The sequence below is a fragment of the Rana temporaria genome, chromosome 3 (assembly GCF_905171775.1).
Source record: "Rana temporaria chromosome 3, aRanTem1.1, whole genome shotgun sequence".
NCBI classification, from domain to species: Eukaryota; Metazoa; Chordata; class Amphibia; order Anura; family Ranidae; genus Rana; species Rana temporaria.
Window position 1 is genome coordinate 394801051 of NC_053491.1, and position 264155 is coordinate 395065205.

The following is a 264155-nucleotide window of genomic DNA, read 5'->3' on the forward strand; positions in this document are numbered from 1 at the left end:
CCTGCAATAGCCCTCACACTGGAGACTTGTTAACCATCATCATGGCATCCCAGGACAGTGGGTACCAGGTCCTGGGAGGGCAGATCGCATGTGTGACCCACTTTGGGGGTCACTGGTGGCTTAGGGAGAAGGAGAGGGCCCCTGGGTGGACGTGGGATAAGGAGATTGCTCCTGGGTAGATGTGGGAGAAGGAGAGGGCCACTGGGTGGACGTGGGATAAGGAGATTGCTCCTGGGTGGACGTGGAAGAAGGAGAGGGCCACTGGGTGGACGTGGAAGAAGGAGAGGGCTTCTGGGTGGATGTGGGAGAAGGAGAGGGCTCCTGGGTGGATGTGGGAGAAGGAGAGGGCTCCTGGGTGGACGTGGGAGAAGGAGAGGGCTCCTGGGTGGACGTGGGAGAAGGAGAGGGCTCCTGGGTAGATGTGGAAGGAGAGGGCTCCTGGGTGGACGTGGGGAAAGGAGAGGGCTCCTGTGTGGACATAGGAGAGGGCTCCTGGGTGGACGTGGGAGAGGGCTCCTGTGTGAATGTGGGAGAAGGCAAGGGTTCCTGGGTGGATGTGGGAAAAGGAGAGGGCTCCTGGGTGGACCTGGGAGAAGGATAGGGCTCCTGGGAGAGGGCTCCTGGGTGGATGTGGGAGAAGGAGAGGGCTCCTGGGTGGACGTGGGAGAGGGCTCCTGTGTGGACGTGGGAGAAGGCGAGGGTTCCTGGGTGGACGTGGGAGAAGGCGAGGGTTCCTGGGTGGACGTGGGGGAAGGAGAGGGCTCCTGGGTGGACGTGGGAGAAGGAGAGGGCTCCTGTGTGGACGTGGGAGAAGGAGAGGGCTCCTGTGTGGACGTGGGAGAAGGAGAGAGCTCCTGTGTGGATGTGGGAGAAGGCGAGGGCTCCTGGGTGGATGTGGGAGAAGGAGAGGGCTCCTGGGTGGACGTGGGTGAAGGAGAGGGCTCCTGGGTGGATGTGGAAGAAGGAGAGGGCTCCTGGGTGGACGTGGAAGAAGGAGAGGGCTCCTGGGTGGATGTGGGAGAAGGAGAGGGCTCATGGGTGGATGTGAGAGAAGGTGAAGGCTCATAGGTGGACGTGGGTGAAGGAGAGGGCTCCTGGGTGGACGTGGAAGAAGGAGAGGGCTCCTGGGTGGACGTGGAAGAAGGAGAGGGCTCCTGGGTGGATGTGGGAGAAGGAGAGGGCTCCTGGGTGGATGTGAGAGAAGGAGAAGGCTCATAGGTGGACGTGGGAGAAGGAGAGGGCTCCTGGATAGATGTGGGAGAAGGAGAGGGCTCCTGGGTGGACGTGGGAGAAGGAGTGGGCTCCTGGGTGGACGTGGGAGAAGGAGAGGGCTCCTGGGTGGACGTGGGAGAAGGAGAGGGCTCCTGGGTGGCCAGGGGAGAAGGAGAGAGCTCCTGGGTGGCCGATGGAGAAGGAAAGAGCCCCTGGGTGGCTGGAGGAGAAGGAAAGGGCCCCTGGGTGGCCGGTGGAGAAGGAGAGAGCACCTGGGTGTTTGGAGCAGAGGGCCTCTGGGTGGCCATTTAGTCAACAAGTGGGCCCCTGGGTGGCCATGGGAGAAGGAGAGGGCACCTGGGTGTTTGGAGGATGAGAGGGCCCCTGGGTTGCCATTTAGTGAAGAAGAGGGCCCCTGGGTGGCCGGGGGAGAAGGAGAGAGCACCTGGGTGGTTGGCAGAGAAGTGGGCCCCTGGCTGTTTGAAGGAGATGGCCCCAGGGTTGGCCAAAATTGAAAGAGCTGGTCCTTGGGTGGTTGGAGGAGGAGAGGTTGCCACCTTTCTCCCCTGAGGACGAGGACACCCTTCTCTCTCCCGGAGGACGTGGACACCCTTCTCTCTCCCAGAGGACGGGGACACCCTTCTCTCTCCCGGAGGACGGGGACACCCTTCTCTCTCCCGGAGGACGGGGACACCCTTCTCTCTCCCGGAGGACGGGGACACCCTTCTCTCTCCCGGAGGACGGGGACACCCTTCTCTCTCCCGGAGGACGGGGACACCCTTCTCTCCCCCGGAGGACGGGGACACCCTTCTCTCCCCCGGAGGACGGGGACACCCTTCTCTCTCCCGGAGGACGGGGACACCCTTCTCTCTCCCGGAGGACGGGGACACCCTTCTCTCTCCCGGAGGACGGGGACACCCTTCTCTCTCCCGGAGGACGGGGACACCCTTCTCTCCCCCGGAGGACGGGGACACCCTTCTCTCCCCCGGAGGACGGGGACACCCTTCTCTCCCCCGGAGGTACGTGGACACCCTTCTCTCCCCCGGAGGTACGTGGACACCCTTCTCTCCCCCGGAGGTACGGGGACACCCTTCTCTCCCCCGGAGGTACGGGGACACCCTTCTCTCCCCCGGAGGACGGGGACACCCTTCTCTCCCCCGGAGGACGGGGACACCCTTCTCTCTCCCGGAGGACGGGGACACCCTTCTCTCTCCCGGAGGACGGGGACACCCTTCTCTCTCCCGGAGGACGGGGACACCCTTCTCTCTCCCGGAGGACGGGGACACCCTTCTCTCTCCCGGAGGACGGGGACACCCTTCTCTCCCCCGGAGGACGGGGACACCCTTCTCTCCCCCGGAGGACGGGGACACCCTTCTCTCCCCCGGAGGACGGGGACACCCTTCTCTCCCCCGGAGGTACGTGGACACCCTTCTCTCCCCCGGAGGTACGTGGACACCCTTCCCTCCCCCGGAGGTACGGGGACACCCTTCCCTCCCCCGGAGGACATAGGCCATCCTTCTCCCCCGGAGGACTTGGGGGAGAAAGGTTTCCTCTGTCCTCCGGGGGAGAAAGGTGGCCTGGACTGAAATGAGCGTCTGCGCATGCACGGTTTAGGTGCGGTGGAGCAGCGCATGCGCAGTGGAGCCCGCGATCAGCTGTTTTGTGACGTAGCTGCACAGGAAGTGATGCGGTCGAGATCCTGCATTGGTCGATATTTTTTTTACAACACCGGGCACTGGAGCTTGTCATATGATGACGGGGTGGCTTGTCACGTGATTGCGTTGTTCCGAGAGTGGCGGAGGAGATTCTGTGGGTTGGCTCTCCGGGAATAAGGACGGCTTTATCTGTCTCCATAGAAATCTATGTGATAGGAAACACTTACTGCATCACATTAATGAGTTTACCCCATAGATCAGGGGTGTCAAACTCAATTTCATCGTGGGCTGCATTAGCATTATGATTGCCCTCAACAGGGCCGGTTGTATCTGTAAGATTAGAGGTCCAGCACATCCCCTCCCCTTACATTAGATGTCAAGAGCCACCCCACCATCAGAAGTTGAGTCCCCAACCCTCCCTTACATCACAGTGCACTCTCCTTTCCTTATGCTGCTGCTGGGAAGATTAATGCATTGCTTGAAAGAAGAAAGTACAGGGTCTGAAGGAGAACCAGAGGAGGGCTGGAGAGGTGCGAGGACCACAGGAAATGGCCTGGAGGGCCAGATTCGGCCTGCAGGCCTTGTGTTTGACACCTGTGCCATTGATGATCCCTCTGGTACTCAACCTGCGGCCTTCAGGGGCCCCTGTACACTGTTTTGTGTTGTTTCTCAGCACATTGAAGGAGAAGAATGGCTTGGCTTCCAATAGTTAACCCCTTCACATCTAATGGTAAAACAAATCTAAAAGCCTAAGCACAATTTTGCAACGTTGACATGTGTTAGTAAAACCATACATATCATCACAACTAGTTGGTGGATTCTCCAACTAGAAAGAATGCCCTGCTAGATCTATTAGTTACGAATGATCCAAGTCTGATCTCAGATGTGGCAACTTGGTAGGGCCGGAGTGGGAATAAAAACCAGCCCTGAAAATTATTTCATACCAGCCCCATAGCATTATTATACCAGCCCAACATCATAACATCATGCTCTTTGTCGGCTGTATAGCTGCGGTGCCCATTCATTTCAATGGGCAGGAGCGGTGGAGGAGTGTGAGGAGCGGCTCTTTCAGGGCGCTTTGCAGGCGCTATTTTTAGCGTTATAGCGCCTGCAAAGCGTCTCAGTGTGAAAGGGGTCAAACTCTGATATAAAGGGGGGCACTGGTGACCAGAGACCCAATTCATATCAGAGTCCACTGCATTCCCCTTTACATCAGAGTGTCCCCTTACACTGTAAGGTTGAATCCTGCAGACTATGATGTAAAGGGGAACTCTAGGAATGTGGGGAGGACTCTGGTGACCAGAGCCCACCTTCCGCAGAAAGTGAACTAATGTAAGGGGCAAACCTTTAGATCAGTGCCCCCTTACAATATTGTATTGACCCCACCCCCCCAGACTAGCGTGGCGGTGCTGTCACTAACCTCCTCTCAGGTGCACCTTGCAAGGCTCAGTCACTCGGCTCCAGCTTGGTGGCTCTGGTTTTATCCCATAGTTTCTTCTCCACGGTCCATACATGTCTGACTTCTCCCATGACCCCCATCCTGGCAGCACTCCCACTCTCGACTCCTCTCCAGACCTGATATAAGACAAGAAAAGGTCAGAGACTGCGGATGGTACAGGGGAAATCAAAAGCTGCGGAGGGGGGGACAGGAGGTCAGAGGCTGCGGATTGGTACAGGGGAGGGCAGAGGCTGCGGATGGTACAGGGGAGGTCAGAGGCTGCGGAGGGGGGGACAGGAGGTCAGAGGCTGCGGATGGTACATGGAGGTCAGAGGCTGCGGAGGGGGGGGACAGGAGGTCAGAGGCTGCGGATGGTACAGGGGAGGTCAGAGGCTGCGGATGGTACAGGGGAGGTCAGAGGCTGCGGAGGGGGGGACAGGAGGTCAGTCTGCGGAGGGGGGGACAGGAGGTCAGAGGCTGCGGAGGGGGGGACAGGAGGTCAGAGGCTGCGGAGGGGGGACAGGAGGTCAGAGGCTGCGGAGGGGGGGGCAGGAGGTCAGAGGCTGCGGAGGGGGGGGCAGGAGGTCAGAGGCTGCAGAGGGGGGGACAGGAGGTCAGAGGCTGCGGATGGTACAGGGGAGGTCAGGGGCTGCGGATGGTACATGGGAGGTCAGGGGCTGCGGATGGTACAGGGGAGGTCAGAGGCTGCGGATGGTACAGGGGAGGTCAGAGGCTGCGAATGGTACAGGGGAGGTCAGAGGCTGCGGATGGTACAGGGGAGGTCAGAGGCTGCGGATGGTACAGGGGAGGTCAGAGGCTACGGAGGGGGGGGGCGGGAGGCACCCCAGAAGAAGCGGATCGGGGCTGCTCTGTGAAAAACCATTGCACAGAGCAGGTAAGTAAAGGCATGTATGTTTTTTTATATATATAAAAAAAATGGGATGTACTACCCCTTTAAGCTTTGCCAAAAAAACAAAACAAAACAACAACTGGAAAAGGATTTGGTTCTTTGCAGAGATACATCAGATTTTGTACTCTCTTTAAAGGGGTGGTTCCCCCTTAAAAACAACTTTTTTTTATTCCACTGGCCCCCCACATTACAATCGAATTAAAGCGGGAGTTCACCCATTTAAAAAAAAAAAAAAAATCTCCCCTTAGCTTCCTGCTCGTTCGGTCTAGGGGAATCGGCTATTTGTATTAAAATATGAGCAGTACTTACCCGTTTTCGAGCTGCATCTTCTTCCGTCGCTTCCGGGTATGGGTCTTCGGGAGCGGGCGTTCCTTCTTGATTGACATTCTTCCGAGAGGCTTCCGACGGTCGCATCCATCGCGTCACTCGTAGCCGAAAGAAGCCGAACGTCGGTGCGGCTCTATACTGCGCCTGCGCACCGACGTTCGGCTTCTTTCGGAAAATCGTGACGCGATGGATGCGACCGTCGGAAGCCTCTCGGAAACCTGTCAATCAAGAAGGAACGCCCATTCCCGAAGCCCATACCCGGAAGCGACGGAGAGGATGCGTCTCGTAAACGGGTAAGTACTGCACATATTTTAAAATAAATAGCCGATTCCCCTAGTAATAACGAGCAGGAATCTAAGGGGGAAAAGTGCCCTCTAAGGGTGAACCCCCGCTTTAAGGCTATTATTTTTTTTTGTCTGCTGTACATACCTTGATACAGCATCTTCACCCGTGCATCCGGGTTGCGAGTCCCGCGGGAGTGGGCGTTCCTCACATGTGTTTGATTGACGTTTTTCGGAAAAACGAGCTCCCCCTGTCGTGTAAGCCGCGTCACGGTTGGCGAAAGGAGCCGAACGGCGAGTCGGCGCTATACTGCGCATGCGCATCGCCGTTCGGCTCCTTTCGCCAATCGTGACGCGGCTTACGCGACAGGGGGGAGCTCGTTTTTCCGAAAAACGTCAATCAAACACATGTGAGGAACGCCCACTCCCGCGGGACTCGCAACCCGGATGCACGGGTGAAGATGCTGTATCAAGGTATGTACAGCAGACAAAAAAAAATAATAGCCTTAATTCGATTGTAATGTGGGGGGCCAGTGGAATAAAAAAAAGTTGTTTTTAAGTGGGAACCACCGCTTTAAGTAAACCAACCCCACCATAAAAAGTCATTCCTTAATAAATTCATAATAATTTCTTTAAGTGGCCACTGGATGGCGATCAGAGCCTGATTTTCAGAGGAATGATGATTCGAATAGATAATTGACACCCCATGTCTTACCTCGGTAGAATTAGTTGCTTTGTATGTCCTGGAGATGTATTACCTACTTTACTTTTATTTATTGTTCATTTCTCTTTTCTAAGTTTACAATAAACACCTTTCTGATTTAACAAAAAAATTTTTGCTTCTATCCAAACTTTCAGGACATTCAATAGGAATTTGCCAGCCAAATGTTCCACAATGTACTGCAAAAAACTATGACTGTTGATCCCCGCTGAGCCGGCGGATGACAGGGCGGTCCCCGCACACTCGGAAAAAACGAGCTCCCCCCTGTCGCGTAAGCCGCGTCACGATTGGCGAAAGGAGCCGAACGGCGATGCGCATGCGCAGTATAGCGCCGACTCGCCGTTCGGCTCCTTTCGCCAACCGTGACGCGGCTTACGCGACAGGGGGAGCTCGTTTTTCCGAAAACGTCAATCAAACACATGTAAGGAACGCCCACTCCCGCGGGACTCGCAACCCGGATGCACGGGTGAAGATGCTGTATCAAGGTATGTACAGCAGACAAAAAAAAAATAATAGCCTTAATTCGATTGTAATGTGGGGGGCCAGTGGAATAAAAAAAAGTTGTTTTTAAGTGGGAACCACCGCTTTAAGTAAACCAACCCCACCATAAAAAGTCATTCCTTAATAAATTCATAATAATTTCTTTAAGTGGCCACTGGATGGCGATCAGAGCCTGATTTTCAGAGGAATGATGATTCGAATAGATAATGTGTATCAATTTCACATCCCACAAAAAACAATGAGGATGTGGAGACCAGAATATAAAAACTTGATTCACATGAGGATAATGTTATGTAAAGATGGTGAATAAAATGTAATCTTAAATATGTTATACTACTGTGAAATTGTGAATTAAGTTAGATAAAATAAAGGGTGATCCTAGGTCAATACATCAATAAATAATGAAATATGTGTGTATATAAAAATATAGACAATAACATAATGAACAATCATCAAAATGGTACTATTAGAAAGGGATTAATTAAAGTATATACAAAACATAAACACACATGCCTTTCTACAGGCAGAAGGAAGCATTTCCTCAGTTCGCTATCCCCCAGTGATCAGACTCAGGGGCGGATCCAGGGGGGCAACGGGGCAATTGCCCCCCCAAGAAAATATTATCAACTCTGAGTCTCACATTCAGAATCAGGAGCAGTGGCACCGAGACCCTCTTGTTGTTACATAGCCGCTGGCCTGGCCTCTACTGTCCGCCGCACTGGTTGCTATCTCCTGCCGCCTGACGTCTAGCAACCAGTGACGACACGTCAGAGGAGGAGAGGGAGGCCTCTGCATTCAGAGTGGTGGAGGAGTTAACTTCTTCCTCCTCCACGCCTAGTGAATATTGGCTCCACCCACCCCTTTCCTCCATCTTCTCCAACGCGGTGCGAGGGAAGGGAACTGTGCCAGCCAGCCTGCCAGGATTAGAGCAAAGCATGTCGGAAGAGCTGCCTGTTGACCTGCACGCTACACCTGACTGAGGTGAGGGTGAGGCGGATCGCAAATGAATGAAAACATATAAGCATTATTAGCATATTCTTTATTTAGCATATTCTGATTATTTTGTAAAAAGGCTCTAATCAAGCCCTCACTGACCTCCTTAGGGCCCTTTCACACATGTCCGCTTTATCATCCATCCATGTACGGATGAAAAAGAGACATACATTGATCCCAATGAGATTGTGGGTGTCATCCGCTGACACCCAATCTCATCCGGGTCCGCAATCCTCCGATTCTGCAGACGGAGGAAAACCCTATTTTTTCATCCGTCTGCGGATCGGATCAGGTGAACACGGACAGACGGTCCGTGTTCATCCGATCCCCCCATAGGGGAGAGCGGAGATCTGATAGGGCGGTCCCTGCACAGTGTGCGGGGACCGCCCTGTCATCCGCCGGCTCAGCGGGGATCAACAGTCATAGTTTTTTGCAGTACATTGTGGAACATTTGGCTGGCAAATTCCTATTGAATGTCCTGAAAGTTTGGATAGAAGCAAAAAATTTTTTGTTAAATCAGAAAGGTGTTTATTGTAAACTTAGAAAAGAGAAATGAACAATAAATAAAAGTAAAGTAGGTAATACATCTCCAGGACATACAAAGCAACTAATTCTACCGAGGTAAGACATGGGGTGTCAATCTACGAGGCCCATATTTTTTCAAAGTTATCCAGACAACCTCTATGTTGATAGATACACTTTCCATATATAGTGTATCCTCCATATATGCTAACCATTCCTTACAGGTAGGTATTGTGAAGGATTGCCTGGCATGGAGGCAGGGTGCTTCCACCAAGGTACAGCTTCCTCCACTCTGGAACCAGGTATTATAGCTGAGCTTTGCACCCAAGAACTAGGGGCCAGATTCACCAAAGAGATATGACGGCGTATCTCCTGATACGCCGTCGTATCTCTGTTTCTATCTATGCGACTGATTCATAGAATCAGTTACGCATAGATATCCAAAAGATCCGACAGGTGTAATTGTTTTACACTGTCGGATCTTAGGATGCAGTACCGCGGCCGCCGCTGGGGGGAGTTTGCGTCGTAAACCAGCGTCGGGTATGCAAATTAGGAGTTACGGCGATTCCCGACGGATTTTCGCGTTCGCTACGTCGCTGCTAGTCTAGTTTCCCGTTGCAAAGTTAGTCGTTGTTTGACCTGCCCTAACTTTACTCAGCAATCGTATTGCTGTTTAAAGTATGGCCGTCGTTCCCGCGTCGAAATTTAAAATTTAACGTTGTTTGCGTAACACGTCCGGGAATACGGAAGTACGCTACGCGCGTCGCCGTTCGAAAAAATGACGTCACGGCGCGCAAAGCACAACGGGAATTGCGAAACTGAGCATGCACAGTAGGTCCGGCGCGGGAGCGCGCCTATTTTAAATGGCACACGGCCATTTGAATTGGCCTGCCTTGCGCCGGAGGCTGCCAGTGTAGTTTTAATCGCAAGTGCTTTGTGAATCTACGATACGTTACACCGCCGCAGTTCTATGTGAATCTGGCCCTAGGTGACACTAGGTTAGGTGCAAATTGGAACTGACTTTATTGTAAAATCACACCGGATATATACCACACAAAATCAGGTAAGAGCCTGATCATATTACCCTAAACAATGCAAACTGTAACCAGCAATATGCCTCTCTTGGGGGTGTCGGCTACGCAAAAGGTCAACCCAACCCACCTTTGTGAGGAAGAGGGAGAGGGTAGTGCCCTGGGACCAGAAGTGGTCTGTAGAGGAGGGTGCTGGTCCAATGTGAAGTCTAGATAACCATTTAAATCACAAATAAATATCTAATAGGTACTACAGCAGAATCTGAAAAACCTCCAGAGAGCAGGGAGGTGGTATGTTAATCATAGTTAAAACACAGTATAAATTTTACAATGCATGAAAATAAATCTGCCCTCTGCATCAATCTTAGCATCCAACTCTTGGAGATCCAGGGAAAGATGAATTAGCAAACTAACGCCACAAGAGTAGGACGTGTGTGTGAAGTGGTAGGCAGCCCCCACCCATGAGTACCTCAGATACCTAGTAGTGTCACTTGTCAGGTGTGTCTTCTGTAGGCAGGACAACCATTACACATTTTGGGGCCCCTTACACATCTCTAGGCAGGGCTGGGGGGACCTCCTCTCTCCTGCCGCGAGATGATAAGCGGGACATGGGGGGGGGGGGGATTGGTGCTGTTGAACAAAACAAAGTCAAGTCTTCCCTTCTCTCTCCTGTGCCGCGAGTTGCCAAAGTCAGACGGAAAAAAAGGAGGGGTTGGGTTGGCGTAGTGTGTGCCCCTGGTCAAGCGGAAAAAACCCAAAACGGGGGGGCGCCCGACTGGCCCCTTACAGGTGTATTGCCTGTACCCCGCTGATGGCGGCCCAGGCTGTAGGCCACAAATGGCAGGGTGATGGCATCTAAGCAAAGTCATTATCATCATCTTCTTCAAAGGGCTCTTTAGCAGATGCGGGGGGGGGGGGGGGCCATTGATTCTTTTTGGCACTTCCCCACGTTTTCAAGTATGTAAAATGACACCATGCGGTTCTGTGAGGCCTATTTTTATAAAGGGTCTGTACGACTCACCTGCACATACAAGTTTAACAGGTATGCAGGGACGGATGCAGGGACCAAGATGCAGTCTATGAAGCCGTTCTTGGCAAACTCGGCCCTGCAGGTGAGTCCATACAGACCTTGCGTGCCTATTCACCTATATGGGCTGCCTGCATCAAACAGGAGCTGGGCCGTCTTTTTCAATGCTGAAAAAAGTTTGTCAGCGTTTAAAAATCTTTGCTTGCCACTAACTGCCAGGTCTTTATTAGACAACTGTATTTTGGATACTAAATGGTGATAATCTATCCGAACTCCTCGAACCAAAACCTAATGGAGCAAAGTTATTCGATTGTGTATGATTAAAAAGTGGATTATTTCTGTTTATAAAAAGAAATGTCTTAATCTTGGTTTTGTTTTAGCTTCTGTGTTCAGTAATACATGGGTTAATTTTCAATTCCATCATAGTTCTACTGTTAGAGGCAAGTGAAGCAGAGATACATTATGTAGAAGATAAAACAAATTAGTTTTAATAATCTCAGCAATCACATCTCACACGGCTCTGCGCAATCCTCTCATTTCCTCTTCTCTGATGATATTAATTCTCAGATTTGTTTGGGCCATGAACACACTTTGCAATTATCGCATCGGAAGAGATGTGACAACCCCATCTCCCATCATTAGCACTCATCCGCACACATGTTCAGGGGTCAGGAAAGCAAGCGGTTAACTCAACAAGCCAGCGTAACTGTTTGAGTAATATCTTCCACTGTACAATAATATTACACACACAGTAACTGCATTGCAGGACACCTTTGGTTACATACGGTGAAAAATACCAGATATAGGAAACAGAGTAAGCCTTGCCTGCACTTTATCAAGCCCTGAGCCACGATCTGTTTACTCAGATCTACAATGGCCACATATATCCTTAACGTCACAACAGGTTTTGGTGGCTAAAAATCAGTCAAATTTTGATGTGGATTGCTATCTTACACACGGTCGTTTTTTGTCTTGTAAATAAACGTTGTTTTTTCTCATGATAAAAAACAACGTTTTTCAAACTTCATTTTAAAAAACGACGTTGCCTACACACCATCGTTTTTTCAAAATGCTCTAGCAAAACGCGGTTACGTACAACACGTACAAAGGCACTCTGTTCCATTCAAGCTCGCGTCATAACTTGCTTCTGAGCATGCGCGGGTTTAAAAACTTAATTTTAAACATCGTTTTACCCACACACGATCATTTTAAATGACACAAAAAACGACATTTTGAAAAACGACATAAAAAATTGAAGCATGTTCGAATTTTTTTTGGGTCGTTTTTCAGAAGACAAAAAACGACGTTTTGCCCACACACGGCCATTTTAAATGACTTTTTTTAAAACGTCGTTTTATTTCATCACAAAAAACGACCGTGTGTACGTGGCATTAAGGTTCCTTTTACATGGGCGTCATCAGTTCCGCCCCCCCAAAAAAACGGATAAATAAATACCATGAAAACTGAATCCTTTTACGCCCTGGTTCACACTGGTGCGTTTTGACATGCGATTTGACAAATCGGCGGCATTTGCTGGCAATGGCACAACCCTAATCGGTGCGCCGCTGCATCAAAAAATAAGTTTCTGTACTACTTTTTGCAATTTCGGCCCGCAATTAACATTGACAGCTGTGCAGAAACTGCACAGATGTCTCTGTAATCACGGCCAAAATCGGGACTGACAAGCGGGAGTGAAATAAATCGCACGGCTTCATTCCAGCAGCCCAGTGTGAACCTGGGCTACATCACATTTTAGGTCCCTTACACATGGGCTTTCTGATCTGGTCAACCTGTCAGTTTTTTAGCTGGACTGGATCGGAAGCTCCATGTAGGTCTAGGGGAAAGCAGATGTAAACGCCGCCTAGGTCCGAAAAATAAACTGAAATGGGCCGAGTCCTTTTACACGTGTAGCGCCGGGTTACTTTCAAGGTAACCGGTGCTGTTGAAATTTAGAGTATAATCAGAGTGTAAGTGACTCTGATTCCAATTGCAATCATTTGATTGGGGTCTCTGTTTCAGCTTGGCTGTGCTGTCGGCTCATTCTGTCGTGCTGGGGTGTTTTCCCGCCCCGGTGCGGTAGGTGGCAGCAGTGAAGTTGAGGTTTGGGTGTTCTCTTCCAGCGGCCAATCAGGAGGCTTGGGCCTCGCTGGGCATGCTGGGAGAGGGTACTTATGGAACAGACGCCATTGAGGCGGGGTTCTTCTTTCGGTGTGGCACCCACCTTCAGGGTGGCCACGTCACAGCGCTCCGGCGTTATGGCCTACCTGGCCGGAGCGGGCGTGCTACGTGGTGTTCCTGGTTTCGGGCCTAAGTTGGTCCGGAGCATTTGAGCAGGAAGGGGACTCAGTGGTCGACTGGGTTCCAACTTTTGAAGATCCCAAGCAAGTGTAGCTGTTCGGTGAGGAATCCATCTGAGGAGCGCCAATGAGAGGCTGGTGGTCCAATAGGATTCTGACGAACCACCGGGGATCGAGGTGACCAGACACTAAAGGATTGACTCCTCTTTCAGTCGGTACCTGGGCGACATTAAAAAGAGGATCCAGGCGTAACTAGGAGGGTTATCTCGGTATCTGCAATCAGAGAGGGCCTGTGGCAGAGGTTCCTCTCTGACATTCATTCAAGAGGGTCTGTGGCAGAGACTTTGTTCTAAAGAGATTCGAGCGGTGTTCTGGCTGCTAGGTCAGTGAGAGAAGCCTATCCGGGCACGCTAAACCCACTCAAGCAGGAGTAGTGTAAGAGTGTTACGCATGGGAACAGGACTGTTCCAGATACTACGTCTGAATCTGCTGTTCTCCTTTCCATCTCTATCCCCTTTTCACCTGTTCACTGTTTTTACCCGGTAGGGTAATAAAGAGCACATAAAAAGACATTTCTTCATGGACATTTCTTTACTACTGCTGTATGCATCATTCATCCCTAGACATTCGGAAAGAGACACAAGGTAAATCTGCCATCCCATAAATAACCAGCGGCTCCTTCGGGGGTGAGCGCTACACACATTTTCTGACTTAAACATGTCCGAATCGGAAATAGCCTGATGTAAACAGATGTAAGTCTGTTTATATCTTCCAGCCCATGGATCCAGCATTGGTCCACCAATGTCTGCTTTCAAAATGTGGACAAAAAGAGTGAACAGCAAGGATATCACAATAGTAATATCTACCCCATTCTGCTTCAATTCAACAGGAGATCTGCTCACCAATACCCTGCTGAACAGAACAGAGCGCACCCATTTGAAAGAACACTTTAGTTTAGTTTACATTGATATATACCAGAGGCTCTGTGTTTGGATCCATGCACCTGCTCCAGCCCACATGTTAAACTTTGACATACGATTGAGTCCATACCAATGCTGCATGTGCATCCCATAGGCTGTTTTCGGCTCCAAGGTGGATGTATACATATCTGCCAGTAGCTCTGCACATTTGACAGGCTTAATTGCCCATTTGAATAAGCCCAAATAGTGCAATAACCACACAGAGACGACTACTACTGTTCCATATTTCACCTATCGTTTATCAGCATTAGCCATTTTTTTCACCTAATGCTCGTGTTAAAATGGGCATTTTAGGCATGAAGATTTTTTTAGAACCTCTAAATATTCTATATTTTCTGAAAGCAGGAGAATAAAATGGTGGTAGTTGTAGTTTTTTTGTCTCATGATATTAGCGCACATGTTTATCAAACCCATATTTATTTTCAGTAAAAATACACTAACTTTAATTTTAGTGCACACAAACAAAAGCATGTTACCCGATTTCTTGGCAAAATAAGAGGAAGTTGTGTCGAGCAGGTACGAAACATGCCAAGCCTTTAAACTGCAGGCACCTGAGAACCGATGACAAACTTTGGTACCAATAATTGCCCGTATGCAACCATTTAAAAGCCTTTACAGATTACCAGTTTGGAGTTAACCATAACTATGTTATAGCATAGTAGCAATAACATCTAAAGTCCCTTAAACCGTTAAAGGAGAAGTATGGCCAAAGCTCTTTTAGCTCTACTTCTCCCATGGGTCACAGGAGTGCGTTTAGTTCTGTACTCCTGCAACTCGTATTTTACGGATGGTGGGCTAAAGTCTGCTGTCAGGTGACTTTACTCAGCCGGGCCAGGCTCTGGAGCGATCCCAACTTTATTCCTGGGATCTACCCAGATGCCTGGAACGGTAGATGGCTCAGCCTCTCAGCGAGGCACTGAGAGCCTGAGCCAGCTGTACCTGCTCCCTGCACAGCCCAATGAAGCTGACTTTCATCAGTCTTGCCTACACACCATCGGTTAAAAATCTGATCATGTCCAACACGGTGACGTAAAACACTACGACGTGCTGAGAAAAATGAAGTTCAATGCTTCCGAGCATGCGTCGACTTGATTCTGAGCATGCTTGGATTTTGGACCGATGGACTTCCCCACAGACGATCGTTTTTTTTTATCGGTTTTTTAATCATAGGAAAAATGTAAAACAGGTTCGATTTTTTTTTTCACCGATGGAAAAAAAACGATGGGGCCCACACACGATCTATTCGTCCGATGAAGCGGTCCATCGATCCGTTTTCATCAGACAAACCGAGTGTGTGTACAGGGCTTAAGAGTTGGAGGGGCAGCGCAGAGAGCAGTGAGTAACAGTAGTGAAGACAGCAAACTGAGCGATTGGCGGTCTTTGATCACTTGGTTCTCAGTTTTAGGGGCAACAGGGGGACAGATGCAGCAAAAGACCGATGCTGGAAATACCCAGGGTGTGTATAAATGTTTATTTTTTAAAATTCCCATACTGGTCAGGTATTGGGTAACCACTCAGATAGCATGAAAAAAATGAATATTAAACCAAATGTTCTAAAAGAAAAAACAACAAAAATTCTCGCCAGGTTCATTGGCTGATTGGGCTCACCCTATGTAGAGCTGCTAGTCGTTGGGAGTTGGTTCGCTTGGACAAGTCTCTTAAAAGAGGGATCCGCTAAGGCCAGTAAAGAAATGTCTAGGCTAGATGAAACTGTGGTTGTGTCATGCACAGGCTGCCAGTTCAAATTGTTCTTGGGTGCCTTTATAAGTAGCGAGCCAGTCCTCTGCCTCCATGATCTCCTTCATCTTCCCAACCCAGTCAAGCACGCTTGGAATGTGCGTGCTTTTCCAATGTATTGGTATGAGGCATTTGGCTACATTGAGGAGGTGGGGGAGAGCACCACGTTTGTAGCGAGATATAGGCATGGGGGGGGACGTGGAGAAAAAGTGTTTTGGCAAGGCTGGGAGGTCTATACCCAGGCCCTCCGATATATGCTTGCTAACCATAGACCAAAACGGTGTTAGCACTGGGCACTCCCATCATATATGGAGAACTGTTTCCTTCATTCCACATCCCCTCCAGCACCGGTCAAAAATTCTAGCCAGAGATTAGGGCACCCTGTACCACCTCGATAAAAGCTTGTAATTATCTTCTTGGGTCCTGGAATCTACAGAACTCGAGTGAGTCAGGTGATACAGGTGACGCAGTTGCTCATCCATGAATTCACACTGGAGGTCCCGCTCCCATTCTTTCACAAAAAGGGGCTTGGGGCTAGGTGTGGCTATCTCCAGAATCTTGAAGAGGACTGAAATCATATGGGGTAGTGGGTCACCAGCCTCCCATATGTGTTCATATTTGGTAAGATTAGTTCTAATCTTTGAGTTTTTGTCCGCTAGTTGACGGTGTCTCCAGGAATCAAAGGGGAAGCTACCATATCGTTCCCTAAGGGGGTAAGTTGAACCAGTGAATGACCCTCCAGAAATCGTGACGGACTAACAACCCCATCACTCACCCAGGTTCCAAGGAAGGATAACCGCTCACCAGGGGGAATCATGGATAACCGTCCACAGGTGTCAGCAGGGACGTCTGTGGTGCCAGTGCCAAATGCAAATTCACTCTATCCCATACCCTCAGGGAGTGCATGGTTAGTGGGGACACCCAGTAAGAGAGACCCCTATCTCCTGTGGGGACCTAGGGCACGTATGACAAATCGTTACCCACCATAGTCTTTTCCAGGGGGACCCAGAGCTTAAGGTCTGTGTGGAACCTCCAGTTGAGGACACGCTGCAGTGCGATCGCCTGGTAGTATTGGAATACATTGGGTATTCCTAGACCCCCTGTTAGCTTAGATCTTTGTAGGAACGCCATGGCAAGGTGTGGTCTCTTACTGCCTCACAAAAACTTAATGAAGAGGTTGCAGAGCTCCATGAAGAAGCGCTGGGGTAAATGCACGGGTACCATCTACAGGATAAAGAGTATGAGGGGAAGTATTGTCATATTTAGGGTATTTGTGCGGCCAACTCATGTGAATGAAGTTCTGTCCCAGGATTGCGAATCGAGTAGAGGGGCATAGTTATGTGTGTATAGGGAGTCAAGTCGATCTGAAAGCTGAACACTCAGTAATCTCATAGAAGGGGACGCCCATGTGAAAGGGAAGGATTCCTTCAGGGAGGAGGCCAGAGCCGAGAAAACGGTGATCGGCAGAATCTCAGATTTAGCATAGTTACTTTAGAAGTTGGACACTTCTCCTTTAATGTCGCCTATGTATGACAATAAATCTGCTCAAAGACAGATTATGCTTAATTAGCTTCTTACCCGACCACAGCAGCGAAGAAATACCAGGCGTGAACCTGGAAGTGGTTTCCTGGTTCATTTACTAGAGGGAAGATCAGTGAAGATGTACCTTCAGGGGCATGGGGAAGTGATTAGATGTCCAGTCCCATCATAAATAAAGAACTATGAAGGTTCTTTCCAAGAAGGTCCAGAAAAGAGCATCCAAAAAAGGTAAGCTACAATTTTTTTTGTTTGTTGAAAGTTATGCAGTGTCAATAGGGACATGTAACAAATATAAAATAGGTTTTATTCCAATATGGCTGCAAAAGTGAAACTACACTTTAAACATATGTTGGACAAGGCAGCAATGGGTAAATAGAGAGAAGGTTTTTACTTTAAAAAAGAGAGAGAAGGTGCTTGATCCAGCCTATTCTGTCCTGAATTTTCAAAGACACAGATTCAGGGTCATTTACAACATAACAGTTACGTAGAACATAACTTACAGTATCTCACAAAAGTGAGTACACTCCTCACATTTTTGTAAATTTTTTATTATATCTTTTCATGTGACAACACTGAAGAAATGACACTTTGCTACAATGTAAAGTAGTGAGTGTACAGCTTGGTGTACATTTGCTGTCCCCCAAAAAAAACTCAATACACAGTCAATAATGTCTAAACCACTGGCAACAATAGTAAGTACACCCCTAAGTGAAAATATCTAAATGTGGGACAAATTAGCAATTTTCCCTCCCCGATGTCATGTGACTCATTAGTGTTACAAGGTCTCAGGTGTGAATGGGGAGTAGGTGTGTTAAATTTGGTGTTATCGCTCTCACTCTCTCTTACTGGTCATTGGAAGATCAACATGGCACCTCATGGCATAGAACTCACAAGGGTCTGAAAAAAAGAATTGTTGCTCTATAAAAAAAATGGCCTAGGCTATAAGAAGATTGCCTAGACCATGAAACTGAGCTGCAGAACGGTGGCAAAGACCATACAGCGGTTTAGCAGGACATGTTCCACTCAGAACAGGCCTCGCCATGGTCAACCAAAAAAGTTGAGTGTATTTGCTTAGCGTCATTTTCAGAGGTTGTCTTTGGGAAATAGAGGTATGAGTGATGCCAGCATTGCTGCAGAGATTGAAGGGGCGGGGGGCCAGCCTGTCAGTGCTCAGACCATACACTGCACACTGCATCAAATTGGTCTGCATGGCTGCTGTCCCAGAAGGAAGACTCTTCTAAAAATTATGCACAAGAAAGCCTGCAAACAGTTTGCTGAAAACAAGCAGACTAAGGACATGGATTAAGGGAAACAAGTCCTGTGGTCTGATAAGACCAAGATAAACGTATTTGGTTCAGATGGTTTCAAGCGTGTGTGGTGCAAACCAGGTGAGGAGTACAAAGACAAATGTGTCTGGAGCTGCATGAGTGCTGCTGGCACTGGGGAGCTACAGTTCATTGAAGAACCATGAATGCCAACTGTGACATACTGAAGCAGAGCATGATCCCCTCCCTTTGGAGACTGGGCCGTAGGGCAGTGTTCGAACATGATAACAACCCCAAACACACCTCCAAGATGACCACTGCTTTGCTAAAGAAGCTGAGGGTAAAGGTAATGGACTGGCCAAACATGTCTCCAGACCTAAACGGAAGATGGAGGAGAGCAAGGTCTCCAACATCCACCAGCTCCGTGATGTCGTCATGGAGGAGTGGAAGAGGAATCCAGTGGCAACCTGTGAAGCTCTGGTGAACTCCATGCCCAAGAGGGTTAAGGCAGTGCTGGAAAATAATGGTGGCCACACAAAATATTGACACTTTGGGCCCAATTTGGACATTTTCACTTAGGGGTGTACTCACTTTTGTTGCCAGCGGTTTAGACATTAATGGCTGTGTGTTGAGTTATTTTGAGGGGGCATCAAATTTATACTGTTATACAAGCTGTACACTCACTACAGTGTAGCAAAGTGTAATTTCTTCAGTGTTGTCACATGAAAAGATGTAATAAAATATTTACAAAAATGTGAGGGGTGTGTACTCACTTTTGTGAGATGCTGTATGCAGCGAATTTGTGAAGCGTAGCTGGAACATAAGGTGGCCATAGATGGTTCAAATTCAACTAGTTCAGCAGGGACTGGCTGAGATTCAAACCATCTATGGACGGGCTGATTGCACCCAAGTCAATCCATCGATCAACATGGGTACAATCAGCATATTGGATTTTTACATGCGACTATTGCCAGAAAACAGCAGGAACAGATTGGGAGAACAACATAGCACTGACTGTGTGGATGGCAAAGTTGAACAACTTTCTTCCCTGCAAGACATGGTTGTAGGAAAGAAAATCAAATCATTTATGGCCTGCTAAAGGTTTAACAAAATATGATTAACTGTATCAAAAAGTTAACAAACAACCAGCAAAGTATCACACAGTTTTTGTATTTTTATTTATCCATGTAAAAAAAAAAATGTACAAAATACCATTTTCTTAAATAAAATGTACATAGAATATTTCACACAGATTACTAAAAGTATTTCTGATATTTGAATTCCCTGAATTTTAGAGATTTGTCCCAAACAACAAATTGTACTTTTTTAAGTTTTAAAACAACTCTCCAAATGCCTGTGTGCGGCAAAGAAATTTTCACATCGCTAAACACGAGGTTACAAAAAGGCAAAAAAATAAAAGGTCCAGTATGTTCAACATTTCACAATTTCCAGGGGTGTCACAATTTTTGAAGAACACATGCAGCGTACCAAGTGAAAAGACGTTTTCTACTGTACTGGAAGGAAAGTGTCTGCTGCCCTCAGCAGCAAATTAGCTGACATGAGGGATTTGTGGTGATTTTGATAAATTAGTTACCATATACTATTCGACACATTTATTGTGAATGATGTACAAAAAAATAAATAAAAGAAATTATATTATGACTATAATATTTAAATTGTATGTACCGCAAAAATTCAAATCCAAAAATAAAATAGAAAGCACTGCAGCTTTAGGCCTCGTACACACGATAGGTTAACCAGAGGACAATGGTCTGATGGGCCGTTTTCATCGGTCCAAACCGATCGTGTGTGGGCCCCATAGGTTATTTAACTATAGGTTAAAAAAAAGACAACTTGCTTTAAATTTAACCGATGGATTCCTAACCGATGGCAAAAAAACGATCGTTAGTAGGCACAACCATCGGTTAAAAATCCAGGCATGCTCAGAATCAAGTCGACGCATGCTTGGAAGCATTGAACTTCGTTTTTTTCAGCACGTCATTGTGTTTTACGTCACCGCATTCTGACACGATCGTTTTTTTAACCTATGGTGTGTAGGTGTGACGGACCATCAGTCAGCTTCATAGGTTAACCTCTGACAATGATCCTTCAGACCGTTCTCATCGGATGGACTGATCGTGTGTACGAGGCTTTAAGGAGAACAGTGCCCTTTATTTTGTCCATTGCTTTATGGTAAACATACCTGTAGATCCTGCCAGTAAGCCTGGCCAGTGTGCGTTTTCTTTTTATGGTGACAACAATGTATGCTGCCTTTTGGATTCTCTAAAACATTGATACCCTGTGGAGTTTACTACGGCCTCCACGACCAGACTGCATCACTGCATGGTATCACAGCCTTCTTATCCAGTGGCACAGTGTTGTCACCCCCCAAAGGAATAAGCTGTTCACGACCAGCCCCATCACAGGGCTCTGCTTGCACCAGAGAGAGGTAATACATTGCTTTCTGGGAACTTCAGTTTGCCCGTTGCCTGCCAACAATCCCAGGTAAAGGGGAAGGAAACAGAGAAGGTGGAAATTTTACTGCTAACAAATGCTGGCAATATTTCATAATGCATCAGTGCTGGCTACTGTTGCCACAGCAGGACTAACCTGCATACCTCCCAACTTGTCCCTCATTTTGGTCTGATCTATCTAGATGTATATAAAATACACTTTTTATCTATCAAATAATGTTTTCTCAGCGCTAAACCTGTCATCCGATTTCTAAATGTCTGCATTTGTAATTTCCAAAAGCCAATATAAAATAATAGTAGTGGTAAAAAAGCACTTGTGTGTTTAACCAATCTTGTACAATTCTCCTTTAAGGGGGCGTGGCATGGGTGTGTGAATTTTGCCGATAGGTGTCCCTCATTCCCATCTACAGAAATTTGAGAGGTATGAACCTGTATGTTCAGAGGAGAACACGGTTAAAGCTATAATTGTGTGTAAGGTCCACTTTAAGATGAAGAAATTGATATGCGGTGACTATGACAGATCCACTTCAATTATAAAGCAAAAGCTGTTAAGACTGGATGGTAGGAGTAGGCATTTACTAACGAAAGGCACATACATTAATAATGGTCTGGTCAGAAGAGTGCCACACAAATACTGTGACAGCTACGTAAGGCAGCAGGTTTTCAGGGATCACAGATAATAAGGACATTAGTGCAAAATGCCATTTATTGCTACAATGGAGGATTAGTGATTTGTGTTTTGCTAGGTTGAATAGTGACCACAGTATTTCAGTTCTAAAATATACACACTCTAGGTATGAAAATGAGCACGATCATCATGTATCTATGGGGAAACTAACAAAACCTTTCATTTCCTAACTTAGGTTGCACAAACTACGTATATAACAGCTCAACTCAAGACTCCCATTGGAGAAACTTTACGTGTTTTAGGTATACATCACATGCTACTGCTCTTATTTCAGGAAATTAGAATTTGTCCTTTTCCCATGTAAAACCATCCACATCCATGAGATGGCCAATATAAGATGCTGACCAATATGAAAGATCTTTGTATAAACAGGTGCATTTGTTGTTGTAGCTGGGCATGCATATTTATGCAAAGAGAAAAAGATGCCCCTGAAGACCCTCAAAGAAATAATAGCTGGGAATGTTAATTTCCTTTAATAATAGACAATTTGACAGGTCTTTATTCCAACCACCATCTCATGCCTAAGGCTGGCTATAGACGGTTGATTTTTTATTTTATTTGATCAGCAAAGAAGAATGGTTTTCTCCATCCATTCATGTGAAGAGAGAGGCGATTTCACACTGTGCTATTGTATTCTGACAGCGGGACTCCGCTGCTGTCAGAATACATTTTTTTCTAATGGTCCATTTCGACAGAAGTCGGTCATTAGATTGACCTCTCTCAAGTGGGAAGAGCAACAGATGGATCAAAACTCAGCCCGTTCCGCTGAATTTCGATCCATCTATAGGCAACTTAAGGCCAAGCTTACTGTTTTTTCACATTGTCATTGCTGCTTGCATTGTATCAGGGTGACACAAAAAAATTCTATGTAAGATCCTATTCATATTATAGCATATGGTAACGAGCGCTCCCACTATGCAATTTTTTGGAACGATTTGCATGCAAATTTGTGCTGTACAGGGCCAGCCTATTCACTTGAATGGGCTGCCCTAAGCACCTTTGTCGCCCAAAAAGAAGCTCCTGCTCCTTTTTGGGGCGACAAGCTTAATGCAGTTTTGAAAGGCACGGTATGCCACATGATCCTGTCACGCAACAGTTGGGGCAGAACCACATTGTGTTTGGGGTGCTATTAAGGGATAATGGCACCCAAATGCACATTGCGCAGCCATTTCCACGCCATTTGGAATCCGCAGGTAGATGCGCGGCGCTTCAGTCTGTGATTCCAAATCGCAAAGTGTGAATGGAGCCTGAATGTTTCTGATCCTAGTAGGAGAAAATGGTGCTTTAGCTTTGGTGTATGATGTATCATCAAAGAACAACCACCATTGTTCTGCAAAGAATAATTTGTGACTCACAGCCACCAAACTATCATTTATTAACAAATGTTAGAAATACAGTAAAACTTTGGTTTGAGAGTAACTTGGTTTGAGAGTGTTTTTCAAAACAAGCAACATTTTTAAATAATATTTCACTTGATATACAAGCGATGTCTTGATATACAAGTAGTGTCCCGTCACAACAGAGTATAAAAGAGAAGAAAGGCTAAAAAAAAAAAAAAGAGAGGCACCTCTAATTGTTATAGGTAATGAAGGTACAACAATAGCAACATATTGCTATATTTAGAGGCGCTTCTCTTCTCTTTTATACTCTGTAGCTCCTGCTGGATTTTGGAAGCCCTTGGGGAGGCTTCCATTTGTATATGGACCTTTTATGGGTACACAACCTATATCATTGCTATATCTTTTCACATAGACTAAAAACTGAAGGACTTATGAAAAAATGGTTGTGGAACGACTCATTTGAGTTTCCATTATTTCTTATGGGAAAATTTGCTTTGATATACAAGTGCTTTGGATTACAAGCAAGCTTCAGGAACAAAATTATGCTCGCAATCCAAGGTTTTACTGTATTTATTTTGTCTGTGGTCAACCCTCTTGTTTTTTCTGCCCTTTTTAATAGGGTCCTCTAGCTTTGGATAAAAAAAACAGAAACAGATACAAATACAAAAATTTTGGGACAATTTCTGCTTCCTTTGACCCACCTATTCAGTAACACTCTATACTCTGGCCCTGTTTAGAATGAAGCCCCATCTGCCTGCTATCAGGTATCTGGAATTCAGCAATGCTAGTATGAAAACACAGGTCTGGCAAACCAATTATCACCCGTCATTTGAAGGACAATTCTGGAGCAGGTTTAGCTTTCTGTGACTTTTCTAGCTATGAACATCAAAAACTGATCAAATACAGAAATGTAAACATTGTAAACAGGTGTTTGTTGTATGGGAACATCCCATCGCCGTGTTCTTTATTGCACTAGGAATTTTATGTAAACTTCCTAATATTAGCTTTGCCTTCATGTAGGCAGGAATCCATTGCAATATGCTTAGTAGCCCATGGTAAAGGTTATCATTGAGCAGATCTGCGGTTACAGCCTGCCAGCGGGCTTCACATAGAGCGCAGAAGCTGGAATAAGCGCTAAGTTAGTTTTTCATCATCGCTGTCTGCATTGACGGGAATGTAGCCCTCCTCCCTTGGAAAGCAGAGACAGCAGCCTGCTCCGCTCAGGTCCAATTCCTTGAAATTAAAGTCTTTCAATTTCAGAGATCTGAAATCCACCTCATCATAATTACTACAGATGTCCTTGAGTTTCATCCAAAACAGATAGGAAAGACAAAGACCCAGAGCCTGTGGCAGGAAAAAAAGGGAGAAAAAGTAAATGACTGGAATAGATAGAGTTAAAGTGACTAACATGTCTTTTACCTGTATAATCCACAAATGTGGGCTTTTTGAGGCATGTCAGCAGTATAATACACAAAGAAAACATGCCTCAAAAAGCCCACATTTGTGGATTATAAAGGGATGACACAATGCAGGGCTCAGGAGTAAGTAACTCATTGTGCAGGGGTAACGAGTAAGTAATACAGACTCCAGAGAACAGAAGTAGAAAGAGTGCAGGGTTCAGGAGTAAGTAATGCAGAGACAAGGGGTCAGGAGTAACACAGAATTCAAAGGTCAGTCGCATTCAATGCAGAGGTCAGGTTTACCATAGAGTTCAGAGGTCTGTAGTATGTAACACAGAGTGCAGTGGCGAGGAGTAAGTAATGCAGAGGTCACTAATTTGTAATGCAGAGTGCAGGGGTCAGGGGTAAGTAGCACAAAATAGGGGGTCAACAGGGGTCAGAAGTATGTAATGCAGAGATCAGTAGTAACACAAAGTCCTGGGGTCAAAAGTAACACAGAGCTCAGAGGTCAGTAGTATGTGACATACAGTGCAGGGGTTACACCTACATAACACAGTGCAGGGGTCAGGAGTAAGTAATGAAGAGTGCAAGGGTCAGCAGAAAGTAACACAGTTGAAGGGTCAGTAGTATTTAACACAGTTTGCAGTGGTCAGGAGTAATGCAGAATTCAGAGGTTTGTAGTATGTATGCCATAGTTCAAAGGTTGGTAGTAAGTAATGAAAAGTAAAGTGCAGGGGTTCGTATAAAATATCATAGAGTTCAGAGATCAGTAGTAAGTAACGCAGAGTGCAGGGGTCAGTAGTAAGTAGCGCAGAGTGCAGGGGTCAGTAGTAAGTAGCGCAGGGGTCAGTAGTGAGTAACACAGAGTTCAGACATAAGTAACACAGGGAGAGGAGGTCAGTAGCAAGTAATTTAGAGTTCAGTATTTAGTAATACAGGGTGTAGCTGTTAGTAGTGAGTAACGCAGAGTTCAGCAGTAAGTAAAGTATTAAGCACAAATTACCCCTTCCTCTGTAAAAAGTCACTCACCAGACCTCAGATTCAGTGGCTCCTGGTAGAGTGAGAGAGATCCTCCCAGGTCTCTACTTGGTTGTGTTATAACAGTTAAAGCGGAGTTCCACCCATTTAAAAGTCAACAGCTACAAAAAAATGTAGCTGCCAACTATTAATAATTGGACACTTACCTGTCCCATGGTCCATCGATGCAGGCAAACAAAGCCCTGCTCCTCTCCTCCTCCTCTCTGTGGTGCTGGCTTTGTAACTGTGGGCACCCAGCTGTAGCTTAACAGCTGGGCATGCACTGCACATACGTGAGCCGCGCTGCATGCTGTGAATGGCCGGGCAATCTTCTGGGACATGCGATGTGTACCAGGAGATTGCAGGGAGGGAGGGGTGAACTTTCTTCCGGCACCACGGACCCCCGGGAGAAAGTGGGAGCTGGATACCTCTAACAGCAGGGTATCTGCCCCCCCCCCCAAAAAAATTACATGCGTTGCACGCCCACGCAATTGTCATTTAAAGTAACGCAGTGCCGTACCGCAAAAAAGGTCAAGTGGTTAAGGAGTGGCTGGAATTGTATATTGCAGTTTTGATATGAAAAAAATAAGTCAAAATTATCCATTTGGTTACCTGAGGAGCCAGCAGGCCAATAGCTAAGCCAAACGTTACCCAGAAGTTGTCATTTAACCAAAGTCCCACTCCATGTATACATCCTCGCACATGGATGATGTGAGCCACGTCCAGTCTCTGCAAGAAGAACAATAGACATTAACACCTTATTTCATAGACTTCCAATGGTTTTAGAAGTTTGGGGTATTTCTAATGTGCTGGCAATGCTACATAGACATATTTTTATTCATAAATGACCCAATCACTTCTGGACCTCCTCTTTAAATAAGATAACCCACACAAACAAATTATTGGTTCAAAATGGATATGGCCCTTTGTTATTGGTGTAAAATTCTAATACCAAACCATAAATTCTAGCAATTTGTTAAATATTAGAACATGATGTATCCCGAGGATGTCCTAAGAAATATGACAAGGTTTGGCACCAGTGTACGGACTTGGATTCCATGGCAGATGATTAGGAACTGGTGGGCTAGACTAACTCTGCTTTCTGAGCATCTACTTTGATTTAGAGCAAACTGAGGTCTATACCTAAAAAGCATGGGTGTGGGGGGTAATATTTAGAGAGATGTGGTCACTGGACTAGAACCCTCTTTATTAATTTTAAGGGCCTATTCACGATGATCATGTTTCAGTAAGGTCTCAACCTCAGGATCTTCCTGACCTTCATTGACATATTTTGATATACAGGGCAATAATCCGGACAGCTACCTCTAATGCCGCATACACACAATCGGAATTTCCGATGGAAAAAGTCAGACAAACTTTTTCCATCGGATATTCCGATCGTGTGTAGCCCCATAGGAGTTTTTTCATTGGAAATTCAGATGAATTCCATTGGAGTTTAGATATAGAACATGTTCTATAATACCAATAAAAATGATTGAAACAAAGAAGCATGGGTGGTAGTACAGGCTTGGATACTAGTGTAACAGCAATTGTAAACTGTAAGGTCGCGTACACACGGTCGGACCAAACCGATGAAAACGGACTGAAGGACCTTTTCATCGGTCCAAACCGATCGTGTGTGGGCCCCATCGATCAGTTATCCTTCGGTCAAAAATGTATGTGCAACTGCAATGCCGCGTACACACGATGGATGGTTTTTCTGACGGAATTCCACTCAAGCTTGGCTTGCATACACAGGGTCACACAAAAGTCCTCTGAACTTTCATCTGTCAAGAACGCTGTGACATACAACACTATGACAAGCCGAGAGATTGCTTCCGAGCATGCGTCGAAATGTTTCCGAGCATGCATCAGAATTTTGCGCATCAGAATTGCTACAGACGATCGGATTTTACGAATTTTTTTCAGTCTAAAAATTTGAGAACCAGCTCTCAATCTTTTGTTGGCGGAAATTCCGACAGCAAAAGTCCAATGGAGCATACACATGGTCGGAATTTCCATTCAAGAGCTCACATCAGACTTTTGCTGTCGGAATTTCCGATCGTGTGTATGGGCCATTAACCGGGGTATGCCCCAAATGGCTATGTTTTGTACCTTGAAAATATAAAATTTCTAATAGAGAGAATTTTCAAAAATAAAAAATAAATAAATAGAACATGAGATACACTATATAATGACATTAAAGTAATATCACAACCACTATTGCCCCGTCCACTTCCAATCCAGTCTGCATGGCCACAGGTCCTGCTGGCATGACAATGCATGATGAATCACAGATCATTCACTGTTTGATAAAATGTATCGATTGTTCACTTCACTATATGATTTGCTGTTATTTAATATTTAAAGAGACAACAGACTTTTTCTTTATATGGTATAATGCAAGCAAAGTGACTTTATAGCATATCCCTTAGGCTGCATTCACACCTGATGAAATGATATATAAAAAATCCAAGAATCCACCGTCACTGAGATAATAGTTGATTGCTAAATTGCAAACTAGCCAATTCCTCCGTAGGACGGGATACCTGCCCAATTTTAAAGAAGGGGCTATCAGAAAAAATTGTGGATGGGACAAAGAAATGTCCCTGGAAAGCAAATAGCGGAAGGGTCAACCACGGTATTAAATATAAATGAGCTTTATTGATGAAAAAGTACACAAACAATATTGTTTAGGTTCATGCAAGGCAACACTAGGCCCTATTCAGAACAGTGCTCCTCCCTGTAACCAACCATAATTATAAGAACATTCTGAAGTAATGAAAAACGATGTCTTAAAAAACACAAAGCTAAATTTTTCCTGACAAAGTACACGAAACGCGTCGATGTAGCTGACGCAAGGCACAGCCCAGAGGTCCATCATGTCCCCCTACCCAGGAATGTAAGGTTCTCCCTTATGGCCAAAACATCCAAGTGTGGCACATGAATAAGTCTACTTCTGCAACAACCAAAGTAGCGTTGCGTTCCAGGCGTCTGATGGGACACCTGACCAGTCATCTGACCAAACATCTTCAGGAAGCTTCCCCGGGTGTACATACAGGAGATTCGAATAGCCTACGGACATTACCATGCAGGTGTGTTGTATGTATTTGTAGTCCTCTGTGGGGTTGATTTGCTAAAACTGGGGAATGCTAAATCTGATGCAGCTCTGCTTAGAAACCAATCAGCTTCCAGTTTTTTTTTTCAAAGCTTAATTGAACAAGCTGAAGTTAGAAGTTGATTGGCGACCATGTACAGCTGCACCAAATTTTGCACTTTCAGTAAATCAACCCCCAGTATTTCTTGTATTATTCTCTTACAATTGTAAGTAGTCTGTTGCAGCATTTTTATTCAGTAAAAGCACATGAATATATTACAGGGTTTCTGTTTTCTTGCTTTACTGCAAAGTAGCTAAAAAGATACAAACAAAACAGCCCCCCTGACTATAAAAACAAAATATAGTTGGCAACTTTAAGTGTAAATCATAGCAGCCATTACAACTTCAACTGTCATTCTTTGTCTCCATTATCTTGTTGGTTAACCGCTTGCTGACCGCCGCACGACTATTTACGTTGACAGAATGGCATGGGCAGGCAGATTGGCGTACAGGTACGTCCCTTTAAATCTGCTGCCCAACGGGCGGGGGTGCGCGCCTGCGCCCGCCACATGCCTCGTGAGTGCAGCCGCGATTCCGGTCAGCAAGGGCAGAACAAGGCATTCCCCTATTCTGCCTAGTGACACTGTCACGGATGACCTTCCCCGTGATCGGGAACAGTCATCAGTGACGTGTCACGTGTAGCCACGCCCCTAACAGTAACAATCACTTCCTAGGGAACACTTAACCCCTGCAGTGACACCTAGTGGTTAACACCTTCACTGCCAGTGTCATTTTTACAGTAATCAGTGTATTTTTATAGCACTGATCGCTGTAAAAATGACAATGGTCTCAAAAGTGGCCGATGTGTCTGCCATAATGTCGTGGTCCCGATAAAAATTGCTGATCGCCACCATAACTAGTAAAAACAAAATTATTAATAAAAATGCCATAAAACAGTCCCCTATTTTGTAGACGCTATAACTTTTGCGCAAACCAATCAATAAACGCTTATTGCGTTTTTTTTCACCAAAAATATGTAGAAGAATACGTATCGGCCTAAACTGTGGAAAAAAAAAAAAGTTGTTTTATATATTTTTTGGGGATATTTATTATAGCAAAAAGTAAAAAATATAGATTTTTTTTCAAAATTGACACTTTTTTTGTCTATAGCGCAAAAAAAAAAAAAAATCGCAGAGGTGATGAATACCACCAAAAGAGAGCTCTATTTGTGGGGAAAAACGACGCATTGCCGAATCGTAAAAAGTGGCCCGGTCTTGACCACCAAAATGGTCCGGGGCCGAAGCAGTTAATTTAGGAAACCATTTCACCCCCACTCATCTTGAGATTCATATAGGAGCTGCAATGTTTGAATGAGAAAGCATGCCGTTTCAAACTATAATGACAGACAGAATGCTTTATCTCCAAAAAAAAAAAAAAGCCAAGCTATAAAATATTCCAAGAAATCCATCAATTTAAATTCCCATGATTTTATGCCTTAGCAGTACAGTAGTAATGTACTTGATGCATTATATTATTAAGCACACATTTGCTGCAAGTAATTACAAGAGTAGAACTTGCCTTGATTTAAATCACAACAGATATATAAAAAAAAAATGATGGGCACAGTTTGAAAAGAGACGCAAACTAAACATTAAACAAAATGAATTATTGATTTTACAGTAAGAGCAGGATCTGTCTCCCAGATATTCCATACATTCATACACAATACAATGATCTGCACACAATATACATTGTGGAAACACTCAAATCTCTTCCGTCGCACAGTCCCTGCTCATCTGTGACTATTACATCTCTATATTGAAGAAGTAAATTGCTTTAATCAGCATGGTGTGACTGGTATGAATTAGCATAAGTGCACTATTCAGAGCCTCCCAGATGGCTGAGTGACCATGAAACAAGCACTGATTGAGAGCCACCATGTCAACACTTGTTGCTAATAACCCTTTGATTGCTAGTATAGCTAGCTTTCCCTGCTGTGCGCTTCCGTTTCACAAAAAAAAATATTTTCTGAAAAGGCAACAAAGCTCTGTTGCCAAAACTGCTCTAAATGAAATGCATATAGGGTTAAAGTACTGTATTTATTGGCGTATAACACTCACTTTTTTACCCTGAAAATAGGAGGGTAAACTGTGCCTGCGTGTTATACGCAGGGGGCTGTGGAAAGTTTATTTCCTGAAATTTCCCTCTTAAAGTTAGGGTCCGTGTTATACACCTGTGCGTGTTATACGCCGATAAATACGGTAAACCCTATATAGATAACATTTAGTTTGTTAAAGCATTGTGTATCATTACATGTTTGGATTTTCTCATAACAGCAATGAGCAATGGCACAACTGTTTATAGTCTCCAAATGCATATGTAACAGGGTTGTGTTGTCACTAGAGGTGCACCAAATAACATTTTTGGTGCCGAAACCTAAAGCGACAGTTTTGAAAAAAAAAAGAATATATTTTATACATATAAAAAGAAATGTACTTCTGTGCTACTAATATAAAGTAAGTATAATATATTAAATCTAGGAGGTTGCTGCTTAAAGGGTCATTAAAGGAAAACATTTTTTTGCTGAAATGACGGTTTACAGGGTATAGAGACATAAAAGTTAACCGATTCCTTTTAAAAATGATTAAAAATAGATTAAATTCAATCATATAATGTGCCTCTAGTTTCACTTTCGGTTTTAAACTGGTTTCATGTTTCTGTGAAGTAAAGAGACCCACAGAACAAAAACAAACAAATCCAGGGCAGTGTTTTGTTTTTAAAATGAATCTGATTGGTTCTGAGGAGTTTTAGACACAGTAATGACAGCTTAGACCACAGTGAAAAGCTCCCAGTACTGTGGTTATAAGGAGTCAGACAACCAGGAAGTGTGGAGATCACAGCAGAATTACAGCTACTTCAAATCAAAAACGAACAATAAGGACATGAAACCAGTACTGCAGTAAGGTAAAGGAAGCTATTTAGCTAAAAAAAAATCCTTTAGTGATCCTTTAACATGTTCTTAGCAGATCAGAGTAAAAAGACAAATATGTGAAGCGCTCCCTCTTTTCCATAAAAAAAAAAAAAAAAAAAAACTTTGTAAAGTAAATAAAAAATAAATAAAATAAAATAGTGACCCCCTAGTGGGAGTATTGCATATAAAACCAAAAATATATTATATGTCACAATGAAAGTGATATGTGCAACAAGTGACCTCTAGTGGGTACAAAAATTATAACACATATATCAAATAACATTAATATGTACAACCAGTGACCTCTAGTGGTTACAAAAATTATAACACATATAAATATATATCAGCCAAAGTCCATTAATATCTTCTGTGACCCAATGCTGCCCACACACAATCCAATGGTGAATAATAACAAATGAGTGACTTAACACCACATGGACCCTCCACAAGTCACAATATGCACTCACCTCCCAGAGCGGCCCCCAATTGGACCAAGTAGCACCCCCCCCCCCTTTGGGTCTCAATCCAGGATGTTTAGGCTCCCAATAGTAAACTCCTGCAAGTATAATTTCTCATATAGGATGGCAACATAAGGGTAAAAAAGGAACTAGCATAGTGTAATACTGTAAAACGAAATTTGTTTAAAACACAAGCAACTATTCCACTCACATTTAGGAATGCACTATCCCTGGTGTATATAGGTGATGAACTTGAAAATATACAGAGCCATCCCTGGGATCACAAAGTCCTCGGCCCTGCTGCCCTCATGGGTGGGTGATCGTGTACTTCCTACAAACGATGCAATGTTGTTTGTATACCCTTTGATAAAGTCGCATGTGAGCGAAGAAACGCGTTAGCGCGGGGCTTGTGACGTCATCGCATAGTTTGTAGGAAGTACACAATGCTGCCATCCTATATGAAAGATCACGCTTGCAGGAGTTTACTATTGGGAGCTTAAAGATCCTGGATTGATTCCCTCTGGCTGGTATGGATCGGCTCTGACTGGTTTCCTGGGTAATCCCAGGTCCCCTTCTCCTTCTCCCTCTTCCCCCTACCCCAATTTCCCTTATTCTCCCCCTCTCCTTCTTATTTCTCTCTGTTTTCCTTCTCTTACCAGGGCTCTTAGCCCTTTTTGATGGCCAACAGATGTCCAAGACGATCCTAATGCAGAGTTAAAAGGGGTTGTAAAGGTAAAAGTTTTTTTACCTTAATGCATCCTACCTCACCCCTCGAAAGTCCCGGGCGCGTTCTCGTCATCCTGTTCGGTTCCCAGCCTGGCCGTTGATTGGCTAGGCTGGGCAGATTAATAGCAGCGCAGCCATTGGCTGGCGCTGCTGTCAGTCACAGCGGATGACGCGGCGCGCCGGGGCCGAGTGATAGTCGGCGGCTATGGCCGCCGCTGTATCACGGGAGTGCGCTCGCAAAAGCTTTCCACCATGCGAGGGAGCTCGCATGAAGGTGGAAAGCTTTTGCGAGGAGGAGCAGAGACAGCCGCAGAGGGACCCCAGAAGACACGGATCGGGGCCACTCTGTGCAAAACGAACTGCACAGCGGAGGTAAGTATGACATGTTTGTTATTTTTAAACAAAAAAAATCTTGCCTTTAGTGTTCCTTTAATGCAGTTTTGTCCTGGTTATTCTGGCACTTATGGGGGTTACCCCAAATTATATATATTGTACTCAGGATTTCTGTGACCATTTAAATAGGAGGCTGCCCTCCTCTGTTTATGTTGCATTTTCTTTTTTTCTTGTTTTTGTCTCTTATTCATCAGTTCTAGCCCCTGTGTGGGCAATCTAGGCGCGTTAGACATTGTTGTATGTTTAACACTACTTCTGCAATAAAAACCTATTGAACCAGAAAGATCCTAGATTGAGACCCCAAAGGAGAAGGTGCTACTTGGTCCAATAGGGGGCTGCTCTGGGAGGTGAGCATCTAGTGTGATTGGTGGAGGGTCCACGTGGTGTTAAGTCACTCATTTGTTATCATTCAACGTTTGATTGTGTGTGGACAGCATTGGTTCACGGAAAATATCACTGGATTAATTGGCTTTGCCTGATATATATGTGTTATCATTTTTGTAACCACTATAGGTCACTGGTTGTACATATTAATGTTATTTGATATACGTGTTATCATTTTTGTACCTACTAAAGATCACTGGTTGCACATATCACTTTCACTGTGACATATATATTTTTGGTGTCATATGCAATACTCCCACTAGGGGTCAATATTTTATTTTATTTATTTTTTATTTACATCACAATTTTTTTGGGGAAAAGAGGGAGCGCTTCACATATTTTTCTTCTTTATATTTTATACATAATTGTATTATATTTGACTTTATAATTAACCACTTCAGCCCCGGAAAGGATTTACCCCCTTAATGACCAGGCCATTTTTTGTAATACGGCACTGCGTTACTTTAACTGACAATTGCGCTGTCTTGCGACGTTGTACCAAAACAAAATCGATGTCCTTTTTTACCCATAGAGCTTTCTTTTGGTGGTATTTAATCACCTCTGTGGTTTTTATTTTTTTGTGCTATAAACATAATATATATATATTTATTTATTCTATTTATGTCTTCACACTGGTCCCTTGTGCTTCTGTTGTGATGTTAAAAATCTTGCTTGCTGCACCACACCAAAATCGCATCTCCCCTTGCATTAAAAAACGGCAGGAACGCATTAATAAACACAGCCGCGTCACGTTTTTGATGCGTTTTTTGAGTCACATGACCTATGAAAAACACACCATAAGCACAGTAAAATTGTGGTAAAATTGCAGCAAAATTGAGGCAAAATCAGGTGCATTATATTATCAGCACCATTATTGCCACATTTTTCGGTGACTGAAATTTCAGTGCATCTCTAGTTGTTACCCTATAACAGAAAGCACCTGAATAAGGACCTTTGTGGCAGGATCACCAGTAACTTGTGGCAGGTTCAGCCTACTCCTAAGAGGACATCACGGATGATGAAACGCGTTGAGTGGGCCTAGTACAGATGACATCACACACGTTGATCCGACACTTGCGGCTTTGCTTTTCCATGACCTGATTCTGAGTCTGCTCGGATCTATTTTGTTTTTGCATGAATACAAGTCATTTTAAGGTACTTCTTATAACTTTTAAATAAAATAACAGATTTCAATGGGTTTCACTATGTTTGTTTGTTCTTTTATTCCTTACTTTATTTGAAGTCATTATCGAGTAGCCATTGCTTGCCTTTGATGCCGGTTTTCCATGGGTTACCACATGAACTTATGTCCATTATAATTTTTGGTCCACATCATCTGGTAAGAGGCATATGCCATTTGTTGGTGCTTGGTGGTGGAACTCATCAATCAATTCCAGTTACACCCTTTCATCCTTTGGACTTTCCACTTTTTTTTTCACATATTGGACGGGCTTTTATATACACAGTACCTGCACATGTTTCATCATTTCTCATTATGCATATATGAATTTGCATAATTTACGTGTAACTATATGAATCTGTCTAATTCTTAGAAGAATACTTTAAATATATCTTTTTGCACATTGCATTTTGCACTTTGGATTTATTTGTCTAGTTCATGTGTGAATATATGAACTTGCATAATCTTTGGAAAGATTATGGTTATATGTGCTTTGCACATTGCACTTTGTATTTTTTGGTGTTTTATTCCGAGTGGATGGTTTAGCGCTGCTTTCTTTTTTTATTTTCATTATTTCAAAAAAGATTTAAAAAGATAAAAAATTTATTTTGAAATTACAATAGCATATAAAAGCTTATATGAAATTGTATTGATTGAGTCTAGATCTACAATAAAAGGAAGTGCAGAAACTTCAAAAAAACAAAACACACATACTCACCTAGATGGCTGCAGCATTGATCTGAGCTGCAGCTGTTCCCTGCTGGCTCTACACCGAGAATTGAGCAATCAAATGCAGCTGAACGCTCAGTTCTCGGGTTCGCTTCGAGTGGTGACCATCAGTCCAGTGCTCACTGGGGTGGGGCATCTAAGCGGCTGAGCCAGCTGCTGTTAAGACATCTGGGTGGATCCCTACATTATGGTGACTTCCCATTTAATGCAACCCTATTCTCTCATAGATTAAAAAAAAGTTAGGCATATAGTTAGGACTAGTATCCTTAATAAAAACTGTCCTACTGCATTCTCTGCAGTATCTTCTGGCTTTTTTTGTTTAATTTAGAAACTCTTCATGCCATTACTGATAAGTAAAATTTACTATTTTAATTTATCTAACAGAACAAGATGCAAAATGATAACTATTTAATAGAGCTTTAACCAAGCAGTAAGTGCCTAAAAACATGATGAGTTGCAAAAACAGATAAAATATTTTTTATTCTATTTTTTTCAACAACAAAGCAGGTGATTTTACCACAAACTTTGGATTTCCTAAAGGGGAAGTTTACCCATAACAACTTGATAAAAAAATCATGTTCTTAAGCAAGAAACATACATTCCACATTAATAATTATGCTACCAAAATTAAAGCGGTTGTAAACCGCATAAACATTTTTTTTTTTCAAACCTGCAAGGAAAAAGGCATAATCAGCTAGTATGTACCGCATACTGGCTGATTATGAAATACTTACCTCAGAACGAGGTGAAGAACACTTACCTGGTCCACGCCGAGCGAGATGTCATCTCGCTCCGGCGTGTCTTCCGGGTATCGCCGCTCCAGCGCTGTGATTGGCTGGAGCTGCGTTGACATCACTCCCGCACGTGGGAGATTTAAATTCGGCAAGGTCCGGCGGCTGCCGGTCCTTTCGCTGTGGATTCCCCCCTGCGCATGCGCCGCTGCAATCAGCGGCACATTGCGAGGGGAATATCTCCTAAACCGTACAGGTTTAGGAGATATTCTTTATACCTACAGGTAAGCCTTATTATAGGCTTACCTGTAGGTAAAAGTGAAAAAAGTGGGTTTACAACCACTTTAACCACTTTCATACAGGGCACTTATACACCTTCCTGGCCAGACCAGTTTTCAGCGCTGTTGCACTTTGAATGACACCAGGGATGCCAATTGCGCGGTTATGCTACACTGTACCCAAACTAAATTTTTATCATTTTGTTCCCAAAAATAGAGCTTTCTTTTGATGGTATTTGATCACCTCTGGGATTTTTATTTTCTGCAAAAAAAATAAAAAAATTACCGAAAATGAGGTGGCACTGATGAGGTGGCATTGATGGGCACTGATATGCGGCACTGATGGGCACTGATAGGTTGCACTGACAGGTCGCACGGATGGGCACTGATAGGCGGCATTGATGGGCACAGATAGGTGACACAGATGGACACTGATAGGCGACACGGATTGGGCACTGATAGGCGACACGGATGGGCACTGATAGGCGGCATGGATGGGCACTGATAGGTGGCATGGATGGGCACTGATAGGTGGCACGGATGGGCATAGATGGGCACTGATAGGTGGCACTAATGTACTGAAATGTGTTGTACTAATGGATGCCAATCAGTGCCAAACAATAATGCCTGCTAATCAGTGATGCCCATGGTGTACTAATGGTGTAACGGTCAGGGGTTAACACCATTTACGATATTCCATTCCACCAACCCATGACAGCTTATCCGACACTCCAACAATCCAGCAGACACGATCCATTGAATTTCCCCCAGAAACGAGACACACACAGCTATGTCTCTGGTTCCAAAACGAATGAACACTTTAATGGTAAACTCTCAGGTTTTTATACAGTTAGAAGCCAAATATGGACAATGACTCAACTCCACCCACAACATGACACAATGGGTGCTCAATACACATTCCGTTAGATAATGTCATTCAGATGAGCTAATTATTCATCATTACCCAGACGTTCTGACTCTGCGATAAGTTATTCTCACCTGCTACATAAAACACATTCCTTTAGTAAACATAATTGACATGCTAATGCACTACACCTGAAAGGTCAGACATCTGACCTTTCAGATGCCAACACATATCTATCATCAATAGAACTTTCACACAATACAGGGTTAGTTAGCATAGCACAATGAAAGGAGGAGCCAGTCTTAATTAACACAATAGACAATAGAATGCAAACACAGCAAGCTTTTATCACTACAGCCAGGTAGACTTAATTAGCACCTCAACAGTCTATGTGTCCCCACATGAATGAATACTGTCCTATTGACCTGTTGGGGTCAGAATAAACCACTTGTAATATTTCAAGATATCCTGCAATACATGAATTATCATTATTGTCCCATCTCATGTAATTCATGATATCATTTCTCAGTCATCCTATGCCCCTATTGGACATAGGATGACCCTAGACCCAAGAGTCATTAGTGAAGCTGGCAAAGGAGTACCGCGCATCCTTCAAAAGTCTCTGGGTATCAGCCGTGATTGGACACGGCTGATCATGTGGTAAAGAGTCTCCGTCAGAGACTCTTTACCTAGATTGGTGTTGCGGGGTGTCAGACTGACAACCTGCAACAACGATCGCCGTGATGCGCTCCCCCGGGGGGGCGCAGTGGCTCAATATCCCGAGGACGCCATATGACGTCCAGTCAGGATATTGAAACCACTTTGCCGCCGTCATTTTGCTATATGGCGGGCAGCAAGTGGTTAATGTGTGCTGTAAAAAAAAAAAAAATTCTCCCGATTTCTCATAACCAGATGGAGGGGATATGTCAGATAAGCTGAAGAGAAGAACAAGGGCACATGAGCAGCACTAGAAAGGCAAGTGACTATTCTGTGCCCTTGAATAAGAGGAGGAACAGGGCACATGAGCAGCACAGTAAATAAAGTGACTGCTTTGCGCTCATGAGGGTGGATAGCATCATTGGCCAATTTGTATGAAGTTTTGTAAGAAAAAAATGTTCCTATAGATTTTAGATCTGGTATAGCCCTGGCCGCTACCGTTCAATGCAGGCCAATTACCGCTTGATTTAAAAGACAAAACAGTATTTTTATGGTAATTAAATCCAGATACATTCGCTCTTCCTTACTGCTCAGGGAATTCACTGAAGACAATAAGGACAGCAGCTACTGCATTAACGCTGAAAGTCAGTGCTATGAGCATATACATTCAAGGAGGAATTGAAAGGCCGAGGGCAAAGGCCCACACTAGTATTGTCTGTGGTCTTTGTAAACCCTTGATTTGTTTTGAAGACGTCACGTATGACGAAATATGTAGGGCGGTGCTACGCGCTGGCGTTATTACGCCCCACATGACCCCGGTACACGGGTGTTTGATATTTTTAAGCTTGACGGCTGTTTTAGATGTATTATGCAGCTCTTTTTAAGCATTAAAGGATATTTTTTAAACAATACTACACTATTGGAGTTCCTTATCCCTTTGCACTTGTGGCTCTTGGTCAGAGTGTGCATCCCCAAATTGAAGTTTCTGTTTGTTCCCTCATTGAGTATCACAGAGGATTTCTGGCTAAACCAGGAGGATTGCGGTGACACGGAAGACCTACTAGTCCCTGCAGAGGGCTAAATCTGCTGGCGTTCACGACCATGCTCTTTAGGGGGTCCACCAGTTTGGGTAAAGGTTCCCACATACAGAGTGGGATTTTTCTTCAGATTAAGAACCTCTCTCCCTTCTCCTCTTTCCTGGTGAAGGTGGATAGAATGTTGGAACTTACTACCTCAACGGACTTACCATCATCATCATCATTTTTTTCCACAATCATTTTCCCTTTTTTGATATATGGACTTAATTGTGTGTTTTATCACTTATTAATTTTCTTTCACTACATATGTCACTTACTATTTGTGATTTTTCATTGTTACGAGCACAACTTAAGTTTATATAATAAAAATAACAAACATGCCCATACTTACCTGCTCTGTGCAATACTTTTGCACAGAGCAGCCTCGATCCTCCTCTTCTGGGGACCCCCGCCAGTGCTCCAAGCCACTCCTCTCTATCAGTGCCCCAACGGAAAGCTGCTGCGTCCATTGACACAGACAGCAGAACTCGGCCCCACTCCCTGCATCACAGATTTTGATTGACAGCAGCGGGAGCCAATGGCTCCTGCTACTATCAATGTGTCCAATGAGGAGAGCGTCAGTGGCTGAAGGTGAAAACCTTAAGACTTTACAACCACTTAAAGCAGCTGATCTTTTCCCAATTACTGATTTAATATCTCATCGTGTGTACTATGTTTCTTTGTAGAAGTGGCCATCTTGTTGCTTACAGCATAGTCAGACATCAAATCTCACTCCAAAAGTCCAGAGACCGGCAGTCCTAGATCGCACACTGCAAATATACAGCTAAGAGGCTGTAGGTATAAGAGCGCCTAGGCAAACACACTTACAGGAATTACATTGCTATATTTCTAGAGGAATTCCAGACAAAGGGTATATTTTTCAGGGGACTGTTTGGATACACTAAATATTTCTCGATTTTTCCTAAAGCACTGAAAATCTTAGCTTTCTTCAGTTCAGTTCCTCTTTAAGCATTGTGCAATTCACAGTGAATGCATCACCAAGCCCCTCTATGCTTGGAGGACTCAGTGTGGGCTTCAGGAATTGTGCTAGAAGGCTCATTTTGACACCTATGAATAACACTTCTATGAAAAAGGCAGAAATAGGGCGATGATGAACACCACATGATAGTACAAAGAGAAAGGTTTTCCAAATAAATAAGAATATCCTGTTTATGGGCTGTCATGCGTTGCCACATAAGGCTGACCCCTTTTTCCTTTCTCACAGTTTACCCAACTGACATATGCACATCATTTGCCTAATTTGCCAAGGTGACACCAGGAATGTCAGTGCTAATTATCTAATCCTTTATTAGATTCTGATTGCTTGTAAGAGAACAATATTCTATTAATGTCTTCACCTACGTCATCACATGGGATCACATGCATCTACTTCATCATTAGTACCAGAACACAGATTACATTTATTTTATTTCTAATTTTTTATTTATTTTCTTTCCTGACTAGGGATATTTTCACTTTGGCCCTGTGCAACAACTGCTATTTGACAGTTAAGAGTAGAGGGAGGATAATTTTATCATAATAAGTTTTTATACAACACTTTGTCAAGTGATCATTGTCAAATGACAGTGACCAACAACTGGATTGTGACCATTCCTATTCCTGGGTTCAAGAAAATATGTATTTACTGAAAGACAGTTATCTTCTATCATTAATCTATGCCTTGATACATTAAGGCCCCTTTCACACTACTGCGACTTCAAAGTAGCACGCTTTTGCCGAGATACGTGGCCACAATTTTGCTGCAATTTCAGGGAATGCCTGCGTAACTGGCATCAAAGTCAAACCAAAGAAGTGCAAAGACTACTTTGAAATCAGAACAACAATTTGAAGTTTTGAAGTGTTAAGTTTTAGATTTGTTTACCACTTGTTTAGATTAAACTTTAGTCAACACCATAAATACAGCTATTCAAATACAGCAAGGTAATGCCCCTTGTCAGTAAACATGCTTTTAATATTTACTTACCCCATGAATGAACACAGAAATGCTCTACAAATGCTGTCTTCATTCAAAATGGAAGGCCTAGTAAACATCAGTCATGTTTTGTCATGTCTCCTGTTTGTAAATGAATACACAGTGCTCTATACCTATTCCTGTGTTCATTACATTTTGCACGACTGAAGAAGAAAAGAAGATAGAGGACTTTGAAACATCAGGGGTCTGTTTAGATCCCTGATCTTGTCCCAAAGTTTCCTGACAATACTGTAAAAAAATACAAAATAACAAAATTAGGCAATTGCAACATGTTTGCACACTGTAATGCCTGCATTATTCACCTCCAGATTTTTGCATTAGCTGCTTACAGTTTTGTGTACCAACATATTTATTAACTAAAGACAATTTTTATTTCAGATTTAGTAGGCATTTTGGATGTTTCCCTGTGTTTGTTTCTGCTAATACTGATTTTAGTGTGTTTATAGCAAAAAAAAAATTTTGTCTGTCGTCCATGGACGGACACAGCCTCTTCAAGTCTTGACAAGTGGGTTATGTTCCCTGTTTACAGGAGAGGACTAGGCAGAAACATGTAAAAATATTCATATACATGTTATTTAAACAGAGTTAAACAGCCCTGTCCAGGGGGCGGTTCCTCCAGACATAACACACCTCCCTGCAGCATGCAGCCTCAGTTTGTAACAAGCAGTACAAACCTAAAAGGAGGGGTGGGGGCTGTGTCCATCCATGGACGACAGAAAAAAGGATTTTACGGTGAGTACAAAAAATCCTATTATCGTCCATGGACGGACACAACCTCTTCAAGTCTCGACAAGTGGGACGTCCCCAAGCAGTGTCAAAAAACGGGGGGTGGGAACAGTATCAGTAAAAACACACAACTTCACCCCAAACAGGCAGAGCTCCTCAACGTAGGAGATGCAACTTTAAACAGCCGCCTGCAAAACCTTGCGGCCAAATGAAGCATCAGAAGATGCACTCACATCAACCTTGTAAAATTTGGAAAAAGTGTGAACAGACGACCAAGTCGCCACTTTACACACCTGTGAGACAGACGCTTGATGTCGGAAAGCCCAGGAAGCACCAATTGCCCTGGTCGAATGTGCCGTGACCGGAAAGGGGGGCGCCCGCCCCTAAGAGCATAGGCCTGTATGACGGTCTGTCTGATCCACCGAAAAATGGTGGCTGACGAGACCGCCAGGCCCTTTTGTGGACCGGATACCGACAAAAAAGTGAGTCAGACCTCTGAAACGGAGCCGTAGCTGACAGGTACACCCGAAGAGCATGTACCACGTCTAAGGAATGAAGTGCAACCTCCTTTGCATGCGCCGGCCGAGGACACAAGGATGGAAGTACAATGTCCTCGTTAAGGTGAAAAGACAAAACCACCTTCGGAAGAAAGGAAGGTCGCGGGCGCAACACCGCCTTATCATTATGGAGGACCAAGTATGGCGACTTGCAGGACAAGGCCGCCAACTCAGAAACCCTTCTGACAGAAGTAATGGCCACCTTCTGAGAAAGCGTCAAGAGAGGAATCTCTCTGATGTCCTCGAAGGAAGGTTTCTGAAGAACCAAGAGCACCAGATTCAAATCCCATGGGGGAAGAGGTGGTCTAAGAGGGGGAAGTATATGACGAACCCCCTGCACAAAGGTACCCACCAGAGAATGGGCCGCCAAAGGCCGCTGAAAGAACACAGCCAAGGCTGAAATCTGATGCTTAATGGTGCTTAAGGCAAGCTTCTGATCCACACCACGCTGTAAAAACAGCAGAATCCTGGACACCGAATACGTCCGTGGACACTAACCCATCTCTTCGCACATAGAGATGTAGGTCTTCCAATTGCGATGGTAAATCTTCCTAGAAGAAGACTTCCGTGCCCTCAACATAGTTGGAATGACCGAGTCGGAAAGACCTCGGTCCCGTAGAACCTGGCTTTCAATAGCCATGCCGTTAAAGCCAGCTACTGTAAAGCAAGATGGAGTATGGGACCTTGAGACAGAAGGTCCTCCCGCATTGGCAGTCGCCAAGGCGCATCCGCCACTAGGCGCACGAGATCGCGTACCAAGGACGCCGGGGCCAATCTGGGGCAATTAGAATCATTGGGATCCCCTCAGCCTCCACTCTGCGAAGCAGCCGAGGAAGCAACTTCAATGGGGGAAAGGCATAAATTGGATGATACTGATCCCACGGGGCTACCAACGCTTCTGACGCGTTCGCCCTGAGATCCCTGGACACGAACCTTGACACCTTACAGTTGAGACGAGAGGCCAGTAGATGCACATCCGGTGTTCCCCACCTCCTGCAAAGGAGTTGAAACACCTCCGAATGCAATGACCATTCATCCGGCATCTGGCGACTCAGGTAGTCTGCCTGCCAGTTCTCCACGCCTGGAATGTAGATGGCCGACAGAGCCGGCACGCTTCTTTCCGCCCACCTTAGGATGTGAGCGACCTCGGACGCTACAGCCGAGCTTCGAATTCCCCCCTGAACTCTGACAAGTGCCTTATCATGCCCCGACCCAGTTAAAGTGTCTTCCTCACAAGGAAGGTCCTGGTCCACATCTTCAGATAAAACAGAACCAGTTACCTGAGCTGCATCAGGTCTTGGTCTGAATCTGAGCATTCCCCAGGGGATAGCGGAGGGAGGGGGCGCTTTTTACCCCCCTTACGTCCGCACGCCGCTTCCACCCTGGCAACAAATGTTTCCAGGACTGCCGACAAAGTGTCTATAGTAACCGCAGGTGCAGAAGCACCAGCTGCCACCTCTGTCATGTTTGGGGAAGAAGGACCAGATACTGACTCTCCATTAAGGAAAAAAAACTCACAGGGCCCAGTTCAGACCTGAACAAAAAAAAAACACCCTCCTACTGCGCTGACCAGGGGGGTTACCCAGGGGACTCACCACCACCGGAGGAGACTGCTCAGCGCCGCTGCCCATCTTCAGCACACAGCTGTATGTGAGAAGAGAAAGCCGTGAGGTAAGCTGTGAGGTGCTGTATCGTGAGGAGAACGGCGCCGCAGGAATCAGCACTAGAGGACGAGGGCTCAGGCAAGATGGCCGCCAAGCGCAGCATATGGAGCCTGACGCGGCCACAGAAAAATGGCTGACCGTAATAGTATGCTGTACCATAGCACGGCTACAACAAAATGGTCGCCAATAGGATTTTCAATAGAAACTGAAAATCACCCAAAAAATTTCGACAGCCCCGCCAACATGGCGGCAAAACGCAGCAATTTAAAAAGTGAAAGCATAAAGAGGCTACACAGCTCCAAAACTCTTCTAGAAAAAAAAGACCCCCAGCATTAAAACAAAACATAGGCCAGACACACAGTCCCCTCAGCAAGGTGCCCCTCCACCCTGACAGTAGTATGTAATACAGCAGAGGGAAAAAGGGAGCAGGGAAGGGAGGATACCCAAACCCTGTGAATGCTCAGCCGTACCACTCCACCTAAGAGGGAGGGACTGTACTTACTCATCCACGCGAGGTCACACTGATAAGAAAAATACAAATATTGAGACACATTACACTATTGATCGAAACGCGTGAACATAAGCACGCTTTGAGCCACGATTTTATTGATGCTCATTTTTTTCAACATATTAGTCATAGACTGTCATGGACTGTATTTGAATATGTTTGTTTAGTGCTGCACATGCAGTTTCATATTGCACAGTAGGGATAGGCTTCGTATTCGAGTCAAACTCATGTTCGACTCGAACATCGTATGTTCGATCGTTCGTCGAATTACGAATGTTTTAGGCCGTTCGCGCCAAATTCGAGTTGCGTTTCACGGCCCATAATTCACTGCGGCATCGCAGTGCATTGCTGGCTGATGATTGGCCAAGCATGCACTATGACCCGCATGCTTGGCCAATCACAGCTTGCAAAAAATGGAGAGCCATAATTGGCCAAAGCCAGGGTGGCTTCAATGGGAGCGGCAAATGCGCCCAGCGTAAATATGCGCCCACGATACGCCGGCGTAGGAAAGTTACGTTGGTCGGATGAAGCCTATTTTTTAGGCGTATCTAGTTTTGTGGGCACTGCGCACAGATACGACGGCGCATATTTGCACTTACGCAGCGTATCTCGAGATACGGCGGCGTAAGTGCTTTGTGAATCCGGGCCATTGATTGCACAGCTGTGTCTTGGGTTTTTGAGTCCTGACCTGACGTGACTCAGAGCCCCACCCCACAGACAGGAAGTCTGTGCCTGGGAGTCAGGGGACTCCTGTCCCTCTGAGAGGAGTCAGAGGCTGTATGCATGTCTGCAGGAGGCACATGTCATTAATGGTTGAGCAGCAAGACGCTTACCAGGAGAAAGCTAGGTTTGAGCTTATCTCTAGGAAACTGTTTGTTCTGAGGAACAGAATTTAGGCTTAGGTTAAAGGCCTGAAATAGCCGGATGGCAAGTTTGGAAATACTGTTGTGTTTGTGAACTTTTGTGCTTTTAAATAAAAGTGGGCTACCAGGCCCTTAAAAACTAGTTCTGGACTGGCGTACTCACTGGAAAACGCACCTACCACGAGAGTTAACAACCCCCAACTTTACACAAGCCACTAAATGGTATGACATTCACATCATTTTAGCTTTTTTTATCTACATATGGGACAAAAAAGGGTTGCCTTACCTCTTTATCAAGTGTCTGATATCCACACAATGTGTTCTTCACCCCACCAGAATCCTGAAAGCAAAATTAGACAGGTTAATTAATTTCATAGTGTCACCATAGCGCACCAACTCTGAGTCCGAGAACAGGGGACTGAAACATTAACATTTTATTAATAAACTGCTAACACTTTAGAAAGCAATGCCCAAAATGTATTTCAGTCACACAAATAATGAAAAATGCCAAAGAAAACAATATAGTAAATGTTCAGTAAACTTAATTCAAAGGCATTTAACTGCCAAATGTCTCAAGGAACTGCTGACAAGCTAACATGATTTTCCAATTATTTGACTGCTGAGAACCCATGCATATTATATTACACAGTACAGGATGCTTACACAGGGCTTAGAAAACAAATAATTAAGATCAAGTATAAGGGAAGAAAGGGCAAAACCATAAATCTGTGAAATGTCCCAATCACATAACAAGCACCAAAACCTTATTTCCAGCTAAGTAAAGTCACTGACCAATCAGAATCCATCTGGTTTGTCTTGGAAGTACGGATAGAGAAGAACGGAGGGCCGCTGGAGTGGCTTTAGCGGTGCTGACAGCTTAGCAAACCCGAAGGTAAGTACAGCGTGGACCTGGGGGTGAGGAGGGTGACAACTATGGTGTCTTGCATTCACATGTAACAACGAGGAACATGCTGACAGGGTGAAAGAGCTCATCAGTCTGTTGCTCCTTCACTGTCCAATCATAGGCTGGGCATAGGGGACTAAGCTGTATTGTGCGACTACTGCAGAGAAAAGTCTGGTCATCTGGCTATGCTGTGTGGCAGGAAAGTGTGTGCCGGTGTCATTTTATCTTTACAAGAAGACCTTGATAAAATATAGGGGTGGACAACTATATGGCAGATGAGATTTAATATTGAAACATGTAAAATTATGCACTTGGGGGCTAAAACATGTATGTAATAGGGGGAGATCCTTAGGGAAGATCGAGGATAAAAAAGGATCTGGGGTCATTGTAGACCACATACTCAGCAAAAGCATGCAATACCAAGCTGCAGTTAGCAAGGGTAGCAGACTGCTATCATGAATTAAAGTTATTGTAAACCTGATAAAAAAAAACCTGCAAGACAAAGGCATAATGAGCTAGTATGCATAGCATACTAACTCATTATGAATTACTTACCTAAGATCGAAGCCCCCGCAGAGGTCCTCATCCCCCCCTCTGGCGGCGACATCTTTCCCGGGGGTTACTTCCGGGCATCGTGGCTCCAACGCTGGAATTGGCCAGAGCCACAATGACGTCACTCCCGCACATGCGCACAGGAGCTGCCGGTAACGGCACACAGACTGAAGCAACGGCATATATGTGCCCCAGTGTGCATGTACCAATGACACCGGAACATGCAGGGGACAGGGGATATCTCCTAAAGCGTGCAGGTTTAGGAAATATCCTGGGTAGCTACAGGTAAGCCTTAAAGCGGAGGTTCACCCTAAAAATAAGTATATACCATTCCATCCAGCATACTGCCAACATGTACAGTATGCTTGTTTTTTTTTTGCTGTACATACCGCCGTATAGCTATTTTCCCCACCGGCTTCCGGGTAGAGCCGACTCGCAGTTCGGCTTCTTTCGGAAACTGGTGACGCGCATTATGCGCCGGAGGGAAGCTTTTGTCATCACGTCAATCACTTAGTCTCTGAATAGGAACGCCCACTCCCGTGGGATCCACTACCCGGAAGCCGGTGGGGAAAATAGCTATACGGCGGTATGTACAGCGGAAAAAAACCCAAAAAACAGCATACTGTACATGTCGGCAGTATGCTGGATGGAATGGTATATACTTGTTTTTAGGGTGAACCTCCGCTTTAATATAGGCTTACTTGTAGCATAAAGTGGTTATAAAGGGTTTACAACCACTTTAAAAAAAAGTATTTACACAATATATAAAACTAAAATTCTCCGACTGTACATAACTCTGGTTTAGCCTTATCTTGAGTATGTATTTGGATGACTGCAAAAATCAAACTTATGCTCTCTGAAGTCTGAACAAAGGTGACTGAAAGGGTGATATGATCGCATTATACAAATCTATCAATGGTGACTGTAGTATTGGGAACAACTTGTTTAGTCTAAGATCTCTTAAGAAGACACGTGGCCACACAATTAAGCTGGACAAGAAGCAGTTTAACCTTAAACTGCTCATAGGGTTCTTTACTGTTAGAGTGGAAAAGAGGCGAAACTTCCTTCTACAGTTAGTGGCATCAGCTGAAAGCATAGATAACTTAAAAAAACTGTTATGCCTCGTACACACGACCAGTTATCCCGTCTGGAAAACTGCCATGACAGCTTTTGGCCAGGAAAACTGGTCGTGTGTATGCTCCAAGGCAGTTTTCCCGACAGGAAAACCTCTGGGAATCCCGGCGGGAAAAATTAGAACATGTACTCTTTTTTTCCTGCCGCGATTCCCGGCGGTCTTTTTCCCGGCAGTTTTCCTATGGGAAACACTTCGGTGGAGCATACACACGGCCGTGTTTCCCGGCCAAAGCTCTCATGGCAGTTTTCCTGCCAGGAAAACTGGCCATGTGTAAGGGGAAAAATCTGCCGAGCCAATTCTCGGCTTTCCCCTCGGGTCTCCTGGCGGTAAAAAGTCCGCCGGGAAACCCGATCGTGTGTACGAGGCATTAGATGTGTTTCTAAATTAACATAATCTGCAAGGATATGTTAATTCATAGCGATGCTCGCACACACACACACAAATGTTGAACCGGATGTACCTGTGTCTTTATTTAACCTTACTTACCATGTAACTAAGAACGTATGTAAATATCTGCACTAAAAATAATAATAAAAAAAGGTTTAGACTTGAATAGACAGAAATACAAATTATTTGTTACTTAAGACAGCTCCCATAAGTATCTGAACTGTGTATATAGCGGCTTGTCTTGAATTCAACTCTAAATACAAGAAGCATGTGCATTCTTACTGTAATCTTGGTGTGCTTTGTGTATTTCTTTCAGATCTGTATAGTAATCCAGTGTGAGACTTTGCCTCTGTGCGGCAACTTCCTGTAATAAAGACCGGTCACTGCTGTCCTCTCGCCTTGTGCAGGGTGACTGGTCTTGTCTGCGCCCCTCCTGTTTTCAGCAGGCAGCCTGTAGTGGGTGGGGTCTCTTGGGTCCCTCCCACAGCTCTGCTGTCGGTACAGCACAGACGTGATGATGTCACTGCTATTTTTACAAGGTAATACCTGGGTTTAGAAAGGCATTTGATGCACAGAATTTGGATTTTTATCCCCTGTGGCTATTGAGAAATATTTTCAATTATTTTTTTTGAGTTCAGCTTGAATGCATTACAGGATCTTGCTATATCTTCAGTCGTGACTGTGTTAATTAATTGAAGCTACTGATCAGTTGTTCATGTAGCTGAATAAAATAGAATAATAAAGGCCTTTTTTGTCATTGTAAAAAATAGGACATACTACAAAACTGTCAACTGATTACAGCAATTGGTCATATGTTCAAGTGAAATATAACCAAAGACTACGATCTGTCAGATTCTTTAGGCCTTTCTGCTGTCTGCTGATCCTGGTACTGAAGACCTATTCTTCTGTCTTATTATTTCTCATATGAAGAAAAACACCAATTTTTTTTTTTTAATTCTACATAATTGCTCCTGATGAAAGAACTTGTTTTCTTTTTATGAAGAGAACATAAAGTAAAATAATAACCTCATGGCCTGACCTATCATATCGTTGCCCCAGTCCAGGGATGACAAGGAGTCCAAGCGTTGATGAGGAGGCTTTGCTCAGCGTTGCTGACAGGATACAAAAGATCAAACACTATGTTGGGAGATTCTATAACAATTGCGTGTTTCTCTGGCTTTCTTTGCCTTTCGGTAACTTATTTCTTCACTTCAAAGTGCCGGTCCTGGCTACATTCCGACAGGCTTACATTATTGTCTACCTGATCAGATTGACATAAAAAAATAATACAGGTGAAGTTCAATCTATGGGAGTGAGGTCGTAATAGAAAAGAAAAAAGTCAAAACTTTAATACAAAAAGAAAAAAAGAAATATTTTTAATCAAGATGGAATTACAGATGAAAAGACTGCTCTCATATGAACTGTGACTGGGCCAATGAGGGACAATAAGGATCAATCAGCTATAGGCTCACGTATGAAGAAACTACCTTTAGATCCATCTGCTGTAAAAAAGTAGAAACTTTTTTTAAGCATTTATTTTCTTTTAAAGGAGAACTCTGCATTTGTTAAAAATGAATATAACCTATATCATTTCTATGTAGGCTATTATGCAAATACATTAGCCGGCTCACTGATGGGGAGCATGGTCACTGGCAGCCATCTTATGTGTTATAATGCACTGTTTTTTACTGTGTTTCTTATGCCGCGTACAGACGATCGATACGTCCGATGGTAAGGACAAGGATCCTACTTTGATCCGAATTCAATGATATTCAATGGGCTGAAGTAGGATCAAAGTCGGACCAAAGTAGTACAGGAAGCATTTTCAAAGTCGGATCGACATGTGTCGGACCAGTTAAGACAGCTCTCATAGGGAAACATTGATTTTCACATGTCATGCGACATGAGCTCCCAATGTCGGAGCGTTTGTTAGACCAGTGTGAACCCGGCCTCAATAGTCATCGGGAGAAAGCATTATTAACAAGCTTGTTTTGCCGATCATCACTGATGTGAGGCTAAATGGTTTGGTAAGTAAAGCCTAGTGCATACAGGCTGAATGTCGGCCGGCATCGGCCAGTTTCTATTGATGCCGGTCGACATTCAGCCGATGCGTATGGCAGCCGGTCCAACGAAAGCCTGTCAGAAAGTTTATGACTGAAAAAAGGTCTACCAACCAGCTCCGGAACTTACAAAGCCATCCACAACTCAGCCCCCAGCTACATCACTAACCTAGTCTCAAAATACTAACCTACTCATTGCCTTCGTTCCTCCCAAGACCTCTAGCTCGCTTTTCACCTCCTCCCATGCGGGCCCCCAGGACTTTTCCTCAGCCTCACCCATCTTCTGGAACTTGCTACCCCAATCTGTCTGGCTATCTTCTACTATATCCACTTTTAGGCGAATCCTGAAAACACTTCTCTTTAGGGCCAGTTCACACCAGATGCAGTTCTGTGTGCTTTTTTTCTGCACAAGATGCATGCACAGTGTTTTCCATGTATTCCAATGGCTCTAGTTGGCTCTAGTTCACACCATGCAGTCAGTTTCCGGTCTGTTTCTGCACCGGAAACGGACCGGAAACTGACTGCATGGTGTGAACTAGAACCAAGAAGAGGCATTGGAATACATGGAAAACACTGTGCATGCATTTTTCGTTCAGAAAAAATAGGATTTTATGCTCACCGTAAAATCTCTTTCTCTAGGTTCATGGATGGACACAGCCTTAATCTTGACATAGGTTAATCCCACTATCTATCTTTAGGAGTGACTAGGCAGAGGCGTTAACCTCAAAGCAGAACCGCCCCGCCCAGGGTGCGGTCCCACGGACTATATTCCCTCAGCCTGCACCAAACAATTCAGTTCGTAGCAAGCAGTACAGACAAAGAGGGATGGGTGCTGTGTCCATCCATGAACTCAGAGAAAGAGATTTTACGGTGAGCATAAAATCCTATTTTCTCTTTCGTTCATGGATGGACACAGCCTTAATCTTGACATAGTGGGACGTCCCAAAGCAGTGTCAAAATGAGGGGTGGGAAGCATAAAATTAAACTTCACCCCAAAACAAAACAGAGCTCCTCAACTGAGGAATTGTAACTCTAAACAGCTGCCTGCAAAACTTTGCGGCCAAAGAAGCATCCGAAGATGCACTCACATCAACTTGTAAAGTTTAGTGAAAGTGTGACCGGGCGACCAGGTCGCCGCCTTACACACCTGGGAAACAGACGCTTAATGTCAGGAAGCCCAAGAGGCACCATTGCCCTAGTCGAATGCATCTGATTTCTCCTGTATTGAATTATATTGTAACTGTACTGTCTGCCCTCATGTTGTAAAGCGCTGCACAAACTGTTGGCGTTATATAAATCCTTTATAATAAAAACTACATGGTGCAGAACTCTGTTTTATCAACTTACATGGTACAACACTGATGTGAATCACGTTATACTAGTAAATTATTCTTGTATTGCTGTAGAGTAAATCAAATAATAACAAGTAAAATTTAAAAGTGTTCAAAGTTGTACCAATTTGCCAATTCACATTAGTGTCTTTCTGCCAGCGCCTTTGGCACTATGTTTCACATGTTGTATTCTAGTAGATGAAAACACAGGCGGAAACTAGACAGCAGTACTGATTCCTCCTTGTCCACATGAAAGACGAAGAGCAACAAACATTCATTTGCCAGAGCAAAGTACAGCCCTTAGCCGCAATTCCTTATCTTCTGCCCGGGAGCACAGGGATTCAGAATTATAGCAGTCTTCCTCTCATTAAATTTAAATAATTCAGCTATTTTTTTCTGACATCTCTGGACAGTGAATTTACGTTATGACCAAGCCCCCCAGCAAAATAATATTGAGTGATTCTACACCTTGCATCTTGCTTGAGATAATTATCAGTTGCTTATAAGTCTCCTGCTTGTTGTTGTACAGTAAATGTCTGAAGTCAAAGATACTTTCTTTTCACAAACATGTCGGTTATAAAAACATAATCTGAAAGCATTATATACAGTGCATCCGGAAAGTATTTACAGCGCTTCACTTTTTCCACATTTTGTTATGTTACAGGCTTACTCCAGAATGGATTAAATTCATTATTTTCCTCAAAATTTTGCAAACAATACCCCATAATGACAATATGAAAGAAGTTTAGTTGGAATCTTTGCGAAAAAAAATCACATGTACATAACTATTCACAGCCTTTGCTCAATACTTTATTGAAGCGCCTTTGGCACCAATTACAACCTAAAGTCTTTTTGAGTATGATGCTACAAGGTTGGCACACCTGTTTGTGGGCAGTTTCTCCCATTCTTTGCTGGACCTCTGAAGCTCACTTTGGATGGGGAGCATCGGTGCGCAGCCATTTTCTGATCTCTCCAGAGATGTTCAATTGGATCCAAGTCTGGGCTCTGGCTGAGCCACTCGAGGACATTCACAGAGTTGTCCTGCAGCCACTCCTTTGTTATTTTGGCTGTGTGCTTAGGGTCATTGTCCTGTTGGAACCTTTGCACCAGTCTGAGGTCCAAAGCGCTCTGGAGCAGGTTTTTAATCAAGGATGCGTCTGTACATTGCTGCATTCATCTTTCCCTCGATCCTGACTAGTCTCCCAGTTCCTGCCACTGAAAAACATCCCCACAGCATGATGCTGCTACCACCATGCTTCATTGTAGGGATGGTATTGGCCAAGTGATGAGTGGTGCCTGGTTTCCTCCAGACATGATGCTTGCCATTCAGGCCAAACAGTTAAATCTTTGTTTCTTCAGACCAGAGAATTTAGTTTCTCATGATCCGATAGCCCTTCGGGTGCCTTTTGGCAAACTCCAGTTAGGCTGCCATGTGCCTTTTACTGAACAGTTGCTTCTGTCTTGCCACTCTACTATACAGGCCTGATTTTTGGAGTGCTGCAGAGATGGATGTTTTTCTGCAAGGTTCTCCTCTCTCCACAGAGAAATGCTGGAGCTTTGTCAGCGTGACCAACAGGTTCTTGGTCACCTCCCTGAGTAAGGCCCGTCTCCCCCGAATGCTCAGTTTGGTTGGGCAACCCGCTTTAGGAAGAGTCCTGGTTTATAACACTGAACCTCCTCTGTGCCAAACAGGAAGTGGGTCTTGAGACCCATCACCAATCGGCTGAAAGGACAGGTGATCCTATTGGATGCCTAGGAGGAGGAAAGGAGATGCACTGTGGAAGCCGTCGTGATAGAGAAGAGGACGCAGGATGCCCCATTATGAGCCTATGGGTGATGTCATCACACAGGGATTGCTGCCATAGTCAATGTGACTGGACTAGGGCACCCTGGAATATGTAAGTATACACATTTTCCTTTCACAGGGTGGTTAGAATAGGATTTAGATTGGGGTGGGAGCAGGTTTAAGTTTAGTTAGGAATAACCCGGACTTCTACTTTTATTAAAGTGATTGTAAAGTAGCCTTTTGAATATCTGTAACAGATTGGTGGTTATTCCACGTCTACTCCGGGTTCACATATGTGCAGCCATGGTTTGCCACCCCGGGTCCTGTGTGATTCAGGTGCAAATTTTTGCCTGAATTTGCACCTGAACCGGACTCAAAAACGCACAGCAAACTGCACCCCGGCCACCCCAGACATGTGTGAACCCGGCCTTAGAGGTGGACACATTCAAATGTCCTGCGAATTGGATAGGTTAAAACCACATCCAATTTGCACATATGTGAACCCGGCCTTAGAGGTGACCGGAGAGGTTTCCGTTCTCTTGTTAACAGCAAAAAGACAGGAAACCTTTACCAGAGGAAATATCCAGGGTACGAGTCTGAGATAAGGATGCTAGTTAATTGCTTCAAATGGCATCAAAGCTTCCTGAGTCACTGACAGGAACAATTATGCAGCTAGTAAAAGAACTCAAGTTTTTACCTTAGTGCATTCTATGCAGCTTCCCCCCCAGTCCCCCCTTAAACTTACCTGAGTCCCATCTTGATCCAGCAATGTGCATTAGAGCAGCCACTCTCCCAGGTCTCTCTCTCTTCCTCATTGGGTCACACTGCAGCAGGAGCCATTGGCTCTTGCTGTGGTTAATCACAGCCAGTGAGCCTATGAGTTGAGGGTGTGGATACAAGTCGTGCTCTGTGTGTGAATGGACACACAGAGCTCAGCTCGGGAGCGAACCTGCTTAGGCAGATCGTGGGTGCAATGTAGGGCTCTTGCAGACTGTGTGTAAGCTTTCTGGCACATACACCGTACGGCCAGGCAGTTACACACTCAGGGGAAGCATCAGTGAACTACCATAGCGCTCAACAGTGTTGTGGTAGTTAATTGAGAACTACAAGCAGATAGCTGCAAAGCCTGTTGGACCTTGTAGTTTTCTATTCACAGAACACTGTGAATGGATGAGGCGGCTGAGTGGGCGTAGCTGGCACGGCCACATTCTTTTCAGATTGTGACACAGTGGGGGGAGAAGATCCTCCGCTTCTTGCCACAATGGAGAGTAGGGGGGGGGGGTGCGGGTCTGGTGGATTTGTAACATGTTACACCCTGAATATGTTACAATAGGTGAACTCAAACTTTAATGCCGCGTACACATGATCGGTTTGTCTGATGAAAATGGTCTGAGGTTTTAAAATTATCTGATGGTAAACTAACAGATAGAAAAAAACGATCGTCTGTGGGTACGTCCATCGGTTAAAAATCCATGCATGCTCAGAATAAAGTCGACGCATGCTCGGAAGCATTGAACTTCATTTTTCTCAGCACGTCGTTGTGTTTTACGTCACCGCGTTCTGAAACTATCGTTTTTTTAACAGATGGTGTTTAGGCACGACTGATGAAAGTCAGCTTCATCAGATATCTGATGAAAAAATCCATCAGACCGTTTTCATCGGATGAACCGATCGTGTGTACAGGGCATGAGACATCTTGACAAATAACATTATTATAAGGAGAGGTCAGCAGTGGCAACCTACATACACTATTTGTTCACCTTATAAATCACATCTATATGAGTTTTTTTGGAAATCTCATTTACAAAAAGTATGGGAATCTCCAGATACGCCGTCGTATCTCTGAGTTGCGGCGTCGTATCTATACGCCTGATTCATAGAATTAGTTACGCATAGATTTGACTAAGATCCGACCGGCGTAAGTCTTTTACGCCGTCGTATCTTAGTTGCAATTTTATGCTGGCCGCTAGGTGGCGCTTCCGTATATTTACGTGTCGAATATGTAAATTAGGTAGATACATCAATTCAGAAACGTACGTTTGCCTGGCGCATATTTTTACGTAGTTTACGTTAGGCTTTTTCCGGCGTATAGTTACCTCTGCTATATGAGGCGTATCCTATGTTAAGTATGGACGTCGTTCCCGCGTTGAGTTTTGAGAATTTTACGTTGTTTGCGTAAGTCGTTCGCGAATAGGGCTGGACGAAATTTACGTTCACGGAATTTCGAGCATGCGCGGGGTCACCATTAATTTAAATAAAACACGCCCACATCATCCCCATTTGAATTATACGGGCTTACGCCGGCCCACATACGTTACGCCGCCGTAACTTAGGGCGCAAGTTCTTTCTGAATACGGAACTTGCGCCCTAATTTACGGCAGCGTAACATATCTGAGATACTTTACGCCCGCAGAAAGATACGCTTATCTTTCTGAATCTAGCCCACTGACTTATCTGAGCTCAGCCGTGGTGTGCAGTCACAGAAGGGAGCAGGCAGTCAGTCACTCGTCACTGTCAGAGAGGAGAGAAGCTGCCGAGCCAAGGAGGAGAGGAGCTGCCGAGCCGAGGAGGAGAGGAGCTGCCATGCTGAGGAGGAGGAGAGGAGCTGCCATGCTGAGGGGGGGAGAGGAGCTGCCATGCTGAGAAGGGGGAGAGGAGCTGCCATGGCGAGGAGGAGGAGAGGAGCTGCCATGCCGAGGAGGAGGAGAGGGGCTGCCGAGCCGAAGAAGGAGAGCCGCCCGCCCGAGCAGGGATATTGTTCGGCCGCTGCATTTGAAATTTCCACCTTCTGTAGACTCTGCAGGCTATGATGGACGCACGTCACACGTCCCATGGTCCTCCTGGCATTGGAGCTGCAGGCTCCAGAAGGCGAGACCTATGGCACTCGGCCCCAGCCGCACTCGGCCCCAGCCGCACTTGGGCCCCCCGGCTGCGATCAGATCCGTGCCGGGCCCCGGTGCTCGGGGGCCAATAATACAATGAATCGTTCAATAGACTCAGGACTTTTCGGGGTCCCATTCGGGGCTCTAGCCCCCCAAGCCCGGGCCCAACGATGCCCCTGCTCTAAACTCGACTGCCTAGAAACTACTATAAATGACCCTGTGTACATGTACTGATAAGATAACGTAGAGGAGAGTTCTGGAGCAGTTAAAAAAAATGGCCAACTGCTCCTAAACGTCCGTTTACCAGCAGCAGTGTACGTGAGGCCTTATGGTTACAACAGCATTTACTCTTCTAGGAAGGCTTTTCACAAGCTTTTGGAGTGTGTATTTCAGGTACTGAAGACCTGGCTTTGAAAAGGCATTCCAAATCTCCCCAAAGGTGTTTAATAGGGTTGAGGTCAGGCCTCTGTGCAGACCATTTGAGTTCCTCCACACTAAACTGGTTAAAAAAAGTGTCTTTATGGAGCTGGTTTTGTACAGGGGGCACGGTCATCCTGGAACAGAAAAGGGCCTTCCCCAAATTGTTACAACATGATTGGAAGCATACAATTGGCGAAAATTTATTTTAATGGTGTAGTGTTAACAGTACCCTTCACTGGAGGGTTGTCCACATATGCTTTTGACCATATAGTAGATTTATCTCAACACAGGTTTTCCTTTAAACATCTCTGCACACAAATAAAATACTTCTGTATGACAGGTGATTTTACCTGCTGCGAGCAGTCAGACCATACATAGGCTAGAACATCGAGGGTATTGCTCCTAATGATAAGCCTGCTCACTTATGAGACGGTAAATTGTATAAATGAGTAATTATGCAATCAACTCACAGCAGTATTCTTTCCGATTGACACAATTTTCTCATAGTAACCCCTCCGTATGGCAGCTATGGGTTATAACCTTGGACCTAAATCCTTGCTGGTTTGACTCCTTTTCTCATATACTTTGCTGTGCTCTACTAATGTATGTGACATTTCCAGTCCATGATGATTGTGAATGTATAAGTTATGAGTAAACACGAGTTAGAACAGCATGTTTATTAACACATTTTGAATTGTAAATAAGAGATAAAAATAATCGTCCTTTCCAATCCCAGCTCTGACTGAGTGCACCTGCTGCTTAATACTAACAATCAGTGTCAGATGGGAAATGAAGGACGTAATTTTACAGGAGATTTGTAACAGGCACAAGGGAGTGCGTTCTGAAATGATCTTAAAGTATTCCCAAGTTACCGTTTCAAAAAGATTATCTGCACAAATGAAACAAAGTAGAGGGAAAGTCACATCTGAGGCCTCGTACACACGACCCGACATGTCCGATGAAAACGGTCCGCGGACCGTTTTCATCGGACATGTCTGCTGGCAGAATTTGGTCTGATGTGTGTACACACCATCAGACCAAATTCCCCGCAGACAGAATACGTGGTGACGATGCGGTGACGTGGCGGCGACGATGACGCGGCGACGTGCTCGAACCCGGAAGTTCAGTGCTTCTCCACGCATGCGATCAAATCACTTCGACGCCATGCGCGGGTTCTCGGGCCAGCGGACATGTCCGATGAGTCGTACTGACCATCGGACATGTCCGACGGACAGGCTTCCAGCGGACAAGTTTCTTAGCACGCTAAGAAACTTTTGTCCGCTGGAAACCTGTCCGCTCGGCCAGGAATCCGGTCCGGTAGGCCCTACACACGGTCAGACATGTCCGCGGAAACTGGTCCGCGGACCAGTTTCAGCAGACATGTTCGGTCGTGTGTACGAGGCCTTAGGCTTCGGCAATTTTCCTTGGAATATTTGGAGTAGTAATGACCAAATTGGCCAATATAGGTGGACCCAAGTGTGAGTTCTGACATGTCCAGAGGGTCATACGGTATGCTAGTTTTTGTAAATTTGCTGTTATTTATTCTGATGATATTAATATGATATGTAAGATATAAAAAAGTTGTAACTTTATGTTGAGAAAAGAAAAGTTATTTTGGAATGCTGCTACCAATGTGCTTCTTCTTTTTCTCCAACCTTTTTGTCTCCCTTATTCCTTTTGGTTACAGACATAAGTGTTTCATCCTTGAGCTGTGCTGCTGAGGAGCCTTACTTTAAACATTTACACTCTCATGTACCATTCATATATATTCTTGCCTTTAAGTAGTACGGAGTATCTTTTTCCTGAGAATGTCTAATTCTTTTACACTTTTCAGCTTTGATGTTTTCACCTTTTCTAAGAAAAAGACCTAAGATATATGGCAATTCTACCTTGAACTTGGTTCAAACCCCTTCAGCATTTATACACTTTAACAGTATCTTCCAATGATCCACTCATATGCAAGCAACATTTCTTTATTTTACCCTCTAATGCACATGATTGGGTATTGCAAGTGAACATAGGCTCAACCTATTTAATAAGCAGTAATCATTCCCTGCTCATTCAGTAAATCAATCCTATTAGTTTATCATTGCATGGGGGAATTCATTTGGACGCTATCCAAACACATATAAATGTACTAGGTACTGCTTGGAGAATGTTGTATTAAAGTGGTTGTAAAGTCAGAATGCATTCTATACATTATGAGCAAAAGCCTTCTGTGCGCAGCAGCTCCCCTCAGCCCCCCTAAGGCCTGGTTCACACCTATGCATTTTTAGCAGGTTTTAAGTTTTGCTGAAGACACTACAGTCCATTTACCATGGTTTCCTATGGATGTAGTTCACATCAGTGCTTTTTCATGACAAGGCCAGGGACTTTTTTTCTGCTTTTTGGTTCCATAGACTTCAATGGATGAAAAACGTGTATTGAAAAATGCAAAAAGCACCTGCAATATGCAAACTGCAACCTGCATAGATGTGAATTAGGCCTCATGCCCCGGACACAACAAGCTTTTGGCCGGGAATCCCAGCCGTGTGGATGCTCCTTGCAGTTTTGGAAGTTTTCCTGTGGAGAAAAACTCAGATGGAGCATACACACGGTCGGGATTCCAGCTCTCATCTGAGTTTTCCTGATGGGAAAACCGAACATCTGTACAGGGGAAAAGTCGAGAGCAGGTTCTCGGGTTTTCCCCTCAAGATTTCTGATGGACCTTTCCCCGTCGCGAATCCCGGTCGTGTGTACTAAGCATAAATCTTACCTGAGCCCCATCTCTGTCCAGCGATGTCCATGAGTGTCTCGGCCGACCGAGACTCTCCCTCGTGATTGGCTGAGACACAGCAGCGGCGCCACTGGCTCCCGCTGCAGTCAAAGTCAGTCTGCTGATTAGGAGAGAGAGGCGGCAGAGCTGGGCCACAGCTCCATGTCTGAATGGACACAGGGAGCTGTGACTCGGCTCGGGTGTCCCCATAGCAAGCTGCTTGCTGTGGGGGCACTCAACAGGAGGGAGGGGCCAACAGCACAGAAGAGGGACACGAGAAAAGGAGGATCCAGGATTCTCTGTGCAAATTAACTGCACAGAGCAGGTAATTATAACATGTTTGTTATTTTTATTGAAAACAAAATGAGACTTTATAATCACTTTAAATCACCAGTATTTTAAATTACAGTGAGATATGGGATTAATTTACTAAGATTGGAGATTGCAAAATCTGGTGCAGATGTGCATTGTAGCCAATCAGCTTCTAACGCCCGCTTGTTCAATTCAATTTTGACAAAAAACCTGGAAGCTGAATGGTTTTTATGCAGAGCTGCACCAGATTTTGCACTCACCAATTTCAGCAAATCAACCCCACTGTGTTGTCAAATGCTAGAAAACATGCAACATATTTTAAAGCACGCAGGTATCAAAAATAAGCTACCGCTACCACCAACGGTTTTGCCCTACTAAGGTACATTGTCAGGTAAATTGGTGCTTCAGTCTAAGCTTTGCTAAATAGGGCTGTCAATGGCTTTATATGACATATGAGAGGGACCTGTGCTAAATTACAAATTCAAGCAAAACTTTTTTTTATTCCTCTAGATGAGAAGACTCAACTTTTAAGGCCAAGACCCTAAAATTAGGTGGAATATTTTACATGACCCTTATGTATATTTTAATCACATGTTTAAAGGAAAACTATAAATAACATATAATAATGACTAGAGTCCTATTAAAAGGGAAGTTTGGGCTTAGCAATGGGACATAATGTTTCCAACATTACTATGTACACAGGGTTGATATACTAAAGGAGTGTTGACTGATCTCTTAGCAAAGTGATGTTCAGTGTACAGTACAGGTACAGTGGGGAAAATAATTATTTGACCCCTGCAGATTTTGTAAGTATGTCCACTCACAAAGAAATAGAGCTGCACAATTAATCATTAAATAATCAAAATCGCGATTCTACACCCTCCTGATCTTAAAACAGTATTTCCCCGATTCTATGTAACAGGTGAAGAGAGTTCTCTGCTCGAAACTGACAGCCGACAAAAAAACTGAAAAATCCAGACAGCCTGCCAAGTTTATCTCAGAGATAAAGAGATACATTGTAACATTATATTCTTAAATCAGATAATTAAAGCGCAGTATTTGTAGCTGCTGACTTTTAATAAATGGACACTTACCTGTCCAGGGTGCCCGCGATGTCGGAAGCCAAAGCTGATCAATCGCTCGTCTCTCGGCTGCCCCAAAACTTTCTTATTTTGATAAAAACTACACAGCCAGCTTGCTTTAATCAAGAAAATTCTAAGAGGTTGATGTCACTTTAAATTCATCATTAAACTATGAGACTTGAACAATATAAGCTCAATAAAAGAAAATGGAGGCTTATTTACAGACACATCTATAAACATCCGTAAAGGCAGCCAGCAGTTAATTTCCGACTGAGACATTTTAATACATTTTTAAAGTGCTCATTATTTCAAGATCACGATAAGAATGTAGCTTTTGAAGTCTACCGCCCTCATTTATTTTGGTTTTCCGTCCAGCTCTATACCTTGAGCACACAAATGTATTAAATGTGGGAATGTAAATGAAACAGAGATTTTTCATTAGTTGTGCAGAAAGGATTTGGATCCTTTGCAGTCACACTTCAGTGATTAATGAAATGAGATGAGATTTTTGTATCTGTGTTTCAGGCATAAATCTGTAATAAATCTTTTTTCATGAAAGCTTGATGTTTATGGGGCTGGGTGTTCCTTGCTCTTTTCATAATTTGATAATATAGTTGCTGATTATTAAAACATGAATGTTGATCAGGGACATATGTATTCCAGCCTCTAGGTTTGGATACACATAATAGAGGTGAATTTCATAGAGCTCACTTACTTTCTACTGTATAGTGATAGAAGAATTTGAATATGTGGCAGGCATAGACTGCAGAGACTAGGCACAATGGCTAGAGCATCCATCACTGGTGTTTTACATATATGGATATCTTGTAGCTGGAGTTCTGCCTTATCCATGTCAATTATAGCTCCAATCTCTTCTGGCTGTTTCACCAGTTCCAATGGAACAGCTTCTATATGCCTTGCGCAACTATGTGTCTTGATAAAAGCCTACATTATGGGATTATGAGAACTGTAGTGAAGACCAAGAGGTCGCGAAACATTTTCTTGCAACCAGCAGCCCTTTACTGCAAAGACAAAATTTAAAATTCTGGTAGAATTTGTTCTCAATCCATCAGGACATAAAAGAGTCCATCATGTACAACAATTGATGCATTTCAGCCCTAAGCACTCTGAGCCTTAGCCATAAAATATATACGGTATGTACAGCACGTGTCTTGGCATAGACCTTATCCCATAGACCAGTGGTCTGCAAACTGCGGCCCCTTACTTACCTTTATCCAGCCTGTGGGACAGTGTTCCTGATGATGGAGCATTAATTCCTTCCACTGTCATCAATGATGGGACATAATTCCTCCCACTGATTTAAACAACTGTTCACTTTTCCACTGACAACAACGATAGAGCACTTTTCCTTCCACTGACACCACAGCAATGGGGCATTAATCCTTCCATTGACACCAACAGTTAGGCATCTTCCACTGACACCAGCACCTTTCCTCCCACCAATATAAATGATTGGGCACTATTCCTTCCACTGAAAACAATGGGATACTATTCCTCCAACTATTACTAATGATGAGTCACTATTCCTCCTTCTAATGACCATAGGCACTATGTAAATTTTCTCCTCCCACTGGCGACAGTCTGGCCCCCATAAAGTCCGGAGGAAAATAAATTTGGTCTTTGTTTAGAAAGTTTGAAGACCCCTGTCATAGACACTGAAATATAGGGTATCATCACTGTGGACTTTCTATTCCTTGGGTATGCCTGTTGAGACTTTTAGTATCTGAAGAGACCAAATTTGATTTATTTTCATATCTGATATAGCCCTCATAATTTTTCTGCAGCGCTTTACAAAGGACAATAAACTATTTGCAACAATACCTGCCCTAAACGAATAAACCAATTTCCCTGCAAACTCCAGACCAACACTGTGGAAAGCCAAAGACTAATAATAAGCTTCACTGCTGTGTAGTTTATGTTAACCTCCATGGTGTAAAAGGTGAGTACACCATTTTTTGTAAATTAACCTTTTCTCCTGTCTCAGTTATCAGTTCTGCTTTTAGGAATGCCCTATTTTTACAACATTAACCCTAAAAGACACAACATGTCTGTGGTTTATGAGGCTTTATGGACACAGGACTTTTTTCCCTACCTTTGTGCCTAGCAGGAAAAAAGAAGCATAAAATATGCGCCAAGCAGCTTCAAAAACGAACTCGATGCTGCGTTTTGCGAATGTGTTTAGATGTATTTAAGAGCATCAAGCGTTTGGGCGTTCATTCATTCCATTGGCCACTTTAACAGAAAAAGGGTGGGACTTTGAATGAAACATGCATCCCAGGAGAAAACACGGAACAATAGAATATGGCAGACATCTAGTCCGATAGAACCAAAAACATTACATGAGAGCATTGCATGACAACAATTGACAATCAGTTTTTTAATCGCATAGAAAATATAACAAAAACAATAATGACATAACACACCTAGTATATTAGTCAGAAATTGAATAGTACATAATTCTATAACAATCAATGGTATTAGAGTATAGTAACATCTTTGGTTTCATATATAAAAAACAGTAAAAAAGAGGAAGGCCAATTCATTGAAACGTGTCCCCATGGTAAAAAATATAAAAAACTTACATAAGATGGCACAGTCCACTTAGTATAGGGACTAGTTGGTAGTAATGGTATTACCATATATATGCAAAAGGGCATCTAATTGGCTCACAGTAAGCATATAGGGTACATTTTGCAAACATCATTGAACAAAACCAGTTCCCTTAAAATAAATCTCCATGGTAATTATGACCGGGATTGGTTGGTAAATTCCAATCGATGTATGAGGTAGTAGGTGATGCAGTAGCAGTATGTATGTGAGGAGGCATCTTATTGACTCAACAAGTTTCGTGGCTACTGCCACTCTTCAGGAGCAGATATGAAGTAGGAGTAGGTATGGCTGTGGCTATGGGTATAGCCGTACCACGGGGACACGTTTCAATGAATTGGCCTTCCTCTTTTTTACGGTTTTTTATATATGAACCAAAGATGTTACTATACTCTAATACCATTGATTGTTATAGAATTATGTACTATTCAATTTCTGACTAATATACTAGGTGTGTTATGTCATTTTTGTTTTTGTTATATTTTCTATGCGATTAAAAAACTGATTGTCAATTGTTGTCATGCAATGCTCTCATGTAATGTTTTTGGTTCTATCGGACTAGATATCTGCCATATTCTATTGTTCCGTGTTTTCTCCTGGGATGCATGTTTCATTCAAAGTCCCACCCTTGTCTTTTTCTGTTAAAGTTGCCAGGGATGGAGTTGCTCGGCTAATGCCCGGCGCCTCATATAAAGTCCCAACCTTTTTAGTTTTCCATATTCATTCCATTGGCCAGAATATTAATTTATGCCCATTGGATTAAATTAATACTCAATCACTCTAACGAGCCTAATGCTTTAGGCAAGTTTACAGGCGTTTAGATGCATCAAGCGCTTTTCCCTTTCTCCCGAATGCACAAGTGATTGCATTTTTATTTAGGCTCTAAATGCTCCTCTTCTAATACGCCTGTAAATGTCTATGTGTGCATGGCCACATTGGCCAACATAGAGGTGTGTTTAGAGGCAGAAAAAAAAAAAAAAAAAGACGCCTGTAAAAGCAGCATTTATTTTTTATGTCCTGTGTGCATGAGACCTTACACTAAAACACGCAGTAAAATGATACAATCTTTTATCTTACCTTTCCAGTTATGCAGCAGGTGTATGGAACTCCACAAGACAAAGGTCCAGTGCTGTTACATGAGTGATATGGATTCACCTCCCAGTCTCTAAACTCTTCTCCTCCACAGCAGGAAAACTGTAAAACATATAGAGCACAATGTCTGTTAGACCATACAAACTGACTTTTTAGGCCAAAACCAACATATTTATAACAAATCTGATTTCTAGACTGTATAAGCAGCATACACTGTATGTATGTATGTATGTATGTATGTATATTTTTGCCCGTTGAGATCTGATATATATATATATATTGTAGAGAGTTAGCCTGGAGCAGGTTTAGGAGAGGGTTAATTGTAGAGGGCAGGAATTTCCCCCTCAGGCCTGTTTTTTTAAGCAGCTGGTCAGAGAGCCTGGATAATGGCTGTTTTGCTGTCTGTGGTGAGGAGACCTGGATGCTGCATTGAAGCCTCCATACTCTGACTTTGATCAGCTGGGTGAGCTGGTCTGTAACTGGGACTTTCTTTACTGTATACACTGTGGCTGGGATGCTGAAAGATTCATGTAAGCCTGAGTTGTTCTGATGAGAATATTTACTTGTGTTGTTTGAGCTGCCCCTGAAGACAAAGACTGTAATTTTTCTGTTTGGTGCTGAATAAAGCAGATTAAAATAAATATATATTCTCCATAACCCCTGTAACTCAATTTTGCAGGATAGCTTGGCCTGCATCAAGGATTGCAAAATAAAAAGGAATTCATATATTATAATCACAGGTATATACCATTCACCAGAATACAACATTTTTCGCTCTAGTGGGCCTATAATAAACTCTTTATATAACGCAACTTGTAGTGCAAGTCTTAGGCTCCATGCACACTGAAGCTGATAAACTGCAGTTTATTGGCGTTTTGGCTTTTTTTTTTTTTAAAGCCCATAAACTGAACTCTATGTTAGCCTATGTGCCCATGCACACCTGGGTGTTTTTTAGTGTTAATGAGCTTTGGAGTTTATTGGCTTTTTTTCTGAACGCCCGAAATTTGCGTTCAAAGTGCTGTTTTTTGGCGGGAAAAAACGCTGAAAAGCGCAAAACGCTGAAAAGCGTAAAACGCTGAAAAACGCCGAAAAACGCTCAAAAACGCCGGTGCCAGCGTTTTTTAATCCATTGGAAAAAAAAAAAGCTACACTGAAAAACGCTGATTAAAGCTCTTGCAAAAACGCTAAAAAACGTTGAAATGCTCCCTGCAAAGCTACTGGCGTTTTTTTATAGCTTTTATCAGCTTCAGTGTGCATGGAGCCTTAGTGGTTGTTTAACAACTTGTGTCTATTTTTCTCTTGCTTATGGACTATTAAAGTACTGTTGGAAAAAGGATGATTTTAGCTTTTCCTCTCCATTCTGGAACAATCAGGAGCAGATTTTATTTTTCTATTGAACAGGAAACGCTAAGGCATTGTGTAAGGATTCTAGAGGCCATTGTGCTCAAAGCTCCTTTGTTAATATGTTCAGTCATGCTTTGAAGCTATAGATTTTTTTTTTAAACCATAATAGAAAAGGGACAGTGTTGCATACATGGAATTATTTTTCCTCGATTTACAGAATCCATACTTTGATTTACTTTTTTTGCTTCCAAGTATTCTCTAATAACAAGTGAGTATTTTATGTTTCTCTAGGTTCAGCCAGAGTTCTTTGAAAAACCTTTAATCTAATTTTGTTAAATCAAAGGTTTTATGAAGAGAATCTTTCTTCATTATCTACGAAAATGCAATATAAGATGCAGTTCATTTTCTATATGGACATAAGTTTGGCAGAATTTGTAAAATGTGGACCATTTTATAAGAATACAAGAGTGATCAGACCAAACACGGTTCTCCTTTTTATATGATTAAAATCGAACCTTTAGGCAGCACAGAATAAGCACAATCAATATGTAAACAATAGAAATAAAATAAATAAGAAAATGGTCCAGCTCAAAAGTATGCTTACCCTTAGTTCTTAATATCATGTATTGCACCTTTAGCATCAACGATAGCTTTCACATTTTTTGTGAATAAGGACTTTTATGTTCTCATGTAGTTAAGCTGTGGTTAACTATTTTTGGCCAAAGGGCTACAGGTCCTGTAAATTCTTTGGTTGCCTAGCATGAATTGCATGTTTGAGATCTCCACAAAGTGACGGAAATATGTAGAGATCCGCAGATTGTGATGGCCACTCTAGAACCTTCACTATCTTTTGGTTCAGTCGCTGAATGGTTGACTTAACCTTATGTTTCAGGACACTGTCAAAATGAAAAATCCAAGTGTACCGCTTGCGCAGCATCTGGACTGAAATGTATACATTTTCCTAAAAAAAAATCTAATTACATGCTGCATACATTTTTCCATCAATTCTGACAATATTGCCTGTGTTCCAGTAGCTCGCACGCCCCCAAAACAGCAGAGTCACATCCATGTTTTTACACTATGCATGATGTGCTTCTCTTCATAGGCCTTGTTTACTCTTCTCCAAAAATAGCTTTTATGGATGTGACCAAAATCCTGGGCATGGGCTCCAGAAGTTTAGGCTTTTCTAGAGGCTGTTTGGCATATTAACCAGGTTGTTTTGTGATGTTGGTGAACAACAATGGCTAACATATTACAAACATATTAGCACAAACTATTTAGAATGTGATGGCTATTATCGTTTTTTTTTCCCTTTCATTTGGCCATTTCGATCAGATCCGCCTGTCAGATTCAGATTTTTTATTCAGATCTGAAAGGAAGTTCAGTGTTAGTCTATGGCAGCCTTTCTCAACTAGGTTTGCATCCTTTTTCATTTTTTATGACCTAACTGTGAAGGAATGGCTGTAAAAGAATGTAGACTGATGCACATATCTTTACATCTGCCCACCTATAAACCAAACAAAGGTCAATTAAGCTCATTTTTTTTCCTTCATCCCAAGATAGAAAAAACATTTAAAGAACATAAGTGGGGTTTGCAAGAGATTATTCATGTAGACCAAACAGGATTTATGCCTGAGAAGGGCACTGATATCAACCTCCGACGCCTCTTTCTCAACCTCTCAGTGTCCCATACAAATAGTGGGCATAGAGTCATTGCCTCCCTGGACGCTGAAAAGGCATTCAACTTGGTTAAGTTGAACTTCCTGTGGGAGACATTGCATAGAGTCGACTTTGGCCCTAAATTTCTCCAGTTGTGAATATGTTATTATAGTGCACCCAAAGCCCGAATTCGAACTAACGATAGCCTATGGGTGTCCTTTCTGCTGCAGAGAGGTACTCGTCATGGGTGCCCTGTATCCCTTGCACTTTTTGCCCTAGCTCTTGAACCTTTGGTTATCTTGATTTGAGGCTCTGATTGGATTAAGGACTTAAAGGTGGGTTTCCTGGCGGAAAAAATCTCTTTGTATGCCGAAGACGCACTTTTATACCTCCAGGATGCAGATGAGTCTCTAATGACTGCACTGGATATATTTAATGAATTTTGTAGGTTTTCGGGCATTCATAGCAACTGGGCTAAGTCAACGCTTTTTCCCTTAGATCCCCAAGCTAGAGAAGTTGCTTCAGATGTCCCGTTACTTTGGACCGATCAGTTCAGGTATCCGGGTGTTCAGGTTCGGCAGGAATTTCCCAGTTTTGTTTTACCCTAATTTGGTGCCGGTATTGTCTCAGCTTCATTTCAAATGTGCCTCCTGGAATTCGTTGCTACTGAATCTTCTGTGCTGCATAAATCTGCTCAAAATTATATTTCTCCTGAAATTTTTGTACATGTTCCATAACTGCCCAATCTGGATACCAGCCTATTTTTTCTTGGAAACAGATAGATGTGTTGGGACATTTATCTTGGGGGGTGCTCTCCCTAGGTTAGCCAAATTGAGCCTGGTTCTTCTTGTGCGATGCGGAGGGTTGGCCTTGTCGGACTACCGGAACTACAATTGGGTGGCAATTTTGGTCACAGTTCGGGGTGGTTTGTGCTCCCTTGGGCCAATGCAGCTGTGTCTGGAGGTGTCCATTCCTGGGTCGCTCCAGGAGCTGGGCAACTTGGTCTATAGGAATTGCCGGCCTGTGCTGGACTTCTGCTTCTTACTAAAACGACACTAAAGGTTTGGGTGGTGGCCAGGCATAGGTTTGGCCATTAAAATCAGTGGTTCCCTTTTAACCCACTGTAGGGGAACCCCAACCTTCCACAGCTCCACTATATTCCTAACCCCCAGGTGTGGGTCCCCACCGAGCCCATCTATGGATCCCATTGAAGAACAATTAGCTCAAGAATATTTATCTACCGGTAAATCATTGTCAAGATGGATAGGCTCTGTGATAGGTGTAAAACCGACCTTCTGGACAGACAAGGAGGATTGGAAAGACTGTTTGAAGGATAGCATTAAGTTGTTAATAATGTATGGATGGTGACCTGCGCTGGGATAAAAGGTGGTAGGCTGCTGCCCCCCTGTGTTTGTCCCCTAAAAAGGAGATATAGAAAATGTGAATATAGGTGGGGTGGTGGCACTGCCTGGTGCACATCAGATAAACCCAAATGGTAGTGTCTTGGGGCAACCTGTAGGGCTATGAGTAGCTGGAAGCCCAGCGGTGTGTGTAGGCTGGGGATCCACTCAAAATAGTACTAGGTGAGTGCTGGTGACTATGCACTAAGATAGAATAGTATAGTGCTAATAACAATGCACAAAAGCTAAATACACTGTGCTACAATACACAAACACAGACTATGATAGTTGTTTGTGTATTGTAGCACAGTGTATTTAGCTTTTGTGCATTGTTATTAGCACTTATACTATTCTATCTTAGTGCATAGTCACCAGCACTCACCTAGTACTATTTTGAGTGGATCCCCAGCCTACACACACCGCTGGGCTTCCAGCTACTCATAGCCCTACAGGTTGCACCAAGACACTACCATTTGGGTTTATCTGACGTGCACCAGGCAGTGCCACCACCCCACCTATATTCACATTAAGTTGTTAATATCTTCGAAGAATAAGTTGATGCAGGTAAAATTTTTGAACAGAGTCCATTATACCCCCCAGAGACTGCGCAGTATCTACCCCCAGACATCGCAAGGGGACGCCCTAGGTGTGATAGTGGTGAAGGAACATCTATCCATATGTTCTGGAGCTGCCTGCGGATTGCTCAGTATTGGGAGGAGGTGGTTGAATTTATTAATGGTCGTTTCCAGCTGACTCTTCTGGTTTCACCGGAGACGGCTCTGTTGGGGATATAGGATGATGAGCAGTGACCTAGGTATACTAAATTGCTGTTAGCATTTACCCATGGTGTTGGAACTAATAGCTTATAAGTTCACCTGATGTGTGCTTTGCCTTCTCTAGAACTGTCCGTGTATGTTGCACCTCTTGATATTGTCTATATTTTTGCATTCGTACCATGCCTTTGTTTTAATAAAGGAACATTCTGATTGTTAAAAAAGAACACAAGGAACAACTTCTGATGGAATTATTTGATAACATCATTAATGATACTGGCTACATTTTCTGGAATACACACCATTAATTTCAAGTCTAACACTGCACATAAATCACCTAAGCAATATGAATTAGCCCACCACTGCATTATACACACTCAACCTTTTCCAGTCCATTGCGCGGTTACTATTTTTACAGTAGATCTCAGAATAATTATTGAATGCCACAGTCTGAAATAAATGAACTGGCTGGCCCAGATGGATCACCTAACACACATATTTGAATAAAACACAAGAAATACCATAACAGGCAGTATTAATCTGAGAGCCAGAACCTTGTGACACATTGAATGATTTTCCTGGATTCAGGTTCATGCTGGGAATGCATTATAAGAAAATTATGATTCAAAGCTGGTTTCGATGGTGAATTAATGTTTCAGAAAGTTGTGCACACATATTTATTAAACAGGCCCTTGGCTATAGGTGCAGGTACAAAGTACAAAGTAGCCTCTTTTGGATCCAGACAATTTAGCTCCATGTATTATTTACATTATATTTTTTTCTTGAAGGTACAGGAAAAAATTGCACCCCTGTAATGCTTAGCGTTCACAGTTCAGTTAAAAAAAAAATCTTGACAACCAGTTCTACAGGTTCCTCCAATTTCCTTCTGCAGCTGCTGAATGCCTGCCAGAGTAAGAGAATTGGGCTTTCAGCAGCTGCAGGAGGAAAATGGAGGGCATCAGTTCCTCTATATGACACCCCCAAACACTGTGTACAGGGTAGCCACATGGGCCCTCTGGAGCATGGGGCCTAGTCGCAACCCTTGTAGGTAGGCCCCTGAGCTTGTACATCTGCCTAGGCACTAACCTTCAACCATTCCCTGAATATCAAATATGGGACTTTCACACTTACTGTAGATAGAGTATAATTAAAATGTATGTACACCCATACAATTAAATTGTCCAATTTTCTCCTTTCTGGTATGCTAAATATACCATTTCATATATTTTATTCTAGCTGCTTAATAAGTGAAAAATACTTTTTGATTTTGCCAGAAATCTTGTTAGCAGAGATGTACTAAATATGTTTTTTTGCCTTGACATAAAGCTTATGCTTTAAAGTGGTTCTAAAGGCAGGACATTTACCTTATTGCATTACCTGCATTAAGGTAAAAAATGTCCAAGTGTTTGTATGGCCCCCTTATTCCCCTAAATACTTATCTGGATCCAGCGCTGTGCCTGAGTGCAGCAGCGCTGCTCTCTTTTCTGCTCACAGGACTCCTGCTACTGTCAATCACATTTTGTGAGGAGGGAGCTGGGAACGGGGCCAAGCCACACTGTGTGTGTCTATAGATGCACTGAGCCTGACTCGGGAGCGAGCCTGCAGGTGTGTCCCCATATAAAGCGGCTTCCTTTGGCCTAGTGCACCAGGATGAGGGGGGAGGGACCAGAAAAGTTGGTTCAGGGCTGCTCTGTGGAATGTCATTTATCAGAGCAGGTAAGTATAACATGTTTGTTATTTTAGAAAAGAAAGCTTTACAACAACTTTTACAACGAAGATGAGAAGTAAAATGGTAGTCTCAAATTAATTACTACATAAGCAAACACTGCTGTTGTGTGCGGTTGGATGAAAAGTTTGAAAATAATTGTAATGTAACTTGCACCCTAGGTCACAACAGCCCTTAGTCACTGTGAATAATCGCAGCACTGTAGAGCTAGCTTGCAAAGCTGGGGGACATTTTCAATTAAGTTGCAAGGCAGCGTTAAACAGGAGCAGGGAGAAAGACTTGAGACAGATTCATGAAAGTCAAGTCCATTCATAAATTCCTCCCTCAGCTGCTCTAAAATAGCACTGGGACAATAATTGTGCATCTGTTTAGAGTGAAAATCTCAGCTTTGAATTGGTCACAGACCGGTACAAATCTGTCCCAGATGGCTGCTTAGAATTGCAGTGGCAAATACACACAAAACTGTTTAATTCACTACAGCCATCTAATTATTTTTTTGCAAATTTGCTAATAATGGTCACTAACGATCTCCTATTAGTTAACAAAATCCTCAATCAATTCAGATCACTTCTGCCAACATTTACCAACCTTTTCTTGCACAAAATCCATTATGTTCTTGAAATCCAAATCATCGTAATAATGTTTCATCCCCACAAGGATGTTCGCATGCGCAAACTTCTTTAGCTGCAAAAAAAGAGAATTATGATAGATAAAAGAAAAGGGATTTCACATTATTGTAGTAAATACATTAAATAACAATTAAATAACCTGTAATACAGACATTATAAAATACGTTTTTAAAGGTTTTAAAGAAAACACGTCATGACTGTTTTCTGCAAGGATCTGAATATTCTGGTGTTAACATTGAACTTCGAACAAATGATTAGGGACACATATGAAATATATTTGTGGGATACGTTTCTTATGAGGGAAAAACCCCAACACTTTCTGTGGCATTGCCAAGGATCATTTAATCTTTTGTGGCGATATAAAAGCCGGTTTACCTGCCAGAGGAGTCAGCTATCTGCTTACTCTGCTCCTCCTGAAAGCATGTTCCTTGTCATCATATAAACACTGCCACATACCCGATTGGCCCCAGTGCTACCCCCTCCCTCTTCCAGCAGGGAATTACAGCAGGATAAAAGCAGGTCTTATTAGCAGTCTTAAAAAAAAAAAAAAAAAAACATTTGATTATGTTATGATTGAATAACTGTATTACATTAAAATGGAATAAATCATAACTGTGAATAACCGCCCCACTAGCGGCGCAAAATTGGCGGTAAAGCGCAGCTAAAAATAGTGGAGCTTTACCGCCGACTCCGTCCCAGTGTGAAAGGGGCCTTACATCACAGTCTCCTTTCACGTCACAGCCTTTTCCTTTATGTCATAGTCCTCCCACCCCATTTATATCACGGCCCCCCTTCATATAACAACCCCCTTCCTTTACATCACAGTCCACCTTTCACATTACTGCTTCTTCCTTTATGTGAGAGTACCGCCCTTTTGTGTGTAGTGATACCGGCACAAAAAATTATAATTTGAATTATGTTAGATCTGCTGCAGTTCTTGTATTCACCCTCAAAGAGGTGTGCAAATGTTGGAATGGAATATACTACTGCGCTGATAAATTAAGCTTTAAATATACATAACACACCAGTATTTCAAAACATTGTTTTTCACATTATTGTTGAAATACTGGTGTGTTATGTATATTTAAAGCTTAATTTATCAGCGCAAGAGTACCGCCCTTACCTCACTTTCCCCTTTCCATCACCATCTACCCTTCACATCACAGCCCTCTTCTTTTACATCACAAATGCTCTCCTTAAATTGGAGCCCCTCTTTTACATCACAGCCTATCATTTACATCACAACTCTTCCCTTTACATCCACGTCCCTCCTTTCAGGACCGGCGCTACCATGAGTCCCACCGGGTCCATCAGATCCAGGCAGTATTTTGAGATGGGTGGTAGAGCAGAGTCAGTGCTATGTACAGGGTCTAAATCGAGTGCAGACTCAATGAGAAATGTGGCGGGTTGCTAGATAAAGCGCTGTCCTGCACTCTCACTGAGTCCGCACTTAGTGCTCCGGTGCGGTTTTCACTTTGCGGCAGCTTCTTAGTTGAGCTTACAGCCAAATGAAGAAGAAAAACATTTAATGGAAGTTGTAGAAAATATTGTAGGTGAAAAAACATGTTGGGGTTGTGGTTTAGGTAGTGATACGTTAAGCAGCTCATTCAAAATGACTGGGCTGATCTCTAGTGATCCCTTGTGATATGCTATTGTCTGCCATACCCCTGAGGAAGACTTAATTAGTCAAAACGCGCCTGGGCTCTGGACCTATGCATTTAGGATCATCATGTTGCATTTTACTGCTTACTGTTATCCAATGGTGAAGTGATAGGTTATATTTGTTATGGTTTTGTGATATTTTGTATAATGTTCCCCTAGGCTCTATGAGGTTTAATTGTTGTCTCAAAAAATATGTGATATTACCTCTATATACATGTTCTATATTTTGTGCCTATCAAAAAGTATTTTTCCCCCATTTTCTCCCCCTTTCACTCCCGTTTTAACATTATAGTTTGAGACTGATACCAAGGTAGCTTGCGATACAGGTACACAATTGATACAATAGTCATCTGCACAGAATTGGATAATTGAAGTGAATATTTACACAATTTATTGTGTGCACATTCTCAAACCCTTTAGTAAACCAGCCTCATTGTCTGCATGCTACAGCACCCTGTTATTCCAGAGACCTTAGGGCTCATTCACATTAGATGCACTGAGCAGCCTTGTACAATGCATCGACAAGGCAAAAAGCCCTGTTCCCTATCATGATAGTTTACACCACCGTGCTGAGGTTGTGCCTGCTGGAAAAAAGTACGGAATGCATTATCTTTTCACAGTGCAGTGTGGTGCAACGAATTCCACCACATTGCACCATATTGCGGCCAATAGAACTTAATGCAATGTAATTTTGTGAAATAACATTAGCATCAGCATGGCTGCCTTCCAGCACACTCCACTGCTGATGTGAACGAGCCCTTGGTAAAAAGCTGAAGCAACATGCAGACACATGGAAGTGCCTCTAATTGCATATGAGTGGCACATTAGTAACTTTAAAACTGCAACAAGAACTGTCTCTCTTGTAAATTGAAAGCGAACATAATTTGAGTATGTAACATTACATTTCTTATATAAACTCTTCAGATCAATATCTTGTATAACCCTTAAGTATAGCGTAAGCTTGTTGATCTGCACTATTGATTTCTATATTGTGTAATGCCAATTTAGCGTTAAGGGACAGCTACAGAGCTAATTGCATTTTGTTCACCGAGTCCATGAACAGTACACCGACGTACATGTATTCATTCAATACAACGCTATATATAGTGAAAACGGAGCCCAGCCATGGCTTTTTCCTAACAATCCGTTTACTAAGTAAAAGATAATTGACCCAATGTATAGAGACATCTCCTACAAGAACTCACTAAGCAGCATTACAAGTTTTATTGAAGTTTGTTGGTCCTCTCCTGAAAGGCCAGGAGAAGCCTAGCAGTAAATCAATCAATGGTTACATTTCTCTGGGGAAGAAAATGATTGCTAGATACCCAAGTACATGAAACTTTATCTGATTGGGCTGAAAGTTTACACTTGAAACAGCATGTCTGATCTACAATGACGTAAGTGGCACATCTGATCTACAATGACGCAAGTGGCATGTCTGATCTACAATGATGTAAGCAGCATGTCTGATCTACAATGATGTAAGCAGCATGTCTGATCTACAATGACGTAAGCAGCATGTCTGATCTACAATGACGTAAGCAGCATGTCTGATCTACAATGACGTAAGCAGCATGTATGAACTATAATGATGTAAGCAGTTTTACTCAACTACAAAGCTTTTACTATCAATGCTTGCTAAAAGGTAAGGCAACTACATGTGACAAAAAAAACCTTCAAAAAGGTTTGCAGAGTGCGCATGTGCGGAATCCGGAGGCAGACGTGTGCTGACAGGGTTCCGCGTGCTCCGGCTCATCCACAGCTACCTACAGCAGAGGCAGTGGGGACGAGGTGCTGAAAATAGCGTGGTGATCGGCAGGTGACGGTGATAAACCAGAGGGCGCGCGGCCAGCCGAAAAAGGGGCAGCACAAGTCGGGCAAATCCAACAGAGGAGCGGGTCCTTCCCCTGGACACACGCCGCAACTAAAGATGGCGCCGGACCTCCCAGATACACGAGGCAGCACTGCTTCTAAAGCCGACAGGGCTCTGCAATGGGGAGACAAGCCGAGTGACCAGGACCAAATGAGGGATCCTTTCTCCTCACAATCCTCCGGGGACATGGATTCTAGGCATCAGCAGAGTGAGTCTTTCTCGCATCCCCCAATCCTCTGATGCATATAGGGACACACAGGAGCCCGCAGATTCGCCTGGGTCCTCCATGGACAGGAATATGGCTGAGCTGACGGACACCATGTTCAGTCAGTCTAGCCCTCACATCTCTGAACCTCAGTAAGTCCATTATTCAGGCGATGCAGTATTGCTAGCTCGCTTTTCCACCATGTTACAGCAAGAACTCTCCAAAGCCTGCACTTTAATAACTACTGATCTTAAGAAAGACATTCGCTGCATTGGAGAAAGAATTGAGCTGACAGAGGCTAAGGTGGATAACACTGTTAAAAAGGTCAATCAAAACTCCAACATGATTACTGACCTTCAGGATAGGCTGGAAGAGGCCTACACCAAAATTGAGGATTTGGAGAACCGCTCTCGTAGGTATAATGTGCGCATACAAGGTCTTCCTGAAACGCACACTGACCTGGAGGGGGCCATGCGAGAATTGATGAAGGAATTGATCCTTGATATTAACATGCACCAAATGAAGATTGATCGCATCCACTGGGCCCTGATGGTGCTGCGGTCAGATGGCCTGCCGCGTGATATAATAGTCAAACCACATTTTTACCGCATGTGAAAAGCTGATGTCTGCGGCGCGCAATAGGCAGGACTTACCGCTGTTTGAAGCACCTATTCAGCGCTTTACTGATTTAGCCCCTTCCACTGTTCAAAAACGCAGGAGCCTAAAGCCGCTGTTACAACAGCTCATTAATTAACAGATCAAATACCGGCGTTCCCCTTTAAATTGTCGTTTACCTATAAAGGGAGACCCCACTCTTTATCTACATTCCAAGATGGCGAGGACTTGCTGCTGGAACTGGAAATCATCACACAGGACTCTCCGGCTCCATCCACCCACGTCAAGACTCTTGCCCCCTTTCCCCGCTGTGGCAAGATCGGAAGCATCCCCAGGCGAGAAGATCCCACAGATTGACCTGACTTTGGCACTCATTGTTCTCTCTGTATAAAAGATGCTGAAGCCCTACCTCGATGGACTGGTTCCAGTCCTTTACCGCCTGTGGGCCTCACAAGTTTACCTTGGCCACATTGGGACACTGTTGTTCCCTGTTTACTTGCATATTTACCTCTGAGTTGCTTATTTGACATGGTTGATCTTTAGCCTATGGCGGGTTGGTCTATTTTGCTAGGCTGAGCCCCCCCAGGCTTGAGGGACGACTGTGACCCCCCCTGGGTTGGCGAGTTTGGTGTAGGCACAACCGATGGGGAATCCGCCTGCCCCTGGAGGGGGTAATTGGCGCAGACTACCTATGCTGACTTATGCGTTTTTATATCTATAGGATTGTATTAGTCAATGTTAGGCTCCAGCTGCCTATTCTAGAGTTTTTGTTCAATGAGTCAGGGCGGCAACTCATGCCACCCGCTTTTGGTGCCGGATGTTGTATCTGGCTGGGGTTTATCCCCCAAGAGCTGTTAGTCTCACCAAATATCTTAAGAGGGTGCAATTTGGCCTACGGCCAACAGTGTTGATTATGTTTTTGTTTATTTGTTTCTCATGTTTAGACTTATTCCACTGAATATTCAGTAATCACACACAACGTACACGGTTTCAACTCCCCGGTCAAACGGACTAAGGCCTTTCAATTTTATCACAAGCAAAGAGTGGAGGTTCTTTTGCTACAAAAAACCCACTTCTCTAAAACTTCGGCTCCCCGATATTTAAATGTTAAATATCCACAGTTTTACCTGGTGTGTGGTCCAGATAAAAAAGGTGGAGTATCGGTTTGTTTCTCTAAACGGACCCCCTTTACGCCCATTACAATAATAGTGAAGGATAAGGGAGGTAGATACCCCATGACAGTGGGACAACTTCACGATCAGGTAGTCACATTCATATTCAACTATGCCCCGAACACAGGACAGACGGATTTCTTTAGCAAAATGTTTAGAGTACTTATGCCCAAGGTTCAGGGACAGGTCATTGTAGGGGAAGATAGCAACATCCAGCTGGATAGGATAATGGCCAAATCTGACCCTGACAGGCCGATTCTTAAAAGACCACCTATTGGGAGTAGCAAGGTAGCATGCCTATTTCACCTCCACGATTTGATTGATTCTTGGCGAGAGTATAATCCCACAGCTAGAGACTACATGTATTTTTTGCAGGCGCATCACACGTATTCAAGGATAGATCATGTTCTAGTGCGTACTCCGTTGCTCCCGTATCTAACAGCGGTGAAAATACTAACCACTCCCTAGTCAGATCACTCCCCAATCAAACTAACCACAAAAGGGCTTTTTTGAACCAAATCTTGCCCCTCTGTGGCGTCTCAATGCAAGCCTGCTGAATGATCCTATATTGTGCACTGAAATTGAGAAGGAAATACGGGAATACTTTAGAACTAATAAATCATTGGATACATCCCCTGCCATCAATTGGGCTGCCCATAAAGCAACAATACGATTCAGAGCGAAACGGTCCCAGGAATAGACAATTCGTCAATTGGAAGGGAATCTAGATTCTCTAATGGAGGAACAACACAGAAATCCTCAGGTGGATATCAGACATCAGATAGACGAAGCAAGGTTAGCGCTTAACATGAGTTTGACCACTCAAGTGGAGAATTATGTTAGCTGGTCCAAACACAGGTACTATACCATGGGAGATAAACCCACTACATTATGAGCGAGGAAATTAGTGCCCCGACCGTATACACAGACTTTAACGAAACTAAGATTACCCACTGGACATCCCACTCAAAACCCTGAATTAATTCTTCAGGAATTTCATAGATTCTACACTAAATGGTATGACTCACCGACTAAGTTTGACCCTTCTAAGGCTGTAATGTTTTTTCGCAAGATTCATTTGCCCAAATTGACGCAGGCCCACGCAGAACTGATGGAAGGGGAGATACGGAAGCAGAGATCACAATTGCCATTAAGACTATCCACCCCTCTAAGGCCCCAGGACCGGATGGCTTTACCGGCTAGTATTACAGAAAATATCACAAACTTTTAGCCCCCATTATGTGTTCCTATTTTAATGATTTAAGACGGGGACATAAAATCCCTAGTTATGAAAATGCAGCTTATCTTACCGTACTACTGAAACCAGGGAAGGACCTTGGGGACTGTGGAAATGATTGCCCAATTTCCTTAATTAATACAGATCTAAATATATTAACGAAAGTCTTGGCCTAGATTGAACACTTTTCTTCCACTTTACATTCATCCACACCAGGCCGGGTTTGTTCCGAACAGGCAGGCTTCGGATCAGACTCGCAGGGTAATAGATTTAATTTCCGCAGTACAGTCTGACAGGGACCGCAAGGGTCCCAGACAAGGGATGTTGCTTTCGTTGGATATATTCCCTCTCCTGGGATTACCTATTTAACGTGTTGTGTCGCATTGGTTTTGGCGAGCGCTTTCTGGCCCTCTTTCGAACGCTGTATGATACTCCATCGGCCTCATTAATGCTTAGAGGGTATTCCTCCCAATCGTTTATCATTAGGAGGGGTACTAGGCAGGGCTGCCCCTTATCCCCACTATTGTTTGTCCTAGCAATAGAGCCACTGGCCATTAGGATTCGTACGTGTCCGGATGTCCGGGGCATAGTCTGCGGAGATTGCGAACATAAATGCCTTTTATTTGCTGATGACCTCCGGTTGAACCTGACATCACCAATCACTTCCCTTCCCAATTTACATGCTATTTTGAAGTCGTTTTCTGATATGTCCGGGTTGAAAATTAACCATAGAAAATCTAGAGAGCTACTCAGGAAACTCTGAAACAGACCTACCAGTTTTCATGAGAACAGGAGGCGCTTCCGTATTTAGGAATACATCTCACCTCCTTGATCCAAACACCATATAGAATGAATTACCCTACCATGGCAAATTCACCCCCCATCGTGGTTTGGCAGACTACACTCAATAAAAATGAACGTGTTACCGAGGTTATTATATCTTTTTCGCACCATACCTAGTGTTCATTTTGACTAAAATGCCGTTTTAGTCGTATTTTAGTCACATTTTAGTCAACTAAAATAGTGTTAATTTTGTTGTCTAAATTAACACGCATGGAGACTCAACTCTTCCACAATACATATGACAAAAAAAGTAAGGGCATCTTTGCAACTTACCTGCATTAGGGTTTATCTTCCGGCTTACCTGCTTCACGCTGCGATACTCTTATGCCGCATACAAACGGTCGTTTTTTGTGATGAAAAAAAACGACGTTTTAAAAAACGTCATTTAAAATGATCGTGTGTGGGCAAAACGTCGTTTTATGTCTTCTAAAAAACGACCAAAAAAAAATTCGAACATGCTCGAATTTTTTGTGTCGTTTTTCAAAACGTCGTTTTTGTTTCACAGAAATTGACCGTGTGTAGCAAAAAACGACGTTTAAAACGACGTTTTTAAACCCGCGCATGCCCAGAAGCTAGTTCTGAAGTGAGCTTCAATGGAAAAAAGTGGTGAAACGTAACCTCGATTTGCTAGAGCATTGTGAAAAAACGATGGTGTGTAGGCAACATCGTTTTTGAAAATGATGTTTCAAAAACGTCGTTTTATTTCATGATTTAAAACTTCGTTTTTTTTCATCACAAAAAACGACCGTCTGTATGCGGCATTAGGCCTCGTACACACGATAGGATAGCCAAAGGACAACGGTCTGAAGGACCGTTTTCATCGGTCAAAACCGATCGTGTGTGGGCCCCATAGGTTAGTTAACCTTCGGTAAAAAAAATAGGAACTTGCTTTAAAATTGAACTGATGGACGCCTAACCGATAGGTCAAAATCGATTGTTAGTATGCAAAAGCATCGGTTAAAAACCTGTGCATTCTCAGAATCAAGTCGACGCATGCTTGGAAGCATTGAACTTCGTTTTTTTCAGCACGTCGTTGTGTTTTACGTCACCGCGTTCTGACACGATCGGTTATTTAACCTATGGTGTGTAGGCGTGACGGACCATCAGTCAGCTTCATCGGTTAACCTAAGACAAACAGAAATGCAACTTTAAAATCCCCCCCAAAAATGTAAAATCTATTGTATGTTGTGCAGATACTGGCAGCATTGCTAGCAACACCCCGAGAGACCCGGCATCTAAGGGACATAACATATGTCCCTTACATATTAACCCCTTGATGCCGTCCGTGCGCAAATATGCGGCCTCTAGGTGCCTGGTCCTTGGCCGCGTATTTGCGTGAATTGCTGTCAATACAGTTGTGCCGAGAGCGCGCACGCTGCTCACTCCCTGCAAAGTTACCGGTTCCCAACTGAAAGCTTACGGATCACATGACCACCATGACAGTCAATCACAGCGGTCATGTATCATAAGCCCCGCCTCCCAACTTCATAAACCCCTTAAATGGCTGGGAGGCACAGGCACGAAGAGATTAAGAAAAGCATTTTTCTTATTTTTTTTTCTTTCAGCAGCTTAGTAGATGCCCCCTACTTAGTTGACTAAAATACGACTAAAACGGAAAAAATTCAGATGACTAAAATACGACTAAAACTAAAATGCCATTTTAGTCAAAAGACTATGACCAAAACTAAATAAAAAATTCACGTCAAAATTAACAATGGTCCCCATGAACTCTAGTCTGATGTTTTGATTGGTGAATATGGTGATTGGGCTTGCTGCTGAGTATGCCTGGTGTACTGAACTGGCAAATTAGTAGAGAATTGCACATCATAAATAAATACTGGGGGATCAGTGGATGTGAAAATGGATTGTAGAAGCAGACCAAGTGAATCACACATGATTATTCACACATTTCTAATGTGCAATATAAAGTTAAAATATTTTTGTGTGCTTGCAAATACACATCAAAAAGTCCTTAAAGAATATTTCAACCCAAATTTTCATACGCATGTTGTACCATGAAAATGTATCCTGTTCTCTTTGTATTGCTTCCTTTGTGTAAAAGCTCTGATGTTCCTGCCAGTCCCTCTGCTTTCCTATTAAAAACTGACCACACAAGGCATGATAGCACATCGTGGTCAGTTCTCTAGCTGTGCTGAGCATTCAATCTGCTCTCCTCCAATGATCAAACCTGGGCTGACACGCCCCCTCCCTCGCACAGCCATTCACTGGAAAGATCAGTGTGCTGCTGCTGCTTTTCCTCTATGCAGCCGAGAACAGAGGGCATGTCATAAAAAAAGTAAAAAAACTGTATCAATCATGTTATATATATATATATATATATATATATATATATATATATATATATACACACACATACACACACACACACACACACACACAGTTGTGCTCATAAGTCTACATATCCTGGCAGAATTTATGATTTTTTGGCCATTTTTCAGATAATATGAATGATCACACAAACACTTTTCTTTCACTCATGGTTAGTGTTTGGCTGTAGCCATTTATTATCAATCAACTGTGTTTACTCTTTTTAAATCATAATTACAACAGAAACTACCCAAATGACCCTGATCAAAAGTTTACATACCCTTGTGATTTTGGCCTGATAACATGCACACAAGTTGACACAAAGAGGTTTGAATGGTTATTAAAGGTAACCATTCTCACCTATGATCTATTTGCTTGTATTAGTGGGTGTAGATAAAAGGTCAATGGGTTTCTGACAGATCCTTGCATATTTCCTCCACGCCTCCTTCACCGTTGAAGAAGTCCCCGCCCAAAGAGGACGTAACGCGTATGGAAGGAGCGTCGTGACGTCACCCGCGGCTATCACTTTGCTCAATATACACGCTGTATACATCGGCACCGATCGTGGTGCCTTCATTGTGAGTGTTTTTTATCTTTTATTACGATTAAATCGTTTATCCAAACGGAGAGCACTATGTTTTGGCATTTGTTTATTACATGACCTATCGGTTTCTCTGTGACGTCTCTACTACTGCTGGATTTACTGATATTTACACATAAAGCGCATTTGACCCTCCATAATCAAAAGGGTCCAGGTAGTGAGGTGAGAGGCCATTTCATGTGGTAGTGGATGTGTGTCTAGCACGTGTGAAGTTACCTACACAGTCATCTGTCTGTCTACATTGGCACTCACTGGAGGTGTACTGCGATTTTATGGACTTTCTATTCATCTTTTATTATTTTATTTGAGCGCTGCACCATCTGTATTTATATTTCATCCAGTGCTGCACTGACGTTTCTGGATTCATGGGGAAAGCAAAATAGTTGTCAAAGGATCTTCAGGAAAAGGAACCGTATATACTCGAGTATAAGCCGACCCAAGTATAAGCCGAGGACCTAATTTTACCCCCAAAAATGGGAAAAAACGTATTGACTCGAGTATAAGCCGAGGGTGAGAATGCAGCAGCTACTGTAAGTGTAAATAAGGGTCAACAATGCCCATTTGCAGCCTGACCTCACTGTGCCCATTGCAGTCTGACCTCACCATGCCCATTGCAGCCTAACCTCACCGTGCCCATTGCAGCCTAACCTCACTGTGCCCATTGCAGCCTGACCTGACCGTGCCCATTGCAGAATCCGATCTGTGTACCTGAGTCTGTGACATAGACGGCGGCCATGCAGTTTTAAAAAATCGCGCACCTCCTTGTGCTGTTCCGTGATAGGCGTAACACTCGGTTTCCCACCAAACACGGTGTTCAGTGTTCCGCCTATCACGATCACCCTATCATCCTCTCATCTATCACATAACGAGAGGGCGATCGTGATAGGTGGAACACTGAACTCAGGCGGAACACTCGGTTTCCCAGCAAACACTGTGTTCAGTGTTCCGCCCATCATGATCGCTCTCTCGTTCATGACAGACGAGAGGGCGATCGTGATAGGAAACCGAGCGTTGCGCTTATCACGGAACAGCACAAGGAGGAGCGTGGTTTTTTAAAACTGCACGGCCGCCGTCTATGTCACAGACTCGGGTACACAGATCGGATTCTGCAATAGGCAACGTGAGGTCAGGCGGCAATGAACTGGCAGGTAATGACTCGAGTATATGCCGAGGGGGTCATTTTCAGCCAAAAAAAAGGTCTGAAAAACATGGCTTATACTCGAGTATATACAGTGATTAAACTGTATTAAACAGAAAAGGGTTATAAAAAGATATCCAAGGAATTAAGAATGCCAATCAGCAGTGTTCAAACTCTAATCAAGAAGTGGAAAATGAGGGGCTCTGTTGAAACCAAACCACGGTCAGGTAGACCAATCAAAATTTCAGGCACAACTGCCAGGAAAATTGTTCTGGGTGCAAAAACCCACAAATAACTTCAGGTGAAATACAGGACTATGTGAACACATGTGGTGTGGCTGTTTCAAGATGCACAATAAGGAGGCTATTTAAGAAAGATGGGCTGCATGGTTGAGTCGCCAGAAGAAAGCCATTACTACGCAAATGCCACAAAGTATCCCGCTTATAATACGCCAAATAGCACAGAGATAAGCCTCAAACCATAAATGCTTCTTTTGTAGAGGAGTGAACAAGGCCTATGATGAAAGGTACACCATTCCTACTGTGAAAACACAGGGGGTGGATCGCCAATGTTTTGGAGATTTGTGAGTTACAAAGACACAGGAAATTTGGTCAAAACTGATGGCAAGATGAATGCAGTATGTTATCAAAAAATACTGGAGAAACATTTGCATTCCTCAGCCAGGAAGCTGCGCATGGGACGTACTTGGACATTCCAACATGACAATGATCCAAAACACAAGGCCAAGTTGACCCGTCATTGGCTACAGCAGAATAAAGTGAAGGTTCTGGAGTTACCATCTCAGTCTCCTGACCTCAATATCATTAAGCCCCTCTGGGGGGATCTTAAACGTGCAGTTCATGCAAGACAGACCAAGAATTTACAGGAACTGGAGGCTTTTTGCCAAGAGGAATGGGCAGCTTTACCATCTGAGAAGATAAAGAGCCTCATCCACAAATACCACAAAAGACTTCAAGCTGTCATTGATGTTAAAGGCAATACACAGTATTAAGAACTGGGGTATGTAAACTTTTGATCAGGGTCATTTGGGTAGTTTCTGTTCTGATTCTGATTTAAAAAGAGTAAAACACAGTTGATTGATAATACATGGATTCAGCCAAACACTAACCATGAGTGAAAGAAAAAATGTTGTGTTATCATTTATAGTCTCTGAAAAATGGCCAAAAAATCATAAATTCTGCCAGTGTATGTAAAGCTTTCCATTTAAATCCTTTCAGATCCTCACACAACCCAGCTATGACTAAGCATCTATCCATGATGTGAAACATGTTAGCCTTTTGTCCCCTGCATCCACTTCCTACTATTGAGGTAGTGATAAAGAGAATATGGCGCTGCCATTTATTTTTTTCATACCTCACCTCTAGCGGCGGTTATGACATAGATAACTTATATCGCAATACTTATGTCCTAACAAAAGGCTATCCTTCATCCAGAGAACGTATACATATTCATCAGATACTATCATAGGCAGTTCATCCAATCGTGGGACTGTACCTATTCCAGGATACCCGACAACATTTTTTGGCCCATCCCCTGGGATTACATTTGCCCTCCATCTAACACAAACAGGCAGCGCCATATTCTCTTTATCACTACCTCTACCACTACCTTTTAGGCCTCTTCATTGAGGCACTACAGAGAGGCAGCAGCCTCCAGTACTTACCACAGCGCAGATTATAATCTATCACACTTCCTACTATTGATTGCAGTGTTGCATGAATTTTTGGATGCCATACAGCTTTGGATTTTATCCTTTGTTTATTTTGTTTCAATAAATCGCTCATCAGAGTGCGGCAGTCCAGGATCATTTCTTTTTTCCAGGGTATGCAAACTTATGAGCACAACTGTATATACAGTATCTCACAAAATTGATTAAACCCCTCACATTTTTGTAAATATTTAATTATATCTTTTCATGTGACAACATTGAAGAATGTACACTTCTAAGTGAAAATTTCCAAATTAGGCCCAAAATGTCAATATTTTGCGTGGCCACCATTATATTCCAGCACTACCGTAACCCTCTTGGGCATGGAGTTCACCAGAGCTTCACAGGTTGCCACTGGAGTCCTCTTCCACTCCTCCATGACGACATTAAGGAGCTGGTGGATGTTAGAGACCTTGCGCTTCTCCACCTTCCATTTGAGGATGCCCTGCAGATGCTCAATAGGGTTTAGGTCTGGAGACATACTTGGCCAGTCCATCACCTTTACCCTCAGCTTCTTTAGCAAGGCAGTGGTCGTGCTGGAGGTGTGTTTGGGGTTGTTATGTTGGAATACTGCCCTGCAGCCAGTCTCTGAAGGGAGGGGATCATGCTCTGCTTCAGTATGTCACAGTACATGTTGGCATTCATGGTTCCCTCAATGAACTGTACCTCCCCAGTGTCGGCAGCACTCATGCAGCCCCAGACTATGACACTCCCACCACCATGCTTGACTGTAGACAAGATAGTCTTGTCTTTGTACTCCTCACCTGGTTGCCGCCACACACGCTTGACACCATCTGAACCAAATAACTTCATCTTGGTCTCATCGGACCACAGGACATGGTTCCAGTAATCCATGTCCTTAGTCTGCTTTTCTTTAGCAAACTGTTTGCAGGCTTTCTTGTGCATCATCTTTAGAAGAGTCTTCCTTCTGGGATGACAGCCATGCAGATCAATTTGTTGCAATGTGCGGCGTATGGTCTGATTTCTGACAGGCTGACCCCCCACCCCTTCAACCTCTGCAGCAATGCTGGCAGAACTCATACATCTATTTCCCAAAGACAACCTCTGGATATGATGCTGAGCACGTGCACTCAACTTCTGTGGTCTACCATGGCGAGGCCTGTTCTGAGTGGAACCTATTCTGTTAAACCGCTGTATGGTTTTGGCCACCGTGCTGCAGCTCAGTTTCAGGATCTTGGCAATCTTATTATACCCTAGACCATCTTAAGCAACAATAATTTTTTTCAGATCCTCAGAGAGTCCTTTGCCATGAGGTGCCATGTTGAACTTCCAGTGAGCAGTATGAGAGAGTGAGAGCGATAACACCAAATGTAACACACCTGCTCCCCATTCACACCTGAGACCTTGTAACACTCTTTCAGACGCTCAGCTCACCCTGTTTCTATCTCACATAGCTCCTGCTTTGTGTTTACAAAGATGAAGGTCTGCTGAGAAACTGGGAGTGGGGCGAGTTGAACTGCTGAGAAAACTTCTTGAATGACTTCAGTACTTCTGCTGTGAATTCTGAGAATGAATTTATTCATTGTAAAATGTCTGTGGAACTCCTCTTCATTGCTACAAATTCCAACCTATTTAGTAAGGTCCTGCTAGAAAAGCAGTAAAGCCAATCAGACATAATTCTTACCTGATGCAAGCCTGGGAAAAAGGACATGTGACTGGTTACTAACGGTTAGTGCCATTAGCACATCATCAACAAATACTTTTAATTTTCTCAGCATTGTGAACAGGAATTGGATCTTCCTATGGCTGACAGAACCAGAAATATCCATTTAGACCACCAATACAAGGCCAAGCTACGCCTAAAGCATTACCCCATATTAAATGTGAACAATAAAAAATGACAAAGAACAATTGAGGACACAGCTTATAGGACATGCTTCTTTATAGTTTCTGCCAAACCAGAGACAATGAATATATTAACTGTGGGCAATTACAAAAGAATGGGCATGTCTAATTAATCAAGGCAAGAATAAGAATGCCTAATTAACTCTACTAGCTGCAATTAATGAATCTCTCTCGCCATACCCATAAATCAAACAAACACGTCCAGTAATTTTGGCACCTTTTTCTCCAACCATACATTACCATTTCAGAAACAAAAACAGTTATTGTCTAATTTTCCTCTTTAATTTTAGCCAACAACGTGAATGCAAAAAAACTGCCTATGCAGGTAAGGGGTGTTTGTAAAAAACAAAGGGCCAAATCCTCAAAAAAGATACGACGGAGTAACTGCTGTTACTCCGTCGTATCCCTGGTCCTAACTATGGAACTGATCCACAGAATCAGTTTCCCATAGTTAGGACGAAGATCCGGCATGTGTAATTGAATTACACTGCCGGATCTTAGGATGCAGTACCGCATCCGTCGCTGGGGGCATTTCGCGTCGAAATGCCGCCTCGGGTATGCAAATTAGGACTTACGGAGATCCACGAAGCTTTTCAGCTTTGTTTTTTCTCCGTAAGTTTAATTTTGCAAATGCAAAATTAGGGCTGCTTTTACAAGGTGTAAACTGTTTACACCTTGTAAAAACAGACCTTTCTTGCTGGCGACGCGATTTTTTTTAAATTTGAATTTTTTTTTTGGGCGCCGTATCTTTTTTTTACCCAACGCAACTTTGTCCCGTCGCAATCCACAAAGCCCGACGTAACGTAATTTCGCGCTATGCACGTCGGGAAAATGACGTCACGAGCATGCGCAGTACGGCCGGCGCGGGAGCGCGCCTCATTTAAATGGTAATCGCCCCCTGGAGAAGAGGAACGCCTTGCGTCGGCCCGATTTAAGTTACACCGCTCAAAATTTCTAGGTAAGTGCTTTGTGGATCGGGCACTTAGAGATTTTGCAGCGGTGTAACTTAAATGGAAAAAGTTACGTTGCCCAATTTTTTGAGGATTAGGCCCGAAAACTCTTACTAAAGTTGAATAATGCCCTTGCTATAGGTGAAGGCCATTTACTTACAGTACTTCCTGAAGCCTGACTGGAATACTGCTAGGGCGTTGCTAAGAGAGGCCTTGGTTGTTACGGTTAACCTTCACCATCACAGGAGTGAGCTTTTTCTCAGATTCAAACCCCCTTAGACCCCATTCACACCTAGGCGTTTTTACGCCTGTATCGCTACGCCGCTGCCGCCAGAGGGCTGAAAACAGATGTCCCTCTATGGAGATGGTTCACATCTCCACGTCGAACGCCTGTCGCCTGCCGCGTGAAAAAAGGTCCCGGACCTTTTTTTCAGGCGTCTTCGAGCGTTCGGCTAGGAGATGGGAATCATCTCCATAGAGGGGGTCATCTTGGGGCACATCTAGGCGGACAATACCGGCGTTTTGTTGCCGCAAATCGCGGTACAAAACGCCGCTATTTTTACCGCGATTTGCGGCGACAAAACGCCGCGATTTCGTCCGTCTAGATGTGAATGCAGCCTTATATGCTCCTTCTCTCCCCTGATGCAGTAGCTCTGAGCTCAGTATTTGTGAGTTCACTCCTGTGATGGAGAAGATGAGCAGTAATGACTAGGTGTCACTTAGTAATGCCCTAGCAACATTATTTTTAGTCAGGCTTCAGGAGGTACATAATTGGCCCACACCTACTGCAAGGGCATTATTTAAGGGGACACTAAAGGTTCCTTTTTAAAAAACAAAACAAAAAAACATGTTATACTTGATTCCACTGTGCAGCACGTTTTGCACAGAGTGGCCCCGATCCTGGTCTTCTGGGTTCCCTCGGCGGCTGTCACGGCTCGTCCCCGCAAGAACTAACCCCCTTCATGGGAGCTCTCTCCCATGGGGGTTAGTTCTTGCAGGCATGCTCCCATGATTCAGCCACAGACTGTATTATTCAGCACCGCCCACCGGCGTGCCGCGTCATTGGATGTGATTGACAGCAGCGCGAGCCAATGGCTGCGCTATTAATCCATCTATTCTAGCCAATCAACGACCAGACTGAGTGGAGAAGAGGATGTTGATGCGAGCGCAGCAGGTGAACGGGCTCAGGCAAGTAAAACGGGGGGGGGGGGGGGCAGTCATTGCCAGTTTTTTTGTTCACCTTAATGCATAGGATTTATTAAGTTGAGAAAAAAAAAACATTTACAACCCCTTTAACTTTATTTGAAGCTGCACAGTTTGTTTTTATCTACAGACATCCCTTATCTGCATAGGCAGGTAGAGGTGAACTAACCCTTTAACTAAAGACTTAGGAGCACCTGTCATGCACATGCTGTAGGCCTCTCAGTATAGAATTACAAAACACAGCAGGGCCTAACACTACTACCTCTGGAAACCAGGAACAATGTGGAGAGCAAGGGGCGCAACCATTAGAGCAGTCATTCTAAAAAGAGGTTCTGTGGAACCTCTGGAGATTGCTAGGGATTCCATAAACTGTGGCTGGCTGACCTCCCGTCTTATGGTTCCTGCACATTTATGGTATCAATTCTACTTTGAGGAACCAGTGTTATGATCTTTTTAGCTGTCTGTAAGGTTGGCATTCTGATCACCACTGTAAAGGAGGGCATCCTTCCTATTGACCAACAATATAAGTGGCATTTCCTCACTGACCCCCAATGTATATTTTGCAGGGGACCCCTAGACCTTAAAATTATTTCAAAGGTTCCTGTAAGGTAAGATGGTTAAGAAAGGTTGCATTAGAGTGTCTGGGGTGGGGGAGCTCTAAAAACATTTTTTTTGTTGTAAAATTTTGGTAGCATTTTAAATGTAACTGGTTTATAAAAAATATATTGTTGCACAAACACATATGTAGCGTGCCATTCGTTGTTTCTTTCTTTTTTCTTTTTTTTATTCATTTATTTGAAAGAAATTAGATTTTCCAGACAACCTTTTGATGAACTCATCACAGCAGTTTAAAATACAAATTCTTTCAGTATGCCAGATTGTGCAGAGCCAAATGACAATCGGCTCAAAGGGCAAGGACACAACCATGCAGGGGGTCTATACCAAAGACCTTGCATCAATATTCATGGGTTACCTGCAGCAAAATAGAACTATTAAAATCTATAGAAGCTTTAGCTACTCCTCCAGCAAATCAATGTATCTTATAAAGTATATGTGCACTGCACATTTGATATTCGTGTTGAATTTGTGAATTTGGCAAAAACATAAAGAAAAATGAGTATGCGTCATTTCAAACAGTGATGTCAAATGTGTGCACAGTTCCAGAAGAAGGCAGTGGTGCTGGGACAATGCTGATATTAGCAGCTGAACTTACACTATTTTAGGAATTGTTTATGTTGTCAGCGCAAAAGCTATAAAAGATTAAAGCAACCAGTGGCATTGCTAGGATTCTGGGGGACCTGTGGGTGTGGTCATGTTGTGCTGACAGTGGGAGGGGCTTAAAAGGGCACGGTTAAAAAAAAAACTAAGCCTACATGCAGTATATACTGTACATCACACATATAACACCCTTGTACCTAGAAAATAAAAGTTTTTTTCTCCATAATTGACAGTGTCACAGACACAAATAAATCTCAACACCTTTTTAAATTAAACTATTTTACAATATATGCTTGCTGCAAACAAAATAAAGAGCTAACACTTTGTTTGCCCCTAACTTAAAATAGTTAGGGACTACTTAGCCACCAACAACTGTTGAGAAAATTAAAACTTTGGTCAGCAGTATGTATTGTACAATATAGCATATATAGTGCAGGAATGTAGAATTATTTAAAGTGGTAGTAAACTCTTCTTTAAAAAATAAAATAAAATTCTCCTGCAAAGTAATATCATATTGTTCAAGTATGCACTGCACCGGAATACATACCTTAAAACAAAGCCCTCCAGCGGTGTGCTGTCACTGCTGCAGAGGCTTCCATCTTCATCCGGTCTTCCTTTCGGGTTTTGCGTGCTGTGACTGCATGAATGGCCGGGCCGCAATGACATCACATTTTGGCCGCGACACACAGCTCTGAAGAAACGGCACGGGTATGCGTTCCTTCAGAGCACATGAGCCGGTAACGTCACTGGCTGCAGAGACACCAAGTATCTCCTAAAGTGCACCTTTTATTTCATTTTACCTACAGGTAAGCTTTATTATAAGCTCACTTGTAGGTAAAAATAAATAAAAAGAGTTTACTACCACGTTAATCTATAGGGTGGAGAGATAAGCAGTATGTAACAGAGAGCCCAGTGTACAGGGTGCATGGGCCAGAAGTATGTAACATACAGTGTACAGAGGATAAGGTTAAGAAAACGACTGAGAGGCCAGGAGTGTGTAATGTACAGTACAAAGTACAGAAACCAGGAGAATTTAACGTACAGCAGTTAGAATTATGTAACATAAAGAAAGCAGCAGTATGAACTTCCCCCTCCAAGAAAAATGCCCTTCTCATCAAAATTGCTCACCTTCAATCAAAACGATCTCGCCTTCCCAAACAAAAATCCTCCCCCAACAGCCCTAAATCATTCCATTATGGAGGTGATGATGCAAAAAAATGTATAAGATGTTGTGGAATTAGGACCCAATGGACTCATGAATGCAAGTGTGTGATCCTGTATATATAATAAATTTAAATTGTACATTCTTGCAAAGTATCCTAATCTGTTTTCAAACTAGCCCCTAGTCATCTTCCGCACAGCACAACTCTCGAAGTAAGAGGAGGCATCCCTAGGCAAAAAAGGCTGATGAGTTCAATAAAATTGGTTGATGATCATCTATACTAGCTTTCTCCATCCCAGGTAATCATGGTTGTAGCACCCTCTACCATAGGTAGGTGCTAGAAGTGTAGTGTTTTGTGTGTTCTGTCAGTGCAGGTAAATTTAAGCAGGCCTATGCTGCAAGCTAAGCCTGTTTGTGTTTGATCTGGGGGCAGGGAGTGGTTAGTGTAGCAGTAGGTGACCGACTCAGGTGGAGGAGCTCGGGGGCCTCTCCTTACAGGGTCATGGAGAGGTGTCCTGGAACAGGAGCTGGAGAAGCAGTCGTTCTGCATGTCCAAGTAAATCCTTCAGGAAGGACTCAGGGCAGGAGTCAGTGAGTGAAGCACAGTGGAGATCTGGAGCCAGAGGGAGAGACTATGGAGAGTTGTGTCAAATCGTTGCAGAGCCATGAGGGCAGGCAGGATTTGCAAGTGGCTTGCTGGGATCAGTATCATCAAATATTCTTTTTAAGTAATGTCCACGGCCACAAGAAGGGGTACTGTAGGCCCCTGGCCTACTAAAGATCATTAGTTGAAACTACTACTAGGACTTATTCAGAGTGAGGCCCGGTCAGCTCAAGATGGCGGGACAGGATTACAAATGCTGTGACAGGAAAGTGATGTGCAGGAGGAAAAGTGTCCTTGAGATAAAAGTCTGCAGGGATGGTGCAGAGGTAGGAAATGCTCTGAAGTGAAGCGGTCAAGATTAGAGTCCGCCATTTTTGTTCTAACTGAAGAAATGTAAAGTAATGAGTGAACTGCTATAACATTTTCAATGTAAAACATGACCCACCAAACATTGCAAATACTAGTTTATCCTATGGGCATCCCATATCCCCAAGCAAGTTCAATCCCCCCAAATAAAAAATATGCGCGGATGTAGTAACTCGTAGCAACACACCACTACATGGTCAAAGAGTCAAACCCTTAAAATACAAAATTTAAATGATACAAGCAGATGGACATACTGTAGGCTATGGGGCAGATCCACAGAGATCTGCACCCGCGCAGCGTATCAGAGATACGCTACGCCGCCGTATCTTACCTGGCTTTAGTTTGAATCCTGGAAGAATTTGCGCCGTAAGTTACGGCGGCGTAGTCTATCTCTGGCGGCGGAATTCAAATTGGCGATTAGGGGGCGTGTTATATTTAAATGAAGCGCGTCACCGTGCCGAATGAACTGCGCATGCTCCGTTTCTAACTTTCCCGACGTGCATTGCGCTAAATGACGTCGCAACGACGTAATTTTTTTTAACTTAGACGTGAATTACGTCCATCCCGATTCACAGACGACTTACGCAAAAAAAAAAAATCAAAATAAACGCGGGAACGACGGCCATACTTAACATGGCAGGTCTAACTATATAATATATATAATATATAATATATAATATATATAATACCAGCTTTAACTATACACCGGAAAAAGCCGACTAGAGACGCCGTAAAAAAATGCGCATACCCGACACGGAAAACGACGTGAACGCCACCCAGCGGACGCGAAGTATTGCATCTTAGATCCAAAGGCGTACGAGGACGTACACCTGTCGGATCTAACCCAGATGTCATCGTATCTTGGTTTGAGGATTCAAACCAAAGATACGACGCGGGTAATTTGAAAGTACGCCGGCATATCAGTAGATACACCGGCGTACTAGTTTTGTGGATCTGCCCCTCTATCTCTAGTAGTAAATGTGGGTTAGAACAGGGCATCTTAACACCACAAAATGGTGCTGCCAATAATACCAAAATTGGGAAGACACACTGCAACCCTTTGTACAGGTATGACTTGGCCTTATCCAATCCCTGCACAATTCTACTGTTCACAAAACTAGAATGCACTACTTCTAACAATTGATTTTACACTGACACATAACTGTTGTTTGTTTTGGGTCTTCACATCTACCCAGCTAAGTGTCTTTCTATTACCACTATGATTACTCTTCCTCCATATTCTTACCATCTAAATTCCTTGCTGACGTATACATGATGCCAAATCCTTTCATACACAGATATTCAGAAATTCAGCGTGAAATTGCCTCTTTTCAATCTGAAGTCTAAGAATCTTCTAGTGCTCTGCTTGCCATTTATGAGACAAGTGATGCTGCAAAAGATGAATTTATGATTCATACCCTCTATCAACAAAAGAGCAATCCACTCCTCACGACTGCATTAAAAATTGGAAAGCAATGACTCAAACTTTACACAAAGCACAAACACTGGGCAACATGTACCATCAGAGAGAGAAACAAGGAAGAAAGGAACTCGTTTGGTTCTCATTAATGATCATTGTATAAAAAAAGAATATTCCAGGCAGGGAGTGTTAAGCTTGCTAGACTGAAGACAAAATGAAAAAAAATCTGTAATTTTGGCTTAAAGTGTACTTTTAAAAGTAGTTTGTTATGTTTACAAACGCTCCATAAATTCTGCATAGAACAAAGAACGCACATGCTTGCTCCACATCTCCTCTTTTACATTTTCTTTAATGATATATTTTGTTCAATCAGATATTCTTTATGAAATGTTTTTGCTTTTAAGTTTAGAGCCCAGAAGACATAAGCCTAAGTACAAAAACAAATGAAGCCAATAAAGCTGCCATCTTGACCTCCAGTAAAGAACCAGGCCTTTTTCTGACATTTGTTGTTTACAAGTTTAAATTGGTATTTTTTGCCGATATTTTTTTACATTTACTTAGAACCCCCACATATTAAATAAAAATATAGGGCCAGATTCACAAAAGAGATACGACGGCGTATGTCCTGATACGCCGTCGTATCTCTGTGATCCGCCCGTCCTAATTATGCGGCTGATTCTTAGAATCAGTTACGCATAGATAGCCCTAAGATCCAAAAGGTGTAATTGACTTACACCGTCGGATCTTAGGATGCAATTCTAGGCCGGCCGCTAGGTGGCGAGGCCGTTGCGGTCGGCGTAGAATATGCAAATGACTAGTTACGGCGATGCACGAACGTCCGCGATGCCCGTTGATCTAAATTTACGTAGTTTCCGTAGCGATACGCGTCGTAAAGTTAGGGCTGCCTCCTAGGTGTTCTAAGCAATGTAAAGTATGGCCGTCGTTCCCGCGTCAAAATTTAAAAAATCACGTCGTTTGCGTAAGTCGTCCGTGAATGGCGCTGGACGCCATTTACGTTAACGTCAAACCAATGACGTCCGTGCAACGTCATTTAGCGCAATGCACGTCGGGTAATTTTCCCGACGGAGCATGCGCAGTATGTTTGGCGCGGGAATTTGAATTAGGCGGGCTTGCGCCGAGCAGATTTACGTTACACCGCCGCAAGTTTACAGGTAAGAGCTTTGTGAATCAGGCACTTATGCTGTAAACTTGCGGCGGTGTAACGTAAATCAGATACGTTATGTTGCCACGGAGCAACGTAAATGTACCTGAATCTGGCCCATAATATATATATATATTTATATATATATATATATATATATAGCAGAGACCCCAAGGAATAAAATGGTAGTTATTGCAATATTTTATGTCACAGCAGTGTTTCCAACGCGTTTTTTTGGGAAAAAAAATTAATGAATTAAAAAAACAAAACCGTAAAGTTAGCACAATTTTTTTGTATAATGTGAAAAACTATGTTACGCTGAGTAGCTTAAAAATTGTGCATGCCTGTGGAATGGTGACAAACTAGGGTACTTAACCACTATACTACCAGCTGCCGTCAATTGACGGCGGCAATGTAGCTCAGTTATTCTGACAGGACGTCAAATGACGTCCTCGTCTTTTAAAGCCTCTAGGGGGCGTGCGGCGGCGCACACGGACCCGTCGCATTACTGGAAACACGATGCGTGTGCCTGGAGGCCGGGATGGCCGCCTGGCACCCGTGGTTGCCCAGTAACTGAGCAGGACCGTGGATCTGTGTGTGTAAACACAGAGATCCACGTCCTGTCAGGGAGAGGAGACCGATGCTGTGTCCCTCGTACATAGGGACACAGATCGGTCACCTCCACAGTCAGTCCCCTCCCCCTACAATTAGAATCACTCACTAGGCTACACATTTAACCCCTTCCTCGTCCCCTAGTGTTAACCCCTTCCCTGCCAGTCACATTTATACAGTTATCAGTGCATGTTTATAGCACTGTTCACTGTATAAATGTGAATGGTCCCAAAAATGTGTCAAAAGTGTCCGATGTGTCCGCTATAATGTCAGTGTCGCAAAAAAAAAAAAATCGCAGATCGCCGCCATTCCTAGTAAAAAAAATAATAATAAAAAAAAAATCATAATTATGTCCCCTATTTTGTAGGCGCTATAACCTTTGCGCAAACCAGTCACTATACGGTTATTGCGTTTTTTTTTTTTTTTACTAAAAATATGTAAAAGAATACGTATCGGCCTAAACTGAGAATTATTTTTTTTTTAAATGGGATATTTATTATAGCAAAAAGTAAAAAATATTGTGTTTTTTTTTTCAAAATTTACGCTCTTTTTTTGTTTATAGCCCAAAAAATTAAAACCGCACATGCGATCAAATACCACCAAAAGAAAGCTCTATTTGAGGGAAAAAAAGGATGTAAATTTTGTCTGGGAGCCACGTTGCACGACCGCGCAATTGTCAGTTAAAGCGACGCAGTGCCGGAAGCTGAAATTTCGCCTGGGCAGGAAGGGGGTATATGTGCACAGTAAGCAAGTGGTTAAAAACCTCCATAGGCGACTCTTTCATTTTTTCTACAGGTTATCTGTTTAGAGTTAGAGGAGGTCTAGTGCTAGAATTATTGCTCTTGCTCTAATGATCGTGGCGATAGCTCACATGTATGGTTTGAACACCGGTTTGAACACCGTTTACATATGCAAACTACGTACAAGTTTGCTTCTGCGTGCAAGCTTGGAGGGACGGGGGCACTTTAAAATTTATTTTTTCTTATTTATTTTACTTCTTATTTTTTATTTTTACACTGTCCCTTTAAAAAAACATTTTTTCATCACTTTTACTCCTATTACAAGGAATGTAAACATCCCTTGTAATAGAAATAAAAATGACAGGTCCTCTTTATTGCGAGATCTGTGGTCAAAAAGACCTCAGATCTCACATTTACACTTAAAAGAAAAAAAAAAAAGTTTTTTTTACATTTACTAATAAAAAAAATTGTCCCTTTAAGACCATTAGGCGGAAGTGATGTCAGACGTCGCGCCGGTCCTTCAAGGGCATGGAGTCGAGTGGGGGCATCTTGCTGTCAAAGTAATGATGTATAAATACAGTGGGCAGTCCAGAAGTGGTTCAAATGCCATAACTGATCAGTTGTGACACCAGCAAATGGATGGTTTGACAGTTTGGTTGAGAGCACAACCAATGTGACAGTTCTTACTGGGAATGTAACTGTTTACTCCTGCTTTAATGGTTTAAAAAAACAGTTAACATTCCTGGAATGCTTACAGTCAACCCAACTGTCAAATCTTCAAATGGCATGTGTCATAACTAATCACATGTGCAGCACCATTGCAGTTCTAGATCAAACAGAAGCAGCTTCTTTAGATGTTAAGGATAGGGGGTTTAATTCCGCTTTAAGGCTGTTAGCAGATCGGTCTCTACAGTTTCAGCAGTGCCAAAAAATAGAGAGCAACTGAGCATGTGCAGAACAGGATGAGGCAGTGTATTACTGCATTTTAAACAGTATAGGCCCTTATTTGTAATGTTTTACATAGCTATACCTGCAAAAGGATCAGCATGAAGTAATCTAGCAAAACGTAATTTTCTGATTAAAATTCCACTTTAAATTCATTCAACCAAGAGTACAGTATTAAAATGCATAAGAGCCATCTCTAAAAAAAAGTTTGTGTTAGACAAGGCAGACTTGACCCCTAAACCGCTCAAAGGGCCATACCATTTTACACAGAAAAATAATCACATTAGTAGTTAGAGACATACTGTATGCATATATAATGGAGAACAGAACTGTATCACTGGGAGTAGGCTTATGCTGTCTATAACATGTCCAATAAGTAATAAAGTATCTCTCTCTATATCATGGCGTCCAACTAACAATCATCCAAAAGGAACCAATATACTACTATGTGTGTCAACCATTGGTCTTAATAAATTCTATATTTAGTATATATAAAACACAGTGTATGTGCCCTATAATTATGCGTCAGGATAATAAAGGTGAGGGTAAGCTTTACCCCAGGGGTGCCCAACCTTTTGAAGAGCGAGGGCCATATAAGCAACTTGGTAACTGGTCGTGGGCCACAATAAGTGGAGCGAGTGCAGACAGATCCGTGTCCGCTCTGTATATACAGAGCGGACACCGACACAGCCTACTCTACTCTTTGAGCCCTCCCATCCGATCCAACCAGATGGAAGGGGACGGATCCCCTTCTGGTTTTTTTTGTGGATCAGTTTGGAGGTAGGTGGGTGCAAATGGACACAAACGTTTGTTTACATCTGCCACTCCATAGAGGTAAATGAAGGGTCCGCGTGGCCTGAACCGATTGTGTGAAAGGGTCCTAAGGCTGATGTGCGGCAGTTTACCTGCACTGCGGGTGCAGCACAGTGCACCTGTGGCTTTCCTGCAGGTTAGCTGCACTTTGCCATCGATGTCTATTATATCCTGCAGGTGTGGCACACTTGCTGAAAGCACACAAAAAACAGAGATAATAACAGAAGTCTATGACTCACAACACTCAGGGGTTGAATTCTCCTGTTAAGAGGCGCAAAGCCTTTCAAGTATACAAGTCTCTCCGTGTAGATGTGGTTTTCCTTCAAGAAACCCACTTTCCTAAACGATACAACCCTTCCTTTATGCATGCCCACTTTCCATTGTTTTACCTAGCTAAAGCAGAAAACAAAACTAAGGGTGTGGCCATTTTGTTTTCTAGGTATTGTAATTTTAACCTGACTATAGAATTTGGAGATCCGGAAGGTAGGTTTCTATTGTTACAAGGTACCCTTGATGGCAGACTATACACATTTATCTCTTATTATGCTCCTAACAGAGGTCAGAAAAAGTTTTTCTCACAGATGCTTGATACCCTTCGACCATTTATGGAGGGGATCATTCTTATGGGTGGAGACTCTAACCTAGCTTTCGACACGGGATTGGATAAGTCCAAACCTTCTGTCAAGGGAATCGTCAGACCGACTAAACTTAGTCTACAAGTAGCACGCATTCTACATCAGTCTAGATTAACTGATATCTGGAGGGAGATGAACCCCAAAATTAAGGACTATACTCACTATTCTAACCCTCACCACTCTTATTCGCGTATAGATCATATATTAATCTCTAACCATCACGTCCCAGCTGCCATTAAGTCTCATATAGTTGATGTTTCTTGGTCAGATCACTCGATGGTTCTATTGTCACTGAGGAGAGAGGACACTTCTCCTAAAGTGTCTCATTGGACACTAAATAAGTCTATTTTGAAGGACCCTGTCCTAATGAAGGATATTGAGCGATCTCTTCTAGAATACTTTAAGCATAATGATACAGGAGATGTGTCCCCTGAAACTCTGTGGGCTGCCCACAAGGCTTCTATCAGAGGCAAAATTATACAAGTGGCCGCTGGCCTCAAGAAACAAAGAAACATAGACATAAGGAAGCTGGAAAACAACTATATAGAGCTCCGTAAAAAACATAAATCTGATCCTCTTAACTTTCCTACTCAGGCACTTGATGCAGCTAGATCTGCCCTAAACTTGGTACTTACCACTAAAGCTGGGGAAGATATGAAATGGACTGGAGCTAATTTCTATAAATTTAAAGATAAAATAGGCCCGATGCTAGCTCATAAACTCTCACCCAGATTTCAATCACGGTCTCTCCCTAAAATAAGGATGACTGATGGTTCTCTTACCCTGAATCCTAGGAAGATAATGGAGGCCTTTCATGATTTTTTTTCTAAGCTTTATGCATCCACTGATGATTCTTCTTCAGAGGGAATGGATGATTTTCTAGACAATTTGAATCTACCTCAATTGACTGAAGTTCATAGAGAAATGATGGAGTCTCCCATATCAGCTGAAGAAGTATTGTTAGTAATTAAAAACCTAAAATTAGATAAAGCCCCGGGCCCTGATGGGTTTTCAAGTGCTTATTATAAAACATATTCGAGCATTTTAACACCCTACATGGTTAAATTCTTCAACCACATGACCGGTGGAGTTCCCATAGACAGGCAACTTAATTTAGCTTATATTTCGGTTATCCCAAAGCCAGAAAAAGACCATAGCCTGGTGGAAAACTATAGACCTATATCCCTCATTAACAACGATCTTAAGATACTCACTAAGGTAATGGCCAATAGAATGTCCTCTTTCATTGGCCAGTATGTTAGTAAAGATCAAGTAGGCTTCATCGCTGGAAGGCAAGGTCCTGATCAGGTTAGGAGGGCTGTGGATCTGATCTCCATTTTGAACTCGGGCTGGACTGGTGATACTAATCAAAGGGGAATGCTTCTTTCTATTGATCTACAAAAAGCATTTGACTCAGTATCATGGCCATTCATGTTAGAAGTGATGAAACGTTGGGGGTTTGGCACGAAATTTCTTGGAATCTTATCTGCACTTTACTCTCATCCTAAAGCTAATATACGCTTTCAGGGTATCTTTTCGGAACCTATTGAGATTCATAGGGGTACTAGGCAGGGTTGTCCTCTGTCTCCCCTGGTGTTTGCAATAGTTATGGAATCCTTGGCTATAGCTATTCGTGAGAACACAAACATCAGGGGAGTTAGATGTGCCAAAATGGAGCATAAATGTGCCTTGTTTGCAGATGACCTTTTACTGTTTTTGACCGCTCCAGATACATCCCTACCGGAATTATATTCTCTTTTAGACAAATTTTCTATAGTTTCAGGTCTAACTGTGAATATGGCCAAGTCTAGGGCCCTCAATGTTTCTCTCTCTGAATCCACGGTTACTAAAGGAAAATTATGGATTCAAATGGGACACCTCTTATATCAAATACCTAGGTATCTATTTGACTCCCAACATCCAAAACTTGTATTTGGCCAATTATCCACCTATGTATAGAAAACTTGAGAAAGATTTGAGAGATTGGGGGACTCAGAATATAGGTTGGATTGGTAGAATTAACTCGGTTAAGATGACTCTTCTCCCTAGGCTTTTGTATCTTTTTAGATCATTACCCATACCGATAATTAAAAGTCATCTAAAATCCTTTCAAGGAAAGATTATCAAGTTTATTTGGAACAATAAGGGTCCACGCCTTCCATCTCGCACTCTCTATAACTTGCCTGAACAGGGGGGTCTGGGGGTACCCAACTTATTATGGTACTATCAATCAGCAAGATTGGCACAGTTATCGGAAACTTTTCTTAAACATGAACGCCCTGACTGGTTAGATATAGAAGAGCAGGCGACCCTGAATCTAACGATAGAGGAGTTAATGTGGAGTCCTACCAAGAATAGGCCTTCTATTTTATCTCCGACTCTTTCTCAAACCTTTGTTTTATGGGATTCACTTAAAAACAATCCCTCTCTAATTTCTAAAGGCAGACCTTTATCGAGTATTTTTCTAGACCCACTCTTTGTTTCTAAAATTGAAGTAGATTCGTTCAAATGGTGGCATGACAAAGGGTTGTATCGTATAGGCCGTTTTTTTTTCGCGCTCGGGTCCACTTCCTGAACAACACTTCATTGACAAGCTAGGTCTTCCTGTCTCAGAAAAATTAAGATTTTCTCAACTACATGACTATGCACAAAGCCTATGGGATAGTGGCTCGATCTCTGGACTATTGACACCTTATGAAAGTAATTGTGATCAGGGTTTGATCAGGAAGGGGAATATTTCAATCATATATCAATCGCTTGCTAATAACTGCACCAAATTACCTCATATGCTGGCCTGGGAAAGGGAACTTAATAACAACTGGGATTTATCTGACTGGTGTAGTAATTATACTAGATCCATTAAAGGATATGTGAATATATCCCTTGTAGAGGCTAATGTAAAAATTTATACTAGGTGGTATTTAGTTCCCGTTAAACTGGCTTCCATGTATCCGTCAACTTCGCCCCTTTGCTTCAGAGGTTGTCAGGGATTGGGGTCTATGGTACATATATGGTGGGAATGTCCCAAAATACGTGGATACTGGAGTAAGGTGTTCAACATAATAAGACGTGTCACAGGCTGTAATTTGCATCAATCCCCCACTATCGCTTTACTTAACGGGATGTTACCCCAAACCTCCAAGGTTACTAGAAAACTCATCCTATACATTCTGACAGGTGCCAGGATCACAATTGCAGCTGCGTGGAAAAAATCTACTGTCTCCATCCGGTTTATGAAACAAAAGGTTACATGGATTATGGAACAAGAAAAGAGGGTCTGTTCCATGTTGGATATGTCTACTCTTTTCCATGAAATATGGGAACCGTGGATGAAATTTATGGGAATATCTTTTATCCCATAAAGGCTGTGGTGATATTTATATCCTTAGGACGATGTTGTTCGTTGACAGGCAGGCTGCCATCTCTTTTTACTTTTACTTTCCCCTGATCTTCTTTTTTTTTTTCTTTTCTTCTCTTTTTTCTCTTCTTTTCATTGATTGTTATTTGATTTGATAATTTTGTTTTTTACACGAGGATAACATCCTTGTTATTTCTCATTCTCAGAGTGTTATGTTTAGAAAAAAAAAAAAGATATATATAAACATTTGTAATAGCCTATGTTTGGGTTATCAAAAGATTCCACCAACTTTTTGGGGATGTTAGGCATGTTAAGGGTTTTGAAAATATATATTTACAGATACTGGTGGGTATTGGTGATAATTATGGGAGGGAGGGAAGGGGGATTGAAAAGTTTGCTTAACCTCTTGGACACAGACTGTTCCCAGTGGGGGTGTCGGAGAGGTCATTGTTATCCAGAAATCCTGTCCTTTATTCGTTCCATGAAATTAGACCCAGTACACACATGGGGTTTTTTATTGTGTGACAACAATAAGCCTAAGGAATTATATAGTTTATGGAAATATCCTTTTATTTATTTAATTATAAATTATTGGTTATACCTAGCTTTTCTTTTTAACTATTACAATCTGTTATAATCTCACCGTATGGTGATAGCATATGATATGGCTGTATATGATAGTCAGTTTCTATGACAAGACCATCTTCTATGCAAAACAATGCATTGGATTTATTATTTACTGTGTATTACTGAATTGTATACTGCTGTTATAGTACAAATGTATGTACTTTTATTGAAAATAAACATAAATTTGAATGAAAAAAAAAAGAAGTCTATGACTCAGTGCAGGTAACCCAAATGTGCACTGCGCTGCACCTGCGAATCAGTTGGAAAGCAGCCCAGTAACCACTGCAGAACAGATATGCCCATATATACACTGCTTTTAGTAATGTTGCTGTCACAGGCACAATGCATTTGGTATCAATCCGCTTGTGACAGGAGCTGGTGCTATACAGGAAGCATCGGCATATGCGGCTCTGCTCCCTCGGCAGCCGCTTGCTTCCTCTACCGCTGGCTTCATTCAAAACACTGATGCTCTGGGATGGCTTGAGAGCCTGCTATCCCAAAGCAGGAGGTTGTGGGCCACATCAGAAGGCTCCGTGGGCCACATGTGGCCCTCGGGTATGCGGAGCTCAATCTAATAATCTAACTCTAATGAGTTACAAGGGGGCCAGGCCCGAGGTGTCCAGCCAATTGCTCCAAATTCTGCTATTGAGAATTAGTGATAAGTTTGTGTGCAATAAACAATAACTTTGTATATATTTACAAAATAATGAAAATTTAAAAAAAGCAAAAAGTGATAATTTTTCTTAAAAAACACATGCATCCCTGCATCCTGTGCTCTTTTGGCTTCTACAGATGTTAAACTTACCTGATTTTCGAAAACAAGTTCAATGACAATCAGTAAGAGCTCTATGATGAAGATGACAAGCAGGACCCAGAAGAACTGAAGAAAGAATAGGAGAAGTTGTTGAAATCAAGAGTTGACAAAATTGTTACAGATATTTAAAAGCAAGCAATGACCCTCTCCTATAAAAAAAATAATGGACTTTGGTATTGTTCAAACAGTCTGTTTTTCTCATAAACAATGATCACATTCATGGCTTCAAAATCCATCCTTTAGAGCAGTGGGGATCGGGACCCCCTTGGGGGTCAAATGACGATTTGCTAGGGGTCACCGAACCCCCAGCTGTTCCTGAAGCCTGCACCGCTCTCCCAGCCTTATCGTGGCCGCCCAGCTGGGCTGTTCCTGGAGCCCGCGGCCGCCCACTCAGCCTCTTTGCAGTTGCCCACGGTCAGTCACGGCATGGCTGGGGGACAGAGACTAGAGGTCAGCTGACTGGTGAGGTATCTGAAGTGGGAGGGGCTGAAGGAGACCCTATCTCCTGATTTCGGCATAGGTGTCACTGCTGCGAGACACCACAAAGTCAGCGACACAGTAAAGCCAGAGACACAGTGAGTAACACTACCTATGATTAGAGTTGTCATTTAAAGTTCCTACTACAGTTCTCCGATCAGCAGATGACCTTGATCAAGAGCACCCAAGTTGGCTGATTAGAACCCCCCCCACCAAGAGAAGGAATAAAAATAGAGAATACATGGAAGGGTCGAGGAATAGAGGGGGAGGAACTAAGAAAAAGGGAGAGAAAGAATTAGAGAAAGAACAAGAAAGACGGCAAGAGAGGAATGGGGGCAAAAAAAAAAAATCAGGATAGAAAGAGATAAAAGGAAAAGAAAGTAGAACAAAGAGAAAGAGTGGTACATCCAAAAATGTACCATAAGGGGTTTTAATAGAGTACAAGTTGAAGGGACTCAGGGAGCGCTAAATATCCGTGGATTAGGGGCGCAAATTACTTGTCCTTGCTGTGGGTGCTTACAACCCACGATACGAAAATAATTTTACTGTTAGGGGTCCCCACAACTTGGGAAATTTTATCAAGGGGTCACGGCACTAAAAAGGTTGAGAACCACTGCTTTAGAGGATATTAAAAAACTTGACTGGCAACAGACACACTTTTTTAACGAAAAGCCTCGTACACAAGACCGGTTTTCCCGGCAGGAAAACTGCCAGAAGAGCATTTGGCCGGGAATCCCGGCCGTGTGTATGCTCCCTAGCAGTTTTCCAGACAGGAAAACTGCCCGGGAAAAATAGAGAACCTGCTCTCTATTTTCCCTTTGGGATTCCCGGCAGAGTGTTTCCTGCCGAGAAAACTGGTTGTCTGTATGCTTACCTGTCCGAGGTAAAACGTTGGTTTTCCTGACGGGATTCCTGGAAAGCTTGCCTTGAAAAGCCATGCATACAGACCTCCACTGAAAAGAACCGCCCATCTTTTGAATGGCAAGAACGCGGTGACGTCATCGACTACGACAAGCCGGCGCTCGTCACATTCGATGCCGTCGCCGCCATCTTGCTACACCCCACACTAAGCTTGTATGCTACCGCGCATGCGTTGAAGTCTTATCGAGCATGCGCGGTAGCTGACATAACCATTCAAAAGATGGGCGGTTCTTTGAGTGGCCATCTGTATGCACGGCTTGTCAAGGCAAGCTTGCCAGGAATCCCGTCAGGAAAACTGATGATTTTTTCCTGACGGGATTTCCGGCCGTGTGTACAGGGCTCAAGACTGACTTCACAGTAAAGTCTAATTAGTCACCATACCTGACCAGCAGGCACCTAGAGGCAACTGCATGAATGAAAACCTAAAGTGGTTCTAAAGCAGGGGTCTCCAGCTGTTTTTGCGAAACTACAGGTCCCATCATGCCTCTGCCTGTGGGAGTCATGTTGGTAACTGTCAGACTTGAAATGGCTCATGGGACTTGTAGTTTCAGAACAGCTGGAGGGCCGCCAGTTTGAAACCCCTGTTCTAAAGTCTCAAGATTTTTTTACCTTCATGCATTCTATGTGTGCAGCATCCCTCTCCAGCCTCCCCTAATACTTACCTGAGACTGATCGCAATCCAGCAATGTGCACAAGAGCCTTGGCTCTCCGGGGACTCTCCCTCCTCATTGGCTGAGACAGCAACTGCTACCAATGTCTAGACTAGTTCTTCCAGGAATGGAAGAACATGATATTCATCCTTGCTCCTAATAATGCAGCAAAGGTGGACTGAATGGGCAATTGCCAGGCCTGGATCCAGTCACATAGGGGCTGGCAGGAGCTTGTTGAGCCCAATGCAAAACTCCACTTCCACAAGGCTAAAACTTGAATCAACATTTTACAGTGTTCTAGCATCAGATCTGGTGCTTGCCTGTACAGTGAACCTGGGCAATAGGCAATGTTAAAGCGGAACTAAACTCTCCCAATCAACATTACCTATTTTTAATCCCTATGCCACTAGCCTAAGTAAATAGATGGGGGGCAGGGCCGAGTCCTGCTGTTTGTGTCAATGGACGTAGCAATGGGACTTGGGAGGGAACCCGCACAGGTGCCCCCAGGGAAATCGGTTTTCTGTGGGGGCACCCAATGAAGGAGGGGCCTGTAGCACTGGCGGTGGCCCTAGAAAAAGGTTCGGGCTTCTCTGTGCAAAACCATTGCACAGAGCAGGTAAGTATAGGGATTACAACCCCTTGAAACTAAGGGCAGATGGATTCCAGGAAGTACATGATACATGAATCATCTGTCCTTACTCAAGATGGCCCTGGCTGGAAATGCTATTTTTTTTTTTATCAAAGTGATTTTTTAACAAAAAGCATGGAGTCATGGATGGATAGGTAAACTTGCTTTGAATATTAAAAATTTGAAATAGTGTTTTCAGTATGTGGTGCTCAGATACAGTTTTGCTTTAAGGTTTACCGGAGGCAAAACTATGAACGACTTTTATAAATCAGGGCTAAAAATGCACTGTACACAATAGGTTGCGCCGTTCGTAAAAAACGTCAAATACGCGGGGTCACAGTTAATATACATAAAACACGCCCACATCATCCACATTTGAATTAGGCGGGCTTACGCCGACACAGATACGTTACGCCGCCGTAACCAAGGGCGCAAGTTGTTTCTGAATACAGAACTTGCGCCCTAAATTACGGTGGCGTAACGTATCTGAGATACGTTACGCCGGGCGGATAGATAGACCATTCTATCTGAATCTAGCCCATAGAATTTATATATGCACAAATTAGGACTATACATATACACACAGCCACACAGACAAGCTTTCCTCATCTCCCTATCTATTACACTGTGTCATATTCTCTTAATATTTGATTCATTGCCTTGTCGGTGACCTGTGCCACTCATTACATCTGTGCCATTTTGAATAGAGGGAGTACAAGTCTCCAGCATATTAAAATGGCAAGCATCACAATTAAAATGCAATCATGTAAGGAAATGCTGGGAACGAGAGATGTCCTGGCTTGTCAATGACTGCTCATGTGTCTGGATATTAACTGATTGCATGACAGAGTCAACATTTCTTTGCTTAATCCCAAGTGATGGCCAACATGTCTTCACCAATATTGTGTTCCAATATTGGTATTAACCTTTGGGCTGCTAGGAAATGACAACAAATGGAGCGCTCACGTTTCTTGTCTCTGCAGCAGCCGTGATAAATGAGGTCATTAGAATCTAATAGGTCTGAAATAGTTTCCACAGATAACACTTGTTTAACTCTTTGTTGTGTTGACTGGTATTCTGCAGAAAGTGAACATCAGTTGTGGCGGTAATGTACTGAGCCATGTTGACCAAAAATAAAGAGCAATTATATGGAACCATAAATGTTTTTCTTATTAGCCAACTGTACAGCAAGGTGACTCAGTGGTAAGCAAGGTCACCTCCAGCCTTTCCAACTCTACACCCATAGCACAATTCACTGCTATTAAATGGATGCTATAGCCATAACTATAGTCCATAGAGATTATTTTATAGATTGTATAGACTATCAGTAAGCCTCCTTAAACCCCAAAATGTTTGATAGCAAAGAATAAAAAACTTCACACCAAAGTCAATACTCAAGGTCCTCCAAAAATAGATTCCCTTTTGAAAAGACATTGTTGAGCTTACATACGAACTTTTAAAAGGGACCAATGCCTTTATTTACACTGGGTGTTTAGCCCATGTTACATAAGATTCTGGTGTTTGGTTCAAGCAGAAGGTACAAGTGCCCTGTCCAGCCCTGCTGCCAGCAGCCTGTAAAACGGGAGGCTGAAGGCAGCTGTAGCTGGGCGGTACACTAAGTGGAACTGTGGTAGTAGGGCCCAGTGGGGTCAAGATGGCTGGGCTTGGACAGGACGGACATTGCAACAAAGTGGAGAATTTTTGCAGACACGTTGGGCCAGATTTAGATAGGTTAGCGGATCTTTAGATCCGCGTAACCTATCTGATTTACGATCCGCCGCCGCAAGTTTTTGAGGCGAGTGCTTGATTCACAAAGCACTTACCTCAAAATTTGCGGCGGCGTATCGTAAATCCCCCGGCGGAATTCAAATTCCGCGGCTAGGGGGAGTGTACTATTCAAATCAGGCGCGTCCCCGCGCTGATCGAACAGCGCATGCGCTGTCCGGAAATTTTCCCAGCGTGCATTGCTCCAAATGACGTCGCAAGGACGTCATTGGTTTCGACGTTTACGTAAATTACGTCATCCATATTCGCAAACAACGTAAAAAATTCAAATTTTGTCGCGGCAACGACGCCCATATTTAACATTGGCTGCGCCTCATAGACCCAGGGGTAACTATACGCCGGAAAAAGCCGAACGCAAACGACGTAAAAAAAAAAAAGCGCCGGGCGGTCGTTCGTTTCTGAATCGGCGTAAATGCTCATTAGCATATTCGACGCGTAAAAGACACGGAAGCGCCACCTAGCAGGCGGCCTGGAATTGCAGCCTAAGATCCGACGGTGTAAGTCACTTACACCTGTCGGATCTTAGGCATATCTATGCGTAACTGATTCTATGAATCAGTCGCATAGATACGACCGACGGAACTCAGAGATACGACGGCGTATCAGAAGATACACCGTCGTATCTCTTTGTGAATCTGGCCCCCAATGTATATCTGTAAGGTCACATAGAGAACACTAATACCTGTCTTTAGACATCCACCCACACAGTATAGGAAGTTTAAGACAGGATGCATCGCTCTGCAAAGCAGCCAACACCTCGCTAGCCGATGCATAAAGCTGATAAATATGTAAATTAAGGGGGCGTGTCCAAGATGTCGATCACCGGTGCAGAAGCATAGTGCGAGAGCTCTGCCACTCTGCCCGATATTTACCCCGTTTCCCTGCAGACCTACAGAATCCCCCTTAAAACAATTGTCTCCAACAGAGTGCCCCATGGATCAATGGATACACTCCTAGAGACACGGGGCACAACTAAAATCTGGGGGGGGGGGTGTTAGAATCCACCCCAGCATTCCCCTAGATTTGGGTCTGCTTTAGCATTTGGAAAATACATTGGACGCACATGCAGAGGTATATGTCAATGCAAAGAAGCATCTGCATTTACAAATTTTAATAGTTTACAAAGGTGCAGCCGCACGCAGCCATTCACTTGTATGGCAGGCTGTGTATGGCACATGCCGGGAAATGATGATAGGTATAAAAAATGCCTATTAAAAACCAAAATGTGCATGAATCCTCAATGTCAAGTCAGCATGCTGGGAGTGGAGAGAGGACCCCCACTGTATCCCGGCTACATTCTGTAACAAATATAGTGCCATCTGTCTGGCTGTGTCATGAAAGTACTTTACAAACCCTTTAGCAGGTAAAATAGCTTCTATATAATGTATTTTAACTTTGTATTTAACAGTTTCCTGAACATTTCTAATTTTGTATTTTCTGCAACAAAGAAATTAATAGGAATTTGATAAATATAAAATTGTTATTAAATTGATAAATATATTTATTTAAAAGAGACTCTGCAGTCACAAATGAGAAAAATAACTTTTTTTTCACTTCATTCCTGTGATTATACAGCACAAAAATATAATAGTTTATAGAGTACATAACACTATTAGCCATTCAAGAATTATTTTTGTTTCAATAGTTTTTATTAGAATTTTAAATCATCATACAGACGTTTACGTTTAAATAATCATCATGAAATAGTTAAAACAAGGATGCGTTATCCAATACAATCAGTGTTCCTGAACCGATAGACCAGGGATCCTCAAACTACGGCGCTCCAGCTGTTGTAGAACTACACATCCCATGAGGCATTGTAACAAACTGACATTCACAGATATGACTAGGCATGATGGAAATTGTAGTTCCTGAACAACTGGAGGGCCGTAGTTTGAAGACCCATGCGATAGCCATCAACAAAGCATAATAATCAAGAATATAGCGTATCTGAGGTGACTTTACTGTCCCCTGGCAGCATCCTACCAAAAATTTTCCATATGGTATAACAGAAACGATAGCAAGGAAAAAAAAAAGAGAAGAGAAAAAAAAAGGGAAAAAGAAATAGGGGGAAAAAGAATCAGAAAGTAGAGCCCTCCCCACACAAGATAGCCCAGCCCTCGGGGAGCCTGGAGAGAATAAATCCAGCGATTCCCTGATATCTTTTGTTTCACTAGAGCAATGTTGATTACGGGTGATTTCCATGCACATGTAATAGTTATTTTAGTCGCTAAAAGAACAAGAATATGAGAGTTTGCAGATGTCTGGGGATCTCCTCCGGTAGTTCACTAAACAACCCCATTTTGGCTCCTCTATTCTGTCCCGTCACTGAGTAGATCAGGTTGAACATCCTGATACAGAAACGTCGGACCTTTGGGCAAGACCACCAGACATGGTACATATCTCCTTCCTGTCCACATCCCCAAGCATAGGGTTGAAGTACCAGGGTAAAATTTTGCTAGCCGTGTAGGAACAAGGTACCAGCGCGATAGCACTTTGTAATTTGCCTCCACCAATGAGGTGTTGAGTATGCCTTTGTGCACCATGGTCGACCATTTCGTCCACACCTCCTCCTCAACTATCTTGCCTAGGTCCACTTCCCATACCGTTTGGTAGGAATGTTACCCTGATTGTTAAAAAAACAGTATATAACTCCGTAATCCCTCCCCATGATTCTGGCCCTTCCCCATCTGTTCTCAAACAGGGTCCTAGTGGTTATATCTACCTCATCTCCCATGAAAGTTCGTAGGAAGTAGATAATTTTGTATAAAGCGATATGTCTGCATATATTTCTGACGTTTCCTTAAAGTAGCTGAGCTGTCTTATACCCTTATGATCAATAAAGTGAGCAATTCTGTAAATCCCTTTGTTGACCCACCAGGTGAATTGGGTACTCTGTTGGTCTGGGGGATAATGAGGATTGTTGAAAAGTGGGGCCACTGGCGAATAGGAGGATTTTAAGGGGTACAATTTACATGCTGTCTCCCAAAAACGCAAGGAGTGGGATAAAGAAGGGCTCAGCACAGCCCGGCGCTCCTTCGCAAGAAGCCACATAAGGAGATCTAAGAGAATGGTCGGGCTTGCCTGCGCCTCCAAGTGAACCCAATCAGGTATATATCTTTCATCAAAAATTTGGTATAGCTGGACCAACTGTGCTGCTCTATAGTATCGCAAGAAATGCAGAATTTCCAGCCCACCTCACCATTTAGACTTGTACAGGGTAGAGCGGGCCACCTGATAACCTCCCTTGTTCCAAATAAATTTATAGATCAGGGACTGTAACATCTGGAAGAAAACAGGAGGAACTGGAAACGGAAGGGACCTAAAATAGTACAGTATTCGAGGGAGAACCGTCATTTTAACGGCCGCTATTCTATTCGAATTATCGTGGGTTTGCCAAGGCTTCAGGTCAAGCGCTGTGGAGTCATATAAAGGAGTGCAATATACCCGATACAATGTAGCAATGTAAGAAGTCAGTTTAACCCCAAGATATGGGAGCATCTGCACGCACACCATTTAACGGAAAACAATGGCCGTATAGAAGTCTATGTCTGGGAGATTTATATTGAGAGCCTCTGATTTTAGTCGACTTACCTTCAATACAGAAATCGTTCTGAAATCGGACAATAAGGCAAATAAATTGGGTAAGGTGGCGATAGCGGCATGTCACTTGCAAATATGCCACATTTATGCATTTTGCCACCACATTCAATGCCATGGATATTGGGATTGGATCTGACAGCTATTGCCAATGTCTCAAAAGCTATCACAAAGAGGAGTGGCGACAGAGGACATGCCTGCCTAGTTCCTCTCTGGATTTGCAGAAGGTCTGATGTACGACCAAACCCAATGCCAACGGATTGAATATAAAGCACTAATTAGGTTAAGAAATTTCAGTCCACAATTTCATTTCTATTCCTCAATATATGAAACTCAAGAATTATTTTAAATGCAGTATGTGCCATTTATTGTATTCACTTCTGGGACAACACTGAACTGCTCTGCATTTAGTTTCTTCGGGATTTTGAATGATTTGGAGCTGCAAAAGTGATGGATAGCATTTAGCCACTTTTATTTTTGCTAGGCTTGTATCTAATGAACTTTCATAGACAGAAGAGCAAAAGCCTTAGAAAATAATCTTTTAGTCAAGTTTAATAATTCTTCATATGTCTGGGTTTTGTTCCTGCTGAATGTCACACTGTCTGGGGCAGAGGTCCTACCCTCACATGGCCCACACTTTAACAAGAGTATTTGCATAACTATAAGAAAATAATAGAGCACATAACCCGATACGGGAATGGTTGAAATCCTTTTTTAAAGCAAAATTTTAGTTTGTCCATCCAAGCTAAATGCCAGTTAGCCTTCAAGGTTTATACGGACTTTTCCCTTGCTCCTCAGCCATCTTGTTTGCCCCCTGGGGGCTATCAAACCCCAAAATGGTATGGGGAAAAACACGACTCTCATACTGGTCTTTCAACATGCAGTATCGGGTACCTAACCCACTAATTGCAAGAGCTCAGCACTGTCATGTGGGCAGAATGAAGGTTCCTAAGCACCGTGAAAGACACATTTTTGGATTTTTCAGGGACTAAGGGCAAAGGGAATGTGAAAGGTAAGCAATAGAATTAGAATGTGCCTGTTATTCCGTAACCTTTTTACTTTGCCCTGAATGAACAGAATATAGGTGCACATTAACTGCTTGTTGAACAGCCACCGCAGTTTTACTGCGGCAGAATGGCATGGCTGGGCGAAGCAACGTTACCTTATGTCGCGTCGCCTTGTGGCCACTAGGGGCGCACTGGAGGCGCGCGTGCGTAGGTGGCTGGAGCCGAGTGCCCGGCAGGAGTGATGACTGCCGGGCACCCTCGATCGCTCGTGACAGAGCAAGAATCCGGGAGATCTTTCAGGGGAGAGGAGTATACAAAGTATGAACACCGATCTCTTTCTTCCCCTAGTTAGTCCCATCACCCCTACAGTTAGAACACAGTGAGGGAACACAGTTAACCCCTTGATCGCCCCCTAGTGTTAACCCCTTCCCTGCCAGTGACATTTATTGAGTAATCAGTGCATTTTTATAGCACTAACCGCTGTATAGTTGTCAATGGTCCCAAAAATGTGTCAAAAGTGTCTGATGTGACCGCCGCAATATCGCAGTTCCGATAAAAAGATCGCCGCCATAACTAGTAATTTTTTTTTATAATAAATAGAAATGCCATAAATGTATCCCCTATTTTGTAGAGGCTAGAACTTTTGTGTTTTTTTTTACCCAAAATATGTAGAAGAATACAAATCGGCCTAAACTGAGGAAAAATTTACTTTTTTGAAAAAAAAAAAGTGGGATATTATTATAGTAAAAGTAAAAGATAGTGTTTTTTTCAAAATTGTTGCCAAAAGGATGTAAATTTTGTTTGGGTCCAGCATCGCACGACAGCGCTAATGTCAGTCAAACCGGCGCAGTGCTGAATCGCAAAAAATTGCCTGGTCATTGAGCAGCCAAATCTTCCGGGGCTGAAGTGGTTAAAGGGACTACAATGTACCTGGAGGACTGAATTTAGGTCCTCCCTTACAAAGTGGTTCTCGTGTCAGTATTTTGCTAACTGCTATCCTGTTCCTCCTCCTGCCCTGTTCACTGTACCCTGTATCCTGCTGCCTTGTATCGGCTCCCATTTGTTCCTGATCCAAGTTTTGTTCCCCCCTTCCCATCTGGTGCCTGCACCTCCATTTTTCTAGTTTTTAGGTGTTCCCCATTTTGTATATATTGTATATAGTTAGTTGTTAGTTAGGCTTCTGTTTCTTAGTTATTAGCCAAGTATTCTGTCATGGGGTTTTTTGGTTCACTTATATTTTCATGTTTGTTGTGTTCTCGTGTTTGGAAGGATTTTGTTTCACTGTGAATAAATCTCACTTAAAGTAACCTTCAGTAATGTTTTCAACTTTCCCTCTATTAAATCCTCTGCTCTTGTTGTTTTAACTTTGGATAGTAAAACATTTTTTTTCTGCCAGTAAATACCTTGTACAGCCCACTTCCTGTTTCTTGTGTGGTAAAAAGCCTAGGCTTATGACATCATACACAGCTCTCTCTCTCACTCTTGTGAGAGTTTGCCAGGAAGAGGGGGGGTGAGTTATAAGAGGGCCAATGAGAGCTACAGAGCTGTAGGTGTGCCTCTGTGTGTCTGTATAAATCCAGGAAGTGAACAGACAGCAGCTTCAGCTGTCCATATTTAAAATGGTTGCAGCCAGACTCGGTGGAGGGAGATTTCTGCAGCATATTTGGCAAGTACAGAATGACATATATAAAATAATATGCAAAGTGATTGTAAGGAAGCTTCAGAATGGCAAAAAATGTTTTATTACAGATTATGTGAGCAGACTGCAGTTCCTTTTTAAAGCATGCACAGTCTGGTCCCAGTTTCCTGAGTGTAGACATATCTGGTAATCGCTGCTTCTGATTCCAGACATATTATGTATGTTGTATTTTCAATAAATGTAAGTTTTTTGTTTATCTTAATGCTTTACTTTTAATCAGTTATAGTCTATGATGCTCCCCAGTGTATGTGATTTATAAAAAATATGCTGCTTAAATACCTTATTTTTGAGCGCTGCTCAGCGCTCACGTGACTGCCTGCCGGTCCCCTCCTCCTCTTCTCTCCTCCACCTGGCTGATGTCAATAGGGGATGTCCAGCCCCTCCCCCTGCAGCTATCATATCGAAAGAGGAGACCAGCTGGCAGCCACGTGAGCGCGGAGTAGGGCTCGGAAATAAGGTATTTGGCAGCATAGGTTTTATAAATCACATACACTGGGGAACATTATGTTATCTAACAGAGGGAACTGTAGAACAAAAAAAGTGGCTTTACAAACACTTTGTCTGTTGCAGTGCGTCAACATGCGTTATGTTGCACCACTAGAGCCTTAAATTCGTACTTGCAGCAATTTGTGTGTTACAGCACACCACAACACACAGGAGTGTTTTACCTTGCATTGTGGCGGACTGCAATTAAGTGTGTTGGGGTGCCATTTCAAATAAATGGCACCACAGAGCAACAACACACATAATCCTCACATTACTATATTACAGCAGTCTGAATGGGTCCCAGTAATGCTAGGTCTTATCCCTGCCCTCAACTGTGACTGGACAGTGAAGGGAGAAGTAGCAGACCGGTGAGCTAATTTCCCTGACATGCTTCTCTCTGCCACTATCAAGTTCCTTGTTAGCACATGAGCACTACAGCACAACTGATTGGCTACTTCTGTTTCTTCTCCATTTAGGACTAGATATCACCTTTTGCAGGCTGGATTGATTTTCTCTGAATTCAGCAGTGGACGTAAGAGCTAGGAATGGTAAACTGACTAAAAATGTGTCAAACCTAGAAAAGTTATTTTCTCACATTGGAAATCCGACAGAACTCCATCGGAGTAAAAGAGAACATGTTCTCTATCTAAACTCCGATGGAATTCCTCGGAAAAAAAGGCAGATGGGCATACAAACGGTCGGAATTTCCTATGGAAAAAGACCACCTGACTTTTTCCATCGGAAATTCCGATCGTGTGTATGGGGCTTAAGTATGAACAAACCTTGTACATTCAGGTCTTTATCAAACAAAAATCACTACACAACTTCATCATCATAAAAAAAGGCCATTGTACATCAAGTATTCCAAATAGATCTATCATAATTAGAACAGGCGAGGAAAATATTATATATATATTATATATATATATATATATATATATATATATATATATATATATATATATACACACACACACTAAGGCTAACTTTTTGAAAATAAACTTTAACAACTTCAAAGCATCACACGTTTTAAGGGATTAAAGTGGAACATGAGGCTATTATCTAATGGGAAACCAATGTAGGCAGATATTGGGTCAAAAAAAAAAAAAGGCGAAAGGGAAGTTAGGGAGAATGGCTACTATATAACAAGATGGGGGACAATGGAAATAAAAGGAGACTCATTAGGGCATGGGTGCTCAACCTGTGGTCCGCCAGCTGTTGTGGAACTACAAGTCCCATGAGACATTGCAAGGCTGACAGTTACAAACATGACTCCCAAAGCCAGAGGCATGATGGGACTTGTAGTTCTGCAACAGCTGAAGGGCTACAGGTTGAGCACCCATGCATTAGGGTCAAGAGTAAAGGGAAAAAGGAAGAAGAGGAAAAAAAAGAGTAGGAGGAGAGGCTGTGAACAAGATTGAAGGCCACTGAGGGAAAATGCAGGTGGTTATAATCTACACAAAAGTGTGGTATTGACAGTTGATGGGATGAGCAATCTCTATTCAGTCCACTCCAGAAAACATTTCCCTTCTTCCAAAAACATGAACTTCCACCTAGCAGCACTAGGCTTGCCGGTTCTAATCCCAACCACAACACTGCCTGCCTAAAGTTGGCATGTTCTCACTGTGCCTGCGTGAGTTTCCTCCGGGTACTCTGGTTTTCTCCCACACGCCTGCTAGTAGGTCAATTGGATCCTGTCTAAATTGGCCCTAGTATGTTTATGTAGGAATGTGAATTAGGGGCCTTAGATTTTAAGCTCCTTGAGGGCAGAGACTGATGCGAATGTACAATACAGTGTACTGTATATTGAAGCGCTGCGTATACTGACTGTGCTATATAAGTACTGTGATGGTTTGGGTCTGTCTTCCCTGAAGGATGGCTGGTTTTCGCCATATTTTGGAGAGAAAGATGCCCTAATTACACAGCTATGTGGTCAGCTATTTAGTGCTGGCCTGGCTGTGGCTCAGATCCCCACCCACAGACAGGAAGTCTGGTCCCTGGGAGCCAGGTGAGCTCTCAACTCTCTGGAAGGAGTCAGAGAGAGGCTGCATGGATTGCAGCTAGTGTGTGTAGATCTGCAGGTTGCAGATGCCGCTTTATGTTTGAGCAGCAAGTCGCTGACTAGGAGAAAAGCAAGGGTTGAGTTTATCTCTGGGAAACGCTGTGTGTTCTGAGGAACAGAACTTAGGCTTAAGCTAGAGGCCTGAAGCCGTCGGATGCCAAGATTGAAAGCCAGGAGGCTAAGCTCTTGAGTTTGTACAATGCAGTAGTGATGGAACCCCTGCGAGGGCTGCAAATGTATATGTGAACTTTTGATGTTTTTTAAATAAAAGTGGGCCACCAAGCCCTTAAAAACGCACCTACCGTTGAAGTCTGTTCCCGCAAGGTTACAGTACCTGTAATAAATAAATGTGCGAGAGTCCCCATGTTTTATGAAAGATATCCAGAGTATTTTTTGTGAATGGATTTATTCTTCCATCCTCCTTATGTCTTCTACTTTATTAAAGTGATTGTAAAGTAAAAAAAAATGTTTTATTTGAAAAATAAAATAAAAATAAATAACAAACATGTTATACTTACCTCCTCTGTGCAGTTGGTTTTGCATTGAGCAGCCCGGATCCTCCTTTTCTTGGGTCCCTCTTTGCTGCTGCTGGCCCCTCCCTCCTATCGAGTGCCCCCACAGTCAGCAGCTTCCTATGGGGGCACTGGAGCCGAGTCACAGCTCTGTGTGTCCATTCAGACACGGAGCCCTAACCCGGCCCCACCCCCTCTCTCCCGATTGGCTGACTGACTTTTATTGACAGCCACAGGAGCCAATGGCGCCGGTGCTGTCCTAGCGAATCAGGAGGAGTGTTCCGGACGGCTTAGACATTCGTGGACATCACTGGAGAGAGATGGGGCTCAGGTAAGTAATTAGGGGTTGTTCGGGAGGCTGCTACACACAGAAGGTTTTTTATATTAATGCATAGAATGCATTAAAAGGGGTTTTAAAGGTTCATCTTTTATTTTCGAAATAGGCTCCTTTAAGCTAGTGCATTGTTGGTTCACTTACCTTTTCCTTCGATTTCCCTTCTAAATGTTTTTTTTCTTTGTCTGAATTTCTCACTTCCTGTTTCTCCTCAGTAAGCTTGCCCCCATCATCCATGAGGGTTGGTCAGCCAGAACAGCGTACTGAGGAGGAACAGGAAGTGAGAAATTCAGACAAAGAAAAAAATACATTTAGAAGGGAAATCGAAGGAAAAAAGTAAGTGAACCAACAATGCACTAGCTTAAAAGAACCTATTTAGAAAATAAAAAACAAACCTTAACAACCCCTTTAAGATAAAAAAAACTTCTGTCTTTACAACTCCTTTAAGTCGCAGCTAGATGATAGGGGAGAGTCTTTTATGCAGCAGGCAGGTATGCAGACCTGAATTTATAAGATGTTGCAAGATTGATTTTTTTTTTTATAGATTTTAACTGGAATGGATTTGGGGTGAAGGAGAAAAAATGAAGGATCTATCGGAATCTTGGAATAACATTTTTGGGAGATTAGTCTTACATTCTCCCAAAACTCTGACAGTTGGAAGCAGTCCTGATGGCTTTTAATTGTTCGAAGTTGATAGGAAATGTAATTTCCACATCATCACAGATGACACTACAGGCTGATAAATTATATATGTCACATTTTAAAGAAAGGGTCACTAATGAGTAAGCCGCCACTTAATTTTGAGAAGTGACATGCAAACGACGGCTCATTCTCTTCTTCTTATTCTATAATAAGGGCAAAAAGAATGTAGATAGGATGATTAAAGGCTCAAACTATAAATATATATACACACACACACACACACACTATTTTAAAAATGTTAAGAGAGATGTAGTAACAGGAACCTTGTGTTTCCAGATCTCAGAAAGGAAATGATTAGAAGCCCTACCATTTTAATTTGCTTTCTGGTTGGTTAGATTTTCTTCTTCAAAAACACAACAGGAGGTCCAAAGTCGCGTGATTTTGCCTCATACGACTGTGGGTCCGACTTTGCCCTGCAACTTGAAGTCCGACTTTAATGACCAGGAATCCGACTTTGATCCCTACAATACCAGGCACTTTTATTTATTTATTAAAATTCTTAAAAGTACAAAAAAAAAAACTCTCTGTCTGGTATGAATCTGTCTCTCCTCTGTCCTCTCCCCCCCCCCCTTCCTGCCTGTCAGCTAGTGTCAGTGGTGCTCTGCTCCTAACAAATTCATTCAAGACCATGTCGCAAAAATGAATACACTGCAATGAAAGTCTTAAAGGGGTTGTAGACCTTCCAGGTTTTTTTCACCTTATTGCATCCTATGCATTAAGGTGAAAAAACATCCTATAATTGCCACCCCCCCAGCCCCCTGGTTTACTTACCTGAATGGGCTGGATCTCGGCCCAGGCTTCTTGGCTCTTCATTGGATAGATTGATAGCACCGCAGCCATTGGCCCCCGCTGCCGTCAATCAAATATAATGGGCGCCGAGGAGCGGGGCTGAGTCCGGCATTCGTGTCCATGGATAGAAATGCTGAACTTGGGAGCATACCCACAAGGTAACCCCCTTGGGAAAGCTCTTCCAAGAGGGGGTTATCTGATGCGGGAGGAGCCGAGGGACCCCAGAAGACGAGGTTCGGGGCCACTCTGTGCAAAACTAGCTGCACAGTGGAGGTAAGTATGACATGTTTGTTATTTAAAAAATTAATAAAAAAATCAAACCTTTACAATCACTTTAAGTGGGGTACACACCAAAAGAAAAATCGGGCGAACGACCGTCCGATTTTCCTCGTTGTTTCACAGCAAATCAGGACCGGTGAACAAAAATTCATACGAAAATTCTCGTACGACAAAGGCTTTTCTTTGTTGTTTCTGATCATGCAAAGTCTTTCTCTTCAGATTTTCCTTCTATTAAAATCAGACAAAAACGGTACACATTAAAGGAAATTGTTAATTCTGTTTCTGTACGTGAATAATTATGGAGTTTGTCCCTTTGGGAATTTTTGTAAGAAAATTCGGAAGCGGCTGTCGTAAGTTGTATACTCACTATACGAAAATTGTAAGAAAATTCTTTGGACGAAAATGTTCACCAGATTTTCTTATAGTGTCTACAATCCTTTAGGAGCAAAGCTACATTTTAGACAACAAAATCCTAATTAACAAGAATTAAATATAGGTGAGTCTAATTATTCATTAAACAGGTGTCCAGCAGACAGTTGATTATAAAACGGTGTTACTTAGCAAAGAAAACCCTTTCCCATTTCATGCTGTCAGCAATAGCACCACATGGAAGAGAAATGTCACAAGGCCTGAAAAAGAAAATAATTTCTTTACACAAGATAGATGAAGGCTACAAGAAGATCAGCAAAGCTTTATTGATCAGTCAGCAAACTGTAGCAAAAGTGATACAAAAATTTAACATGGAACTGCAACCATCTCACAGAGACGTCCAGACTATCCACGGAAGTAACCACCTCGACAGAAGCATTTTCTGATGAGAAGGGTCAAAGGAAATTACCATGCAAGTTCACTGCAGTTAGCTAAAGAAGTAGAAAGCCAAACTGTGGAGATTATTTCCCGTAACACAATATGGCGTACACTGCAGAGGAGTGGCATGCATGGGTGTCGCCCACAATGGAAGCCTCCAGCCTTACTTTCATGTAATGAGCTAAACAAATGTTCTATAAAACTCAGTTTTGTCAAAATGTTGGAACTTGTTCTTGTGTTCATTGAGATATAGATTAAAATCTTACTTTTCCAATGGGGTGTACTCATTTATGCTGAGCACTGTGTGTAACAGGTAAAGTCGCAGGTGTCATGGGTTTATTGGATATCTATTATTGTCCCTTGGGTCTCAACTGAAGGATTTGATCATTTCAATTGCGCAGGAGCCAATACAGCACTAGTTGTTTGTTCTTTTCTTGTGGACGTGCTACAGCTGTATGCTACTAATGATGGAAAAAGCCCAATTTCCGGCTGGTACCAACTCCTGCGTGGGTCTAGTGCCAATGCTGTGGCAGGTCTACTGTTGTTGGTTTGTATGTTTTTTACTCAATAAAAAGATAAAAATAAAAGACTTCTTCAGCTACTATTTACACATCTAAGGAAGAGGTTTTCTATATCTACTTTAAAGTGAAGCAAAACCTTAAAGGTTGGAGGCGTTACTGCCATTTATTTGACAATTATCAGTGTGGTTCAGTAAATATTTGCCCTCTTCCCAGTTTCTACCCGTTTGATCAAAAGAATTCTTAAACAAATATATGTAAAATAATTTGTTAAAACGCCTTACGAAGAAAACACACTTCTAGGAATAAAATATATGCTGAAGAAAGCAGCTGCAGCATAGTATAAAGTCAGTCCTCGGCACAGACCCGAAGAGGATCTTCAAAGAGGTTCAGGGGAACATAACTACACATTCCATCTCCTGCTGTGAATAATAGATACAGGCACATCTTACTGGAACAAAATAACAACTCAAACATTACATTTAGGCTTTATTTATGATAAGAAGCTGTAGTGTTGTATAATGCATTAGGCGCTTGTGATTTTTTACATTAAATAACCTCATTCCTTAAACAAAACCATGCCTATTTCCTTTAGATGTAATCCCCTAAGAAATAACATTATGCAAACATGAAAACCCAGCGCTGCAAAAAAAAAAAAAAAAAAATGTAAATACCCTGGAGGGGGAAGCGTCTCATTGGCTCGCTGTCAGCCAAGCACAGGGTTAGACTATGAATAATTGATAATTTCCAGGTAATCGGAGACAGTGATTGTATTACTGTACTACATGTAAATATTCTATACTGGGGTTTCAGTTTACAGGACTTACAGTACATGTGTACAGGACTTGTAGACAAGACATGCGTTCACACAGCCACACCTAGCAATGTCATCTGCATATAACCCTAATCAGTTCTCTCATTTAGCAATTTTATTTAATCTTTCTTTTTAGAAATTGATGTAATTTTAGGTTGTAAATATTTTTTATATAATAACATTTTTATTTCACAAATAGACATGTATTACAGGATTTATGACAATAAAAAAAAGCCCAGCACTACCTACCTGCCTAAACATTTTTTACATTAATGCATTTCCCTTATACTTAGCTGAGCCCTCATTTTTTTTTTTTTTTTTTAAGTGTATTATGTGCGTGTACTCGAGAGAGGAGCCGGACTGCAGGAGTTGGGAGTAGGCAGGCCTCCCCCAGAGGCAATCTGCCACCTTTCTCCATGCCCCGGGTGGCAATGGCAGGTGTGTGAGGGGGTCCTCCCACACAGCCCGCCCTACCTGCTCCGCTTTGAAGCCCAACGGGGCAGAGGGACTCCCTATAAGGGAGTGAGAGGATTTGCCCGCTCAACCAGCCCAGTTAGTCCTTCGCCTCTCTTTTTTTCTTAGAGACCGCGTGGTCAAAGTGCGTGCATGTTAACCCAATTTCAAATACGTGTAAGTGTGGTGTTTTTTGTGGGAGGGGGGTGGGCGTAGGCTTACCTCACATAGCACACCCACCGGGAGCCGGGCTGAGACCACCAAACTCAATTCACATGTAGCCGAGACCGGGATCCGAACTCCTAGCTGCAGAGGTGAATGGCTTCTCAGCGCAGTGCCAATCGCGTTTGAGCCACCACAGCTCCCAGCTGAGCCCTCATTTGATCCAGCACTGTGCTTGTCTGCAGCGGCTCTCTCTCCTCACTTTCTAGTTTCACAGACCATTGGCTCCCACTGCTGTCAAACAAAGCCAGTGATAAGGGAGCTGGGGACAGGGCCAAGCCCTGCTGTCTGTGTCCACAGACACAGACAGCAAGGTTTAGGAGCGGGCCCGCACACGTGCCACATAGGATGCAGCTTTCTAGGGGGGACGCTCACCAGAGAGGAGGAGCCCAGAAGAATTCAATTGCACAGAGCAGGTAAGTATAAACCTATTTGTTATATATTTTTTTATTTGTTATTTTGCATTTACAGAACTAGTTAAATTTGTTCAGCTAGTCCAGTGATCCATGAAACCCTGCTAGACAGCACAGCCAGCTTCACAAACTCCATTGCAGCAACTGCACAGTGTGTACAATAACATACCCACAGCTTGCTGATTGGCTGTAGCATATTGCTTGTATGAGCAAATCCATTGCATGGAGCCTTTTATTGGACATGTAGAAACAGGCATGCATGCATGAACAAAATGCTTTGGTGAAAATATCTTCAGAGAGCTGCACACTATTCTATCAACTTGAAAGCTTAAAAGGGGTTGTAAAGGTTTGTTTTTTATTTTCTAAATAGGTTCCTTTAAAAAAACAAACCTTTACAAACCCTTTAAAGTAGAACTATAGGCAAGACTTTTTTTCCCCATTATGGATAGAGAAAGAGAAAGAGAAAGAGAAAGAGAAAGAGAGAAAGAAAGAGAGAAAGAAAGAGAGAGAGAGAAAAGAAAATAAATAAAAGAAAATAAATAAAGGAAAAAGAAAAAAGTGTGTGTAGGAAAAATAAAATAAAAAACTAGATCAAGGTTTGATCTAGATCAGTGCCTGGGTTAGTGTTTGGATCAAGGTCAGGGTTAAAGGTCAAGGCAAAAAAAATCTGGACAGGATTTTTTTTTTAATTAGTATCAGTTTCAGTTAGTTTCATTGTTTTAGGTAGAACAAAAAAAAAAAGCAAAATGCACACTATTGTTTCTGGCTATACCAGGGGAACAAACAACACATAACATATACGTACGTGGTATCGCTGCGATTGTCAGAAGCAAAATAATTTATTTTGGCTTGTTCCTTGGTAGTAGGTTCTGGTAGTAGCAACAAATATACAGCTAAATTAAAATTTTAGACCAGTTTTATTAAAAAAAAAAAAAAAAAAAAAAAAAAAACAACAACAAGAGAAATCCATTACCATTTACCACCAAATGAAAGCCCAATTTGTCCTGAAAAAAATGCGGTATAATCAACCTGGATGCAAAAATTAATTGCGATGATATGTACAGTTTTACCAACACATGCAAAATTGGGCTTAGCCATCGGGAAAACTGCCATGAGAGCTTTTGGACAGGAAAACTATCCGTGTGTATGGCTCCATTGCAGTTTTCCTGACAGGAAAACTACCGGAAAAAAAAGAGAACCAGCTCTCTTTTTTCCCGCCGGGATTCCCGGAGGTTTTTAACCACTTACCCCCCGGACCATATTGCTGCCCAAAGACCAGAGTACTTTTTGCGATTCGGGACTGCGTCGCTTTAACAGACAATTGCGGGGTCGTGCGACGTGGCTCCCAAACAAAATTGGCGTCCTTTTTTTCCCACAAATAGAGCTTTCTTTTGGTGGTATTTGATCACCTCTGCGTTTTTTATTTTTTGCACTATAAACAAAAATAGAACGACAATTTTGAAAAAAATTAATATTTTTTACTTTTTGCTGTAATAAATATCCCCCAAAAATATATAAAAAAACATTTTTTTTCCTCAGTTTAGGCCGATACGTATTCTTCTACATATTTTTCGTAAAAAAAAATCGCAATAAGCGTTTATTGATTGGTTTGCGCAAAAGTTATAGCGTTTACAAAATAGGGGGTATTTTTATTAATATTTTTTTTTACTAGTAATGGCGGCGATCAGCGATTTTTTTTTCGGTATTGCGACATTATGGCGGAAACTTCGGACATTTTTGACACATTTTTGGGACCATTGGCATTTTTATAGCGATCAGTGCTATAAAAATGCATTAGATTACTATAAAAATGCCACTGGCAGTGAAGGGGTTAACACTAGGGGGCGGGGAAGGGGTTAAGTATGCCTGGGTGTGTTCTTACTGTGGGGGGGGGGTGGCCTCACTAGGGGAAACACTGATCCTCTGTTCATACAGTGTATGAACAGAAAATCAGCATTTCCCCTGCTGACAGGAACGAGAGCTGTGTGTTTACACACACAGCTCCCGTTCCCCGCTCTGTACCGAGCGATCGCGTGTGCCCGGCGGCGATCGCGCCCGCGGGGCACAAGCACGGGAGTAGGGGGCGAGCGGGTGGCGGCTAAAAGGCAGGACGTCCATTTACGTCATGGGTCTTCAAACTATGGCCCTCCAGTTGTTCAGGAACTACAATTCCCATCATGCCTAGTCATGTCTGTGAATGTCAAAGTTTTACAAAGCCTCATGGGATGTGTAGTTCCGCAACAGCTGGAGGGCCGTAGTTTGAGGATCCCTGATTTACGTGGTCTCGCCTAGGAGAGCCACCTTGTGGACGTAATATGACGGTGCGGCGACGGCAAGTGGTTAACTTAGCAGTTGTCCTATGGGAAACACTGCGATGGAGCATTCCCAACCAAAGCTCTTGTGGCAGTTTTCCTGTAGGGAAACCCGGTCGTGTGTAGGGGGGGAAAAAGTTGCAGGTTCTCATTTTTCCCCCTCCGAGATACCCGCCGGACTTTTTATTGCCGGGAAACACGGTCATGTGTGTACGAGGCATTAGGCGTGAAGAGGTTAAAGAAAGTGCAACAATATTTAAACACATAACTTTATACTACAAATTTAAATAGAATGTTGCATGGATTTCGGTTTTAAAGAAACCTAGTTGCTAAACCATCCATTTGAGCAACATTATTCCAATAAGATTAATGTGCATTTAAGAAATTTTAGAAATGTTACCTACTGTACATATCCAAAAGTATTGAGCTTGCTGACGTGAGAGAGCAGACTTGTGTCATCACTCAAGTGACACTCTATAGCAGTGGTCTCCAAACTGCGGCCCGAGGGCCGGATGCAGCCCTTTGCTTGCCTTTATCCGGCCCTTGGGGCACTATCCCTCCCACTGATACGAGACACTATTCTGCCATCTGACACAGACAATGGAGCACCATTTCTCCCACTGACACAACTAATATAGCACTATTCCTCCCTATGATACCAGCAATGGGGCACTATTCCTCCCCCTAATACCAGATGTTTACGAACAATGATGCCAGGAACATTTCCACTCCCATTGGCCAAAGTCCGGCCCTCGAAGAGTCTGAAGGACAATAAACCGGCCCTTTGTTTAGAATGTTTGGAGACCCCTGCTCTATAGTATTACTCTTCTCCCCCCTGCAGCTACGTAAAAATATGTAGGTAGGCGAGGAAAAGAGTAGAGGAGCTGGGGCAGCACAGAGAGTAATTTCACACTCCGAGAATAGGATTGGTTACAGGATCTCTTTAAAGGTTTCTCTAAATAATTTCTAAGGAGAAAACATAAGGTGACTCTAGAAGTAAAAATAATACATTGGTAACCTAACTATAACGTCCAGTAATTCCTTTCTGTCACTTTCCCTGCATTTTCAATCTTAAAGTGGTTGTAAACCCCACTTTATGACTTTTACCTACAGGTAAGCCTATAATAAGGCTTACCTGTAGGTATAAAGAATATCTCCTAAACCTGCACGGTTTAGGAGATATTCCCCTCGCAATGCGCCGCTGACGTCAGCGGCGCATGCGCAGGGGGGATCCTCGGCTAAAGGACCGGCAGCCGCCGGACCTCGCCGAATTTAAATCTCCCGCGCGCACGCGCGGGAGTGATGTCATCGCCGCTCCAGCCAATCACAGCGCTGGAGCGGCGATACCCAGAAGACACGCCGGAGCAAGATGATTTCTCGCTCGACGTGAACCAGGTAAGTTTTACACACCTCGTTCCGAGGTAAGTATTTCATAATGAGCTAATATGCGGTATATTAGCTCAATATGACTTTTGCCTTGCAGGAGAAATTTTTTTTTTTTAAACGGGTTTACAACCGCTTTAATTTCAACATGAAACTAAATGACACAAGAGAAAACCTCCTAAAATATGTCCTTGTAACTTACAGCTTTAAGAAGAGCCAAGTTGTCCCTTAAGGACCCGACCATTCCGATAAATGACACCACAAACATCAGGATGCCCAGAAGTAGGAGGATGATGGCCGGTGCCAGGAAGATCCCTTCCAAAGTCTGATGTTTTCTTCTCTCGCTCTCTGCATAGATGCCAATGCACAGGATCAGGAGGCCTATCAGCTGGAAGAAAACAACCACATTAAATGATATACAGTCACAGCACACTTCTCAAATTTAGAAAGTATATCCTGTAAACACATTCTTGCTTGTTAACCTGAGGATACTTTTTCTGACACAGAAACGGTTTCCAATAGTAAACTGTTGAACACAAAAAAAATATATAATTGGCTGTGCTTGCAGCAAATTTAGGCTAGTACTTTAGTTTTTTATTTGTAATGTCTGCTTATCTTTCAGAAACTTTACAGTGCAACCGCTACTGTCATTTCAAAAGCAATAATAGTAAATGTATTATATTGTAAAGTACTGCGCTAACTGTTGATGCCATATAAATCCTGAATAATAATAATGATAAAAAAAAATAAAAATCATCACTATTTTTTACAAAAGTGCAATACCAGCAACGACCAGCAGGTGGCAATACAGAATGTTGTCTAAATAGACACAGGAATGATATTATACACTTTGCAAATTGCCATTTTGGTAAACTGCGTTACATTTACTTAGCTGTTGCTCCTTCCAATTCACAAAGGCAGCAGTTTATCCCACAGATTTCAGGATCATTCAAAACGGCAGATTATTTTGATTTTTGATTGCGAACAAAAATGTAGCACAGAAATTGTATAGAGAGAATATGCTCTATTGGTTCGTGCATAGACATATCTTTACTAATGTGCACTTGATGATAGAACAGTAGGAGATCTGTATTGTAGCAGAATTGAATTCAAAATAATAATTATTTTACGCAATTAGAATATTTGCTTTGAAGCACTAGTGTCCTTACTTTAATTCATTTAAAGGGAGTCCGTCATGGAGGCAACCATTGCTGAACCCTCCCTTTGAGAATGCTTGTATCTTGGCTGCCATGCTGATGTTTTAGCTTCAATGCTTTCCAAGTCACTTACATTTTGTTCAGGCCAGCAATACCTTTCCTTGTGAAAGTGTCACTTTGGTAAACTATTTGGGTTTCAGAATAATTTTATATTAATTTTATGTGTATTTCTTTTTTAAGCTCATGCTTTCATATTTATAAAATCTCATTATTCTACATATAAGCACTTAAGACCACCCATGACATCTGAGAATACATCCATGACACTGGCATCCCAGAACTGGAACGGAGTGGATCGATTTATGCACAATTGATTTCACTGCCAATTTACTTATTTTGGTGATTACATTTTAGCTATTGGAGCTGCTAATGGCCCGTACACACGATCAAAATATCGGACGAAAACGATTGTCCGATGAAGGATCGTACAATTTTCGGATCGTGTGTACACTACTTTCGAGGGCCGATCACGACAGTTCATACGATATTATTCGATCGGACATGCACGAAAATTTTCATCGTGCGATGTCAGATCGTACGATTTTCGTTTAGTCAGTACAGTTGACGTCCGAAAATACAATACAAATACATTACAACACATGACATTACTTCCGTTTATTTTTTTTCGGTCGTACGAGAATTTTCGTGACTTTAATAACCTATTTGATTTTACTTGCGACTATTAAGCGAAAAAAGTCGTACGATCCGTCGTACGATATTCGGATCGTGTGTATGGGCCATAAGGGGACATGTTCTTTGAGTGGTGATTTATTTAGAGTAGTATCGTTTTGTTATATTTAGTGTTCACTTGTGTTTTTTCTTCCCTTTAGCCCTGGGTCACACTGGTACGATTTGAGATGCGATTTGAGAAACCTGCACAGATGTCTCTGAAATCGCGTCCGAAATCGGGACTGACAGCGGGAGTGAAATCGTGCGAGTTCAGCTGAACTCGTACGGCTTCACTCCCGCAGCCCAGTATGAACCTGAACTGAGCCCTGGTTCACACTGACTGCAGGAATGAAATGGTGGGAGTTCAGCTAAACTCGCACCATTTCATTCCCACATGTCAGTCCTGATTTTAGCGGCGGGTTTCTGCACAGATGTCAGTGGAAATTGCACCCCAAAATCGCAAACAGTAGCACAGAAACGACTACGCAAATTGTGCGTCACACCGATTAGGACGGTGCCATTGCCTGCAATAGCCGCCGATTTGACATGTCAAATCACATTTCAAATCTCACCAATGTGAACCAGGGCTTAGTGTATTTTTTCTGTAATATCATCGTACATTTTCTATTTTAACTTTAATTTTTCAGTCTGCTTTTTAATCCTGGGTAAAAAAAAAAAAAAAAAAAAAAAAAAGGTACTAAGGCTAATGAGGGGGACTTTTTGTCAGAAAAAAATGTATCTAGGAAAGGAGCTTCTGCAACCCTTGGGAGTCACTTAAAGCTCATTGTGGGCTTAAAAACCCTCAAATGCACTGCCCCAAAACAATAACATTTTGCAGATTTTGGTGATATTTTGGGAAACATTTTTTTTAGCAAATTTTACTCATTCCTACCCAGAGCATTATGGGGTTACCTAAAGAGAGAGTGCAGTAGAATCTGTTTGCCTTCCGACCCTCTCTGTTTGAAACTTTCTATGACAGAGCAGGCAGGGAGAGATTTACATATCATTGCTTTAACTCATTCAGTTATGACTGTACATTTGACATTGGATGTGTAAACATGCTTTTATTTCAACAGAGCAGCTAAGAATAAACAGGCAAAGTTTTGAAAAGGAGCCTACAGCTCCATTTTTTGTTTTGGTCCTAAATATGAAAGCAAGAATCGATTGCCTTAGGCTGCATTCACACTGTAACGCCGCGTACGTGGCGTATTTTGCCGCGATTTGTTTAACTTTTTTTTTTTTTCACTAATTATTTCCATTGCTGTCTATGCCGAACGCCGAAAGCCGCCTGAAAAAAAGGGTCCGGGACTTGTTTTCAGGCGGCAGGCGTACAGCGTTTTGGTGTGAGATGTGAACCATCTCATAGACAGCAATGGAAATTCGCCCCTCCAGCGGCACGAGCGTCGCGCTTCAGGCGTATATACGCCGAGGTGTGAATGCAGCCTTAAACTCCCTCTAGGGTGTACAATCTACTTGGAATTAGAATGTCCTAATCTTATTTATGTTTTTTTTTTCCAGGTGTTTCAGCTTCCACCACAACTTAAAGAGCAGTTCCACTGGTTGTTAAGTTTATTAACCACTTCCTTACTGGGCACTTAAACCCCCTTCCTGCCCAGAGGACTTTTTGCGATTCGGCACTGCGTCGCTTTAACTGACAATTGCGCGGTCGTGCGACGTGGCTCCCAAACAAAATTGACGTCCTTTTTTTCCCACAAATAGAGCTTTCTTTTGGTGGTATTTGATCACCTCTGCGGTTTTTATTTTTTGCGCTATAAACAAAAATAGAGCGACAATTTTGAAAAAAAAATAAAAAAATGTTAATTGTTGCTGTAATAAATGGCTCAATTTAAAAAAAAAAAAAAACATTTTTTATCCTCAGTCTAGGCCGATACGTATTCTACATATTTTTAGTAAAAAAAAAAAAAAAAAAAAAAAAATCGCAATAAGCGACTGGTTTGCGCAAAAGTTATAGCGCTGTAGGGACAGAATTATTATTTTTTTATTATTATTTTTTTTACTAGTAATGGCGGCGATCTGCGATTTTTATTGCGACTGCGACATTATGGCGGACACATCGGACACATTTTTGGCGCCATTTACATTTATACTGCAATCAGTGCTATAAATATGCACTAATTACTGTATAAATGTGACTGGCAAGGAAGGGGTTAACACTAGGGGGTGAGGAAGGGGTTAAATGTGTGTTCCCTATATAGTGTTCTAACTGTGGGGGAAGGGGGGTGACTGGGGGGGGTGACCGATCTGTGTCTCTATGTACAAGAGACACAGATCGGTCTTCTCTCTCCCTGACAGCACCGCTGTCTGCGAGAGCCGGGAATGAGAGATGATCTCATATGTAAACATATGAGATCATCTCTCATTGGCCGCACAGATCGCCTAGGAAACGGCCGCTCCGATTGGTCGTTCACGGCGATCTGTGACTGGCTGTGTCCAAGGGACACGGCCAGTACAGAAGTTCCCCGCTGCGCGCTCGGGAGCGCGCGCGGGGAACGCGGAAATGAGCTGCCGTCAGTTGACAGTGGCTCAGAGATTTAGAACCACCCTGCGGCCGTCAATAGTCGTACGGCCGTAGGGAAGTGGTTAAAAGTCAGCAGCTACAAAAAGTGTAGCTGCTGACTTTTAATAAACAGACACTCACCTGTCCCACGGACCAGCGATGCAGGCTGTCCGATGCCTCTCGCCTCTCCGCAGAGCCAGCATTGTAAGTGTGGGCGCCCGGCTGTGACAGCTCGCAGCTTCACATCGCTCTGTCAGTGACCAAGCAACCTTCTGGGACCTAAAAGTCTTGGCTGCATCTCTGATCAGTCTTCTCCTTGTATGAGCTGAAAGTTTAGAGGGACGGCCAGGTCTTCGTAGATTTGCAGTTGTCTGATACTCCTTCCATTTCAATATTATCGCTTGCACAGTGCTCCTTGGGATGTTTAAAGCTTGGGAAATCTTTTTGTATCCAAATCCGGCTTTAAACTTTGTTTAAAGTTTGAAGCCTGAAATGTGGCAAAAGGTCGCAAAGTTCAAGGAGGCCGAATACTTTCGCAAGGCACTGTATAATATATATATATATATATATATATATATATATATATATATATCACACTGTACTTGCAGAGGATTCCAATTGCCCATTATGTCCATGGAGGTCTTTTGAAGGCTTCCCTTTGTAAAGGACTCATTTGCAGAGGCCTCTAAAACCTAAGAGGAAAGATGTTACGGAGCCTATGCACCTTCTACATCAGCGACCTGTGAAAGGAAGGAAAGTTCCTGCTTCAAAGCTTGAAAAACAGCTTCTTTCTTGTTTCTATACACACCCCTCTGTGGTTTAAACTGAATGAATTACAGCTTTCTGTGGCTAGCCCTTTCCTTACAATTAAATGTGTGATACTTCCTTCTCTTTATAACTTCCCCTTACTTAACATCACTCAAAATTACTCAGATAAGACAAGGTAAGAAGAATCACACGGTGTCCTATTACCTTTTTTTACAGTAAAGAAATCTCATGTAAAACCGGCAAGACATCAAATCCTAAAATACTCTCCGCTATCCTGACTCTAGTTCCAAGACTCAATAATATGATAGCTGGGAATGGCAGTTGATTTAAAGCTCATCCATGTCTTTATGGACCTTGCTTTGTGCACTGGCCCAAATCATTTGGTGGAGGGGGGATTATGCTGTGGGGTTGTTTTTCAGGGGTTTGGCTTGGCCCCCTAGTTCCAGTGAAGGGAACTCTTAAGCTTTTGAAGAGCGAGGGCCACTTAAGCAACTTGGTAACCAGTCGTGGGCCACAATGAGTGGAGCGGACGGATGACAGCTACTCTATATACCTACTCTGCCCAGATAGAAGGGGACGTATTCCCTTCTGTTTTTTGGATTGGAGGTAGGTGGGCAGGGTTGGACTGGCCATCGGGACTACCGGGAGTTTCCCGGTGGGCCGATGGCTCAGTGGGCCAGTTGTCACTCAGGGGCGTCGGGAGGGGATGGCTAGAGCCCTAAATGGGTCCCCAAAAAGCCCGGAGTCTCGCCCTGAGTGTAAACATCCAGTGATTGGTGGGCAAGCGGGGGTGTGCGGCCGCAGTGAGAGTGGAGCTGTCAAAACTGATGTCGGGGATGGGCGGGGCTTAGATGTGATGTGACAGCTCCACTCTCACTGCGGCCGCAAGCCCCGATACCAAAGTGCACTCTGACAGTCATAATCAGGGCCGGGCTGCAAAGTGGCACTTTCCTCCTGGGCCGCTCTGATTCCCTGTAAAAAGGGCCGCTGTACTGCCAGCTCTGAACTGCGCAGATTAGAATAGGCCGTCGGCCGCGGACCCTGCAGTGCAGTACAGATTTGCTCCCGAGTCCCGCGCACGCCGCTCAATGGCTGGAGCCTGGAGATCACACCGTTATTGGCTGTCAGTGTCATGTGACCCGTGGTGGGCGGGGCTTCGGATGGTACACAGGGACGGGGCTCTTGGGGAGAAGGCTCAGGCTGCTTGACACATGTGACAGGCTGCTGTCTGACGGGGCTGGAAGATGGCAACCTGCGGGAGAGACATGTGCTGTGCTGCTGCTGTCGATAGAGAGAACAACCCCAGAGGAGCTGGTAAGTGTAACCTAACTACTACCACAACCTGCATTCACCCACCCTGCATTCACCCACCCACCCTGCATTCACCCACCCTGCATTCACCCACCCACCCTGCATTCACCCACCCTGCATTCACACACCCTGCATTCACCCACATACACCCACCCTGCATTCACCCACCCTGCGTACACCCACCCTGCATTCACCCACCCTGCATTCACCCACCCTGCTTTTAGCCACATGCACTCACCCATCCTGCATTCACCCTCATACACCCACCCTTCATTCACCCACCCTGCGTACACCCACATTCACCCATCCTGCATTCATCCACATACACCCACCCTGCATTCACGCACATTTACCCACCCTGCGTACACCCACATTCATCCACATACACCCATCCTGCATTCACCCACCCTGCTTTCAGCCACATGCACTCACCCATCCTCCATTCACCCACATACACCCACCCTCCGTACACCCACATTCGGCCACCCTGCATTCACCCATCCTGCATTCACCCACATACACCCATCCTGCAATCACCCACATTTACCCATCCCGCATTCACCCACCCTGCACTCACCCACCCTGCATTCACCCATCCTGCATTCACCCACATACACCCACATACACCCATCCTGCATTCACCCATCCTGCATTCACCCACATACACCCACCCTGCATTCACCCATCCTGCATTCACCCACATACACCCTGCATTGGTCACCATCATCACACCTCTCTCTATTACCCTTCAGGCCAATGTACACTGCATTATATGTCACCATTAAGGATGAGCTCCAGTGTGTTCGCACAGCCCACGTGCAGAGTCCGCCAGGAAGTTGGCACCGCGCTGCGCTAATCACAGGCAGGGAGACATTATCCCGATGCTCGGCTGCAGAAATCGGGAAATGTCTCCCTGCCTGTGATTAGCGCAGCGCGGTGCCGACTTCCTGGTGGGCTCTGCACGTGGAGTGTGTGAACACACCGGAGTTCATCCCTAGTCACCATACCCTGTGTGTACTCCTCATACCCTGCACATATCCATTACACCTGCTCAACTACAGGCGACTAATGCACAGCTATCCACTGCCTGCAGAGCCCCGACACCACCCATCTAGGGTTGCCACTTCATCCCCTTAAACCCGAACACATGTTAATTACACAGGTTCCGAGTCTAATTTGATGCAGATAAGGCACCAAGTGAGTTTAATTACCACCTTAATCAGCCACAGAACCTGTGTAATTCATGTGTGTTTGGGTTTAAAGGCATGAGGTGGCAACCCTACACCCAACACTCCCCATTATACCCCATTATACTCTGCATACACCAATCACACCCCACACTACCAACACCTCTCACCACAGATCCCACCCTACTATACTCTGCATACACCATTCACATAAGAACTCTTGCACCTCTCACTACCCATCACACTTCACACCTTCTTACAGCTATGACCCCCCATCACACCCTGTCCTACCTTGTATACACCCATCACACACTGCATTATACACTGTGTACTCCCCTCTTTTATTGTCACCACCCTTTACAGCCTGGTTGCAACCATCACCATGCAACCTACCCCTCCCCTAAATATACAACAGTCAAACCCTTCATACACCTGCTCATCCTCCAATGTAAAAAAAAAAAAAAAAACATTTGGTACATATTCCCTCATGCAATCCATCATTTGATCGTCTTTTTTTTTTTTTTGCTTTAAAAAATGAAAAAATAGCAAAAATTATTATTTTATTTTTTTTGTAAATAAGTAATTTTTCTCCTTCACTGATGAGGCGGCACTGATTAGTTGGCACTGATGTGGAGGCACTAATATGCCGCACAGATAGGTGGCACTGATGGTGGGCAAGCACTGAAAGGCAGCACTGATTGGTGTCTCCGATGGGCACAGAATGGCATCACTTGCTGGGCACTGTTGGGGCTGCACTGATGATCAGTGCCCTTTTTCACCTGTACGGGTCTCCCCTGCGAAGAGGTGCCACTGATCGGTTCTCCTCTCCTCACACTCTGTCAGTGTGAGGCAAGGAGAGGCGATAAACGACACTTGTGATCCATGATTGGACACAGCGGATCATATGGATAAATGAATGGTGAGCTGATTCGGTGGTTCAATGGGCCACTTGAACCACCAATGGGCCACTTGACTGGACTTGCCCCCCAGGCCGAAGGCTGCCAGCCCTCCCCTGGTCAGAATGTATACAGGCAGTGTTTGCGATGTACTGGACGAAGGGGCACCGCACATCGGTATCGGGTCCTGCGGCTGCAGAGTCTGACTGCTGGCTGGGGAGGAAGGTGGTGGCCGCACCCGTTGCCACTACTGCAAGTGCACGGTTCCAGTGCAGGCTGCAGAGTATCGCTGCTGGAGGGGGTGCATGGTGCGTGGAGTGCATGTGCAGGGTGACAACAGTGAACCTGTTGAACATCCTGCCTGTGTGTCCTCTCAGACCTCTTCTCTCCCGTGTAACTCCTCCTTCCCCCCCACAGCCACTTTCATCCATACAATAAGCAGACTGTCCGAGCAGAAGGCGGAGCTGTCCAACTTTTCAAGTTAAAAAGCCTGTGATTTTTTGCTAGAGGCAGTCCTAGCAACCAATCGTCTGTCTGTTACATGGAAAGTTAAACAGCTCCCGCCTTCTGCTTGGACTCGTCTGCCGCCTCTGTCTTCTCCCTGTTGTGTAAGGTAAGGGAGGGGGCACTGACATAAAGGGAACTGTGTTTGTTGCAAAGAAAGAAGATGGTTGTAAAGGATACCAGAAAGGAGGGGACTGTGAAAGGAAGTGGGTGTCAGTGTATGTGTAAGGAGGGGGTCAGTATATGTGTAAGGAGGGGGGGGTCAGTATATGTGTGAGAAGGGGGGGTCAGTGTTTGTGTCAGGGGGGGGGGTCAGTGTATGTGTCTGATTTTTTTAATATGCAGCATGGTGGGGGGACGGGGGTAAATGCACTGCCACTGGTCATAGTAACTGATGTATTAGACCCCTTAGACACTGAGCCGCCCATAGTGTCGGCGGTAAAACGCCGCTATTTTTACCGCCGACAATTGCGTATAGTTTACTGTGTTTGTTTGCAAAAATTATGTGGGCCAGTCTGGATGAAGTCCAGGGCCAAATTTTTGTCCCAGTCCACCCCTGTAGGTGGGCATAAACGGACATCCGACACTCTATAGAGTTGAATTGAGGGTGACATTTGGTCAGGCTGAGCGTGTGAAAAGGGCCCAAGACTGCTTTCACACTGATGTGCTGCGGTTTACCCACACCATGGATGCAGTGTAGGGCATCTGTGTCTATCCTGCGAGTTAGCTGAACTTTGCCATAGTCTCTGCCTGTGGCAAAAGCCAGCGCTGTAGAGGAAGCATCGGCTTATGGAGCTCTGCTCCGCAACCACTTTCTTCCTCTACTGCCAGCTTCATTCACAACACTGATACTGTGGTATGGTGGGTCGGCAACCTGCGATCTGGGCTTGCCAACCCGCCATTCCAGAGCAGGAGGTCGCGGGCCACATCAGAGTGCTCCATGGGCCACATGTGGCCCCCAGGCCACCCCTGTCTTAAGGCGTCAGGATACCAAGACATTTTGGACAATTTCATGCTCCCAACTTTGTGGAAACAGTTTGGGGATGACCCTTTCCTGTTCCAACATGACTGAGCACCAGTGCACAAAGCAAGGTCCTTAAAGACATGGATGAGCGAGTTTGGGGTGGAGGAACTTGACTGGCCTGCATGGAGTCCCGACCTCAACTCAATAGAACACCTTTGGGATAAATTAAAGCAGAGACTGTGAGCCAAACCTTCTCATCCAACATCAGTGCCTGACCTCACAAATGCGCTTCTGGAAGAATGGTCAAACATACCCATAGACACACTCCTAAACCTTGTGGACAGCCTACCCAGAAAAGTTTAAGCCGTTATAGCTGCAAAGGGGGGCAACTCAATATTGAACCCTAAGGACCAAGACTGGGATGCCAATTAAAGTTCATGTGTGTAAAGGCATGTGTCCCAATACTTTTGACAATACAGTGTATATTATAGTCACCTAGGTGGATACAGCATTGGTTTGATGCTGCATCTGCCTCCCTTTGCTTCTAAAGCCTCATATACACGATCAAACTTCCATCGGAATCTGTGTTCTAAGGGCGTTGTCCGTGAACTTTTTTTGCATAGACGGCAGAACATTTTCAGCCAACATACACCAAACTACGTGTTTTTTTATCTCTTTACCGTCACTCTTTTGGCAACTTCTTCTATTGTTATCTGATGTTTTGCATTGGTTCGGAGCATGGGTGTTTGTACTTTGGATTTTAGTCTGACGGATTTGTGTACACACAATCGGATGATCTGACGGAACACATTTGTTGTCGGACAATTTGAGAGCATGCACAGCCAACATTTGTTGTTGGAAATTCCGACAAAAATTGTTCCGATGGAGCATACAGACGGTCAGATTATTCGACAGAACACGTCCATCAAACAATTCTTGTCAGAATATCCAATCGTGTGTACGGGCCTTAAGACTAAGAGCGGAGTGATCCAAGACCACTGTTTGCTCAGTTCTCAGTCTTTTGTAAGCAGATGGTCAATGACTGAGAGTCACCAGCTCTCTGCTCTGCCCCTATAACACACACTAGAGCGCTGTGCAGGGGACGGGAGTGGGTGGCCCAGTCTCCCACAGGCTCACTGAGAGGCTGAGCCAGATGCCAGTCCAGACTGTAAAGTCGAGATCCTTCCAGAGACTGGACTGACTTAGTGACGTCAGCTGACAGCGGACTTTAGCCCTCTGTTAGCTGAATATGGGGTCACAGGAGTGCAAAACAAACTGCACCCTTGTGATGCATAGGAGAAGTAGGGCCAAAAAAAACTTTGGCCCTACTTCTCCTTAGGCCTCGTACACACGACCGAACATGTCTGCTGAAACTGGTCCGCAGACCAGTTTCAGCGGACATGTTCGGTCGTCTGTACGTCCGACCGGACAATTTTCCGGCGGATCGGACAGGTTTCCAGCGGACAAATGTTTCTTAGCATGCTAAGAAACATGTCCGCTGGAACCATGTCCGTCGGACATGTTCGGTCGTCTGTACGACTCACCGGACATGTCCGCTCGGCCGAAAGCCCTCGCATGCGTCAAAGTGATTTGACGCATGCGTGGAAGCATTGACCTTCCAGGGTCGCGCACGTCGTCGCGTCATCGCCGTGGCCACGTCACCGCGTATCCTGTCTGTGGGGATTTTGGCGGACCGTTTTCATCGGACAGTCCATCCGTGTGTACGAGGCCTAACAGTTTAGTTACATTACATTAGCACAAGGGATGGTAGTTACATTGAATAAGAATAGTCGCTTGTGCTGGTGGCTGCTCTGTTCATTAAAATCTGAAGTTCTCTGTCCCCCCGATACCCCCGCTGTTATCTTCTGCTCAGGGTTAATATGAGTGACTGGACCAGTCACAGGCACTTGTCAAACGTGCATGCCCTTCCTGCCCCACCCCCCCTTCAGAGAAACCATACTATTGGGGGGTGATAGCATGGCATTTATGATGAATATAGAAGGGGGCAGGAAGGACAGGAATTGATGGCACATTTGATGAGTGCCTGACAGGTCCAGCACCTGCAGTACCAGAAAAATATGGCTGGAGGGGTTATGGGGGAGGGGGGGGGGGGTTGAGGATTTTGAAATTCAATGAAGAGAGCAGCCACCTGCACAAGGGGCCCATCTCATTCAATGTATGTACAGTTAGCTTTAAAAAACAATGCATCACACACCATTACTTTTTAACTAGTTTCTTCCCGCTTGCTCGCTCTACTTGATGGACTGTAGCAGGCAAAGATGAGACGGGATATGTGCTGTTGATAGAACTTTTATTATATATGTTATTATAATAATAGACTAGTAGTCATTTAAATTCTAGTTTAAAGAAATATTCACATATTACGAGTCCTACTTTCCTTACAAAAAGTCAATTTTCGACTTTCTACCTACTGTATACTGTAGCAAAAAACGAAAGCAGGAGAAATTACAGTAGAGAAAATGTTTTCAGAACACGGGAAACAGTCATACAATCGCACAATGGGAAATAATTACAGACAATGTTGTGCATGCAGGAATGTGTAACCAGGAAGTATTAGTGTACACAATGACTAAATATTAACAGTTCTGAATCACTGAAGACATCCAGTGTGATCACAAGGAAACTACCGTTTTGTACAAATAAAATATAAAATGTGTTGACTTTTTGCAGATGGGGCTTTCCAGCTTAAATGAAGTGGAGAATCCCCTTTGCGGATACAATAGTCTAGTTGTGTAGAATGGGGTGTCCTCCAAATCGCATTCAGTACCATCCATCCTTCTCAACCATGAAATAATTACAATCCATACAAGCGAAAGGAACTTGGTCACAAAGCAAATCAACCCCTATGTTTCCAGAACAGGAATGAAGGACACAGACAAAATAAATAACAGTTTTCTGCTTCATCCAAAACAAAAATAAATAAAATAGTTTTGGTTATAGACACACTGGCCTAAATTGCCAGGAGGGTGTCCATGTACGTCCTCCTGTTCACGTGCTGTCTGCGCGCCTGTGGGGGGCACGGGCGGCGCACTCTGATCAGCGAGTCCATAAAACTCGGCCAATTACAGATCGGAGTAAGGGGCTGGTCCTGGCCCTTACCACATGATCAACTGTCAGCCAATGACAGCTGATCATGTGATGTAAAACAGAAGCTGTCAGCATGAGGAGAAAAAAAAAAGCAGTTTACTGGCTTGTGTAAATTGGACATCGGTTCCACACACGGACACCCACTGCTGCTAAGCAGTGCCCACCAGGGCCACCTACCAGTGCATATAAGTACTGCTAAGCAGTGTCCACCAGTGCCACCTATCAGTACTGCCAATCAGTGCCTCATCAGCAGTGCCACCTATCAGTGCTGCCTATAAGTGTCACCTACCATTGCCACCTATCAGTGCCCTTCAGTGCCACCAACATATCAGTGCCCACCAGTGCCATCTATCAGTGCAGCCTCATCAGTGTATACTGATCAGTGCCACCTTATCAGTGCCTATCAGTGCAGCCTCATCAGCGCACATCAGTGAAGGAGAAAAACTACCTGTTTGCAAAATTTCATAACAAACTATGAAAACTTATTTTTTTCCCAAATTTCTGGTCTTTTCTTGTTTGTTTAGCAAAAAATAAAAACCCCAGTAGTGATTAAATATCCCCAAAAGAAAGCTCTATTTGTATGAATTTTTTTTTAATAAAAATTTAATTTGGGTACAGTGTAGCATGACTGCGCAACTGTAATTTGTCATTCAAAGAGTGACAGCGCTGAAGGCAGAAAATTGGCCTGGGCAGGAAGAGGGTTTAAGTGCCCAGTAAACAAGTGGTTAAACTAATTAATAAGTGCTCGGATCTACCAGCAAGTCTTCTGACAAACTGGAACCAATATACAATCAATTCATATTACCTATTATAGAGAAAACCCAATTAAAATTCTAGGTCTACTGTATATATTCTAATCATTCACACTGTATGAATAAAAAAGTTTCAATAAATGCCTCAGTGGCTTATTATATATTGGCATAACGGTTCAATGAGTTAAAGATTGTATTTCATCTAAAAAAAAACAGCCATTCATAAAAGAGTAATTGAAGAAGCAGTTTCAGTGAATTTCACGATGCAGATCGCAGTGCACCTCAACTATAATTTCCAATATCAGATCAGGTCAAAGTGGAACAATAGGGAGAAGGTAGGAGTACAGCCCATCGGGTTAGATACTTTATACCAGTGGGAACTAAACAGAATTTAGTTTTCTTTATTGTAACATTTTTCCCAATGTAATATTTTGGCACTTGGGATTGAACTCATCTTTTTTTGTATTGTCTTGGTATCATATTTATTTGCGGCACGCAGTAATCCTTTCTTGTCCAGTTTCCATAGTTACACATTGGGGAACTTCACTTAAACTGGTTGCAAACCTCAGACATAAAATATATGAACAAAGCATATCCCTCTTTATTTTGTACTTGTCTCAAATAAAAGCACTAAGTGTCATTTCTGTCTGCTGCTTTGTTTCTCTGCTATCAGCATAAATCACTTCTGACAAGATTTCCTGACACCAAGAGAAAAATTATGACATGGGAGGAAGCTCCAGCAGATTGACAGCCTCAGCTCTGTTCCTATGTGCTGTGTGGAGGGGGGGGTGTGTCTCTTCCCTTCAATCAGCTGTCAGACCTCTCCTTACTGAGTTCTGCAGAGTGTAACTTCAGCTCTCCGCTACCCTTCCCCCCCCCCCCTAAACTCTCAGACAAGCTTATAAATTCAGGACCTTGAATAGATAAAGAGAAGACTACAGATAGACAGATACAACTTATGTAGGAGCACACTGATGGGGGACACTTGATGTAAGGGGACACTGCAATGGCTACACCTGATGTAAGTGGACAGTAATGGGGACACCTAATGTGTGGGGGCGCTGTGATGGGGACACTTGATATAAAAGGACACCTGATGTATGGGGACACCTAATGTATGTATATGGGCACTGTGATAGAGGAACCTGATGTATGGGGACACCTGATGTATATGGGCACTGTGACAGAGGAACCTGATGTATGGGGGCGCTGTGATGGGGACACCTGATGTATATAGGCACTGTAATAGGGGAACCTGATGCAGGCTGGTGAGAGCATTACTTTGCCCAGGGGCCCATGATGCTATTAAGATGGTACTGAGTAGGAAGAAGTCTGTGGCTTTTACATAAGTAACAGAGAATATTCAAGTTAGCCATCAAGACCACCATTGGTATGACAGCAGTTTGGAATTTTGATCGGTATATTTAAGACTTCATAGCAATTATGTATGTACTGGAGGAAGTTGGCAGCGATATGAGGTAAAAGTCTGGTGCCAGGCTACTTTCAAATGCAAGCAGACAAAATTGCAAAGGAAATCAACATTTTATGTGTACACACCCTAGCAAGCATGTCCTGGCAGCTCTAGGAAGTGAAATAGATGGTATTTAGGAAGAACTTCACCTAAAAAGGGACGTTCCACTTTGCACAGCATCGCACGACCGCGCAATTGTCAGTTAAAACGACGCAGTGCTGTATCGCAAAAAATGGCCTGGTGAGGAAGGGGGCAAATTCTTCCGGGGCTGAAGTGGGCAAGAAGACCAATCATACCTGCACTGTAGTAATCCAGATCATTCAGATTCAAGATCAGAAAATACATATTTGCAGGAATTCTTGAGCAGCAATTATCGGACAGGTATGCTGCATGAATCTTACATTATAGGCAATCTTAAAAAATTATATGAGGCATTCATTCTATAGGGCAAGGATATGCAATTAGTGGACCTCCAGCTGTTTCAAAACTACAAGTCCTATCATGCCTCTGCCTCTGGGTGCCATGCTTGTGGCTGTCAGAGTCTTGCTATGCCTGATGGGACTTGTAGTTCTGCAACAGCTGGAGGTCCGCTAATTGCATATCCCTGCTATAGGGTATAGCACCAACAATTTATCCATTGCTTTACATACTATTAATTTACAGTCCCTGGCATGAAGGAGCTTACAATTGAAGTTCCCTGCTTTCCCATGCATACATACACACACACAGGCCAACAGGCCATCAGTCAGTTAACCTACCAGCACCGGCATTGGAGGAAAATGTGGTACCTAGAACCCCACACGGGGAGAACCTGCAAGATTTATACAGACAGTGCCTGGGATTTGACAGGAGACCCCCACTGCTGCCCATTGGTCATTGCATGTCTACACTAGTGTTAAAGGGGTTGTAAACAAAATGTTTTTTTTTTTTTTTTTTAAACAAACGTTATACTGTGCAGCTTGTTTTGCACAGAGTAGCCCCGATCCATGTCCTCTGGGGGCCCTCGTGGCTGTCTCTGGTCCTCCCCGCAAGAACTCCACACATTCTTGCGAGCTACCTCGCATAGTGTGGAGTCCTTGCGGGCACGCTTCCGTCATATGGCTTCCGCCATAGCCGCTCACTGTAGCACTAGGCCCAGCCCTTGGTGCGCCGTGCCATTGGATGTGATTGACAGCAGCACCATGCCAATGGCTGTGCCGCTTTTAATCCATTTGCTCTAGCCAATCAACGGCCAGGCTGAGCGGCGAAGAGGATGTCGGGGCCGAGTGCGGGACTTTCGAGGGGTCAGGCAAGTATAACGGGGGGCCGGTATACTCTGAAGTTTTTTTTACCTTAATGCATACAATGCATTAAAGTGAAAAAACTTTTTCCTTTACAACCCCTTTAATTTGGCCAGCAAATTTTTATTTAGTTTTAGTCCCATTTTAGTCTTTTGTAATCGTTTTAGTTTTAGGCCTCGTACACGTGCGTGTGTACGGCCGACCGGACAATTTTCAGGCGGATCGGACAGGTTTCCAGCGGACAAATGTTTCTTAGCATGCTAAGAAACATGTCCGCTGGAAGCCTGTCCGTCGGACATGTTCTGGCGTCTGTACGACTCACCGGACATGTCCGCTTGGCCGAAAGCCCTCGCATGCGTCGAAGTGATTCGACGCATGCGTGAAGGCATTTACCTTCCAGGGTCACGCACGTCGCGGCGACGGCGCGGCCTCGTCACCGCGTATCCTGTCCGTGCGGATTTCTTTTGATGGTGTGTACAACCATCAGACAGAAATCTCTGAGCGGACATGTCCGATGAAAACGGTCCGCGGACCATTTTCATCGGACAGATCCGCTCGTGTGTACAAGGCCTTAGTTGTATTTAGTCGACTAAATCTCCAGTACATTTTAGTTGACTAAAACTCACTGTAGTCCTCTAAAATCTAATGGGTGTAATTAAATTGTAATACATTAGTAAACATTTCTCTACAATTCCAAAACTCATTATATACTGCTGGAGTGAAAAATGACATATGTTATTATTTATGGTATTAAAGGTATGATCATACCCTACAGACCAGTGTTAAATTTGAAGTCAAATTTCAATTTAGTTTTAGTCTTAGTATTTTGACTAAAATGCAATTTTAGTCATACTTTAGTCATCTCAAATGTTTTATTTGTATTTTAGTCAACTAAAATAGTATTCATTTAGTCGACTAAAATGTTTTAGTCGTTCTAGTCAACAAAATTAATACTGGTCTACACTGAAACTGTGCACTTCACTTTATGCACTGGGTAATTCAGAACAATATTTAACATGCAACAGCCCAATTTAAAGCCATACACAATGGATGTTTTTTTTTTTTTTGGGGCGGTAATCCAGAACCTCTAACAGTGGTATGGTCTACTATGGCTTTATTTATGAACAAGCATGCGAAAAGATAAATTATGTGTATCTCACGTGAAATCTATTATTCAGAGTGATTATTAGTCCACGCATTGCGCCAAATTCAGCAATGCAGATTTCACTTCCTTAATTACACCTTAAAACGCCTCTGAAAAAGAGTAATTATTGAGGTGACCCCATCATATATGGTCACCAAGCACTGCCATTAATACATTTTCCTATAGCTCACACAGTTATGTGGCACTATGCTCAGAAAGCCGTGTTTAACAAGATTGCTCATGACCTCGGTATGGACCTTTCTGTTAATGGGCTTCTAAGCAAATTTGTTGTAATATTAACATAGTCACAAGCTGGTACATCAACCCTCATTTCAGAGGAAATGAGCTGCTTCTTATCACACTTAGGTGACAAATTCATCCTTTAATATAAAGAGATTTCAAAAGCACTAGCCAGCCGTCAAATTACCCCTTCTCCAAGATCAAAGCATCTCCCATTCTGCTATGCCCACACAAAAATCATCCCTCTTTTTTTGGTTTACAACGTCATTTAAAAAAATAGGCTCGATTTCTGCCATCCTTGCCGCTCTTGTTGAGTTGGGTATCCTTGTATTCCTGCCGGAGTCACGCTTGTTTGATATCTGGGAACTGTATAGAAAATAACAGGAACAGATTGTAGCCAGGTTGCATGCTGGTCACTTTTGAAGACTCAATCTAGGCCTGCATTTAAATCAAACTTGTGTTTTGACAATCTACTCCCAGCCTGTTTTGCTCATGGGAGCCAAAAAAAAAAACATTATATATACAGATACAGTGGAACCTTGGATTATGAGCATAATCCGTTCCAGGAGAATGCTCGTAATCCAGAGCACTCGCATATCAAAGTGAGTTTCCCCATAGAAATCAATGGAAACGAAAATAATTTGTGCCGCATTGACTTCTATGCCATGCAATACCGCATGTGGCCAGAGGTGTGGGGGGGGGGCGCCGGAGAGCCTCGGAAATACTCAGGTACAGGAACTCGGGAACTGAGTATTTCCGAATGGCACCAGCACCCCCCCACCACCTCAGGCCAAATGCGGTACTGCACACTGCAGTGGCTTGAATCCTGCTAGTTTTGCGAGACAACACTCGCAAACTGAGTCAGGTTTTTTTTTTAAAACAGTGCTCGTATTGCGAAACGCTTGTTAACCGCGTTACTTGCAATCCAAGGTTTCACTGTATGGAGAACTAGGTGAAAGAAGTTTTGCACCCTTTCTTCGCATATGATCAGTGCTGGTCTTGTGATTGGCCCAGTGCTGTCACATGGGGGCATGGTTTGACCATGCTTTGACTAGTATGACTTGGACAAGATGTCCTGTCCTCATTCCCATGACCTAAACAAAGTGACGGGAGAAGGGGAAGGACTCTGAGTGAAAGAAAGGCGTGAAGTTTCTAATTTACCCATGTCATGGTATATCTATTAGTAGTTTGTCAAATTCAACTAGACTTGTTCTGTAATGCTGAGGAAATTTCATATCTTGTCCAAGTCACTTCTTCAGTTGCGAATTACTTTAACAAGCTATCTTCAACATTACAGAATAAGTCCAGTTAAAGTGATACTAAACACACACTGTTTAATTTTCATTGACAACAACAAAAACCCGGGGAATGCCCAGGGAAAAACCAAGCCTACTTACTGACCAGCTTGCAGAAAACCAATTAACCTGTCTACAGTATGCGTTAAAAACAGGGGTTCGGTCCGCACGCATTTGCAAACGCATGCGTGAGCCACAGAGCCGCGCCAAGTGGAGGCACATGCATTTTAATGGATAGACAGGGGCAGGTGAACTGAAGGGAAGCCACCCCTCCTTTAAAGGTACAAGAGCACACCAAGCACCCAGCATATAGCACAATGGCTGCAAAGGTGTTGGTGCACTGATGGACCAATATAAACACCACAGGTGAAGCATAAACATGTCCATTGCCCCCGTCTATAGCTGGCCATAACAGTAAGTAGCATTTGAAGGCTAAAGCAGATAACAACAATAACCTGGGGAATGCCCAGGGAAAAACCATTGACCCTTCTATTTCCGTATGTGGATGATGGCACTGTAATACAAAAAATAAATAAAAATCTAAGTGCCTTTTTCCTAATGGATATACAGCTGTCACATGACTCAGCTATTTTCCAGCCTGTCTGCATGGAAACATAAGCAGGAGGATCTAGTCTTTTGCTGCTGGTCACATGTTCAAAATAAAATAAGCAGCCTTCAGGATACAGCATAAAAAAAAATAATATCAATAAACTGTTAAAAATTGCCATACAAATTTATATATGAAATCCAATCTTTATTTTTTGGCAATAACTTGATGTGGGCCAATCACAGGCTGTGTCACACCCCCTCCAGCCTGTGTCTTAGAATAACAGGAAGGTGAAGACGCCATCAATCAAGATGTAATATCCCATCCCCATTGTGTTTAGCTGGTTAGTGGGCATGGAGGACGGAGTAGGTAGTAATTTCCCACTGTGTATACATCCACATGTGTGGCTCTATAGTCACATGAGCTGCTCAGATGTGATAGGGAGGAAATTCTTAGGCTTATGCTCTTACAGGCAGAACCCCCCACCAAACTCACATTTTTGAGAGGAGCTTTTGAGCAGAAAATACGGCCAAGTTTCCAAAAACGTATGAAAAAAGCTTGAAAACACCCAAAAAAATTATAAAAATAGCACAAATGAGCTGAGGGGAGGGTTTGTGAAAAGAAAACAAAAAAAAACGCTTATGCTCAAAAAAGCTCTAAGGCCTCGTACACACGACGGGACATGTCCGATGAAAACGGTCCGCTGTACACACCATCAAACCAAATTTCCCGCGGACAGCGAACGCGGAGACGTTGGCCGCGTCGTCGCCGCGACAATGACGCGGCGACGTGCGCGACCCTGGAAGGTCAATCACTTCGACGCATGCGAGGGCTTTCGGCCGAGCGGACATGTCCGGTGAGTCGTACAGAAGACCGAACATGTCCGACGGACAGGCTTCCAGCGGACATGTTTCTTAGCATGCTAAGAAACATTTGTCCGCAGGAAACCTGTCCGATCCACCGGAAAATTGTCCGGTCGGCCGTACAGACGACCGAACATGTCCGGGGAAACTGGACCAGTTTCAGCAGACATGTTCGGTCGTGTGTACGAGGCCTAAGAAGCTAAAAAAAAAACATGCAAAAGAGCACAAAAAATGCACAAGCTTCTTTAAGCTGAAATAAAAGCTCAAATGCATGTAAAGCATCTTTTTTTTGAGCTGCGGTGTGCATGAGCCCTTACAGGCAGAAAAAGACCCGACCAAACTTGCGTTTTTGAAGCAGTTTTTGAGCAGAAATGCTACAAAATCTATCCGCTGGGATCCAGTCCAGCGGACTGATCCGGTCGTCTGTACAGACTCACCGGATCAGTCCGTCCGCTCCCATCCCTCGCATGCGTCGTAGTGATTCGATGCATGCGTGGAAGTGTTTACCTTCCAGCGTCGCGCACGTCGCCGCGTCATCGTCGTGGCGACGGCGCGACACGTGACCGCGGATGTTTTCCGCGCGGATTTTGATCCGATGGTGTGTACAAGCCATCGGATCAAAATCCGGAGGAGGAATGTCTGCTGGAAACGGTCCGGCGGACCGTTTCCAGCGGATAACCCCTCGTCTGTACGAGGCCTCAGTCCCCAACAAAGCGCAAAAAAGCTCAAAGATGCTCGAAAACACACATTAAAATTTTTTTCAAATTGGGGGACGGTTTGTGAAAAAAAAAAAAGCCTATGATCCAAAAAGCTCAATAAAAATGCACAAAGGAGCACAAACTTCTTCGAGCTTTTAGGCAGAGAAAAAAACTCCAATTTGTTTTTTTTTTTAAACCGCAGTGTGCATTAGCCCTAAGTGACATGTATGTGGAAGACCCTGGAAGGACTCTGACATGTTTCAGGTGAATATGAACTCATACAGAAGGTCAATGTATCTTGGCACAAAAAACACTCCAAAGACATGCTGGTAGGTAAATTGGATCTTGTCCAAATTGGCCCAGCATATATGTATATATGTGTGTATGACTGTGTGTCCCTAGCGTGTCATGATCCTACGGGGTAAAAATGACCGCACCAGCCAAGCAGATACTGGCTGGAATAAGCGCCCAGAGGCGATTCAGTTCGCATGCGCTGCGCTATACAAGTCATTCATTCATTCATTCATTAAAATGCATCATAGTACCTGCATGGATTCTTGAATAAATATATATATATTTTTTACATTCTTGGTCTAAAAGTTTCCAAGTTAAGAGTTGAATATTATTTTAATATGCAACACACTTAACAGATATCACAAATTACATTCAGAAAAACACCACCTGTGACTTCTTGCAGCATTTAATTTAGCTTTACATGAAATGTTTGATTGATTCATTAGTCAGTATGATACACCTTATGATTTTGTTTCTACCTGTCAAAAATGTTGTCACATCTACCGCATTAAAAAGGAACCAGGTGACCTGGCTGCTGAACCGAGTCTCCGGTATACATGTTAGAACAATATTCCTGCATGCCTCACCGTTTGCTTCCATTTCTGTAACTTCCTCCCTGCTGCATATTCTAAAAAGGATATAAAATACTATTTGGTTCAGTTACCTATAAATTAAAAAATATATACATATTTTCAATCCAGGCAAGATAAGTTCTTTAAAATGTCTTATTTTCCGTCTGTAATTTTCTGCAAGTAGGACCCAGACATGGAAGAGGTAGACCAGTAGCAATAAAGTCATATATTCATAATTATATATATATATATATATATAGATAGATAGATAGATATATATATGGGGGGGGGGAGGGGGGGCAGGCTATAAGTGACATCTAACACAGAGGGGAAGGACTCCCTGGTGTGTACACTGCACTCCAGGATTGTACACCTATCTATGCTCCAGGCTGTGAGCAACACCATATACAGCAGGGAATTACTGAGTAATATGCCCCGTCTGTGTATGTCTTCTGCTGCCTACGGCCTTCTTGCTGGGGGCGGGGCATGTCTGTAAATCAGACTACACAAGGACACAGGCCCACCGACGTGCCTTCACATGGCAACATCTGCATCTCTATGAGAGAAAGAGTTGGAAGCAAACTGACCACGCCGGCACAGTTTCACTTCAGTGGTCAGTTTGAAAAAGTAAATGAGAAGGACTGGCAGGATCATCAGGTATTTTCCCACAGTGAACGTGCCCGAAGACCAGAGAAGAACCGGCCCAGGTGAGGGCGCCACCAGATCCCTGGACAGGTAAGTGTCTGTTTATCAAAAGTCAGCCGAGTGTGTTTCTGACATCAGCCTGCTCTGTGAACTGAAGAGGGAGGGGTGGGCGACATCAGCGGGGAGGAAATAGAAGAGCCGAGATTCCCTCTGCCATCAGCCCGCTCCGTGAACTTAAGAGGGAGGGGCCGCCGACATCAGCGCGGAGGAGGGGAGGAAAGAGAAGAGCCGAGAACCCTGCTGACATCAGCCTGCTCCGTGCACAGAAGAAGAAGGGGCAGCAGATGTCAGCCGGGAGGAAAGAAAAGGACCTCCGGCAGGTCAGCGGTGGGTGTAAACATAAGATTTTCAATACAGCAACAATCAGAGACACTGCCCCGGTTTTACAAAACGGATTACAGGATTTTTAATGAAATTTACTAGGGCTTATTTTCGGGGTAGGGCTTATATTGCAGCCCACCCTGATAATCACACAAAGTCTTATGCTGCGTACACACGATCAGTCCATCCGATGAGAACGGACCGATGGACCGTTTTCATCGGTTAACCAATGAAGCTGACTGATGGTCCGTTGCACCTACACACCATCGGTTAAAAAAACGATTGTGTCAGAACGCGGTGACGTAAAACACAACGACGTGCTGAAAAAAAACGAAGTTCAATGCTTCCAAGCATGCGTCGACTTGATTCTGAGCATGCGTGGATTCTTAACCGATGGTTGTGCCTACTAACAAGCGTTTTTTTCCCCATCGGTTAGGAATCCATCGGTTAAATATAAAGCAAGTTGGCCTTTTTTTAATCGATGGTTAAAGAACCTATGGGACCCACACACGATCGGTTTTGACCAATGAAACCGGTCCATCAGAGCGTTGTCCTCTGTTTAACCTATGGTGTGTACGAGGCCTAACTTTCGCGATAGGGCTTATTTTCGGGGAAACACAGTATGTCACTTTTTCCTATTTGGTTATAATGGACAAATGTCTCTAGCTGTCAAGCAATAGATGAAGCACGCTGGGTGAGGCCAACATATTGGAAGGATTAACAAAAATCTAAACCCAATCACTGAAATCTATATATACTATCTACTTATATATAAGTTTTACATGGTAATGAAATTGTAAAAGTTATTTTAATCTGCAGCCTTCATTAAAATAATGCCTGGTTAATTTGTGTCTGTCAGATAGATAAAGGGCGTGAAGTAAAAGAAAGAGTTGCACATTAGTTCCTTGTAAAAACATTAGACCTTTATAAATGGCAGTTGGAAATGTTGGTTCCCACCTGGCATGTTTGATATGCAACTTTAATTAGTTGCTGTAGTTATACATCACTGGAATGCTGAACATCCATTTACTTATTTCAGCAAATGGAATTCTTTTTATAATTCTTTATTTTAAAAGGGTATGCATCATAACTAAATTACTAAACCCAGGACCCTGCATTCACTATATTTGGTCTCACGCAGAACATGGAAATGCAATAGTTTTAGTAAATATAAACTCCTATATACCTTTTCTCGTCAGCATTTAGAGCAGTCTTGTGACTTCTATCAGTGTCTGGTTAAAGCTTGTAGGAGTTTTCATTCTCCCATGATTGTCCTATGAGGGTACAGGACCCCTGTCCCTCTGTCTGGATAGTTCTTATTGGCCCTGTGCTGATCACATGCACTCTTCCAAGAAAAAAAAAAACGCTTTGCAATACACACTATACTGACTCCCTTAGCCTCTGTACTGGAGATGGTCTGGGGACTCTTGAAGAAGGGGAGGATCAGAGAAGACAGGATTAAACAGCCGTTTAACATGATGCGGAGGATTAACACCTTAGGTTCCACAGTGAGTATAACCAGCATGCTTTACTGCATATACAGACTGATTTTACTGTTGTGGGTTTAGTATCACTTTAAGGCCATAAAAGTCATCATGTACAACGTAGGCCAAAGTGCAAACAAACATCTCCAGAAAAATAGATGACAATCAGTGTTCATATAGAAGGAAAGTGACAGCATAGGTGAAATATACAATGTGGCAAAATATATGATTGTACGATGTTACCCAGAATTTTCTAGATTTTAAATACAGAGAGAGGGAAAGCATAGGGTGTTGGAGGGGATTCCCCAGAACGGACGGGAAATAAGAACAGAATTGAGAAGAAAAAGAAAGAGGTAAGTGGCTTTCTTCCCAAGGGAAACTGTGAATAATGGGGGAGGAAAAAAAAAAAAAAACAACAATCATGGGAACATTTCACAATCTTATCATTCCAGTCCAATCCTGATTCATTACAAGGCCAGGACCCAGGACAGCGACCCAACGTCTCTAGCTGATTTAGCCAAGTTATTGTCGGTGTCAAGAGGAGAAATCAAAGTCATTGCAAAAATACCATTTTGCAAATAGAATTCTGATGAAAAACTTAAGTCTACCCCACTCTATCCAAAACTAGACAAAAGCATTTTGACTTGAGTTATGCTTTAACCTCCCTGGCGGTATGATTATTTCAGAAAAAAGGTGCTGAAAGCGGTACCATTATTTGCAAGGAAATTTGGCGTTTTATACTGTAGGTCTGTAATTCTTAGGAATAACTCACTTAAATCTGACCAAACAAGAGTCTAGTAGGCATCCCGGGTATGATTTTTTTTTTAAAAACAAAATTATAAATTATAATATAATAAATAATTATAAATAATTATAACAAATAATAATATAATTATAATACAAATTATTCAATAATGTAATCAACTCAAAATCACTGAAATTTGCTCAGTTGCAGAATTGTCGCTGTCACTACTTTTATTTTTTTATGACGAATTTCCCCACAAATCGCTATCGCTCAATTCTGCAAGTGATTATAATTATTTATCGCTGTTTTCTAGCCGATCTAAAACCATTTTTGACATAAAGGGACACTTTTGGTTGCTATGGACAATCTACAGTTTGCAGGCAGAAAGAACAGTTTTTATTATACAAAAGTACATGTAGGGCACTGGGCAGACCACTAGGGACAAGGGGGGTGTGTATTTTTTACATACAGTACTGTAATCTATAAAATTACAATATATTGTATGTATTGTGTTTGTTTACCTTTTTGAATTTGGCGCCATTCTCCGCTCCCGTGCGTCGTAACGTCGCAGGGAACGGAGATCGGCGGCACACAGAGGCACTGTGTGAATCGAGCGAGCACCCGCTCGCTCACACAGTGCGGTGGCATCGCTGGATCCAGGGACAAGGTAAGTAAACCAAGCCTGTGGATTCAGCGAGGCGAGCTCGAGTCTGACTCTGGGTTACCGATCGTAGCCAAAAAATCTCACCCCGAGTCAGACTCGGGAATACCGCCAGGGGGGTTAAAGAAGAAGGCACAATTCCTTGCATTGATAGCAACGATGGGGCACTATTCCCTCCCCCTAATATTAATCAAGGGTAACAGTTTACTCTTACTGACGCCTGGCCATTTTCTACTCCCACCGGCCACAGTCCGCCTAAAGTTTGAAGGACAGTAAACTGGCACTTTGTTCAGAAAGTTTGGAGACCCCTGTTCTAGAAGGATCTCACAGGTATGGTATATATGCATAGTTACTTTGGTCCAATGTAATTATATAAAAAAAAATGGAATTCAGCTTTCACTTTTTGGCCTTTGAGAAATAGCAGTTTGATCTAGAAAGAATGTAGAATTAAAAAGTACTGGGATGTGATCTATGTATTTTGCATTCACAATCAAAACAAATTAAAGGATGCTGAACATAATCACTGCTTTTCCAGGAAGTACCAGAAGAGCAAGACATTAATTCCGTTTGTGAATCTTGTTTTGTTATGGCTCATTCATTTCTTCCGTTCTGTGCCGTGGTAATTTTGTTTCTAACTTGACCTTCACTGTTTCTTCTTGCAAATCTTTGCAATGCGACTATTTTATGTTCATTTATTCTACAAAAATACTCATTCTTCTTGCAAAAATTATAATTAAAAAACAATAGTCATGTCACACTATATATAATTTATTCTACATAAAAGAATATCCTGCACTTACCCCAATGGTGCAAAAAAAATAAAAAATTACTGTATATAATCGAGTATAAGCAGAGGTTTTTCAGCACATTTTTTTTGTGCTGAAAATGCCCCCTCGGCTTATACTCGAGTCACCTTTTTGTGCCTGATCTCCCGGATTTTGGGGACCAGGTACCAGCCGGCCATAGGTCCCCTGGCACACATATAGCCACACTCTTCCTCTACAAGTGTACAAAGTTTGTTGTCCGAGGGACCTATGGCCGGGGAGCACCGATTTTCAAAGTCGGGCACCCCTTCCATAGACTCATATGTTAAACGGTCAATTCTCCGGTAAATTTGGGGACCCGGTATCGACCAGCCGTAGGTCCCCTTGGCACACATGTAGCCACAGTTCTCCTCTACAAGTGTGCAAGTTTGCTGTCTTGGGGACCTACAGCTGGGGAGCACCAATTTTTCAAACCCGGGCACCCCTTCTATATACTCCCATGTTAAACGTAAGTCTAGTCATGGACACAGGGGCACAGTAAGACATGGGCACAGTGAGGCATGCACATGAACACCCTAGGCTTATACTTGAGTCAATAAGTTTTCCCAGTTTTTTTTTTAGGTAAAAATAGGTGCCTCAGCCTTATATTCGGGTCGTTTTATACTCGAGTATATACGGTAATTCTTAGGTAAAAAACACAAATAAACACCAAAAAGTGATAATGTGTAAAATTATGTGTTTTTAGGTGATGCTGTCTATATAATATCCGACTAAAAATCTTCATGTGAACTGAATCTGTTAATTTTTTTCTTGATTGAATTTAACACACTAATGCACTAATACACATAATCGGAAATTTCGACAACAAATGTTCAAGCTTTTTGTCGGAAATTCCGACCGTGTGTAGGCTCCATCCATCGGTTTGCGCAGCGTATTGCATTAGGGTGTGCACCCCAAAGCTCAGACACACACTACTCACCTCACTCACCATGTTCATTCAGAAAGGGAAGGGGCTGATAAATACATATTTACCGGCCCCTTCTCTCACTCATCCTACAACATCTCCGCAGCAACAGACGGCAGGAGTTGAGAGGAGGGAAGCCAGAAGTGCTGCAGAGGGAAGGAGTGGGGAGCCAGGGCAGTAGGGGGAATCTGTGCTGCACAGGGTGATTAGGGTGTGCCTAGGCACACCCCGTGCGCAAGCCTATGGCTCCATCAGACATTTGCTCTCGGAATTTACGACAACAAAAATTTGAGAGCTGGTTCTCAATTTTTACGACGACAGCAAAAGTTCTTGTTGGAAATTCCGATCGTCTGTAAGCAATTCCGATGCCGAAAAATCCTATTCATGCTCGGAATCAATTTGACGCATGCTCAGAATCATTGAACTTCATTTTTCTCAGCTCGTCGTAGTGTTGTACATCACCGCATTTTTGACATTCGGAATTTCCAACAACATTTGTGTGACCGTGTGTATGCAACACAAGTTTGAGCCAAAATTCAGTTGAAAAAAAATCCACAGTTTTGTTGTCGGAATTTCCGATCGTGTGTACGAGGTACTATATATCAATCATTTTTTTTTGATGAGATGGTAAGATGTATGATAAGATGGTTTCGCTCTTATATATTTTTATCTAATTTATTCTGCTTGTCTGGCCAAAATGATATGAAAAAAAAAAAAATAGTGCATCTTTTCGAAAGTATAAATTTCCCTATACTTTACTAAAATACTGTTGCACTGAAACCCCAAGCACTTTAATCAGCCGTGCCCAGTTCTCTTCCATTACTATGTTAAAGATATGAGGAAAGGGGAGGGTATTCTGTAGTCCAAATCATGAGAGCATGGTAGCAACACTGCTTCTCTATGGTACAGAACAGTACGTGAGCATTGTCACCCTAAGGCCTCATTCACACTACGGGCCGTTCGAGTCCGTCTGTCACGGACCTGAACGGCCGCTCCATGCATCGATATGGAGCGTCGGATGTCAACGGAGACATGTCCGCTGACATCCGACCCGATCCGCTAAAAACAGACGTATTGGGGGCCACGTCCCCATCCGTCCATGCGGATTGGATCGGGGTAAGATCTGATGAAAACAGACATGCTGTCCGTTTTCATCAGATCGCTCCATAGGAATCAGCGGAGCCCGACAAGCACCTCCCCGCTCAGTTAGAAGAGAGGAGCTTATCATCCGTCAGCTCAGCGGAGATCTGCGGACAGATCTCACGCTGAGCTGACGGGAGCAGGCGGACTCCGTATCGACGGAGTCCGCCTGTGTGAATGAGGCCTAAAGCCTCGTACACACGATCGGATTTTCAGATGAGAATTGTGCGATGACAGGTTGTTGTCGGAAAATCCGACCATTTGTATGCTCCATCGGACAATTGTTGTCGGATTTTCCGCGGACAAATGTTGGATAGCATGCTTTCAAATTTTACGCCAACAATTGTGTTGTTGTTGTATTTTCCGATCATCAGTCAATATATAAATATATTGTCCGAGTTCAGTTTTCAAATGTTGGTGGAAGAAAGAAATTCAGCGTCTACATTTCTGGGTTCTCTTTAAGCCAGTTTATTTCACAGACACACATCTGCACTGTGCTGGCATCTTCCATTCATTTCACAGGGACTAATTTGCTTCTCAAATTTCTTGCAGTCAAAGATAGAAAAATGTGAATGCCAAGCAGCAATGAACAGCTGCTTATGTGAATCAAGAAAGCCATGCAAAGAAGGATAGCAGAAAAAATACAGCTGGTTAAAAATCTGCATTGGATCAGACTGATTTACAGCCAGTAATTATCTGCAAAACTGTCAAAGGTCTGTTGTATTTAATATATAAATATTTACTGCCGTCATCCAAAACTCGGCAAAAGGACCAAGAATTATACTAAAAACCCAGAATCAAAGAGGGAAAAAGTATTTGATCCCCTGCTAATTTTGCACGTTTGCCCACTGACAAAGAAATGATCAGTCTATAATTTTAATGGTAGGTTTATTTTAATAACAGTGAGAGACAGAAAAACAACAAAAATATCCAGAAAAACTCATTTCAAAAAAGTTATAAATTGATTTGCATTTTAGTGAGTGAAATGAGTATTTGATCGCCTACCAAAATCGGCAAGATTTCTGGCTCCCAGTTGATTTTTATACAGGTAATGAGCTGAGATTAGGAGCACTCTTTTAAAAGGGAGTGCTCCTAATCTCAGGTTGCTACCTGTAGATTGTCCACAGAAGCAATCAATTAATCAGATTCCAATCTCTCCACCATGGCGCCAAGACCAAAGAGCTGTCCAAGCAGGGCTCAAGTCCTGCGTGAACGCGTGGGAACGGAGTTCCTGCACTTTTTTCACAGCAGGAACTCCGTTCCCTTTGCAGGACTGGAGCAGCCGAGAGCAGTCGAGCAGCCCGAGCCAATCCTTCACTAAGTGGCGATGCCCAGCTCGAGTCACTGTCAGGGGCAGGCGAACCTTAGTAATCCTTTATGTTATTGGTCGCTTCCTGTATATGGATTCATCGGGTAGTGTGCGGGTATTCCGTCACTTCCTCGATGCCGCAATTTGTCTCCTGGGAGCTTTTGTCATTGTTCCTAGGAGACATTGCGGAGGTCTGCCGCGAGTTATCGCGGGATTTAGAAAGAACTTGCTTTTTTCTAAATCCTGCGATAACTCGCGGCAGACCTCCGCAATGTCTCAAGGGAAAAAAGACAAAAGCTCCCAGGAGACATTGCGGCATCGAGGAAGTGACAGAATACCCGCACACTACCCGATGAATCCATATACAGGAAGCGGCCAGTAACATAAAGGATTACTAAGGTACAGTGGATCGGAAAAAAAAAAAAAAAATGCGGTTTAGTAATTATGCATATGAGCGTATCATTTTTTTTTTTGGTGGGGGAGTGGATCTTGGATGGGAGTTCCCACACTTTTTTCCCCAGGACACCTGTGTCCAAGGATGTCAGGGACAAGATTGTAGACCTACACAAGGCTGGAAGGGGCTACAAAGCCATTGCCAAGCAACTTGGTGAGAGGGTGACAATTGGTGCGATTATTCGCAAATGTAAGGAACACAAAATAACTATCTCCCTCGGTCTGGGGCTCCATGCAAGATCTCACCTCGTGGAGTTTCAATGATCATGAGAACAGTGAGGAATCAGCCCAGAACTACACAGGAGAGGATGTTGTCAATGATCTCAAGGCAGCTGGGACCATAGTCACCAAGAAAACAATTGGTAACACACTATGCTGTGAAGGACTAAAATCCTGCAGCGCTCCCAGGGTCCCCCTGCTTAAAGCGGTGGTTCCCCCTTAAAAACAACTTTTTTTTATTCCACTGGCCCCCCACATTACAATCGAATTAAGGCTATTATTTTTTTTTGGCTGCTGTACATACCTTGATACAGCATCTTCACCCGTGCATCTGGGTTGCGAGTCTCGCGGGAGTGGGCGTTCCTCACATGTGTTTGATTGACATTTTTCCCAAAAACGAGCTCTCCCCCTGTCGCGTAAGCCGCGTCACGATTGGCGAAAGGAGCCGAACGGCGATGCGCATGCGCAGTATAGCGCCGACTCGCCGTTCGGCTCCTTTCGCCAACCGTGACGCGGCTTACGCGACAGGGGGGAGCTCGTTTTTGGGAAAAATGTCAAACACACACATGTGAGGAACGCCCACTCCCACGGGACTCGCAACCCGGATGCACGGGTGAAGATGCTGTATCAAGGTATGTACAGCAGCCAAAAAAAAATAATAGCCTTAATTCGATTGGAATGTGGGGGGCCAGTGGAATAAAAAAAAGTTGTTTTTAAGGGGGAACCACCGCTTTAAAGCACACATACAGGCCCGTCTGAAGTTTGCTAACGAACATCTGAATGATTCAGAGGAGAACTGGGTGAAAGTGCTGGGGTCAGAGGAGACAAAAAGCTAGCTCTTTGACTAGGGTGACCACATTTCCAAACGGCCATTCAGGGACCCCCTTCCCAAAAATCAGCTTGTTCTGTAATAAATCACAGCACAGCTTGGGAAGTGGATGTGCACTCTTCCCAGAAGCACTGATCACACCCCCAAAAAAGGCTTACCTATAGGTAGTGTAAATATAATTACCTTACACCCCAGAAGCAAGAAGGGTAAAAATGGATGCGGCTGCAGCGCTGACATTGCAGCTCTGGACCAGCTTAGTTGTAAGGTAAGTTTCACATAATGTGTTAGTATGCAATGCATACTAGCACATTATGCCTTTGCGTTGCAGGAATAAAAAAAAAAAATAATAATTCCAGCGGTATACAACCTCTTTAAATGGAGCCACATTATTTTTGGCACCCTCTCCAGCCGTATTTTTAACATTAAAGTTTCCTATTTCTATTTGCAAGTGTAGTCATTGTATGAGATTAACTCATGAGCAACAAGGAGCATTCACAAGTTCTAACATGCAAATCTGTAATCTTTCAATCGTTTTATTTTTTCCGTGTTTCCTTGCTACTCTATTGCTCTATCAAAGCCCTCTGCAAATATCCAGCCCTTGCAGCATATGAAGCACAGAACGGACGTTTGGTGTTTTTTTTTTCTTCATGTAAACCTACCTCTGTTAGCCTATATCAGTGTTTCTCAACTCCAGTCCTAAAGGCGCACCAACAGGTCTTGTTTTCATGCTTTACATTATTTTGCACAGGTGATTTTATCAGTTTCACTGCCTTAGTAATTACCACATCAGTTTCATCTGAGGGAAATCCTGAAAACATGACCCGTTGGTGCGCCCTGAGGGCTGGAGTTGAGAAACACTGGCCTATATGTCCAAGCACACACAGGCACAGGCATATTAGAAGAGGAGGGTTCACAGGCTGAAAAACCCCATCAGCTTGTTCAGGAGAGGAGCTTTTGAACAGAAAGAATGCTGAAAATGCGCAAATGCGTCTAAAAATGTGTAAACACTAGACATGGTTAGCGATTGAGCATTCATTCATTGGCCAATGGAATCCATTAATGCTCAAACACTTGATGTGTCTAATTGCGCATGCAATATTCAGCTTTAGGTGCTTTATTAACCACTTACCAAGGGGGGCCATTATATGACGTCCTGGACTTTAAGTGGAGACCTCTGAATGATCCTCGCAGCTACAGGCATCATTCAGATATCTTTCTTTTCATCTGGCGATTCTCTGCAAAGCCCTCCGGTGCTTCTCCCAGGTCGCCCGTGTGTTTGGCGAGCCAGAAAATGAAACCGCGTTTTTTAATCCATTGAAAAAAAAAAATACACTGAAAAACGCTGATTAAAGCTCTTGCAAAAACGTTAAAAAACGTTGAAATGCTCCCTGCAAAGCTACTGGCGTTTTTTATAGCTTTTTGGCGAGCCAGAAAATGAAACCGCCGCCGGTTTACCATAGAGCTGGCCGGGGAACCAGATGACCAGCTCTATGACCCTTGAAGGCCGGAAGCAACGTTATAACGTCACTTGCGGTGCTGGAAGATGCAAACACTGCCGTTATATTTGCTGGGAAGCGTGACATTGTTTTTTTTTTTATCATAGAGGAGAGATGTGGGGACTTATAGACCCCAGATCTCTCGGTAAAGAGGACCAGTCATGCCCTATTACAAGGGATGTTTACATTTCTTGTAATAGGGATAAAATTGATCAAAACTAATTTTTTTTTAAAGAAAAGTGTAAAAGGAAAGATTTTTTTATAAAATAAAGAAAATAAAAAATAAATAAAGGCTCTCCCATCCCCTTGTGCTCGCATGCAGAAGCAAACACATATGTAGGTTGTGCCCGCATATGTAAACAGGGTTCAAACCACACGTAAGGTATCGCCGCGACATTAGAGCGAAAGCAAAAATTCTAACGATGGACGTCCTCTGTAACGCTAAACTGCGCAAATTCTGTGTGATATAAAAATTTGCAACAACCGCCATTTTATTCCCCAGGGTATATATATATGATTTATATATATATATGAGAGAAATGTCGGAATTGGCCCAGATGGCAAATGGTTAAACTGCCGTGATTTACTGCCGCTTTAAGAATCAGCAATACAGCAATTCACCACTCATCATTCTCATTCACCCTAACAGAATCCACAATACATTAACATTTCATTTTAACTAAATTAATTGGACGACACAGCCGCAGGTGAACATGAATAGCAGAGGCCAAGAACTCCTAGAAGTCAGAGTGCTCCATCATTACAGTTTAATGGTTAGTTTTATAGAACAGTATCCTGCTCAGTAATCTCTGACATTATGGGATTGATTTACTAGAGGTAAAAGGGCTGTTCATTTTGCAAGGGAATTTTCCCTTAAATTAATGAATAAGGTGAAGCTCTGCTGACTTCAATCATCCAATCATATTCAAACATACAGTTTTTCTCTCCTTGCATGATTGGGTTACAAGCGCACTTTTTTGGGAAAAAAATCACTTTTTTGAATTAAAAAATAAGACAACAATAAATTTAGCCCAATGTTTTTATATATTGTGAAAGATAATGTTACGCCGGGTAAAATGATACCCAACATGTCACGCTTAAAAATTGCGCCCGCTCATGGAATGGCGTCAAACTTTTACCCTTAAAAATTTCGATAGGCGACGTTTAAAAAAATTCTATAGGTTGCATCCTTTGAGCTACAGAGGAGGTCTAGTGCTAGAATTATTGCTCTCGCTCTAACGATCGCGGTGATACATCACTTGTGTGGTTTGAATATCGTTTTCATATGCGGGCGCTACTCACGTATGCGTTCGCTTCTGCATGCGAGCTCGTCGGGACAGGGTGCTTTAAAAAAAAATTTTGGGTGGTTTCTTATTTATTTGATTATTTTTTACACTGAAAAAAAAAAATGGATCACTTTTATTCCTATTACAAGGAATGTAAACATCCCATGTAATAGAAAAAAGCATGACAGGTCCTCTAAAATATGAGATCTGGGGTCAAAAAGACCTCAGATCTCATATTTAGACTGCAATGCAAAAAAAAAAATAAAAAAAAATTTGTCATTTGAAAAAATGACATTTAAAAAATGTTGCTTTAAGAAGCATGGGCGGAACTGACGTTTTGACGTCACTTCCGCCCTGCTATGCTGACGGGTGGGGGCCATATTGCCCTCACTCGCATCCCCGCACAGCACGAGAAAGGACCCGATCGCCTCCGCCGCTACTGACGGAGGGCGCGGGAGAGCGGTGGGACCCCTCTCCCGCCGCCGATAACGGTGATCTCGCTGCGAATCCGCCTCGGAGACCACCGTTATCATTTACAGGACCGCTCACGCTAAAGATGGATATGACGGTTGTGGCAGCAGCTGCTGCCATTACCGAGATAGCCATCTTTAAAAAAAGGACGTATATCTGCGTGAGCAGGTCCTTAAGTGGTTAAGGGAAAATTCCCTTGCAAAGTGAACAGCCTAGTTGCCCTTAGTAAATCAATCCTTAGGAGTCTTTACCGTGGAGGTTTAGGAGATATTTCGAGCACCTACAGGTAAGCCTTAATCTAGGCTTACAACCGGCGTATACAAACGGTTGGATTTTTGGCCAACATCCTGTCATCACACAATTCCAGTCGGAAAATCCGATCGTGTGTACGAGGCTTTACTGTCGCTTACCTGTCAAGGCAGGTGAGAAGTTGCCGTCAATAACTATAGATATCAGTTATTAAATCATTATGACTCTTTACTAATGTTTTGTTCGTCTTCAGTCGTCTGTACGCAGCACTCCCTCCAGGCAAAAGTGCTCTTATCTTGATTTATTTTTTGAACATTAAGAAATGTCATGGTGCAATTACAGGGAAATAATTGGAGACACAGATAAAGCGCTATTAAGATCTTTTGGCTCTCTCATTAAAATACACATTCTCAATCGTCCAGCTGGAGCCTGACCTTTCCCTGCTAACCGCTGAATATAAACTGCTTCTCCTAACGTCCAGGATAATTTTGTATATAGGAATGAATAGCAAACTATATGGAACCTAAATGAAGTACCATGCCTCCTAATTAAAGCTCTGAAAAAACAGAACAAATTAAGAGCTTGTTTACACTAGTGGTGCTCTCTGAAGAGCAACCCACGGTAAAGCGATCTTCAGAGAGTGTTTGACTGCCTGTTTTAAACCATAAAAACCCACATCTGATGTGATCCGTTTCAGTTAAACAGGTCACATTCAGCAGGCTGTACTGCCCACCAAATACTATGGGGATACTTTTTGCCACGCTGTGATGCAAAGCATCTGTACACCCCCATTTGCTGCTTTTGCGGTTGGGGGACAGTATAAAATACAGCTCAACAATGCATTTTTTCTGCCTCTCTCTCCAACTGCAAGTGTAACCAAGGCCTAAAAGAGACCTTATTTTCTCCTAGGCTAACTCAAATTCAATAAAGTATATGTGAACCCTCATCTTGTAAAACAATCTGTTTAAAAAAAGAAATAAAAAGGCAAAACATTTGTTTGTGTATATTAAAAAAAACATGATAAATATATATAATTTTCATTTTTTTCCCACTGGCTGTCCTATCAGGATGCAGGACCCCTGACCCTCTGCCTGGACAGTGCTAATTGGCCCTGTGCTGATCACATGCACTCTCCCAAGAAAAAAAAAAAAAACTCTCTAGCAATGCACACCAAACTGAGCATGTGCAGCCTGACTCCATTTACTCTGTCTTATACGGACATGTTCTGGGGGCAATGCAAGAAGGGGAGGATCTATGCATACAGGATCAAACAGCCTTTTTACACAATGAAGAGGATTAACCCCTTAGATTCCACAGTGAGTATAACAAGCATACTTTAATGCATATACAGACTGATTTTACTGTTGTGGGTTAAGTAACACTTTAATGTGAAGATGTTCGTAGTGGTAATAGTCCCGAATGGAGCCACTGGGATCACGGAGAGGCAGTAGATGCCGGTGATACGATCCAGAGGAGATCTCAGAGAGCCACTGCGGGAACCTCAGAAGAATTGTCAGATGGAGCTGTCAAAAGCCTGGGTGCTAGTAGCCAATCAGGAACTGTTTCAGAAGCAAAACCACACCTTCTTCATCAGCCTCTTCTTTCGTCAGCTGATAAAAGAGGCGTGGTTTTACTTCTGTAACAGTCTCTTGACCTATTTTGTAAGCTGTTGGAAGTTCTGGGTAATGTTCCTGCTGGCAAAACACATACAAGCACCCTTGATGGTGGAAGCCCCAAACTTAAAAATGAGCTGAAAGGGATCAGCACCACAGAGAAATTTTGTAGTAAAAAGGTAGGCAGTTTGCGGCTTGGGGACCTCGGCACTGTGCTTGAGATGTGGGGCGCATGCTCTGGGTGTAGCCTTCTTTCTGCATTCTATAGTCCCACACCAGCGCCTGACCTCACAAATGCGCTTCTGGAAGAATGGTCAAACATTCCCATAGACACACTCCTAAACCTTGTGGACAGCCTACCCAGAAGAGTTGAAGCTTTTATAGCTGCAAAGAGTGGGCCAACTCAATATTGAACCCTACAGACTAAGACTGGGATGCCATTTAAGTTCATGTGCTTGTAAATGCAGGTGTCCCAATACTTTTGACAATATAGTTTTATATTTTAAAAGTTATAGACTGCGAGAGAAAAAAAAGAAGCTCAATGACAGAGGGCACATCTGCTTTAGCGAATAAGAATATCGACATAATAATTTTTAAAAAGCTCAGGATGATAACTTCTCATTTTAGAAATGCCGAATAACATACTGAAAAATTCTCCGTCACTCCCAGTTGCTCTTTATGTCTACTAAGTTATTAGCATTTTTTAATTGGTCTTATCCAAGCTATCCTAGCTAGGAGGAAACAGAAGTAAATACAGTGGCCCCGTGCTTCTTTCACAAATGGAGAACACTGTTTAAATGCAGCAGACTTGAATGTTCTCAGTGGGAAGCAGAGAAGTGGCATTTAGGTTGAATAGAAATTGATCCATTAATTAAACATCCCAAGCTTTTAATCAACGAAGTCAAATGGTCCTTAAAACAACTTCATACAATTAGCAGCAGAGCACACTGTAGTTCAAATACCATCTCAAGTACAAGTAAAAGGCCGGGACTTTCAATCATGTGCTGTTTCTTGGTTAACCCATACTGCTGCCCAGGATATGCCACCCTGCTGGTTTTATTACACTAACATAAAGTAAAAAAGAAAATTTAATTAAGCTAAGCTCCTGTAATTATATGCTGATTTGTAAAAAAAAAAACAGCAAACCAGGCATATTTAATGCAGTTATATATTCAGTAAAAAAAACATTTTTTAATCACAATTAGCAGGGGTACCTCATTGTGTTCTGTTATCAGCAACTTGGATACCCTAAGAGCCCTTTCACACGGCTAGCCACCGAAAAACGCTGGTAAAGTGCCACTAAAACCGTTTTTCGGGCGCTATTAACCCACGCTAGTGACTGAATAAAGGTTTAAAAGCCAGACACTGGGATATACATAGAAATTGTATTTATTAGAATAGAAAATGTCAACAGACATGCGTACAAAAAGTTAAAAACACATGAACCAAGACTGTAGCTCATGTACGCAACAGAACAGGCGTCAATAAGACATGTAACAAAAAAAGAAAAAAAGAATGGCACTGAAACTCTCCTATGAGTAATGATTCCTGGTACCCGACGCGTTTCCGGTATACAACCTTCATCAGGGGTAACGAGCAGGGGTGAGTGCGGTCACAATTCTTTTAAACTCAATATAAATGGTTCCATATAGAAAGAACCCAATAGGAGCAAGTTGCAGAGATAATGGATATCAAGAAGCATCAATCCACACCCCAATTTAAACTTGAAGCTGATGAATACAGGTCCTAGGGATAACTTGTAGGCAGCGGTATCCTTGTTTTTAATAATCATCCCGTGTGGGGCAGTCTAGGATCAAGGTTTAAAAGCACCCATAAAAGGCAATATAGTTGCATATTGGCATTTTTCCTCTCCTTAGGGTGCCTGGTTTAAGGTTTAAAAGCACCCATAAAGCGCCGCTGCCAAGGCGCTTTGCAGGCGCTTCCCATTGATTTCAATGGGAGGGGGCGCTTTAGGAGCAGTGTATTCACCGCTCCTAAAGCGCCGCAAAGAAGCTGCTTGCAGGACTTTTTTTGATACCCTGTAGCGCCTCAGTGTGGAAGCATTCAGGCTTTTTACATTGGGATTGCAGATGATGCTTTTTTCAGGTAATTTTTTTAGCGCTAAAGCGCCTGAAAATTGCCCCAGTGTGAAAGGGGTCTAAAACAGGGGAGGCCAGCTGGAACCGTCTGATGTGTCCAGTAAACTAGCACAGGCATTGGAAGCAACTGATTTGCACTAATCTAATCTTTTTGGTTAGATTAGCCCTATGACACAGCAGTAAAATACACATACATAATGGGGTTGATTTACCAAAGGAAAATTGACTTTACACTTTGCAAGTGTAGCGGGCGCCATGCTGGGCGTTCGCTGTTCACTATGCTGTGTGTTAGCCAAGCAAAGGAATTTGCTTGGCTAACACTGAATCCGCCTCTCAGCCAATCAAGTTGCCAGGTCTGTTACCAGTCACCTGATTGGCTGAAATGTCAGACCCTGTGATTGGATGCCTGAGAGAGGACGGAAGACATGGAGGACGTGCAGGAGACTGCCGCTGATCCGCTCCGATACAGGTAAGTGCAGGCGGGATGCACAGTGGCTGCGTTTGATGGGGACAGTGGCTGCGTTTGATGGGGACAGTGGCTGCGTTTGATGGGGACAGTGGCTGCGTTTGATGGGGACAGTGGCTGCGTTTGATGGGGACAGTGGCTGCGTTTGATGGGGACAGTGGCTGCGTTTGATGGGGACAGTGGCTGCGTTTGATGGGGACTGTGGCTGCGTTTGATGGGGACTGTGGCTGCGTTTGATGGGGACTGTGGCTGCGTTTGATGGGGACTGTGGCTGCGTTTGATGTCAGAACACAACAGCTCAGCGGGGAGATCGCTGAACTAACCTCGCAAGTAAGAAAAATAAATACTGATACAGTATTTGCATACAAGGCCTCATTCACAAGAGGCGCCAGGAGCTACACACAAGCAGACTATGTAACTCTATAGGGACACAGGTGCTATACGGACAGGTTTGCAGGGGTGAACGCAAATCCCCAAACGCACACAGTTAGCGTTCAGGGCCACTCATCCGCACCTGCTTCCCCACTGAATTACATAGGCTGCCTGATGCATCTCCTGGCAGTTACAGCCAATGGTTGACTCACAACGGCCAGACAATGGTTGCCAGAACGGCCATGTAAATGAGGCCTAAAAGAAGTAAGGCAAATTTGTTTTCTTGGGAGTTTTTACACAATGGCATAATGGACATTGCAGCTCAGGCAATAAACTGCACTTTCATCTGTTAGTGTGAGTCTGTATCAATGTGCAGCTAATATTTGTAAAATGCAGCGTCTATCAGCATCAGGCAGGCACTTTGGGTTGCACTCTGCAAGAGCAGTTGCTCCATTAGTAAATTAAGAGAAGCTCTACTGACTTCCATCATCCAATCATGTGCAAGAAAATGCATTTCTTTTTTAATTTTCCTTGCATGTGATTGGCTATTCTTTGCAAAGCAACTTTGCATAGTACACACTCTATTTACCTTTAGTAAATCAACCATTGTGGGTCTGAAAGTGGTTGTTCCATTTCTTGTAGAAAATGTATAACTCGAAGGGGAAGACAGCTGGTATGAACAATGGTGGGGGCTTTGCATGCTTTTGGGGATATCAATGTATATGTCTGCGAGGGAAGGGTGGGGTGTCGGAGTTATTGAAAAATGATCATCTAGTGCCCATGCTGTAAGAATACGTGATCAGCAATGGAGAGCTCCTAAAACACTGGTATTTATTTATCAACCATGTAATGACTATGGGAAGGTGCTTTTGCTGACCTTTACTTCTGGAAATGCCAACTACCTGTGCATCACGCTGACCCTTTTGCTAACAGTTTAAAATCATTCAGTGAGATTGAGTATGTAGCCTTCTGGCTTTTCTCTGGTGTTACTGATCTGCATACTTGTTGTGGATCACTGACTCAATGTATTAAACCTAGTGGGTTACAACGGCAGCCAGGCTACCAGGGAGGTCTCCAATGCTGCCCCCATATTATCCTAAAACTATTTTTGAAGCCTGTACTTGCCAACGTAAGCCCTACTTTACTGCAGCTAACTCCCCATTCATTCTTCTATTTAATAGATAAGGATGCACATTTTTCTGCCCTCCCATAGAGTATTGCTCTGTTTCTTGAGTGGGCAAACGCTGTATCACGGGTTGTGTGTGAATGGGGGAGATGCAAACAGTGTAAAAAAGTCACCTTTTGCACAGATCTTTTCACAGGTCATAGGTGCAATCAAAGTGGTGGGTAGAAGAAGGTGGAAGATTGGGTTACTGTTTTTTTTTTTTTTTTTTTTTTTTAACAAGTGTGCTCTAAAGGTTAACTCCAGACAGTTTAATGCACACATGAAATGCATATACAGTATGTAAACTGTTTTGCCTGTCAAGGGTTTTGTAGTCTGGTCAGCTGCTCCTGTAATCTAGGCACCCCTGTGAGACAGCAAAGCAAGCCCCTGGACCTCTGCAGTCTACACTGCATATAAGCATTACAATGGGCAATATTGGAACAAGAGCATACTAAAGGCCAGTATCGAAGGGCTTTTGTTGGTGCCATGTGATATGTAAGCAGTTAGTGTGGGAACCCCCCCCAGGGCACAAAGTTTAAACATCAGCCAATATACACCAGTGCCAACGCTGTATCCTGGCCTAGGCCAACAAGGCCTAGGGCAGCATTGTGCAGGGGGCGGCACGGAAAGAGTCCCCGCCGGCTTCCGCTACACTGTTAGTGTAGCGCCAGTCTTATGGGGAGGACTGGGCTGAGAGGCAAATTAGTCTAGTGCCCCCATAAAGCGGCCGCACTGTATGTGGGCGGCTGGCATTCTGCAACTGTGGGGGGGGGGGGGCTACTTCTAATTTTGACTGTCCTATCATCCTGGGCCACAGGGTTATAGCCCCTGTCAGTTTATTTTTTTACCATCCCTGTCCCATTGCAGAGATTTCCATTCACTTCCTGCCCCATAGCCAAACAGGAAGTATGAGGAAATCTATGCAAATTAAGGGAATCCATTACCCCCTCCAGGCCCTCAGAACTAGTGTCCCAACTCTAAAAAAGGGGTGTGGCCTTGACAGGAAGGGATGGGTCATATTTAAATTAGGGGGTGCACGAGGTTAGTCAGGCCTAGGGCAGCACAAAACCTAAATACACAACTGACCAGTGCTCCTGATGGTGGAGATTGATTTTGTTGCATGGTGGTACCAGAATGCGACCCCCAGGTTTTCCATGTTCTAATGTGAGAAAACTAGAGCCAGCCAGCCATGGATCGAAATCCATGGCTGGCTGAATTTCAATCCATGTGGCCGAATTTCAATCCATGTGTTGGGGACAGTAGTTGTACAGAGGTCACTCTGCTGTTTGACTTCTGTAAAACCAACCTGTCTGTTTTTTCACATTCAATCAGAGCCACCGTTTATAGCCGACAGCACTGATCATTGTATTCTGACAGCAGAGAAGTCTCAGAATACAATAGCTCAGCGAGAATGATTACACTATCCACATCAATTGTGTGGATGGGATAATCGGGTCTGCTGGTTGAGTGAAAAAAAATTACTATGATCACAAGCTGATGTCAAAATGACTCTGCATTTACTCAATGAAACCCAAGTGATGTCATCATGCTCTCTCCTCTTATCATGAAGTTTCCAATGTTAGATGGATATGATGGGGTAGAATTACTAAAGGCAAATAGATTGTGCACTTTGAAAGTGCAGTTGAATAACTGACCAGGTGCAAGGAAAATTAAATTTTTTCAAAAACTGAATTTTTGGACAGCATAGCTTTAAAAGAGAAGTTGATTTTTTTTTTTTGAGAAATCATACCTAGGTGGATGCACCATTTGTCTGATGCTGCATCTGTCCCCTGCTGGCTCTAAGGGTCCTTTCACACGTGCAGACCGTTTTTTAGATCAGTTTTTTATCATCAGTTGATCCGTTTTTTCATCCGTTTTTCATCAGTTTTACATCCGTTTTTCATCCGTTTTCATCCGTTTTTTTTTTTTTTGTTAGAACTTTATTTTTATTACATATTTTGATGAAAAACGGATGTTAGCGGATCGGATGTTAAACGGATCGTCCGCTAACATCCGTTTTTCGTCCGTTCTGTTTTTTTGACGGAAGAAAAATAGGGTTTTCTTCCGTTCAAAAAAACGCAGCTTAACGGAGACGGATGTTAACGGAGCTTAACAGATGCTCATCCGCTAACGTACGCTATCCCATTGGAAAGCATTGGGATACGAACGGTCCGCACGTGTGAAAGGACCCTTTAGGCTCAGAACCGAGTGATCAAACACAGCTGATCGTTCAGATCTCAGTGCTCCGTGAGCAGAGAACTGCTGGGCTGTGGAGGGGGTGGGAGCGGCTGGCTCAGGCTCTCTGTACCAGGCATCTGGGTGGATCCAGACCATATGGCCATGATCTTTCCCCAGCCTGGACCGGCTTCTGTGATGTCAGCCGATAGCCGTCTTCAGCCCGCTGTCTGCTGAAAAAGAGTCACAGGAGTCACAGGAGTAAAGAACAAACTGCACTCCTGTAAACCATAGAAGTACAGCCGAGCTTTGGCTGTACTTTTCCTTTAACACTTACTAAGCTCTTGGCAAAAATGCGCACAACTGCACTTCTAAAGTGCACAGCTTATTTAGTACATCCACCCCAATGTATCTCCTCATCTCAATATGACCTCCGCTATGCTGGGTATAACACGGTATAATAGCTTATATCAGGACAGGTCCAGGCAAATATTTCAGATGTATTTACAAAATCGATTTATTTTTTAAATAATTACATTATTACAACTAGATTAAACAGCTTTTTTTCTGCTTGGTATTTTGAGAGCGAGATAGAGAAGGTCAATGCAGAAATATCGATTATACTATACTGAACTTTATTCTGAGAAATGAAGCAAACTGAGAAACATATTAACAGCTATCAATGGATGGTATAAATTCTCAATCCATGCTGCGTTCTACATAGTTGTGGACGGTAGTGATGAGTCACTGGGATTCCTTTGGTTTGTCTGACTTCTATAATAATGTAGCATTAAATAATGTTGTGCCTGGAAGCTCTATATGTCAACAGCCAGCTACAACATGTTATCTGGTTACTGCTTCCAATAGAAACTTATTAGATGCAATTGCTCATTTGCAAGACAACTTTAAAATGTATTTTCTGCATAAACATTCTGCTTACTAACATTAAAAGTTTAGGTGGTTCTAAGCCCTGATAGTACTCCAGTCTCTAAATGATGAGTCACAGCGCCAGCCATCATTTTTTCATTGGAAATACTTTAGGAATAAAAGTAATGACTACCTTTTTTCTTAGCTAGTATAATGTAGTCATTACTGCAGCACGGACCAAGCTAGGGTCGGGGGTCAACTCGAAGCGGGACACATATACTGTGATGTCACCCCAGCCTTTTGGGCCCTCCCCCAGACCATAAAAGTGGAGTGAAGCCATTATACAAGGATCGTTCAAGGATCTGATCCACCCACCAACACATCAGATCTTTGACTGACAGTCTCAAAACACTGTGCATGGCTTGCGGGGAGGGTCTGAAAAAGATCGGCCAATATCGCAGGACATGTGACGCGGTCTGGCCTAGCCCCACCTCCAACATGGACTGTAGTGACATTGCGAGTTAGGGGATTTCCTCCACAGTAAGATGTGTGTAGACACAGCTTGCTTAAAGCGGAGTTCCGGCCACAATTTCACTTTTTATATATAAATACCCCTGTAATACACAAGCTTAATGTATTCTAGTAAAGTTAGTCTGTAAACTAAGGTCCGTTTTGTTAGGTTGTTACAGCATTTAGACACTTTATAAAATAGAAATCGACTGGGGCCATCTTAAGTGTGGGCATCATGAAGCCAGACTGTATGACTTCCTGGATTTCAGCCTTGCAGATCTCGCACATGCTCAGTGCTGCACAAGCAGTGTAATTGGTTTCAGATCAGGTTTTAGCACCTGTACTGTCCAAGTCACACGAATTTTCGAGACTGGGGAGTGCACAGACTCCTGGAAAGTTACACCCACTACATTCCCAGGAGTCTGTGCGGTGTAGGTTAGGAATCATTAAGCACCTAGGTGCAGGAAGTGGGAAGATTAACTATTCTGCCTAGCAACAACACTTTGAAGGCATCTAAAAAAAAAGACATTTTTTTAAAACTACTGATGTAATGTTATATTTATGGGTGGAACTCCACTTTAAATAGAAGAGGGCAGGCGCGCATTGTGGTGGGAATAGTGCAGAGGCTCTACAAGCCTGCAGATCATTGCCACCACCAACAAGTAACTATGGGTGACTGCCAGCTTTCACAAGTTATTTATTTATATGTAAAGATTTTAGACCTAAACAAATTGCATATAAAGATTTTAGTAATTATAAGAAAGTATGTTTTTTTTTTTTTTTTACAAAAAATAAATAAAAAATCAGCCCTTATATCTCTACTGTAGTATTACTATACATGTCTTCTGGCCTCAAGTTTTAGCTTTGCCTTCTCTTAACCCTTTTCCAAAACAAATGCTGCCCGTTCTTTGTAGTCCACAATGGACTACAATTCTGTTGTAGATATACCAGTGCTGCCTTATCAGTGCAGCGTCATCAGTGCAGCCTATTAGTGCCCATCAGTGAAGCATATCAGTGGCCATCAGTGCAGTCTTATTAGTGCCCACCATTGGCGCCTCATCAGTGGTCATCAGTGCAGCCTATTAGTGCCCATCAGTGCAGCCTATTAGTGCCCATCAGTGCAGCCTATTAGTGCCCGTCAGTGCAGCCTATCAGTGCCTTCTCATCAGTGCAGCCTCATCAGTGCAGCCTTATGTCACTGGATTAGTCCTATCTTGCAAGATATTTGGACTTATGTTTGATGACACTGATTGTAATACTAGGATTATTTCACTTATTTGTATGACTAGGAAGTCCCTAGTAATTATACAGATAAGTGAAATAATCAGTGGCAGCAAACACAAGTCCAAATATCTTATAAGATAGGAGTAGTCTTACTAAAGCAGTGACAGATTTTTTTGCCACCCCACTGCAAATTGCGGCACTTGACCTGGGCCTTGCTGGCCTAGGCCAAGATACAGCGCTGGTGCCCAGGCCTTCAACAGTTTAATCCCACTCCTCCTCTACTTAAATCAGACTGGACATCTGTTATAAAGAGTGCACCTATTTAAAGGGGTTGTAAAGGTAAAAAAAGAAATCCCCAAATAGCTTCCTTTACCTTAGTGCAGTCCTCCTTCACTTACCTCATCCTTCCATTTTGCTTTTAAATGTCCTTATTTCTTCTGAGAAATCCTCACTTCCTGTTCTTCTGTCTGTAACTCCACACAGTAATGCAAGGCTTTCTCCCTGGTGTGGAGAAAGCCTCTTGAGGGGGGAGGGGGCAAGCAGGCAAGTCAGGACACTCTCTAATTTGCAGATAGAGAAAGGAGCTGTGTGTTAGTGGGCGTCCTGACACTCCTGCTCACCCCCTCCCCCCTCAAGAGGCTATCTCCACACCAGGGAGAAAGTGTTGCATTACTGTGTGTAGTTACAGACAGAAGAACAGGAAGTGACTGCACTAAAGTCAAGGGAGCTATTTAGGGATTTAAAGGACCATGTATGGATACTGTATATCAGTGAAATGTCATACTCAATCTGAATTAGTAAGTGCACAATACCATTACTTCTTCTTTCTGTACTGTATGCTTTATTGATCATGTTTTTTGCTGTATCAAGACGTGCAGTTATGCTTTTCAGTCTTGGCTGCTGTTTCTGTTGGATCCCCTCTTTTTTTTTTTTTTTTGCATTTGCTGTTTTGCATTATTTTAAATACAGTATGCAAAATACAGAAGTGCAAATTACTGCAAACAGCACAAGGTCATCTCATTTTGTATTCCGCTAGCTCATACTAAACTTCAGTATGGTGTATAAGCCAAGAGTGTCCTCATTAATATTTTACCTCTTGCTTCTTGTTGTCACTTTATTTATATCTTTATAACTGATGTTTGACACCATAACAGTAACTCACATTTAAACACATTTAATAAATTAATGTTTTCACTACTACATATTTATATTTCTTGCCTAGCTTGGGTTCCAGGGACCTGCTTGGATTCCTGCTTAAAGTGGAGGTTCACCCTAAAAACAAGTATATACCATTCCATCCAGCATACTGCCCACATGTACAGTATGCTGTTTTTTTATTTTTTTCGCTAGTGACGGAAACTGGTGACGCGCATTATGCGCCGGAGGGAAGCTTTTGTCATCACGTCAATCACTTAGTCTCTGAATAGGAACGCCCACTCACGCGGGATCCACTACCCGGAAGCCGGGGGGGGGGGGGGGAATATCTATACAGCGGTATGTACAACGAAAAAAAAAAAAGTGGAACTTCCGCTTTAAAGCGGATCTCCACTCTAAAGTGGAGTCCCGCTGATCGGAACCCTCCCCCCCTCCGGTGTCACATTTGACACCTTTCAGGGGGGAGGGGGGTGCAGATACCTGTCTACAGACAGGTATCTGCACCCACTTCCGGCCCTACGATACGGGCAAAGGACGGGTTTTTTCCTTCCTTCCCGTCCGTCCCCCGTTGTATGCTGGGAACACTCGGCTCCCAGCACACAGCGGGAGCCAATCGGCGGGCGCAGCGCGACTCGCGCATGCGCCGTAGGGAACCGGGCAGTGAAGCCGGAGCGCTTCACTTCCTGGTTCCCTCACCGAGGATGGAGGGGGGAGCAGCAGGGTGACGAGCGATCGGCTCGTCATCTGCTGCGATCGGCGCTGGACTCCAGGACAGGTAAGTGTCCTTATATTAAAAGTCAGCAGCTGCAGTATTTGTATCTGCTGGCTTTTAATATATTTTTCCCGTGGCACATCCGCTTTAAGTACTCCTCGCCCCCTTGCATGCCAAGGGGGCGAGGGAGTGGGTTCTTTGTTTTGAAGGGGATTTCCTGTCCCACTTCCTCCTTCCACCTAGAGGGCTGCCTAGGTGACTCCTTCTCTCCCCCTAGGCGGCCCCTCCCTCTAGGCAATCTCCTGGGACAGGTGACAGAAGATCGCCTATCCGCTCCGAGAGCGCATCGCGACTCGCACATGCGCAGTGCGCACCCAGCCGTGAAGCCGCAAGCTGTCATGGCCGGGTGCCCACAGTTCCAATGGAGGCGCCGAGGAGAGGAGGGGGAGAGGAGCGGCTGCATCGATGGACCGTGGGACAGGTGAGTGGCTGTTTATTAAAAGTCAGCAGCTATAATTATTTTGTAGCTGCTGACTTTGAATAAACTAAAAATTGCCTGGAACTCCGCTTTAATCTGCCTAAATTCAGGCTGTGGGCAGCCCTGTTAGCACCACCCAGCTCGACAAAAGTCTATTTTTTAATCAAAGGAGCCGGATGGAAAATTGTCAGCCAGACAATGACCACATCCAGTCAGATGCAGTCACTATTCGGGTATTCAGTTGCCACAGGTCTCGATTTCTGAATACAGTAGCCAGCAGGGAAGACTTCTTTATCCATGCCAATGCTTAGATGGGGGATTTAATTCATTTCTATCGCTAGCTTATTGGAGAAGTTCACCTTTGGAACATGTTGTATGTTATATGTTCCATCTGTTTTTAGGGTGGAACATATATATCATGTTCCAGATTCCACATTTTGCTATCCAGGCTCCTGTTTTAGAAAATAATAAATGCACATTTTTTTTAACTTCAAAAAGATGTGAAGTCATTATTTTTTATGTAAAGATGAACTTAAAGTGGATGTAACTCCGATTCATGAAATTTGAGTTGGGCACATATATCTGCAGTATTTTGTTATCTCTTTTCAATGAGCCAAGTTTTATAGCTCTCTTCCTCTGTTATCAGCCTGAGAACTCCTGGCATATTTTTTTACTTTTTAGACAAAAGCAGCCTGAATCTTTTGTCAAATGAGGTTGCTAGAATAGATTAGCAGAGGCCACTCCTATTACAAAACAGCTCTGAGCGTCTCTGCCTATGAGGAGAGGGGGTGTGCGACTTTCCTCCAATCAGCAATTTTAGCTATCTTGGCTGTATGCCCAGACATCACACTCTGTGTTAACCAGGAAGAGAAAATCTCCTAACAAAATCTTAACTTTCTAAACAGTATATAAATGTGAACACAGCAGATATACATATAAAACCTATGTAGGGAGGTTTGGTTAATCTCTGTGTATCATCTGAGGCTGTTCACTTCACTGGGTGTATGGAGGGTTTACATCCACTTTAACCTTTAATAATTCCATTGATCCAGCCATGTTTGCATTTTTCCTAGCAGATAAGAAAACTGATTAAGGATTAAAGAGACCCTGTTACCAGACCGTTCATCAAAAATATTCCCTCAACATCATATGTACATTTAACAACTTTATGCATGTCATTTACCTAAAAAGCTTCCCTTGTGTAAACATCCAAAAGTCCCATAAAAGTGGTGAAAGCGGTGCTAAGAAATACAGGACCAATAAAGTTGTGCCAATATAGAGTACACATTCTAAAAAATAAATATATATATATATATATATATATATATATAAAAATATTAAATAAAATATGCCGAATATATAATACTAATATGCTACACAAAACCAATGCCAATGGTGATACTGGTGGACAACCAGTTCAAAAATCCAAATTCCATATGTTGTAAACCCTCTTGTTTTTTCACCTTAATGCATCCTATGCATTAAGGTAAAAAAACTGCTATCACTCAGCAGCCCCCTCGCTTTACTTACCTGAGCCCGTTCGCTCCCACGCGCAGCCATTGGCTCCCGCTGCTGTCAATCAAATCTAATGATATATCAACACAAATGCTGGACTCTGGAGCGCGCCCGCACGGTAACCCCCTAGGAGAGCGCTTTTCCTAGGGAGTTTCCAGATGCCAAGAGGAGCCGTGAGCGCCGCCAGGGGACCCAAGAAGATGAGGTTCCAGGCCACTCTGTGCAAAACAAACTGCACAGTGGAGGTAAGTATGATATGTTTGTTATTTAAAATAAAACAAAAAACTATGGTTTAGTAACCCTTTAACATAGGAGGCAGGGGAATTAAGAGCCGGGCAATTCTCTTCTCCTCTCCCTTCTCCTTTCGGGCTGAACAGGAAGTGAGACACAATTGGCCAGTGTGTTCTGAGACATGATTGGGAGCCCCGAGACTCCATGGCCAATCGGATCTCAAGAGCTGCTTCCTAATTAGCCAGGAGGAGAATCAAGAAGACAAAATCGAATATGAATTCTCTATTGTCACACAAGTGGGTGGGCTCGGGAGGCAGTGCTCTGCGCCTCCAAGGCCACCCTTTTTTGAAGCCAATTAGAGTCCCAGGCTCTAATCATGTGTTTATAAAAAAAAAAAATTATTGGAATCCATGCGTCCGGTGCTCCGGAATGTAGATTAGGGGTCGGGCGCATGGATTATGGATGGGCCGCCACTGCTTCATAGTGCAGTATATTTGAAAAATAAATCTCGCGCCAAATGAATTACACTAAATTATATACTTGATAAATCAAGTGACTAACTGAGTGAAGCTGCTCCCAAATAAAATCAGGTGACTGACTTGCATATATTGTATAGTGAGGTGAGGGGCGCTATATCAAAATAGTGGATGCGTGTCACAATGTGCGTTTGAGTAGTACACAGTGTAACTGTGTACCCAAATCTATGTGAAAAACCAAACAGATTATAGTCTAAACTCTAGAAGTACAATAGTGCCAAATGCCGTGGAAAATAAATAAAATATAAAAAAAAAAAAAAAAAAAAATTTTTTTAAAATGTCCAGCAAATAAATAGTTAAGTGCAAAATGGATCCAGTGTTGTATCAAGTCCAGGTGCAAAATGCAAATAATCCAATCCCAAATCGCAGGGAAAAGTGCAAATGCTAAAGTGCTTGTGAATCTTCAAAATAGCCAAAGTGCGAGAAAGAAGTGATCCGCCTTCACCTATAGGTCACCAGAATAATAATGGATGGCTCCTTACCACACGGTGTTGACCAGATTACTTAAAATATGGTCAATCAGGCTTGTTTTAAATGAGGATCAGCAGGGTCTCATTGGATTCCAATGTCAGCGATTGCAGCAAATGGTGTACCAAGAAAGGAGAAGAGATACCACCATAGTGTAAAACCATTTAATATACGAAAGTTAAAATTACAATGCCAAATGGCCTCTTACTGTTGCTGGTGCCCGTTCCCGGCACTGAGGCTGTAGGTGGTGGGGATAGTAAGACAAGATAAGAGATGGCCGCGTCCTGGTCCACTAGCGTGCGTTCCACCGCTAGTTGTCCATCAACCAGTGAGACCGGAAGTGCGTGGCTATGCGTGCGCGCTCGGATACCGCCTCGACGCTTCCTGAAGACGGTTTAACTGAAACGTGACGTCGAGGCGGTATCTGAGCGCGCACGCATAGCCACGCACTTCCGGTCTCACTGGTTGATGTACAACTAGCGGTGGAACGCACGCTAGTGTACCAGGACGCGGCCATCTCTTATCTTGTCTTACTATCCCCACCACCTACAGCCTCAGTGCCGGGAACGGGCACCAGCAACAGTAAGAGGCCATTTGGCATTGTAATTTTAACTTTCGTATATTAAATGGTTTTACACTATGGTGGTATCTCTTCTCCTTTCTTGGTACACCATTTGCTGCAATCGCTGACATTGGAATCCAATGAGACCCTGCTGATCCTCATTTAAAACAAGCCTGATTGACCATATTTTAAGTAATCTGGTCAACACCGTGTGGTAAGGAGCCATCCATTATTATTCTGGTGACCTATAGGTGAAGGCGGATCACTTCTTTCTCGCACTTTGGCTATTTTGAAGATTCACAAGCACTTTAGCATTTGCACTTTTCCCTGCGATTTGGGATTGGATTATTTGCATTTTGCACCTGGACCCCAGGTGGTGGGGATAGTAAGACAAGATAAGAGATGGCCGCGTCCTGGTCCACTAGCGTGCGTTCCACCGCTAGTTGTCCATCAACCAGTGAGACCGGAAGTGCGTGGCTATGCGTGCGCGCTCGGATACCGCTTTGACGCTTCCTGAAGACGGTTTAACTGAAACGTGACGTCGAGGCGGTATCTGAGCGCGCACGCATAGCCACGCACTTCCGGTCTCACTGGTTGATGGACAACTAGCGGTGGAACGCACGCTAGTGGACCAGGACGCGGCCATCTCTTATCTTGTCTTACTATCCCCACCACCTACAGCCTCAGTGCCGGGAACGGGCACCAGCAACAGTAAGAGGCCATTTGGCATTGTAATTTTAACTTTCGTATATTAAATGGTTTTACACTATGGTGGTATCTCTTCTCCTTTCTTGGTACACCATTTGCTGCAATCGCTGACATTGGAATCCAATGAGACCCTGCTGATCCTCATTTAAAACAAGCCTGATTGACCATATTTTAAGTAATCTGGTCAACACCGTGTGGTAAGGAGCCATCCATTATTATTCTGGTGACCTATAGGTGAAGGCGGATCACTTCTTTCTCGCACTTTGGCTATTTTGAAGATTCACAAGCACTTTAGCATTTGCACTTTTCCCTGCGATTTGGGATTGGATTATTTGCATTTTGCACCTGGACTTGATACAACACTGGATCCATTTTGCACTTAACTATTTATTTGCTGGACATTCTTTTAAATTTTTTTTTTTTTTTTTAATATTTTATTTATTTTCCACGGCATTTGGCACTATTGTACTTATAGAGTTTAGACTATAATCTGTTTGTTTTTTCACATAGATTTGGGTACACAGTTACACTGTGTACTACTCAAACGCACATTGTGACACGCATCCACTATTTTGATATAGCGCCCCTAACCTCACTATACAATAAGTGCAGTATATTTGTTTAACCACTTAAGCCCCGGACCAATATGCTGCCTAAAGACCCAAGGTGTTTTTACAGTTCGGGACTGCGTCGCTTTAACAGACAATTGCGCGGTCGTGCGACGTGGCTCCTAAACAAAATTGGCGTCCTTTTTTCCCCACAAATAGAGCTTTCTTTTGGTGGTATTTGATCACCTCTGCGGTTTTTATTTTTTGCGCTATAAACAAAAATAGAGCGACAATTTTGAAAAAAATGCTATATTTTTTACTTTTTGCTATAATAAATATCCCCCAAAAACATATATAAACATTTTTTTTCCCCTCAGTTTAGGCCGATACATATTCTTCTACCTATTTTTGGTAAAAAAAAAAATCGCAATAAGCGTTTATCGATTGGTTTGCGCAAAATTTATAGCGTTTACAAAATAGGGGATAGTTTTATTGCATTTGTATTATTTTTTTTTTTACTACTAATGGCGGCGATCAGCGATTTTTTTCATGACTGCGACATTATGGCGGACACTTCGGACAATTTTGACACATTTTTGGGACCATTGTCATTTTCACAGCAAAAAATGCATTTAAATTGCATTCTTTATTGTGAAAATGACAGTTGCAGTTTGTGAGTTAACCACAGGTGGCGCTGTAGGATTTAGTGTACACTTAGTGTGCGTTTACAACTGTAGGGGGGTGTGGCTGTAGGAATGACGTCATCGATCGAGTCTCCCCTATAAAGGGGATCACTCGATCGATGCAGCACCATAGTGAAGCACGGGGAAGCCGTGTTTACATACGGCTCTCCCCGTTCTTCAGCTCCGGGGAGCGATCGCGACGGAGTGGCTATAAACAAATAGCCGCGCCGTCGTCCCGTATCGCTCCCCGAGGGAACCCGACCGCCGCGTGTAGCGGGGGGGGTCCCGATCGGACCCCCGACCCACGTCTAGGCAGCCACGTACAGGTACGTTGATGTGCCTGTCCGTGCCATTCTGCCGACATATATCTACATGCGGCGGTCAGGAAGTGGTTAATAAAACCTAAGAATATAAAAAAATATAGGACTCACATAAAATTGTGCCTATAGCAGCACTACAGGGGAAGTTGCCACCACGTTTTCCTTGGATATTCCACCCCTCCGCTCAACCTGGAGCTGCCGTGTGTTCCACTGGGCGGATGTCACATCTGCCCAATTGAAATCACGGCAGTGGCATATCCAAGGAAAACTTAATGGTGACTTCCCTTATAGTGCCGCCATTAGCACAATTTGTTAGGGTGAAAAAAAAAAAGGGAATTTGAAGATTTGGAGGAGGCTGAAAGCAACAGAAGGTACTTTTGTAAGTTAAGAATACATACTTGAATGGAATAGATCTTTTTAATCCAGAGTTTACTGTCACTTTAGGGGGCAGTCCAGGGGGGGGGGGGGGGGGGACTTCCTGATCGCAAGTGTAAACAAGCTCTACGTCTGCTGCTCATCTTTGATATATATGTGAACCGTTACCTTGTAAAATGGCCCATTCAGTTTAAAATAAAATTGCAAGGCAAAATAAAAAAGAAAAACATTATATATATTTGTTTTCTTTTTTACAAGTGATCACAAGCTCTCTGTTCTCAGTAGCATAAGGGACTTAGAGAAGTAGGGGTGGAAAAAGAGTAGAACACTGAGCTTCCCAGTGAATGGCTGTGCAGGGGGAGGGGACATGTCTAATCATTGGAGGTCAGGCAGTCTGTTCTCCCAGCATAGCCAGAAACTGCCCACACTGGGATGGATGTGCGCTAATGTGGTGGTGTGTGGTCAGTTTTAATGTAGGGGGACTGGCAGGCTCGCCGGCTATTTCCCACAAGGAGAGTAATACAAAGAGAACAGGATACGTTTTAATACAAGTACATGGTACAACAGACACGTATAAGGAATATGAAATGTTGGAGTAACATATTCTTTAACTTGATAGAAATTTAAATTTTCATGATGTTTTAATCCACATAAAATTACAATTACTGCTGATAACACGCAATAACTCAAGCTGCCAAAGATCTTTGCTTGGAGGTATAATTTGATTCTGCTGTCTCTTTTCAAAACTCACATTTATTCACTAAGAACCTTCTGTTATTTTCAGCTTTAAAACATTTCCAGCATCCATTGCTATGAATGGGGATACTGGGGATACTTACTAGCGTGTGTCCTCAATATATCCAGGCTTGACTTTTGCTACATTTCTTTGTGGTCTGCCAACAAACCAACTGGTCCATCTCTAGTGCAGGCCTCACTAAATGGCAGACCATGGTGCCGATATGATGTAAGGGGGCACAATGATAGCAACACCCAATGTTAGGAGGAACTCTGATGGGGGCACCTGATGAAAGGGGGGTACTCTAATGGGGGTCCGGATGAAAGAGGACACCTAATGTAAGGGAGCACTATGATGGGAACACCTGATGTTAGAAGGAACTCTGAAGGGGGCACACTAAAAACAGACACTAAATATTATTGAAATGTTTGGGAAATTAGGTACCAGGTATGTGTGTAGGCTTCTCGTTTCTGCCGGGCAGTCAAAACCAGGTCCTCCATCCAATTTAACGCCTCCACCTTTCTTAGCCACAGACCGATAGGCGGAGGCTGCATTTTCTTCCAAATGAGGGGCATGCAGGCTTTGGCCACATTTAACAGATGGCAAAGAATAGATTTCTTGTATACAGTGCTTTGGCAGGTATTGCGGAAACATGCAACAAGTAAGCAGGATCCTCAGTGGACCTTGTAGTCTGTACATTTGGATGATCCTGCGGACCTCTTTCCAGAAACCCTCCAACTTAGTGCAAGACCAGAAGATATGCAGCAATGTCTCACATTCCATCTGACAATGCCAGCACAGAACAGAGGTGCCCAGAAAATACCTATGAAGAATAGATGGGGTGCGGTACCAGCGAGTAAGGATCTTAAAATTGGTTCCCTTTACTTTCAAGCAGATTGAGGATTTCAAGGTGAATCTGGAAAATGGATTTGCTGCGCCATTGAAAACGTTCCGATTCTCATTTAGCCAAAGAATGCACATATGGAGTGTTTATTACACTGTACTTGCATGTAAATGGGTTGTAAACCCTTGTGTTTTTTCACCTTAATGCATCCAATGCATTAAGGTGAAAAAACTTCTGTCACTGACCAGACCCCCCCCCCCCCCCATTTTACTCACCTAAGCCCTGTAATTCTCACACTGGAGACGCGCTCACCCATACCTCCCAACATTTTGAGATGGGAATGAGGGACACCTACTAACAAATGTATGTAGGCATTGGACACGCCCCCTGCCACACCCCCTAAAAGGAGAATTAACCAAAAAAAGGTTAATTAAATCCACAAGGACTTTCTTTTACCACTACTAATCCTTTATATTGGCTTTTAAAATGTACAAATGCAGCCATTTAGAATTTGGATGTAAAGTTTAGCACTGGGAAACACCTTTTGAAAGATAAAAAGTGCATTTTATATACAACTATATATATATATTTGCAGCCAAAATGAGGGGGGAAGAGGGACAGAGGGACATTGCTCCAAATCAGGGACAGTTGGGAGGTATGCGCTCACCCTCTCTGCCTGTTCTCTCGGCTCTTAAATTGGATTGATCAATAGCAGTGCAGCCATTGACTCCCACTGCTGTCAATCAAATCCAATTATGCAGGTGCCGGGGGAGGGGTCAAGTCTGGCATTCTGTGTCTATGGACGCAAACGCTGGACTCGGGAGCGTGCCCACATGAGGACCCTCAAGGAGAGCGCTTCTACTAGGTGGTTTCCCGATGCGGGGAGGAGCCGCGAGCGCTGTTGGGGGACCCCAGAAGACGAGGATCTGGGCCACTTTGACCCCTTTAAGTACCCACATACACAATCTTTTATATGCACTGCAATATATTTATAGCTATGCCAAGGTATCCCAATTTCAGGTAGAGATAGCTCCCTTTATACACTGCCAGCCTTCTCAGCCAAAGTTCAGTAGAGCCGTATCTCAATCCAGCAATGTGGCTCTCTGGAGAGTTACCCTCCTCATTGGTTGAATCAGCAGTGGGAGCCATTGGCTCTCATTGTTGTCAATCATAGCCAGTGAGCCAATAAGAAGAGAGAGGGTGCAGGGCCGAGGCCACGGCTCCATGTCAGAATGGACATGCAAAGCAGCGGCTCCGGAGAGTGCCTGCTTAGTTGCCATCATTGCAAGCTGCTTACTCTGGGGGGAGGGGCCAGGATTGTCGTTGGGGGACCTAAGAATAGGAGGATCAGGGCTGCTCTGTGCAAAACCATTGCACAGAGCAGGTAAGCATAACATTTTTGCCTTTCATATCACTTTAAGCGATGTGCAGTCACCCTCTGCACCATCGCACGTGGGCAAGGATTGCACAGCCAAATAAATTTGTTGTGTTTGCTGTTTTTAGTCAACAGATTTTCTTTACGGATATGCACACCTATTGTGCGTGTGGGTATGTTTCGTTTTCGGATATTGGCTGTATAATACTTTGGGGAATTGTACATTGAATAATTAATGAACAACAAGAATGAAAATATTCCACTTTTCTAATCTTCAAGGTCCCATAGGCAGCCACTTTATTTTCTATGTAGGGGGTCTGCCAGTGGAAAGGTTTGTAGTTGTCTGTATCATACAAAGTTTGTTGTAAAAGAAATTCAATCAAGTAGATGGAACACAGGTTTAGCAGTAGCTCATCGATCCACCATGAACAAGTAATTCCACTTTGCAATCTCCCATATGGCACTCCCCATTTCCATGGAAGGGAGTCTGCCAGTAGTAAGGTTTATAAATATCTTTTTGTGGTAGACGCTATTCAATCAGTTAGATGGAATGCAGCATTAACAATATTGCATCAATCTATCTTGTATATAGCCCATCAATGCTGTAAAAATACAGATCTCATAATAACAGATATATTCAACTCTATTCAAAGATTTATTCGCTGCACTCAATTAAATTCTATAGTAGGAAATTGTCATATGAAATTCCTGTCAGGTTCAAGTAGCAAGGTGAACATTCAGAGCTTATAAAGCAAATTTGTTTAACATGCTAAACCTGATCAATCCCATGGGGTCCAGCTTGTAGGCATGCTCAAGTATATTGAAATTTTTTAGAGGACACAAGAACACATTTCATGCAATATTAATCTATAGAGTCCTTGAAATTAAGCACATTGTATTGTACAATACAATTTATTGTAGCAATTGCATCTACCGGTATATGCAAATAAGACTGGCTAATTTTTTTAAAGAAATGTCAGAATGTCACATTTAATGCAAGGTCAAGGGACAGTGGGCCAGATTCTGGTACATTCTGCGGCGGCATAGCGCAAGCCATTTACACTACGCCGCCGCAACTTACTGGAGCAAGTGCCGTATTCCTCAAGCACTTGCTCCGTAGTTTGCGGCGGCGTAGTGTAAATGGCCCGGCGTATCCCCGCGTAATTCAAAGGGGACAGCTTGTATTTAATTTAAGCGCGGCCCCGCGTCGATTGAACTGCGCATGCGCCGGGCTGAAAAATAGCCCAGTGCGCATGCTCCAGCTCACGACGGAAAACGTCAATGACGCCGAAGTGTGCGTCATTGACGTAAAGTCGTATTCGAGAACGACTTAGGAAAACGACGTACCCGACGGGAAAAGATGACGCGGACCCGACGCCATACTTAACATGGCATACAGCGGACTGGCGTAAGGTTACCCCTCATATAGCAGGGGTAACCTTACGCCTACGGAAACAACGTAAGCGACGACTACGCAACGCAAATTCGTTCGGGAATCGGCGTATCAGGCTCATTTGCATATTCAAATGAGACCTGAACTTAAACGCCACCTAGCGGCCAGCGGCGAATTACATTTAAGATCCGACAGTGTAAGTCACTTACACCTGTCGGATCTTGGCCGTATCTATGCGAAAATTATTCTAGGAATCACTCGCATAGATACCCGGGTCAAAAAACAGAGATACGACAGTGTTTCCTGAGATACACCGTCGTAACTCTGCTGAGAATCTGGCCCAGTGTGTTTCTAGGTTAGATGTACAGAATTTTATTGTAGTCTGTCAGGAGTATCTATGAGCCCAGGTTCACAACCGACAGCGGGAATGAAATCGATTTCATTACCGCATGTCAGTCCTGACTTCGGGGGCGATTTCAGAGACATCTGTGTGGGTTGCCGCACAGATATCTATGGAAATTACACACCGAAATCGCCAAAAATAGTACAAAAACTACTTTTGTAGCGCCGCTCCCATTGCAACGGTGCCATTGCCGGGAATGGCTGCCGATTTGACATACGATTTGACATGTCAAATCGCATGCCAAATCGCTCCAATGTGAACCTAGGCTTAAAGCTACATCACCAACCTCATCTTGAGATATTGCCCAAGCTGTTCTCTCTACTACTCCTAAAGTCACGTACACACAACCGTTTTTCATGACGAGAAAAATGGTTGTGTGTAGGCTTCAGAGCAGAGAAAAATGGCCATTAAAATTTTAGAACATGCTCTAGTTTTTCACGTCGTGAAAAATGGTCGTGTGTATGCTTTAACGACGGGGAAAAAAACACACATGCTCAGAAGCAAGTTATAAACGGGAAATTACCATAATCAGTCCAAAGGGAATGGAACTTCCCCTTTATAGTGCAGTCATACGTGTTGTACGTCACCGCTCTAGGCTCAAGCATTTTTTATCACGATCGTGTGTATGCAGCAAGGCAGGCTTGAGAGGAATCACATTGAGAAAAACTTTGTTTTATTCCATGACATTAAAAACGGTTGTGTGTACGCGGCATATAACATCCTATCCTGCTCTCTAGCTCCATTGTTACCTCCTCCCATGCTCGCCTCCTGGACCTCTCCAGAACTTCACCTATGCTCCGGAACTCTCTACCACAGGTTAGCTTGTACTATGACCGACTTTTGGCGATCCTTTAAAACTCATTTATTAAGGGAAGCCAACCCTATCTCCACCTAAAAACTGTACTTTGGCCAACTCCATCAGATCATCCCCACAGCTATTGCCTTTTATACCACCTCCCTCTCCCTTTAGATTGTAAGCTCCATGAGAAGGGCTCTCCTATTCCTTCTGTATTGAACTGTATTGTAATTGTACTATCTCCCTATATTGTAAAGCACTGCATAAACTGATGGCGCTATATAAATCCTGTATAATAATAATGCAGATCTACATTTAAATTACCCACTCCACAAGTAGAGTGGATTATTCACTTGCGACTTTCTTGGCTGTGCTCTTCTTGAGGGTCACAGAAGTACACTTACTTTTGTAAGAGCTATAGCCTGCTATCATCTGATGGAGAAGAGCTGCTCCTGGCTCTGGAAGGAGCTCAACAATACTGCCAGGGTCCACCCGACTGCCTGACTAAGCTGAGAGGTGGAGGCAGATGTGCCCGCCCCTTACGCAGACCGGCACTCCAGTGACCACTGGAGGAGCAGAGCGGGTGACTTTCAACCCAGTTCTCGGTCTTAGTGTCCACATGGGAAAGCTGCAGTATTACACTGATAAGCTTTTAACCATTTTTTGCATTGTGCTTTATATCTTTTTGATTGTAAATGTAGCGATACCCCCGAAGGAGCCGCTGATTAGATTTGGGATCGGCGTATTTAGGTTACCTCCGTGATGTGTCCAGGGGTAGGATAGTGATGAGAGCAGTAACAGAATGTCCAGACTGTTGGTTGACGTTTTCAATGCTTTATTTCTGGTCCAACACGACCAATAGTCAACTTGAGGTAGACAGGTTAAAAGAGAATAAACTTCACAGATTCAGGCCATGGATAGAAGAAGCAGTCCTCCTTCCAAATAATTTCACCTGTCACGTCGCCACTCCAGCCAGAGTGGGTAAAGTGTCCCTGGACAGACCCCTCTCACAGGCCTGGCAGCCAGAGCGTCACTTATAGCTTTTATGGGAGGAATAGGTCTCTGCCACAGACCCAGCTCTATTGAACTTTAGGATTGGAAAGGACCTCTGCCACAGGCCCGGTGTATCAAGAGCGTGATTGGTAGAGCGAATCCTCCCCGTCAATGATTAGTCTAAATCTCCCTCGGATAGACCTTGTGTCCTTGAGTCACCGACTGACAGTTTGCAGCATACAACCAACCTGTCAGTGCCACCCAGATCCCCAATGGTTCGTCTGCGCCCTGTTGGATCACCTGCCTCCGGGCTCACCTCAGACCGACTCCCCATCGAACAGCACAACTCGCTTTGGATTTTCTTGGTGAGGGATGGGGAACCCAGTCAATCACTGGGGTCCCTTTGCAGCATCAGTTGCTCCGGGCCATGAGAGCCCAGAGTCAGGAACTCCACATAGCACGTGCGCCCCGGCCTGGTAGGCCATATCGCCGGGGCCCGTGATGTGCGCACACCCTAAAGGTGGGTGCCGCACCTGGAACCAGGAACCCGCGAAGAACCCAGAGTAATGGCCTCCTCCACAGAAATACCCCTCCCCAGCATGCTCCGCGAGGGAAAACTCCTCTAATTGGCTGCTGGGAAGAAGCGGCTCCGCCCGGACCCCTCTAGCGCCACCTGTCACCCAGAGATGAAACGGCATCTCTGAACACAGAATGACCCACAGAACACTTCAGGGTTGGCGACAGCCAAATTTGAATAAATCAACATGGATGAGAGCAAGTAAGTCTCTCATCCCACTAAATGTAACGATAGCACCTGTACTGATAAGTACACAAGCGCATAAAGTACAGCCATTTTTTTCTCTGGGTTCATTAAGGTCCAGTTCACATATATGCGGTGCAGGAAACGCAGCAAATCCTGAGCATTTCCCACACTGCACTGAAACAGCAGTCCGTTTATGGGATCTTCCACCAGTGTCAATATTAAATTGACACCCCAAACAGGTCGCAAAAAGCAGTGCAATTGCAAGAATGATTTGGGTGGGGGGGAGGGTTAAGATGTCTGCACCTTTTGTGTGATGCAAAAATCAAATCGCACTGCAAAGAATCACATGTGATCGGAATGCCGTGTGATTCCTATACGAATCACATGTGGTGTCCCACACCGCACAAATGTGATCTCAAGCTTAATGCTTGTGTATAATTTTACATTTTGCATCTTTATGTAGTCAAATTTGGAGGGCTCTAATACAATTTTTGCTTGAGTGGGAGTGGCTCAGTGACTCCAGATGTTAGGACTGTAGTAGCCTCTCTTGTCTTTTGTTTTTTTTTGTTAGATTAACTGTTTGCAAAAGATGTGATTAAAAAATATCAAGTATGTAATCTCTTAATGGATGATATTCAAATACATACGTTGTTTTGTTTATTTTTTGGAACATTTAAAGAGATTGTAAATGCAGAAGTTTTTTTTAGCTTAATGCATTCTATGCATTAAGCTAAAAAAGCCTTCTGTGTGCAGTAGCCCCCCTAATACTTACCCGAGACCCCTCTCTATCCAGTAAATTGGTGCGAGAGACTCGGCTGCCAGGGACTCTCCCTCCTCATTGGCTGAGACAGCAGCAAAGCGCCATTGGCTCCCACTGCTATCAAAGTCAGTGAGCTAATGAGGAGAGAGACGGGGCCACGCCATGGCTCAGTATATGAATGGACACTGTGGCTCGGCTTGGGTGCCCCCATAGCAAGCTGCTTTCTGTGGGGGCACGTAACAGGAGGGAGGGACCAGGAGCGCCAAAGAGGGACTCAGGAACAGGAGGATCTGGGCTACTCTGTGCAAATCCACTGCATCAGAGGAGGCAAGTATAGCATTTGTTGTACAAAAAAAACAAGACTTTAGTATCACTTTAATACTACCTTAACTGTTCTCTTCACAAAATCTATTAACTAACTTTGAGCAACAGCTAGTGTAAAAAACTTTTTCCTTTTTACATAACCTGAAATAGTGTTTAAAAAGTAATTTCCCAAACAGGAAATCTGACATTATAGGCTACAAAATGATGATGGAAAGGTGTAATATCCTAATAAAGTGCTTACCAAACGTAATGAGTATTAACCAAATGATTAAAAAGATGATAAAAAAAACAATATAGTCCAATCCAAGCCAAACTTAAAGCGGTAATAAAGTCATTTTTTTTAACTTGTATCTACAGGTAAGGCTATAATAAGGCTTATCTGTAGGTACAGTAAATATCTCCTAAACTTGCTGGCCCGGATTCACAAAGCACTTACGCCGACGTATCTCGAGATACGCCGCGTAAGTTTAACTATGCGCCGTGCCCACAATCTGAGATACGCCTAAAAATAGGGTTCCTACGACCAACGTAACTTACCTACGCCGTCGTATCGTGGGTGCATATTTACGCTGGGCGAACGAACGTAGTTGCGCCTGGTGCATAATATACGCAGTTTGCGTAATTTGTACGTCTGGCGTAAAGTTATTCCCCATATAGAAGGCGCAACTCATGCAACGGTATAGACCAGGGAACACAAGCCATCGTATCTTTTGTCGTTTACGTTGTACGTGAAAATGCCTAGGCATAGGTTACGTTCACGTCGTAGGCAGTGATTCGACGTATATTAGGCAGTTGTTTCGACGTGATTCTGAGCATGCGCACTGGGATACGGCCACGGGACGGTGCATGCGCCGTTCATTTTAAGTACTTCTATGGCGCTTGGTCCATCATTTGCATGGGGTCACACCTCATTAGCATGGCGCACGCCCACTTCCACCTACGCCAAGGAAACCCAGCGTATCTTTAAGAGCGAGTGGGAGCGAGTGCTTTGTGAATCCAGTGCTTGCCTCTGTGCGCTGCCTCGGCGTGGGCGTATATTAGATACGATACGCCCGCATAAATATGCGCCGATGTATGTGAATCCGGGCCGCTGTGTTTAGAAGATATTTACATTCAATTTGCATAGCAGGAGAATGTGACTGGCTCTCTATGGAGTCGGTTCACATATCTCCTCAGTGGGTCCGGTGTGCCGATGGTGCGTTTCAGGTTTGATTTCAGCCCAAAATTCGGGCTGAAATCGGACCTGAACCGGTGAACCAGCATGCACTGGACCCCTGCGGCGACAGTGTGAACCCGGCCTTTAGAGATCCGTGTGGGAGCCAAGGGATTCTATAAGAAATCAAGCTGGTTGACTCTGGATGTTCTCTGTCAGCAAGAACAAGTAATTGGACAGGTTAGAAAACATGTCTCAAACGTTTTTACAATATAAAGAGCACATTATCGTTCACATGCTTTCAAATATGTCTGGCCTAAAGTAATATTATATCTCACAAAACAACGTCCTATTTTATGTGTTATAAGTCAAAGTCTTGTCTTGCGATAGTTATCTAAGGGCACAAGTGAAATTTTTTTTTTTTTTTAAACACATACAGGTCTACTTCTAATGCAGATGTGATTTATAGGTGCCCAGCAGGGCAGGACTTAGGGTGGTGGGGGCCCCTGGGATTGAGATTGTTGAAGGGGCCCCCTGGAGCCGAGAATTTGGGGGGATCGAAGATGTTGAGCGAGGGGGGGGGGGGGATCATAGTTGTTGAGCGGGGGGGGGGGGGGGCACATTAAAGTTGTTTTTTTTATGCACACGGGGCATTAAAAAAATTTTGCTTCAAAGCCACTACCAAAGCCAGCAAACAGCGGCTGTAAAAACATGCTTTTAGTAGCTTTAGGCATTGGCTTTAATGCTCGTCTAGCTGCGCTAGCTTTTAGCAGTGTTTGTCTGCCTACCTATCTATCTGTCTATTCAAAATCAATGGTTCCTTATGAGAGCCTATTAAATTGAATAGAAATCGGAGCAGAAGTCGGATTATGATGAACCGACTTGCGGTGCGGCTTGTGCACTGAGGATCTTGAAGAGGAACCCTCGCCAAAATGAAAAGAAAAAAAAATAAACTGGCGTGGGGTTCCCCCCAAAAGCATACCAGACCCTTCTGCCAAAAATTGTCGTGGAGTCCCCTCCAAAATACATACCAGACCCTTATCCGAACATGCAGCCCGGCAGGTCAGGAAAGAGCGAGCGATCAATGTTCTCTTAACACCCTCTTCCGCTGTAATGCTGGGGTCACCGTGTGCCATTACTAATGAAGCCATGAAGCCAGCCACCAAGTGACATCATCCAGAGGCCCCACCCCTTGTGACATCACTGCCCCACCATGCCCCAGGTGGTGATGCCACGAGGGGCAGGGCCTCCGGATGACGTCCGCCCATGGCTATACAAGTAATGGCACACGGTAGACCCAGCATTACAGTGAGAGAGAGAGTCGTGAGAACATCGGAGGAAGAACAGAGGAAGAAGACAGCGGAGAGAGGAGACCTGGCAGAGGGAGGAGATAGGGGAGAAAGGAAAACTGGCGGCGGGAGAAGAGAGCAGAGAGAAGAGAGCTGGCAGCGGGAGAAGACATCAGCGGAGGATGAAGACGCCAGAGCTGCTTTAATAAATCACTTTATCAAAAACCTGTGCACTGTTTTTATTTTTGATACCTTTTTTTGGGCGAATGGGTAGGGGTACAATGTACCCCATACTCATTCACATGGGGTGGGGGGGTTTGGGATCTAGGGGCCCCCTAGTTAAAGGGGGCTTTTAGATTCCAATAAGCCACCCCCGCCCGCAGACCCCAACAACCTCTGGCCACTGTGATTGAATACAGCTGATCACGTGGTAAAGGGCTGCTGTGATTGGCCCTTTAGCCTGATCTGTGATCATCTGTGTCCAAAGAACACAGTGATCACAGAGCATGTTGCCCGCATGCGATCACGGGAGGACTTCATATGACGCCCTCCCAGAACTGGCCGACCACGCTATAGCTGTCATTCGGCTATTGCGCGGTCGGGAAGCGGTTAAACCCTCACCCTGTAAAACAACCGATTCAGTGTACAATAGAAATGAAAGGCAAAACATTTATGTATCAATATAAAAAAACATAATACAATTTTTCCCCTTTTTTTTTTAGAAATTATTACATTCTCTCTGTTCTTGGCCTCATAAGAAGCTCAGAGAGCTAGGGGAGGAGAAACAGTAGGACACTTTTTCCCCCCCAGTAGATGGCTGTCTATGGAAGAGGGGGCATGTTAGGACAAGTCTGATCATTAGAGGAGAGCAGGCTGAGTTCCCAGAACAGCTAGAAAACCGAACACCCTTTGCTTTCATGCCTAGTGTGGTCAGTTTTCGATAGGAAAGCAGAGGGACTGGCAGACACATTGTATTGCTTCCTTTTAAAAATCCGCAAAAAGAATACTTTCTAATAAAAGTCCATGATACAGCAGACACATATCAGCAATATGAAATGTTGGGCTGACATATTCTTTAAGGCTAGGCAATGCTGTATAGCAAAATGCAGCATTAAAGGAATTGTAAACCTCAGGATTTTTCACCTTAAAGCGGAACTCCACCCAAAAATGGAACTACCGCTTTTTGGAACCCCCCCCCCCCCGTGTCACATTTGGCACCTTTCAGGGGGGGGGGGGAGGGAGCAGATACCTGTGTAATCCAGGTATTTGCTCCCACTTCTGGGCTTAGGTCGCTGTGGCAACCTACACCACGTCCGCCCCCCCCGCTGTCTTCTGGGAGACACATGTCCCAGAGGACAGCAGGGACCAGTGGGATCACGCATGCGCAATAGGGAAGGCTTAACTTCCTGATTATCTTACAGAAGATGGTGGTGCCTCCATCCGAGAGCCGTGGGACAGATTGGCTTTGGGTGCCGACATCGCGGACGAAAAAACCTTCTGGGGTGCAGCTTCCCCCAGAGTCCCCCTTTTTCTTATCTGAACCCAATTGTTCCAACAACGAGAATAAGCAGCTCCAGCCGCTGTCCTGGTCTTCATTGGATAGATTGTTAGCAGCAGGAGTCAGGGGCGGGGCAGAGTCCTGCTGTCTGTGTCAATGGACTCAGCAGCAGGATTCAGGAGCGCACCCATGGAAAGTGGCTCTCCGTGTGGGCACTCGTTGAAGGAGGAGCCAGGAGAGCCGCAGAGGACCCCAGAAAAGGAGGATCGGGGCGGCTCTGTGCAAAACCCTTGCACAGAGCAGGTAAGTTGTTGTTTTAAAACAAAAAACACAAGCCTTTACAATCACTGGCAAACACCTTTGGCTGCAGCTTTCTGGCCACTGGCCCAATATACGTGAGTTCGGAGCCACATTTGTAGAATAGGCCAAAGGTTGCACAATGTAAGAGAGCCGAGTTGGCAGGCTGCCCCTTCTTTCATTGTCTTATTATATTGTATGCTGAAGTAGGCTTGGTAGGAGTTAAACATTTTGCTATGCCCTTCATAGAAATGCGACCACAAAAATGTCCCAGGATCACCAAGATAAAGCTGGTTGATGATGGCATATCATTGAAATCTTTACTTCTGTCTGCTGAAAGAAACAGACTATAATGTCTATTTGTGCTAATGCCGAAATCCTTGTTTACTTGAATACTTCCCAGCACGGTAGATCTGGAATAAATTGCTGAAATATTCAACTAACATAGCAACAGCTTGACGCACAATGAACTTCCACCGGCTTCTTTACTCTACCTGGAGTTATTTTCTAATCACGTGCTGTTAGAAGATAATGGTGTCTGTTCCTGCAGGGTTCATATTCATTGTATTAGTGTCTTTTCTACAGTTTATGCATGTTCTGTAAATTGGTAAGCAGGCAATCTTTAAAGCAGCCTTTCATTCCAATTATTACAAAACAAACGGTCGTATTCAATACAGTTTTAGGTGCCACATTTATATTACATTTCAGGCCAAATTCACATGGGCGCTGTATCCTGTACACCATGAATAGGATGTTTGTTTATGGGGCTGGAGCCGGCAGGTGTTGTGTTCAGACAGCCAATGGAGATGAAGCAGCTGCTCGTGCTAATTTGACAGGTGTGTGGGCAAGTGGTCCCAAATACACACTGGGGTGGGTTTTCTAAAACGACAGAGTGCAAAATCTGGCGCAGTCCTGCATATAAAATCAGCATCCAGGATTCTTTTTGTCAAATCTTAAAGTGGATGTAAATCCTCTCCTATTCCCAGTCAAAAGAACCGTCTCAGGTGATACACAGAGATGAAACAATTCCTCCTACATAAGTTTGACATGTATACCTGCTGTCTTTCCCTTTCTACACTCTTTGGAAAGTGCAGATTGTGTTCGAAATATTTCTTCCTCTTCCAGCAGTGGGTGTGGAGTCTGGGCTGATTGGAGGAAAGGCACACACCCCCACTCCACATAGCCAAAGGAACGAAGGAACATACAGAGCTGAATAGACCAACTCCCTGCTTATCTAAGCTCCCTCCCCAACACAAATTTTCAGCTGCTGTTATCTCATGTGTCGGGGAACTTGTCAGAAGTGACTTTGCTGATAACAGAGCAGTGACGACTGTTGCTTATATTTTGGGGGGGGGGGGGGGGGAGCAAACAACCACCCCACTCGCACCGCCGCCCCCTCCCGGGAGATGGAAGGCGGCCTTACCTTAGGACAGTGGTTCTCAACCTTTCTAGTGGCGTGATCCCTTAAGAACATTTCCCAAATTGTGGGGACCCCTAACAGTAAAATTATTTTCGTAGTATGGGTTGTCAGCATCCAAGGCAAGACAAGTAATTTGCACCCCTAACCCACGGACATTTAGCGCTCCCTGAGTCCCTTCCACTCATACAGTATTAAAACCCCCATTAGTACATTTTAGGATGTACCACTCTTTATCTTTGTTCTCCTTTCTTTCCCTTGTATCTCGCTCTATCCTAATTTCTTTTTTTTTTCCCCCATCCCTCTCTCTAGCTGTCTTTCTTGTTCTTTCTCTCCTCTTTTCTTTTTTCCTCCACCTCTTTTCCGCTCCCTTCCATGTATTCTCTATTTATGTTCCTTCTCTTACTCCTTGGTGGTGGGGGGAGGGTGATGAGTGGCAGTGCTGGTGGGGTGTGGGATCAGTGGCAGCGCTGGGGGGAGTTCTGATCAGCCAACTTAGATGCTCTTGATCATGGTCATCTGCTGATCTGAGAACTGTAGTGGGGACTTTTAATGGCAACTCTAACCACAGGTAGTGTTACTGACTGTGTCTCCGGCTTCACTGTGTCACTGACTTTGTGGCGCCTCATAGCAGTGACACCAATGCCGAAATCAGGAGATAGAGTCTCCTCCAACCCCTCCCACTTCACATTCCTTACCAGTCAGCTGACATCTAGTCTCTGCCCCCCACCCATGCCATGAAATGAATGGGCAGTTGTGAAGAGGCTGAGTGGGTGGCCACAGGCTCCAGGGACAGCTCTGCTGGGCAGCCGCGAAAAGGCTGGGAGAGCAGCGTGGGCTTCAGGAACAGCCCAGGATTCAGTGACCCCTTGCAAATCGTCATTCGACCCCCAGGTTGAGAACCACTGCCTTAGGCGATAACAAGGATCCTCAAGGACGAGAGGTAGGGCTGCTGCTCCTCACTCCAGCCGAAGGAAGAGCCGGGCGACGAACAGATGCTGCTTCTCCTCCTGGCTGAACAGGAAGTGGGTCCTGAGACCGGATTGGCCGAGAGTCCCAAGACTCCAATCGGGTCTCAGGACACACTTCCTGATTGGCTGGAAAGAGAATCAGGAAGACAATAGCAAATATAAATTTGCTATTGTCGCACAACTAGGTGGGCTCAGGGCACAGTGCTCTGCACCCCGAGCCCACCCTTTTTTGAAGCCAATTAAACCCTTAGGCTATAATCACATGCTTTCAAAAAAGAAAACAATTGAAATCAATGCATCTGGCGCCCTGCAAGGAGATTAGGGGGCCAGATGCATATATTAGGGAGGCCGCACCCCTGCATTACGGGCCGTCACTGTAATAGAGCAGCAGAAAGAAACAGCACTTAGAGCTTTGGAGAGAGAGAGAGAGAGAAGTAAACACTACAGATATAACCTGCTTAGGTCAAATTTCATGAATGAGGTTTACCACCACTTTAACTGAACAAGCTGAAATTACAAGCCGAATAGATGACCATGCACAGCTGCACCAGATTTCGCACTCTCCAGTTTTAGTAAATTAACCCCACTATCTGCATTTGGGGCGCCTAACACCTGCACACCTGTCAAAATAGGAGGAGCAGCTGTGTGCATTCAAGCTGGGAGAGGAGAAACAGCAGTATGCGGAACTTCCCAGTGAATGGCTGTGCAGGGGGCATGTAAGGACAAGTCTGATCATTGGAGGAGAGCACACCGAGTTTCTAGCATAGCTAGAGAACCATGCTGTCCTCTCTTGCTTAGTGTGGTCAGTTTTTAATGGGAAAGAGGGACTGACAGGAACACTAGGGATTTCACATAAAGGAAACAATACAAAGATAACAGGATACCCTCTGATACAAGTACATGGTACAGCAGGCATATAACGGGAATATGAAATGTTGGGGTAAAAAACCCTACTTAATTCATTTTTAATATTCAAAGCAAATTCAATCATCCATCCATGACTCCATGCTTTAATTGAGAAATCACTTTCAAAAACACCCAATAGTATTTCTAGCGTGGCCATCTCGAGTAAGGGCAGAAAAATCATGTAATACAGTCGTTTCTTGGATTACAAGTGTAGCGGCCTGCTACTTTCATAGCTGGCGCTGCCTTAAATTTAGAGGGTGGTCAGAGACTTAATTGCCTCTGACTGTATTTTTTTTACCAAATTTGGGCCTCTGTTCCAGCCGTGGCTGTACTGCGAGTGACCACTATTGCTGTCTGGGGTGTTGGTACCGCCCCAGGCCAAGGATGGCAGCAGTCGAGTCAGGGCGTATTGGGTGTTTTTCCTCGGCAGCCAATCAGTGGGAGTTGATTGCCTCACTGTGATTGCTGGGGGAGAGTACTTAAGGGACTGACGTCATTAGTTCTGGGTCGTCGATCGTGGTCTGTCGTCCCACCACCCCCCGTGTGTGGCCCTAATGGCCGTGGGTGCGTGTTCAAGTGTTCCTGGCTCCGGGACCACGTTGGTTCAGGGTTGTGATCTACTGTGTAGGCCCAGTAGTCAGACTGGGTCTACAATCGCAGAGTGGTCCTGTGCTGTCCGTCCTGAGGGAGGAAGCCACCCGATGAAGAACCTGTCTTGGAGAGCACCGAGCACGAGGCTGGTATCTCAGGAGAGGCCTTGAACTTTATCGAAGGACGCACGATTACTGAAAGGCTGAGTGATGGTCGCCTGTCAGTTCTGAGTTCACAAGTTTATTCAAGAGAGATCTGGGTGCTTAATCCTGCGTTGAGAAGTATTCTGGAACGAATATATCTCCACCTTAGGGAAGGTCTGTGTTAGAGACTTTGCTAAAGTTTCCGTGTGACACCCTGGCTGTTAGGCTGGTGAGAGAGGCCTATCCAGGTGCACAATACCCACTTTGGCTAGAGTGGTGAAAGTTACATTGCTGGAAGAAAGATTGTTTCCGAACAAAGTTATACACCTGAACCTACAACCTATTGCCATTTCCACCGCTTCAACTACCACTTTAATTATTTTACCCCGTTGGGTAATGAAGCAAAGAAAAATAACCCTAAGTGTGGACATTGCAGTTCTTCTCAACTCTCATTGTATACCCTAGACGGCGAAGGAGTAGAGGTAACATGCCACCCAAAACAAACCAGCAGCTCCTTCGGGGGTAGTGCTACACAAGCATAATTCGTTCAAAAGGAAAGCTTGTAATCCAAAGCACTCGTATATCAAAGCGAGTCAAAGGAATCAATGGAAACTCAGATAATTTGTTCTACAGCCACTGCTCGTCTATGCAGTGGCCAGAGGTGGGTGGGGGAATGCGGAGAAGCATGGTGACCACTAGGAGATGCTTGGAGACACTCGTAGACAATGAAGTGTTTCCAAACTTTACGGCTCCCCCGCACCTCTGGCCAAATGCGATACTGGAAAACCCCAGAGGCTTGAATCCTGCTCGTCTTGCAAGACAACACTCGCAAACCGATTCAGGATTTAAAATAAAAAACAGCTGGTATTGCGAAACACTCATGAACCGCGTTACTCGCAGTCTGAGGTTTTACTTTCTGGAATCAATCTGCTCTTAGCTCAGGAATGTATGCAGAAGTGTCTGCTTAGCTGAGAAAGCCCCTTCTGAAGACTCCTGGGTTGTATGACATCATTTGAGCCTAGGCCAGAAACCAGGAAGCAACTGAATTGTAAAAAAAGTATAAAACAAGTAAATAGAATTTATCTTCTTATCTATTAACTAATGATAGGAGCATACAGTTTACAATTGAGAAAGTTTAGTTCTGCTTTAATGTACTGTTGGCTGCAGCTCTGAATATTGAAAATCTGACATGAGTTACCAGTCTGAAAATTGTCACAGACAATCCCTTACTACAGAGCTCATTAGGTCAATAATTTTAGGACACGGAAAACTCAGGCTCTTCAACTCGGCCCTTTCCTTAGTTAGCACATCCTTGTGTACCAGCCTGCAATAACTTGACTGACAAAAGCAGATGTGACAATATCAAAGATCATGAGAGCTTCTTATTTACTGCAATCCCCGACCCTCTCAGTGCAGGGAGCATTCAATGTAATGAGAATCATCTGCAGGGTGCTAAAGAAATATAGATTGCATTTAATATAAAAAGAAAAAGACAAGCTACATAAGCATGTCAGTTAACAAGTCAGTACAAGCTCACTTTTATCTATAAAAGCTTTTAAAGACTTTCAAAATAAGTGCCATTTACAGCTCTACACAGTGCACCCTACGCAAGGAAACTCAAAATGCCCTTTTAACCGATTGCCGTCCAGTGCACAACGATATACGTCAGCAGAATGGCACGGCTATTTAATCGTGGCCTAGCAAGTCTGCGCGCCGTGAGAGCGTGCTCGCGTGTCCCACGGACTCGATGTCCTGTGTGGATCAATGTATCTAGGTATATAAAATACTGTAGTAGACACTGCTACCCCAGTGATCTCCACTAGCTTCTGGGCCCCGTGCCGGCAGGGAGTCATTCAGGGATCACCTTGCATTGCCTCAATGGATGCAAAGCGGATTGGACAAAACAGAGAAGCGTCACACTCTCCACCTCATCCAATTAGAGAATGTTTTGCATTCATTGAAAAAAATGAAGTGCTTTACAGTATTTGAAGTGCCACATAGTGACACTTTGTTCATGTCACAGCACAGCAGCGCAGTGCTTTGTGCTGCTGTGCAGTGACATACATTTCCATCCAGTGCATTGCTATCAGAAATCATAAACTAGGCGGGAGACAGAAAATGCAGTTAAAACCACACCTTTAACCACTTGCCGACCAGCTCACGCAGATATACTGCAGCAGGTCGGCTCTCCTGCACAAACCGACGTACCTATACCTTGCTCCGTGCAAGGAGGATAGTGGAAGCGTGCTGCAGGTCCAGCGGACTCAATGTCCGCTGGGGACCCGCGATTGCTGTGAGGAGAGGCAGAACGGGGAACTGCCTATGTAAACAAGGCGATTCCCCGTTCTGCCAGGTGACATGACAGATCTACTGTTCCCAGTGATGTCACTGGTCCCCAAAAAGTGTCATTTAGGGCCAGATTTGTCCGCCGCAATGCAGCAGTCTCGCTAAAAATCGCAGATCGCCACCATTGCCAGTAAAAACAATAAAAATAAATAAATAATAGTCCTTGAATCTATCTCGTAGTTTTTAGACCCAATAACTTTTGCACAAACCAATATCAATATACGCCTATTGCATTTTTTTTTTCTACCAAAAATATGTAGAAGAATTTATATCGGCCTAAACTGATAAATACATATATTTTTTTTAATTGTTGGTCTTTTTTGTTTATAGCGCAAAAAAAAAACAAAAAAAAAAAACGCAGAGGTGATCAAATACCACCAAAAGAAATCTCTATTTGTGTGTAAAAATTTGGTTTGAGGACAGCGTACCGTGATTGTGCAATTGTCAGTTAAAGCGACACAGTGCCGTATCGCAAAAAATAGCCTGGTCATTAAGGGGGCAAATCCTTCCGGGGCTGAAGTGGTAATGAAACAGCAAAAATTAGATAGTTCAGGAGCGTAGTCAAAAACAGAAGCCAGGGTTTGGATGACAGAGTGGATAATTAGACGAGCCAGGATCAGGAAGCCAGGAGTCAGCGAAGTGAGGAGCAAAGTCAGGAGCAGGTAAAGGGAGAGAAGTCAGTCAGTCCAAGTCATACACAGGCACACAAGCAGAAACACACTGGAGGTATTGACCATGCAAGGGCTAGGAGAAAATGAGCTAAGCTGCTTAAATGGCCAAAAGGGGCTGGATGTAGGCTGGACTAATAAGGCAGGTTAATGGTAAGCAGGTGAGTCACTGTGGAAACGAGTAGCTGGTAATTAACCAACAGCTGAGCAGCTCTGAGCACTGAAAGAAAAGAGCTGCCCGTAAGTAGCTGAAGCCCTGACAGTTGCAGAAAAATACAGACATTGCATTTTCTCCACTTCATCGTACCTCGCATTAAACCAGCATTGTGGTGTGAACGGGGAACACTGGAAACAGCTGTTTTCCATGTGCCAAATGACCATTGACCTGTGATTATTAAGTGCGGAAACATGCTAGTCACCTTACACGGTGTGAAGGATCCCTTAGGGTCCTTTCACATGGGGCACTGCTGTCTGTTCAGGAACAGATCCCCTGCTGAAGTCGAATGAAGATGAATTGGATTTGAGTTTTGTGACATGTGCACCCGTTCAGTTTGTGTCCACATTTTGATGGTGGACCCAGGGATGACCGAACTTGTGTCCGCTTGCAAAAGGCTACCTCCAATCCATCAGGTTTAGGTCCAAAAAAAAAAAACGAAAAGGTCTCACAAAAATTTCACCCGCATTCATGACATTAGGAGGCCACATGCAGTAGCGGCTGGTGCTCAAAATTTTTGGGGGGGCGCAAACAAACTGAAAAAAAAAAATCAATTGCCACCACTGTGCCTATTAAAAGCAGCCACTATGCCCATCCAACGCCGCCAGTTTGCCCCCTCAAATGCAGCCAGTTTTTGTCCCCCCAATTGCAGCCAGTTTGTCCCCCCAATTGCCGCCAGTTTGTGCCCCCAAATGTAGCCAGTTTCCCCCCAGCCCTCCACAGGTCAGCGCTGTCCTCTCCACGCTCCCTCGATGTCGCTTCAACCAATCAGGTAACCCGGTAACCAGACCCGGTGCACCTGATTGGCTGAGAGGCGGGGCAGTGTAAGGGAAGCGATTCCCTAACACAGCACTGTTTAACCAGGGAACGCACATCCTGTGCGCCCTGTGGTTAACCATTTGGAAGCCGATTAGAGCCTGCAGGCTCTAATCAGGAAGCCTATTAGAGCATCTCGCTCTAATCAGGCACTTCCAAAACACGCCCACCGCTGTTATTCAGATGGTCGGCGCTCAACACAGGGCTGGACATCTGTGGGCGGCAGCGGCAACAATACATAGATTCCTGCAATGCATGAATCCATGTATTGTTGATTGATGGGTGCAGGAGAGAGGGGGCGGTGCTACTGCACCCACTATGGACGCACCGCCACTGGCCACACGTAACTCATTGGTTTGTAAATCACAAATACTGGGGTATATGTTCTATTTTCAACAAACGTATGAACCATTAACATCCAGATATCTCTTCCTCCAATAGTATTAACACAAGCACGCTGTAAAGACTGAACATTATAATTTTGTACCTTATTTTTAGAATGTACCTCATTTTGTCAAATGTGGAATGATAAAGTAAAGAATAATAATAATAAAAAAATAAAAAAAAGGACTGAAGTGTAAATTCTGTCTATTATAAGATTCCATTTAGATAAGGTGGCCAGAGAAGACACATTCACTGTACAATATAGGGAGAAATACTATAATGAATAAAACTTAGACAGCAGAAGGAACCTCTAAAACTGCAACAAATTTCTTAAGTCAAAGGACACAGGATGTTGTAAATCCCAGTGGAATCCTAAAATGCTCATGGATGACACAGATTACAGAGAACTTGGTTATAATTATAGAGTTCAACAGCAACAAATGGCCAAAATTCTTCAAAACTCCCTTAACATTATACAGCACAAAGTTTTCAAAGACATGGCAAATTAGAGATTCAAGTTAACATATAAAAGTTAGATGTACAATTTGGTCAAAACCAAAAAAGCGCCATGAAAAAAAAAAAAAAAAAAAAAAAGAACCGTGCCCCCGGCTTATGTTCTTTATCCAAGTATAACTGCGGTCTAACAGATCATCCGGATGTACCAAGCCAGTACTGAGGTCCAGCAATGTCCTCTTCTGAGAAGTTCAAATCTTTTCCTATGCAAACGCATACAACCATTTACAGGCTTTGGCAACCCTTTCCCCCCACCCCGATTTTACTTTGACTTCTCAAGCTCTTTCAAGCCCCTCATATAACACCTCCCGAAGCTGAACTTCCACCCAGAAACTGCTCTGGAAGGTTAGAATTTCTGCAATAGAAAACCAACAACACAGTCCATGTTAAAGCTGAAACCCAAAGACCAAAAAACACTTTAGATGCAATATTCACCTTCAATCTGGAGCTGTCCCCTACAGTATTTTACTTCAGCCACTAAATTTCCTCAGTCTTCCAAGCTGAGTGACAGCCAATATCATTCAACCCACTTTAAAGTGGACCTGCTCCCAGTCTGTGACTGGATAGTGATAGGAGAAGCAGCACACTGATAATTCATTTCCCTGTCACTCTGATTTCCTCACCTATCAACACGCTTCTCAGCACATTGTGCCGACTAGCTACTTGTTCTCCTTATCTTGCTCTGTTCTGCAGGGAATACAGTAATCTATTCATTTGTATCTTTTAAATTTGTGCAGAGTTCAGCTTTAACCACTAGAGAGCCGCGCTATAGACGAAAGACGTCCACAGCGCGGCTCTCAACTGCTGGGTGGACGTCCCTGGACGTCCTTTTATGTGCATTTCCCGCGCACGACGCTGGGGGCGCGCAGCAGGGAAACACTGTGCCCGGCGCATCGCTGAGATGCCGATTATATGATGATATGTCCGCCAGGTACCTGCGATTGGCGGTGACAGCAGGGATGTGGAGTGCTCTGTGTGTAAACACAGAGCTCCACGTCCTGTCAGGAAGAGAGGAGACAGATGCTGTGTCCCTTGTACATAGGGACACAGCATCGGTCACCTCCCCCCGTCACACAGTAAGAATCACACCCAGGGAATACATTTAACCCCTTCCTCACCCCCTAGTGTTAACCCTTTCCCTGCCAGTCACATTTATACAGTTTTTATAGCACTGATCGCTGTATAAATGTGAATGGTCCCAAAATTGTGTCAAAAGTGTCCGATATGTCCGCCGCAATATGGCAGGCCTAACAAAAAAAAAGCGCAGATTGCTGCCATTACTAGTAAAAAATAATAATAAAAAAACATAAATCTATCCCCTTTTTTGTAGGCGCTATAATTTTTGCGCAAACCAATCAATATACGCTTATTGCAATTTTTTTTAACAAAAATATGTAGAAGAATGCGTATAGGCCAAAAATATTTAAAAAAAATAAATAAAAATTGGGATATTGTTAAAACAAAAAGTAAAAAATAGTGTTTTTTTTCTTCAAAATTTCTTTTTTTGTTTATAGTGCAAAAAAAAAAAAAAAACGCAGAGATGATCAAATACCACCAAAAGAGAGCTCTCTTTGTGGGAAAAAAAGTATAACATTTGTAAATTGCATTTACACTGCAATCTAGAGCTGCAACCCCCCTGGCGATCTGTATTGCAGAGTTTGACGATTCTTTCATACAAGTGTAGAGACTTTGGCCCAGATTCAGGTAGAATGGAGCAATATTTGCGTGGGCAAAGAGCAAAGATTTTTCTCTGCGCCCACGCAAATATTTTGAAATGCCCGCAATTCACGGAGCAGTTGCTCCGTAAATTGCGCGGGCGATATGCTAAATAGCCCTGCGTAAGGGCGCCTAATGTGAATGATCCTGCCGGGGGCGGGAATCATTTAAATTAGGCGCGCTCCCGCGCCGAGCGAACAGCGCATGCTCCGTCGGGAAACTTTCCCGACGTGCATTGCGGCAAATGACGTCGCAAGGACGTCATTTGCTTCTAAGTGAACGTGAATGGCGTCCAGCGCCATTCACGGTTCACTTACGTAAACAACGTGAAATTTAAATTTCACGAGCGGGAAGCGCAGCTATACTTTAGCATTGGTTGCGCCTGCTATTAGCAGGAGCAGCCTTATGCTAAAGTCGCCGTACGGAAACTCCGTACCTTGCGTGCGCAGGGCCCGCGCAACTTTTGTGAATCGGTGGTAGTATGCAATTTGCATACTATACGCCGATCACAATGGCCGCGCCCCCTAGCGGCCAACGCAAGAATGCAGCCTGGGATGTGAAGGCATAAGGAGGCTTATGTCTGTCACATCCTAGGCTGCAGCCGATGTAACGAGGTTCCTGAATCAGGAGCACTCGTTACACCGGAGCAAGTAAGCCCTTGCGCCGCGCAACCTATGGTTGCGCGGGCGCAAGTGCTTCTTGAATCTGGGCCTTTATCTGCTCACTAACAGGAAACATTGTAACTAATGCTTCCTTCTTAGATCAAAGGGATACACTTCTGTGTGTAAATGCAGGAAGTTTAACCACTTAGGCTTCATTTCCATGGACGTTTTTACAGCCATTTTTCTGAGCGTTTTTTGCAGCTTAAAAACGGCTCTCCATGTTAGTCTATGGCCTCATGCCCACCATGACTTTTTTGAGCTGTAGATGGCTGAGCCGTTTTTAAGCTGCAAAAAAAAACAGGACCAGTGCGTTCTGAAGCTCCAGAGTAGAGCTGTAAAAACGCCAGACATTAAAAAACGCTCAAAAACGCTACCGCAGCGTTTTTGAGCTCCAGCTCAAAGAAAAAAAAAACATGGACAGGCGTTTTTAAGCTGTAAAAAAGGCTAAAGAAAGTGGCTATAGAAACGTCCATGGAAATGAAGCCTTAAAGTCTTAGGCCGCGTACACACGATCGGTCAAAACCGATGAAAACGGACTGAAGGACCTTTTCACCGGTCCAAACCGATCGTGTGTGGGCCCTATCAGTCAGTTAACTTTCGGTCAAAAAAATTAGAACTTGCTTTAAAATTTAACCGATGGACGCCTAACCGATGGGTCAAAACCGATCGTTAGTATGCAAAAGCATCGGTTAAAAACCTGCGCATGCTCAGAATCAAGTCGACACATGCTTGGAAGCATTGAACTTCGTTTTTTTCAGCACATCTGTGTGATTTACGTCACCGCGTTCTGACACGATCGTATTTTAACCGATGGTGTGTAGGCGCGAAGGACCATCAGTAAGGTTCATCGGTTAACCGATGACTGATCGTGTGTACACGGCCTAAATCTCTTCTGACGCGTTTCTTAAGTTAAAAACAATATTTTTGCTAGAAAAATTACTTTGAACCCCCAAAGACCATAGGGAATAAAATGGCAATTGCTGCAATATTTTATGTCACACTGAATTTGCCCAACGGTCTTTCAAACACAATTTTTTGGGGGAAAATACACTTCAATGAATACAAAAATAAAAATAAACAAAAACAGTAAATTTAGCCCAATTTTTTTTGTTTTAATGTGAAAGATGATGTTACGCCGCAAGAATCGTGATCTATCTTTTAAGCAAAAAAATGTAAGCCAGAATTGTGCAGCTCTACCGCAATCCCTGCATTCAGTGTGTGGTTCCACATGTGCATTTACATGTGTTTGCAGAATGTTTGCGCTTCATTTTGTTTTTGGTATTTTTATTTAAAGGAGAAGTACAGCTATATCTTGTTGGGCTTTACTTTTCCTGTGGATCACATCAGTGCAGATCGTTCTGCACACCTGTGACTTGTTTTCAGTAGACAGCCAGCTGACATGACAGAGCTGTTCCAGGCTCAGGAAAGATCGCAACCATATGGTCAGGATCCACCAACATGCCTGGACCGGCAGCCCGGCTCAGCCTCTCAGCAAGCTACTGAGAGCCTGAGCTGGCCGCTCTCACCCCTTCCACAGTCCAGCACTCCAGTGAGTGTGGGGTGGGGGTGAGGGGGGGCAGAGCAGAGAACCAGTGACTGACAGTTACTAGCTCTCTGCTCAGGGAGCTCTGAGAACTGAGCGATCAGCAGTGTTTGGTCACTCGGTTCTCAACCTTAGAGCTGGTGAGGGACCACTTAGGCAAGTATGATTATTAAAAAAAAAAAAAAAAAAAATTCCCATACTTCTCTTTTAGGTATTTGTTTTACTGAGTTTCATTTACATGTGCTTCTGGCACATTCCATTGCAAAACAAAAAAAGCTGCATTCTGTATCTTCTTTAACCACTTCCATACCAGACACTTACGCAGCTTCCTGCCCAAGCCAATTTTCAGCTTTCAGCACTGTCGCAATTTGAATGGTAATTGCGTGGTCGTGCTACACTGTACCCAAATGAAATTTTTATCATTTTGTTCCCACAAATAGAGCTTTCTTTTGGTGGTATTTGATCACCTCTGCGATTTTTATTTTTTGCGCAACAACTAAAAAAAAAACAAATTTTTGAAAAAAAATATTTTTTTTTTTTCTGTTAATCTTTTTTGTAAATAAGTAAGTTTTCTTCTTCAATTATGGGCACTGATATGGCGGCACCGATGAGGTGGCACCGATAGGCGGCGCTGGTATGTTGCACTGATGGGCATTCATAGGCGGCACTGATGGGCATTCATAGGCGGCACTGATGGGCATTCATAGGCGGCACTGATGGGCACTCATGGGTTGCGCAGATGGGCACTGGGCATAGATGGGCACTAAGAGGAGGCACTGATGGACAATGAGGGGTGGCACTGATGGAATTGCTGGGCATCATTTTAGCCAGTGCCAATGTTGCCAGTCAGTGCCCATTTGTGGGCACTGATTGGCATCGATTGTGTTAATTTTATTTTTTTATTGGTGTTTTTTTTTTCTTGCGCTATCGAGCGCTGGGGGGCACTCCCTAGTGGTCCAGTGTTGGCATCCGAGGGGGGGGGGGGCTGCGCGAACCCCCCATCAGGAGAGCCGCCGATCGGCTCTCCTCTACTCGTGTCAGACACGAGTGAGGAAGAGCCGATTAACGGCTCTTCCCGTTTACAATGTGATCAGCCGTGATTGGACACGGCTGATCACGTGGTAAAGAGCCTCCGCCAGAGGCTCTTTACCGAGATCGGAGATGCAGGGTGTCAGACTGACACCCCGTATCACCGATCGCTGCACTGCGCGCCCCCACGGAATCCTGCAGGACGTCAATAGACGTCCAGTCAGGATTTCACAACCACTTCCCGGACATCAATTGACTATTGACTGGGCGGGAAGTGGTTAAATGGACATGAAAATACAGCAAAGCTGTAAGCTAGGCTCATTGAAATATAATTATTTTTGTTGCATATGCATTCGCACTGCATTAAAAATGGGTTCAGCTGCATATGGTGTAAAGAAGACCTTACTCATATTCTTTAATATTACTTACACATTAGGATTTAGGCCTTAGGCTTGGTTCACATCTATGTGTGGTGGCAACATGCACAAAATTACGCGCGTTCCCGACATGCAGAGATGCTGTTCTTTTGCAGCTGCACGGGGATGCTATAAATTCTTAATGGCACCCCACGCATTGGCAAATACTTGCATTTTTGTGTGCCAAACCGCTTGGTGCAGCACCACCATGCAATCTAATGTGAGGAAATAATTCTGGACTACTGAACTTCCAAAAATCCTTTTATTGAAGCTTCATATGACAAGTAGTTGACAGATGGAGCAGGGGACAAAGAGGTAGACGCATTTCACGCAATCAGGTAATGACTAAGCGCTGATATTTGCATGAAACACATCTACCTCTTTGTCCCCTGCTCCATTTGTCAACCACTTGTCATATGAAGCTTCAATAAAAGGATTTTTGGAAGTTCAGCAGTCCTGACTAGTGTGTGTGGGGATTAACCAGAGACTCACTCACCTGGAGCAGCTTTTCTTGCACCATGCAATCTAGTTTGACACAAATTTAAAAAAGGATCGGGGAGTTTGTGAATTCCCAAATGTTGCCGGTGGAGAAATTTCCTCCAGTCACACACTGTGTGCGAACAGCCATACGCTAGCAGTGGTGCAGTCATATATGCACCCTGTACAAATCAATGTCTGGTGCCGCTGCTGTTCGCATGTAACCATAGGTTACGTAGCGCAATTGCTTACTTGCCCCGGCGTTACGAATGCTCCTCATTCAGGAACATCGTAACGCCGACTGCAGCCTAAAATCTGCGTGGCATAAGGCTCTTATGCCACACATATCTAGGCTGCATTCTTGCGATGACCGCTAGGGGGCGTTCCCATTTTGGTCAGCGTATAGTATGCAAATTGCATACTAACACCGATTCACAATGTTGCACGAGCCCTGCGTACGCAATTTACGTCGTTTCCGTACGGCGTGTTTAGCGTAAGGCTGCCCCTTCTAATAGCAGGGGCAGCCAATGCTACAGTATACCCGTCGTTCCCGCGTCGCGACGTTCGAATTTTACGTAATTTGCGTAAGTGATTCGTGAATGGCGCTGGACGCCATTCACATTCACTTTGAAGCAAATGACGTCCTTGCGACGTCATTTGCCGCAATGCACGTCGGGAAAGTTTCCCGACGGAGCATGCGCTCTACGCTCGGCGCGGGAGCCCGCCTAATTTAAAGCGGATCTCCACTCTAAAGTGGAGTCCCGCTGATTGGCACCCTCCCCCCCTCCGGTGTCACATTTGACACCTTTCAGGGGGGAGGGGGGTGCAGATACCTGTCTACAGACAGGTATCTGCACCCACTTCCGGCCCTACGATGCGGGAAAAAGACAGGTTTTTCCCTTGCTTCCCGTCCGTCCCCCGTTGTATGCTGGGAACACTTGGCTCCCAGCACACAGCGGGAGCCAATCGGCGGGCGCAGCGCGACTCGCGCATGCGCCGTAGGGAACCGGGCAGTGAAGCGGGAGCGCTTCACTTCCTGGTTCCCTCACCGTGGATGGAGGGGGGAGCAGCAGGGTGACGAGCGATCGGCTCGTCATCTGCTGCGATCGGCACTGGACTCCAGGACAGGTAAGTGTCCTTATATTAAAAGTCAGCAGCTGCAGTATTTGTAGCTGCTGGCTTTTAATATATTTTTTTAGTGGCACATCCGCTTTAAATGATTCCCGCCCCCTACGGGATCATTTACATTAGGCGCCCTTACGTAGGGCAAGTTTAACACAGCGCACACGCAATTTACGGAGCTACTGCTCCGTGAATCGCGGGTAGCGCAGTAAATTTGCGGGGGCGCAGGGCAAAAACGCTGCCCTGCGCCTCCGTAAATAAGGGGCAAATCTACCTGAATCCGGGCCTCTGACTGGCGCTGGATGCAGACAGTTTGCACCCAGGGATGGCATTTGGCTACACACAAACTGGGCACATTTAGTTATCCTTTTTTTGGCCGTAGCACAGATCACTGTGGTGTCCAGAAGCACAGTTTAGCTGCATCTGAACGTTGCAGTCCAGCCGCCTATAGCCACCCGGCTAATTAAATCAGTGCAACAATTCCCAGAGCCGCTGCGGCACGCATTACATTTGCAAGCTGCGTAGTTGAAGAGGACCATCACTAGAAGGCTCCCACAAGCACATATTCCCAGTTATTTTACTAGAGAGACTGCTGAATTATACCCAAATAGCTGAATGTATTCTAGTAAGTGTCCTCTGCCACATTCACAAATAAACTATTTATAATGCCGTGTTTGAGGTTTATTAATTAGATTCCTGGCACACGGAGAAAGAACATTTCTTGGCACAGCTTATAATAATCTCTGTTTCTTGTGTCTAATTTTCTTGTCTGCTGCTTGCAATTCATGTCAGCTGTCATTTAAGAAACAACTAACACCCTAGTAATAACAATAGCAATGTGAATAAAAGCAATGCAGGTCGTGGCTAAGCTTGCTTTATAGTAAACTTGTTACAAGAAAGAATATGGAGTGATGAGAGAATGCAGAGGCTACTTTTACTAAACAACGCATTGAAATCAGTAGATTTAAGGCCCATATACGCGATCTGACTTTTTGACAACAAACCTCCGACGGATCTGTTTTTGCAGACAATCCGTGTGTACGCTCCATCGGACAAACTTTTTTATCGGACAAATGTTCGCTGTGAGAACAGACAAACTTTCCGTCAACAAAATGTCCCAAGTCCGCTAATCCAATCGTGTGTACTAAAGTCCAAAGTACAAACACGCATGCTCAGAACCAATGCTAAAGATAACAATAGCAGAAGTTGCCCAAAGGGTTGCGGTAAAGAGTAGAAAAACCACGTAGTACGTCTATTACGTCATGTTTGTTGGCTGAAAAAGTCCTGCAGTGTGTATGCATACCAAGTTCACGGACAACGCCCTTCAGAGAACAATCCACGGAAGTCAGATGGAAGTGTGATCGTGTGTATGGGGCTTTAGAGCGACTAATTTTCAACCGGGGTTCAGTGGATCCCTAGGGCTCCTCCAGGAGGTTGCTTGGTGTTCCTTGGACAGTAAACAATTTATCCTGGGAAATAATCCATTGGACTAAACTCATCAGGAGTGACATCATCACGCACCGAAAGTGCCATGGCAGCCATCTTAAGTAAGGATTATAGGCTTTTTACCAAGCACTTGTTTGTAAGAGGATTTTTTTTCCATAATAAATAATGGATTTTAGCCATACTGCTGCACTATGGGTCCTTTTTAAATGTCTTACACGGGGGAGTCCTAATATTGAAGAATGGAGGAACGGGGGAAGCGCTGATGATACAACTTTATTTGTGAAAGAAGCGCTTACTGAATAGCATTTGGTGAGGTTCATGGTGAGACCACAAGGTGACTAGTTGGTTGGAGAAACACTGGATATGGCACTTGATTATGCGTATTATGAGCAACTGTATACAGTGGGGGGGGAAAAAAAGTATTTGATCCCCCTGCTGATTTTGTAAGTTTGCCCACTGACAAAGAAAAGATCAGTATATAATTGTAATGGTAGGTTTATTTTATTAAACCGTGAGAAACAGAATACCAAAAAAAGAAAAAATCCAGAAAAACGCATTTCAAAAAAAAGTTATAAATTGATTTGCATTTTAAAGCGGGGGTTCACCCGAAAAACTAATTTTTAACATTAGATTGAGGCTAATTATGGGAAGCACAATCAGGTTTTTTTTTTTTTTAAATCAATGAAGTACATACCGTTTTAGAGATAGATGTTCTCCCGCCGCTTCCGGGTATAGTCTGACAGCCTTCCGACCGTCGCATACAGCGCGTCACGAGTTGCCGAAAGTAGCCGAACGTCGGTGCGCAGGTGCCGTATAAAGCCGCAACAACGTTCGGCTTCTTTTGGTAACTCGTGACGCGCTGTATGCGACGGTCGGAAGGCTGTCAATCAAATAGGAACGCCCAGTCCCGAAGACCATACCCGGAAGCGGCGGGAGAACATCTATCTCTAAAACGGTAAGTACCGCATTGATTTAAAAAAAAAAAAACTTCCCACAATTAGCCTCAATCTAATGTTAAAACATTTTTTTCGGGTGAACCCCCGCTTTAATGAGCCTATTTACACTTTTTTTTTTTTTTTTTTTAATTGAACATCAGTGCATGTATGTACCCATTTTTTTTAAAAAGTTCTAGTTCACATCTATGCAATGCACTATCCAAATTTTGATGCATCTACACATATTCTAGGGCCTATAGACAACGGCAGTGCATTAAAAATGCCTGATTGCTGATAACATGCATAAAAGACCTCATTCAGATGGGTGCTGACAGTTGTGGTCCATAATTATGCGCCATGTTTATGTGGCTTCAACTGCATCAAATTGGGATAAGCCGCTGTGTCCGTGCAGCCACTCCATCCTCATAGACTTGAATGGGCTGCCTGCATGCAGCACCCAAACAGCATAAACACACATAGCCAGATTCAGAGAGAAATACGCCGTCGTAACTCTGAATCTGCGCCGTCGTAACTTTAAGTGTATTCTCAAATTGAGATACACTTAAATCTAGCTAAGATACGACCGGCGTAAGTCTCCTACGCCGTCGTATCTTAGCTGTCTATTTAGGCCGGCCGCTAGGGGCATATACGCTGATTTACGCCTAGAATGCGTAAATCAGCGAGATACGCCTATTCGCGAACATACGCTTGCCCGTCGCAGTAAAGATACGCCGTTTACGTAAGGCGTTTTCAGGCCTAAAGATATTCCACCAAAAAGATGGCGCAGCCAATGTTAAGTATGGACGTCGGAACCACGTTGAATTTTAAAAATTTTACGTCGTTTGCGCAAGTCGTCCGTGAATGGGGCTGGGCGTAATTTATGTACACGTCGAACCAAATAAGTCTTTGCGGCGTAATTTGGAGCATGCGCACTGGGATATGTCCACGGACGGCGCATGCGCCGTTCGTTAAAAACGTCAATCACGTCGGGTCACGATTCATTAGCATAAAACACACCCACCTCTTCACAATTTGAATTAGGCGCGCTTAGGCCGGCACATTTACGATACGCCGCCGTAACTTTGTGAATACAGCACTTGCCTCTAACTAGGCACAGATATCTGAATCTGGCTAACAGCCTATTCATGGGCTACGGGCCTCATGTGAGTGAGGCCTAAGGTAGAAGAAGAGCCTGTACATGTCATGAGCAAATATGGCTGCCCCTGTGTACACACAGTATTACAAATGATACATAGAAAAAAAGAAAAAAACCCATTCATATTTGTGTACATTTTCATACATGCGATGAACGACATCATTTGGATATTGACGCATTTTGCATTGAGCATTTCCAGTCATTTTCAGAGAACCCTAAACACACATCCACAAGCCGAAACCACCTATCTGCCTTTACTTTGGCAGGTGTGCTTGTATTACCATGTATATGCATAAGATGCCTTTTATAATAAATGAATACATCACCAATCATTGAAGCACATGTTAACCCTCACAAAAGCACATATGTGAATGCAGCCTAAAGCCGGCCATACAAGGATCGAATTCCCAAAGAATTTTCTTTCAAAAATCTTATCTAAGAATTTTCATTCCAATTTCAAATTTGAGTGATCGGGCATGTTGGAAATTTTTTGAAAAACAAATGGATTTTCTAAATCATGATGGGAGAATGGTGCAAAAAAAAAAATTTAATCAAAAAAGAATTGAGGGCAAGATAAGATTATTTCATCATATGAATGTATATCTAAAAAAACAAACAAAAAATAAATAAATAAAAAAATATATATATAAATAAATAAAAAAGAAACATTCTCATAAAGCGAAACTGAAAGCAAGCCTTCAAGGACTTTGCCCAACTGCAATCTGCCGCCTCTGCTATTTAACCGCTTGCTTACCTGGGCAATTTTGACATTTTTCACATACATAGTAATGCCAGCATTTGTTTGCTAGAAAATTACTTAGAACCCCCAAACATGATATTCCTGAAAGCAGAGGCCCTGGAAAATAAAATGGTGGCTGTTGCAATTTTTTATGTCACATATTTGCACAGCCATTAAACACAAATTTTCAGGAAAAAATACACTTAAATTCATTTTGGTGAACACAAAACCCAATATAATACCCACTTTTTTTTTTTGAAAACTTTGACAAGAGAAGAAAACTTTAAAAGATGATGTTGTGGCAAGTAAATATATAACAAGTTTTAAAAGTGCACACACCTGTGAAATGGTGACAAACTACAATGGAAGTCAATGGGTCTGCATTTTGAACAGTTGCATAGGATTGAATGGGGAAAAGTTTTCATGTACCTTTGTTCTCACTGATGTGCAAAAGCACATCAGTGAGAACAAAGCTTAAAATAGAATCGAAGGACAATGTGTGTGTGTGTATAATATATATATATATATATATATATATATATATATATATATATATATATATATATATATATATATATATATATATATAATTTAAATAAAATCATATACAGCATCTCACAAAAGGATCTCCTCATATTTCATTATATCTTTTCATGTGACAACACTGAAGAAATAACACTTTGTTACAATGTAAAGTAGTGAGTGTTCAGCTTGTATAACAGTGTAAATTTGCTGTCCCCTCAAAATAACTCAACACATTAATGTCTAAACCGCTGGCAACAAAAGTGAGTAGACCCCTAACTGAAAATGTCCAAATTGGGCCCAAAGTGTCAATATTTTGTGTGGCCACCATTATTTTCCAGCACTGCCTTAACCCTCTTGGGCATGGAGGTCACCAGAGCTTCACAGGTTGTCACTGGAGTCCTCTTCCACTCGTCCATGACAACATCACGGAGCTGGTGGATGTTAGAGACCTTGCGCTCCTCCACCTTCCGTTTGAGGATTCCCCACAGATGCTCAATAGGGTTTAGGTCTGGAGACATGCTTGGCCAGTCCATCACCTTTACCCTCAGCTTCTTTAGCAAAGCAGTGGTCCTCTTGGAGGTCATCCTCCAGTCTCCGAGGGGATAATGCTCTGCTTCAGTATGTCACAGCAGTGGTGTATTTAGGTTTTGTGCTGCCCTAGGCCTGACTAAACTCGTGCACCGCCTAATTTAAAAATTACCCACCACTTCCCATCAAGACCACACCCATTTCTGTTTAAGACCCGCCCTGAATTTTTTGAGTGGGGACACTAGTTCTGAGGGCCTAGGGAGGCGGGGCAATGGATTCCCTTAATTTGCATAGATTTCCTCTCACTTCCTGTTTGGCTATGGGGCAGGAAGTGAAGAGAAATGGGACAGGGATGGTAAAAAATAAACTGACCGGGGCTATAACCCTCCTTTACTCTCCAAAATGGAAAGAAAAAAAAAAAAGTGTTTCCTATAGTTCTACTTTAAGCACAAATTTCTGATAATTTTATGGAGAGGACTAAGAAGATATAACCATGCCAATGGTGCAGCAGAAAACATATAGCACAGTATGGAAGGTTTGTGGTCCAGGATGATAGGACAGTCAAAATTAGAAGCAGCACCCCCCTCCCACAGTTACGGAATGACGGCCGCCCGCATACCAGAAGCTGTGCGGCCACTTTATGGGGCACTAGACCAATTTGCCTCTCAGCCCAGTCCACCCCATAAGACTGGTGCTACACTAACAGTGTAGCGCAAGCCGGTGGGGACTCTTTCCGTGCTGCCCCCCTGCAAAGTGATGCCCTAGGCCTGGGCCTTGTTGGCCTAGGCCAGGATACAGCGGTGTGTCACAGTACATGTTGGCATTCATGGTTCCCTCAATGAACAGGTTGAGATGTCAGCACAAGCCTGACCATTGGAGGTCAGGCAGGCTGTACTCCTAGCACAGCCAGAAAACTGACCATACTGGGATGGATGTGTTTTCATGTCTAGCATGGTCAGTTTAAAAAAGGAACTAGAGGGAGTTGTTCCTGTAATGCTTGTGACCACTACAGAACGTGTTCCATAGGAAACCATGTTAAATGGACTTTAGAGCAAATCTGAAAAATGCATAGGTGTGAAAGTGGCCTTAGAGAAGAGTGGGGCTTTCTACACTACTTCAGCTGTGTGGACACTGACAGCTCGTCACCTGCAGAGGTAAGTACAGAAGGGCCCGGGAGGGAGGTGTAGGGTCAGGTTTTCATTTTTTTGTGAAAAGGTGAACTCACACTTTAAGCTTTAAAAACAAAAGATAGAAGCTGATTGGTTACCATGCACAGCTGCTCCAATTTGGATAAATTTCCCCTACTCAGTCTCTGAATATGATCAGGAGGACACGGCACAGACTCCCGATCATATGACCATGGTGACAGGCAATCGCTGTGGTCACATGATCAAGGAGCGCACCTAGGTTTATAGACCCACTTAAAGGAACGCTGGGTGGGAAGGGGTTATATCTCATTTTTAACTGGTACCTACAGGTAAGCTTATCAATCAGGCTTACCTGTAGGTACAATATCCCCTAAACGCATACCATTTAAGAGATCTTCATGATGATGATGTCATCATTGCATGCGCAGTAACGCTCTGTCTTCAGCGCATTGATTGTGCTGTGAAATGCAGAGCGCTGTGCCATGGCCGGAGTCTGCAAACCTGGAAGACCAGGGAATGATGGAAGTGCTAGGGAGCCATGACAGGAAGGCTCCATGTGCAGGTAAGTTTGTCATAATGTAATTGTATGCATTGTATATTACTACGCTTTGCGGTCTGGTGCGTTTCTGTTCACCATCTCAGGTGTGAATTTTTGCCTGAATTCACACCTGAACCAGACCCAAAACTGCACAGTACCTTTTCAAAACCGCAGCGCAGCCGCCCCGGACATGTGTGAACCCGCGCCAATTCACATATATGTAAAGCCAGTCTTTAACCTGCAGGGTCCCCTGTGCTGAGCGATGGTCATGGTGTGAATGAGCCCCCCATCAATGCCATGACACTGCTGGCAGACATGAATGATCATAACAAAGAGCAGGCCACATCATCAGATACAAAGCATGGATCACCCACCATACACACAGCAGTACAGATCATACACAGAGGAAGGACACACACTGTATGTGTGTATATATATAGGAAGGACACACACTATATATAGAGAGAGAGAGGAAGGTGTGCCTTCATTCATACAGTGCAGCACAGACATGTGTAAGGGTCCCTTTGTGTCCCGGCCCCTCCCCCCTCATCACTCACCGAGAAGAGTGTGGAGTAGAAGGACAGGGAGAATTTGATGCAGTAATAGGAGCGCAGGGTGTCCCTCCATGTGTGCCTTCCAGACATCTCTGCTCCGATCAGATGTCCGGGGCTCCCAGCTCCGCTCTCATTGTCAGCACTTCCGTATGGAGAGAGAATACAGGGAGGGGACACCGCCCGCCACTAACCCTTCACTGCCCGGATCCACCTGCCTCCCACACACACACCTCTCCCATACACAGTACAGCCTGAAATCAGAGCAGTGTGACCGATCTCCGCTCATCCATCCCCGCCACCATCAGGGAGGCATTACATTCTACATTCTTTATACACAAACCCACTGTATACAGCACTGAGCTCCATGTATACAGCATGGCCCCAGACACCGAGCAGGCGCCATCTAGCGGTGGGGATAGGAGGAGCTGTGTGTTTATGGTGGGGATGAGCAGTGTCCTGTGGAGAATATTCAAAGCTGACAATACAGAGTCTCTCTCTACTGATCTCTCTCCCCCCGCCCCCTATCTGTCTCTCTCCCCCCCCCCTTCTCTCTTTCTTCCCCCTTCTCTCTCTCTCTCTCTTTCTCTCTCCCCCTTCTCTCTCTCTCCCCCCTTCTCTCTCGCTCTCCCCCTTCTCTCTCTCTCCCCCACCCCTTCTCTATTTCTCTCCCCTTCTCTCGTTCTCCCCCTTCTCTCGTTCTCCCCCACCCCTTCTCTATTTCTCTCCCCTTCTCTCGTTCTCCCCCTTCTCTCGTTCTCCCCCTTCTCTTGCTCTCCCCCTTCTCTCGCTCTCCCCCTTCTCTCTCGTTCTCCCCCTTCTCTCTCCCCCCCTTCTCTCTGGCTCTCCCCCTTCTCTCTCGCTCTCCCTCTTCTCTCTCTCTCCCCCTTCTCTCGCTCTCCCCCTTCTCTCTCTCTCCCCCTTCTCTCTCCCCCTTCTCTCTCGCTCTCCCCTTCTCTCTCATTCTCCCCTTCTCTCTCGTTCCCCCCCTTCTCTCTCGATCTCCCCCTTCTCTCTCCCTCCCTCCTTTTCTCTCATTCTCCCCATTCTCTCTCGCTCTCCCCCTTCTCTCCCTCTCCCTCCTTCTCTCTCATTCTCCCCCTTCTCTCTCATTCTCCCCCTTCTCTCTCATTCTCTCTCTCTCTCTCTCCCCCCCTTCTCTCTCTCTCCCCCTTCTCTCTCTCTCTCCCCCTTCTCTCTCTCTCTCTCTCCCCCTTCTCTCTCTCCCCCCCTTCTCTCTCTCTCTCCCCCCTTCTCTCTCCCTCTCCCCCTTCTCTCTCCCCCCCTTCTCTCTCTCTCTCTCCCCCTTCTCTCTCTCTCCCCCTTCTTTCTGGTTCTCCCCCTTCTTTCTCGTTCTCCCCTTCTCTCTCTCTCTCTCTCCCCCCTTCTCTCTCTTGCTCACTCCCCTTCTCTCTCCCCCCCTTCTCTCTCTCTCCCCCTTCTCTCTCGCTCTCCCCCCTCTCTCTCTCTCTCTCTCTCACTCCCCTTCTCTCTCTCCCCTTCTCTCTCTCCCCCTTCTCTCTCTCTCTCTCCCTCCCCCTTCTCTCTCTCACCCTTCTCTCTCTCATTCCCCTTCTCTCTCCCCCTTCTCTCTCTCTCCCCCTTCTCTCTCTCTCTCCCCCTTCTCTCTCTTTCCCCCTTCTCTCTTTCCCCCTTCTCTCTCTCTCTCCCCCTTCTCTCTCTCTCTCCCCCTTCTCTCTCTCTCTCCCCCTTCTCTCTCTCTCTCCCCCTTCTCTCTCTCTCTCCCCCTTCTCTCTCTCTCTCCCCCTTCTCTCTCTCCCCCTTCTCTCTCTCTCCCCCCTTCTCTCTCCCTTCTCTCTCTCTCTCCCCCCCTTCTCTCTCTCTCCCCCTTCTTTCTGGTTCTCCCCCTTCTTTCTCGTTCCCCCCTTCTCTCTCTTGCTCACTCCCCTTCTCTCTCTCCCCCCTTCTCTCTCTCTCCCCCTTCTCTCTCGCTCTCCCCCCTCTCTCTCTCTCTCTCTCTCACTCCCCTTCTCTCTCTCCCCTTCTCTCTCTCCCCCTTCTCTCTCTCTCCCTTCTCTCTCTCATTCCCCTTCTCTCCCCCCCTTCTCTCTCTCCCCCTTCTCTCTCTCTCTCTCTCTCTCCCCCCTTCTCTCTCTCTCTCCCCCTTCTCTCTCTCTCCCCCTTCTCTCTTTCTCTCTCTCTATCTCTCTCCCCTTCTCTCTCTCTCCCCCCCTTCTCTCTCTTTCCCCCTTCTCTCTCTCTCTCTCCCCCTTCTCTCTCTCCCCCTTCTCTCTCTCCCCCTTCTCTCTCTCACCCTCCTCCTCTCTCCACCCGCCCCTCTCCTCTCTCTCTCTCTTTCTACCCTATTTCTCTCTCTCTCCCCCCCCTCTTCTCTCTCTTCCACTCTCTCTCTACTCACCCTCTCTCCACACTCTTTCTCTCTTCCCTCTATCCCCCTCTCTCCACCCTCCTCTCTCTCCTTCCCCCCGCCTCTCTCTGTCCCATGCCACATTAGTGCTCATCAGTGCCACATCCATGTCACATCAGTACTCATCTGTACCAAATCCATGCCACATCAGTTCTCATCAGTGCCACATCCATGTCACATCAGTACTCATCTGTACCAAATCCATGCCACATCAGTTCTCATCAGTGCCAAATCCATGCCACTACAGTGCCTATCAGTGCCTCACAAAAGTGTAATAGGTAGTTAAATTAGATTTGAAATGTATGTCTCTAGAACACCTTATTGTGCTCCCTGCATGTTGGGCCTCTGTGTGTGGCCAGGCTGTGTAAAAAGTCTCACACATGTGGTATCATCATACTCAGGGGAAGTAGCAGAATGTATTTTGAGGTGTCATATTTGCTATGTACATGCTATGTGTTAGAAATATCTTATAAATTGACAATTTTGTGTAAAAAAAAAAAAGTTTTTATTTGCTCCTCCACCGCTCCTTCTCATTGAAAACAATGGGACACTGCGGTAATACCGCTGGCAATGCGCCTCTGCGGTATTAGCCCTTTTTTGGCCGCTATCAGGGGTTTAAACCGCACCGTTAGCGGCCAAATATCGCAGCAATTCAGACGGTATAGAGGCGCTAAAAATAGTGTTATTTGTGATATGCATATGCTGCGTGAGAGAAATAACCAGTTTAATATGACAATTTTGTGAAAACTAAAAAAATCTTAATATTGCAAAGAATTGTAGGAAAAAACAGAACTTAAAAAAACTCACAATGCCCCTTACTAAATACATTGGGCTGTCTACTTTCTAAAAAGGAGTAATTTGGGGGGGTATAAGTACTGTCCTGGCTTGTTAGGGTCTCAAGAAATGAGATCAGTACAACCATCAGGTGTGATCAATTTTCAGTGATTTGCACCATAGCTTGTAGACTCTATTAGCTGGATTCAGAGACGCCGCCGCAGCTTTAAGGCGGCGTAGCGTATGGTATTTACGCTATGCCGCCTTAAGTCAGAGAGGCAAGTACTGTTTTCACAAAGTACTTGCCTCCTAACTTACGGCGGCGTAGCGTAAATAGGGCCGGCGTAAGCGCGCCTAATTCAAATTAGGATGAGGGGGCGTGTTTTATGTTAATGGGGGGGTGACCTGATGTGATTGACGTTTTTTACGAATGGCGCATGCAGGGCCAGATTAAGAACATCATGGGCCTGGTGCTGAGGATTTTGGTGGGGCCTTTTAGGCTGCATTCACACCTCCGTGACAAGTAACGCCGCGTACGCGGCGTATTTTGCCGCGAATAGTGTAACTTTTTTTTTACAAATCCTTCCTATTGCTTTGTATGGCCGAACGCCAATGCCGCCTGAAAAAAAGGGTCCGGGACTTTTTTTCATGCCGCAGGTGTACGGCGTCTATGAGATGTGAACCATCTCATAGACAGCAATGGGAATTCTCCCCTCCAGCGGCACGAGCGGCCGGCGTCGGGCGTTTTGTCGCGGAGGTGTGAATGGGGTGTAATAAATAATAAATAAATGAGTGGGAATGACATGAACGCAGCCCAGCCAAGGCAAGTGACCAAAGGCACAGAACCCAGAAGGAAGACCGGGTGAAGATGGAAGTGTCCAGGCCCCGCCTGATTCATCGCAGCACTGGAGGGCTCAGTCTGAAAATTTAAGTGTACACTAATGTGCTAATATGCTGTGCATACTTGTACGTTGTGGCATAACCTACCCCAGGGCCTCTAAAAAGTAGTAATGTCAGGAAAGTTTACTACCGCTTTATTATCACAGGATCACAGGAGCCTCTCATGGGGCCCCCTACTGACCCGGTGGACGGTGGCCCTTGGGCAGTGCCTAAGTGCACAGTTGCCAACATTTAAAAAATATTTTCAGGGCCACTTTTTTATATAAGTGCTATATTTAGAGTAGCTGAGATCCCCGGTGTTCCTCTATACATCATAGTAGTAATCACAAAATGAAATGAGTACTAATAATGGGGCAGAACAAATATGAGAACTGATATTTCCTTTAGTTGAACTAACAAAAGTGTGTCCATTCTAGAGCTGGTAACATTGAGGATATTCAGTATAATTTTAAAGAAATGTTTTTGTGGGTAAGCGACATAGGGGAGGAGTATGGACGGTATATAAGTGGGAAGTATGTGCAGGTGAGGGAGAGGAATGTGGAGGGTCTAACAGTGGGCACTATGTACAGGAGAAGAGTACAAAGGGTACGGAAAAAAGCACTATGTACAGGAGAGGAGTGTGAAGGGTATGACAATGGGCAATATGTACAGGAAGAGTGAGGGGGTATGACAGAGGGTAGTACATACCAGAGAGAAGTGTGGAGGGTATAATGGGGCAGTATGTACAGGAGAGGAGTGTGGAGGGTATGACAGTGGGCAGTATGTACAGGAGAGGAATGTAGACGGTATGATAGTGGGCTCTATGTATAGGAGATGAGTGTGGAGGGTATGACAGTGAACACTATAGGAGAGGAGTGTGGAGGGTATGACAGTGGGCACTATGTATAGGAGAGGAGTGTGGAGGGTATGACAGTGAGCAGTATGTACAGGAGAGGAGTGTGGAGGGTGCGACAGTGGGCACTAAGTACAGGAGAGAAGTGTATGACAGCAGGCACTATGTACAGGAGAGGAGTGTGAAGGGTATGACAGTGGGCGCTATGTATAGGAGAGGAGTGTGGAGGGTATGACAGTGGGCACTATGTACAGGAGAGGAGTGTGTAGGGTATGACAGTGGGTACTATGTATAGGAGAGAAGTGTGGAGAGTATGACAGTGGGCACTATGTACAGGAGAGGAGTATGGAGAGTATGACAGTGAGCACTATGTACAGGAGTGGAAGGATATTTAGGGACTGAGTAGTGGTTAAGCGGGTCATACATAGATTGAAATTACGCCAATTATGCAGAGACCAGCCATAGTCAATCTATGTATGGGCTAGCTGGTTTTACACAAGTCAATCTATTAATCAACTTGAGTACAACCAGCCTGTTAGGTTTTTCCCAAAACAATCAGTGCTGCCAGCTATAGTTAGCAACACTGATCATTGTACTCACTGGCAGAACACAATAACACTGCAGGAGTGATTCCCCCATCCACAGGTCAGCAGGTGAGAGGGTGTGTGGGGACAGGCTGGGGAGAGATACTAGTCAGTGGCTGGGTAGGCACTGGTAGTATCAGAGCCAGATACACACAAGTTACATACGCCACTATTGTTAGAGCGAGAACAATAATTCTAGTACTAGACCTCCTCTGTAACTCTAAACATGTAACCTAAAAAAATGTAAAGCATTGCTTAGGATACCAAAAAAAATTGTGCTAACTTAACTAACTAACTGTTTTTTTAATGAATGAAACATTTTTTTCCAAAAAAACATGTTTGAAAAATTGCTGCGCAAATACCGTGCTAGAGCTGCACAATTAATCGTTAAAAAAATCGTGATCTCGATTCAACCCCCCTGACGATCTTCAATGCAGAGTTTGCTGATTCTTTCATATAACAAGTGGAGAGACTTTCAGCTGTCAAAAGAAAATATCAGGGCAGTCTGCCAAGTTTTTAACAGGAAACATTGTAACTGACACTTCCTTCTTAGATCAAAGGGATAAACTTCTGTGTGTAAAGAACAAATCTGGGCAGTCTGCGAAGTTTGTAAACAAAATGAAACATTGTAACTAACTAACATTGTAACTAAATTTAACCACTTAAAGTCCAACACTTGTTTCTTAAGTTAGAAAGCAATATTATTTGCTAGAAAATTACTTGGAACTGCCAAACATTATATATATTTTAGCAGAGACTCTAGGGAATACAATGGCAATTGCTGCAATATTTTATGTCACACTGCATTTTCCCACTTCACTGAATAATAAAAACCATAAAAACAAAACAGTGAAGTTAGCCCATTTTTTTTTTTTTTTTTTTTTTTTTATGTGAAAGATGATGTTACGCCGCAACAATCGTGAGAGAATCGTGATCTATCTTCTAAGCAAAAAAATTGCAATTCTCATTTTAGCCAGAATCGTGCAGCTCTATACCGTGCAACATAAAAAGTGCAAAGACCACCATAGAGTAATTTTCTAGCAAAAAACAAATGATGATTTTTACATGTAGGAGAGAAGTGTCAGAATTGGCCTGGGTGGCAAGGGGTTAATTACCATGAGTAATATACAAATAATTATTATAAGCACTGTGATCCTATCAGTCTGCTGCAGTGTGTCAGCTTGTATTTATATTGACCGCTCTTAATGTAGCTTCTGACAGGCTGTGCAAGCAGGCCCGTATCTCCGGAACCATAAATGATAGCCGTCCCATATTTTAACCAGTTGTGGGGTAGCTCTTCCCATGCCTACCCCCAAATGTAGGGTTTCTGTGACCTCTGGTCATCGAGCTACAACCCCCCAAATTCGATTTTAGAAAAAAAATTTTTTGGGCAAATGGGCCTATCTTGAGAAAGGGGCCTGGAGCTGCAGCTCCATCAGCCCCATTGTTAATCCGGCCCTGGGCGCATGCGCCGTCCTTGTACATATCCCAGTGTGCATTGCGCCAAAGTACGCCACAAGGACGTATTGGTTTCGACGTGAACGTAAATTACATCCAGCCCTATTCACGGACGACTTACGCAAACGACGTAAAATTTTCAAATTTCGACGCAGGAACGACGGCCATACTTAACATTGACTAGTCCAACTATTTGATGGAATAACTTTACGCCTTAGAACACCTTACGTAAACAGCGTATCTTTACTGCGACGGGCGCACTTATGTTCGTGAATAGGCGTATCTAGTTATTTACATATTCTACGCCGAACTCAATGGAAGCGCCACCTAGCGGCCAGCCTAAATATTGCACCCTAAGATAGTACGGCGCAAGCTGTCGTATCTTAGCTAGGTTTAAGTGTTTCTCAGTTTGAAAACTTACGACGGCGCAGATTCCGAGTTAGGTCGGCGTATCTACTGATACGCCGGCCTAACTCTCTCTGAATCCAGCTATATAACTTTCACAAAGACCAAATAATTTACACTGATTTGGGTTATTTTTTACCAAAGATATGTAGCAGTATAACTTTTGGACAAAATGTATGAAGAAAAATTACTAATTTGCAAAATTTTATAACAGAAACAAAGAAAAATTCTATTTTTTTTACCAAATTTTCATTTAGAGCGCAAACAAACAACAACCCAGAGATGATCAAATACCACTAAAGGAAAACATTATTTGTGTGAAAAAAAAGGACATCAATTTCATATGGGTACAATGTTGCATGACTGAGTAATTGTCATTAAAAATGTGAGAGCACCGACAGCTGAAAATTGGTCTGGTTAAGAAGGGGGTTTAAGTGCCCAGTGGGCAAGTGGTTAAAGAGTCGCCTATGGACAATTGCAATTTTGGGTATTGTAATTTGCCACCATTTTATGGATGCATGCAATGTTAAGGCTTGGCATATTTGACTTTGATAAACCATTGCACTAATATCATTTGACATAAATAATTGCAACTTTTACCATTTTATTCTCCAGGGTCTCTGCTTTCTGAAAACTGAAAATGTGTATTTTGTATGTGGAAATAATGGGGGGGGGGGGGCAGGGTTATAGCAAATGGGTTATTGAGGAGCTAGACCCTCCGCTCCTTTGCAAAGGATTCTGGGAAATTGGGTTTTCCACCCCAGGGTTGGTAAAATCGAAATAATCTGGGTTTTTGGATGGTTTATAGAGCCAGAAGGATTTGGAAGTGAATAACTGTAACGGAATGACCCGGGACAAACAAAGACTTTGGAAGGATGACTGTGCCAGCGTCATTAATAACTCTTATGTCTAGGGTCACCTTATGTCCGATAGGGCCATAGGGTGACTGAGAAATTATATCCTAAATTACAGGACAGGGGACATTACTGATAGCTCATATTGCAGGACATAGTGCAAAGTGTTGGGTTATTCTATGACTCATCTCTCTGTGTAGACTGTTGACATGCTAATTGAGTCTGGTCCAGGATCTCTCATTATGTATACTAAATACTGTTGTGTGTGTGGAATGGAACTTGTCAAGCTGTATGCGGAGACAGAACGTCTGTCTAAAGATGTGGATTGAGGGGGATTTATTGTGTGATGGTGTTTTGTTTGAATTCTGTTAATGAAGGAATGTGACTTCTCAGGTGCAGTGATAATTATAGCCCGGCGCAGAGATGTCTGCAATGTTTAGCAATTAGCCATCTGAAGGCCATCTGAAGCCCCCCAGTGTGTGGGTGGAGAGTTTGATTGTTCCTGTGATCACTGAAGCATGCCTTGAAAACTGTATATAAACTTGAGAGCTAGCCATTAAAGTTGTCTTGCATTTGAAACCAGAACACAGAGCAAGTCTCGTTATTCTGGGAAATGGGATGTCTGATGTCTCTTGGACGGTTGGAGTGTCAGATGAGCTGTCGTGGGTTGATGAAAGGTCGTAAACGGTGGTGACCGTTACAAGTGGTGGCAGCAGTGGGATGTTTCCATCGTCAGAAGGATGGCTACAAGGACACAGGACAATGGAGACGCTGTATGAACGGCTGAAGCTCTCTTCCCTCAAGGACTTACTGGAGAGCCGGGGCAGATCGGCCTGCAATCGTAAGAGAAGGGACATTATTACAGAGCTTGTCCAAATGGATAGAGCTGAAAGGCCAAGCGTAACAGAAAGGCCCAGGATAACAGACAGGACACCCGAGGAAGAGTTTTTTGACCGGGCTGTTAGACGTGGACTGGCACAGTATGGACCTAATCCTCCACCGGAGATCATAGACCGGGTTATAGCGGCTGTGGATGCCACTTGGCTACAGCAAAGAGATGCTGCAGCAGCAGAAGTCACAGCAGCACCAACTGAAGAGAGGGGAGAGGTACAGATGCCAGTCACCATGGAAGTGGAGTTCCAGGGAGCCGGGGCAGTTGACCCCTCTCCCCAGCAACAAGCTGTGGTGGTAAAGCGTTTACTCCCAGCTGAATCACTGGCGGCAGGGCAGGATGCTACTGGCTGCTGCACACAACTGCAGCTTGAGCTGACATCGGGGGATGGGACTGTGGTCTCCCCTCAAAGTGACCCAGCAGAAGAACTGGCAATGGAGCAGAGTGCCACAAGTCTCTGCTCTCAACTAGCAGGAGAGGGAGTTCCTGTGAGAGTGGATGGGACTGTGGTCTCCACTCAAAGCGACCCAGCAGAAGAGCTGGCAACAGAGCAGAGTGCCACAAGCCTCTGCTCTCTCCTAGCAGGAGAGGGAGTTCCTGTGGGAGTGGATGGGACTGTGGTCTCCACTCAAAGCAACCCAGCGGAAGAGCTGGCAACAGAGCAGAGTGCCACAAGCCTCTGCTCTCAACTAACGGAAGAGGGAGTTCCTGGGGCAGTGGATGGGTTGGAGGGGTGAGTAATGCTCTGTTTGGAGCAATTTATTTGTGGTACAGTATGGATACCAGCATTGAAGGACTGGTACTACTGACTAACTTCAGAGTCAACCCGTTTGGGCTTCCCTCCTGTGTCAGTCTCCCACCGAAAGGGGAGAGATGTAACGGAATGACCCGGGACAAACAGAGACTTTGGAAGGATGAGGGGTACTACTGTGCCAGCGTCATTAATAACTCTTATGTCTAGGGTCACCTTATGTCCGATAAGGTGACTAAGAAATGATATCCTAAATTACAGGACAGGGGACATTACTGATAGCTCATATTGCAGGAGATAGTGCAAAGTGTTGGTTTATTCTATGACTCATCTCTCTGTGTAGACTGTTGACATGCTAATTGAGTCTGGTCCAGGATCTCTCATTATGTATACTAAATACTGTTGTGTGTGTGGAATGGAACTTGTCAAGCTGTATGCGGAGACAGATCATCTGTCTAAAGATGTGGATTGAGGGGGATTTATTGTGTGATGGTGTTTTGTTTGAATTCTGTTAATGAATGAATGTGACTTCTCAGGTGCAGTGATAATTATAGCCCGGCACAGAGATGTCTGGAATGTTTAGCAATTAGCCATCTGAAGGTGTATTGAAGCCCCCCAGTGTGTGGGTGGAGAGTTTGATTGTTCCTGTGATCACTGAAGCATGCCTTGAAAACTGTATATAAACTTGAGAGCTAGCCATTAAAGTTGTCTTGCATTTGAAACCAGAACACAGAGCAAGTCTCGTTATTCTGGGAAATGGGATGTCTGATGTCTATTGGACGGTTGGAGTGTCAGATGAGCTGTCGTGGGTTGATGAAAGGTCGTAAACGGTGGTGACCGCTACAATAACCAAGCCAAAATTAAAGATTTTAAAGCGGTAGTACCAGCACATTATGAAATGCTTACTTTAAAAGAAAGCCCTCCAGCGAAGTGCTGTCACTGCTGAGAGGGTTGACATCATCCCCTGGTCTTTCTTTCAGGTTCACGGGCTCTGGCGCTGTGAGTGGCCGGAGCCACGATGATGTCACCCTCAGTTTCGGGCTCGAAGCTCTAAAGGTCCGGCATGGTATGTGCTGGTGATGTCACCCGCTGCATCCAGGGTGAATATCCCCTTAACAGTGCACCTTTAGCAGATATTCATTTACCTACAGGTAAGACTTATTATAGGCTAACCTGTAGGTAAAAATCACAAAGCTGGCTTTACTACCACTTTAATGTTGATTTCAAATATGAGACCCCATAAGTTAGATTTTTGTAGCTCAGGAGGTTTAAATACAGACTGAGGGTATTTAACCACTTGCAGACAGCATGCAATATACTGCGGTGGTGTACTGAATCCTCATTGGGGTTGGCAGTTGATGAAGGTGTTCATCAACTGCCAACTCTAATGAGGATTTTCAGTACATCACACTGGCCGTTTTCAAGGATTGCTGCTATGTGTTGATCCCTGGATGGAGTGACCACCTTCCACTCTGATCCTTACTACAGGCATAGATGTTCCATGCATTGATGTTTTACACCACATGCCCTATTGACTCATTGAGCATATGCCCATTTGAGTGCTCTTACTCCGGTAAGCCTTTTCACAACCGGTGGTGGTTCTGCTGCTGTTTTTTCACCTAATATTGATGTCACATGGAAATGTCTTTCTTGGTTTCAAAGTCATTCTCTCCTCACTACTACTACTTTTTTTTTTTTTTTATGGACTTTTTTTCACGTTATATACATTTTTTTTATGACAATATATGGACTCACTAAAAATTGGATCTCCTGTGATATTCATGTCACTGTTTTATATCATTACATTTATTGTTTATAGTCATTTATATTTCTCTTATTGATTTTTTTATGTCACCTTTCCATATATCATTTATGGTAATTTATATCACACAGAGGGCCAGATCCACGAAGCAGTTACGCTGGCGTATCTATTGATACGCCGCGTAACTGCTAGGTTGCTCCGGCGTATCTTTGTTTTGTATCCACAAAACAAGATACGCCTGAAGCTGGGCTAGATCCGACTGGCGAACGTCTTAGTACGTCGTCGGATCTAAGGTGCATATTTACGCTGGCCGCTAGGTGGCGCTTCCGTCGATTTCCGCGTCGAGTATGCAAATTAGCTAGATACGCGAATCCACAAACGTACGTCCGGCCGGCGCATTTTTTTATGTGGTTTCCGTAAGGCTTTTTTCGGCGTAACGTTACCCCTGCTATATGAGGCGTAGCCAATGTTAAGTATGCACTTCGGGCCAGCGTAAAATTTTCCGTCGTGTACGTCGTTTGCGTAAAACGTTCTTGAATAGGTGCTTTGCGTAGAATGACGTTCACGTCGAAAGCATTGGCTTGTTGCGGGTTAATTTGGAGCATGCGCACTGGGATACCCCCACAGACGGCGCATACGCCGTTCAGAAAAAACGTCATTTACATTGGGTCAAGACGTATTAACATAAAACACGCCCCCATCTCATCCATTTGAATTGCGTTCCCTTACGCCGACACAGTTACACTACGCTGCGGTAACTTACGGCACAAATTCTTTGTGGATACGGGAAATACGCTGTAAGTTACGGCGGCGTAGTGTATCTGAGATACACTATGCCGGACGTAAAGAAGCGCCGCGCTACGTGGATCTGGCCCAGAATGTGTACAAGTACATAATTATATTTTTTCGTGATCATTCACATTCTACTTCATTGATTTTGTATACAGTAAATCCTTGGATTGCGAGCATTATTTGTTACAGAAACATGCTTGTAATCCAAAGCACTTGTATATCAAAGCAAATTTCCCCATAACAAATAATGTAAACTTAAATTATTCATTCCACAACCATTTATTCATAAGTCCTTCAGTTTATAGTCCATATAAAAAGATTATAGCAATGTGATAGTTTGTGTAACCATAAAAGGGAATTAGAAGCAAAATCCAGTAGGCGTTACAGAGTATAAGGCCTCATTCACACGAGGCGGATCACAAGCTCCTCTCTGCTCACTGAGCGGGGAGGGGCTTATCGGGCTCCTATGGAGTGATCTGATGAAAACGGACAGCATGTCCGTTTTCATCAGATCTTACCCGATCCGATCCGCCATGGACAGATGGGGATGTGCCCCCATACGTCTGTTTTTAGCGGATCGGATAGGGTCGGATGTCAGCGAAAATGTCTCCGCTGACATCCGACGCTCCATAGGGATGCATGGGGCGGCCGTCCGTGTGAATGAGGCCTAAAAGAGAAGAGAGATGCCTCTAAGTGTAGCAATATGTTGCAAAATTTTGTACCTGCAAATTTTGTACCTGCAATTCGTCTGATGAAAACGGACCGTTTTCATCAGACGAACCGATCGTGTGTGGGCCCCATCAGTTTTTTTTCCCATCGGTGAAAAAACTCAGAACCTGTTTTAAAATTATCTGATGGTTAAAAAACCGATGGAAAAAAAGATCATCTGTGGGGAAATCCATTGGTTAAAAATCAACGCATGCTCAGAATCAAGTCGAATCATGCTCGGAAGCATTGAACTTCATTTTTCTTAGCACGTCGTTGTGTTTTACGTCACCGCGATCTGACATAATCGTTTTTTTAACTGATGGTGTGTAGGCAAGACTGATGAAAGTCAGCTTCATCGGATATCTGATGAAAAAATCCATCGGGTCGTTTTCATCGGATGAACCGATCGTGTGTACAGGGCATTAGAGTCGTCTCTCTTCTGTTTTATACTCAGTTGTGACATGATGTTACTCTTGTATCAAGACATCGCTTATATATCAAGTCAAAATTTATTAAAAAATGTTGCTTGTTTTGCAAAACACTCTCAAACCAAGGTTTTACTGTATTTACTTTTTGAGCGCTGCACATCATTTTTATATATGTATCTTTGGTTTGCACTTGTTTGGTGTTGTGCTGGCTGCTATTTGATTATCTTTTTGGGGTGTTAGTGTGATATATACCAATTTTTCCTATTTAGACCCGAAACCATATTGAGTTGGTTGGACAAGGAATTATATACGCCTCACGCATATGTCGCTATTCTTAGGGTCCCTTTTATTGCTAGAAAAACTCAAAGCACGAAAATGTGTCTCTGCTCTGCGTCCTACACATGCGGAATGGGTTAAAATAATAAATTAGACACTTCTAGGGGAGCAGCTAACTTACAAATATAGGGGTAGCCCAACAAAATCTGAGCGTATTTGGGATGCCTGGCTAAACATTCTCGGGTTGGCTCCACTACAATAGACTTCTTGGAGGCATGACATCTTAATTGCGGCGCTGTTAACGGAGTATGTGATAACTATTGCAAAGATAGGTGAATATTGGCGCCCTAACTTCAACTTCGTCAAAAGCAATGCTTATGATATGGTGATACTTTGACTTGCAGAGGTAAACTGTTTTGTTCTTTGGTTTTTATGTTTATTTGTGTTTTTTCTTTTAAGTTACCGGTTTAAGTACATGTTTGGTTGCAATGATTCACACACCTCATTTTTAAGGGTGCATGTTTCAACCTTGCCCTGCTCTGTGGATCTATAAGAATTTGGGGGGTTGAGCTGGGGTATAGGATAAGTGGAGGTCACGCAGACTGTTTTGTTCAAGATAGACTCAGGAAGGCTTGTTAAGCTAATTTTACAATATGCTCTTTTATTTCACAACAATTACTCTGCTATATACAGTGATATTATAACTGTTACAATTCCGGATTAATGCACATATGGATAGTATTGTATCTCCTTGACGTAGTTGTTATTTAAAAAAGAAAGTCTACCTACTATGAAATTAGGGACTGCTGTTGCTGGCCTTCTCCTGAAAATGCTAGTTGCCTAGCTATGTTTCACTTCTGTTGTTCAAAGATTTTAGGACATGTATGCAACACGTAAAAGTTGGGTAAGCTTCAACATTTCTGATCACGAAACCTGTCCTGGTTAAGTGACTCAGAATACCAAGCAGGCAAATTGGTCTTCAGAAGGTCAGCAATAGCAACCTAAAAAGCGCTCTTATGACAGGTTCCCTTTAAGTAGAGTAATCATAAAGCACACTTGGTACCTGTGCATTTGTTGGATCAAGTCCCATTTGCTGCACATCTGGATGGAGCATCTAGATTTAAAAAAATCACTTACCTCTTTTAGCTGGAGTCCCAAAAACATATAAAAATCCAGCAGCCAAACTGTAAATGCACCATGACTTCATGCCATTCAATGTCAATTGAATAACTAGTATTTTATTTTAGCTCTTTCCATCAATCATATTCCAGATTAAGGGTTTGGATGGGAGCTGAATACTAAGCAAGTATTGAATGGAGAGTGAAGCACAGGATGTGCTTTAAGCCAGTGTCCTATGAACAAACATTCATTTATGGTCCCAAAAGTACCACCATTATTTTTTAAGCCATGAATGTGATCCTTTAATATTACTGTGGAACAGATATGGAAATATCAAAAAAGAAGGGTTACATGCTCTGAGGACGGGAAGCTGAAACCAACAAGCTTATAAGATGGAGGACTTTATTTCACCCAAGCATAACCACTGGCATAACACATTTCTCCCACATTACATTAAAAACTATTTCTACCTAATTCCCAGTTGAATGGACCCATACTGCATCAAGAAGTTAAAGGTGAAAAACCCATTAGCACAAAAAAAAATTACTTCAGCCCTATGTAACCCATTTGGGAAATAGTCAGGATGGAAAATAACAGGATAATTTGTCCCGCAGAATACATTCCACTAGGCAGAATATTAATGCAAGTATAGACCTAGAAGTTAAAAAAAATGGCATTACTAAACCCAATAAATTAAGCTGTCATCATTGTCTAATATTAGGCACCACCTGATGTCGGCTATATATTTATCTACAGTATGACTATTTTTCTCTTGCCTATCTTAGATGTCCCTGAAAATGGTACAGAAGTTTCCTGGTCAAGCGCTCTGTAATACATGTGTTCATGAATGGGAAAAGAACTGTACCATGCGGGGTTCTGGTTGACTGAACCAGCTGTCAATCAGGAGCCAGCTCAACCATCTCATTGAGAGAAGGATGGTCTCACAGACATTTGCACTGATGAACAGGACACATGCTGTACAGTGGTTCAACAATGAGCAGGTTCAATGCACAGGACAGGTTAAATGTGAATGGTGACAGCTGCCAAGTGTACAAGCTTTAAATATACAAATTAAAGAGAAACAGTCGGAGAATAAGAACATCAAATAATAACATAAATCAGACATGTAAGTAGTAGATAAAAAAGAAAAAGATGTTTAGCGACAGGTGGTAAAAATAATAATTTGTAGAAAGAGAATGGGTTTTCTAGGCACCCAAAAAACACCAATTATATAACATTTACATAAAAGCTTCTGGTGTTTGGACCACATCTATGTTTATGAATAGGATTTCCAGTATTTTGACTTTAAATAGCATCGTGATTGTTGCTAGTCACACTCCTGATGACGTCAGATGGTGAATAAACACGTAGGGAGGGACATGTGACGCCATAACGCCGGATGGCATGGCCATTTTGTGAGTTATGTAATATGCATTTTACTGTACTTATGTAAGTGTGTTAATAGTATAAGTAATCGGTTTTAAAATTGTATTACACTATGAAAGCCTGTTTATGCACTTCTGAGATACGATTCCATTGGTGTTAAGACAAGTGATTAATGTATGTGTGGTGACTGGGTCCTGTGGATACCTTAGAGGATCTCTGCTAAAAGCTTGGCTGGTTAAATCAGGTGGATACGGAGTGGACACGGACCTGTCATCCGCCTGCTTAGTGGGGATCAGCAGACAGATCCCCTGTTGAGCAAGTGGATCTTAGGCGGAGTCCACTTCACGCGAAAGGGGCCTTACACTATAGTGACATTGTACTGCACCGTCACACCAATCATTGTCCCTAATCACCGCCACGACACTCAGTGCCCCTGATTACCGCCACACCAGTCCCAGTGTCCCTGATCACCGCCACACTAGTCACAATGTCCCAGATCACCGCCACACCAGTCCCAGTGTCCCTGATCACCGCCACACTAGTCACAATGTCCCAGATCACCGCCACACCAGTCCCAGTTCCCCTGATCACCGCCACACCAGTCCCAGTGTCCCTAATCACCGCCACACCAGTCCCAGTGTCCCTGATCACCGTCACATCAGTCCCAGTGTCCCTGATCACCCTGATCACCGCCACACAGTCCCAGTGTCCCTGATCACCGCCACACTAGTCACAATGTCCCAGATCACTGCCACACCAGAGGCACCGGAGGGGGGGGGGGGAGTCAGATAAGCAGAGCTTCCACTTTTGCATTTTGTTGCATTATAATTTTTTTGTTTGTGGGCTCTCAGAACACAAAAACAACATTCACTCCCTCAACATTTCTCGCAGGAAAGCTTTCTAAACATTTTTAGACAGAGACCTAGCACCAGCATGTACATTAAAAATATGTATTCGCTTTTATTTTCTTTGTTGGTATTAAGACCACATGTTGTGGGCCACATTTTCCTGTTACAAATATAGAAAACCATAATAGCAGGACAACAGGACCTCACTATAGTTCCTACAGCATGAAAAAGGATGCACAAACCATGACTTGTTGCATTAGCCTATTTCTGAAAAAATTGCTTTGTAAAAGGGGATGAGTGAAGTCACTCAGCTTCAAAGAAAGTAAAGATTCACTTCTACGTTTTTTGGTTAGGTTTTTTTTTTTTAGGAATGTGTTTTTTTATATATATATATTTTTAAGATGCTCTCAGTATACACCATTTTTTCACTTAATTTGTTGTTGTTATGGACATAATAGGTAAAATAACCAAGCACAAAGAAGCTGATTTTGCATTGATATCCTGTTTTACACTTTTACAGTTAAAATGTTACTAAAGTAAAAAATGTTTTTATTTTAAATTAAAATAACAAACATGTATACTCACCTGCTCTGTGCAGTAGTATTGCACAGAGTGACCCCCTGGATCCTGGCTCCTCCTCTTCTTGCTTGCTATGGAGGCACACAGTGTGTGCACGCTCCCGAGCTGTGTGTCTGTAGAGCCCCACTTTCTCCTCACTGCATTTGATTGACAACAGCAGGAGCCAATGGCTGAAGAGGAAGAGAGGGGCAAAGAGATGCAATTGTGACAGTGCTAGATCTATTCTCCTCCCTTTACACAGGGAAGGGGGGGGGGGGCAGAGAAATATAAAATGTCTTTAACCTTAATGCAAGGAATACATTTGGGTAAAAAACATTTTTAGCTTTAGTACTACTTTAAGCATGAATATAAAAATGAATATTTGATTTGCAGAATATATGAATAAGACTGATAGCTCCTGAATACAAAGCTTCTCTGTGTGTGAGTATCAAACAAATCACAGCACAGTAATAACTGTAACAAGTAAACAAAAAATAATCACACATTTTTGCATTCCTTATTATGTGACTTGAGATAGTGAATTCATATAAAAATTCATTCATCTATACGGCATGCATCAATGAAATGGGATTATTGTTAAAAAAGAACACATATAAATATAGTCAATTGGTTTTCTTCACTGCAATAAAAAAAGTTTTCTGCACTTCTCTCCTAGGTAATGTTTTACTTTTACTTTTTAATAGCCAATCTGTCACTTTTTATGGGTACTGTATTTGGCATGGGCTTACTGGTGGTTGAAAGCTCTTCATCAAATGTGTTGTAGACACTAGAGAGAAACAATTTATAAACATCAGATATATGACACACTGAGCAATGAACAAGCTATTCGCACAACTATTCAATATATCTTGAACCTCGGGCCAATAAATTTAACAATTTTCTTACTGTGCACCCTTTTTGCTAGAATAAAGCAGTAAAAAGAAGGATGCATCGTGTCTGGCACTGCTGGGAGTGTTCTGCTGCTAGAGTTGTTTTTTAGCCTGTGGGAAAAGCACATTGTACAGAAAGGAGACTTTATAATGGGCATCTACACTTATGGGGCAGCACAGTGGTTAGCACTTCTGCCTGACAGCAACTAGTTTGAATCCCTTATTGGAGTTTGCATGTTCTCCCTGTGCCTGTATCAGTAGTGTAATTACTATTATTCAGGCTGACTTTCCATTTATGGCAGCTAGGGCATGTTCCTTCCAACACAATGGCCGCCCTTAAGGGAGAGTGACAAATTATTAGGCATCTTTTAACATTAAGGTTTTTTTTTTCCATTCTAGGATCGGTACCCCCGAGTCACGCTCGGGGTAGATGTGCAGAGCATGCAGCGGCGCGGCTTACTTTTCACAGCATCCACAGACAAAGTTACTTACCTTGTCCCTGGATCCTGCGATGCATCCCCGCTGTGTGAGCGAGCAGATGCTCGCTCGATTCACAGTGTCCCTGTGTGCCGCCGATCTCCGTTCCCTGCGACGTTACGATGCACGGGGGCGGAGAACGGCACCAAATTCAAAAAAGTAAACAAACACATTACATACAGTATACTGTAATCTTATAGATTACAGTACTGTATGTAAAAAATACACACCCCCCTTGTCCCTAGTGGTCTGCCCAGTGCCCTACATGTACTTTTATATAATAAAAACTGTTCTTTCTGACTGCAAACAGTAGATTGTCCATAGCAACCAAAAGTGTCCCTTTTATGTCAAAAATGGCTTTAGAGCAGCTAAAAAACAGCGATAATAAATTATAATCACTTGCAGAATTGAGCTATAGCGATTTGTGGGGAAATTCGTCATAAAAAAATAAAAGTAATGACAGCGACAATTCAACAACTGAGCAAATTTCAGTGATTTTGAGTTGATTACATTATTGAATAATTTTTATTATAATTATATTATTATTTGTTATAATTATTTATAATTATTTATTATATTATAATTTATAATTTTGTTTTTAAAACAAATTTATACCTGGAATGCCTACTAGACTCTTGTTTGGTCAGATTTAAATGAGTTATTCCTAAGAATTGCAGGCCTACAGTATAAAACGCCAAATTTTCTTGCAAAATAATTGTACCGCTTTTGGTACGTAATTCCAGACAGAATCATACCGCCAGGGAGGTTAAGGCCTGGCTAGTAGCTCAAGACTTGAAATGTTGAGGTCTGGTGTATATTAAGCATCATCCCTTATTAGGAGGAATGCCTTGAAGGGATCAAAAAGAGTGGGCACGCTACACACTGAACAACTTGGTGTAGCAAAAAAGTGGGTGTTGCTTTATTGTGTAAAGTTCATGTCTATTTATTACATATGTGGAAAAAGTGTAGCGCTAACAGTGAATCAATTGTGATAAAACAATCTAAATTGTATCGTGCAACACCACATGTGAACTAATGGTATCGGTGATAATTAAAGTCCATGGCCCATATTCTCTCTAAAAATCCGCGGGCTGCGCTTAAGGCACTTACACTCCGCTGTCCCAACTTACAGGAGCAAGTGTTGTATTCCCCAAACACTTGCTCCGTAAGTTGGGACGGCGGAGTGTAAATGCCCCGGCGTAGCCTGACGGATCTCCAAGGGGCGGCTTGTATTCAAATTAAGCACGCCCCCGATTCTAATGAACTGCGCATGCGCCGGGCTTCAAAAAGCCCAGTGCGCATGCTCCAGTTCTCGTCGAAAAACGTCAATGACGCCGACGTGTGCGTCATTGACGTAAAGTCGTATTCAAGAACGACTTATGGAAACGACGTACCCGACGAAAAAACACGACGCGGACCCGACGCCATCCGTAACATGGCCTATGTGGGACTTGCGGAAACTTACTCCTCATATAGCAGGAGTAAGTTTCCGCTTACGCAAACGACGTTAGCGACGGTTACGCGACGCAAACTCGTTCGGGAATCGGCGTAGAAGGATAATTTGCATACGCAAATGAGTCCTTCACGTAAATGCCATCTAGCGGCGGCCGGCGTCATTACATTTAAGATCCGCCAGTGTAAGTGACTTACAGATGGCGGATCTTAAGTGTATCTATGCGAAAATGATTCTAAGAATCAGTCGCATAGATACACGGGCCAAAAAAGGGAGATACGATGGAGTATCCTGAGATACTCCATCGTAACTTCTATGAGAATATGGCCCCATAAATCCTTGACTGGATAAATGAATTGATTCAAACTATGTTGAGAGACGTTCAATAACTGGATAAATAAACAAAATCCAACGGTGAGAAGTGAGAAGTCCACCACCACTTATGACAAGGGGCTTACCGGATGGATTGGACCCAGAAAGGCATATACCTACTAGGCCAATCAAGCTTTGTTAAAGATGATACACTGAAGAGGGTACACCACGTCTTGCGATTCGGTTTTTATTGAAAAAGAGACCTCAGGCAGACAATTCAGGAAGGGTTCCCAGCAAGCAGCGATATTCAACAGATCACAAGGAGGGCATATTGATTATTCAACCGATGAGTATGTAAAAGAAAAAGTGGGGCACACATAGCATAATTCCGTAAAAATCAATATTTATTTTAAAAAGAGAGTAACTCACATTTTGCAATGATAAACCAAGCTCATAAAATTAGGGTAGCAGGAACAACAGCAGTCCATCCCGACATGTTTCGTTACAATAAGAACTTCATCTGGGTGCTGTCATCTTGCTACACTTACCCTTAAATACATCAGAAGACCCTCATGTTCACATCATGGCTCCAATAGGAAGCTGGTAGTAATTACACACCACTTCCTGGTTAGTGAAAAAATGGAGATTGTGACGTGTGGGTCAAGCCTCACTTTCAATACCAGAAGTGTGTCAGTGAGGCAAAAATAAATAAATAATAAACAAACCAAAAAATGAATAAAATTGGCCAAAAGCTAGAGCAGTAAATCAATAGGGCTTAGGTCGCTGCTGGCTTCAGCCAGTAAAAAACAATATGCCATTATATTAAGCTATCATGATAACGCTTCACAACACTTCACAAGATCCAGAAACCAAGCCTCATTCCCATATCAGGGAAACAGCTAGGAGTTCCAAAATCCTCATTGGTGGATTGCAGTCACATGATCGCACCACCAAACTATTCTATTTATTACAACCTAGTGTAGCCATTTACTAATTGAAAGTAATCCTGACCTTACACAAAATGTACTAAACTTGCAGCATAACTGAAAAGCAGGCAACTAAAGGTGCTACCGCTCTCACTGCTTGCCCTGACACTATTAGCCAGGGGGGCAATAGTGAGGTTCAGGAAGCAGTATGTGGTAGGTTAGAGTTTGACTTTCTGAGCAAAAGTCAAGATGTGCTCCCGGAAGTTAAGAACTCAATAGGCATTCATTATAAAGGTATACATGCCTGCATTTAATTTTGTTAGTTATTTAGCACATTTATAGTGCCCATTACAAAACGGCCATAATCTGTCTAGGAGAAACTGTCCAAGACAATGGAATTCATTGTATAATTTTATTTCTATAGCCAATGTTCAGATGATTTTTTTTTTTGCAGCACTAAGACCTGTTCATTGTTTTAGTTACAGGTAAGCAAGCACTGGCTCCACATTTCTTCATATTTTAATACTTAAAAAAAAAAAAACTGTTGCTGCCTAATCAAAGGTAATTATCCCATTCAATGTAGTATAATGTAAGGGGACATTTTAGACATGATTCATTCGTTTATGTCCTTGTGGAAGCTCATCACTGGGAAAGCTGTAATTACAAGCGCTAAAGCTTGAAAACATTAATTTCCTGAATTATAATGATCATCAATACAATTGCAACCTGCACTTTTGGTTTGCAAATCAAAGCAGTACTCTGGAAGCACATCCACAGCTATGGCTTCTGAAAGGACACAAGCTTCATGAATAATGAGAGTAGACTGCAGATCAGTGGTATTGCTACAAGAGTATCCTGGCAGATTCAGGTGTTCTGGAGAGCAGGCTTTGAATAAATTACAGTCCATAGAGAGCAACTGGAATGCATGAAAGCAGTAGGTTTGTTTTTGCAAACGATCAGATCTTGTAGTTTAAAAAAAACATTTGCTTCCTGTGGACGCTATTAAATTAAAATGTTGAGCAGTTCGGTTAACTGCATCACAAACAGTTAAAAGTTACTGTATAAATGTTAAAAACTTACATGTGCCAGTAATTTTTTAAGAAAAGTGTAGCTCTGTGATCTATCATCTTCTACTGCCCTCTATATCCCTACAGGAGGAAATTAATTACTGTCCTCCATCTGCTCACTTATAGAGTCAAATATTTGTGCTGGAGAGTTGCTAGCAGAAGACGCTAACATTTGGATAGCCACACTTCTAGCCACACTTCTTAGGATATCATTTTACCCGTATAATTTTATAGTATTTAGCAGTTGTGACAAAGGGTGCTACATAAAAATTGCCAAGCTACATATTTAAAAAATGCAATAAAACATTACATTTATTTTACTTGCTGTGTATTAGTGCAGCTTTAGTGCTCTAGATCATTGGTTCTCAACCTGTCCTTAAGTCCCCCAACAGGCCATGTTTTAGAATTTCTTTTAGATAAAATAGCTGTCCAAAATACCCAGCCATTGACTCTGATTTAAAGCACCTGTGCAAGATAAAGAAAAACCTGCAAACATGGCCTGTTGGGGGTACTTGAGGACAGAGTTGAGAACCACTGTTCTAGATGGTCCTTTTAGGAAACTGGACTGTATTTGACACAGGACAGTAGGCATACAGTCCTAAATCTATGTCCAGTTATGGAGCATGTGTTTCCTTCTCTGTATGTGGTGATACAATTTCTCAAAGCCTTCATATTTGTGTAGCCTCTTTTTTGGGAAAAAAATGTGGAAAAAATGGTCCTCCCCAAACAGGGTATTGCGCTAAACCTGCAGAAAAATAAGAGGCACAATGTGACTGACCCAGCCAGGAAAGGGACTTTTGGAGAGGATTAGGGGCAAGCCTCCTACCCACTGATTATGGTCCATGGAGAGAGCAGATCATTCTCTAATGATGGACAACCACTAAATGGACACTGAGAGCAAAGCTTGGATTATTTCTCAGAATAAGGACAATAAAGCTTCTCTTTTGGAGTGGATAGAAAGGAGTAATAATCCTCAGGGAATCTATGAAGATAAATAATTCAACTGTATCAGACTGCTGGGACATTGTATATCCTCTGAGGACTTATCTAGTAGACAGAATACACAAATGTGTGTCTCTTCAATTGTGTGCCTCCTAGGTCCCATTGTTAATTGTGTTAATTAAGTCACATATTGTTTATGTCAGTCTTCTCATCTCTTGAACAGGTGATTAATATTGTGACCACTGTACCTTGTTATTAAACCATTGTGGGATGTTTATATGTATGATAATGTATATTATACTTTGTGAGCTTGGTGCCGAACAGTCTCACCAGGAGTAGGATCTTTGTTTAAATCACACATTGTCTGGGTGGGCACTGAGTCACCTAGGTCGTCAGTTGTTTAATTAACTTAATGTTGATAGTATATGTTGGCTGTGTTTAGCTATGTTCAGGGACCGATTAACAATGGGGCTGATGGAGCTGCGCTCAGGCCCCTTTCTCAAGATAGGCCCATTTGCCAAGATCGAATTTGGGGGGTGTAGCTCGATGACCAGAGTCACAGAAACCCCACATTTGGGGGTAGGATGGAAGAGCTACCCACAACTGGTTAAAATATGGGACGGCTATCATTTATGGTTCGGAGATACGGGCCTGCTTGCACCGCCTGTCAGAAGCTACATTCAGAGCGGCCAATATTAAATACAAGCTGACACACTGCAGCAGACTGATAGGATCACAGGGCTTATAATAATTATTGTATATTACTCATGGTAATTAACCCCTTGCACCAGGCCAATTCTGACACTTCTCTACTACACGTAAAAATCATTATTTGTTTTTTGCTAGAAAATTACTCTATGTGGTCTTTGCACTTTTTATGTTGCAGGGTACAGAGCTGCAACGATTCTGGCTAAAATGAGAATTGCAATTTTTTTGCTTAGAAGATAGATCACGATTCTCTCACGATTGTTGCGGCGTAACATCATCTTCACATTAAAAAAAAAAAATGGGCTAACTTCACTGTTTGTTTTTATGGTTTTTATTATTCATTGAAGTGGGAAAAAGCAGTGTGACATAACATATTGCAGCAATAGCCATTGTATTCCCTAGAGTCTCTGCTAAAATATATATAATGTTTGGCCGTTCCAAGTAATTTTCTAGCAAATAATATTGCTTCTAACTTAAGAAACAAGTGTTGGACTTTAAGTGGTTAAATTTAGTTACAATGTTTAGTTAGTTACAATGTTTCATTTTGTTTACAAACTTCGCAGACTGCCCAAGATTTGTTCTTTACACACAGAAGTGTAATCCCTTTGATCTAAGAAGGAAGTGTCAGTTACAATGTTCCTGTTAAAAACTTGGCAGACTGCCCAGATATTTTCTTTTGACAGCTGAAAGTCTCTCCACTTGTTATATGAAAGAATCAGCAAACTCTGCATTGAAGATCGTCAGGGGGGTTGAATCGAGATCACGATTTTTTTAACGATTAATTGTGCAGCTCTAGCACGGTATTTGCGCAGCAATTTTTCAAACATGTTTTTTTGGAAAAAAATGTTTCAAACAGTTAGTTAGTTAAGTTAGCACAATTTTTTTTGGTATCCTAAGCGATGCTTTACATTTTTTTAGGTTACATGTTTAGAGTTACAGAGGAGGTCTAGTACTAGAATTATTGTTCTCGCTCTAACGATCGTGGCGTATGTAACCTGTGTGTATCTGGCTCTGATACTACCAGTGCCTACCCAGCCACTGACTAGTATCTCTCCCCAGCCTGTCCCCACACACCCTCTCACCTGCTGACCTGTGGATGGGGGAATCACTCCTGCAGTGTTATTGTGTTCTGCCAGTGAGTACAATGATCAGTGTTGCTAACTTTAGCTGGCAGCACTGATTGTTTTAAGAAAAAAAAAACAGGCTGGTTTTACTCAAGTTGATTAATAGATTGACTTGTGTAAAACCAGCTAGCCCATACATAGATTGACTATGGCTGGTCTCTGCATAATTGGCGCAATTTCAATCCATGTATGACCCGCTTAACCACTACTCAGTCCCTAAATATACTTCCACTCCTGTACATAGTGCTCACTGTCATACTCTCCACACTCCTCTCCTGTACATAGTGCCCACTGTCATACTCTCCACACTTCTCTCCTATACATAGTACCCACTGTCATACCCTACACACTCCTCTCCTGTACATAGTGCCCACTGTCATACCCTCCACACTCCTCTCCTATACATAGTGCCCACTGTCATACCCTTCACACTCCTCTCCTGTACATAGTGCCTGCTGTCATACACTTCTCTCCTGTACTTAGTGCCCACTGTCATACCCTCCACATTCCTCTCCTGTACATACTGCTCACTGTCATACCCTCCACACTCCTCTCCTGTACATACTGCCCCATCATACCCTCCACACTTCTCTCTGGTACGTACTACCCTCTGTCATACCCCCTCACTCTTCCTGTACATACTGCCCATTGTCATACCCTTCACACTCCTCTCTCTGTACATAGTGCTTTTTTCCGTACCCTTTGTACTCCTCTCCTGTACATAGTGCCCACGTTAGACCCTCCACATTCCTCTCCCTCACCTGCACATACTTCCCACTTATATACCGTCCATACTCCTCCCCTATGTCGCTTACCCACAAAAACAGTTCTTTAAAATTATACTGAATATCCTCAATGTATACCAGCTCTAAATGGACACACTTTTGTTAGTTCAACTAAAGGAAATATCAGTTCTCATATTTGTTTCTGCCCCATTATTAGTACTCATTTAATTTTGTGATTACTACGTTGATGTATAGAGGAACATCGGGGATCTCAGCTACTCTAAATATAGCACTTATATAAAAAAGTGGCCCTGAAAATATTTTTTAAATGTTGGCAACTGTGCACTTAGGCACTGCCCAAGGGCCACCGTCCACCGGGTCAGTAGGGGGCCCCATGAGAGGCTCCTGGGATCCTGTGATAATAAAGCGGTAGTAAACTTTCCTGACATTACTACTTTTTAGAGGCCCTGGGGTATGTTATGCCACAATGTACAAGTATGCACAGCATTAGTGTACACTTCAATTTTCAGACTGAGCCCTCCAGTGCTGCGATGAATCAGGCGGGGCCTGGACACTTCCATCTTCACCCGGTCTTCCTTCTGGGTTCTGTGCCTTTGGTCACTTGCCTTGGCTGGGCTGCGTTCATGTCATTCCCACGCATTTATTTATTATTTATTACACCCCATTCACACCTCCGTGACAAAACGCCCGACGCCGGCCGCTCGTGCCGCTGGAGGGGAGAATTCCCATTGCTGTCTATGAGATGGTTCACATCTCAGACGCCGTACACCTGCGGCATGAAAAAAAGTCCCGGACCCTTTTTTCAGGCGGCATTGGCGTTCAGCACATACAAAGCAATAGAAGGGTTTGTAAAAAAAAAGTTACACTATTCGCGGCAAAATACACCGCGTACGCGGCGTTACTTGTCGCGGAGGTGTGAATGCAGCCTAAAAGGCCCCACCAAAATCCTCAGCACCAGGCCCATGATGTTCTTAATCTGGCCCTGGCTATGTTAATTATATTCCTGTTTACAGTTTGTATTGTTAAGCCCCATACACACGGTCACACTTTTTGCCAACCAACTTCAAAATCTGCAAGTTTTCTAATTTGTCTGACCGTGTGTATGCTCCATCGGACCAACTTTTTCGGGTTTCATCCAACAAAAAGTTGGGTCTGCAAACGGACCAACTTTTCAGCAACAAAAGTCTGATGGTGCCTTGTCTGACCATGTGTACAGCAAGCCAACCAACTTGTGTACAAAGTGCAAATACGCATGCTCAGAACCAATGTTAAAATCAAGTAACAATAGCAGAAGTTAACCAAAGGGTGGCGGTAAAGAGCAGAAAAGAGCAGAAAAACCACGTGATGTTGGGTAATTTTTAGAAAAGTTTGCAGAAAAGTCTGACCGTGTGTATGCTATGGGTGTGACCGGACAAATCAATTAGGAAAAAAATCCAAGGGAAAGTTTGTTGGATGTGTGACTGTGTGTACGAGCCTTTAGGGTAATATGATAAGGAGGGGAATGTCCTCCTGTGGGGTATAAAGTATGTGTCTGAGTTTCAATAAAAATACCTTTGGTTATATCCATAAATCTTCTATGTGTACGATGATTGGGGTAAAAATGGCTGGTATTAGCTCATGGTCTGCTCGGAAAATTTTGGAGGACAGGAGGCATTGTTTGGTTGAAGGAAGCGCCTAGTCGAGTGCCAATCGGTTTAAGGTGACACAATTAACAATGGGACTGCAACCTAGAAGACACACAATGGGAGAGACACACATTTGTGTATTCTGTCCACTAGACAAGTCATCAGAGGACATACAATGTCCCAGCAGTCTGATACAGTGGAATTAATTTATCTTTATAGATCCCTTGAGGATTAAGGTTGATAAATATTTCTGTTCCAAGTGAAGGATCATCTCCAACCCAGTCTGCAGGAGGGCCACCATATTCCCTCTGACCATTAGCCTGTACAAGATTAATAATACATCTTTCCATCCACTCCAGAAGGGAAGCTTTATTGTCCTTATTCAGAGAATTAATCCAAGCCTTGCTCTCAGCGTCCATTAAGTGGTGGCCCATCATTAGGGAATGACCTGCTCTCTTAGTGGGCCATAACCAGTGGGTAGGAGGCTTACCCCTAGTCCTCCCCAAAGCCCCTGTCCTGGCTGGTTCTTTTACACACAGAACCTTTGCTAAGATGAAGAGTTGGTTTGATAATAAAGTTGGTAGTGCCTCCAGCCCTAACAGGAGCTCTGTAAAAACAGGGGATTCCATTCCTGGGAAATGAATTGTAATTTAAACTGAGAGCAGAGGAACTATGGCAACAAGCATATAAATTAAGTATATACAGTACTGTGAAAAAGTTTTAGGCAGGTGCAATTTGGTGTGACTACCCTTTGGCTTGTACAAAGTATAGGATTTTGTAGGATTGGGCTGGGTTCGCATATGTAAAGCCACGGTATCCAGCCTGGGGTCCGGTGAGTTTCTGTTCACCGTTTCAGGTGCAATTCAGGTCCCAAATTTTGCCTGAATGCGCACCTGAACCGGACCCAAAAATGCACAGGACCCATTTGGAAACCCCAGACATGTGTTAATGGGCCCCATTGAGAGCCATTCACACTCACATGTGATGCGAAATGGATGCAGTGAAAATCCGCGCATATGTGAACCCAGCCTCAAGAGTCAAGTGTAAGAATAAACAATTACACCAAGCAGGTGCTAGTAATAATCAATGTTTGAAACACAGTCATTAACTGAAAAAGAAACAGCTGTGTAGGAGGCTCATGCAGGCCATACATGGGTCAAATATGAAACAAGTTTTCTTTTAAAAATCTGAAATTTTGTGTACGTTTTGCCACCATTGATATTAAAATTTGACCAATCAAGCCTTCAATTTCAAGCTGGAACAGAAACCAGAACGCCCACAGGCAGTTGGGACATGGGCATTATTCCCCCTGGGAAAACTGGACAAGCCCAGTTCCTCCTGATTAGAATGTATCTACCTTATCTGGCCATAGGCTGGGAAGGCAAAGAGTCTGCGGTGTCTGTGCCTGCTGGGAGTGGTTGCCCTAGGAGTACTCTTTGTAACAAAATATATAAAAACCTGCGCTGAAGCGTGTGAATTATTAAATGATAAAGAAGCCACTTAAAGTGGCTTACCTGTAGGAACTGGAAATATCTCCTAACGATCTACGGTTTAGAAGATATTCACCATATACGCCGATGCCAACATAATCAGCACATGCGCACTGAAGAAAGGGCACGATCCGTGCCGTTTCTATAGTGCTTGTGCCGTGACCGTCAGCTACCGAGCGTATACATGGGAGCTACGTCACACGACTCTGGCCAATAGCAGAGCCGGAATCCACCGCCCTGGAAGAAAGAGGGGTTGAAGATGGACGCGATTAGAGAGTGGGGTTATCGCTGACATTGCGGGCTTCTTCTGCAGGTAAGTGGCACATAATGGGCTAGTATGCGATGCATACTAGCCCAATATGCTTTTAGTTTGCAGGGAACAAAGAGGAAGAAAAACCCATCAGGGTTTACTTCCTCTTTAAGCAATTGTGACACAAACAGCAAAAAATAAAAAAATCCAAAAAATGGTGCTAAATAAGAACAAACAAGTAAATAAATAAATTATGTTAAGAAAGAAAAAAATATATGTGAAACTGAAGAAATATTTAGTCCATAAGGCCAATTTAACAAAGGCATAAAAAATGGTAGAAAGTCCAATGGATAAAACAATGCGTGTATCTCATAGGGGTCCCCACTCTTCAATTTTCTGTGCATCCACCACCAAGTGACGCCACATAAATGAGCCTCTTACCAGATCCAGTGGACCATCAAATAAATGGTCAAAAGCATGTGTTAAATCATTCTGAACAGGATAATTCAGGCACCAGACATGTCTCCCATCAGGATTTCTCCATCAGCATTACAGGCATACCCCACTTTTAAGTACACAATGGGACCAGAGCATGTATGTAAAACGGAAATGTACTTAAAGTGAAACAACACCTTTTTTCACTTCTATGGTGTAGTAGGGGGTCAGGGGCTGTAGTGGGGGTGTCAGGAGCTGTAGTTGAGGTCTCAGGGGCTGTAGTGGGGGTGTCAGGGGCACACTGGAACAGGGTGGGCTATGCTCTCTGAGCTTTAGCTCCTTCTACCGCGGCTGCAAAATGTCTGTACAGTACTTGTAAGGCACTTTACATACACTCACGTGTATGTCCTTACTCGCGAGTGTATGTAAAGTGAGTGTACTTAAAGCGGGGTATGCCTGTATAGATATGTTAGGAGATAAAAAAATATATGCCCATAGTGTTATCCATAAAAATTATGTGTTGCAAAACTTGCGATATATTTTACACAAAATAAAAGCAAAATGGGCAAAGGTATTTGCTCTTAGTAACACTTGGGTGTGGGACCCCATAGTGTGAAAAGGCACATAGTCACAGCACCAAATACTTCTTTCTTCACTGCGCCTTTTAGGGCTTGGCCTTTTGGCTAAGTTCAGGGCCATTTTTATTACCAGGCCACTTATTTATTTATGTGTTTTTTTTTCTCACTAGAATGGAGGGTGTGAGTCCTCAGGCTTGCCCTGAAGTCTAGGGGGAGGATGTGTGGCACTCAGACTCCTTCCTCCCCTGACCCTGCGGAGTCTTTCTTCAGGAGAGCTCCTCGACCTAGTACTCGTGGTTGGCTTTGGCTGACCACGAGGAGAGGGGTCCGCCAGGCCTTCTGGCTAGGTGGATCATAACGTACCCCTTGTTCCTGTCAGGAGCCTTTCATCCCAGATGACCAAGGAGAGGTCTACACCTTCAGGGGGTGGACAAAGCACACCCTTAAGTGCAATTTTTAGTGCACGTTTTTTGTTTTCAGCCCCTCCGAGATTAAAGAAAAAAAATATTCTTGCACGATATTGAATAGAAATTATTTTTACATTTTGAACATGCCCCAACACTCAAATTCGATGTGCGCACAAAAATCGACCATTGCTGCGAAACCTAAAGAAAAGAGAATCCTAAAAGTTCTAAAGAAATTTTTTTGGCACTCGACCTGTGTATGGCCAGCTTTAAACCTGTTTGAGGAACAGCCAAAGTCTGCTACTATGGTGTTGTTTGGAAGTCAGTTTGATGTCAAAAGTCATACACCGTGGCAAGACTGAGAACAGCATTAAAACACAAGAAGGGGGTCCATTTATTAAGCTTTACCACATGCGATAAGTGTATGATGTTGCTCATTTGCAAAATTATCACATTCGGTTAATTAAGTCCAATTCACACAAAAAACAACGATTTTGCGGTATTGCCAAAAAAAAAATCTGCCAGTAAATATCGCATAAAAAGCTCTTAAAGCGGAAGTAAACCCTGATGGGTTTTACTTCCTCTTTGTTCCCTGCAAAGTATAGGCATAATGGGCACATCGCACAGTAGCCCATTATATGCCACTTACCTGCAGAAGGAGCCAGTAATGTCAGCAATGTCCCCTCTCTCTCATCACGTCCATCTTCAACCCTTCTTCCTTCCAGGACTCCGGATCTGCTATTGGCCGGAGTCGCGTGACGTCATGAATGCGCACAGAAGCCGACAGTCACGGCACGGGCACAATAGAAACAGCATGGATCGTGCCCTGTCGTTAGTGCGCATGCGCAGATCATGTCGGCGCCGGCTTCTAAGGGGAATATCTCCTAAACCATGGAGGTTTGGGAGATATTTCGAGCACCTACAGGTAAGCCTTAATATAGGCTTACCTGTAGGTAAAAGTGGTTGTAACAGGTTTCACAAATGGACCAGAGAGTAAAAAAGCATGGGCTAATTACCAGCAGGGTTTAGCTGGCTGTAATGCATGCAGTATTTGTCAACAAAAATGACACCAAGGCTGTTTTTTGACAAATAGCTGGTTGCTAAGGAGCAGGACGGGAAGCTGACCACGTATCCTTAATAACCGATGACTCATCTGCTGTCAGCGGATTCCCTGCTGACAGCTGAATGTAAAAAAAAGCCAACATCCCAAGCACCTAAATAATGTGATGATTACCACTAAATCAAACAAATATTGCATTCGGTATTTAACGCAAAATTCTTGGTGAATTGACATTTCACAATTGGTTAATCGCATGCAGTATTTTACTGCATTTTAGTTGCAGGTATTTAAAGCGGTTGTAAACCCTCAATGCATAGAATGCATTAAGGTGAAAAACTGTTTGTAGTGTATCAGCCCCCCAGAGCCCCCCTTTTACTTACTTGAATCCGATCATTCCAGCGATGAGCACAGCAGCTCCAGCCGCTGTCTCAGGTCCTCATTGGATAAATTGATAGCAGCATGAGCCATTGGCTTACCCTGCTGTCAATCAAATCCAGTGACACAGGAGTCATGGGGCAGGGTTGAGCCCTGCTGTCTGTGTCAATGGACGCAGCAGCAGGACTTGGGAGCGCACCCGCACGAGTGCCCCCATGGAATGCAGTTCTGTGTAGGGGCACTCAAGAAGAGAAGGAGCCTGGGTCACCGCTGAGGGACCCCAGAAGAGGAGGATCGGGGCCACTCTGTGTAAAACCCTTCCACAGAGCAGGAAAGTATGACATGTTTGTTTAAAAAAAAAAATAACTTTACACCCCCTTTAACTATTAGTGAATTGACCCCTATGCAGTTATACTGCATCAGCAAGTTCACTCTCAGGCAAACATTTCAAAGCAGACTCTTTTGAAGAAACACCAATAAACATGTAACGTTGAGGACTGTAGATGCAGTGGTTGGCGAAGGAAACAATGCAGCAGATGAAAGATGGTGGCACTACATGATATTAAGATTTTTGAACAGGAATCTTTTATTTCCTTTTTTGCTATGGTTTGTTAAATGATTGAGCAACTTTGTGAAGACTAATGCCGTGTACACACGATCCGACATTCCGGACATTCCGACAACAAAACCATGGATTTTTTTCTTACGAAATCTTGGCTCAAACTTGTGTTGCATACACACGGTCACACAAATGTTGTCGGAAATTCCAACATCAAGAATGCGGTCACGTACAACACTACGACAAGTCGAGAAAAATGAAGTTCAATGATTCCGAGCATGTGTCAAATTGATTCTGAGCATGCGTAGGATTTTTGTGCGTTGGAATTGTATACAGACGATCAGAATTTCCGACAAGAACTTTTGTTGTCGGAAAAATTAAGAACCAGCTCTCAAACATTTGTTGTCGGAAATTCCGACAGCAAATGTCCGATGGAGCATACACACAGTCAGAATTTCCGACCAAAAGCTCACATCGAACAGTTGTTGTCAAAAATTCCGATCGTGTGTACGCGGCATAATAGTTTAATTTGAAACAAATTAAAAATAAATGTTTATGGTCTGACCACTCACAGTTCCACTTCTTACAAATACTGCCAGGACAATGTAAATTTATGAGAACAATTGTTCCTAAACACACCCTAAAGATTATAATACTGGAAACATAGATTTGTAAAGCATACATTTCAACTTACATTTAACCAATATTCTTTTTTAATGTAGTATTGGTGCTATACACTCGTACAGGGCATGCAAAGTTCTCAGTAGATCCTAGGGTGCATTGACAATAGAACTTTTAAATGCTTGAACTTGGCTTTTTTTTTTACAAATATGCCATAGAAAAAGCCAAAGGCAGAGACGTGCTTAAACTATTGATTTCTTTACTTCTAGTCATCGCTTTAAACATTGTCCATCTTCTATATCCCACAGGGTATGGTGACCTATTATACCAAATAATAACAAACTTTCTATCTACCGTATGTTAAATCAAATAAAATGACAGCTTTTAAATGCACTGACTGAACAACATGATACAAAAAAACTGCTTTCAGGTCTTATGTTGGCTCCTTTTGACCTTCAGTATGACATTGTCTTCCTATGGGTAAAGTACAGAAAAATAATATTTAGCTCAATATAAAATGACTTCCTAACAAAAACACAATAGAATTTATGTAAGAAGACAAAAATGTTTGCAAAATGTGCATTTACAGTTGTATGCAAAAGTTTAGGAACCCCTGACAATTTCCATGATTGTCATTTATAAATATTTGGGTGTTTGGATCAGCAATTTCATTTTGATATCAAATAACTGAAGGACATAGTAATATTTCAGTAGTGAAATTAGGTTTATTGGATTAACAAAAAATGCGCAATATGCATCAAGACAAAATTAGACAGGTGCATAAATTTGGGCACTCTTGTCATTTTGTTGATTTAAATACCTTTAAAGCGGGAGTTCCGCGGGAAAATGTTTTTTTTTAAGACGTTTTTGTAACACTGATGGTACAAAGAAAATTGTACTTACCAGTCTCCTAGTCGCAGCCGCTACCAGGACGATTTCCCCCAAAAGTATATTTTATAAAAATTGATGATGGACATTGCCATCTTAACTGCAGGCACTCTGAAGCCCTCCTGTATTATCTTCCGGGATGCGGCGAATGCTGTCCCAGCACCCGCACGAGTGCCCCCATGGCACGCGCAGTGTGACAGCGAGCAGCGCCGTCAACACTGCATAGTTGCTAGGACAACAGTCGGCAGCGTCCTGAAAAGGACACTCCCGCTGTGACTAGCAGACGTGGGATTTCAAACACAGCGCGTCTCCTGGGATTCTCAGGACTAACTCCCAGGAGACATAGCGCTGATCTGGGATTTTGAAAACCACGCCCACTCCCGCAGGGAATAGTGAGTGACAGCTCACAAAAGGCCCTCGTTCAAAGGTAAGGAGGCCGATTAAAAAAAAAAAAAACGGAGACATACCGTACTATGGGAGCTGGTTTTAACCACTTGCCGACCGCGCACCGTCGAAATACGTCCACAAGGTGGCTCTCCTGGGCGAGATCACGTAATATGACGTCCGACGCAGTGAACGGAAATTGGGGCGCGCGCGCGCGCCCCCCGCCGTTCCCGATGATCAGATTCGATGCAGAACTGATCAACCACCAGGTCCAGGCCAATAAAATCTGGCCTGGACCTGGTGATCGCTCTAACCAATGGTTGTCTTCCCCTGGCAATGTTTTGTAAACATTGGCAGGGGAAGTACTGCTCTCTCCCTCGTGTCGGTCTTTCCGTTCCAGACCGAGAGGGAGAGAGCATCTAACCGTGAGTTGCACAACACTACACTGACACCAGGTCACGTAGGCACACAATTCACCCCCGATCACCCCCCAAATTAACCCATTCACTGCCTGTCACTGTGTCACCCAGTACAGCAATCAGATTTTTTTTTGATCGCTGTACTTGTGTCATTAGTGACAAAAATAAGTGTTAGGGTAATCAGTCTTAGGCCCTAAAAAGTCTAGGGACCCCCCCTAACCCCCCCCAATAAAGGTTTAACCCCTTCATTACCCCCTGTCACCAGTGATCACAGTATAAGTGTCACGGGTGACGCAGTTTAGCTAGTTAATTTTTTATAGCATCAAGGCACCCGCCATATTTTTTGCTATAAAGTTTTAACCCCTGATCGCCGGCGGGTGATCAAAGTTTGGTTTTAGCGCCAGATAGGGTCTGCGTCGCCCAGGCAGCGGCCAATAGCGCTAACACCCACGCACGCACCATACGCCTCCCTTTAGTGGTATAGTATCTGATCGGATCGATACTTGATCTGATCAGATCTATACTAGCGTCCCCTGCAGTTTAGGGTTCCCAAAAACGCATGGTTAGCGGGATCAGCCCAGATACCTGCTAGCACCTGCGTTTGCCCCTTCGCCCAGTCCAGCCCACCAAAGTGCAGTATCGATCGATCGATCACTGACACAAAACACAAAAACACATAACTGCAGCGTTCGCAGAGTCAGGCCTGATCTCTGCGATCGCTAACAGTTTTTTTGGTAGCGCTTGACTCGGTCACTAACAGGTCAGGTGCTTTTTTGCCTGTGAATCTCACCACTGTACCCTAAATTTAGAGCCCAAAATGGCAAATCGATGGTACAGTGATGAAGAGGCCTACTTGTTTATGAGCCTGACAGATAGTGATGAGGAGGTCACGCATCTGTCAAATTCTTGCTCAGAATACGATCCTGTAGACGACAGTGGCTCCCTGACAGATAGCTCTGACGACGGAGTGGTCCCTGCTAGGGTCAGGCGTACCAGACCCCGATCTTCTGCTGTCGCTGAGGTGCAAGAACCGCAGGGCTCTCGTATGGAGGAGAGAAGTACTAGCGCCGCTATTCCTTCTGGTGAACTGGCAAGCACCAGCGGCCTAGTACATCCTGGTCATATATCCAGCACTGCAGTAACACTTGGTGACGTGGCGAGTCCCATAAGTGCAGTTCAAGCTGGAGAGGTGGCAAGCACGAGTAGTGTCCCGCTGCCACCAAGAAGAAGAAGACGACAAAGACAGGCCCGTCCCCATAGTGCCCTTCCTGCTGCATTCGCCAATCCTGATTGGGTACCCACCACTTCTGCAGCACCCGTACTTCCCCCATTCACTGGCCAACCCGGAATTCAGGTGAATACAGTTGATTTTACGTCACTGGATTTTTATTCGCTGTTTTTTCACCGAAGATCTCTATAGATCTATTGTGGACCAAAGCAATTTGTACGCTGGTCAATTCTTCGCCGCTAATCCCCAGCTGTCCCTTGCCAGAGATTGGAAGCCAATTACGGTTTCCGAATTTAAGATCTTTCTGGGCCTTTCCCTCATCATGGGCATTACTAAAAAGAGTGAGCTGCGGATGTATTGGTCCACGCACCCAGTTCACCATATGCCCATTTTCTCTGCCTCCATGGCCAGGACACGATACGAGCAGATCTTGCGGTTCATGCATTTTAGTGACAATGAACTCTGTCGTCCTCGGGGAGACCCTGAATTCGATCGGCTCTACAAATTCGGCCCCTCGTAAACCACTTCAACGAACGGTTTGCAGCCTTGTATAATCCCCATCAAGTTGTCTGCGTTGATGAGTCCCTGGTTAAGTTTTCTGGCCGCTTGTCATTCAAACAATTCCTTCCCAGCAAGCGTGCCAGATACGGGGTCAAGTTGTATAAGCTCTGTGACAGGGCAACAGGCTATACATCTAGCTTTATGGTTTACGAGGGAAAAGACAGTCACGTAGAGCCGGAGAATTGCCCTGATTACATAGGGAGCGCTGGTAAGATAGTGTGGGAATTGGTGTCACCCTTATTCGGAAAGGGGTACCACTTGTACGTGGACAATTATTACACAAGCGTGCCACTTTTTAGTCACCTTTTTGATTATGGAATTGGCGCATGTGGCACCGTGCGACCTAATCGCCGGGGCATCCCCCAACGGCTTGTAGAATCCCGTCTTAGTCGGGGGGAGAGAGCCTGCTTACAGTGTAATAATTTGTTAGCAGTGAAGTGGAGGGATTCACGGAATGTTTTCGTTCTGTCCACGCTTCACGCAGACACGGCAGTCCAAATTCCTACGGCGGCTGGTGTTGTGGAGAAACCCTCTGTATCCACGAGTACAACCTTAACATGGGAGGGGTGGACCTCAATGACCAGTTGTTGGCGCCGTACCTAATTGCCCGGAGGTCCAAACGCTGGTACAAAAAAGTGTCAGTGTATTTGTTTCAATTGGCTTTGCTGAACGCTCATGTGCTATACAGAGCTTCAGGACGGACTGGATCCTTCCTAAAATTCCAGGAAGAGATCGTCGAAGCCCTTCTGTTTCCAGATGGTGCTGTGCCCCACCTTCCCAACGCAAATGCAGTGAGCCGGCTGTATGAGAGGCATTTTCCTTTTGTCCTCCCTGGTACCCCTACCCAAAAAACCCGCCAAAAAAGATGTCGTGTCTGCAGCAAACTCGGATTTAGGCGTGACACCCGCTTTTATTGTCCCGACTGTCCTGACCAACCTGGTCTCTGCATTGGTGTATGTTTCAAACGCTACCACACACTAATTGAGTTTTAGCGTAGGGTACAGCACCACACAGTCCTAGGCACACCAACACAGGGTCTCGGAATATGTGATGGCCATCACATTTTGAGAGACCATAATCTGCAAGGTTCAGTTTACAGTTTTCTTACAGTTTTTATAAAAGTGAAAAAAAGTGGAAAAAAAATTAAAAAAACTCACAAAAACACAAAAAAAATATAAAATAAAAAATCCAAAAATAGTTGTGGTTGTATTTTTCTCCTCTCTTTATTGTTCTCTTATGTTCACTCTCTACTGTCCACTCACTATTGTTCTATATCTATTCTCTCTATTTTTACAATGTTTTATTGTATTTGCTTTGCAGGTATGGTATGTTATACTGTAATGTTTGTTTTATTGTTAACCATCATTTGTTTAGCAGGTACGCCATTCAGTTGCATCGCGGATTTATTTAGCGTGACAGCAACAGCGTTTGCTCCCACGATTTATAAAGCTGTGACTCCAACGCTGTAGGAGGTGATTTCACCACCACGGTTAAAAAAAAAGCATATATGCCGAAGCATGGGGGCAGCAGGGGCGGAGGAGCGATTTTGCTCCTAATGCCGCGTACATACGGTCGAAATTCCGACGGAGGCTTGCCCATGGAAAAGTTCGACCGTGTGTATGCGGCATAACTTTTTATGCGGGAGGATGCCCCCATGCTTCGGCATGTATATTTTTTAGGCACAGGTTGCGTTAAAAATTTTTTTATTTTTTACTGTATTTATTTTTTTGGTATTTGCTTTGCAGGTATGGTATGGTAAGATCTTAATGTTAAAATGTAATGTTACTTTGTTATAATGTTTAACCATCATTTGCTTAGCAGGTACGCCATTCAGTTGCAGCACGGATTTATTTAGCGTGACAGCAACAGCGTTTGCTCCCACGATACATAAAGCCGTGACTCCAACACTGTGGGAGGTGATTTCACCACCACAGTTAAAAAAAGAGCATATATGCCGAAGCATGGGGGCATTAGGGGCGGAGGAGCGATTTTGCTCCTAATGCCGCGTACATACGGTCGAAATTCCGTCGGAAGCTTGCCCGTGGAAAAGTCAGACCGTGTGTATGCGCCATAACTTTTTATGCGGCGTACATACGTGTGTGAGCGGCATAACTTTTTTGCGGGAGGATGCCCCCATGCTTCGGCATATATAAATGGTGCGTGTATGCCCATCATTAGAAGTGGGTGGATGAAGGGAGGTATTCTAATGGTGGGCATACCCACCGATCAATTTTTTTCGTTCAGCCAACAGGCTGCATGAAAAAAAAAAAAGATTACAATACATGTCCAACAAGAACCATCAACGTATGGTATGTTGCTGGACTTTGAATGGTTATACCAGAATGATGCCTGCGGGTTTAGGTATCATCTTGGTATCATTCTTTTCAGCCAGCGGTCGGCTTTCATGTAAAAGCAGTCCTAGCGGCTAATTAGCCTCTAAACTGCTTTTACAAGCAGTGGGAGGGTATGTCCCCTCCCCGGATATAAACTGCGCCATTGGGAAAGTGGGAAAACATTTTATCACACCGATCTTGGTGTGGTCAGATGCTTTAAGGGCAGAGGAAAGATCTAGGGTCTAATAGACCCCAATTTTTTCAAAAAAGAGTACCTGTCACTAACTATTGCTATCATAGGGGATATTTACATGCCCTAAGATGGCAATAAAAATTATAAAAATAATAAAAAAAAGTAAGGAACAGTTTAAAATAAAATTAAAAAAGCAAATTAAATAATAATGAAAAAAAAAAAAAAAAAAAAAGCACCCCTGTCCCCCCTGCTCTTGCGCAAAGGCGAACGCAAGCGTCGGTTTGGCGTCATATGTAAACAGCAATTGTACCATGCATGTGAGGTATCACCGCGAAGGTCAGATCGAGGGCAGTAATTTTAGCAGTAGACCTCCTCTGTAAATCTAATGTGGTAACCCGTAGAGGCTTTTAAAGGCTTTTAAAAATGTATGTAGTTTGTCGCCACTGCGCATTTGTGCGCAATTTTAAAGCATGTCGTGTTTGGTATCTATGTACTCGGCCTAAGATCATCTTTTTTATTTCATCAAACATTTGGGCAATATAGTGTGTTTTAGTGCATTAAAATAAAAAATATGTATTTTTGCCAAAAAAATGCATTTGAAAAATCGCTGCGCAAATACTGCGACGTAAAAAAAAATGCAACACCCACCATTTTAATCTGTAGGGCCTTTGCTTTAAAATAATATAATGTTTGGGGGTTCAACTTAACTTTCTTGCAAAAAATAATATGTTTTTATGTAAACAAACAGTGTCAGAAAGGGCTTTTTCTTCAAGTGGTTAGAAGAGTGGGTAATGTGTGACATAAGCTTCTAAATGTTGTTCATAAAATGCCAGGACAGTTCAAACCCCCCAAATGACCCCATTTTGGAAAGTAGACACCCCAAGCTATTTGCTGAGAGGCATCTCGAGTCCATGGAATATTTTATATTTTGACACAAGTTGTAGGAAAGAGAATTATTATTATTTTATTTTATTTTTTTTGCACAAAGTTGTCACTAAATGATATATTGCTCAAACATGCCATGGGCATATGTGGAATTACACCCCAAAATACATTCTGCTGCTTCTCCTGAGTACGGGGATACCACATGTGTGAGACTTTTTGGGAGCCTAGCCGCGTAGGGACCCCAAAAACCAATCACCACCTTCAGGCTTTCTAAGGGTGTAAATTTTTTGATTTCACTCCTCACTACCTATCACAGTTTCGGAGGCCATGGATTGCCCAGATGGCACAAAACCCCCCCAAATGACCCCATTTTGGAAAGTAGACACCCCAAGCTATTTGCTGAGAGGTATGTTGAGTATTTTGCAGATCTTGCTTTTGTCACAAAGATTTGAAAATTGAAAAAAGAAAAAAAAAAATATATATATATATCTTTCTTCATTTTCAAAATAAATGAGCGCTGTAAAATACTCACCATGCCTCTCAGCAAATAGCTTGGGGTGTCTACTTTCCAAAATGGGGTCATTTGGGGGGGTTGTGTGCCATCTGGGAATTCCATGGCCTCCGAAACTGTGATAGGCAGCGAGGAGTGAAATCAAAAATTTGCGCCCTTAGAAATCCTGAAGGCGGTGCTTGGTTTTCGGGGCCCCGTACGCGGCTAGGCTCCCGAAAAGTCCCACACATGTGGTATCCCCGTACTCAGGAGAAGCAGCAGAATGTATTTTGGGGTGCAATTCCACATATAACCATGGCATGTGTGAGCAATATATAATTTAGTGACAACTTTGTGCAAAAAAAAAAAAAAAAAAAAAGTTTGTCATATTCCAGCAACTGGTGGCAAGATATAAAATATTCCATGAACTCAAAATGCCTCTCAGAAAATAGCTTGGGGTGTCTACTTTCCAAAATGGGGTCATTTGGGGGGGTTGTGTGCCATCTTGGCCTTTTATGGCCTTCAATACTGTGATAGGTAGTGATCGGTAGTGAGGAGTGAAATCAAAAATGTATGCCCTTAGAAATCCTGAAGGCCGTGCTTGGTTTTCGGGGTCCCGTACGCGGCTAGGCTCCAAAAAGTCCCACACATGTGGTATCCCCGTACTCAGGAGAAGCTGCAGAATGTATTTTGGGGTGTAATTCCACATATGCCCATGGCATGTGTGAGCAATATATCATTTAGTGACAACTTTGTGCAAAAAAAAAAAAATTGTCATATTCCCGCAACTTGTGGCAAAATATTAAATATTCCATGGACTCAACATGCTCTCAGCAAATAGCCTGGGGTGTCTACTTTCCAAAATGGGGTCATTTGGGGGGGGTTTGTGCTATTTGGGCATTTTATGGCCTTCAAAACTGTGATAGGTAGTGAGGAGTGAAATAAAAAATTTGCGCCCTTAGAAATCCTGAAGGCGATGCTTGGTTTTCGGGGTCCCGTACGCGGCTAGACTCGCAAAAAGTCCCACACATGTGGTATCCCCGTACTCAGGAGAAAGCAGCAGAATGTATTTTGGGGTGCAATTCCACATATAACCATGGCATGTATGAGCAATATATCATTTAGTTACAACTTTTTGTAATTTCTTTTTTCTTTTTTTTTTTTTGTCATTATTCAATCACTTGGTACAAAAAAAAAAAATATTCAGTGGGCTCAATATGCCCCTCAGCAGATTCCTTGGGGTGTCTACTTTCCAAAATGGGGTCATTTGGGGGGATTTTGTGCTATTTGGGCATTTTATGGCCTTCAAAACTGTCTTAGGTAGTGAGAAGTGAAATCAAAAATTTGCGCCCTTAGAAATCCTGAAGGAGGTGCTTGATTTTCGGGGCCCCGTACGTGGTTGGGCTCCCAAAAAGTCTCACACATGTGGTATCCCCGTACTCAGGAGAAGCAGGAGAATGTATTTTGGGGTGCAATTCCACATATAACTATGGCATGTGTGAGCAATATATCATTTAGTGACAACTTTTTGTAATTTCTTTTTTTTTTTTTTTTTTTGTCATTATTCAATCACTTGTTACAAAAAAAAAAAATATTCAATGGACTCAACATGCCTTTCAGCAGGTTCCTTGGGTGTGTCTACTTTCCAAAATGGGGTCATTTGGGGGGGTTTTGTACTTCCCTGCTATTTTAGCACCTCAAGAATTGAGATAGGCAGTCATAAAATAAAAGCTGTGTAAATTCCAGAAAATGTACCCTAGTTTGTAGATGCTATAACTTTGCGCAAACCAATAAAATATACGCTTATTGGCATTTTTTTACTAAAGACATGTGGCTGAATACATTTTGGCCAAAATGTATGACTAAAATTGAGTTTGTTCGATTTTTCTTATAACAAAAAGTAGTAAAATATCATTTTTTCTCAAAATTTTCGCTCTTTTTCCGTTTATATCGCAAACATTAAAAATCGCAGAGGCAATCAAATACCATCAAAAGAAAGCTCTATTTGTGGGAAAAAAGGACGCAAATTTTGTTTGGGTACAACATTGTATGGCCGCGCAATTGCCAGTTAAAGCAGCGCAGTGGAAAATTGTAAAAACACCTCTGGTCTTAAGGCTGACAAATGGTCCGGTGGGAAAGTGGTTAAACAGCAAAACTTGTCAATTAGGGTGAACCTCCGCTTTAACTACTTGGCACTGATTAATTGGAACACACAATTGGTTTGGTGAGCTCATTAAGCCTTGAACTTAATAGACAGGTGCATCCAATAATGAAAAAAGGTATTTGAGGTGGCAAATTGCAAGTTGTTGTTCTCTTTGACTCTCCTCTGAAGAGTGGCAACATGGAGGCCTCAAAACAACTCTCAAATGACCTGAAAACAAAGATTGTTCTACGTTATGGTTTAGGGGAAGGATACAAAAAGGTATCGCAGAGATATAAGCTGTCAGTGTCCACTGTGAGGAACATAGTGAGGAAATGGAAGACCACAGGTACAGTTCTTGTTAAGGACAGAAGTGACAGGCCACATAAAATATTGGAGAGGCAAAGGCGAAGGATGGTGAGAACGGTCAAATACAACCCACGGACCACCTCCAAAGACCTACAACATCAACTTGCTGCAGATGGTGTCACTGTGTATCCTTCAACAATTCAGCGCACTTTGCACAGGGAGAAGCTGTATGGGAGTGTGATGGGAAAGAAGCCTTTTCTGCACACACGCGACAAACAGAGTCGCTTGAGGTATGCAAATGCACATTTGGACAAGCCAGCTTCATTTTGGTGCTGTGGACTGATGAAACAAAGATTGAGTTGTTTGGTCATAACAAGGGGCGTTATGAATGGCGGCAAAAGAACACAGCATTCCAAGAAAAACACTTGCTACCCACAGTAAAATTTGGTGGAGGTTCCATCATGCTGTGGGGCTGTGTGTCGGTACTGGGAATCTGGTTAAAGTTGAGGGTCGCATGGATTCCACTCAATATCAGTAGATTCTTGAGAATAATGTTGAGGAATCGAATCAGTCACAAAGTTGAAGTTACGACGGGGCTGCATATTTCAACAAGACAACGACCCAAAACACTGCTCAAAATCTACTTGGGCATTTATGCAGAGGAACAAGTACAATGTTCTGGAATGGCCATCCCAGTCTCCAGACCTGAATATCATTGAACGTCGGTGGGGTGATTTGAAGCGGGCTGTACATGCTCGGCAACCATCAAACCTACTGAACTGGAGATGTTTTGTAAGGAGGAATGGTCCAAAATACATTCATCCAGAATCCAGACATTACAGGCTATAGGAAGCGTCTAGAGGCTGTTATTTCTGCTCTACTAAATATTGATGTGATTTTTCTGTTGGGGTGCCCAAATTTATGCACCTGTCTAATTTGATTTTGATGCATATTGCGCATTTTTTGTTAATCCAATTAACCTCATTTCATTACTGAAATATTACTGTGTCCTTCTGTTATTCGATAGATCAAAATAAAATTGCTGATCCAAACACCCAATTATTTTGAAATGACAATCATGGAAATTGTCAGGGGTTCCTAAACTTTTGCATACAACTGTACCCTTAGCAGCCAGCCAAAAATCATTATTCATTTTGACTACTCTGAATTGAAGGTATTGGTGACTGTGGATGTCTACACTTTGCACAACATGTAAACTAACATTCATTTAAAATTAAAGGCTTTTTTGTTGTTGTTGTTATACTTACCAATTTTCCTCTTCTCAGGTCCCCCCTGCCGGAACTCCTGGCTCCTCCCCCTCCAAATGCCCCAATAGCAAGCTGCTTGCTATCAGGGCACTCATGCATGCTCATTCCCGAGCATTACTCTGTGGGTCCCCCCACGCTCTCCTCACTGGCTCTGAGAGCAGCAGGAGCTAATGGTTCCTGCTACTGTATCTGAGTCAATGAGTAGCGAGAGAGCTGAGGGAGCCTCACCTCTCATGCACATTTCTGGATCGAGATTGGGCACAGGTATGTATTTAGGGGAGACTGCGGGGGAGGGGGGGCTGCATAGAATGCAGTAAGGATGAAAAAAAAAACGTCACTCTTTATAACCACTTTTACTGTATTTTAAAAGTATTTTGACTTTGGTAAAATTTAGAAAATTATTTAAACCCAGACAAATGTTTGTTTACTGTTAAAAAATGTTATCCTGTTTTATGTCTTGCTTTCAGTTACAGCGGACCTTCAGTAATTTTTCATCTTTTTGTCTATTAAATCTTCTGCCCTTGTTTTAACTTTGGATAGCAAAAAAAAAGAAATTCTGCCAGTAAATACCATATACAGCCCACTTCCTGTTTCTTGTCTGGTAAAAAGCCTAGTCTTATGACATCATGCACAGCTCTCTCTTTCACTCTCGTGAAAGTTTGCCAGGAAGGGAGGGGGGATGAGTCATAAGAGGGCCAATGAAAGCTGCAGAGCCTTCGGGACTGGGGTTCCTATTTGATTGACAGCCTTCCGACGGTGCATACGTCAAGTTGCCGAACGTTCGGTGCGGCGCTATACGGCGACTGCGCATCAACGTTTGGCTACTTTCGGAAACTGGTGACGCGCTGTATGCGAGGTCGGAAGGCTGTCAATCAAGTAGGATACGAACAGTCCTGCAGCCCATACCCGGAAGCTGCGGGGAGAACATCTATCTCAAAAAAGGTAAGTACTGCATTGATTTTAACCAAAAACACCCGATTCTGCTTCCCGTAATTAGGCCCAATCTAAGGTTAAAATTGAGTTTTTTTTTGATGAACCTCCACTTTAAGGAAATCAACCTCATATGTAGTTTAGAGCAGTGGTTCAACCTTGCTAGTGCCGTGACCCAGATAAAATTTCCCAAGTTGTGTTGACCCCAACAGTAAAATTATTTTCGTAGCGTGGGTTGTCAGCACCCAAGGCAAGACAAGTAATTTGCAACCCTAACCCACGGAAATTTGCGCTCCCTGAGTCCCCTCACTCGTAAAGTATTAAAACCTCATATGGTACATTTTAGGATGTGCTACTCTTTCTCTTTGTTCTCCTTTCTTCCCTTTTATCGCTGGCCCAAATTTATTTTTCCCATCCCTCTCTCTAGCCATCTTTCTTGTTTTTTCTCCTATTCTTTTTCTCCCTTTTTCTTTCGTCCTGCCCATCTTTACTCTCCCTTCCATGTATTCTCTATTTTTATTCCTTCTCTTACTACTTGGTGGGGGGGAATGGGATGAGTGGCAATGCTGGGGGGAATTCTGAAAAGCCAACTTGGGTGCTCTTGATCAAGGTCATCTGCTGATCTGAGAAATGTAGTGGAGACTTTTAATGGGAACTATAATCACAGGTAGTGTTACCCACTGTGTCTTCGACTTTGTGGTGTCTCATAGCAGTGCACCAATGCTGAAATCAGGAGATGGGGTCTGCTCCAGCCCCTCCCACCTCACAATCCTCACCAGTCAGCAGATCTCTAGTCTCTGCCCCCCAGCCATGCCGTGAACTGAATGGGCCACTGCGAAGAGGCTGAGTGGGTGGCCGTGTGGGCTCCAGGAACAGCCAGATGGGTGGCCACAGGCTCAGGGACAGCCTACTGGGCAGCCGTATAAAAGCTGGAAGCGGTGCGGGCTTCAGGAACAGCCCAGGATTTGGTGACCCCTGGCAAATCATCATTTGACCCCGAGGGGGTCCGACCCCAGGTTGAAAACACTGGTTTAGAGAGTTAAAGATTTTTTTTTTTTTTTGTTTTTTACATGAGGAAAGCAGTCATCTTCACAAATTGCTCTTCTTAAAACAATAATTTTAACACTGTTTGTCTTGTGGAAAATTTTACATTTTGACAAAGACAAAGTTTTGTGTAAATTAACTGAGGGAGCAGCTGTGAAAACTCCCAGTTTAGTGAGTGTTCTGCAATTATCTGGATATTTGTTTTG

At 43.6% G+C, this 264155-nt stretch overlaps 1 protein-coding gene across 1 annotated transcript; it reads right to left on the bottom strand.

The window, feature by feature from the left end:
* Positions 1 to 23868: 23868 nt before the first annotated feature.
* On the bottom strand, positions 23869 to 217344 carry LOC120932957 (tetraspanin-15-like). The gene is made up of 8 exons (XM_040345846.1): positions 217126 to 217344; positions 127022 to 127207; positions 103958 to 104032; positions 72028 to 72123; positions 64523 to 64639; positions 45498 to 45551; positions 25968 to 26084; positions 23869 to 24282 (listed from the first exon to the last, which is right to left on the bottom strand). Exons 1-8 carry the CDS (start codon positions 217210 to 217212, stop codon positions 24073 to 24075), a joined length of 942 nt encoding a protein of 313 aa, XP_040201780.1. The 5' UTR covers positions 217213 to 217344; the 3' UTR covers positions 23869 to 24072.
* Between the last annotated feature and the right edge of the window lie 46811 nt (positions 217345 to 264155).

Coding starts and splice junctions, on each gene's coding strand:
- LOC120932957 (XM_040345846.1), bottom strand. CDS start 217,212: ATGTCTGGAAGGCACACATGGAGGGACACCCTGCGCTCCTATTACTGC. Junction 127,208..217,125: donor TCTACTCCACACTCTTCTCG/GTGAGTGATGAG, acceptor GTTTTCTTCCAG/CTGATAGGCCTCCTGATCCT. Junction 26,085..45,497: donor ATCAGACACTTGATAAAGAG/GTAAGGCAACCC, acceptor TTCTTCTTGCAG/AGACTGGACGTGGCTCACAT.